Source organism: Bos indicus, chromosome 6 (genome assembly GCF_029378745.1).
Source record: "Bos indicus isolate NIAB-ARS_2022 breed Sahiwal x Tharparkar chromosome 6, NIAB-ARS_B.indTharparkar_mat_pri_1.0, whole genome shotgun sequence".
Lineage (NCBI taxonomy): Eukaryota > Metazoa > Chordata > Mammalia > Artiodactyla > Bovidae > Bos > Bos indicus.
The window spans coordinates 33,241,290-33,529,647 of record NC_091765.1 but is presented as its reverse complement, the minus strand read 5'-3'; positions in this window follow the sequence as shown (position 1 = coordinate 33,529,647).

Here is a 288,358-nt window from a genome sequence, read left to right as displayed (position 1 = left end):
CAACCTCATTTACTGCCTTAGCCATCTAATATAAATATATTTTTATTATATTATGTTTCTGAATCTCTGAGAATAATTTGGATAGTATTTGCTGCTGCTAAGTTGCTTCAGTCGTGTCTGACTTTGTGCAACCCCATAGACGGTAGCCCACCAGGCTCCCCTCGTCCTTGGGATTCTCCAGGCAAGAACACTGGAGTGGGTTGCCATTTCCTTCTCTTCAAATACTATCTCCAGGATAGTATTCACCTGTGCCAAATAATATATAATTTAATGAAAGAAAATGACATTTAGGTCATTTATATTTTGTAGAATTAGTTCACATGCACAAAGCCAATGTATTTAAGAAGGCTTTGATGAAAGGGACATCTGTTAAAGTGAAAAATAAGAAAAAAAATGAGATATTTGGGCCAAGAAAACTTTGAATCTTAGGAGATTGTTGTTGTTTAATTTGTTTTACTTGTGTGTCCAATGAAAGCTCTTTATTGCTAATTACTCCTTTAATTCTATGCATTATTGTTGCCTTCACTTTGAGATTTTTCGCCTGCACTAGGATAGGCTTTTAGGCTCTAAAAGCTTTCATAAGTTTTTTGAGACTTTTAACATTTTGTTCTCCAGTTTCACATATTAGAATGAATAAATACCACACAGAATATCAAACTGTTTTCATTGTTCCTGCTTTATATTTAATCACATATATTTTATGTTCTTTTTGAAAGTTATAAACAGGATAATCTAATTTACTTTTGAACAAAACACACAAATTCAGCTCAATTGAATGAATATTTTTGGAAACCTACCCTAGGTCAAGGGGCTTCCTAGGTGGCACAGTGGTAAAGAATCTGCCTGCCAATGCAGGAGACTCAAGAGACTCTGGTTTGATCCCTGGGTCAGGAAGATTCTCCTGGAGTAGGAAATACTGGCAATACTGGCAACCCAAGCCAGTATTTGTGTCTGGAAAATTCCATGGACAGAGGAGCCTGGTGGGATACAGTCCATCAGGTTGCAAAGAGTCAGACACGACTGAGCGACTAAGCACACATACTGTATATCAAACATTGTATCAAGATCTGAATATACAAAAATCCTCTCATGCTTTTGGAACTAGATTGTTTATTAGGTAAAACAGTTTGCATTTTGTAGAAAATATAAAGTCAAAAACTTAAATTTTACACGCTGACTTGTGTCAATCAATCTTTAGAGAGTGACTCTTCCTTCAGAAAAGACTGAGCAAAAAGACTTCTTATTGCAAAAAGACTTATTGCCACAAGTCTTCCCACAAGAAAAAAGGAGAGGAACAGTGCATTCTGATGATTTCAGTTAAAATACCCTGAACCATCAGTACAGGGCTACTTATGTTAGAGGTAAAGCCACTATCATTTCTGAATTTTGACATGTGCACTATAATGTACACATCCCACACTTATGTCCTTTCAGCTGGAAACAATTGTTTCCCTGTCAAAATGCTTCAAAAAGATTCATTGTTTACTTTTCAGAGAAGACTGAAGCTTGACCTTGGACTATCACTTCCTAGCCACTTCTGCTATAAGGATCATAAAATAAATGCCTCTGCCATAACCAAGTTCCAATGTCTAATATATATCACCTGCTTTTCAGTCTCTATTGTGGGAAAAAAAATCTCCAAGCAGAAAATTCATTATAAGGGACAAGTGGAAGTATGCAAAAGTAACCAGTAGCATTGATGAGTTTGCATGTCAGGGAGATTATTTTTTCTTCTACTCAAAGAAGATGTTATTAGGTATTAATTCATCAATCACATAATCTAGTTCAGAGGTCCCATAACTATGTAACTTGGTGAAACTCCAAATAGAACAATTTGTAGAATAAATTCTCTTTTGTTTAAAATTTTCAAATAGATGTTCAATTATATTTTCAAAAGCTCCTAATGTACTTTGTATCAGAAATACATATTTTATTTATTTATTTTTTTTAGAAATACATATTTTAATTTCATATTATTTTTCTTTATAAAATCAACCATATGTTCCCATCAAAAAGTTTTTAAAATAGGAAAACCATAAGGTTCAGAGAGAAGACAGAATCTCAACATATTTTGGTTATTATTCACTTTTACATATCTGTATGCTTCTAAAAATGAATAATATTTTGAAAATATTAAGCTGATTTATTTATCATTCTCCCTAAATAATATTTCAGTGTTGCTTCCCACAAATTTGCTAGTTCCATACTGAAATTATCAAAAACCTATCTTTGTTTTAAAACATAAATAGTCTGTATAAATTCTATCACTTGCTGAACATACACATTTGTGATGAAATTTAGAAGGTTTCCCATAGAATCATGTTACACAAGGAAGAACTAAAGATTCAAGTGTGACAGTCAATCATATGTGTTAACTTAGCCAGGCCAAGCTGTCCAGATATTTGGCCAAACATTATTCTGGATGTTTCTGTGAAGGTGTTTTTTTGGATGATATTAAAATTTAAATCAGTAGATCCTGAGTAAAGCAAATATGGATGAGCCCATCCCATTAGTTGAAGGCCTCAGTGAAAGAAAGACTGAGATCCTGCAAAGTAAGAAGGAATCCTGCCAGCAGACTGCTTTTGAATTTGAATTGTAACACTTCCCTGGGTCTCCAGCCCACCAATATACCCTGTAGAATTTGGAATTATCCCTCCATGATTGTGTGAGCCAGTTCCTTAAAATAAATGTGTCTCTCTCTATATATACACACAGCTTGTTAGTTTTGTTTCTCTGGAGAACCCTGCCTTATAAAATGATGAGTAAGGGATATGCTCAATCTACAAGAATAAAATCTTTCTGAGACTGATGTAGTTGCTTCCAGGGAGATACCTCAAAGAGAGACAGAAAAGAAGACAGACAGGAGATGAGATTCAGTTAGCCTGAATCTTCCAACAGTTGAGGTCATAGACCAGGAAATAGGAGATGTAGAATTATTCTGTTACATTTAGGGAATCCTGCTTCCTAGGGCAAAGGAGAAGAAATTGTGTTCATACAGTGCCATGTCCAGATTGATGTTGGGACGTGTGCTTGCAACATCTTGAGGGGAGGTGGAGAGATGCTTGTCCAACAAGAATAGGTCTGGAAGAGACTTGGGACAATTAAAAGGGAGACTAAAATTACTGGAGGCTAAGCAGAGCTCACAAACATCAGCAACAAACATAATTATTCTCCTAAAACAGCAGAAACATCAGTGGACATCAGTACAGAACAATCATGTTAATGGCCCATACCACTCACATTCCAATGAAGATTTGCAACTGAAGATAGACCATGATTCTATAAATACTCCCGTTTCTCGCCCACACATATACTCACTGCACCCCTACAGCCACTAGTGTCAGTGTCTTATACACTCTCCTAGAACTGTTTTAAGTGTGAATAGGTATTTATGTGTATAGCTATTTTTAAGTCATTATCTCTATATATCTTAAGGTGAAAGTGAGAGTCTCTCAGTCATGTCCTACTCTTTGTGACCTCATGGACTATACAGTCCATGGAATTCTCTAGGCCAGAATACTGGAGTGGGTAGCCTTTCCCTTTTCCAGGGGATCTTCCCAACCCAGGAATTGAAACCAGGGCTCCCGCATTGCAGGCAGCTGAGTCACAAGGGAAGCAAAATATAGTTGTAACTGACATGTGTGTACATGTGTATATGTATATGTGTTCAGTCACATCTGACTCTTTGCAACCTCATAGACAGTAGCCCACTAGGATCCTCTGTCCACGGGATTTTCTAGGCAAGACTACTGGACTGGGTTGCCATTCCCTCCTCCAGGGAATCTTCCTGACCTAGGGATTGAACCCACATATCTTGTGTCACCTGCATGGGCAGGTGGATTCTTCACCACCAAGCCAACCTGGGGAACCCAAATATATTTTAAAACTATGTTTAAATGATTATACTTTAGAGATATATATTTACTTTTCATTCTATACAGTTTTCTGCATTATACTTAATTTACTCATATGGTAAAATTCTTTTAATTTAAATAAAATTGCCTCATTCCTTTTAGAGGGTTGCACTTTTACACAGTATCAGTGTTCTACAATCTGCTTAAATCTCCTTCAAAGTTTGGCCTTTCGACTGACTTTCAGGTTTTCACAACTTTTCCACTGAATTGATCAAATAATTATTTTACCCATACATTATGCTACATATCAACATGCATAGGGAATTCTGTTGTTATTGGAATTTTTTACAGAATCTATTTTACTTCAATAAATATATTTGTAATTGTTCCTTGAATCATTCCTATGATGGCTACTTAAAAATCTTTGTCAGATAATTTCAACATCTCTATGATCTTGGTGTTAGCTTTAATGATTGTCTTCTTCCATTGAGTTTGAGACCTTCCTAGTTCTTGGTATGACACATTTATTTTGATTGAAACATAAAAACTTGGGGGCATTTGCTGGGAGCTGGCATATTGCATATTGAGTGCAGCACTTTCCACAGCATCATCTTTCAGGATCTGGAATAGCTCAACTGGCAGTTCCTCACTGCCGGGAGCCAGCATGAGGAACTCCTCCCATGACAAAGGTCGTGAGGAAGGAGGCTCAGCATACGCAAAGGCGGGATCAAGCCTCAGAAGTCCCCCTGGAAATTCGCGAGTATCTACCCCCAAAACCAGAGTCTGCCTACTTTCTGCTTTGTGCTTTCACCTACACCTCTGACTTTACAGGGGGCTGTCCCCCACTACCTCTCTCTGAAACAAGAGTTAGCTTACAGCTCCAGTTAATAATTCCTGGGTGTGACAGTGTTTAACCTACAAACTCCTTTGGAAATCCTCTAGCCTGCCTGAATAGGTTTTTCCGGCCACGTGTGATTGTTCAGAGCCTCCCAACTGTGAGAGGCAGAGATGTTCTAAACTGTCTAAACACAGATTCCTTTGAGTAGTTAAAAGATGGATTAGAAATTGTATTGGTGAAGGGTTTTTCACTTACTGGGCCAATGTTTGCTGCTAAGTCTCCATACTCCTTACCCATTGTGTCCTTGGCAGTGTATTGATTGATATAATGGGTGTATAGAAATGTAAGTAGTAGCCTCAATGTTTGTAACCTTGGATCCTTGAGTTAATTCTTTTCTTGATTGAGCCCACCTCATCTTTGCCCTATAGGAATGCAGCTTTGTCCAATGCTTTTTTGGAGGCTGGTGCCTGACTTTGGAATAATCACCTTTAGAGAAAGATAAGTTTCTTAAAATGTTAACAGGCCTCCTGGCCAGAAGATGATGTAATTCACCTGAACTTTTGCATATGATAAGTTTGAAAGCCTGGCATCGATTAGGACCAGGAGCTGCTGTCCTTGCATGACTCCACCCCTTCCCCCATTATCCTCTATGCACAATTTAAGGTATAAAGACTACTTTGGAAAATGAAGTGCGGGCCTTGTTCACCGAAACTTGGTCTCCCCGTGTCACTCTCTCTCTCAAATTCTGGCTGAGTCTCCATCTGGAGCGCGGAACCCACCATGCTTGCTAATTATGCCTGGGCTTCTAAGATCCGACCAGGGAGGCCTCAGTGTCTCCTCTCCTTCGGGAGAACAGAAGGACGCCTGCGGCCTACGCAAGTGGTACAAACTTCTTGTCTTGAAGTTTTATTGGTCTCCCGTGTAAACCAAGCTACTCAGCCTCTTTTCTCCACTGAATTTTCCTACTGAGCTATCCTCATCCTATTACTCTTTATATCTTTGATAAAATATTTAAATAAATAGGTCGCCGACGCCGTCCCCGCTTCGAATACCCTGGATCAGCTGGGGCTGGACCCCAGCAGGTGGCGCCCGATCAGGCTGGATCTAATTTTAAACCTGCCAGAAGAAATATCAATAACCTCAGATATGCAGATGACACCACCCTTATGGCAGAAAGTGAAGAGGAACTAAAAAGCCTCTTGTTGAAAGTGAAAGAGGAGAGTGAAAAAGTTGGCGTAAAGCTCAACATTCAGAAAACAAAGATCATGGCATCTGGTCCCATCACTTCATGGGCAATACATGGGGAAACAGTGGAAACAGTGTCAGACTTTATTTTGGGGGGCTCCAAAATCACTGCAGATGGTGACTGCAGCCATGAAATTAAAAGGTGCTTACTCCTTGGAAGGAAAGTTATGACCAACCTAGATAGCATATTGAAAAGCAGGGACATTACTTTGCCAACAAAGGTCCGTCTAGTCAAGGCTATGGTTTTTCCAGTGGTCATGTATGGATGTGTGAGTTGGACTGTGAAGAAAGCTGAGCCCCAAAGAATTGATGCTTTTGAACTGTGGTGTTGGAGAAGACTCTTGAGAGTCCCATGGACTGCAAGGAGATCCAGCCAGTTCATCCTAAAGGAGATCAGTCCTGGGTGTTCATTGGAAGGACTGATGTTGAAGCTGAAACTCCAATACTTTGGCCACCTCATGTGGACAGTTGACTCATTGGAAAAGACTCTGATGCTGAGAGGGATTGGGGGCAGGAGGAGAAGGAGACAACAGAGGATGAGATGGCTGGATGGCATCACTGACTCGATGGACATGAGTTTGGGTGAACTCCGGGAGTTGGTGATGGACAGGGAGGCCTGGCATGCTGTGATTCATGGGGTTGCAAAGATTCAGACATGACTGAGCGACTGAACTGACTGACATATTCCTCAGACATTGTTCTAGCTTGGGTGGGAGGCCTTGCTTGTCATGACCAAGGCTGGACTGAAGCTCAGATTCTCCACTTGGCCTCCAATGATGCCTGAGGGGAAGGTTCTGTAGGTTGGAGTGAGAACCTTAGTTTCTCACTAGGCCTCCACAGGTTCAACTCTGGTTAAAAAGGATAAAAGTACTTCACTACCACAGGCCAAATGGTGTCCCCTGATAACACATGAAGGAAGAGATGATGGTCCATTTTCTACTGACTGATAGAGTTCTAACTCCCACTAGACCTCCTTTGACACCACCCCACAAGGAAGGAGAGGTGACAGTGTGTCACAGTACTTCTGGATGGGGGGGCTTCCATGCCCTTCTGTGGTCTTCTCTGTCACCAGAATTGGGCCACACTGGAGGCCCTATCTTCTGTGATGGAAGCTCTGACTCCTACCTGGCTTCCCTGACACCACTGTAGCAGAGTTTGAGCATTTCAGTGCAGCATGGCAAGGTTAGAACTCCTGGCTCCCCATTCAGCTTTTGCTGCCATGGATGCAGGTGGGGCCCACGGCTTTTGCTTTGGTGTCTGGCTGTAGTGCAGTGAATATTTTCTAAAACTTTTTGTCTTCCTAGGCTTCCCTTTTGTTGATCCTTTGATTAGAAAGGCCTTTGTTGGAGCTTACTTTTTGTTGTGCCTGCTGGCAATTCTAGGTTTCCAGCTTTTTCATAGCTGCTGCTGCTACGTCACTTCAGTCGTGTCTGACTCTCTACGACCCCGTAGACAGCAGCCCATCAGGCTCCCCCGTCCCTGGCATTCTCCAGGCAAGAACACTGGAGTGGGTTGCCATTTCCTTCTCCAATGCAGGAAAGTGAAAAGTGAAAGTGAAGTCGCTCAGTTGTGTCCGACTCTTAGCGACCCCAACAACTGCAGCCCACAAGGCTCCTCCGTCCATGGGATTTGCCAGGCAAGAGTACTGGAGTGGGGTGATCTTAGATAAATGAGTCAAAAAGAGTTTCATGTGCCATCCTTTGTGTCTTGAGGTCTCAACCAGTCAGGCTCCTCCTCTATACCTTTAGGAATTTTCATATCTTTCTTGTATAATATGCAGTATTCAACACTGCTAATTGTTAATGGGAGAAAGAGGGAGAAAAAAGACTTCTACTAAAGAACCTGCCTGCAGTGCAGGAGACCCTGGTTCAATTCCTGGGTCTGGAAGATCTGCTAGAGAAGGGATAGGCTATCCACTCCAGTATTCTTGGGCTTCCTTTATGGCTCAGCTGGTAAAGAATCTGCCTGCAATGCGGGAAACCTGGGTTTGATGCCCGGGTTGGGAAGATCCCCTGAAGAAGGGAAAGGCTATGCACTCCAGTATTCTGGCCTGGAGCATTCCATGGACTATACAGTCCATGGGGTCACTAAGAGTTGGACATGACTGAGTGACTTTCACTTTCACTCCATATTCCCAGAAGCAGAAATCTTCATTTCTTTTATTAGCTCTTGACCTCTTATCCTGTTTTCTTTTGTGTTTTAAGAATAAGAATATGAAATACTATACTTTGTATTGAACACATGCATCATAATATACTCTAGGAAAATCAAGTGTAGTCCACATTAGCTACTCAATGTAGTACTTAATTGAGCATTATTGTGGTACTTAGTCAAGCCCTTTTTCCTTCTGGACATGTAAGATGATGGGAATAGTACTAAAGAAAAGGCTTCATAAACAATTCTCAGTTTGTTTAGTGTTTTGGTAGCTTTAATGAGTTTTTATAGAATTTTATCTTAATGTCCCTTAGAGCATTACTTCCTATATCCTATATATTACATTGACCAGTGTGTAAGAGAGAAAAAGATTTTAAATACTCTTAATCAGAAAATATTATTACTTTAAGATTTTTTAAATTAGAAATATTCCTAACTTGATTTTCTGACTTGATAATTGCAGAAGAGTAAATGAAGTAAAACCAAGTAAAAAAGATAAGATGAATATGGGATACAAATTTCTGAACCATGTCAGACCAAAGTGTAAGGAGTTTTTATTGTTAAAGGTGGGATTGAAATCAAACTTTATTAGTTGCAATCTCAGATAAATAAGGACACTTCGCCTGTTTGAGCGGTTAACTTCTACAAAGAGGGAGTCATTACTTCCTTCAAATATTGCTGTGAGAATTTCAAATGATGTTCAGCAGTGTGTGTTTTGTTGACATTTTTTGGGGATCTCTCAGTTCTAGGAACATAGCACACTGTTTTCAAATTTCTTTTTTACTTATTCCTCTCCTACAACTTCAAGAAAACAATTATGCTTTTTATCTTGTTATCACCAGTAACTACCTCTGTAACTCATGAAAATTAGTCACAAACTGGATTAATTAAATCAATGGCATGGGCCCTAAGTAATTTTTCAGTTTTTCTCTGTGTTGCTGGAATAATGATACATGGTAAAAATCATTTTGTCATTTCTAAAAGAAGAAATTCATTTATCTTCAATCTCCTTTGTAATATCACAATATTTTGGCCTTACTGTTTATCATATCCACATATATTGGCTTACCCAAAAGAAAAGATGCCCTCTAAAATTTCCTTCTGAACATTACGCAAGAAGGAACTGTCTCTGTATGATGATTAAATAAACAAACCATGATTTTATAACCTTTGTTCCTATATTGAAAAATACTTATTTTGTTTCTCAAAAAAATGGTAAAAAAAAGTTTTGCAATACACAACTATGTTCTGGATCCATACATTTTACCCTATATGTAGGTATGACTCAATTTATGCTTTTAAGATAATTTCTGTAAAAGTAATATGTATGCCTGTTGTTGAAAACTACTGACTCTGGAGATGTTTCTAGTTGAAAGAACATAAGCAGAAAAAAACTTCTACAATGTGAATCATAATCCCTTACAAGTAAGTTTATGCAGACCCTTATGATTTTTTAAAAATTAATCTTAAATTGCATCTTTAATATCATGATCATTTGAGTACTTCAAAGAAACTGCAAAAATGTTCAATTTTTAACATAATCTACCTGCTTTAGCTGATAGAAACAAGAATCTAGAAATTTAAATGCTCTTGCCTTAAGTTTTTATACAGTGATTCTTACACTGCATTTTGAACAAGCTTTATTATCTTTTGTTACTAATCATTTGGACTATAATTTACAAGTAGAAATTATATTGAAAAGTTACATGGAATGAAGGTCTCTGCTTTAGTGCTAGTTGTGCATATAGACAATTTTCTTTCCCTTGGATTCAGCCTTTATTTCGCAGTTTTAGTGAGGTATAATTGGTATATCAGAACAAAACTAAAATCTCTGCACATCCTCTGCAAAATCAGTCTTTTGGTTCCCTCAATAAATTTTTATAAGCATAAATTTTCAAGACATTTTCTGAATCTAAATTATAATTTTCTATGAAGAACTAAATTACACTCTTTGATCTGTTATGATAAGCATGTTCTAAATCAACTGACGTGATATAAATTTCTGCAAGCACTTGTTTACAGTCATTTCTCTCTCCAGAACATACACCCAGCTTTCAAAGATATTAATGACATGGGCCCCCAGAAGACAGATAGAGTATAAATATCTTGTTCCAAGAAAGAAATTAATGTGATATTGAGACTGATATTTTTTAAAATTATGATTGAACATATTGAGAAAGTGTAAATGGAGACACAGGGTAATTAAGTTATATCTCTAACACATTCTGTCATGTGGCAACACTAGTTACTGACTGTATTATCAGAACATAACACATTTACAGTAATACCAGTTCACCGCTTAGGATGAAATCCATACTGTGACTGATAGTACCCAATAATATTAGAAACTGGAATAATATTTTATACATATTATTTAGAGTAACAAAGATATTATTTTGTTGCCATGATAAAGGTCTTTTTTTTTTCTTTTGTATTTTTATTAAAGTGTCTTACTTTGGTGATTATCTTAAGTACTTGGCAATGTGCTGCCTTGTTAAACATTTTTAATTAACTGTCCAAAAACCTTGCTGGAATAATATATTAATAGCTCAAGTCATACAAAATTAATGCATTCAGTGCCTCTGTAATATCTACTATACCTTAAAAAGTGCTCCATGCAAGTTATTGAAAGCTAATTAAGTCTGGCTAAAGGAATGCAAAAAAGTCAACTAAAAGAATAATTGAAATCATTATAAACTTTTTGTGTAAATATTCATATGATTGAATAAGGAAGACATCTTGTACATTTGATTATCAGATCAATGATTCTTAACATTTATATTTGAAATATCAAAGATATCACAGTTTGCTATCATGCATTAAATTAAGTTTTCTGAGTATTGCAATCATACTTTTGATATATTTTTTGGTTAAATTTGTTTAGACATTCAAAATTTTTAATATCTTTTTTAAGAAGCTTGAGTTAGATGGCAGAACTAATTTACTACTTTTTAAAAATGACCTATCATTTCTCACTTTTCTGAAATTCTCTTTCACAACTCTATAGTTATCATAATATATTGTCACTCTCCTTTGTTCTAGTCAAAATATATATGCCTGTACCATATCATCCTTATTTTCTGCAAGGTGGATATTATATTCTTTGACATAAACACTTAGAGCCATTTAATTAATGCATTTGTTATAATTTCATGCCCATACAAAATTAAAATGCATATCTTTTTTAGATAACTTTTGTACACTAAGGCTATAATTGTTCATTAGAAACACTCAAAGACCTGTCAGAGAAATGTTTCAAATAGGAGAGCCCCAAATGCTCCTCAACAATTAAGAAAAACTAGCCTTTATTGAATATATACCTATGTGACAAATACTAGGCTAAGCACTTTAGGAGCAAACAAATCCTGCTTAATCTTTATGTAACTCCTATGAGGTCTATGCTAGCATAACTATTATTAAACATAACTATATTAAGCATGAATATATGTAGAATAATTGACAGATAATTAAAACATGCAGAAATTCCACATCAGAGAAGTTAATTTAGTTATTCAGGATCTCTTGGTTAGTAAGTGATAGATTTCAAGATTTGAACCAATATAGTCAGAGCCCAGAGACAGCTGTAATTTCAGGAACTATGCATAATTCCTCAAATAAAACTAGATTGAATACTACTTACTCCAAGGATAGTCCTGTGTTTCTGATGACTAATAAACTAATAGGTGTTAAGCAGAAATTTATTAACACTCAACCTATGGCTATCTGTGAACAACATTATATATGTTGTCTCTATGGGTTCTTCTTTTCTTTCCAATAATTGTTCACATTAAGTTGAAAAATACATTTTATTTTTTTTTCAGGCTTTAATTTTATTTTATTTTTAAACTTTACAATATTGTATTGGTTCTGCCATATATCGAAATGAATCCGCCACAGGCATACACGTGTTCCCCATCCTGAACCCTCCTCCCTCCTCCCTCCCCATACCATCCCTCTGGGTAGTCGCAGTGCACCAGCCCCAAGCATCCAGTATCGTGCATCGAACCTGGACTGGTGACTCGTTTCATATATGATATTATACATATTTCAATGCCATTCTCCCAAATCATCCCGCCCTCTCCCTCTCCCACAGAGTCCAAAAGGCTGTTCTATACATCAGTGTCTCCCTTGCTGTCTCATATACAGGGTTATTGTTACCATCTTTCTAAATTCCATATACACAATGGACTATTACTTAGCCATTAAAAAGAATACATTTGAATCAGTTCTAATGAGGTGGATGAAACTGGAGCCTATTATACAGAGTGAAGTAAGCCAGAAAGAAAAACACCAATACAGTATACTAACGCATATATATGGAATTTAGAAAGATGAAGAATACATTTTAAAGTAAACCAGAAATAGTCAATGGGGAAGTCTGGGGACAGAAACTCTATGCAAGTTAATAGGAAAATTTATGTAGGAACAGGAGATAAACATAGAGTGAGATTAGGTCAGGCACTATATCTGTATTCACCAATTTATTCACTGTAAAAAGATTGTTTTTGACATCATAAAAATCGAAGAACTGATGCTTTTGACCTGTGGTGTTGGAGAAGACTCTTGAGAGTCCCTTGGACTGAAAGATCAAACCAGTCAGTCCTAAAGGAAATGAGTCCTGAATATTCATTGGAAGGACTGATGCTGAAGCTGAAGCTCCAATACTTTGGCTACCTAATGTGAACAACTGATTCATTGGAAAAGACCCTGATACAGGGAAAGATTGAAGGCAGGAGGAGAAGGGTACGACAGAGATGGTTGGATAGCATCACCAACACAATGGACATAAGTTTGAGCAAGCTCCGGGAGTTGGTAATGAACAGGGAAGCCTGGTGGGCTGCAATCCATGGGGTTGCAAAGAGTCGGACATGACTGAGCAACTGAACTGAACTGAATTAAAAAACCTCTCATTAACGATGCATATACTATGTAGTCTACATCTTCTCTAAATGAATGTCTATATACATTTTCTACTTTAAATGTCGGTTCACCTTTTGCATTACATCATAAAATATTCACAATGAATGTATAACATACTTTCTTATTGCTATTTTTATAATCCAGTAAAAAGAGATACTTGGAAATAAACACAACATGAATATGATGTTAGGTTGTTCATAAATTTATTTTTATTTGTATATTTATATGTATAAAATTATGAATTGCATGTGCTTAGCACTTTGCTAGATACTAGAAAAAAGACAGTCATAGAAAACATACAATTAATGAATAAATGTGTATATAATGATTACTTATATTTTTTATATTTCTATACTAGTTTAAGAAAGAGGCAATTTGTTTCAGAATATTAAAATATATTAATTGGATATTGTTGTAGTATATTGGGGAAGGAAATTGCAACCCACTCCAATATTCTTGCCTGGAAAATCACATGAACAGAGGAGCCTGGAGGGCTTCAGTCCATGGGGTGGCAAAGAGTCGGACACAACTTAGTGACTAAAACATTGTAGTATATTAAAAGGCTTAAGAAATCAGTGAGAAGGCTTAAGGAGGAGATGCTAGGTTGAGTTTCAGAAACAACTACTCAAATCACTCTAGGGGATCAGTATGCCAAGGAAGTTTCTTTTTAAGATTATAAATTTTAAACACTAGAACCACATTACATTGTCACCAGCAACTATGAAAAATCAAAATGTACCATAATTAGGAATCCCCATATTCACATGCCTACAGATATTCAGGATACCACTGTTGAAAAAATTACAGGGAATTCCCTGCCAGTCCAGTGGTTAGGACTCAGCACATTCACTGCCATGGACCCAGATTTGATGCCTGGTTGGAGAAGTAAGATCTCACAAGCCACATGGCGTGACCAAAAAACAGGAAAAAAAAAGAAAAGAAAGAAAAAATTACAGATTTTGCTCTTGTCTCCAGAACCACACTGTACCTACTACAACCTGCATCAACAAAATTTGGTGTGTGTACCCTGTCTGTTGCTTTCATGGAGCCAGTTACTGAACTATGGCACAACTGTTGTGGTGTGGCATAAAACAGCAAATGCCTCAGTATCTGTATTTGCCAGGTGAAATAGCAAAAGAAGCTGCCATATGGCCTGCTTCTCACTTCTGTCTTCCAATGTCTTGTGTGTTCATATGATCTGCCAAATCTAAATCACATCTAGAAATCGGAGCCCAATAAGTTTGGAAAATGCATTTTATATCTTTCCGGCCTCTGTATTATAGGAAAGCAAGCTAGAGGAGGGTGGAATGGATGTGGAATGCATAACATGTGATATGCATTCTCTATTAAAAATGGATTATATGTAATAATGAACTCATCATTTAGATACTAATATCTTTGTATTTTTTAATCTATTTTTTATTTTCCAAGCTCCCAGGCTTTGCCTTTGTATCAGAGTGTTTTCAGCTGCCACAAAACACCATACCCTGTTAAAGGTGACTTAAACAATGTAGATGCATCATTACCTCACACAGAAAAAGAGCAGTTTCAACGTTAGTGAAGTAGTTAAAATTTTTTAATCAAAACCTAAGTACTTCCTTTTTTATGCTCCATCATCTCAAAGTGTCATGTTTGATTCAGAAGCTTGCATCTCATAATCTGAAGACCCAAGATGCATGTTGACATAGAGCATGTTGCAAAGACAGAAACTGGGAGCAGCTTCTCCTCACCTGATTATTTAGGGGCAGGAAAGTCTTTCTCTGAAACCCAACAGCTCCTTTATGTTAGAACTGACTGATACGCCAGGGCATTCTTAAACACTTGGAAAACTACTACTACTAAATTTCTGCAGGAAAAGACTTTACCAGCAAGTGAAAAAGGCTTAGGAGTTTTAGGGAGGTATCTTCAAATCCACCAACCAGGTCAGACTTAATTCTATTTCTCCTGCACATCACCTGCCACTTTTATTTAGTATCTATTTCCATGAGTGATATCCTCCTCTATTCAGTCACCTAAGTCATTCCTTCCTTTGCTCTACTACCATAATTCAATTGGTTCCCAAGTTCAATTTTTATTCTAATACATCTCAAATCTATTCCATTCTTTTTTATTTTCAATGCCTCAGCTATAGGTTTGAACTTCATCACTACATTATTACAAAAATGTCATACTCAGTCCCCATACAAGGGTCTTAATTCTCTTCAATGCCAGAATGATTCTATGAAATGCAAATTTCATTGTATTATTCCCCTACTTAAAGTTATTACTGGCTCCTCCTGGCTTTTGGCTATGAAATATAGATTAATAACTTAGCACACAGTCCTTTATCTGCTTATTACTAACTCTAGACCTTCATATCTTGCTGTTTTACCAAATGCAATTCAAACCTCAGCCATATCAGATTTAATAATACAGCCTATATTTTTCACCTCTATGGTTCTGAACATATTAATCATTCTTTATAAAACCTCTCTTGCCCACTATCTTTCTCCTCTAATGTTATTTGTCAACTAAAGCTCAACTAAATGCTCCTCCAAGAATTACTTCCTGACCTGCAAATATAAATTAGGCCCCTTGTTTTTCCCCTGTATGCTAGGCATGTATTAGTCATAAAATTTATGATATTATCATGTAATTTTATCTAAATATCATTGATTAACTCTTACAGGGAACTAGAACAGTATCTTTTTTTCATCCATGAAACACTATTAACTTAATTCAAAAAGTGTTTGTTGAGTGGCTGCTCTATAGCATGTAATGTTCCAGATATGAAAAAGTAAAAGGTAAGTGGTTTTCCAGTTTTCAAGGACATCAGTTCAGTTCAGTTCAGTTCAGTCACTCAGTCGTGTCCTACTCTTTGCGATCCCATGAATTGCAGCATGCCAGGCCTCCCTGTCCATCACCAACTCCCGGAGTTCATCCAAACTCATGTCCATCGAGTCAATGATGTCATCCAGCTATCTCATCCTCTGTCATCCCCTTCTCCTCCTGCCCTCAATCCCTCCCAGCATCAGAGTCTTTTCCAATGAGTCAAATCTTCGCATGAGGTGGCCAAAGTACTGGAGTTTCAGCTTTAGCATCATTCCTTCCAAAGAAATCCCGGGGCTGATCTCCTTCAGAATGGACTGGTTGGATCTCCTTGCAGTCCAAAGACTCTCAAGAGTCTTCAACACCACAGTTCAAAAGCATCAATTCTTCGGTGCTCAGCCTTCTTCACAGTCCAACTCTCACATCCATACATGACCACTGGAAAAACCATAGCCTTGACTAGACAAACCTTTGTTGGCAAAGTAACATTACAATATGGACTTTAATATAGAAAGTCTCTCCCCCATGCATAGCAGTAATCAAAACTCGCAATTATATATCTTTTACTTCGAACAGGCTGCACATTAATATTAAAAGAGAGTATGGCTACTTTGTTTAACCCTGTACACCGATTGTCCTCATAATACCTAGTTGTAGAAAGCTCTGATTTTTAAAAATTTTTTTTTTTTTAATTTTTTTTTTTTCCTCGAATTTTATTTTATTTTTAAACTTTACATAATTGTATTAGTTTTGCCAAATATCAAAATGAATCCGCCACAGGTATACATGTGTTCCCCATCCCGAACCCTCCTCCCTCCTCCCTCCCCATACCATCCCTCTGGGCCGTCCCAGTGCACCAGCCCCAAGCATCCAGCATCATGCATCGAATCTGGACTGGCAACTCGTTTCCTACATGATATTTTACATGTTTCATTGCCATTCTCCCAAATCTTCCCACCCTCTCCCTCTCCCACAGAGTCCATAAGACTGTTCTATACATCAGTGTCTCTTTTGCTGTCTCGTAAACCGGGTTATTGTTACCATCTTTCTAAATTCCATATATATGCGTTAGTATACTGTATTTATGTTTTTCCTTCTGGCTTACTTCACTCTGTATAATAGGCTCCAGTTTCATCCACCTCATTAGAACTGATTCAAATGTATTCTTTTTAATGGCTGAGTAATACTCCATTGTGTATATGTACCACAGCTTTCTTATCCATTCATCTGCTGATGGACATCTAGGTTGCTTCCATGTCTTGGCTATTATAAACAGTGCTGCGATGAACATTGGGGTACACGTGTCTCTTTCCCTTCTGGTTTTCTCAGTGTGTATGCCCAGCAGTGGGATTGCTGGATCATAAGGCAGTTCTATTTCCAGTTTTTTAAAGACAATCTCTTCAACAAGTGGTGCTGGGAAATCTGGTCAACCACTTGTAAAAGAATGAAACTGGACCACTTTCTAACACCATACACAAAAATAAACTCAAAATGGATTAAAGATCTAAACGTAAGACCAGATACTATAAAACTCCTAGAGGAGAACATAGGCAAAACACTCTCCGACATATATCACAGCAGGATCCTCTATGACCCACCTCCCAGAATAATGGAAATAAAAGCAAAAATAAACAAATGGGACCTAATTAACCTTAAAAGCTTCTGCACATCAAAGGAAACTATTAGCAAGGTGAAAAGACAGCCTTCAGAATGGGAGAAAATAATAGCAAATGAAGCAACCGACAAACAACTAATCTCAAAAATATACAAGCAACTCCTACAGCTCAACTCCAGAAAAATAAACGACCCAATCAAAAAATGGGCCAAAGAACTAAATAGACATTTCTCCAAAAAAGACATACAGATGGCTAACAAACACATGAAAAGATGCTCAACATCACTCATTATCAGAGAAATGCAAATCAAAACCACTATGAGGTACCATTTCACACCAGTCAGAATGGCTGCGATCCAAAAGTCTACAAATAATAAATGCTGGAGAGGGTGTGGAGAAAAGGGAACCCTCTTACACTGTTGGTGGGAATGCAAACTAGTACAGCCACTATGGAGAACAGTGTGGAGATTCCTTAAAAAACTGGAAATAGAACTGCCTTATGATTTTTAAAAATATTTGAAACGGCATTTTGAGATAAAATCAGTGCAAAATAAACTATATATGTTTAAAATGTACAATGTGACAAGCTTGGATATGTATATGTACTATGAAACCATCATTAGAATCAAGATAATCAACATATTAGTCAAAAATTTCCTCAGGTCACTTTCTAATCTTTTCACACCTGTACCCACATTTTGTCAATGACCCACAACCATAGGTGTATGTTTTGTGAAGGTCTGTTAGCTTAAATTTTCTAGAATTTTAATAAATGTGATTATATAATATGGAATCTTATGACTCTGCTTATTACACTTAGCATAATTATTTTTAAATAGTTTTTTCCCCTTTTTTAGGGTTGAATAGTATTCTATTTGTGGAGGAGGTAATGGCAACCCACTCCAATACTCTTGCCTGGAGAATCCCATGGATGGAGGAGCCTGGTAGGCTGTGGTCCATGGGGTCGCGAAGAGTCGGACACAACTGAGCGACTTCGCTTTCACTTTTCACTTTCACGCATTGGAGAAGGAAATGGCAACCCACTCCAGTGTTCTTGCCTGAAGAATCCCAAGGACGGTGGAGCCTGGTGGGCTGCCGTCTATGGGGTCGCACAGAGTCAGACACGACTGAAGCAACTTAGCAGCAGCAGCAGCAGTATTCTATTTGTGGATTTACCAGGTTGCTTACCCAGTCTTCTATTAACAGACATTTAGGTTATTTCTAGCTTTTGCTTATTACAAATAAAGCTGCTATGAATATTCATGTATAAATAATTTTATGGAAAAATGCTTTGTTTTTCTTGGATAAGTACCTTGAGTGGAATGGCTCTGTAGGCATATGTTTAACTTTTTAAGAAGTTATCAAATTGTTTTCTAAAGTCATCATTATTTTATATTTCCACCAACAATGTACGTGAACTCTGTTTTCTCTATTCTTTGCAACACTTGATATATTCAGACTTTAAATATTCTTATAGGTGAGTTGGGCTTTGTTGGTGGTTCAGATGATAAAGAATCTGCTTGCAATACAGGACACCTAGGTTCGATCCATGGGTCAGGAAGATCCCCTGGAGAAGAAAATGGCAACCCACTCCACTATTGTTGCCTAGAGAATCCCATGGACAGAAGAACCTAGTGGGTTACAGTTCATAGGGTCACAGAGTCGGACACAACTGAGTGATTAACACTTTCATAAGTGGGCAGTGGTATATGATCATGGTTTTAACTTGCATTTTTCTAATTACTAATGATGCTGAGCATTTTCATGTGCTTATTTGCCATTAGTATATCCTCTCTAGTGAATTATCTGTTCAAGGCCTTTGTCTATCTCTTTATTGGGTTCATTGTTTTCTTACTGATGGATGTAGAATTTTTTAAAAATATATTTTGGATATACGACCTTTGTTGGATATGTGACTTGAAAATTCTTTCACTCTAAGCTCTAAAGTTTTCAAATATATATAAAGCCAGAATATGTGAATATTAATTTTTTTCCGAGTTGATTACCACTTCTCACCAAAATGAAGTACCAAAGATCAGATTTATCCTACTATCAGTTCAGTCGCTCAGTCATGTCCGACTCTTTGCGACCACATGGACTATAACACACCAGGATTCCCTCCCCAACACCAGCTCCCAAAGGTTGCTCAAACTCATGTCCATCAAATCAGTGATGACATCCAACCAACTGATCCTAGGTCATCTCCTTCTCCTCCTTCTTTCAGTCTTTTCCAGCATCAGGGTCTTTTCTAATGAGTCAGATCTTTGATCTTTGCATCAGGTGACCAAAGTATTGGAGTTTCAGCTTCAGCATCAGTCCTTCCAATGAATATTCAAGACTCATTTCCTTGAGGACTGACTGGTTTGATCTCCTTGCAGTCCAAGGGACTCTCAAGAGTCTTCTCCAACACCACAGTTCAAAGGCATCAATTCTTCGGAGCTCAGCCTTCATGGTCCAACTCTCACATCCATACATGACTATGTGAAAAACCATATCTTTGACTATATGGACCTTTGTCAGCAAAGTAATCTCTCTGTTTTTATTATGCTATCTAGGCTTGTCACAGCTTTTCTTCCAAGGAGCAAGTGTCTTTTAATTACATGGCTGCAGTCACCATCTACAGCAATGTTGGAACTGAAGAAAATAAAATCTCTCACTGCTTGCATTTTTTCCCCATCTATTTACCATGAAGTGATGGGACCAATATATAATCTTTGTTTTTTGATGTTGAGTTTTAAGCCAGTTTTTTCACTCTCCTCTTTCACTTTCATCAAGAGGCTCGTTAGTTTCTCTTCGCTTTCTGCCATAAGGGTGGTGTCATCTGCATATCTGAGGTTATTGATATTTCTCCTGGCAATCTGATTTCAGCTTGTGCTTCACCCAGCCTGGCATTTCACATGGTGTACTCTGCATATAAGTTCAATAAGCAGGGTGATAATATACAGCTTTGATGTACTCCTTTCCCAATTTGTAACCAGTCCCTTGTTCCATGTCTGGTTCTAACTGTTGTGTCTTGACATACAGACTTCTAACTATTGTGTCCTGCATACAGACTTCTCAGGAGGCAGGTCAGGTGATCTGGTTTTCCCATCACTTTAAGAACTTTCCACAGTTTGTGGTGATCCACACAGTCAAAGGCTTTGGCATAGTCAATTAAGCAGAAGTTGATTTTTTTCTAGAATTTTCTTGCTTTTTCGAGATTGGCAATTTGATCCCTGCTTCCTCTGCCTTTTCTAAATCCAGCTTGAACATCTGGAAGTTCACGGTTCATGTACTATTGAAGCCTAGCTTGGAATTTTCAACATTACTTTGCTAGCATGTGATATGAGTGCAATTTTACAGTAGTTTGAACATTCTTTGGCATTGTCTTTCTTTGGGATTGGAATGAAAACTGACCTTTTCCATTCCTGTGGCCACTGCTGAGTATTCCAAGTTTGCTGGCCTATTGAGCACAACACTTTCACAGCATCATCTTTTAGGATTTGAAATAGCTCAACTGGAATTCCATCACCTCCACTAGCTTTGTTCATAGTGATACTTCCTAAGGCCCACTTGACTTCGTATTCCAGGATGTCTAACTCTAGGTAAGTGATCACACCATCATAGTTAGCTGGGCATTAAAATCTTCCTTGAATAGTTTTTATGTATATTCTTGACACCTCTTCTTAATATCTTCTGTTTCTGTTAGGTCTGTTTCTTTCCTTCATTGTGCCCATCTTTGCATGAAATGTTCCCTTGGTATTTCTAGTTTTCTTGAAGATATCTCTAGTCTTTCCCATTCTATTGTTTTCCTCTATCCTTTGCATTGATTACTAAGGAAGGCTTTCTTATGTCTTCTTGCTTTTCTTTGGAACTCTGATTCAGATGGATATATCTTTCCTTTTCTCCTTTGCCTTTTGCTTCTCTTCTTAGCTATTTGTAAGACCTCCTCAAACAACAGTTTTGCCTTTTTGCATTTTTTTCCTTGGGGATGGTTTTGATCACTGCCTCCATCACAGTGATCAAACGTCACAAACCTCAATCCAGGTTCTTCAGGCACTCCATCTATTAGATCTAATCCCTTGAATCAATTTGTCACTTCCTCTGTATAATCATAAGGTATTTGATTTAGGTCATATCTGAATGGCCTAGTGGTTTTCCCTACTTTTTTCAATTTAAGTCTGAATTTTGCAACAAAGAGTTCATGATCTGAGCCACACTCAGCATCTGGTCTTAATTTTGCTGACTGTATAGAGCTTCTCCATCTTCTGTTGCAAGAAATATAATCAATCTTATTTCGGTATTGACCCTATGGTGATGTCCATGTTTAGTTGGAGATTTGTAAAAGCTCCCTTTGAATATTGATGCTGGGAAAGACAAGGCGAAAGGAGAAGGGGGTGGCAAAGGAAGAGCTGGAGGTTAGACAACATCACTGTCTCAATGGACATGAATTTGAGCAAACTCTGGGAGATAGTGAAGGACAGGGGAATGTGGCATGTTGCAATCCATGGAGTTACAAACAGTCAGACACAATTTAGCAGACTGAACAACAACAATTGAATATTTTGCTGAATATTCATCAGCATGCCTATTTAGGGAAACTAATCAAAGCCAAGGGGAAAAGAAAATGAAATAAACAAGCAAACCAAAGGAGTAGCAGCTGGTTCTCATACAGGACTGAAAACATCTCATAATTAGGTAGATGATACCTTAAGTTTCTTAAGTTTCATATATGTACAAAAACTTAGTCCTAAATTGAGCATTGTTCCTATCCCACCTAATATGTCTTAGAAACAAAACCAGGAATGATCACACTGTTTCTAAGTAACTTAATTGCATTCAAAAACAACGTTCAAGAATATTTATAGGAATACAAATATACCTAATATCTAGCAGGACAGAATATAGAATGTCTCACATCTAATAAAAAAGCCCAATAAAATAAGATATATAATGAAAAGTCAATCAATTGAAATCAATCCAGAAGGGATACAAGTGTCAAAATTAGAGGGGGAAAAGAGAACTTAATTATTATAAATATGTTCCACATTTTTCCAAAGTTAGAAGTGAAATTTACAGATTTTAAAATGAGAAATTCACTAGATAGGATTAACATCAAAGTATACATTGTGAAAAAATAATTAGCTGACTGTAGAAACCATCAGAAAATGAGGGTAAAGACAGAAAAATAATGAATGGAGAATCAGTGTTCTGTGGGAAAATTTCAAGTGTTCTGATATACTTGAATCTGGAGTTTCGAAAGGATAAGGAAGACAAAAGAGTCACAGAAAATATTTGAAAAAATACTGACCAAATAGTTTATAAATTTGAAGAAATGAAACCTATAAGCCCACAATAAGCTCAACATACTCCAAGCACAAAAAACATGAAAGAATCTATAATAAAGCGCCCTGTAATCAAATTCCTCAAAACCAATACTAAAGAAGAAATTGTATTAGAATTATGAAGAACAAAAATACATTCTGAACAGAGGGATGCCTACAAATTCATCACTGGAAACAACACAAGTAAGAAGAACATACTACATCTTTAAAAGTATCAAGGAAGTGTACACCCAGAATTCTATACCTAATAATATGCCTTTGAAATAAATTTAGAGATTCTTTTTAAAGACATACAGAAGCTGAAAAAATCACTGCCAGCAGACCCACCACATATGAGTTCTTAGGGCAAAAGGAAAATGATCCAGATTAAAATTTAAATCATAAGAAATCAAAATATTTCTAGTCTACAAAAAAAAAAAAAGAAGAGTACCAGAAATGGTAACTTCATGGGTAAATACACAAGGTTTTTTTTCTTATCAATCTTCATATATACTCAACCATTAAACAGAATGAAATTTTGCCATTTGCAGTAACATGGATATATCTAAAGAAAAACATATCAAGTGAAGTTAGTCAAGTAAGAATTGTATGACATAATTTATAAATAGAATCTAAGAAAAATAATACAAATGAACTTATTCACAAAACAGAAACAAACTCACAGACATAGGAAGGAAAAGAAAAAAAACACATGGGCTTCACTGGTGGCTCAGTGGTAAAGAATCCCCTACCAATCGGGGAGACATGGGTTTGATCCCTGGTCTGGGAAAAGCCCACACGCCATGGAGCAACTAGTGCTACAACTAGCGAGCCTGTGCTCTAGAGCCCAGGAGCCCCAGCTGCTGAGCCCGTGTGCTATAACTACCAAAGTCCATGAATCACAGAGCCCATATTTCACAACAAGAGAAACCCCTGCAATGAGAAGCCTGAGCACCACAGCTAGAGAACAGCTCGTGTTTGCTGCAATTGTATAAAAAGCCTGCAGATCAATGGAGATTCAGCATAGCCACAAATAGATAAAATTAAAAAAAAAAAAAAAAGAAGGAAACTTTATGGTCACCAAGCATAAAGGGAGAGAAAGGGATAAATTAGGAGTATGAAATTAACAAAACATTATACATAAGTAAGCAGAAAGGGTTTACTATGTAACACAGGGAACTACATTCAGTATCTTATAATAACCTATAATGGGGAAAATATATGTAACTGAATCACATTGCTGAATACCCAAACTAACACAATATTGTCAATCAGCTATACTTTAATTTTAAAAAGTTATTACCAGATAGTGGCTACATTTCCCCATGCTATACAACGTATCCTTGTTGCTTATCTATTTTGTACATGGTAGTTTGTATTTCTTAATGCCATGCTCCTGTATTGTCTCTCTCATCCATCTCCCCACTAATAACCCCTAATTTGTTTTCTGTGTCTGTAAGTCTGTTTCTCTACTGTTATATATATGTTTTATTTTTTAGATTCCACTTTAAAGTGATATTCAGTATTGATCTTCCTCTGTCTGATTTATAGCATCAAGCATAATATTCCCTAGGTCCATACACATTGCTGAATGGTAGAACTTCAGTTTTACTGTTACAGTGAAATAATATTCCATTGTGCATATATAACACATTCTTTATCCATTCATCTGTTGATGGACACTGGGGTTGCTTCCAAATCTTGGCTGTTATAAAGAATGATGATATGAACATTGGGCTGCATTTATCTTCTCAAACTAGTGTTTTTATTGTTTCCATATATACACTAATGAGTGGAAGTACTGAATCATATGGTAGTTCTATTTTCAGTTTTTTGGGGAACCTCCATGGTGGCTGTACCAATTTACATATCCACCAACAGTATACAAGGCTTCCTTTTTCTTTCAGTTCAGTTCAGTCACTCAGTCGTCTCTGACTCTTTGCGACCCCATGAATCGTAGCACACCAAGCATCCCTGTCCATCACCAATTCCTGGAGTTAACACAGACTCATGTCCATCGAGTTGGTGATACCAGCCAGCCATCTCATCCTCTGTCGTCCCCTTCTCCTCCTGCCCCCAATCCCTCCCAGCATCAGGGTCTCTTTCAATGAGTCAAGTCTTCGCATGAGGTGGCCAAGTATTGGAGTTTCAGCTTCAACATCAGTCCTTCCAATGAACACCCAGGACTGATCCTTTAGGATGGACTAGTTGGAACTTCTTGCAGTCCAAGGGACTCCCAAGAGTATTCTCCAACACCACAGTTCAAAAGCATCAATTCTTTGGTGCTCAGCTTTCTTCACAGTCCATCTCTCGCATCCATACATGACCACAGGAAAAACCATAGCCTTGACTAGATGGACCTTTGTTGGCAAAGTAATGTATCTGCTTTTGAATATGCTATCTAGGGTGGTCCTTCTAAGGAATAAGCATCTTTTAATTTCATGGCTGCAATCACCATATGCAGTGATTCTCGAGTCCAAAAAAATAAAGTCTGACACTGTTTCCACTGTTTCCCCATCTATTTCCCATGAAGTGATGGGACCAGATGCCATGATCTTTTCGGTTTGTTGAGCTTTAAGCCAACTGTTTCACTCTCCTCTTTCACGTTCATCAAGAGGCTTTTTAGTTCCTCTTTACTTTCTGCCATAAGGGTGGTGTCATCTGCATATCTGAGATTATTGATATTTCTCCCAGCAGTCTGGATTCCAGCTTCTTCTTTTTCCAGCCCAGCGTTTCTCATGATGTACTCTGCATATAAGTTAAATAAGCAGGGTGACAATATACAACCTAAACGTACTCCTTTTCCTATTTGGAACCAGTCTGTTGTTCCATGTCCAGTTCTAAATGTTGCTTTCTGACTTGCATATAGGTTTCTCAAGAGGCAGGTCAGGTGGTCTGGTATTCCCATCTCTCAGAATATTCCACAGTATATTGTGATCCACACAGTCAAAGGCTTTGGCATAGTCAATAAAGCAGAAATAGATGTTTTTCTGGAACTCTCTTGCTTTTTCCATGAGCCAGCGGATGTTGGCAATTTGATCTCTGGTTCCTCTGCCTTTTCTAAAACCAGCTTGAACATCTGGAAGTTCACAGTTCACGTATTGCTGAAGCCTGGCTTGGAGAATTTTGAGCATTACTTTACTAGGGTGTGAAATGAGTGCAATTGTGTGGTAGGTTGAGTATTCTTTGGCGTTGCCTTTCTTTGGGATTGGAATGAAAACTGACCTTTTCCAGTCCTGTGGCCACTGCTGAGTTTTCCAAATTTGCTGGCATATTGAGTGTAACACTTTCACAGCATCACCTTAAGGATTTGATAGCTCAACTGGAATTCCATCACCTCCACTAGCTTTGTTCATAGTGATGCTTTCTAAGGCCCACTTGACTTCACCTTCCAGGATGTCTGGCTCTAGGTGAGTGATCACACCATCGTGATGATCTCAGTCGTGAAGATCTTTTTTGTACAGTTCTGTGTATTCTTGCCACCTCTTCTTAATATCTTCTGCTTCTGTTAGGTCCATACCATTTCTGTCCTTTATCGAGCCCATCTTTGCATGAAATGTTCCTTTGGTATCTCTAATTTTCTTGAAGTGATCTCTAGTCTTTCCCATTCTGTTGTTTCCCTCTATTTCTTTGCATTGATCGCTGAAGAGGCTTTCTTATCTCTCCTTGCTATTCTTTGGAACTCTGCATTCAGATGCTTATATCATTCCTTTCTCCTTTGCTTTTCACTTCTGTTCTTTTCACAGCTATTTGTAAGGTCACCTAACACAGCCATTTTGCTTTTTTGCATTTCTTTTCCATGGGGATGGTCTTTATCCCTGTCTCCTGTAGAATGTCATGAACCTCCATCCATAGTTCTTCAGGCACTCAGTCTATCAGATCTAGTCCCTTAAATCTATTTCTCAATTCAACTGTATAATCATAAGGGATTTGATTTAGGTCATACCAGAATGGTCTAGTGGTTTTCCCTACTTTCTTCAATTTAAGTCTGAATTTGGCAATAAGGAGTTCATGATCTCAGCCACAGTCATTTCCTGGTCTTGTTTTTGCTTACTGTATAGCGCTTCTCCAACTTTGGCTGCAAAGAATATAATCAATTTTATTTCGGTGTTGACCATCTGGTGATGTCCATGTGTAGAGACTTTTCTTGTTTTGTTGGAAGAGGATGTTTGTATGACCAGTGCATTCTTTTCCCAAAACTCTATTAGCCTTTGTCCTGCTTCATTCTGTACTCCAAGGCCAAATTTTCCTGTTACTCCAGGTGTTTCTTGACTTTCTACTTTTGCATTCCAGTCTCCTATAATGAAAAGGACATCTTTTTGGGTGTTAGTTCTAGAAGGTCTTGTAGGTCTTCATAGAACCATTCAACTTCAGCTTCTTCAGCATTACTGGTTGGGGCATAGGCTTGGATTACTGTGATATTGAATGGTTTGCCTTGGAAATGAACAGAGATCATTCTGTCATTTTTGAGATTGCATCCAAGTACTGCATTTTGCGGACTCTTTTGTTGACCATGATGGCTACTCCATTTCTTCTAAGGGATTCTTGCCCACAGTAGTAGATATAATGGTCATGAGTTAAATTCACCCATTCCAGTCCATTTTAGTTCTCTGATTCCTAGAATGTTGACATTCACTCTTGCCATCTCCTGTTTGACAACTTCCAATTTGCCTTGATTCATGAACCTAACATTCCAGGTTCCTATGCAATATTGCTCTTTACAGCATCGGACCTTGCTTCTATCACCAGTCAGATCCACAACTGGGTATTGTTTTTGCTTTGGCTCCATCCCTTCATCTTTCTGGAGTTATTCCTCCACTGATCTCCAGTAGCATATTGGGCCCTTACTGACCTGGAGTGTTCCTCTTTCAGTATCCTATCATTTTGCCTTTTCATACTGTTCATGGGCTTCTCAAGGCAAGAATACTGAAGTGGTTTGCCATTCCCTTCTCCAGTGGACCACATTCTGTCAGACCTCTCCACCATGACCCGTACGTCTTGGGTGGCCCCACTTGGCATGGCTTAGTTTCATTGAGTTAGAAAAGGCTGTGGTCCATGTGATCAGATTGGCTAGTTTTCTGTGATTATGGTTTCAGTGTGTCTGCCCTCCGATGTCCTCTCGCAACATCTAGTGTCTTACTTGGGTTTCTCTTACCTTGGACGTGGGGTATCTCTTCATGGCTGCTCCAGCAAAGGGCAACCGCTAGTCCTTACCTTGGATGAGGTCACCCCTCCTGAACTTGAATGTGGAGTACCTCCTCTCAGCCCTCCTGTGACTGCGCAGCCAGTGCTCCTTTTTCTGTGCTGTATCTCATAGATTTTTAAATGGTATTTCCATTTTCATTTCTCTGATGTATTTTTCTGATTGCCTCTGACTTTTTCATTCACCCACTGTTTTGTTTTTTAATAGCATACTGTTTATATTTCTTCTTTTCCTATTTTTCTTTCTGTAATTGACATAGTTTCATATTACTGTTGTTTGAAAAAATGATGGAAATTATTTATATCACCTTATCAGTTAAGTTCATTCACTCAGTCATGTCCGACTCCAACCCCATTGACTGCAGCACACCAGGCCTCCCTGTCCATCATTAACTCTTAGAGTTTTCTCAAATTCATATCCATCGAGTCAGTGATGCCATCCAAAAATTTCATCTTCTGTCATCTCCTTCACTTCATGCCTTCAATCTTGCCCAGCTTGGGAGTCTTTTCAAATGAGTCAATTCTTTGCATCAGGTGGCAAAGGTATTGGACCTTCAGCTTTAACATCAGTCTGTCCAATGAATATTCAGGACTGATTTCCTTCAGGATGGACAGGTTGGATCTCCTTGCAGTCCAAGGGACTCTCAAGAGTCTTCTCCAACACCACAGTTCAAAAGCATAAATTCGTTGGCTCTCAGCCTTCTTCACAGTCCAACTCTCACATCCATACATGACCACTGGAAAAAACACAGCCTTGACTAGACAGACGTTTGTTGGCAAAGTAATGTCTCTGCTTTTTTAATATGCTGTCTAGGGTGGTCATAAATTTTCTTCCAGGGAGCAAGCATCTCTTAATTTCTTGGCTGAAGTCACAATCTACAGTGATTTTTAACCCCCCAAAATAAAGTCTGTCACTATTTCCATTGTTTCCCATCTGTTTGCCATGTAGTGATGGGACCAGATGCCATGATCTTCGTTTTCTGAATGTTGAGATTTAAGCCAGCTATTTCACTGTCTTCTTTCCCTTTCATCAAGAGGCTCTTTAGTTTCTTTTCACTTTCTGCCATAAGGGTGGTGTCATCTGCATATCTGAGGTTATTGATATTTCTCCCGGAAATCTTGATTCCAATGTGTGTTTCTTCCAGCCCAGCATTTCTCATGATGTACTCTGCATATAAGTTAAATAAGCAGGGTGACAGTATACAGTCTTGATGTACTCCTTTTCCTATTTGGAACCAGTCTGTTGTTCCATGTCCAGTTCTAAATGTTGCTTCCTGACCTGCATACAGATTTATGAAGAGGCAGGTCAGGTGGTCTGGTATTCCCATCTCTTAAAGAATTTTCTGCAGTTTGTTGTGATCCACACAATCAAAGGATTTGATATAGTAAATTAAGCAGAAGTAGATGTTTTTTTGGAACTCTCTTGCTTTTGTGATGATCCAACAGATGTTGGCAATTTGATCTCTGGTTCCTCTGCCTTTTCTAAAACCAGCTTGAACATCTGGAATTTCATGGTTCACAATATGTTGAAGGCTGGCTTGGAGAATTTTGAGCATTATTTTAGTGGCATGTGAGATGAGTTCAACTGTACGGTAGTTTGAACATTTTTTGGCATTGCCTTTCTTTGGGATTGGAATGAAAACTGACCTTTTCCAGTCCTGTGGCCACTGCTGAGTCTCCAAATTTGCTGGCATATTGAGTGCAGCACTTTCACAGCATCATCTTTTAGGATTTGAAATAGCTCAACTGGAATTCCATCACCTCCACTAGCTTTGTTCATAGTGATACTTCTAAGGCCCACTTGACTTCATATTCCAGGATGTCTGGCTCTATGTTAGTGATCACACCATCCTGGTTATCTCAGTCATGAAGGTCTTTATTGTATAGTTCTTCTGTGTATTCTTACTATTTTCTGCTTCTGTTAGGTCCATACAATTAATGTCCTTTATTGTGCATGAAATTTTCCCTTGGTATCTAATTTTCTTGAAGAGATCTCTAGTCTTTCCCATTCTATTGTTTTCCTCTATTTCTTTGCATTGATCACTGAGGAAGGCTTTCTTCTCTCTCCTTGGTATTCTTTGGAACTCTGCATTCAAATGGGTATTTCTTTCCTTTTCTCCTTTGACTTTCACTTCTCTTCTTTTCATGGCTATTTGTAGGCCTCCTCAGACAACCATTTTGCCTTTTTGTATATCTTTTTCTAGGGGATGGTCTTGATCACTGTCTTCTGTACAATGTCATGAACCTTTCTCCATAGGTCTTCAGGCACTCTGTCTATCAGATCTAATACTTTGAATCTATTTCTCACTTCCACTGTATAATCATAAGGCATTTGGTTTAGGTCATACCTGAATGGTCTAGTGTTTTTCCCTACTTTCTTCAATTTATGTCTGAATTTTGCAATAAGGAGTTCATGATCTGAGCCACAGTCAGCTCCTGGTCTTGTTTTAGCTGACTATTTAGAGCTTCTCCATATTTGGCTTCAAAGAATGTAATCAATCTGATTTTGGTATTGACCATTTGGTGATGTCCATGTGTAGAGTCTTCTCTTCTGTTGTTGGAAGTGGTTGTTTGCTATGACCAGTGTATTCTCTTAACAAAGCTCTATTAGCCTTTGCCCTGTTTCATTCTGTGCTCCAAGGCCAAATGTTCCTGTTACTCCAGGTGTTTCTTGACTTCCTACTTTTGCATTCCAGTCCCCTATAATGAAAAGGACATCTTTTGGGTGTTAGTTGCAGAAGGTCTTGTAGGTCTTCATAAAACCATTCAACTGCAGCTTCTTCAGCATTATTGGTTGGGGTATAGACTTGGATTACTGTGATATTGAATGGTTGCCTTGGAAATGAACAGAGATCATTCTGTCATTTTTGAGATTGCATGCAAGAACTGCATTTTGGGCTCTTTTGTTGACTGTGATGACCACTCCATTTCTTCTAAAGGATTCTCTCCACAGTAGTACGTATAATGCTCATCTAAATTAAATTCGCCCATTCCAGTTATTTTAGTTCACTGATTCCTAAAATGTCAGCATTCATTCTTGTCATCTCCTGTTTGATCACTTCCAATTTGCCCTTATTCATGGACTTTACATTTTCCTCTCCAATATTGTTCATTACTGCATTGGACTTTACTTCCATCACCAGTCACATCAACAACTGGGCATTGTTTTTGCTTTTGGATGTCTCTTCATTGTGGACTTATTTCTCCACTCTTCTCCAGTAGCATATTGGGCACCTACCAATCTGGGGAGTTGATCTTTCAGTGTCCTATCTTTTTGCCTTTTCATACTGTTCATGAGGTTCTCAAAGCAAGAATACTGAAGTGATTTGCCATTCCCTTCTCCAGTGGACCACGTTCTGTCAGACCTCTCCACCATGACCTGTCTGTCTTGGGTGGCCCTACAGGGCATGGCTCATAGTTTCATTGAGTTAGACAAGGCTGTAGTCCATGTGATGTTATTGGTTAGGTTTCTGTGATTGTGGTTTTTATTCTGTCAGTCCTCTGACTGATAAGAATAAGAGGCTTATGGAAGCTTCCTGATGGGAGAGACTGGCTGCTGGGGAAACTGGGTCTTGTTCTGATGGGTGGGGCCATGCTCAGTAAATCTTTAATCCAATTTTCTGTTGATGGCTGGGGCTGTGTTCCCTCCCTGTTATTTACCTGGAGCCAAACTATGGAGGAGGTAATGAAGATAATGGTGATCTCCTTCATAGGTCCCATGCATGCACCGCTACACTTAGTGCCCCCAACCCTGCAGCTGGCCACCGGCAACCCACGCCTCCACCAAAAACTCCTGGACACTCACAGGCAAGTCTTGGTCAGTCTCTTGTGGGGTCACTCCTCCTTCTTCCTGGATTCTGCACACAAGGTTCTGTCCTTTCCCTCCAAGAATCAGTTTCCCTATTTGTGTAAGTTCTGGAGGCTCTATGGTGGGTTATTGGCTACCTCCTACAAGAGGGCTTATCCCATACCCATATCTGCTGCCCCCAGAGCCCCTCCCCCTGCGGCAGTCCACTGCTGACCCATACCTTCATAGCAGACACTCAAACAGAGTTCTGTCTCAGTCTCTGTTGATAATTATTTTATAGCCTAGCATGTGATCCACCCAAAGTTTTTATGTCCTTTAAATAGAATGTGTATTCTACTATTTGGGTATGTAATATTATGTGAAAGTGAAAGAAAGTGAAGTTGCTCAGTCGTGTCCGACTCTTTGCGACCCCATAGACTATAGCCTACCAGGCTCCTCTGTCCATGGGATTTTCCAGGCAAGAGTACTGGAGTGGGTTGCCATTTCCTTCTCCAGAGGATCTTCCCGACCCAGGGATCGAACCTGGGTCTCCTGCATTGTAGGCAGACGCTTTACCATCTGAGACAGCAGGAAAGCCTAATATTATGTGAATATCTATTAATTCCAGCTATTAATCTATTACATCATTTAAGACCACGGGAGCTGAGGTGGGAACTAAGGTGTTTATGGGAAATGGAAGTCATTAAAGCAGACCTCTCTCTGCCCTGTCTTGGGAGAAAACCAGCACATGTGTGCTCCTCAGGAGCAGAGTCCAGGCTTCCCACAGCCCTCCTGTTAGTCCTGTCCATCTTTCAACCAGCCAAATGGACACAACACCCACATCAGATCCCAGGACTAGAGTACCCAGTCTGCAGCTCTCACTGCTCAGTCCCCAGGGTAGGTTTCTGTCTGTGTATTTTTTCCTTTTTCACTGCAGGAGCCCTGAGCCCAACCTTATTGCTTGTCTTCCCTTCCTACCATATTATATGTACAACTTTCTTACACCCTGGCTTGTACAAGAGTCCTTCTGCCATTTTTTTTAGTTTTTAATGAGAATTATCTCATATGTAGATATATTTTTGATATGTTCCTTGGTTTAGCTGAACTCCACACCCTCTTACTATACCATTTTGGTCTATCTCCCTTCATACACAACTAAATGACTATTTTAGAAAGGAAGAAATGTCTCAAATCAATTCAACCAGAAACTGATAAAGATGAACAAATTAAAGCCAAAGTAAGCAGAAGAACATAATAAAGAACAGAGCAAATATAAATGAAATAGAAAAAGTAATATTAGAGAAAATCAATAAAAGCATAAGATAGTTCTTAAGAATATTAACAAAATTGGTAACTCTCAAGCCAGACTGATTAGGGAGGAAAAAAAATAAAGAACAATATTTAATAATATCAGCAATAAGAGAGGTAATATAACTACTGATTCTATAGATATGCAAAAGATAATAAGGAAATATGAACAATTTTAGGTCAGTATATTTGATAGTCCATATGAAAAGGACAAATTCTTTAAAAGATAAGCAACTACAGATCAGAAAAGAAGAAAAGGATAAATGAGTTCTTTAGGTTTCAAGGACTTTATATTACCTCATTTATGCTCTTACTTCTGAAAGGAAAAGGGTTAACTTCAGCTTATAACTCACTCTCTGTTTCTTTTCTATATGAGACATCTAATGATCTTGACCAGACCTCCTTGTAAACATGTTAATATCATTTGCAAGAAGGATAGGGATGCCCCTATCTAAAAATGCTTTCTAGCAAGATATATCTGGTCTGTCTGGATCACTTATTATAAGCAAACCTATATTTATGGATTCTTCATGGTTAGCTGGGGAAAAAAGGAGAATATATTGTTCTGTATATGTAGCAAATGAATTAGACACACAGGATTCCCAATACAAAATTGCTTCCTTTGTAGCAATGGTCTTGTATATAGTGTTCAGAATTTTTGTTTATCTGAATCCAAAAACCACCTGTAATATAGGAAAAGGGGACATTTGGGGGAAGCTGTATTTGATGGATGGGGCTTTCTCCAGAAAATGTCTATTAATGTACTTATTTCTATCTTATGTCCTTGAAATCATTAGTAAAGTTTGGTATTGGGTAAGAAGTATAACTTGCATAAATCAGCTTGACAACTCAGTCCTTTGTATTAACATGACCTCACTTTGCCTACTATAGTCTTAATATATAGAATATATTGAGAAATGATTCAATATTGATTGTTTAAAACCTGAGATAAAAGACATCTACTTTTTTTGCTCAATGTGATACATACTAGACATCCAATATATACAGATGTGACACAATTTAACCTACAATATAAACATTTTATAATATTTTGCATATAATTTATAACAATGTCTTTACACAGAGTGATGTTTCATACCCTGATATGTACATAACACTAACATATTTACTACAGTTAAAATTATATATACATATATATAAAAATGTATAAACTTATAGTTATTACTACAGTAAGTAATTTATATTTATCACACTAGTTGTCTAAATTATTATTCTGTGGTACTTGTCTTAGTGTACGAGGAATTCTTTGCTCTCTTTTTCTCCCCCATGACCTTTTAATAGAAAGTTCCAACATCTGGGATTCTAGGAATTTTGTGCCATTTTGGTTCAATGCTATTCTGGATTCAGATATAACAGTGTGGAGTTTGATGCTGTTTGAAGAAGCTAGGGTTTATCTTGTGTTATGCTTTGAAAATGAGAAGAAAGGGCTTTCCTATATTTGGAAGTATCCTGGCAATGAGAAAAGGGTAAAGAAAATCACTGCAGAATGCTGTTTGTTCAATTCAAAAAGAAGTCTGCTATTTTACGGGCCATTTTTATTCTTTGACTAGCTTCCCTGGAGAGATTCAAATAAAGAGGTTTGAAATATACTAGGTTGAAAGGCTGAATATGTCAAAAGTATGGATCACTGAAGCAAGATCTTCATCTTGCAGCTTAATTTTCTGGCTGGAGCACTTTACAAATGAACGGAGACATTCGTGGTTATTGCTGATGCCTCAGACTCCAGGAACATCAATGAGTCTCCAAGGGGTTCAAAATATTTCACCACACTGAACATCAATGGGGAGTTTTTCTCTAGCAGAACATATGCTATAAACCTTACCAAATTTCCAAATTTCTCATTTCAATAATAAATACATTGTTACACTGTACAGCAAAGGCCAAGCCAAGCACATTGTAAACAAATTTTGTTTATCATTTTATGCAACAGGGAAAACTTGTCATTTTATGCAACAGGGCTGGTTTCCCTGTTGCATAAAATGATAACTGTGCATTAAAATGGGCAATATTGACCTGTATATCCTTTGAATATTTCTGCTTCTTTATTATTTTATGTCATTAATCCTCCTGTGGTCTCAAGCAGAAAGCATAAATGTTCAACTCTGTGGTTTCACTCAAGGTGTTTCCATAAGTATTGCTATAGTCATGTAAAGATCCAAAATCCTTTTTATGCAAATTTTATTGACTGACAATAATGTACTTTCCAACTCTTCCAGAAAGACCCTGGAATGGAATAGTGAATTTGGAGTTCAATGTAAGAAATTTAAAAATATTTCCAGGAGCTTGCTATTTAAGAAATAATTTTTGGCTTGCTACAGGGCCCCAGGATACCAGATGACCAAGGGGACCTATACTGCCTCACTTGAATTAGACTTACCCAGTAGGGCTTTCCTCATAGCTCAGTTGGTGTGATTCCACCTGCAATACAGGAAATCTGGGTTCAATCCCTGAGTCAGAAAGATCCTCTGGAGAAGGAAGTTGCAACCCATTCCAGTAGTCTTGCCTGGAGAATCCCATGGACAGAGGAGCCTGGCAGGCTACAGTTCATGGGGTCACAAGAATCAGACATGACTTAGTGACTAAATCACCACAACCACCAAGGTTAGGCCTGCCCATCAGGCCTCAGTAATCAGGCAAGGATAAGGATGAGTCTAGGCATATACTAAAGGAACAAATAAAGTAAAATTCAACTTCTCTCATATTCCATATATATCTATGTCTCACCACATTGCAGCCCCTACCTCAAGCCATAAATATGACCTCATAGAGAGATTTCTATAACCAGCTCAAAGAGGAGGAAACAGCTTGAGCCTGGCTTACCAATGACTTTGCATAATATCTGTCACCAGCTATAAATGATAGCTCAGTTGGTAAAGAATCTGCCTGCAATGCAAGAGACCCCAGTTCAATTCCTGAGTCAGGAAGATCCACTGGAGAAAGGACAGGCTACCCACTCCAGTATTCTTGGGCTTCCCTTGTGGCTCAGCTGGTAAAGAATTCACCTGCAATGTGGGAAACCTGAGTTCGATCCCAGGGTTGGGAAGATCCCCTGGGGAATGGAAAGGCTGTCCACTCCAGTATTCAGGCCTGGAGAATTCCATGGACTGTATAGTCCATGGGGTCACAAAGAGAAGGACACAACTGAGCAACTTTCACTTTCATACAGATGCCTTAAGTATTCTGCTTACTATGGTTGCTTCTAAGGGCACAAATATAGACCATGGCGTGGGGAGCAGCAACGAGCAGGACATGACTGAGCAACTTTCATTTTCACTTTCGTAAATAGACTGCTGTAGCATGTCTTTCCCATCTAGGTATGTTTCTTGAAGACAATGGAGACAGTCAATCTTTCACATGGCCATTTTGCCTGCTTATCCTAGAAGAATGAATGACTTATAGTGAGTATATATTATGGTTTGTGCCTGGTTCTGCCTGGCCTCGAAGGGTAAGACAAAATGTACTGAATAATGAGGAACTTGGAAAGAAAAAGACTGGACATTTGATTACAAGGAGGTTTTAGAAAGAAGCAATGGCACTGTATTTTCTGAATGAGTTTTGCCTCTGGTTTTCATGCTTATGTGAGTACCACTATCCTTGAACACATTGAATGCCTTATAACACATATTCTCTAGTAAAATAGTTTTTGTTTCTAGAAAAAGTATATCAGTGTCCTGATGACTTAAGAATTTGAGGTCTTCTTATATACTGTGTATCATACAGATTACTAACATAGAATAGTGGAAGTTCAGTTCAGTTCAGTCGCTCAGTCGTGTCCGACTCTTTGCGAACCCATGAATTGCAGCACGCCAGGCCTCCCTGTCCATCACCAACTGCTGGAGTTCATTCAGACTCACGTCCATTGAGTCAGTGATGCCATCCAGCCATCTCATCCTCTGTCATCCCCTTCTCCTCCTGCCCCCAATCCCTCCCAACATCAGAATCTTTTCCAATGAGTCCACTCTTCGCATGAGGTGGCCAAAGTACTGGAGTTTCAGCTTTAGCATCATTCCTTCCAAAGAAATCCCAGGGCTAATCTCCTTCAGAAGGACTGGTTGGATCTCCTCACAGTCCAAGGGACTCTCAAGAGTCTTCTCCAACACCACAGTTCAAAAGCATCAATTCTGCAGCGCTCAGCCTTCTTCACAGTCCAACTCTCACATCCATACATGATCACAGGAAAAACCATAGCCTTGGCTAGGCAGACCTTTGTTGGCAAAGTAATGTCTCTGCTTTTTAATATGCTATCTAGGATGGTCATAACTTTCCTCCCAAGGAGTAAGCGTCTTTTAATTTCATGGCTGCAGTCACCATATGCAGTGATTTTGGAGCCCCCCAAAATAAAGTCTGACACTGTTTCCACTGTTTCCCCATCTATTTCCCATGAAGTGATGGGACCAGATGCCATGATCTTCGCTTTCTGAACGTTGAGCTTCAAGCCAACTTTTTCACTCTCCACTTTCACTTTCACCAAGAGGCTTTTTAGTTCCTCTTCACTTTCTGCCATAAGGGTGGTGTCATCTGCATATCTGAGGTTATTGATATTTCTCCCGGCAATCTTGATTCCAGCTTGTGTTTCTTACAGTGGAAACAACTTATTAATTGGATAAAAATACCTTCTTGATCTATAAGCAATTGTTTTCTGAGTATAATTTTCAGTAGTGTCTTCTCACTCATACAAATAGTGATTGGAATGGCATATTATATGATACTCTATTTAGTAAACACATTTTTAGATATACCTAGGAAACAACATTTTGTATTACTATACAGAGGGGTTAAGATTACCAGAAGTATGATGTAAACTTATATAGGCAACAGTAGCCTAAATTACGGAAGTGAGAAATAGATTTAAGGGACTAGATTTGATAGAGTGTCTGATGAACTATGGATGGAGGTTCATGACACTGTACAGGAGACAGGGATTAAGAATATCCCTATGGAAAAGAAATGCAAAAAAGCAAAATGGCTGTCTGGGGAGGCCTTACAAATAGCTGTGAAAAGAAGAGAAGCAAAAAGCAAAGGAGAAAAGGAAAGATATAAGCACCTGAATGCAGAGTTCCAAAGAATAGCAAGGAGAGATAAGAAAGCCATCCTCGGTGATCAGTGGAAAGAAATAGAGGAAAACAACAAAATGGGAAAGACTAGAGATCTCTTCAAGAAAATTAGAGATACCAAGGGAATATTTCATGCAAAGATGGACTCAATAAAGGACAGAAATGGTATGGACCTAACAGAAGCAGAAGATATTAAGAAGAGGTGGCAAGAATACACAGAAGAACTATACAAAAAAGATCTTCACGACCAAAATAATCATGATGGTGTGATCACTCACCTAGAAACAGACATTCTGGAATGTGAAGTCAAGTGGGCCTTAGAAAGCATCACTATGAACAAAGCTAGTGGAGGTGATGGAATTCCAGTTGAGCTATTCCAAATCCTGAAAGATGATGCTGTGAAAGTGCTGCACTCAATAGGCCAGCAAATTTGGAAAACTCAGCAGTGGCCACAGGACTGGAAAAGGTCAGTTTTCATTCCAACCCCAAAGAAAGGCAATGCCAAAGAATGCTTAAACTACCGCACAATTGCACTCATCTCACATGCTAGTAAAGTAATGCTCAAAATTCTCCAAGCCAGGCTTCAGCAATATGTGAACCGTGAACTACCAGATGTTCAAGCTGGTTTTAGAAAAGGCAGAGGGACCAGAGATCAAATTGCCAACATCCGCTGGCTCATGGAAAAAGCAAGAGAGTTCCAGAAAAATACCTATTTCTGCTTTATTGACTATGCCAAAGCCTTTGACTGTGTGAATCACAATAAACTATGGACAATGCTTCAAGAGATGGGAACACCAGACCACCTGACCTGCCTCTTGAGAAACCTATATGCAGGTCAGGAAGCAACAGTTAGAACTGGACATGGAACAACAGACTGGTTCCAAATATGAAAAGGAGTACATCAAGGCTGTATATTGTCACCCTGCTTATTTAACTTCTATGCAGAGTACATCATGAGAAACACTGGGCTGGAAGAAGCACAGGTTGGAATCAAGATTGCTGGGAGAAATATCAATAACCTCAGATATGCAGATGACACCACCCTTATGGCAGAAAGTGAAGAGGAACTAAAAAGCCTCTTGGTGAAAGTGAAAGTGGAGAGTGAAAAAGTTGGCTTGAAGCTCAACATTCAGAAAGCGAAGATCATGGCATCTGGTCCCATCACTTCATGGGAAATAGATGGGGAAACAGTGGAAACAGTGTCAGACTTTATTTTGGGGGGCTCCAAAATCACTGCAGATGGTGACTGCAGCCAGAAAATTAAAAGACACTTACTCCCTGGAAGGAAAGTTATGACCAACTTAGATAGTATATTGAAAAGCAGAGATATTACTTTGCCAACAAAGGTCCATCTAGTCAATGCCATGGTTTTTCAAGTGGTCGTGTATGGATATGAGAGTTGGACTGTGAAGAAAGCTGAGTGCCGAAGAATTGATGCTTTTAAACTGTGGTGTTGGAGAAGACTCCTGAGAGTCCCTTGGACTGCAAGGAAATCCACCCAGTCCATCCTAAAGGAGATCAGTCCTGGGTGTTCATTAGAAGGACTGATGCTAAAGCTGAAACTCCAATACTTTGGCCACCTCATGCGAAGAGTTGACTCATTGGAAAAGACTCTGATGCTGAGAGGGATTGGGGGCAGGAGGAGAAGGGGACGACAGAGGATGAGATGGCTGGATGGCATCACCAACTCAATGGACATGAGTTTGAGTGAACTCTGGGAGTTGGTGATGGACAGGGATACTTGGTGTGCTGTGATTCATGGGCTTGCAAGGAGTCAGACACAACTGAGTGATTGAACTGAACTGAGCCTAAATTATGGCTCTCTTTCCTCCAAATTAAATTTGGCTTATCTTACCTGGACTAGAACCCTAAACAGCACAGAACTAACTGGTTAAGAGTACCTTATTCTCATATCTAACACTTACTGTCCACGTGATTTTCAGCAAATAACTTTGCTAAGATGCAGTAGCTTCATTTATATAATTAAAGCCTATATGGCCAAAATCAGTCTTACCATTTTATTGTTTTCCCCATTTATGAATTAAATAAATCTTTAAAACATACTGACTCTTTGTGTAATGGTTTTTAACTTAAAAAAAAAATTATCCTTTAACATAAGACATCCAAGTAGGATCACCTGCTGAAGACAATTAAACCATGTAGCCCAAAAAAGTGTACTTTACATGCTGTTTAAATCCAGGCGTGTATATATATTTTTTCTTCTTCAAGGAAACCAGAGCAGCAAAAGAATTTTACTTCTGCTGCCTTCTCTGATTCTCTGTTTTCACTTCTGACTGTTTTCATTTGTTCATTGTTTTTGGCCAAGTGTAGTTTTGATTCTAGTTTAAACATGACTTTCACATTGGTGGCAGTAGTGTTTGGGAACTAAGATTTAATTTTCTGATCATTTGATGATTTCTGTTGAGTAAAAGAAGGGACCTATTCTTGGGCTTCTCTTGTAGGTCAGTCAGTAAAGAATCTGCCTGCAGTGCGGGAGAACCGAATTCGATCCCTGGGTTGGGAAGGTCCCCTGGAGAAGGAAATGGCAACCCACTCCAGTATCCTTGCCTGGAAAATCTCACGGACAGAGGAGCCTGGTGGGCTGCAGTCCCTGGTGTAGCAAAGAGTTGGGCAAAACTGAGTGACTAACACCTACTTACTTACTTATCCTTTGTCTGGTGAGGGATACTGATGATTTGTTTTGTTAATCTTTTTATGGTCAACTTATCATATGTGCAAAGATCACCTCCAAAGATGGTCAACAAGAATTTTTCCATCCCTATATTGTCATTCTAGTTCTTTCTTCAATAGGTAGAATTCTTTTACTACCTTTGGAATCTAGTCTGGCCTTGTGACTTGCTTTAACCAATACTATGTAGAATAGTGATAATGCACCAATTCCAGACAAAGCGCATATAATGCTTGACAACTTCCACTTCTGCTATCTTGGAGCTACAGGTGGAACATTTAAGGAGTCAATTATCCTGCTAGAGAAAAGACAGCAAACCACATTTATTCCAGTTATTCCAACTCAGACATCAGACATCTGAATGAAGCCATCTTGTATATTCAAGCAGAACCAAAATTTCCCATTGTATAGGGCCCAAAGATTGATTACAGACAACCCTAGTGCAGCAGCACAACAAACCCGCTATGTCCAACCAAGGCACAGAATTGTGAGCAATGATAAGCCACTGCTAGATTAAGTCATTAAGTTTTGAATGAGTTGTAATACAGGAACAGATAACTAAGAAAGATGTTTACGCACTAAATTCTTATTAAGATATCTAAAAAAGTAAAGACACTCTCAATCTAGACATTCTCAGCTACAGAAAAGATCTCTGTGAATTATACTGGAATTGTTCCATATACATATATATATATGTATACACACACACATATATATACATATATTTCCTTCTATTTAATTTCATACAGTTGGATTATGTTGAAATAATAATATTGTAATTATGCACTTTGTCTATTTCAGAAAAAATGAAAGGAAGTATACAGCTATAAAAGGTGTTTTTTTTTTGGAAAAACAAGTTAGTTATTTTGATCAAAAGACATAATAAAAGGGTTTGAGAAAAGGAGAAGAGTAAGGAATGAATATAAAAAGTACAATGAAGTTAATCACTACTGACATTAAAACCAAAATGGGAATATAGAAATTTTGTTTTTATTAACACATTATTTCCTTTTTTCTTATAATCTATTTTTATTTCATAGTTATTAAATCTTTTCCATTTATGTTTGAACCAATGAATTACATTCAGAACTATACAACATAAAAGTAGGTACAATGTCTACCTTAGATTTTATAAAAAATTTTTTTCATTTATAATTAGAACTTGATTTCTGATCTTTTAAAACATTTATGTTTCTATAACTCTGTTCTTCTAGCTTTAATACTGGTATCTTTTCATGAATTCACAGAAGAAAAAATTAGGCCCAAAAAACTGTCAATTTATAAATTTTTCATTTGAAATCTTTATTATACTATTTTTTTAAAATTAAATTTATCATTAATTCACTGTAGAGATTAGAAATATCAAATATTTGAGAAATACAATTTCTGTATAACAAGGTTATCAACGTTGCATGATTCTGATGTACCTGTCAGTTTTTAGTTAAAACTTTCATTTTCTCCTGAGCTAAAATAAGTGTATATAATATTACAACTGAAAAAGCAACCTATTTCACATTCATTGTAGATTACTTTCCTTTATAAATAATATATCAGTTTCTTTATAATTATTAATTCTCTTTATGGTTCATGTGATATATGTATATATTGCTGTCTTTAATCAGATATCAATCATGAACACTAGCTTTGATCCCAGAAATAGATTAGACAATTCTCTGTGTGGAAGACAATGGCATTTCTACAGGCAGCATCAGTTTTCTGAACTGCCTATTTGATTGTTTCATTCCTTAACCAGAAAAAACATCTGGCAAGTAAGCCTTTGTTAAAATAGGAAATTTGAAAGTTATTGTTTTAAAGTTTCTTTTCATTCTGATTTTGAAAGATCATTACTTTCTCTGAAAAGGAATGGAAAAGCTATTACTATTACCAAAGCACGATTACACATTGTGAATTTTTAAAATATTGATCATAAAACTCAACACGAATGTCAATGCCTGCACTATTAGAGCAATTATAGTATGTTTTGCCTTTCCAGTTTTAGCTAAAATATCTTCATACTCACCACTTAAATTTTTGGTTCTACAAACCAGATATTCTTTCTCAAAGGCTGACTTTCTCACTTGGCTATATTTTACCTACACTGAAAACTAACAAAATACTAATTAACATTAGGTTAAAGTAAAACCTGTGTATTCATAAGTCCAAATTAGGAGTATTTGATGTGTTTATGTTACATTTGTGTGCAAATACATACTTTAACATATTTATTTTTGCTGTATATTTTATATATCTATTATTTATCTATATCCATATTTTATGTATAGACCAATACACAGACACCAACACTTCCAATATTCCTTTGTGTATATAATGAAATTACAAAATAGAAGACATTCAATGATACTGTAAAACTACCTCTAGGCACCATTATTGTTACTTAACAATTTAAGTTAAATAATTTCTTTAAACATATGCAATAAAATATGTAATATATATGTAATATGTATATTACTTTACATTTTTAATATTCTTACTAAACATGCTAGACATAAGCAAGTTGCTTAGCATCACACCTTTGGCCAAAGAATTGTTTTTCTGTTTTTTTTGTGACATAGTCTCCAATGACTCTACTATTAGTTCCACTGGGACCAATTTAAAACTATGCAGGCCTGTCCTCATGGATTGAATACAGCAATGTATCATTGTTTAAGTGTGCTACTCAAAAATTTGGAACTCAGAGGGAAAACACAGGGAAATTGAGTAAACAAAAAACTTTACCTACCCAACAAGTCCTCTTTTTAAAAAGTTTTAGAAACAATTTCTTACATCTACTTTATGTATAGTGCTTAAGGTATTAAAAAAAAAAAAAAAAAAAAAAACAGGGAGCCAGGAATTTCGTTTATATGCTTTACATTTTCTTCCTTTGGGAAAATACTCACTATATGTACCAGCAGAGATACTATACTACAGCAAATCCAAAGAAAAGGAAAGAGAGATTATGATATATTCAAAAGCAGGTGCTAGTATATGCTAGTTATTGTTAGCTGCTTTATATACATAAGATAGTATAGGCTCACAACAATACTACGAATTTAGATATTATTCCTATTTGATGGAAGAAGCTGAGATTCCAATGCTATTGGAACCTCTTTCTATCTGACTCCTGAAATTACAAAATTCTAATGAACTTAACTTGCTCATTCCTGCCTATCCATATGTTGCACAACTATTGCCTTATGTAATTTGTATCTGTACACTCCTTTCATACTTAACAAATATTTAATGACCGCTTAATAAACGTTAAAATGCACTTTACTCAGATTTTCATGCAGCCGTCTCTTTTGCATTGTCTTTGCAGAAATATTACTCCAATCTCTGTCCCATTTAATTTTTTTCATTGAATTAACTGCTAACTGTGGAACTATCATATTTATGTTTTGCATTTGTTTCATTTTATTCATTCATTGCATGTACTCTACAATAGATTTTAGGTCACCTGAGAACACAGGGACATTCACTGGTGTGTGTACAATGCTTGGAAAAAAAGTAGGTATTAATGAAATACTTGGCGCCTGACAGGATGGATAGAACCATGTAGAAATGAGTCCTAGGAACTGTGATAAATGAAGTTAGATTGTCTTTAACTCTGTAATGGTGCCCTGCTACCAGCTGGTAGACAGCAATTCTCAGGAGCTCAAATTGCATAAACTCAGAAAGTTTTAAATTAAAGGTCACCATCTGGAATGAGATCCACACATACTTAGTTCCAAAATACTGGTTTAAGGGGAATTATTACATTCCAAAGCTTTTCACTAATTCTCAAAATTGTTTATCTTGTTTATAAAAAATCAAATGTTTTCTTTGGAGACTTATAAAGGTCAATAACTCCATCTTATCTTAATTTGAGATTTTATCAAACCCCAAATCTTGCTTTGACTATAAATAACAGAATCGTGTGTTTATGAAAATAGAACCATGTCGACTTTTAAAAATGGGAATGAAATTTAAAAATCTATCTAGTTTTATTATTATTTCTAATGAGTATATGAGTAAGCAAAATTAAGTCATTTAATGAAATAAAAAACATGCAAACCCTATTTCTTAATAATGTATCATGTGCAACAAGATTCAGTTTTGTCATATCCAGATTCTTGCCTGGAGAAGCCAATGGACAAAGGAGCCTGGTGGGCTAGAGTCCATAGGGTTGCAAAGAGTTGGACAAGACTGAAGCAAATTAGCATACATGCATACAATTATTAAAATGCCATAACAACTATTGACTCAGTTAATGTTCACATAAACACTTCAAGCTTACCATGGCATATATTAATTTATTATGTCATTTTTTAGTGAAGAACATCAATTTCAGGAATATTAAGTTACTTTGCTAATTCATTCTTTGGCAAATGTTAACTGGATACTTGCAAGGTGCCAGGAAATGAGCAAAACATGTATGTTCCCTTTTACCCTCTATGATACAAACACACTCATCAATGACACAAATAAAGTTGTTTTAAACAATATAACCAAAAAAGCATGAAAGTACATATAATTGGGGGAAACTGATCTTTCCTGAAATATCAGAGAAACCTTTCTTAAGGAAGTGAAATTTGAACTTATATCTAAAGAATGAGTAGAAATTAACTGGGAAAAAGAGAATGAAGTTACACTATATTATAAGTAAAGAAGTCAGCAAGTAAAAATAGCCAACGTGAAAGAAACCTGGTACCTAAATTTTCTATTTATAATCCAATATTATTATAAATAACAAAGGGAGTAGTTGTAATTAATTTATTCTAGACAAATAGATTATTCAACAACATGGATGATTTCCTTTATTAATACAGGTCTGGCTACCCTAACAGAAACCAAATAACATTGGTAGAAAGCAGATCATTGCAAGAGTTGTGTCACGGACAATATGTCACTGATGCATACATGAGTAGTCGTTAAGTTGTGTTCGACTCTTTGTGACCCTATGGACTATAGCCCTCCAAGCTCCTCTGTCCATGGGATTCTCCAGGCAAGAATACTGGTATGTGAAGCCATTACCTCCCCTTCCCCACCCAGAGATTGAATCTGGATCTCCTGCATTGCAGACAAATTCTTTACTTGCTGAGCCATGAGGGAAGCCCATGCCACTGGTAGCAGAAACCAATGAGCTTTTTAACTCATCTGTATGCCCAGCATGCTATACAAACAGCATTTTCCATGTGTGCAATAAGGTTAAATATAGTGTCAAGCACTGGCTTAAATAACACAGAATTTTATTTACTTCTTTAATAACAATCTAAGCATGATCAATCCAGGGCTAAAATTGCATCACCTCTGCCTTAGGGATCTAGAACCACTTTATATTGACATCTGTAAAGTACTGACTCATACAAGTTATCCAGGATGGTACATGACTATAGCTGTACTCTAACTTGCTAAAAGGTTCGTTCCTACCCTGTGCTCTAAATTGCTTGAAAGCTCATTCCTACCCTATTAAAGCTTAGTGCAAGATCTGAACACATCACTTCTGGCTATATTCTATGGGCCAGAAGATGATTACTAACCATGGTTAACTTGAAAGGAATCTGAGAAATATAACCTTTCTTTTGGATGTACTTCTTTCTGTCTCCTATCAAAGAATTTATATTGTTAATGGCTTATATATTCCACAAGTATTATTGAATAGATCCTAGGTATCAACACTTTTCCAAGTACAGATACATTAGATATACATGTGTGAAAATAAAAATGTCTATCCTTGTTTTTATAATTTAATAGAGAAGAGTGACAATAATAAACATAAAATTAAATATATTAAGATGCATTTTAGAAAATTATAAGTACTATAGAAATAGAGGAATTAAAAGAGATTGATAGTAATGTGCTGGCAATGTTTAATAACCAGATGTGAAAATAATTTCTAATTTGTAGCATTTTCCAATTTCCATGTAGTAAATAATCCCACACCACAGACAATTTTAGCTACCAATGTGATATCAACCATTTTGCAAAATTTCTAAAATATTAACAGTTGACTATCATGAAACTGTGCGAGTTCACTCCAGCATATCACAGGACTTCAAGAAAGGTATGGTTTTAGATTTTGATATCATGATTAGAAACAGATATATAACACAATGACATCTGTGCTAACTGGATACATGGGAGAAAAGTTCTTTCAAAGGAAGGAAAGAACCTTTGCTAAAAATTAAGGATCTGGTACTCTGAAGAACAGTAAACTGACAAGCATGGCTGCGGCCAAGTAAATAAAGAGTGGTATAGGAGATGAAGTCAAAGAGGAAACTGAGGTGAGACCACGTAGAGCTTTGTCAATGTTTAGAAGGGCTTTTTATGTGATTCAAATGTGTAGGCACTCAACTGATGATCTCTGAGCAGAGAGTGTGATAATTTTATCATTCTTTTCCTTAAAATGATTTCTCCAGCAGATTCTCCAAAAACAGACTATAGAGAGTATATAGAAGAGATAAATTATAAGGTTACAGAAAAAGGATCCAGTCAAGAGATAAATTTGGCACAGGTGATGATGGATTTCAATTTAAGTCTGAATTTGGCAATAAGGAGTTCATGATCTGAGCCACAGTCAGTTCCCAGTCTTGTTTTTAGTGACTGTATAGAGCTTCTCCAAGGCCAAATTTGCCTGTTACTCCAGGTATTTCTTGACTTCCTGCTTTTGCATTTCACTCCCCTATAATGAAATGGACATCTCTTTAGGGTGTTAGTTCTAGATGGTCTTGCAGGTCTTCATAGAACCATTTAACTTCAGCTTCTTCAGCATTACTGGTTGGGGCATAGACTTGGATTACTGTGATACTGAACAGTTTGCCTTGGAAAAGAGCAGAGATCATCCTGTTGTTTTTTGAGATTGCATGCAAGAACTGCATTTTGGACTATTTTATTGACTATGAGGGCTATTCCACTTCTTCTATGGGATCCTTGCCCACAGTAGTAGATATAATGGTCATCCGAGTTAAATTTGCCCATTCCAGTCCATTTTAGTTCACCAATTCCTAAAATGTCAATGTTCACTCTTGCCATCTCCTATTTGACCACTTCCAATTTGCCTTGATTCATGGACCTAACATTCCAGGTTCCTATGCAATATTGTTCATTACCACATTGGACTTTTACTTCCATCACCAGTCACATCAACAGCTGGGCACTGTTTTTGCTTTTGGATGTGTCTTCATTGTGGACTTATTTCTCCACTCTTCTCCAGTAGCATATTGGGCACCTACCAATCTGGGGAGTTGATCTTTCTGGGTCCTATCTTTTTGCCTTTTCATACTGTTCATGGGGTTCTCAAGGCAAGAATACTGAAGTGGTTTGTCATTCCCTTCTCCAGTGGACCACATTTTGTCAGAACACTTCACCATGACCTGTCTGTCTTGGGTGGCCCTACAGGGCATGGCTCAGAGTTCCACTGAGTTAGACAAGGCTGTGGCCCATGTGATCAGTTTGATTAATTTTCTGTGATTGTGGTTTTTATTTTTTCATTTCTCTGACTGATAAGAATAAGAGGCTCATGGAAGCTTCCTGATTGGAGAGACTGACTGCTGGGAAACTGGGTGTTATTCTGATTGGCATGACCATGTTCAGTAAATCTTTAATCCAATTTTCTATGATGGGCGAGGCTGTGTCCCCTCCCTGTTGTTTGACCTGAGACCAAACTATGGCGGAGGTAATGAAGAAAATGGTGACCACCTTCAAAAGGTCCTATGGATACACTGCCACACTCATTGCCACTGACCCTGCAACAGGCCACTGCCAACCCACAACTCCAGCAGAGACTCCTGGACTCTCACAGGCAAGTCTGAGTCAATCTCTTGTGGGGTCACTGCTCCTTTCTCCTGGGTCCTGGTGGGTATAAGGTTTTGATTGTGCCCTCCAAGAGTCTGTTTTCCCAGTCTTGTATAAGTTCTGGCAGCTCTATGGTGGGGTTAAGGAGGTCACACCCAGGTCTGCTGTACCCAGAGCCCCTACCCCTGGGGCAGGCCACTGCTGACCTGTGCCTCTGCAGGAGACACTTAAACACTCAAAGGCAGGTCTGGCCCAGTCTCTGTGGGGTTTCCTGGTGTACCCAGGGTTTTGTTTGAGCTCTCCAAGCATCTTTGGAGGATATGGGGTTTGATTACATAGATGGGGAATAAATGAAAATAGTGCGAGAATTTATTTTGGGGGCTTCAAAATCACTGCAGATGGTGATTGCAGCCATGATTTTAAAAGACACTTGCTCCTTGGAAGAAAAGCTATGACCAAACTAGACAGCATATTAAAAAGCAGAGACATTACTTTGCCAAAAAGGTCTGCCTAGTCAAAGCTATGGTTTTTCCAGTAGTCATGTATGAATGTGAGAGTTGGACTATAATGAAAGCTGAACACCAAATAATTGATGCTTTTGAACTGTGGTGTTGGAGAAGACTCATGAGAGTCCCTTGGACTGCAAGGAGATCAAACCAGTCCATCCTAAAGGAAACCAGTCCTGAATATTTATTGGAAGGACTGATGCTGAGCTGAAACTCCAATACTTTGGCCACCTGATGTGAAGAACGGACTCATTGGAAAGGACCCCAGAATTGTTGAAAAAAAAAAAGGCCACAACCACAACAATCCCCCTTATCAAAACTGTTGTTCTCAAGTATTTTCTTCTTTGAAATCTCCATAACTATTTCAGGATGCTGTCTCTATAACAAGATCTTGCTACAAATGTTACTAAGAAAGCAACACTTTTTCAATATTTGGATTTTTTTTTCCCTGTCCCACCCCCTTAAGCCATAGACACTTTTGTCTGGTATTTAGACTTCCGAAATTTCTAACATCACAGGAAGTTCTATTGTATAAGGCTGGTGACAAATATTTTGTTTTACACAACAAAGGTAACTAAAGTTCTTGCTTACAACATCTGTGTGCTTGGGACTGCCACACAAACAAGCTGATGATTGGTGTTTGAGACTTGTAACTGTAGCTCTACATCTGGAATCAAATTCTGTAAAACTTTCTTATAATTACAAATCATGCTACAATATAAAACTAAAAGTAGATTTTAAAGTTATATGTTTATTTCTAGAACAATAACAAATGAAAATACTCCAGAGATAGAGGACTAGTCTTCCATTTTATTGTTCTGTCATCCCTTAAGATGCTGCCTTTGCTCACATGCCCAAGGAGATTCTTTAGCAAGATATTTCAACCAGTCAAAATTGGGAAAATAAAAGAGCACCCATGTGTTCTTTAGGAGCATAATTTAAAAGCTGCATTTTACCTCATGTTCGATTGGCCTAGACTTCATTGCATGGCTGCTCAAGGCATTTGGATGTGTCTATAAAGTGTGTCTTTTTTATTGGTAGATAGTTGTCCCTGAATTTTAAGGCCATATTACTACATTTTTTTTAAACACAGAGTAGATATTAGATCCCATCTAGGCATTGATTGGAGAAGGCAATGGCAACCCACTCCAGTACTCTTTCCTGGAAAATCCCATGGACGGAGGAGCCTGGTGGGCTGCAGTCCATGGGGTCACTAAGAGTCAGACACAACTGAGCAACTTCACTTTCACTTTTCACTTTCATGCATTGGAGAAGGAAATGGCAACCCACTCCATCGTTCTTGCCTGGAGAATCCCAGGGACGGTGGAGCCTGGTGGGCTGCCATCTATGAGGTCACATAGGGTCGGACACGACTGAAGCGACTTAGCAGCAGCAGCAGCAGCAGGCATTGATACTCAGTTTCAAAATCACTTTTTTATCTTTGTTTTTTTAAGATAGTATATGGGAAAAAACAATCAAATAAAATTGTATTGTAACTTCAGGTTTAAGAGTGCAGGCCAAAATTCCTTAGGTTCTTAAACCCATCTTTCCCACTTGTACACTGTATGATATTGATGGAATTATGGAATTATTTGTTTCATTTTCTTTATCTAGAAAATGAAAGTGACTTTTTTTTCTCCATTGGTTTGTGAGAGACTTAAATAATATAAAAATCTAAGGTGCACAGAACCAAATGTAGAGCCTTTCAGGACCTCCAGAGACACAGAGGAAATTGTCTTTTGCCTGGTCACCTGCTGAAAATCCCTGATGCTGGGAAAGATTGAAAGGAGGAGGAGAAGGGGGGACAGAGGATGAGATGGTTGGAGGGCATCACCGACTCAATGGACATGAGTTTGAGTAAACTCCAGGAGTTGGTGATGGGCAGGGAAGCCTGGAGTGCTGCAGTCTGTGGGGTTGCAAAGAATCAGACTGAGTGCCTGAACTGAACTACTGACAAGGCTTTTCACTGACTATGGCTAGGATGTCCTGGAGCCCAGTTACAGGGCTTTTCAACATCTACACTGATCAAATTTAGTGGGCTGACCATCTTATAAGGGGAATTTATCCATTTCAATTTAATAAACACTGCTGCTGCTGCTAAATCACTTCAGTCGTGTCTGACTCTGTGCAACCCCATAGACGGCAGCCCACCAGGCTCCCCCATCCCTGGTATTCTCCAGGCAAGAACACTGGAGTGGGTTGCCATTTCCTTTTCCAATGCATGAAAGTGAAAAAGTGAAAGTGAAGTTGCTCAGTCATGTCCAACCCTCAGAGACCCCATGGAGTGCAGCCCACCAGGCTCCTCCATCCATGGGAGTTTCCAGGCAAAAGTACTGGAGAGGGGTGCCATTGCACTATATTTTTTAAATACCACTATCATATTGTTAAGTCATAAGGGATTTGATTTAGGTCATACCTGAATGGTCTAGTGGTTTTCCCCATTTTCTTCACATAAGTCTGAATTTGGCAATAAGGAATTCATGATACAATGAATAAAGGCAATAAGGAGTTGACTATACAGTGGAAATGAGAATAGATTTAAGGGACTAGATCTGATAGAGTGCCTGATGAACTATGAATGGAGGTTTGTGACATTGTACAGGAGATAGGAATCAAGACCATCCCCAAGAAAAAGCAATGCAAAAATGCAAAATGGCTGTCTGAGCAGGCCTTACAAATAGCTGTGAAAAGAAGAGAAAAGAAAAGCAAAGGATAAAAGGAAAGATATACCCATTTGAATGTAGAGTTCCAAAGAATTCCAAGGAGAGATAAGAAAGCCTTCCTCAGTGATCAGTACAAAGAAAAATAGAGGGAAACAATAGACTGGGAAGTCTCTTCAAGAGGCTTTCTGAAAAGCTCTCTTCAAGAAAATTAGAGATACAAGGGAACACTGCATGCAACAATGGGCTCAATAAAGGACAGAAATATCATGGACCTAAGAAAAGCAGAAGATATTAAGAAGAGGTGGCAAGAATACACAGAACTGTACAAAAAAGATCTTTGGGACCCAGATAATCACAATGGTGTGAACACTCACACAAACCTAAAGTCTGAGATCCTGGAATGTGAAGTCAAGTGGGCCTTAAAAGCATCATTACGAACAGAGCTAGTGGAGGTGATGGAATTCCAGTTGAGCTATTTTAAATCCTGGAAGATGATGCTGTGAAAGTGCTGCACTCAATATGCCAGCAAATTTGGAAAACTCAGCAGTGGCCACAGGACTGTAAAAGGTCAGTTTTCATTCCAATCCCAAAGAAAGGCAATGCCAAAGAATGCTCAAACTACCACACAATTGCACTCATCTCACATGCTAGTAAAGTAATGCTCAAAATTCTCCAAGCCAGGCTTCAGCAATATGTGAACCGTGAACTTCCAGATGTTCAAGGTGGATTTAGAAAAGGCAGAGGAACAAGAGATCAAATTGCCAATATCTGCTGGATCATCAAAAAAACAAGAGAATTCCAGAAAAACATCTATATCTGCTTTATTGACTATGCCAAAGCCTTTGTGTGGATCACAATAAACTGTGGAAAATTCTGAAAAGATGGGAATACCCCACCTGACCTGCCTCTTAAGAAACGTGTAGGCAGGTCAGGAAGCAACAGTTAGAACTGGACATGGGACAACAGACTGGTTCCAAATAGGAAAAGGAGTATGTCAAGGCTGTATATTTTCACCCTGCTTATTTAACTTATATGCAGAATACATCATTAGAAATGCTGGGCTGGAGGAAGCAGAAGCTGGAATCAAGATTGCTGGGAGAATTATCAATGATCTCAGATATGCAGATGACAGCACCCTTATGGCAGAGAGTGAAGAAGAACTAAAGAGCCTCTTGATGAAAGGGAAAGAGGATAGTGAAAAAGTTGGCTTAAAGCTCAACATTCAGAAAACGAAGATCATGGCATCCAGGCCCATCACTTCATGGCAAATAGATGGGGAAACAGTAGAAACAGTGGGTGACTTTATTTTTCTGGGCTCCAAAATCACTGCAGATGGAGAGTGCAGCCAGGAAATTAAAAGACGTTTGCTCCTTGGAAGGAAAGTTATGACTAACCTAGATAGCATATTAAAAAGCAGAGACATTACTTTGCCAACAAAAGTCCATCTAGTCAAAGCTATGGTTTTTCCAGTGGTCATGTATGGATGTAAGAGTTGGACTATAAAGAAAGCTGAGTGCCAAAGAATTGATGCTTTTGAACTGTGGTGTTGGAGAAGACTCTTGAGAGTCCCTTGGACTGCAAGGAGATCAAACCAGTTCATCCTAAAGGAGATCAGTCCTGGGTGTTCATTGGAGGGACTAATGTTAAAGCTGAAACTCCAGTACTTTGGCCACCTACTGCCAAGAGTTGACTCACTGGAAAAGACCCTGATGCTGGGAGGGATTGGAGGCAGGAGAAGGGACCAAGAGAGGATGAGATGGTTGGATGGTACCACCAACTCAATGGGCATGGGTTTGGGTGGACTCCAGCAATTGATGATGGACAGGGAGGCCTGGCATGCTGCAGTTTATAGGGTCACAAAGAGTCGGACACAACAGAGTGACTGAACTGAACTGAACTGATAATGTTGTTTTCTGTTTGTTATCTATTATCCTTTCGTTTACAGAGTTATTTTCTCCCCCTAGTGTTTTCGAAGCTGTACCTTTGTTTATTTGTATATTGGCTTAGTAGATAATCTTAAATGTTCAGAAAAGTGAAAATGTTAGTCACTCAGTCACATTCAACTCTCTGTGACTCCATGGGCTATAGCCCGCTAGGCTTCTCTGTCCATGGGATTCTCCAGGCAAGAATACTAGGGTAGGTTGCCATGTCCTTCTCCAGGTGATCTTCCTAACCCAGGGATTGAACTCGGGTCTCCTGCATTGCAGGTGGAGTCTTTACCACCTGAGACACCAGGGAAGCCCAAATGTGAATACCTATATTTAAACTTCTCTTTAATATCACAATAAGAAGCAGTGTCTACAGTGCCTTCACCCAGAATACAGACAGGACTCATACCAGGTTAGAATATGTTTGTTTCCTATTAGCTAGAATTCAATTCTAATTCCCAGTTTTCACCAATTTTGTTATTTTACCTTCTTTCTAAGAATAATTCCTTAATTATATTAAGCTTCATAAATACTCTTCAGTATTCAGGACGGACTATATGCTTACTGATATCTTTTCTTGTGTTGGTTTTTTGTGTGAGCATGTGTATGTATATCTATATTTTAAATTGTTCTTTCACAACATGTAAATACAGCTTTGAATGCTAAACAGTCTGAGGCCTTGAATGAATCAGTCTTTATTTTGACTTCACACTTAAAATGATCATTTTGCTAGACACAGAATCCCAGGTTCAAAAAGAATATTTTCTCAGAAATTTTAGGTCATTCTTGACCCAGTATTTGAAGAGAATCTAATGCTTTTTTCTTTGCTGGTAGTCTTTCTGTTTTCACCTGGAGATTTTTTTCCCATTTGCCCCAGACCTTCTAAAATTTATCAGATGTTTCTAGGTATAGTTTTTTTTTTTTTTAATTCACTCTGATTACTCATTTATTTCAGAGACTTAGAAAGACCTGCTCATTTTCAGGAACTCAACTCCACAATCAAGGGTGGGGAGAGGAGGGTATGGTGGGAAAAGAATGAGTTGTTGTTCAGTCACTAAATCATGTCTGACTCTTTGCGACCCTGTAGACTGCAGTGTGCCAGGTACCTCTGTTCTCCACTATCTCCCAGAGTTTGCTCAAATTCCTGTCCATTGGGTTGGTCATGCTATCTAACCATCTGATCCTCTGCTGTCCACTTCTCCTTTTGCCTTCAATCTTTCCCAGCATCAGGGTCTTTTCCAATGAGTCAGCTCATCACATCAGGTGGCCATAGTATTGGAGCTTCAGCAACAGTCCTGCCAATGAATATTCAGGGTTGATTTCCTTTAGGATTGACTGGTTTTATCTCCTTGCGGACCAAGGCACTGTCAAGAGTCTTCTACAGCACCAAATTTTGAAGGCATCAATTCTTCAGCATTCAGCCTTCTTTATAGTCCATCTCTCACATCTGTATATGACCACTGGAAAAACCATAGCTTTGACTAGGCAGATCTTTGTCAGCAAAGTAACATCTCTGCTTTTTAAAACGTTGTCTAGGTTTGTCATAGCTTTTCTTCCAAGGAGAAAGCGTCTTTTAATTTCATGGCTGTAGTCACCATCTGCAGTGATTTTGGAGCCCAAGGAAGTAAAGTCTCTCACTTTTTCATTGTTTCTGCATCTATTTGCCATGAAGTGGTGGAACCAGATGCCATGATCTTAGTTTTTTTAATGTTGAGTTTCAAGCCAGCTCTTTCACTCTCCTCTTTCACCCTCATCAAGAAGCTCTTTAGTTCCTCTTCTTTTTCTGCCATCAGTGAGATATCATCTGCATATCTAGAGGTTGTTGATATTTCTCTCAGCACTCTTGAATCCAGCTTGTGATATATCCTGCCCGGCATTTCACAAGGTGTGCTCTGCATATAAGTTAAAGTTTTTATACATTTATTCTTCATGGACAATTCTTTCAATTTAAAATGTGAATAGAAATTTTTTTGTATTATTGCTTTGTAGAGATTCTATAACAGGAATATGATAACACCACAGTCTATCATCAATGCATATAACTTTTTACTCTGTCTTTAAGCCTGTTTTGGTTTGTTTCACAATACAGTGTAGAAGATCCTTGATATTCCAACACAATTTAATGTTTAATAACACTAAAATTTTGTCTACTGCATTATTACTGTAGTTGCCTCATTTCTAATGAGGCAGAGAACTGTATCTCTTGATAGCTAAACTGCACTCTGTTTTTTCTTTATAAATCTAGTATATTTAAGATTTTTTTTGGTAATAACTGCATTCCAGTTCACAAATTCCTTGCAATTTAATATTTTCTGTTTTATGTGTGTCATAGTTAAATTTTTCATCATTCATGGTTCTGTCTCCATATTTTTAGATGAAGGAATAAGGTGTTCAGTATCAGATCAAAAAAGCAAGAGAGTTCCAGAAAAACATCTATTTCTGCTTTAGTGACTATGCCAAAGCCTTTGACTGTGCAATCACAATAAACTGTGGAGAATTCTGAAAGAGATGGGAATACCAGACCACCTGACCTGCCTCTTGAGAAACCTGTATGCAGTTCAGAAAGCAACAGTTAGAACTGGACATGGAACAACAGACTGGTTCCAAATAGGAAAAGGAGTACATCCAGGCTGTATATTGTCTCCCTGCTTATTTAACTTACATGCAGAATATATCATGAGAAACGCTGGGCTGGAGGAAACACAAGCTGGAATCAAGATTGCTGGGAGAAACATCAATAGCCTCAGATATGTAGATGACACCACTCTTATGGCAGAAAGTGAAGAGGAACTAAAAAGCCTCTCATTGAAAGTGAAAGAGGAGAGTGAAAAAGTTGGCTTACAGATCAACATTCAGAAAACTAAAATCATGGCATTCGGTCCCATCACTTCATGGCAAATAGATGGAGAAACAGTAGCTGACTTTATTTTGGGGGGCTCCAAAATCACAGCAGATGGTGACTACAGCCATGAAATTAAAAGACGCTTACTCCTTGGAAGGAAAGTTATGACCAACCTAGATAGCATATTAAAAAAGCAGAGATATTACTTTGTCAACAAAGGTCCATCTAGTCAAGGCTATGGTTTTTCCAGTAGTCATGTATGGATGTGAGAGTTGGACTATAAAGAAAGCTGAGTGCCAAAGAATTGATGTTTTTGAACTGTGGTGTTGGAGAAGACCCTTGAGAGTCCCTTGGACTGCAAGGAGATCCAACCAGTCTATCCTAAAGGAGATCAGTCCTGAGTGTTCATTGGAAGGACTGATGTTGAAGCTGAAACTCTAATACTTCGGTCACCTGATGTGAAGAACAGACTCATTGGAAAAGACCCTGGTGCTGGGAAAGATTGAAGGCAGGAGGAGAAGGGGACTACAGAGGATGAGATGGTTAGATGGCATCACCGACTCAATGCACGTGAGTTTGAGTAAACTCCGGGAGTTGGTGATGGACAGGGAGGCCTACTGTACTACAGTTCATGGGGTCACAAAGGGTTGGACATGACTGAGCCACTGTACTGAACTGACTGATAAGATTTAAAACGATATACAAGGTAATATCATTTTTCTTGGTGAAAACAGTAATACTCAAATATTTAACAGTTAGTAAATTAATATTAATAGGTCTATAAATAAATATATATAAAAGTTAATAAATAAGCATTTAATTTTCTAAATAATCTATATATGACAAAATGTGTCACAGTTAATAAATTTGTTTATATCATGATCTATTATGGACATTTAAATACATGTTTCAAATTAAAAAAAGTAAAATCAATCAATTTTTATAGGTTAGAGTCAATTTTCTTTGAATAGTGTGGGTGTTTGTTTGTGTGAATAGAGAGCTAACTAGTGCTTTTATGCAATTATTTGACAACAGAGTATATTAAGTTCTTCCTAAAATTTCCCCATTAAATGGAAGATTATTAGGTTATTTGTATCATCAAAAGCTAAAGAATTTTTCTTACCATTAAGGTACCAAATCAACTTTCATTTCCACTTAATTTAACAGCAACTACGGGAGTCAGCAAAAACAAGACCAGGAGCTGACTGTGGCTCAGACCATGAACTCCTTATTGCCAAGTTCAGACTTAAATTGAAGAAAGTAGGGAAAACCATTAGACCATTCAGGTATGACCTAAATCAAATCCCTTATGATTATACAGTGGAAGTGAGAAATAGATTTAAGGGCCTAAATCTGATAGATAGAGTGACTGATGAACTATGGAATGAGGTTTGTGACATTGTACAGGAGACAGGGATCAAGACCATCCCCATGGAAAAGAAATGCAAAAAAGCAAAATGGCTGTCTGGGGAGGCCTTACAAATAGCTGAGGAAAGAAGAGAAGCAAAAAGCAAAGGAGAAAAGGAAAGATACAAACATCTGAATGCAGAGTTCCAAAGAATAGCAAGAAGAGATAAGAAAGCCTTCTTCAGCGATCAATGCAAAGAAATAGAGGAAAACAACAGAATGGGAAAGACTAGGGATCTCTTCAAGAAAATCAGAGATACCAAAGGAACATTTCATGCAAAGATGGGCTCGATAAAGGACAGAAATGGTATGGACCTAACAGAAGCAGAAGATATTAAGAAGAGATGGCAAGAATACACAGAAGAACTGTACAAAAATGATCTTCATGACCCAGATAATCACGATGGTGTGATCACTGACCTAGAGCCAGACATCCTGGAATGTGAAGTCAAGTTGGCCTTAGAAAGCATCACTACAAACAAAGCTATTGGAGGTGATGGAATTCCAGTTGAGCTATTCCAAATCCTGAAAGATGATGCTGTGAAAGTGCTGCACTCAATATGCCAGCAAATTTGGAAAACTCAGCAGTGGCCACAGGACTGGTAAAGGTCAGTTTTCATTCCAATCCAAAAGAAAGGCAATGCCAAAGAATGCTCAAAGTACCGCACAATTGCACTCATCTCACACGCTAGTAAAGTAATGCTCAAATTCTCCAAGCCAGGCTTCAGCAATATGTGAACTGTGAACTTCCTGATGTTCACTGATTTTAGAAAAGGCAGAGGAACCAGAGATCAAATAGCCAACATCCACCGGATCATGGAAAAAGCAAGAGAGTTCCAGAAAAACATCTATTTCTGCTTTATTGACTATGCCAAAGCCTTTGTATGGATCACAATAAACTGTGGAAAATTCTGAAAGAGATGGGAATACCAGACCACCTGATCTGCCTCTTGAGAAATTTGTATGCAGGTCAGGAAGCAACAGTTAGAACTGGACATGGAACAACAGACTGGTTCCACATAGGAAAAGGAGTTTGTCAAGGCTGTATATTGTCACCCAGTTTATTTAACTTATATGCAGAGTACATCATGAGAAACGCTGGACTGGAAGAAACACAAGCTGGAATCAAGATTGCCTGGAGAAATATCAATAACCTCAGATATGCAGATGACACCACCCTTAAGGCAGAAAGTGAAGAGGAACTAAAAAGCCTCTTGATGAAAGTGAAAGTGGAGAGTGAAAAAGTTGGCTTAAGCTCAACATTTAGAAAACGAAGATCATGGCATCCAGTCCCATCACTTCATGGGAAATAGATGGGGAAACAGTGGAAACAGTGTCAGACTTTATTTTGGGGGGCTCCAAAATCACTACAGATGGTGACTGCAGCCATGAAATTAAAAGACGCTTACTCCTTGGAAGGAAAGTTATGACCAACCTAGATAGCATATTCAAAACCAGAGACATTACTTTGCCAACAAAGGTCCGTCTAGTCAAGGCGATGGTTTTTCTAGTGGTCATGTATGGATGCGAGTGTTGGACTGTGAAGAAAACTGAGTGCCGAAGAATTGATGCTTTTGAACGTGGTGTTGGAGAAGACTCTTGAGAGACCCAGCCAGTCCATTCTGAAGGAGATCAGCCCTGGGATTTCTTTGGAAGAAATGATGCTAAAGGTGAAACTCCAGTACTTTGGCCACCTCATGTGAAATATTGACTCATTGGAAAAGACTCTGATGCTGGGAGGGACTGGTGGCAGGAGGAAAAGGGGACGACAGAGGATGAGATGGCTGGATGGCATCACTGACTCAATGGACGTGAGTCTGGGTGTACTCCGGGAGTTGGTGATGGACAGGGAGGCCTGGCGTGCTGTGATTCATGGGGTCTCAAAGAGTCACACACGACTGAGCGACTGATCTGATCTGTTCTGTAATTATTTTAATGTTCAACATCTCTATTATTGAAAGAGTCATGAGAGTATTTTATTACACTGCCATACTTAATTGGCTGAAAGCTAAACCTGCAGAATTACAGTGGTGTGGCATTTAAGAGACTGGACTCTGTTATTAGGCTGAATGTATTTCAATTCCAGCTCTGCTACTTATATTTTAAGTCATTTCTTTATGCTTCAATTATCTCACCTATAAATGTGGATAAGCTAAAACTATAGTATTTTTGTGGCTCAGCTGGTAAAGAATCCACTTGCAGTGTGGGAGGACCTGGGTTTGATCCCTGGGTTGAGAAGATTCACTGGAGAAGGGAAAGGTTACCCACTCTAGTATTCTGGCCTAGAGAATTCCATGGATTGTATAGTTCATGGAGTCAGAGAGAGTTGGACACGACTGAGCAACTTTCACTTTCACAGTATTCTTATTATTTAATATAAATCTATTGCAGTATCTTGCATAGAGCAAATCCTCTGTAACAACTGGATATTCCTTTTATTGATAAAAAGCCAAAGTCTGTTAATTCCTACAAATTCATTGGAAGGACTGATGCTGAAGCTGAAACTCCAATACTTTGGTCACCTGATGTGAAGAACCGACTCATTGGAAAAGACCCTGGTGCTGGGAAAGATTGAAGGCAGGAGGAGAAGGGGACAACAGAGGATGAGATGGTTGGATGGCTTCACCGACGTGATGGACATGAGTTTGAGTAAACTCTGGGAGTTGGTGATGGACAGGGAAACCTGGCGTGCTGCAGTCCATGGGGTTGCAAAGAGTTGGACACAACTGAGCAACTGAACTGAACTGAATTCCTATGAAGGATGAGGCTTTTGATGGTTTTACCAAACACATTAGATAGGATCAAAATTCAATAGGAATAATGAAAAAGAGAAACCATGATCTAAGAATCCTCTAGAATCTGACACCTACTTGGGAGCAGTCCCTTAATCTGAGTCCCCTCTTCTGCAATGGAGGTGCCACTCATTGGCAAACTTCTTCAGTGGCCAGAACCTGGAGTTACTCTTGTTACTATCTTTCTACTACTTCTCCTTACCTTCCTTGGCTCTCTCAATTTCCTCAATAGTTATGTGGGAGTGACCCCAAGGGAGTATCAGCCAGCAGTGGTAGCCAGATTGTATGATGTCTAGAAGGGTACCAGATATTTGTTTCCTAGATGCAAGAATTTCTATCAAGATGCAAACTATTCTGTTAAGGTTTTAGTGTTATGGACCTGAATATGGGGGCTGACATAGAAATGAACTGGATGGAAGGCCAGGAGACTGAGTGACAGAAGAGTAAACTCTTCATGTCTTGAAACTTTTCAGGGCCAGACCAGCATCTAAGTGGGTAAGTATTTATCCAGCTTCCTCTCTGAGGTTCTTGATCTTTGGTTTAATATTAATATCTATCATTAAAAGTCTTAGTATACTTCAATTATTTTATCTTCCCTTTACTTTTCTTCTTCTTAAGGTATTTCTGTAACACTAATGATAGGGTTTTTCTATCATAATCGACCCATGGATTTTTTCCATTAATTTTTCAATTTGCTTTTCATATTGTAAAGTATCTATTGACATATATTCAAGCTCACTGAGTTTGTCCTTGATCATGCCCAGTCTGCTACTGAGCCCATCAAAATCATTCTTCATGTCTATCATAGTGTTTTAAATTCTAGCTTTGCCTTTTGATTCTTTGATTCTTTCTTGGAGATTGAATCACTCTATTAACATTATTTATCTGTTCTTGCATGTTGTCTACTTTTTGTATTAGAGTCCTTAGCATATTAATCATAGTTGTTTAAACTTCTGATCTGAACATTCCAAATCGTCTCTCTGGATATGATGATTACTATCTCTCTTGAGATTGATTTTGCCTTTTAATTTTTTGTTCAAAGACAAACCTGATGTATTAGATAAAAGGAACTGAGGTGAAATAGGCCTCTGCTGCTGCTGCTGCTGCTAAGTCGCTTCAGTCGTGTCCGACTCTGTGCGACCCCATAGACGGCAGCCCACCAGGCTCCCTTCCCTGGGATTCTCCAGGCAAGAACACTGGAGTGGGTTGCCATTTCCTTCTCCAATGGATGAAAGTCAAAATGAAAGTGAAGTCACTCAGTCGTGTCCGACCCTTAGCAACCCCATGCACTGCAGCCTACCAGGCTCCTCTATCCATGGGATTTTCCAGGCAAGAGTACTGGGGTGGGTTGCCATTGTCTTCTCCGGATATAGAACTCTAGTGTGAGGTTTTATGTTTATGTGGTTGGCATTATGCTCTGTTTACTGGTTAACAAAATTTCCTAAACTGTCCTTCCTTTTGTCTCCTCTACTGTCTTTGAGTTTTCCTAAAGCAGGAGAAGGGGACGACAGAGGATGAGATGGCTGGATGGCATCACTGACTCAATGGACATGAGTTTGAGTGAACTCCGGGAGTTGGTGATGGACAGGGAGGCCTGGTGTCCTGCAATTCATGGGGTCACAAAGAGTCGGACACAACTGAGCAACTGAACTGAATTGAAAGCCTTGTTAAATAGGGACTGAGGCTTGTAGTTTTTTATCTGTATGTGTGTGTGTGTGTGTGCTCAGCCATGTCTGACTTTTTGTGACCCCAAGGACAGTAGCCCACCAGGCTCTTCTGTCCATGAGATTTCCCAGACAAAATCACTGGAGTGGGTTGCCATTTCCTACTCTAGGGGAACTTCCCACTCAGAGATCTAACACACATCTCTTGTGTCTCATGCATTGGCAGGCAAATTCTTTACCTCTATGCCACGTGGGAAGCCTGGTTTTATCTATGGTCCTCTGTTATTATGCAAAAGCCTTGTGATGATAAAGAGCAATACTGTAAGAGAAATACTGCATAGGAACCTGGAATGTCAGGTCCATGAATCAAGGGAAATTGGAAGTGGTCAAACAGAGATGGCAAGAGTAAACATTGACATTTTAGGAATCAGTGAACTAAAATAGACTGTAATGGGTGAATTTAACTCAGATGACCATGATATCTACTACTGTGGGCAAGAATCCCTTAGAAGAAATGGAGTAGCCTTTATAGTTAACAAAAGAGTCCGAAATGCAGTACTTGGGTGAAATCTCAAAAAGATCAAATGATCTCTGTTTGTTTCCAAGGCAAACCATTCAATATCAGGGTAATCCAAGTCTATTCCCTGAGCAGTAATGCTAAAGAAGCTGATGTTGAATGGTTCTGTGAAGACCTAGAAGACCTTCTAGAACGAACACCCAAAAAAGATGTCCTTTTCATTATAGAGGACTGGAATGTACAAGTAGGAAGTCAAGAAACACCTGGAGTAACAGGCAAATTTTATCCTGGAGTACAGAATGAAGCAGGGCAGTGTCTAATAAAGTTTTGCCAAGAGAATCCACTAATAGTAGCAAATACTCTCTTCCAACAAAACAAGAAAAGACTCTACACATGTACATCACCAGATGGTCAATACCAAAATCAGACTGATTATATTCTTTGAAGGCAAAGATGAAGAAGCTCTATACTTAGCAAAAACAAGACCAGGAGCTGACTGTGGCTCAGATCATAAACTCCTTATTGCAAAATACAGACATAAATTGACTAAAGTAGGGAAAACCACTAGACTGTTCAGGTATAACCTATATCAAATCCCTTACAATTATACAGTGGAAATGAGAAATAGATTTAAGGGACTAGATCTGATAGACAGAGTGCCTGATGAACTATGGACGGAGGTTCGTGACACTGTATAGGAGACAGGGACCAAGATCATCCCCAAGAAAAAGAAATGCAAAAAAGCAAAATGGCTGTCTGAGAAGACCTTACAAATAGCTGAGAAAAGAAGAGACGCAAAAGGAAAGGGAGAAAAGGAAAGATATACCCATTTGAATGCAGAGTTCCAAAGAACACCAAGGAGAGATAAGAAAGCCTTTCTCAGTGATCAGTGTAAAGAAATAGAGGAATACAATAGAATGGGAAATACTAGACCTCTCTTCAAAAAAATTAGAGATACCAAGGGAACATTTCATGCAAGATGGGCTCAATAAAGGAAAGAAAAGATATGGACCTAACCGAAGCAGAAGACATTAAGAAGAGGTGGCAAGAATCACAGAGAACTATACAAAAAAGACCTTCATGACCCAGATAAACATGATGGTATGATCACTCACCTAGAACCAGACATCCTGGAATGTGAAGTCAAGTGGACCTTAGGAAGCATTACTAGGAACAAAGATAATGGAGGTGATGAAATTTCAGTTGAGCTATTTCAAATCCTAAAAGATGATGCTGTGAAAGGGTTACACTCAATAGGCCAGCAAATTTGGAAAACTCAGGAGTGGCCACAGGACTGGTAAAGGTCAGTTTTCATTTCAATCCCAAAGAAAGGCAATGCCAAAGAATGCTCAAACTACCACACAATTGCTCTCATCTCACATGCTAGTAAAGAAATGCTCAAAATTCTCTAGGCCATGCTTCAGCAGTACGTGAACCGTGAACTTCCAGATATTAAACCTGGTTTTAGAAAAGGCAGAGGAACCAGAGTTCAAATTGCCAACATCCGTTGGACGATCAAAAAAGCAAGAGTGTTCCAGGAAATCATGTATTTCTGCTTACTGACTATGCCAAGGCCTTTCATTGTGTGGATCACCACACACTGTGGACAATTCTTAAAGTGATGGGAATATCAGAACATCTGACCTGCCTCTTGAGAAATCTGTATGTAGATCAGGAAGCAACATTTAGAACTGGACATGGAACAAAACCCTGGTTCCAAATAAGAAAAGGAGTATGTCAAGGCTATATATTATTACCATGCTTATTTAACTTATATGCAAAGTACATCATGAGAAACGCTGGGCTGGATGGAGCACAAGCTGGAATCAAGTTTGCCAGGAGAAAGATCAATAACCTCAGATATGCAGATGATACCACTCTTATGGCAGAATGTGAAGAAGAACTAAAGAACCTCTTGATGAAAGTGAAAGAGGAGAGTGAAAAAGTTGGCTTAAAACTCAACATTCAGAAAACCAAGATCATGACATCTGGTCCCATCACTTCATGGGAAATAGATGGGGAAACAGTGAAAACAGTGACAGACTTTTTTGGGGACTCCCAAATCACTGCAGATGGTGAATGCAGCCGTGAAATTAAAAGACCCTTGCTCCTTGGAAGAAAAGTTATGACCAACCTAGACAGCATATTAAATAGCAGAGCCATTACTTTGCCAACAAAGGTCCATCTAGTCAGGGCTATGATTTTTCCTGTAGTCATATATGGATGAGAGGCTTGGACTATAACAAAAGCTGAGCACTGAAGAATTGATGCTTTTGAACTGTGGTGTTGGAGAAGACTCTTGAGAGTCCCTTGGACAACAAGGAGATCAATCCAGTCCATCCTAAAGGAAATCAGTCCTGAATATTCATTGGAAAGACTGATGCTTAAGGTGAAACTCCAATACTCTGGCCACCTGATGAGAACTGACTCAATTGAAAAGACCCTGATGCTGGCGAAGATTCAAGGTTGGAGGAGAAGGGGATAAGTTAGGATGAGATAGTTAGATTGCTTCACCAACTCAATAGACATGAGTTTGAGTAAACTCAGGGAGTTAATGATGTACAGGGTGACCTGGGTGCTCCAGTCCATGGGGTCACAAAGAGTTGGACATGACTGAGTGATTGAACTGAGTTGAACTGTGATGATAAGGTGATAAGGATTGAGGTGTGTAGTGACATGCTTTGAGGAGAGAGGAAGCATTATATAATCCCATAAAATTTGGTCTCTGTCATGAGCTTGTGTTCTCTCTCTCTGCTCTGTTGTTCATGACCTACTGAACTTTTTCTTCCAACTTAGGTAAGACCCAAGGGGTAGGAAAGTAGAGGCTGGAGTTGGGTACTTCTGTTCCCTCAATTTAGTTAGACTCTGTTAAAGATATATTCACTGAGGGCAAGTTTTTCTAAGGAAAATGGAGGACTCTTGATGTATTTGAAATGGTTACTTTTTGTTTCTCTTTGTCAGGGCTCCCAGAAGTAAAATTTATGAAATAAGATAATGCATTAGCTTTTATCTCCCAAGCTGGTTCATGCTCAGTTTCCAGCAATTAGTCCATTACCATGTAACTGTTCTGACTGGCCTCTAGTGGTGGCTTCTGCTCCCAGTAAGCTGTGAAGCTCTGTGTTTGCCTCTTTCTTCAGTTTGGTGGACTGTGGTCTTCCCAATTTTCTGATGGCTATAAAAAACCAGGTTGATTTTCAGTTTGCTAATTTTTTTTATTAACTTGAGGAAGAGAGATAGTAAGTGCTTTACATGCTTAATCAGAAATTTGGAAGCATCCTATAGTATGTTTTATAAAATGGAAAAGCATGTTCAATTTCTATAAACCTCATTTACCTACATAAAAATATAATAGAATCTTAGAAAGCAAACATTGAAGAAATTTCAAGTTAACATTGCTTTGTGAAAAATATATTCTATCAGAACAAAAATGTTTTCATTTTACAGTACAGGGTAAACTTTTGAGACACATGGATACATGTAATTGCCTTGAATAGGATTTCAAATGCCTTGTGCATATATGTGCTAACTCATAAACTGGGAATAAAAGGTATGCATTTTTAATTTGACAGGTAAACAATGAAAAAGAATACCTGAACATATTCCAAAAATAGATAAATTATTTAGTATAAGTCTTGTACATATCATAAGAGGAAAGTTTTGGATTTATTTATATTTAAGATTTTCAATAAATGGCATAATACATGGAATAATTTTAATTTTTAAAATACTTATCAAGACAAATGGAATGTTTTCAATAGCTTATAGATGTGAATTAAAATTAGCAATATATTTTTCATATAAGAATTGAAATGGAAATGATGTCATTGGAAATGGTGAGGTAAAATGATCACCGTTGGCATATGACATGAGAGTAAACAAAAAAAAATCCTAGAGATGTAACCAGAAACACTAGAGCAATCAGTGAATGTGGTAAAGTTTCAGGAAACAAATTAATACACAGAAATTAAGCACATTTCTATACACCAAAAATGAACGATGAAAGAGGAATTAAAGAAACAATCCCATTTAGCATCACATCAAAGAGAATAAAATACCTAGGAATAAACCTACCTAAGAAGGCAAAAGACCTGTACTCAGAAAACTATAAGAAATTGATGAAATAAATTGAAGATGACACTAAGAGATGGAAAGAAGAATCAATATTGTCAAAATTATTAAAGTACACAAGGTAATCTCCAAATTCAATGAAATCTCTATCAAAACACCAATGATATTCTTTGAAGATACCTAACTAAAATCTTAAAATTTGTTTTGAAACACAAAAGACCACAAATAGCCAAAGCAATCTTCAGAAAGAAAACCAGAGCTGGGGAAATGAAGCTGCCTGACTTCAGACAATACTGTACAGCTACAGTAATCAAAACAATATGGTAGCCACAGACTGGAAAAGGTCAGTTTTTTCTTCCAATCCCAAAGAAGGGCAATACAAAAAAAATTTCAAACTATTGCACAACTGCACTCATTTCACATGCTAGCAAAGTAATGCTCAAAATCCTTCAAGCTGGGCTTCTATAATATGTCAGTCAAGAACTTCCAAATGTACAAGCTGGATTAGAAAAGGCAGAGGAACCAGAGATCAAGTTGCCAGTGTCTGTTGGGTCATAGAAAAAGCAAGAGAATTCCAGAAAAACACCAACTTCTGCTTCATTGACTATGCTAAAGCCTTTGACCCCATAGATCACAGCAGACTGTGGAAAATTCTTAAAGATATGGGAATATCTGACCACCTTACCTGCTTCCTGAGAAACCTGTATGCAGGTCAAGAAGCAACAGTTAGAACGGGCCATGGAACAATGAACTGGTTCAAAATTGGGAAGGAGTATGTCCAGGCTATAAATTGTCTCCCTGCTTTTTTAATGTACAGAGCGTGTCATATGAAATGCCAGGATGGATGAATCACAGGCTAGAATCAAGATTGCTGGGAGAAATATCAATGACCTCAGATATGCAGATAACATCTTCCCTTATGGCAGGAAGCAAAGAGGAACTAAAGAGCCTCTTGATGAAAGTGAAACAGGGGAGTGAAAAAGCTGGCTTAAAAGTCAACATTCAAAAGACTAAGATCATGGCATCCAGTCCCACCACCTCATGGCAAATAGAAGGGGAAACAATGGAAACAGTAAGAGATAATTTTCCTGGGCTCCAAAATCACTGTGGACAGTGACTGCAGCTGTGAAATTAAAAGACACTTACTCCTTGGAAGAAAAACTATGACAAACCTAGACAGAAGTTTAAAAAGCAGAGACACTACTTTGCTGACAAAGGTGTGTATAGTTAAAGCTATGGTTTTTCCAGTAGTCATGTATGAATGTAAGAGTTGGACCATAAAGAAGGCTGAGCACTGAAGAACTGGATGCCTTTGAACTGCGGTGCTGGAGAAGACTCTTGAGAGTCTTTTGAACAGCAAGGAAACCAAACCAGTCAATCCTAAAGGAAATCAACCCTGCATATTCGTTGGGAGAACTAATGCTGAAGCTGAAGCTGCAGTATTTTGGCCACCTCACGTGAAGAGCTGACTCAATGGAAAAGACCCTGATGCTGGGGAAAATTGAAGGCAGAAGCAGAAGGGGATGACAGAGAATGAAATGGTTGGATGGCATCACCGAATTAAAGGACATGAGTTTGAGAAAACTCCAGGAGATGGTGAATGACAGGGAAGCCTGGTGTGCTGCAGTCCATGGGGTAACAAAGAGTTGGACATGACAGAGTGACTGAACAAGAACTGGCACAAAGACAGACTTACAGACCAATGGAACAGACAAGAAAGTCCAGAAATAAACTCACACACCTATGGTCAATCAATATATGACAAAAGAGGCAAGAATATACAACGGAGAAAAGACATTCTCTTCAATAAATCGTGCTGGTAACCTGGACATCTATGTCTAAAAGAATGAAATTTAGAATATACTCTAACACCCTACATAAAAATAAACTCAAAATGTATTAAAAACCTAAATGTAAAGCCCGACACTATACAACTTTTAGAGGAAAAAATAGGCAGAACAATCTTTTACATAAATCACAGCAATACTTTTTTGGATTCACCTCTTAGAGTAAGAAAAATGAAAAAAAATAAATAAACAAAGAGGACTTGATTAATCTTAAAACATTTTGCACAGTGCCAGAGTCCAGCTCCAGCAGCCAGGGAATCAACCTGAAGGGATGGGCAGTGTCGGCGAGTAATGATGCAGCCTCTCAGTTTTCTTGGACTGCATGTTTATTTCAAGCTTAAGATTCTCTGTTATACTTTTACAAAAGCATTATGTCAGAGGTTTGACAGTTCCCCCTGACCCAGATTTGTTGTCTCCATAAATCATTGTTGTTCCTCAAAAGGAGTTCCTGCCTCAGTGATTCTCTTATCTACTTCTTCTCATGTGTCCTTGTGAATACATAGTAACTCATACTAATGTCTGGGCTGCATACCACATTCCTGTTTATTTCTTATCTTTCTAAATCCTGTTTTCCCCTAGTATGCTGAGCTCACTTTCTCTAAAAAGGTTTCTAACCACTAATATCTCCAAAATCCTAATCTCTATAAGCTATAGTACATTACAACATTCCTTAAATCTTTAGCTTCTATCTATTTTAATTATCCCTAAGCCCGAAATTCAGCAAACTCTTTTGCCATACACATTTCCCTCACAAATAGGTTTCAGACAGCAATCCCTCCCATGGCCTCAAGCTGTGGCCTACGTGCTCATCCTGGAACATTCTTCTATAAGGGTCCTTGAATGAATGTCAATGATTAACTTTATGAATTATTCTCTGAGCACAGCTGCAGAAGGCTTTGTGCCTTCTCATGCTCCTATCAAGAACAATAAGCACCTTAATATTCTTTTCAGTCAACTCAGCCGAGGAGAGGAAAAAACAAGTCAGAATCACAAGGCCTAACTCCTTCATCCTGGGTCTGTGCCTGCGGGACAAGGAAAAGGAGCGGGGCCATGCCTCCATTTTGTCAGTAATGCCTAATGCAGCTCCCGACAGCACAGCAAAGGAAATCTCAAACCAAATGAAAAAGAAGGGGAGAAAATACTTGCAATGGTGAAATCCACAAGGGATTCAACTCCAAAACATAGAAGTAGCTCATGTAGTTTAATACACACACACATAGACACACACAAATGCCAGTCATAAAGGGTAGAGGACCTAAACAGACATTTCTCCAAAGAATACCTCAGTTCAATTCAGTTGCTCAGTCCTGTCCCACTCTTTGAGACCCCATGGACTGCAGCACGCCAGGCCTTCCTTTCCACCACCAATCCCTGGAGTTTACTCAAACTGATGTCCATTGAGTCAGTGATTCCATCCAACCATCTCATCCTATATTGTCCCTTTCTCCTCCCACCTTCAATCTTTCCCAGCATCAGGGTCTTTTCAAATGAGTCAGTTCTTCTCATCAGGTGGTCAAAGTATTGGAGTTTCAGCTTCAACATCAGTCCTTCCAATGAATATTCAGGACTGATTTCCTTTAAGATGGACTGGATGGATCTCCTTGCTGTTCAAGGGACTCTCAAGAGTCTTTGCCAACAACATAGTTCAAAAGCATCAGTTCTACAGTGCTCAGCTTTCTTCACAGACCAACTCACACATCCATACATCCATACATGACTACTGGAAAAACCATAGCCTTGACTAGACAGACCTTTGTTGGCAAAGTAATGTCTCTGCTTTCTAATATGCTGTCTAGGGTGGTCAAAACTTTTCTTCCAAGGAGAAAGAGTCTTTTAATTTCACGGCTGCAATCACCATCTGCAGTGATTTGGGAGCTCCCATAAATAAAGTCTGTTAATGATTCTACTGTTTCCCCATCTATTTTCCATGAAATGATGGGACCAGATGTCATGATCTTAGTTTTCTGAATGTTGAGCTTTAAGCCAACTTTTTCACTCTCCTCTCTCACTTTCATCAAGAGGCTCTTTTGTTCTTTTTCACTTTCTGCCATAAGGGTGGTGTCATCTGCATATCTGAGGTTACTGATATTTCTCCTGGTAATCTCGATTCCAGCTTATGCTTCATCAGGTCGAGCATTTCTCATGATGTACACTGCATATAAGTTAAATAAGCATGGGTGACAATATATAGCCTTGACGTACTCCTTTCCCTATTTGGAACCAGGCTTTTGTTCCATGTTCAGTTCTAACTGTTGCCTCCTGACCTGCATACACATTTCTCAAAAGGCAGGTCAGGTGGTCTGGTATTCCCATCTCTTTCAGAATTTCCACAGTTTCTGGTGATCTACACAGTCAAATGCTTTGGCATAGTCAATAAAGCAGAAATAGATGTTTTTCTGGAATTCTCTTTCTTTTTAAATGATCCAGCAGATGTTGGCAATTTGATCTCTGGTTCCTCTGCCTTTTCTAAAACCAGCTGGAAGTTGGACATCTGGACATCTGGAAGTTCACAATTCACGTTCTGCTGAAGCCTGGCTTAGAGAATTTTGAGCATTTCTTTACTTGTGTGTGAGATGAGTGCAATTGTGCAGTAGTTTGAGCATTCTTTGGCATTGCCTTTCTTTGGGATTGGAATGAAAACTGACCTTTTCCAGTCCTGTGGCCACTGCTGAGTTTGCTGGCCACTGCCCAATTTGCTGGCATATTGAGTGCAGCACTTTCACACATTATCTTTCAGGATTTGAAATAGCTCAATACACAATTGAATGTTAATCATAAGAAGAACTGAAAAATTGCTAATTGTGGTGACATTGATGGATCTAGAGATTATCATACCAAATGAAGTAAGTCAAAGAGAAATATCACATAATATCACTAAAATCTAAAATATATATATATATATATATATATGTATTATATATATACCAATAAACTTATTTGCAAAACAGACAGACTCACAGACTGAAAAATTGTATGGTTACCAAATGGGAAAGGAGGGGAGGAGGGATAAATTAGCAAGTTAGGATTAACATAAACACACTCAGATCAGATCAGATCAGATCAGTTGCTCAGTCATGTCTGACTCTTTGCGACCCCATGAATCGCAGCATGCCAGGCCTCCCTGTCCATCACCAACTCCCAGAGTTCACTCAGACCCATGTCCATTGAGTCAGTGATGCCATCCAGCCATCTCACTATATATAAAATAGATAATAAACAAGGACCTACTGCATACCACAGGTAACTCTATGCAATACTCTGTAATAACATATATGGCAAAAGAATCTGAAAAAGAATAAATATATATGCATAATAACTAAGTCACTTTTCCATACACCTGAAACTAACATAGGATTGTAAACCAAATATACCCCAATATTGAATAAAAATTATTTAAATAAAATAATAAAGCACATAAAATCAAATACCAACAAATAAAAATGAATGATCAGAGTTGATCCTCTTAAATTGTAAACTGATGCTTGTAGAGTGGTTCACCTATGAGTAAACAGACAGCTGCATACTGACAATCTCAAGAGAGTGTTCAGTGTCAGGAAAGCCTAACCCAAAGTCGCAGAACTGACTGCAAATATCATACTAGATCTCTGATATGCATATGTAGCTATACCTTACATCAACTAGATAGCAAGCACCATGCTATAGGGAAGACAGCCTGACTAGTGATTGAAAACTGTTTTAGAAGAGGGAGATAAAAGGCTTTTTTCAATTTAAAACTCCAGTATTAAAGATTTGCATCTAAAAATTGATTTTTGATCAAATATATATCAAAAGTTTTGCTTATTGCTTAAAACTCTACCTGTATACTCAAATGTGTATTAATGGATTAGCAACTTTGAGAGGTCATATTGCAAAATCAACTATTTAACTTTATTTAATTCAGCATTAGCCAAATCTATTTGACTGTAGAGGTTTTTAAGAGTGTCTTTCAGTTATTAACTCTGTGGAATGTACTTTTGGAGATGTTGTTCCAAAATTACTATATTTCACTATTTATTCAAGTGTATGGAATATATAACTTTGTTACAGGCCCAATCTTAGAATACTGTTTTGTATCATTGAAATGAACAGTATAATTTGTAATTCTTAGAGATATATTTAATAACTATTCTGTATTTAAAATTTTAATTTGTCTTTGAGTAGTCTGTTATATGAAGAATTGATGCTTTTGAACTGTGGTGTTGGAGAAGACTCTTGAGTACCTTGGACTGCAAGGAGTTAAACCAGTCCATCTTACAGGAAATGAGTCCTGAATATTCATTGGAAGGACTGATGCTGAAGCTGAAACTCCAATACTTTGGCCACCTGATGAGAAGAACTGATTCATTGGAAAAGACCCTGATGCTGGGAAAGATTGAAGGCAGGAGGAGAAGGGGATGACAGAGAATGAGATCATTGGATGGCATCATCAACTCAATGGACATGAGTCTGTGCAAGCTCCAGGAGTTGGTGATGGACAGGCAAGCCTGGCATGCTGCAGTCCATGGGGTCGCAAAGAGTCAGACACAACTGAGCAACTGAACTGAACTGAAGTCTATTATACTGAGACATTCCTATATGAAATTGATCAAAATTCTCCAGACGGCAATTGTAGAAATTTTGCATTGCACAGCTGTTGGAAGAAATTGAATCCTCTACAAATAGAAGATGAGGTAAGCCTATTTTTTTTTCTTAACATAGGACAGATAAAGAGCCAGATTCAGCAATAGATTTAACAAGTAATTTGGGGGCACAAATTCTGTGTCAAACATGATATTAGTAGGTTCTTCCATAGCTCCAATTATCAAAAATTATTATAATACAAAAAGTAGCAGACAACATTGTTCCAAGAAGCAAGTCACACCACATAATGGAGTCTGACTCCCCAATTTACTGCACTGTCCCAGAAAGAAAAGTGTGTACTGCTTTCATTTCATTTTAACATTGCCTTCTAAGATACCACACACATCAGTGAGGTTTTATTCCCCTCTTTTCAGGAAAATTCAGTTTTCTAAATTTTGTCTCCTTTCCTAACTTACACAAGTCTCTAGTGGGAAGACTGAGGAAATACGAATGACCATATTGAGAGATTTACAGACTGGCATCCATAATCTAAGATCTATTAAAAAAACATTTTAAAACAGAGATATATGAGGGCTATATCCATTTAAACGTTCTTGGTAAATATTTCCTCATAGAACTAAACCCCAGAGTTGATTGAGAAACACATAAACCCCTTAATGCCATATTTTTCTGGCCTCAAAAGGAGAGAAAAAAATTAAAACATCTCACTCTCTATAACTGCCACTTAGCAATGTTTCAACATTATGTGACAAATCAATCTGGTTTCATCAAATTATTTCAAACTGTTTCTCACCAACAATATATTCAGGATACCAAGAGAACGTCTCTAATAATGGCACAATATCTCTACACAGTATGGCATAAGTTAAGCTTAGTGTTCACTTAGGTAACTGTATACAACAATGCAGCAAATTTCTATAATGAATTTGAAGTAATCATTTGAAAACAAAAGGAGGTAAAAACAAAGACAATGTTTTTGATCGCCAAAATTGGTACATTTTTATCTTCATTTATCTATCAGTGTTATAGAGTTTATGAGTTCTTGTGGATTTTGACTTTTGCAAAAGTGTAGGAACTTCATTGGGACAGAATAAAACTATTTTTTCTTTAGGAGAAAACTATTTGCAAGTTAACAACTTAAAAGTGTTTTAAGGACCTTACTATTCATTGGTAAACAAAGTGACAAGAATATTAGATCAGGAAATAGTTAAAGCACTAGGGAGGAATAAAAACATTGTGCTATATTATATGTATTTCAGAAAGGAAAACTAAATCAAATTACTTATCTATTTGTATAACTGATTTTATTCTTACTACTTCTAAATATTAATGATGTATGTCTATTTCTCCTCACCCCGTTTTAATCTACCAGAGAATAACATGCATAATATTTTTGTATGTGTGTGTGTTAGTCACTCAGTCATATTTGTCCCTTTGCGACCCCATGCACTGTAGACCGCTAGGCTCCTCTGTCCATAGGATTCTCCAGGCAAGAATAGTGGAGTAAGTTGCCATTTCCTTCTCCAGATTTTTATATAATTATATGAATCAAGAAAATGTCTAATATCTTGGATACTACTTTTGAAGTATTTTTAAGTTGTTTCAATATTGCAGTATTTCCAAATGACTAATTTATATACATCAAATAAAACATTAGGTTAAGAATGCTGCTGCTAAGTCGCTTCAGTTGTGTCCGACTCTGTGCAACCCCATAGACGACAGCCCACCAGGCTCCCCCGTCCCTGGGATTCTCCAGACAAGAACACTGGAGTGGGTTGCCATTTCCTTCTCCAATGCATGAAAGTGTAAAGTGAAAGTGAAGTCGCTAGGTCATGTCCGATTCTGTGCAACCCCATGGACTGCAGCCTACCAGGCTCCTCCATCCATGGGATTTTCCAGGCGAGAGTACTGGAGTGGGTTGCCATTGCCTTCTCCAGTTTAAGAATAAGTGAGATCTATTTGAAACAGGACAATGGATTTGTACATCATGGAGAAGGCAATGGCACCCCACTCCAGTACTCTTGCCTGGAAAATCCCATAGACAGAGAAGCCTGGTAGGCTGCAGTCCATGGGATCACTAAGAGTCGGGCATGACTGAGTGACTTCCCTTTCACTTTTCCCTTTCATGCATTGGAGAAGGAAATGGCAACCCACTCCAGTATTCTTGCCTGGAGAATCCCAGGGACAGAGGAGACTAGTGGGCTGCTGTCTATGCGGTCGCACAGAGTCAGACACAACTGAAGCGACTTAGCAGCAGCAAATAGAAAACATGAACTGTGAACTTCGAGATATTCAAGCTGGTTTTAGAAAAGGCAAAGGAACCAGAGATCAGATTGCCAACATCTGCTGGCTCATGGAAAAAGCAAGAGAGTTCCAGAAAAACATCTATTTCTGCTTTATTGACTATGCCAAAGCCTTTGACCGTGTGGATCACAAGAAACTGTGGAAAATTCTGAAAGAGATGGGAATACCAGACCACCTGATCTGCCTCTTGAGAAACCTGTATGCAGGTGAGGAAGCAACAGTTAGAACTGGACATGGAACAACAGACTGCTTCCAAATAGGAAAAGGAGTATGGCAAGGCTGTATATTGTCACCCTGCTTATTGTACTTATATGCAGAGTACATCATGAGAAACGCTGGGCTGGAAGAAGCACAAGCTGAAATCAAGATTGCCAGGAGAAATATCAATAACCTCAGATATGCAGATGACACCACCCTTATGGCAGAAAGTGAAGAGGAACTTAAAAGCCTCTTGATGAAAGTGAAAAAGGAGAGTGAAAAAGTTGACTTAAAGCTCAACATTCAGAAAACGAAGATCATGGCATCTGGTCCATCACTTCATAGGAAATAGATGGAGAAACAGTGGAAAGAGTGTCAGATTTTATTTTTTTTTGCTCCAAAATCACTGCATATGGTGATTGTAGCCGGGAAATTGAAAGATGCTTACTCCTTGGAAGGAAAGTTATGATCAACCTAGATAGCATATTAAAAAGCAGAGATATTACTTTGCCAACAAAGGTCCATCTAGTCAAGACTATGGTTTTTCCAGTGGTCATGCTTGGATGTGAGAGTTGAACTGTGAAGAAAGCTGAGCCCCGAAGAATTGATGATTTTGAACTGTGATGTTTGAGAAGACTCTTGAGAGTCCCTTGGACTGCAAGGAGATCCAACTAGTCCATCCTAAAGGAGATCAGTCCTTGGTGTTCATTGGAAGGACTGATGCTGAAGCTGAAACTCCAATACTTTGGCCACCTCATGCGAAGAGTTGACTCATTGGAAAAGACCCTGATGCTGGGAGGGATTGGGGGCAGGAGGAGAAGGGGATGACAGAGGATGAGATGGCTGGATGGCATCACTGACTCGATGGACATGAGTTTGAGTGAACTCCGGGAATTGGTGATGGTCAGGGAGGCCTGGCGTGCTGCAATTCATGGGGTGGCAAAGAGTCGGACACAACTGAGTGACTGAACTGAACTGAAATAGAAATCCAGATTTTGGTTATTGTATCTTTAATATATAAATGTTTGAGTGGTACACAGATACCTAATAATTTGGAAATCAGATTATTTGAAAGGCTCTGTTCTTATCTGACTTACTTGCTCCCATTGATTGTCTCTCATACTTGAACCCCTTAGTACTCAAGACTGAGTCTATGGAATATTAAGGAGAAAAACCCATAAGGCCTATCCCACAAAGCCATATCAAAACTTACTTTAGCTGAATGTGTTCACAAATTGGATAAATATTGATTTACCTGTGTGACATTCTACATAATCACCCATCTAAATGATTGATACAACTATCTCTTACCTCTCCTTATACAATAGCATGGAAATTCTGAAACAATTTTAGTTATTCTGTTTCAATTTCATAGAGCAAAACTTTGAGGCTGTTTGCTTCTAACTAGCTCTTAATCACAGAAAACAAAAGAATAGGTCGTATTTACATGTTACATTAAGATGAGAGAGAACAAAATGGTTTATTCAACAAATGTTTACTGGATTTCTACTATATGTACTGAACACTAGGGAAACAACAGTTAAGAGATAAAATTCTTTCCTTGAAGATCTTACATTTTGAATTGAGGAGAAAGGGGCAGCAATAAACAAAATACAAACCCCAATATGTAACTTAACTTGAGGAAGTGGTATTATGAGGATGCTGGAGGCAAGTGGCATTTTAGATAGGATGCTGCTGCTGCTGCTGCTAAGTCACTTCAGTGGTGTCCGACTCTATGCGACCCCATAGACGGCAGCCCACCAGGCTCCCCGTCCCTGGGATTCTCCAGGCAAGAACACTGGAGTGGGTTGCCATTTCCTTCTCCAATGCATGAAAGTGAAAAGTGAAAGTGAAGTTGCTCAGTCGTGTTCCGACTCTTAGCGACCCCATGGACTGCAGCCCACCAGGCTCCTCCGTCCATGGGATTTTCCAGGCAAGAGTACTGGAGTGGGGTGCCATTGCCTTCTCCATTAGATTGGATAGTAAGGGAATAACTAGCACAGACCTCAGGGGATGCTTCATATGATCTAGAAAAAGATTTTATACATAGTTTTTAGCAGATAAATGTTATAATTGTTTATATTTAGAAAGTTGCTGTTTTCTATGTGTAGAATGAAGGTAAGTCAGGGGCTAAAGCAAGAATATCAATTATGAAGACATTTCAGTGGTATTTGGAGTCCAATAGAAGAAGGAGAGATGTTCCATTAAGAAATGGTCAGATTTGGGGTTAAATTTTAATGTTAGCTATGAGAGGTATGCTAATGGGTTGAATTTGGGAGTATAAGATACACAGACAAATCAAGTATTACTTTGAGTTTTTTCCTGAAGCAACTGGAAGATAAAATTGCCATCAACTGAGTTAAGGAAGATGGCAGATAAGGCAGGTTTGGGGGGAAATATGATTTCATTTTGTTATGTTAGGTTTTGAATGTCTATTAGTCATTCACATAGATATGTAGACTGGACAGTTAGATGTATGAATCTAGAGCTAATGAGAGAGGTCTAGGATGTAGAGTAACATTAAAATTTTCCCAGTAGTATTTAAAGCTGTAATCCTCAGTTAAAGAAGGAGGGTTAATGGAGGGATAGGGTTGGGAGAGAGGTGGGAGGGAGTTTCAGGATGGGGGGACACATGTGCACCCATGGCTGATTCATGTCGATGAATGAATCAATACCCAGCACAATACTGTAAAGTAATTAGCCTCCACTTAAAATAAAATTAATTAATTGAAAAAGAAATGCAAACATCCAAAAAAAAAAGAGGGAGTTTGGTTAAAGTACTGGGTTGTTGGCTTTTTAACATAAGATATAAGGAAATATCTGAAAAGTACACTTAAAAACAAGCTGTCCTGCATTTTTATTGCATTTTTAATTTTGTTCAATGTGTTCCAGTACCTCTGTCTTCTACTTAATATGGTAAGTCATTACATTTGATCACAGGCTTCCCCACTGGCTCAGTGGTAAAGAATTCGCCTGCAATGCAGGGGACAGGGTAGAAGCTGTGGGTTCAATCCCTGGGTTGGGAAGATCCCCACAGAAGGATCATCACAACCCACTCCAGTATTCTTACCAGGAGAATCCCAGGGACAGATTAGCCTGGCAGGCTATAGTCTATGGAGTCACAAAGTGTTGAACCTCACAGCAGCAGCAGCGTGCTTGATCACATCTATCTATTTAGAAAAATTAATTTATTTTTTAATTTTTATTTAAATAAACTTATTTACTTAATAAGTTATTTAATAAGAGTTGGACTATAAAGAAAGCTGAGCACCGAAGAACTGATGTTTTTGAACTGTAGTGTTGGAGAAGACTCTTGAGAGTCCCTTGGGCTGCAAGCAGATCCAACCAGTTCATCCTAAAGGAGATCAGTTCTGGGCGTTCTTTGGAAGGAATGATGCTAAAGCTGAAACTCCAATACTTTGGCTACCTGATGTGTAGGGCTGACTCATTTGAAAAGAACCTGACGCTGGGAAAGATTGAGGGCAGGAGGAGAAGGGGACAACAGAGGATGAGACGGTTGGATGGCATCACCAAGTCAATGGACATGAGTTTGGGTGAACACCAGGAGTTGGTGATGGACAGGGAGGCCTGGTGGTTCATGGGGCCACAAAGAGTCAGACACAACTGAGCGACTGAACTGACTGACTGATTTAATAGAAAAAAAAAATCTATTTATTTCCTTTCCCAGAAACCCCACTTCCAAAGCCCTCTTTTTTCTCACCAGAATACTCTATATCTGCTACCCAGCTATCATTCTAATATTTTTCTTCATCTCTTTCCCATGCTGAATTCTAAATCCCATATATTCCTTCTACTGGGTTTACACTCCTATTTTTCTATATCACATGAGAGAGTTAGCATGAGAACTAAATATTTTGAGAATTTTGATGTCTACAAATTATTCCTTTCACTCTCAACTTGATTGGTAGTTTTAGTATGAAATGAATATATATTTTAAAACATTTCAATATATGATTTTAAATGCTTTTCCAATGTCATATATTACAATATTATTAACAATTCCATTCTAACTATTTTGTATGTAATTTCATTCTTTTAGGAAAATTTTGCAATTTTAATTTTATATTTTGATATTCTGAAATTTTATAGCATTGTGACTTGCTAGTCCTTTTCGTCTGCAGTACTAAAGGCTCAAAGAGACTTTTTAACTGGCAGAGACATGGCCCTAAATTCTAATTTTTTAACCTTAATGTTTTGATAATTTTCCTCCATTTTTCTTTTTTAGTATCTCTGGATTTAGATCTTGGTTCTTGCACTAATACTCTGAATTTTCTCTTTTTTTTAATTTTTTGAAAATTTATTTTTGATTAAAGGATAATTGCTTTATAATATTGTGGATTCTGCCATACAATAACATGAATCAGCCATAGGTATACATATGTCCTCTCCCTCTTGAAACTCCTTCCCACCTCCCACTCCATCCTACTCTTCTGGTTTGTTCCAGAGCATTGCTACTCTGCAAATAGGTTCATCAGTACTCTAGTTTTCTTAACATTTATTTTCTATAGCACTTAATTTTGTTATAATTCAGTGAGATTTTCTGAACTTTATCATTAAAATGTTCTATTGATTTTCTTTGCTGTTGTATGTTCATTTTACAAGAACTTTTTTTATTATTTGATTGATCTTTTTCATACTAAGATGTCATTTTTTTTAAACTTTAATAATTGAAATGTAGCATAAAGTACACACATAATGTATAGTTCAATAAACACTTACAATTGGAATATGTGTGTAACCACCACACAAATCAAAAGACAGGATAATTAGCACTGCACAACCCCCTCCCTCCTCCCACACACACAGGAAACAGTAACTAACCACTCCATCCTCTAGTATCAGTAGAAACCACCATGCCAACTTCTAAGAAACAAGAAATCTTCAGCCCCTTTCAAAATTTACATAAGTAAAATCATATATAAAATCATAAGTATATATATATTTTACTCAATAGTATTTGTGACATTCATCTATGTTGTGAGTAGCTATAGTTAATTCATATTTGTTACCTTTATCACCTGTTATACTGCAATTTGTGATCCATATTAATACTAATGGACATTTGATTTATTTCCAGGTTTTAGCTAGTTTAAATAACAATGCAATGAATAGTCTTATGCATGCCCTTTTATGGACATATGTCTGTATTTATTTTAGAAATATATTTAAAAATGAAATCACTGGGTTATAAAATAAGCCATAATAAATTCTGTGAGTTTTCCAAAGTGATTATTCTAATTTTTACTTCTACCAGGAATATATAAAAAGTTCCAATTTCCCTATATTTTTTGTCATAACTTAGTGTTGCCACTCATTTAATTTTAGCTAAGTTGGTGGGTGGTTTCTCATTAATTTAATTTATTCTCTGGAAAAGTTTACAAAAGGATTACTGTCATTCCTTAGTTAAGGATGGGACTATTTCCTCTGCCTGTACTTATAATACACATAAAATTATATATACTCTAGGATTCCAACTTATAAAGTTTTATAAAATGCAAATTAATCTATAATAACAGAAAGTAAATCACTGATTTTATAGGGAGACGGGTGGAAAGGAAAGATTATAAATGGTCATGAGGAAATATATTGAGAGTATACTGATGAATCTTTCTATTTTTTTTATCAATGTGCTGGACACTTTTTAACCAACAATTTGCTAGGTATAGAAATTTAGGATGGCATCTTTCTTTTTTTCTTTCAGCATCATAAAGATAACATCACACAGATTATGGCTCCATTATTTTTGTTGGTCAGTCTTCCCGCATATGATGGGTGTTCCTCTGAAGATGATGTTTCTATTTTTCTTCACTGCTTTTAAGGTTTTCTCTTTTTATTTAACTTAAGCAATTTTACTGTGATGCACCAGGTTCTTTGTGTGTTTACTTGTTTCAGTTTATCTTTATTAAATGTGTGGCACAAAGGTACTGCATTCATCAGTTTCAGAAAATTATTGGTAATTGTCTTCAACAATTAATTCTGTTTGATGTATTTTAATATTCAATAAGCTGCACATATCTTAAATGTGTAATTAAAGATACATACTTATACACATAGCTACATACATACCTGGAAAATGATCAACACAATCAAGATAAAGATATCTATTACTCCCCCAAGTTCCTTCATGCTTTTTTGTAATCTCTCCTTTCCCTCCTTTTACCCCACACATAGCTAGGAAACCACCAATCTCTTTTTTATTACTACATATTAGTCTCCATTTTTTGAAAATTTACAAATTGAAATCATAGAGTATGTATTTTTATCTGGATTTTTTTCTGCAGAAAAATTATTTTGAAATTTATCACTGCTTTTATGTGTAATAATTGCCTTTTTCTTTTTATTGCTAGAAAGTCTTAATTGTATTGATATATCACAATTCCAATTGTGGTGCAGAAGACTCTTGAGAGTTACTTGGACTGCAAGAAGATCAAACTAGTCAATCCTAAAGAAATCAACCCTGATTATTCATTGGAAGGACTGATGCTGACGCTCCAATACTTGGCCACCTGATGCAAAGGGCCAACTCATTTGAAAAGATCCTGATGCTGGGAACGATTGAAGGCAAAAGGAGGACGTGGTGGTGGCAGAGGAGCATCAAAGGATATGAATTTCAGCAAACTCTGGGAGATAGTGGAGGACAGAGGAGCCTGCATGCTCAATTCATGGGGTTGCAGAGTAAGACAAGACTTAGCAATTGAACAAATACAACATGTCACAATTTATCTATTCATCTATTAATGATCATTTGGGTTGCTTCAGATTTAGCTAATGCAAAAAATTTTTAAATTCTATTTCTACGAATATACACATATACAAGCTTTTTATGGACAATTAAAAAATTTTCTTAAGTAAATATCTTGCAGTATAAGAGCCACATCACATAGTATGTATTTCTTAAACTTTTAAAGAAATTGTCAGTTTTGCCAAGTGGTTGTGCGATTCAAGTTCTCACTAGCAGTGCATTAGAGTCCCAGTTCATATTCTCACTAATAGATGGTATGGTCAGTCTTTGTATCTACCTAATAGCATCACTATGAACAAAACTAATGGAGGTGATGGAATTCCAGTTGAGCTATTTCAAATCCTAAAAGAATATGCTGTGAAAGTGCTGCACTCAATATGCCCACAAATTTGGAAAACTCAGCAGTGGCCACAGGACTGAAAAAGGTCAGTTTTTATTCCAATCCCAAAGAAAGGCAATGCCAAAGAATGCTCAAACTACCGCACAATTGCACTCATCTCACACGCAAGTAAAGAAATGCTCAAAATTCTCCAAGCCAGGCTTCAGAAATACATGAACCATGAACTTCCTGACTTTCAAGCTGGTTTTAGAAAAGGCAGAGGAACCAGAGACCAAATTGCCAACATCTGCTGGATCATGGAAAAAGCAAGAGAGTTCCAGAAAAACATCTATTTCTGCTTTATTGACTATGCCAAAGCCTTTGACTGTGTGTGTCACAATCAACTGTGGAAAATTCTGAAAGAGATGGGAATACCAGACCACCTGACCTGCCTCTTGAGAAACCTATATGCAGGTCAGGAAGCAGCAGTTAGAACTGGACATGAAACAACAGACTGGTTCCAAATAGGGAAAGGAGTACGTCAAGGCTGTATGTTGTCACCCTGCTTATTTAACTTCTATGCAGAGTACATCATGAGAAACACTGGACTGGAAGAAGCTCAAGCTGGAATCAAGATTGCTGGGAGAAATATCAATAACTTCAGATATTCAGATGACACCACCCTTATGGCAGAAAATGAAGAGGAACTTAAAAGCCTCTTGATGAAGGTGAAAGTGGAGAGTGAAAAAGTTAGCTTAAAACTCAGCATTCAGAAAACTAAGATCATGGCACCCGGTCCCATCACTTCATGGGAAATAGATGGGGAAACAGTGAGACTTTATTTTGGGGGGCTCCAAAATCACTGCAGAAGGTGACTGCAGCCATGCAACTAAAAGACGCTTAGTCCTTGGAAGAAAAGTTATGACCAACCTAGATAGCATATTCAAAAGCAGAGACATTACTTTGCCAACAAAGGTCCGTCTAGTCAAGGCTATGGCTTTTCCAGTGGTCATGTATGGATGTAAGAGTTGAACTGTGAAGAAAGCTGAGCACTGAAGAATTGATGCTTTTGAACTGTGGTGTTGGAAGGAATGATGCTAAAGCTGAAACTCCAGTACTTTGGCCACCTCATGCGAAGAGTTGACTCATTGGAAAAGACTCTGATGCTTGGAAGGATTGGGGTCAGGAGGAGAAGGGGACGACAGAGGATGAGATGTCTGGATGGCATCACTGACTCGATGGACGTGAGTCTGAGTGAACTCAGGGAGTTGGTGATGGACAGGGAGGCCTGGCATGCTGCGATTCATGGGGTCGCAAAGAGTCGGACACGACTGAGCGACTGAAATGAACTGAATATATTTATCATTGTATCAATCTGAAGTTTTAATTTGGATTTTCCTAGTTACTAATGATGTTGAACATCTTTTAATACGCACTTTTGCTATTCATATGTCTACTTTTGTTGAAGTTTCTGTTCAACTATATTGCAGAATAAATTGCTTGTTTTCTCATTAAATCTTAAGGGTTCTTTATATATTCTAGATAAAAGTATTTTTATCAGGTATACAATTTGCAAACATATTCTGTCAATATGCAATTTGTCTTTTATCCTCTTTAGTGTCTTTAACAGCTAGAAGTTTTATTTTCATGATAAGCAATATATGTTTTATCTCCTTTTATGGATTGTGCTTTTGGTCTCATATGAAGAAATCATTAAACCCAATTACACAAAGAGTTTCTCCTATGTGCTGTAATAGAAGTATAATTTTAATTTTATATTTAGGTCTATGATCATTTTTAAGATAATTTTTATATAAGATGTGAAGTATGGATTACAGTTCCCTCTTTTTTGTTTGTTTTGTTTTACATATATACATAAAAACATACAGCTTTATACTGTCATTTACTGAAAAGACTAACCTTTCTCCCATGAATAATCTTTAAAAGTTTGTTGAAAACCCATTCTATTTTTAATGAATCTTCTATTTTTAATCACTGTGTTCTACTCCACTGATCTATTTTCCTATCTTTTATATCAGTCCTAAACTTTTATGACTATAATGTGCTAAGTTGCTTCAGTCATGTCCAACTCTGCAACTCCATAGACTGTAGTCAACCAGCCTCCTCTGTCCATAGGATTTTCCAGGCAAGAATTCTGGAGTGGGTTGCCATGCTCCCCTCCAGGAGATCTTCCTGACCCAAGGATTGAACCAGGCCTGCTATGCTGCAGGCAGATTCTTTACCACCTGAGCCACAGGAACAGAATAAAACTTGAAATAATATAATTTTAATCTTCAAAATATGTTCTTTTTTAAAGTTGTTTTGACTCTTTTAGGTCTTTTGCATTTTTAATGTGAATTTTAAAATCTTTTCTCAACTTTCCACAAAAAGAAATCCTGTTAGGATTTGACTGGACTTGCATGAAACCTATTAATCAACTTGGAGACTTGACATCTTAATAGTTTTGAAATTTCTCACAGTTGAATATAGTACATTTTTCTCTGTATTTAGACCCTGAATTTTTTAATCAGTGTCTGTTTTCAACGTGTAGAACTTGTATGTATTTTGTAACATGTCTCTAGTACATTATGTTTTTATATAATATTATTTAATTTCAATTGTCCAATTGATTTCATTTTGTTTGTTTGTTTGGCTATTTATAGTAGTACATGTGGTTATTTTATACTGATTGTATATACTGATTGTATATCCTGAAAGCTCACTAAGATCACCTCATAGCTCTGGGAGGTATGGTAACCAGAGCTAGCTTATTTGGTTTTTTGCAGGTTCCAATAGATATGCTATATAGACATTTGTTTTGCTCACAAATAAAGCTAGATTTACCATTTCTTTTCCAATCTGGTTGCCTTGAACTCTTTTTCATTTTACTGTACTAGCTAAATCCCAAATATAATGAGAAGTTATGAGGGCAGACACCATTTTTTCTATAATTTCCATCTTAGAAAAAAGTCTTTCTCCACTCAATTGTTAACTGTAGATTTTTCATTGGTGCTTTCAAGGGACTGAAGAAACTACCCTTTATTCTTCATTTTACTCGGAGATTGCATCAGGATTGGATTTATTAAGGTATAAATTATGATTATTGATTTTAGACAATTTTTTCAGATATATAAACATTTTTAGCGCTAAAATATCCTTCCATGTGCTGCTCTAGTAGGATCCAACATTTTTTACATGTAGTGTTTTTATTTTCATTTGATTCAAAACACTCTCAAATTTTCCTCTCGATTTCAACCCATGAGTAATATGAGTGTTTATTTAAATAATTCTATGGCTATAGTTTTATGTAGACATTTTCTAGATTTTTCTGCTATTATTCTTATAGTTCATTCCACTGTCAAGGAACATATTATTTGACTTAAATTCTTATTTTGGTGTCACATTCTACATATATCCAAGTTTAGCTTCCTTGCTTTGGTTGTATTTATAACCACACCTCCAATAATTTAATGCGCTTTTTTTTTTTAACTATTTTGAAATCTCTTACGAGTTATTCTCTCTTTTCTCCTGGTGTATTTATACATGTGTGGCTATGTACACACACTCACACACATATATATTTAAATTATTTATTGTCACTCTAATATAGTATTGGCAGTAAGAGTGTGTATGTGCACTTAGTCACTCAGTCGTGTCTGAGCACTTAGTCACTCAGTCGTGTCCAACTCTTTGCAACTCCAAGAACTGTAGCCTGCCAGGCTCCTCTGCCATGGGGATTCTCCAGGCAAGAATACTGGAGTTGGTTGCTATGCCCTACTCCAGGCAATCTTCCCAACCCAGAGATCAAACCCAGGTCTCCTGCATTGCAGGCAGATTTTTACCAGCTGAGCCACCATAGTTTCAACATGATGTGACATACTGTCACTTCAATAATCATTTTATAATTTCTTGAGCTTATACTTTTTGATGGATTTATAAACTATAATTTTCAGGAATGTAAGTATGATGTAAATCTAAATAAGACTGAATTTTGCTTATAGTTTATTAATTTGTTTCATTATTTCAGAATACTGCAACATCAATGTCAACACAATTTGTAAAATTCATGTGGTTAATCAACACAATTATATCAATCTTTAGTAGCTCTTGCATGCAAGTATTCTATGAAGGAAATTTGAATACTCTTAATTATTTCAAAGCATATAGTATTTAAAGTGGACAAATGGAAAACATAGAGGCCTCATTGTACGTTTCATTTGCAAAATGTGTTTTATAATATTTCATGTCAGGCTTCCATAGTGGCTCAGTGGTAAAGAATTGCCTTCCAGTGCAGGAGATGTGGGTTCTATCTCTGGGTCGTGAAGATCCCCTGGTGAAGAAAATGGCAACCCACTCCACTATTCTTGCCTAGGAAATCTCATGGACTGAGAAGTCTGGTGGACTACCATCGAAGGGGTTGCAAAAGAGTCAGAGACAAGTTAGCAACTAAAACAACAACATTTCATATCGCCATCCTAAATGTTTGTATTAGCACACTGATACTGCAATGGATGGCGCACAAGCATGGCCAAGAGGAGCTACCCCTCGCCCAAGGTCAGGGGCAGCGTTCAAGAGTAGCTACCCCACGTCCGAGGTCAGTGGCGGCGGCTGAGAGGAGCTACACCACTTCTGAGATGAGGGACGGCAGCCGAGAGCTCCAGGTTGGGACAGCACAGGAGCGGCCCAGAGGAGCTACCCCATGCCCGAGGTCAGGGGCAGCGGCCAGGAGGAGCTACCCCACGTCCAAGGAGCAGCAGCTGCCTGGGCACAGGAGGGCCAAGAGGAGCTACTCCACGTTCAAGGTCAGGAGGGGCAGCCCTGAGGAGATACCCCTAGTCCAACATAAGGAGCAGCAGCAGCTGCGCTTTGCTGGAGCAGCCCTGAAGAGATACGCCACATCCAAGGTAAGAGAAACCCAAGTAACAGTAGGTGTTACGAGAGGCCAGACACACTGAAACCATAATCACAGAAACTAGTCAGTCTGATCACACAAACCACAGCCTTCTCTAACTCAATGAAACTAAGCCATGCTGTGGGGGGGCCACCCAAGATGGACCTGTCATGGTGGCGAGGTCTGACAGAATTTGGTCCACTGGAGAAGGGAATGGCAAACCACTTCAGTATTCTTGCCTTGAGAACCCCATGAACAGTATGAAAAGGCAAAATGATAGGATACTGAAGGAGGGACTCTCCAGGTCAGTAGGTGCCCAATATGCTATTGGAGATCAGTGGAGAAATAACTGCAGAAAGAATGAAGGGATGGAGCCAAAGCAAAAACTATACCCAGTTGTGGATGTGACTGGTGATAGAAGCAAGGTCTGATGCTGTAAAGAGCAATACTGCATAGGAACCTGGAATGTTAGGTCCATGAATCAAGGCAAATTGGAAGTGGTCAAACAGGAGATGGCAAGAGTGAACGTTGACATTCTAGGAATCAGAGAACTAAAATGGACTGGAATGGATGAATTTAACTCAGATGACCATTATATCTACTACTGTGGGCAGGAATCCCTTAGAAGAAATGGAGTAGCCATCATGGTCAACAAAAGAGTCTGAAATGCAGTAGTTGGATGCAATCTCAAAAATGACAAAATGATCTCTGTTTGTTCCCAAGGCAAACCATTCAATTATGACAGTAATCCAAGCCTATGCCCCAACCAGTAACACTGAAGAAGCTGAAGTTGAACAGTTGAAGCCCTACAAGACCGTTTAGAACTAAGACCCAAAAAAGATGTCCTTTTCATTATAGGGGACTGGAATGCAAAAGTAGGAAGTCAAGAAACATCTGGGGTAATAGGTAAATTTGGCCTTGGAATACAGAATGAAGCTGGGCAAAGGCTAATAAGGGTTTTGCCAAGAGAACGCACTGATAGCAAACACCCTCATCCAACAACACAAGAGAAGACTCTACACATGGACATCACCAGATGGTCAACACCGAATTTAGACTGATTATATTCTTTGCAGCCAAAGATGGAGAAGCTCTATACAGTCAACAAAAACAAGACCGGGAACTGACTGTGGCTCAGATCATGAATTCCTTCTTGCCAAATTCAGACTTACATTGAAGAAAGTAGGGAAAACCACTAGACCATTCAGGTACGACATAAATCAAATCCCTTATGATTATACAGTGGAAATGAGAAATAGATTTAAGGGTCTAGATCTGAGAGATAGAGTGCCTGATGAGCTATGGACGGAGGTTTGTGACATTGTATAGGAGACAGTGATCAAGACCAACTCCTTGGGAAAGAAATTTAAAAAAGCAAAATGGCTGTCTGGGGAGGCCTTACAAATAGCTGTGAAAAGAAGAGAAGTGAAAAGCAAAGGAGAAAAGGAAAGATATAAGCATCTGAATGCAGAGTTCCAAAGAATAGAAAGGAGAGATAAAAAGCCTTCCTCAGCAATCAGTGCAAAGAAATAGAGGAAAACAACAGAATGGGAAAGACTAGAGATCTCTTCAAGAAAATTAGAGATATCAAGGGAACATTTCATGCAAAGATGGGCTTGATAAAGGACAGAAATGGTATGGACCTAACAGAAGCAGAAGATATTAAGAAGAGGTGGCAGGAATACACAGAAGAACTGTACCAAAAAAGATCTTCACGACCCAGATAATCACAATGGTGTTATCACTCACCTAAAGCCAGATATCCTGGAAGGTGAAGTCAAGTGGGCCTTAGAAAGCATCACTATCAACAAAGCAGTGGAGGTGATGGAATTCCAGTTGAGCTATTTCAAATCCTGGAAGATGATACTGTGAAAGTGCTGCACTCAATATGCCAGCAAATTTGGAAAACTCAGCAGTGGCCACAGAACTGGAAAAAGGTCAGTTTTCATTCCAATCCCAAAGAAAGGCAATGCCAAAGAATGCTCAAACTACCGCACAATTGCACTCATCTCACACGCTAGTAAAGTAATGCTCAAAATCCTCCAAGCCAGGCTTCAGCAGTACGTGAACCGTGAACTTCCAGATGTTCAAGCTGGTTTTAGAAAAGGCAGAGGAACGAGAGATCAAATTGCCAACATCCACTGGATCATGGAAAAAGCAAGAGAGTTCCAGAAAAGCATCTATATCTGCTTTACTGACTATGCCAAAGCCTTTGACTGTGTGTGTCACAATAAACTGTGGAAAATTCTGAAAGAGATGGGAATACCAGACCACCTGTCCTGCCTCTTGAGAAACCTGTATGCAGGTCAGGAAGCAACAGTTAGAACTGAACATGGAACAACAGAGTGGTTCCAAATAGGAAAAGGAGTACGTCAAGGCTGTATACTGTCACCCTGCTTATTTAACTTATATGCAGAGTACATCCTGAGAAACACTGGGCTGGAAGAAGCACAAGCTGGAATCAAGACTGACAGGAGAAATATCAATAATCTCAGATATGCAGATGACACCACCCTTATGGCAGAAAATGAAGAGGAACTAAAGAGCCTCATTATGAAAGTGAAAGACAAGAGTGAAAAAGTTGGCTTAAAGCTCAACATTGAGAAAACGAAGATCTCGGCGTCTGGTCCCATCACTTCATGGGAAATAGATGGAGAAACAGTGGCAATAGTGGCTGACTTTATTTTTCGGGGGCTCCAAAATCACTGCAGATGTGATTGCAGCCATGCAATTAAAAGACGCTTACTCCTTGAAAGGAAAGTTATGACCAAACTAGACAGTATATTAAAAAGCAAAGACATTACTTTGCCAAAAAGGTCTGTCTATTCAAGGCTATGGTTTTTCCAGTAGTCATGTATGGATATGAGAGTTGGCCTATAAAGAAAGCTGAGCACCAAAGAATTGATGCTTTTGAACTGTGGTATTGGAGAAGACTCTTGAGAGTCCTTTGGACTGTAAGGAGATCCAACCAGTCCATCATCCTAAAGGAGGTCAGTCCTGGGTATTCATTGGTAGGACTGATGCTGAAGCTGAAACTCCAATACTTTGGCTATCTTATGCAAAGAGCTGACTCATTTGAAAAGGCTCTGATGCTGGGAAAGATTGAGGGTAGGAGGAGAAGGGGATGACAGAGGATGAGATGGTTGGATGGCATCACTGACTCAATGGACATGAGTTTGGGTAGACTCCAGGAGTTGCTGATGGTCAGAGAGGCCTGGCGTGCTGCAGTTCATGGGATTGCAAAGAGTCGGACATGACTGAGCAACTGAACTGAACTGAAGGCAAGACAAGACTAGTATATGAAATGAGGGGATCAAAATGATAAAGTATGTATTAAAATCTCATACAGGTAAAGAGAAAGAAATTCAGAGCAGAGAGGGAGAAGGCAGAGGCTCTAGAGAGAAAATAGAGAGCAAGGCAAGCAGTCTGATTAAGGAAGAACAGCCATATTGTTAAATCATGGAGAAGGGATTAGAGGGATGAAGGAAGAAGCAGACTTATTACAGTGTCTCTAATACATAATCAGCCTCATAAAAACTACTGTGTGAATCTGTGGCAAGAACAGATAATGATTAAATAGCTAAGTGAAAATAGCTTCTCTGCTTTATAAAAAAAAAAAAAGCTTACATAATTTTCTAATATCACTTTTAATGCACTAAAGTTATTTTCCTTGTCTTCTTTGTATGCAATTCCCAGAAAGAAAAATCATTGTTGTTGAGAGAGAAAACTCTAAGAATTATTTAATGTTTATTGTCTGTTACTTAATTATTGGAATATATTTGCCTTTGTGTTTTTTTCATATTATAGAAACCTTTTAATGTCCATATTATCTTTATTAGTTATTCAATTTTTATACTTTCTATTTTCCAATTGCTGTAAAGAGTTGATATTAAGGATGTGCTTCTAAATCTCACTGTACAATATTCAAAAAGACTAAGGGCTAAACAGAGCAGTATTAAATTCAGTGAAAAGTATGACAAATATATAGTCATTACTATATTCATAAAAAGCAAATACACCTCTCACTCATTCACTCCCTGCTACTTTAAATGGCTGCTCTTGACCACCATATGTTGTTTTTGCTGCTTTACATGCTGCATATCACTGGACACTAACAAGTTCTTTGCAGTTTAGCCTATAAATTGGTTGTGTGTTACAGAGAAAAAATCTTTAAAATATGTCTCCTGTGTGTACCTGTTCATTGATCCAATACCTTACCTTATGGTCATGCCCACTTTCAAAAGTCATTATTATGGAAATAACAATGCTTGCCTGCTTCAATTAGTAGTATCAGCAGATGCTAAAAGTACTAGAAATCATTCAGGCTTTCATGCATACTTTTTGAACTGAATGACTGATTTTGACTTGGGAATATATTTATGAGTGTATTTTCATTCTTTTCCCCACCTGTTTTAAATCTTCAAAGAGTTCTAACTCCGGTTCCATAATTTTAGTGCCTAAATATGGTCTTCTTTATTGTCCTTTTCATTTGTCTGGTGCTCAGAACTCACCAAAAGTTTAAGGAGACTTAGTAAAGAGTTGGAAAAGCTCTGAAATATACTGGGATGATAATCATTCAATAACTGAGTTGAAAAACATTTCGAAAAAAAAAAAAAAAAACTTTTCTCAGATGACTTGACTTTTAGAGTTTGATGGTATTAGCTGAATAAATTTTTAAGTCTCAATTGTATCTGTAGTTATTCAGATGCATGTGGTTATGTATTTAACATTTTGCAGGGAGGAGAAGTACTATACAGCTACCAACTTTTGAGCAAATATATGCCATCCTTTCTCTCTTTCTAAAAGTTATTTTGTACTTAAGATAATTTATATAAATGGAATCATACAGATATTTTTGGCCTTGCATAATTATTTTGAGATTATGTACCCATATTGACTGTGTATCAATAGTTTTTGTTTCTACCAGTTGTTAAATCAATTGCACAACTATACCACAATTTGTGTATCTGTTCACTTGTTGAAGGACATTTGAGCTTTATCCAGTTTTGAGCCATTATAAATAAAGCTGTTGTAAATGTTTGCATGTATGGATGTTCATATATATGTGAATATCCCCGTGTATGGACATATGCTTACCTGCCTCTCAAGTGGTGGAGAGTGGAATGACTATTATGGTAGCAGTAAGTTTAACTTTTCATACTGTTCATGGGGTTCTCAAGGCAAGAATACTGAAGCGGTTTGCCTTTCCCTTCTCCAGAGGACCACATTCTGTGTGAAGAAAGCTGAGTGCCAAAGAATTGATGCTTTTGAACTGTGGTGTTGGAGAAGACTATGAGAGTCCCTTGGGCTGCAAGGAGATCCAACCAGTCCATTCTAAAGGGATCAGTCCTGGGTGTTCTTTGGAAGGAATGATGCTAAAGCTGAAACTCCAGTACTTTGGCCACCTCATGCAAAGTGTTGACTCATTGGAAAAGACTCTGATCCTGGGAGGGATTGGGGGCAGGAGGAGAAGGGGACGACAGAGGATGAGATGGCTGGATGGCATCACCGACTCGATGGACGTGAGTCTGAGTGAACTCTGTGGGTTGGTGATGGACAGGGAGGCCTGGTGTGCTGCAATTCATGGGGTCACAGAGTCGGACACAACTGAGCGACTGAACTGAACTGAACTGAGATTTAACTTTAGAAAAAGCTAACTGCTTTTTAACTTTTAAAAACTTAACTGCTATCTTTTTTCCAAAGTGGTTGTACCATTTTTAATGTCCCATGGTTTCAATGACTTGCATTGTCATTCTTTAAAATTTACCCATTCTACGAGGTCTTTAATGATATATAAAAGTGATTTGAATTTGTATTTACCTAAATGACTGATGATGTAGAGTATCATTTCACTACTTGGATTTTCATGGACTCTTTCAAATAAAGCATTACAAATATTTCATCATTTAAAAAATTTACATTCTGTTTTATTATACTTTGAGAGCCTTTCTTAAATATTCATATGTGATAAAAAGTCTTTTACATATTATATCTAGGGTCCCCAACCTCTGAGATCTATGTCTGATGATCTGAGGTAGAGCTGATACAACAATAATAGAAATAAAGTGAGCAATAAATGTAATGCACTTGAATCATCCCCAAACCATCTCCCTACCCTATGGTACATGGAAAAATTGTCTTCTAAAAAACCAGTCCCTAGTGCCAAAAAGATTGGAGACCACAGAATTATATGAATTCTAAATATTTTGTTCCCATTTATGGTTTATGTTTCCATGCTTTTATTAGGTACTTTCAAAGAGTAGATTTTGGGGTTGTTTTTTTTTTTTTTTTGGTGAAGTCAGATTTAACAATTTTCCTTTTTGTTTCCATACCTAAGAAATTTTTACCTAAACCAAAGTAAATATTTTCTATGTTTTCTTCCAGATGTTTTATAACCAATGTATTAAACACTTTGAATGGGTAAATTGTGTTTGTTGCTCGGTTGTGTCCAACTCTTTGGGACCCCATGACCCTAGCCTGCCAGGCTCCTCTGTCTTGGAATTCTCCAGGCAAGAATACTGGAGTGGATTGCCATTCCCTTCCCCAGGGGATCTTCCTGACCCAGGGATTGAACCCAGGTCTCCTGTATTACAAGCAGTTTCGTTATCATCTGAGTTACCAGAGAAGCCCCATGGCATGTGAATTATATCTCAAAAAGCTGCTAAATATATTTTTTAAAGTGAGTGCCATAGAATAAAACACATTCTATAATGCAAGACATTCCACAAGCTGGCATAAGATTGCCAGGAGAAATATCAATAACCTTATATATACAGATGATATGACTGTAATGGCAGAAAGTTAAGAGGAACTAAAGAGCCTCTTGAGGAAGGTGAAACAGGAGAGTGAAAAAGCTCTCAAAATTCAAAAAACTAAGGCATCCGTCCCAGAGCTTTATGGCAAATAGATGGGAAAAAAATGGAAACAGTGACAGATTTTCTTCTTTTGGGCTCCAAAGTCACTAGAGACAGTGATTGCAGCCACAAAATTATAAGACACTTGCTCCTTGGGAAAAAAGCCATGGCAAGCCTAGACAGGGTATCAAAAAGCAGAGACATAATTTTGCCAACAAAGGTCAATACAGTCAAAGCTATGGTTTTTCCAGGAGTCATGTATGGATGTGAGAGTTGGACCATAAAGAAGGCTGAGTGCCAAAGAATTGATGCTTTTGAATTGTGGTGCTGGAGAAGACTCTTCAGTCCCTTGGACAGCAAGGAAATCAAACCAGTCAGTCTTAAAGGAAATCAATCCTGAATATTCATTGGAAGGACTGATGCTGAAGCTGAAGTTTCAATACTTTGGCCACCTGAAGTGAAGAGCTGATTCACCGGGAAAGACTCTTATGCTAGGAAAGATTGAAAAGTAAGAGGAGAAGTGGGCAGTAGAGGATGAGATTGTTGAGCGGCATCAATGACTCAATGGACATAAGTTTGTGCAAACTCCTGGAGTGAAGGACAGGTGAACCTGGCATAGTGCAGTTCATGGGGTTGCAAATAGTTGGACACAACTTAGTGACTGAACAACAACAATATTCTAAATATGTTCCTTCTGGAATAGATGTTTTTCATCACAGTCTTATTTTACTCTGATATTAAAATTTGCTTCTGGTATACCTTCCATGGTGGCCAGTGGTAAAATGATTTGCCTGCCAATGTAGGAGACTTGGTTTGATCCCTGGTCCGGGTAGATGCCCCAGAGAAGGAAATGGCAACCTGGTATTCTCCAGTATTCTTGCCTAGAGAACCCTGTGGACAGAGGAGTCTGGTGTGCTATTAATCCATGGTGTCACAAAGAGTGGGACACAACTCAGTGACTGAACAACAACACTAACACCACCTTCTTATTGTTGTTTAACATCTTAGATAAATATTGAATTAATAATTCTTACACCCAATAATTTTAAATCTAGCAATTTAAGGTTCTAAACCGTAATTAATTTAATATTCACATCTTCTAACTTTTAAAGCCATTTCCCATCAGCAAGACCTTTGTGATTTCCAGCAGAGTTGGCAACAACTTTATTTCTATCAAGTAAAAGATAATAATACATTAGAGATATTCACTATAAAATAAGTAATAATATTAAAGGCTTTATCTTGTCTCGGGGCTATCCTTAGCCTTCAAAAAAATTAATTGGCCCTGCAGGCTTAGATGGATTTAAAATTTTGAAGAAGGGATTAGACAGGGAGGAAAGATGTTAAAATTATCACTTTTTCCTTTTCCCGAGGGCACTCGTGTCAAAAGCCACTTAGAAAGGGAACTCTGCTTCAGGCCTTACCCAGCAAGAACTAACAGAAAACCATACCACATTCAGCTGTGATCTGTATCATATTTCTAAAAAGTGAATTCAGCCTCCAGTTCTGCCGAAGTATATAAATACGCTTTAGAGTTTTGACCTTAGGTAACTGGGGAGAAACGAGATAAGCTGATGTCAAAGAATATTTGCTTTTATTTTTAAAATATCTATTTCATAATTATAAAATCTAAAGGTGGCCTGAGTGAGAGTGGGAATGAAGCAGCAGAAACATGGGCTGGGTCAGTAAAAAGTGGTTTCTTTACTCTTTAATAAGGTGGGAAAACTGCTAAGAAAAAAAAAAATCACATATCTAAAAAAGGAAAACAATTTTTTCTATTGATCTCACCATTGTGTGCATTTCTCCGTCTCATGTGTACAGTGGGTGTGTGTGTTTGTGTGTGTGTTTAAATCATTGCAATAAGGCTAAGATTACAAAGAAGAAATGTTAAACCCCTCAGATATGAAAGTAATCCCTAGGTATTTTTCTTGACCCTGCAAAAGTAAAAAAGCATGAAATAATTTTGCCAAGAGGAACAGATGTTTCTGTTGTATATTTCTTACTCCCTGGGCATGATGAGAATTCTAAATATAAACGTTCAAACAGACAGGGTGCAAACACACAGGAAGTTTGCAGGAGTGTGAGGATTCATTTAGGCAATTCAATCTGATTCACAATTTTGCACATGAATCAAAAATCAGGAAAATGGGAAAAAGGACCATTTAGACATATTAACATGTGTCTGCTATGCATCTTAAAAAGAAAGCCAATTCAGAGAGGTTGCTAGTCTCATGACTAACTTAAACTACACAAAGAATAAATAGAAACAAGTTTCAAAGCCATACATACTGACTTAATTTTGCATGATTACTCCAATGACCTTATGGTCTGAATGGAGTCACATTCGTCAATTCCCAAATTTCATTCATATTTAGTACATTTTATATATTAAATTAAAAAATGGAAATCTTTGAGCAGAAGTGGTAGAGAGGTCAGAATGAGCATTCTAATCAACCAACACATTATTTGGTACATAGTTATCTAATATTCAATATAAGAATTAAAATTTCTATTCACAATGCTATAACAAATTAAGGTTTTTGTCTTCAGTGGATAGTGACTATGTTGAATTTTCATTTCAAAATGAAATAGAAATTCCATTTGTTTCATGCTTATTTCATGTTTATTTTAGTTTTGTTTTTTTACCATGAAAATAATATTTCTGGGCAACATCATCAGGATGGAGACACAGATTGTTCCTGACTTCACTTCTCTTAAGATCAGTTAGCAACTACCCAAGGACAAGGCACCATTGAGGAAATCCCAGTACCCAGAGATGAGACTGAGGCACTCCCCTAACCACAGAGATGGAGAAAGACCACATTAGAAGAGTAAGAAAAGTGGTTACACTCTGCATGCTCCTATGCTAGGCTGCACAGCACCACACCAAGAGGGCCTCTCTGGACCTAGTCTCTCCAGCGGGAAAAAGAAAGCCTAAGTTCAGTTCCTGCTTTGTCAGCACTGCAATATGCTTCCTTGGAGGCCCACCCAGATCTCATTTCACAGAGATCACTAGAAACTCTGCTAATCTTCACCTCTGGAGAGCAGAAAGAGATGGAGAAGGGGTAGGGTTTAAAGTGAATAGTGTTCAGGTCTCAGACTGCATTCCTCCCTGCAGTGGTGCTTTAGCAGAGCTCCCACAAGTAGCTCTTCCATCTGCAGAGCAGAGCCAGGGCCTGCCCCCATCTGGCCAAGGAGCTCAGTGGATAGTTCTGCCTGACTCAGGTGCCTAGCACAAGTCTTACTGGATCTGGAGACGATGTGACTTCCCACCCTGGCAGGGAAGCAAATCTGAAGTATAGCCTCAGGTCCTGCTCAACAAAGAAACCTGACCAGAGACCCCAGGCAGACACAGAGTCTGCTTTACAGACACATTGGACAGGGAGCTAGGCTAACAGAACTGCACAACTGTTAAGTATAGCATCTGGCCCCACATAACAAAGTCTAAACAGTGACCCTGAACAATGTCATAACCCAGACTATGGTTCTGCCCAGCCACAAAACCCAGCTTAAGAAGAGTCCAGCCTATAGCTTTGATAGATTGTTGAAGACAGCCTGTGGCCTTGCCCAGAAAGGCCACAGGCAATGACCTGCACTATCATGGAACATAGCTCACAGCCCCACTTGACTAGGAAGTCTCAACAATGATCCCATCCGACCTCAGAGCACAGTTTCTAGCACACTCAGCTGCAGGATACACTTGCAGGCACCTCCCAATTAAAGAACACAGCCAGTGACCTCACCCAACAGCAGAGTACAGCCAGATGTCTATCTGGCCACAAAGTGCATCCTGCAGCCTCATTTAACTTTGGGGCACAGTCTGCATCTCTATCTGATCACAGAATATGACCTGAGAACTTATTTTACCATAAAGCCCAGCCTGTGGCCCTGCCTGGACACAGAATTCAGTCAATGGCACCATCTGGTTAGGAAGCACAGCCTAAGACCCCACCAGACCAGAATTAACTGCAGAGCTCAGCTCAAAACCCTGCCAATAGTGGAGTCCAACAAGTGTCACCACCCTGTAAGGGAACATAGTCTTGCCTGACCAGAGATGACTGCAGAGCTCTGCTAGAGACTCCATCAGACCAAGGAGCACAGCCAGTGGCCCAGACTGATCAGGCCCAGTCTGATCAACAACCCTTCTTGAATGCAGAGTCCAGACAAACATGGAACCCAGCTAATGATAATCTGATGATCTCAGAGAACAGGCAGCAACTGATTTATCAAATGCAACCCCTTGCTCAGTTGACTTAAGAAAGGAGGAACAGAAGCAGGTCATATTCACAAAAGATGAGCTTGACTATACACTTACTGTCATGGCCTAGGACTATGTTCATTAATTTCTGTTTCTGCTCTTGTTGGACATTCTAACTCTTTCTTATGATTAGTGTTTACCTGAAATTTTATTCCCATATAATTATTTAAATCTATTTATACATTTTTATTTAAAGCTCACCTCATGTAAAAAGAATATATTTTCGTCTTGCATTTTGGCCAGTCTGACAAATATACATTCCATTGGAGTATCAGTTCATTTGTTTTTCAATATAATTATTTAAATGATTGCATTTAACACTATCATTTTGCTTTTTTTACTATCAATTCCATTTCTTTCTTTCTCTACTGTTTCCTTTTTAACCTCTTTTAGTTTAATAAAATTAGTTTGGTATATATTTTATTTCCTTTATTATTGTCTTTTCAGTTATACCTCTGTATTTTAAACACTTTCTCTGGCAATTACCATTTATATTTTATTATATATTATAGGTGACTTAAGATTATCATTGTACTGTATAAAATAAAATATATAAACTTGCAACAGTATAACTTTATTCACCAACCCCACTATTTTCTATTCTTTACAATCTGATTAATTTTCCCCTTAGCATTTTTGGAAGCACAATTCTACTCAAATTTTTCTAAGCTTTTGATTCATCAAATTATGCTTTCATTGATTTCTGCATTGATAGTTTTTTCTTTCAGTTCTCTAACAATGCTTTAGCACTGTCATCTAGACCCCATTTTATATGATGGTGAGTTACCTGTAATTTTCATCTTATAATGTGTCACTTTTATATGCTGCTTTTAAGATTTTCTTATCTTTGGTTTTCAATAGTTGGACTGTAATGTGCCTGGATATCATTTTCTTTATATTTATCCTACTTCAGAATTTTTGAGCTTCCTAAATCTGTGAGTTTACATTTGTTACATATTTGGAAAAATGTTTGTCATTATTTACTCCATTTTCTAAAAATTTATTCTTTCTCAACTTCTAAAATTCCAATTATCCCTTGATACTGTCCCAGTTGTCACTGATATGTTTACTTTCATTTTTTAAATTCTACGAGTTCATGACTCAATCAACATGATCAGATCAGATCAGATCAGATCAGTCGCTCAGTTGTGTCTGACTCTTTGGGACCCCATGAATCGCAGCACGCCAGGCCTCCCTGTCCATCACCAACTCCCGGAGTTCACTCAGACTCACGTCCATCGAGTCAGTGATGCCATCCAGCCATCTCATCCTCTGTCGTCCCCTTTTCCTCCTGCCCCCAATCCCTCCCAGCATCAGAGTCTTTTCCAATGAGTCAACTCTTCGCATGAGGTGGCCAAAGTGCTGGAGTTTCAGTCTTAGCATCATTCCTTCCAAAGAAATCCCAGGGCTGATCTTCAGAATGGACTGGTTGGATCTCCTTGCAGTCCAAGGGACTCACAAGAGTCTTCTCCAACACCACAGTTCAAAAGCATCAATTCTTCAGCTCTCAGCCTTCTTCACAGTCCAACTCTCACATCCATACATGACCACAGGTAAAACCATAGCCTTGACTAGACGAACCTTTGTTGGCAGAGTAATGTCTCTGCTTTTGAATATGCTATCTAGGTTGGTCATAACTTTCCTTCCAAGGAGTAAGCGTCTTTTAATTTCATGGCTGCAGTCACCATCTGTGGTGATTTTGGAGCCCAGAAAAATAAAGTCTGACACTGTTTCCATTGCTTCCCTATCTATTTCCCATGAAGAGATGGGACTGGATGCCATGATTTTCGTTTTCTGAATGTTGAGCTTTAAGCCAACTTTTTCACTCTCCACTTTCAGTTTCATCAAGAGGCTTTTTAGTTCCTCTTCACTTTCTGCCATAAGGGTGGTGTCATCTGCATATCTGAGGTTACTGATATTTCTCCCAGCAATCTTGATTCCCGCTTGTGTTTCTTCCAGCCCAGCATTTCTCATGATGTACTCTGCATATAAGTTAAACTGGGTGACAATATACAGCCTTGACGAACTCCTTTTCCTATTTGGAACCAGTCCGTTGTTCCATGTCCAGTTCTAACTGTTGCTTCCTGACCTGCATACAAATTTCTCAAGAGGCAGATCAGGTGGTCTGATATTCCCATCTCTTTCAGAATTTTCCACAGTTTATTGTGATCCACACAGTCAAAGGCTTTGGCATAGTCAATAAAGCAGATGATACATCATATTAAAAAATGGATAAAAATTATATAATCTTCTCAATGGATGCAGAGAAAAGCATTTGACAAAATTCAACTCTATTTATGATAAACCTTCTGAACAAAGTAGGTATAGAGGAAATGTATTTCAGTGTCATAAAGGCCATACATGACACACCCACACTGAATGTCATACTTAATAGCAAAAATTTGAAAACTTACTCTACAGTCATGAAGACAAGGATGTCCACCCTATCCACTTTGTTTTCAACCTAGTATTAGAAGTCCTATTCATAGTAATTAGGAAAGAAGAAATAAAATGCATCCAAATAAAAAAGCAAGTACTACAACTGTCACTATTTGCAGATGATGCAATAGTATAAAAAGTAGCCCTAATAACTCTAATTATTGGACTAATAACTCTAATTATTGGACTAATTAACTCTAACTGGAGAAGGCAATGGCAACCCACTCCAGCACTCTTGCCTGGAAAATCCTGTGGACTGAGGAGCCTGGTAGGCTGCAGTGTATGGTGTCGCAAAGAGTTGGACACGACTGGGTGACTTCCCTTTCACTTATCACTTTCATGCACTGGAGAAGGAAATGGCAACCCACTCCAGCGTTCTTGCCTGGAGAATCCCAGGGGATTCACCAGCTCAGCCTGGTGGGCTTCCGTCTATGGGGTCGCACAGAGTCGGACACGATTGAAGTGACTTAGCAACTTAGCAGTAACTCTAATAAACAACTGCTAAAAGTGATAAATGCATTCAGTAAAGTCACAGGATACAAAATCAAATCTGTCTCTATACACTAATAATGAACTATTAGAAAAAATAAGAAAACAATCCCATTTACAGTTACATCAAGTACAATAAAATATCTAGGGATAACTCTGAACAAACTGGTGAAAGACTTGTATTCTGAAAGCTAAAATACACTGATGAAAGTAATTGAAGATGACTCAAACAAATGGAAAGATACACTGTGCTGATGGATTAGAAGGGTTGATATTGTTAAAATAACCATACTACCCAAGGCAATCTACAGATTTATTGCAATACCTATCAAAAATTTTTCACAGAACTAGAACAAACAATTCTAAAATTTGTATGTAAATACAGACGGCCCCAATAACCAAAGAAATATTGAAAAATAAAAATAAAGCTGGAGGTATCATGCTTCCTGGTTTCAAACTGTACTACTAAGATACAATAATCAAAAACAGATTGGCACAAAAACAGACCCATAAATCAATGGAACAGAATAGAGAGAACCAGAAAGAATCCTACGTTTTTATGTTTACTTAATCTATGACAGAGAAGGCAAAAGTATATAATAAGAAAAGTACAGCCTCTTCAACAAACGTTTTGGGGAAACTGGATAGCTACATGCATAGAATCAAACTAGACTACTTTCTCAAAAGTATATATATACATATATATATATACATATATATAATAAACTCATAATGAATTAAAGTCTTATATGTAATCACTGACACTATCAAACTCCTAGAAGAAAGCATAGATGGTACTTTCTTTGACATCAGTCTTACCAATATTTTTCTGGATCTCTCTGCACAGACAAGGGAAACAAAAGCAAAAGTAAACAAATGAGACTACATCAAACTAAAATACTTTTCCCCAGCAATGGAAGATATCAATAAAACAAAACAGCAGCATATTGAATGGGGGAAGATATTTGCAAAAAATTATATTAAGGGGTTAATACCCAAAATTTGCAACAAACTTATAGAAGTCAATATCAAACTCAGAACAACTCAATTAAGAAATGGGCAGAGAACCTGAATAGACATTTATCCAAAGAAGATATGCAGATAGCCAACAGACACACAAAAAGATGTTCATCATCACTAATCATCACGTAAATGCAAGTCAAAACCTCAATGAAATATTATCTCATGCCTGTCCAAATGGCTATCAACAAAAATAACACAACAGATATTGATAACGTAGAGAAAAGGGAATCCTTGTGCACTGTTGGTGAGAATGTAAACTGGTGGAGCCACTGGAGAAAACAGTGTGGATATTCCTCAAAAAGCTTAAACTAGAACTACTATGCTGCTGCTGCTGCTGAGTCGCTTCAGTTGTGTCCGACTCTGTGCAACCCCAGAGACGGCAGCCCACGAGCCCCGCACCCCCCACCCCCATCCCTGGAATTCTCCAGGCAAGAACACTGGAGTGGGTTGCCAGAACTACTATATGATCCAGCAATTCCACTCCTGAGTATATATCCAAAGAAACAAAAATACTAACTTGCAAAAATACATGCACAACACTGTCTGTTGTATCTTTACAATAGCCAAAATATGGAAGAATCAAAATATCCGTTAACAGATGGAAAGATAAAAAAGATGTAGTATATACACAATTGAATACTACTAACAGAAAATAGTGGAGAAGGCAATGGCAACCCACTCCAGTTCTCTTGTCTGGAGAATCCCATGGACGGAGGGAGCCTGGTGGGCTGCAGTCCATGGGGTCGCTAAGAGTGGGACACGACTGAGCGACTTCACTGTCACTTTTCACTTTGCTGCATTGGAGAAGGAAATGGCAACCCACTCCAGTGTTCTTGCCTGGAGAATCCCAGGGACGGGGGAGCCTCGTGGGCTGACGTCTATGGGGTCACACAGAGTCAAACACGACTGAAGTGACTTAGCAGCAGCAGCAGCAACAGAAAATAGAATAAAATCTTGTCATTTGGGATAACATAGATAAATCTAGAGGGTATTATGCTAAAGAAAAATGAATCAAACAGAAATATAAATATCAGATCAGATCAGATCAGATCAGTCACTCAGTTGTGTCCGACTCTTTGCGACCCCATGAATCGCAGCATGCCAGGCCTCCCTGTCCATCACCAACTCCCGGAGTTCACTCAGACTCATGTCCATCGAGTCAGTGATGCCATCCAGCCATCTCATCCTCTGTCGTCTCCTTCTCCTCTTGCCCCCAATCCCTCCCAGCATCAGAATCTTTTCCAATGAGTCAACTCTTCGCATGAGGTGGCCAAAGTACTGGAATTTCAGCTTTAGCATCATTCCCTCCAAAGAAATCCCAGGGCTGATCTCCTTTAGAATGGACTGGTTGGATCTCCTTTCAGTCCAAGGGACTCTCAAGAGTCTTCTCCAACACCACAGTTCAAAAGCATCAATTCTTCAGCTCTCAGCCTTCTTCATATTCCAACTCTCACATCCATACATGACCACAGGAAAAACCATAGCCTTGACTAGATGAACCTTTGTTGGCAAAGTAATGTCTCTGATTTTGAATATGCTAACTAGGTTGGTCATAACTTTCCTTCCAAGGAGTAAGCGTCTTTTAATTTCATGGCTGCAGTCACCATCTGTGGTGATTTTGGAGCCCAGAAAAATAAAGTCTGACACTGTTTCCAGTGTTTCCCCATGTCTTTCCCATGAAGTGATGGGACCGGATGCCATGATTTTCGTTTTCTGAATGTTGAGCTTTAAGCCAACCTTTTCACTCTCCTCTTTCAGTTTCATCAAGAGGCTTTTTAGTTCCTCTTCACTTTCTGCCATAAGGGTGGTGTCATCTGCATATCTGAGGTTATTGATATTTCTCCCAGCAATCTTGATTCCAGCTTGTGTTTCTTCCAGTCCAGCGTTTCTCATGATGTACTCTGCATATAAGTTAAATAAGCAGGGTGACAATATACAGCCTTATACAGAGAAGGACGTACTCCCTTTCCTTCTTGGAACCAGTCTGTTGTTCCATGTCCAGTTCTAACTGTTGCTTCCTGACCTGCATACAAATTTCTCAAGAGGCAGGTCAGGTGGTCCAGTATTCCCATCTCTTTCAGAATTTTCCACAGTTTATTGTGATCCATACAAAGGCTTTGGCATAGTCAATAAAGCAGAAATAGATGCTTTTCTGGAATTCTCTTGCTTTTTCCATGATCCAGTGGATGTTGGCAATTTGATCTCTGTTTCCTTTGCCTTTTCTAAAACCAGCTTGAACATCAGAAAGTTCATGGTTCACATATTGCTGAAGCCTGGCTTGGAGAATTTTGAGCATTACTTTACTAGCATGTGAGATGAGTGCAAATGTGCTGTAGTTTGAGCATTCTTTGGCATTACCAATGCCAATGCCAAATATCATATAGTCTCACTTATGTGTGTAATCAAAAAAATAATTAAAACACAAAAACTCACAGATACATAGAACAAATAGGAGTTGCCAGAGCAAAGGAGGGTAGATCAGAGTGAAACAGGTAAAGGGGATTAAGAGTTACAACCCTCCAGTTATAAAATAAGTAAGCCCAGAGATATAAAAAACACCATAAAGAAAACAGTCAATAATACTGTAGTAACTTTGTATAGGACACATGGTTACTAGACTTATTGTGGTCATCATCCCATAATGTATGCAAATATGAAATCAATATGCAATATGCATGAAATTAACAAATATATATCAACATATTCTAATTTTAAAATATAGCTTTTATATATTAGTATTAGGAAAAGTAGATATTAAGGCAAAAACCATTACTGGAAAAGAAGAGGGACATTTCAATATAATGAAGAAGTTAATATATCAGAAATTTATAGAATTTCTATATGAGTATGTACCCATTTAAATGTTTCAAAATATATAAAGCAAATGTTGACATAACTAAAAGAACCATTAATAGATTTATAATCAGAATGTGAGATTTAGCAAATTTCTTTCAGTGATTGACAGAATAAGCATAAGCAGACCAAAAAAAACCCACAAAAACTATGAAAGTTAGTTCAAGATATATAATCCTGATCTAATTGACATACATAGACCACTGTAATTAATAGTACAGATAAATATTATTTTCACATACTATGAAGCACTTCACCAAATAGATCTCAAGTTAGCTTCTAAATCATTTCTCAAAAAGTTTCCATGGTATGAAAATACATGAAATATATAATATGACCATGGTGAAACTAAGTTAGAATCAACAACAAAAAATACATAATTAGGAAATTCCCAAATGTTTGGTAATTAAATTTTATATTTATAATAGAAATTAGATTAGAAAATATTTAGCCCAGTAATGAATGGAAGTTCAACATACACAATGTTGTGTGTTTGATTAGACAGAAATCAACAGCCTTTAGTGCATTAAAAAAAAAGCTTAAAACTCAATGAGCTCATTAATTATCAAGTAAGCTAGAAAAATAAAAGTAATTAAACCTAAAGAAAGTAGAAAGATTAAAAAATTAATATTATAAAATAAAAAAATAGAAAACAAATTATTAACTCTTGAAAATCAGGAAGTCCATGTTTGGAGACAATTCTTACGATTCTCTTGTGTTATATTTATTTGGTGGTAATCTCATATATACAAATTAGGGGGTTGGCAGCATGATACAGAAGAAGGAAAATTTTTTTAAAAGGAAGTATAACTGAGATTAACGCTATTTTGTAACAATAGATGGTCCATTTTGCTGCAAACCCCTGTGACACATGCCTATGTTTTACAAAACACATGTAAAAATTGTCTTAAACATGGAAGTACAGAGCATCTATAAACCAACACTTAATACCCACTTGGTGAGGAATGCTGAAGGGTTTTGTTTTGCCCTTTTTGATATAGACTCCTAGTAGCTATAGCAGATGCCACTGTAGCAAATCTGACATCTGTTTAGTGCTTCATTCCTAATATGGATTCTTGGAAACTAAGAAATAATGATGGTATTTCTGTTCTGATATCAGAGTCAGTTAATGGCTAATATCTAATAGCACATGAAAGAATTTTGCAGGGGCGATCCTAAGATGGTGGAGGAATAGGATGGGGAGACCATTTTCTCCCCACAAATTCATCGAAAGATCATTTGAACTCTGAGCAAATTCCACAAAACAACTTCTGAACGCTGGTGGAGGACACCAGGCACCCAAAAAGGCAGCCCATTGCCTTCAAAAGGAGGTAGGACAAAATATAAAAGATAAAAAGAGAGACAAAAGAGTTACAGATGGAGACCCCTCACAGGGAGGGAGTCATAAAAGAGAAATTTCCAAACACCATGGAACCCTCTCACCAGCGGGTCTGTGGGGAGTTTTGGAATCTCAGAGAGCAACATAACCAGAAGGAAAAAATAAATAAAACCCACAGATTATGTGCCTAACCACAACACCCAATGCAGAAGTAGCCCAGACACTTGCATCCGCCACCAGCAAGCAGGGGCTGAACAGGGAGGCATGGGCTGCATTGCTTAGGGTAAGGAACAGGCCTGAATGCCCTGAGGACAATCTGAGGGAGCTAACACAGGATAGCAACCCAAACTGTGGGATAGCTAGAGAGAGGGGGGGGAAAAAAAGAGAGAAAGAGAGAGAACTTTCCCGTGAAAAGCTCTCACCTAAGGCACTGCTGGCCCACTCACAGAACAAAGGACTGAGCAAGTATCAGAGGACAGCTAGCCGGCTTGAACTGGCCCATCCCCTGCTGGAGGCAGAGAGGCAGGCAGGCAACAGCCAGAGCAGGAAGGCGAGGGGTAAACTTGGGCCCAGAGACAGCATCCTCTACCAAACTCGGAGCAGGCTCGCAGTTGCTAACCAAGTCTTCCTGGGATCCTGGACTATCAACATCCACAAGGAGAGTCACAGCCAGAGATCAGTTCCCTAGAGGAGACACATGCCACACCTGAGATGGTGTTCCTGCTGCACAACCAAGGAAAGTCAGAGGCTGGGATGGGGGATGTGGTAAGATGCACTGCCCCAACTGGGGAGTGTGCACTCACCAAGCACTTGGTCACCTGAACTGTCCAGACCTGGGAAGGGCACAAAACGCAGGCCCAACCGAGTCTGTGCCTTTGTTGAGTACCCAAGAACCTGAACCTGAACAGCTTAGACCTGGGAAGTGCACACAACCCAGGGCCTGCATTAGACAGTTCCCCTGCAGAGCAACCTAGAGCCTGAGCAGTGTAGACCGGGAAAGCACACTTACTGTGAGCAGGAGCAAACCCAGTGTGGCCCAGACACTGTGAGCACTCCACACACACACCAGTGATATTTGTTTGCAGTGTTCCTCCCTCCATGCAACACAATTGAACAAGTGAGCCTACATAAGTGACCACCTTTGCCCCCTTCTGTCAGGGCAGAAATTAGACACTGAAGAGACTTGCAAATAGAGGAAGCCAAAAGAAACAAAGAAGAGGGAACTGCTTTGGAAGAGAAAGGTGCAACAGATTAAAACCCTGTGGTTAGCACTGACTACATTGAAAAGGGCCTATAGACCTTGAGAAGTATAAGCTGGAACAAGGAGCTATCTGAAACTGAACTGACCCCACACTGCCCTCAACAGCTCCAGAGAAATTCCTAGAGATATTTTACTATTATCATTTTTTAATTTTTTTAAATTTATTTTACTTTTAAGTTCTTTATTACTCCTTTAATTTTCATTTTTAAAACCTACTATTACCTTGACAAAAAAACACCCTATTTTTAAAGCAAATTTCATATATATATATAATATATTTTTTAATAATTTTTGTGATTTTTTTTAATATTGTATTTTTGAGAGTCTAACCTCTACTCTAGATTTTTAATCTTTGCTTTTTTGTATTTGTTATTAATTTTGTACCTTTAAGAATCCAATCCTCAGTACCCGTTTTTACTTAGGGGTGTGATTACCACCTTGATTGCTCTCTCTCTCCTTTTGACTCTCCTTTTTCTCCCCCAGGTCACCTCTATCTCTTCCCTCCTCCTTATCTTCTCTACTTAACTCTGTGAATCTCTTTGGGTGTTCCAGGCTGTGGAGAACACTTAGGGAACTGATTAGTGGCTAGATTGGTCTCTCTCCTTTTGACTCACCCTCCTCTTCTCCTGGTCACCTATCTCCTTCCTCCCTCTTATCTTCTCAGTGTAACTCCATGAAACTCTCTGAGTGTTCCAGACTGTGGAGAGTAAGTAGGGAATTGATTACTGGTTAGACTGTTCTCTCCCCTTTTGATTCCCCCTCTTCTCCTCTTGGTCACCTCTATCTCCCTCTTCCTTCTTCTGTTCTCCATGTAACTCTGTGATCCTCTCTGGGCGTCCCTCACTGTGGAGAATCTTTTCACCATTAACCTGGATGTTTTATCATCAGTGCTGTATAGATAGAGAAGTCTTGAGGCTACTGTGAGAATAAGACTGAAAGCCAGAGGCAGGAGGCTTAAATCCAAAACTTGAGAACATTGGAAAACTCGTGATTCCAGGAAACATTAATAGACAAGAGCTCATCCAAAAGCCTCCATACCTACACTGAAACCAAGCTCAACCCAAAAGCCAACAAGTTTCAGAGCAAGACATACAAAGCTAATTCTCCAACAATGCAGGAACATAACCAATCATTAAAACACAGGCAGCCAAAAGTCACACCAAACCTATAGACACCTCAAAACTCACTACTGGACACTTCATTGCACTCCAGAGAGAAGAGATTCAGCTCCACCCACCAGAACACCGATGCAAGCTTCCCTCACCAGGAAACTTTGACAAGCCACGTGTCCAACCCCACCCACATGGAGGAACCTCCACAATAAAGAGGAATCACAAACTTCCAGTATACAGAAAGGCCACCCCAAACACAGCAATATAAACAAGATGAAAAGGCAGAGAAATATTCAGCAGGTAAAGGAACATGATAAAAGCCCACCAAACCAAAGGGGAGGAGATAGGGAGTCTACCTGAAAAAGAATTCAGAATAATGATAGTAAAAATGACTCAAAATCTTGAAAACAAAATGGAGTTACAGATAAATAGTCTGGAGACAAGGATTGAGAAGATGCAAGAAAAGTTTAACAAGGACCTAGAAGAAATAAAAAAGAGTCAATAATAATGGATAATGCAATAAATGATATCAAAAGCACTCTAGAGGCAACCAACAGTAGAATAACTTAGGCAGAAGATAGGATAAGTGAAGTGGAAGATAAAAATGTGGAAATAAATGAAGCAGAGAGGAGAAAGAATTAAAAGAAATGAGGACAACCTCAGAGACCTCTGGGACAATGTTAAGTGCCCCAACATTCAAATCATAGGTGTCCCAGAAGAAGAAGACAAAAGGAAAGGCCATGAGAAAATTGAAGAGATAATAGTTGAAAACTTCCCTAAAATGGGGAAGGAAATAGCCACCCAAATCCAAGAAACCCAGAGAGTCCCAAACAGGATAAACCCAAGGTGAAACACCCCATGACACATATTAATCAAGTTAATGAAGATCAAACACAAAGAACAAATATTAAAAGCAGCAAGGGAAAAACAGCAAATAACACACAAGAGGATTCCCATAAGGATAACAGCTGATCTTTCAACAGAAATGCTTCAAGCCAGAAGGGAATGGTACAACATACTTAAAGTGATGAACGAGAAAAACCTACAACCCAAATTACTGTATCCAGCAAGGATCTCATTCAAATATGAAGGAGAAATCAAAAGCTCTACAGACAAGCAAAAGTTGAGAGAATTCAGCACCACCAAACCAGCTCTTCAACAAATGCTAAAGGATCTTCTCTAGACAGGAAACACAGGAAAGGTTTATAAACTCGAACCCCAAACAACAAAGTAAATGGCAATGGGATCATACTTATCAATAATTATCTTAAATGCAAATGGGTTGAATGCCCCAACCAAAAGACAAAGGCTGGCTGAATGGATACAAAAATAAGACCCCTATATATGCTGTCTAAAAGAGACCCACCTCAAAACAAGGGACATATACAGACTGAAAGTGAAAGGGTGGAAAAAGATATTTCATGCAAATAGAGACCAAAAGAAAGCAGGAGTAGCAATACTCATATCAGATAAAATAGACTTTGAAATAAAGGCCATGAAAAGAGACGAAGAAAGACACTACATAATGATCAAAGGATCAATCCAAGAAGAAGATACAACAATTATATATGCACCCAACATAGGAACACTGCAATATGTAAGGCAAATGCTAACAAATATGAAAGGGGAAGTTAACAGTAACACAATAATAGTGGGAGATTTTAATACCCCACTCACAATGATGGATTCATCAACTAAACAGAAAATTAGCAAGGAAACACAAACTTTATGTGATACAATGGACCAGTTAGACCTACTTGATATCTATAGGACATTTCACCCCAAAACAATGAATTTCACCTTTTTCTCAAGTGCACACGGAATCTTCTCCAGGATAAATCACATGCTGGGCCGTCAATCTAGCTTTGGTAAATTCAACAAAAAAATGAAATCATCTCAAGCATCTTTTCTGATCACAATGTGATAAGATTAGATGTCAACAACAGGGGAAAAAAACTATTAAAAATACAAATATGGAGACTGAAAAACACCCTTCTAAATAACCAACAAATCACAGAATAAATAAAAAATGAAATCAAATATGCATAGAAATGAATGAAAATGAAAACTCAACAACCCCAAACCTATGGGATTCAGTAAAAGCAGTGCTAAGGGGAAGGTTCATAGCAATGCAGGCCTACCTCAAGAAACAGGAGAAAAATCAAATAACCTAACCTCGTACCTAAAGCAACTAGAAAAAGGAGAAATAAAGAACCCCAGGCTTAGTGGAATGAAAGAAATAATAAAAATTAGGGCAGAAATAAATGCAAAAGAAACAAAGGAGACCATAGCAAAAATCAACAAAGCTAAAAGCTGGTTTTTCAAGATAAATAAAATAGACAAACCATTAGCCAGACTCATCAAGGAAAAAAGGGAGAAGAATCAAATCAACAAAATTAGAAATGAAAATGGAGAAATCACAACAGACAACACAGAAATACAAAGGATCATAAAAGACTACTATCAGCAATTATATGTCAATAAAATGGAAAACTTGGAAGAAATGGACAAATTCTTAGAAAAGTATAACTTTCCAAAACTGAACCAGGAAGAAATAGAAAAATCTTAACAGACTCATCACAAGCACAGAAATCAAAACTGTAATCGAAATCTTCCAACAAACAAAAGCCCTGGACCAGATGGCTTCACAGGTGAGTTCTACCAAAAATTTAGAGAAGAGCTAACACCTATCCTACTCAAACTCTTCCAGAAAATTGCCGAGGAAGGTAAAATGCCAAATTCATTCTGTGAGGCGACCATCACCCTAAATCCAAAACCAGTCAAAGAAGCCACAAAAAAAGAAAACTATAGGCCAATATCACTGATGAACATATATGCAAAAATCCTTAACAAAATTCTAGCAAACAGAATCCAACAACACATTAAAAAGATCATACATCATGACCAGGTGGGCTTTATCCCAGAGATGCAAAGATTCTTCAATATTCACAAATCACTCAATGTGATATACCACATCAAAAAAATTGAAAGATAAAAACCATATGATTATCTCAATAGATGCAGAGAAAGCCTCTGACAAAATCCAACATCCATTTATGATAAAAAACAAAAAAAACCTCCAGAAAGCAGGCACAGAAGGAACATACCTCAACATAATAAAAGCCATATATGATAAACCCACCACAAACATTATCCTCAATTGTGAAAAATTGAAAGCATTTCCCCTAAAGTCAGGAACAAGACAAGGATGCCCACTCTCACAACTACTATTCAATGTAGTTTTGGAAGTTTTAGCCACAGCAATCAGAGAAGAAAAAGAAATAAAAGGAATCCAGATTGGAAAAGAAGTAAAACTCTGTTTGTAGATGACATGATCCTCTACACAGAAAACCCTAAAGACTCCACCAGAAAATTACTAGAGCTAATCAATGAATATAGTAAAGTTGCAGGATATAAAATTAACACACAGAAACCCTTTGCATTCCTATACACTAACAATGAGAAAACAGAAAGAGAAATTAAGGGGGAAATTCCATTCACCATCGCAACAAAAAGAATAAAATACTTAGGAATAAATCTACCTAAAGAAACAAATGACCTATATATAGAAATCTCTAAAACACTTATGAAAGAAATCAAAGATGACACAAATAGATGGAGAAATATACCATGTTCCTGGATCAGAAGCATCAATATAGTGAAAATGAGTATACTACCCAAAGGAATCTATAGATTCAATGGAATCCCTATCAAGCTACCAATGGTATTTTTCAGAGAACTAGAACAAAAAATTTCACAATTTGTATGGAAATACAAAAAATCTCGAATAGCCAAAGCAATCTTGAGAAAGAAGAATGGAACTGGAGGAATCAACCTGACTGACTTCAGGTTATACTACAAAGCTACAGTCATCAGGACAGTATGGTACTGGCACAATTACAGAAATATAGATCAATGGAACAAAATTGAAAGCCAAGAGATAAATCCATGAACCTATGTACACCTTATCTTTGACAAGGGAGGCAAGAATATACAATGGAGGAAAGACAATCTCTTTAACAAGTGGTCCTGGGGAAACTGGTCAACCACTTGTAAAAGAATGAAACTAGAACACTTACTGGAGAAGGAAATGGCAACCCACTCCAGGATTTTTGCCTGGAGAATCCCAGGGACAGAGGAGCCTGGTAGGCTGGCGTCTATGGGATCACACAGAGTCAGACACGACTGAAGCAACTTAGCAGCAGCAGCAGCACACTTTCTAACACCATACACAAAAATAAACTCAAAATGGATTAAATATCTAAATGTAAGACCAGAAACTATAAAAACTATAAGACCCCTAGAGGAAAACATTGGCAAAGCATTCTCTGACATAAATCATAGCAGGATCCTCTATGACCCACCTCCCTGAGTAATGAAAATAAAAGAAAAATAAACAAATGGGACCTAATTAAACTTAAAAGCCTTTACACAATGAAAGAAACCATAAGCAATGTGAAAAGACAGCCTTCAGAATGGGAGAAAATAATAGCAAATGAAGCAACTGACAAATAATTAATCTCAAAAATATATAAGCAACTCCTGCAGCTCATTTCCAGAAAAACAAGTGACCCAATCAAAAAATGGGCCAAAGAACTAAACAGACATTTCTCTAAAGAAGACATACAGATGGCTAATAGACACATGAAAAGATGCTCAGCATCACACATTATCTATCAGAGAAATGCAAATCAAAACCACAAAGAGGTACCATCTCATGCCAGCCAGAATGGCTGCTATCAAAAAGTCTACAAACATTAAATGCTGGGGAAGGTACAGAGAAAATGGAACCCTCTTAAACTGTTGGTGGGAATGCAAACTGGTACAGCCACTATGGAGAACAGTGTGGAGATTTCTTTAAAAACTGGAAATTGAATTGCCATTCAGTTCAGTTCAGTTGTTCAGTCTTGTCCAACTCTGCAATCCCATGAATCACAACATACCAGGCCTCCCTATCCATCACCAACTCCCAGAGTTCACCCAAACTCATGTCCATCGAGTCAGTGATACCATCCAGCCATCTCTTCCTCTGTCATCCCCTTCCTCTTCTGCCCCCTATCCCTTCCAGCATCAGAGTCTTTTCCAATGAGTCAACTCTTCGCATGAGGTGGCCAAAGTACTGGAGTTTCAGCTTTAGCATCAGTCCTTCCAATGAACACCTAGGACTGATCTCCTTTAAAATGGACTGGATGGATCTCCTTGCAGTCCAAGGGACTCTCAAGAGTCTTTTCCAACACCACAGTTCAAAAGCATCAATTCTTCGGTGTTCAGCTTTCTTCACAGTTCAACTCTCACATCCATACATGACCACTGGAAAAACCATAGCCTTGACTAGACGGACCTTTGTTGGCAAAGTAATGTCTCTGCTTTTGAATATGCTATCTAGGTTGGTCATAACTTTCCTTCCAAGGAGTAAGTGTCTTTTAATTTCATGACTGCAATCACCATGTGCAGTATGACCCAGCAATCCTACTGCTGAGCATACACACCAAGGAAACCAGAATTGAAAGAGACACGTGTACCCCAATGTTCATCACAGCACTGTTTATAATAGCCAGGACATGGAAGCAACCTATATGTCCATCTGTAGATAAATGGATAAGAAAAGTGTGGTATGTATACAAAATGGAATATTTATCAGCCATTAAAAAGAATGCATTTGAATCAGTCCTAATGAGGTAGATGAAATGAGGCCTATTATACAGAGCAAAGTAAGTCAGAAAGAAAAACACCAATACAGTATATTGATGCATATATATGGAATTTAGAAAGATGGTAACGATGACCCTATATGTGAGACAGCAAAAGAGACACAGATGTAAAGAGCAGACTTTTGGACTCTGTGGGAGAAGACAAGGGTGGGGTGATATGAGAGAATAGCATTGAAACATGTATATTATCATATGTGAAACAGATCGCCAGTCAAGGTTCGATGCATGAGACAGGACGCTCAAGGCTGGTGCACTGGGATGACCCTGAGGGATGGGATGGGAAGGGAGGTGGGAGGTGGGTTTGGGATGGGGAACACATGTACACTCATGGCTGATTCATGTGAGTGTATGGCAAAAAACACCACCATATTGTAAGGTAATTAGCTTCCAATTAAAATACATAAATTAAAAAAAAGAATTTTGCATATTATTTTTCCAAATATAGTTACTCTACTAAATGGCAGTAATTTCTTTGGGGTGAGTCTATAATAAGTAGTGTTACAAGTCCTTTGCCAAAGAGATTCAGCCTCCATTTCTATCCAAATGCTCAGGATATGTGAACTTAGGTCTGAAGACCAGATGAGTTATAACAATTTTCCATACGGAGATCCAACACCAGCCTTCAGCTTATCAGTTACACAGTTTTCTAAGTTTCAAATGTCCGCCTCCCAAAAAGCAGTCATGCTGTCAAAAAAGAGCATGATCACAGATCCCTGTGGGATAAGGCACCAAGAGGTCATTCTGGTAATGCTGTCAATTAAGACAACCGTATTTTTATAAATGTTCAGTTCAGTGGCTCAGTTGTGTCTCACTCTTTGCAACCCCATGAACTGCAGCACGCCAGGCCTCCCTGTCCATGACCAACTTCCAGAGTATACTCCAACTCAGGTCCATCGAGTCGGTGATACCAAACAGCCATCTCATCCTCTGCCCCCTTCTCCCCCTGCCCCCAATCCCTCCCAGCATCAGGGACTTTTCCAATGGGTCAACTCTTCACATGAGGTGGCCAAAGTACTGGAGTTTCAGCTTTAACATCAGTCCTTCCAATGAACACCCAGGACTGATCTCCTTTAGAATGGACTGGTTGGATCTCCTTGCAGTCCAAGGGACTCGCAAGAGTCTTCTCCAACACCACAGTTCAAAAGCATCAATTCTTTTTTTTTTTAATTTTATTTTATTTTTTAACTTTACAATATTGTAATGGTTTTGCCATATATCAAAATGAATCCACCACAGGTATACGTGTGTTCCCCATCCTAAACCCTCTTCCCTCCTCCCTCCCCATACCATCCCTCTGGGTCGTCCCAGTGCACCAGCCCCAAGCATCTGGTATCATGCATTGAACCTGGACTGGCGACTCGTTTCATATATGATATTATACATGTTTCAATGCCATTCTCCCAAATCATCCTGCCCTCTCCCTCTCCGACAGAGTCCAAAAGACTGTTCTATACATCTGTGTCTCTTTTGCTGTCTCGTGGAGAGTGAAAAAGTTGGCTTAAAGCTCAACATTCAGAAAACGAAGAGCATGGCATCCGGTCCCATCACTTCATGGGAAATAGATGGGGAAACAGTGGAAACAGTGCCAGACTTTATTTTTCTGGGCTCCAAAATCACTGCAGATGGTGACTGCAGCTATGAAATTAAAAGATGCTTACTCCTTGGAAGGAAAGTTATGTCCAACCTAGATAGCATATTCAAAACCAGAGACATTACTTTGCCAACAAAGGTTCATCTAGTCAAGGCCATGGTTTTTCCTGTGGTCATGTATGGGTGCGAGAGTTGGACTGTGAAGAAGGCTGAGCACCGAAGAATTGATGCTTTTGAACTGTGGTGTTGGAGAAGACTCTTGAGAGTCCCTTGGACTGCAAAGAGATCCAACCTGTCCATTCTGAAGGAGATCAGCCCTAGGTGTTCTTTGGAAGGAATGATGCTAAAGCTGAAACTCCAGTACTTTGGCCACCTCATGCGAAGAGTTGACTCATTGGAAAAGACTCTGATGCTGGGAGGGATTGGGGGCAAGAGGAGAAGGGGACGACAGAGGATGAGATGGCTGGATGGTATCACTGACTCGATGGACGTGAGTCTGTGTGAACTCTGGGAGTTGGTGCTGGACAGGGAGGCTTAGCGTGCTGCGATTCATGGGGTCGCAAAGAGTCGGACAGGACTGAGCGACTGATCTGATCTGATACTCGGTTACTGCTACCATCTTTCTAAATTCCATATATATGCGTTAGTATACTGTATTGGTATTTTTCTTTCTGGCTGACTTCATTCTGTATAATAGGCTCCAGATTCATCCACCTCATTAGAACTGATTCAAATGTATTCTTTTTAATGGCTGAGTAATACTCCATTGTGTATATGTACCACTGCTTTCTTATCCATTCATCTGCTGATGGACATCTAAGTTGCTTCCATGTCCTGGCTATTATAAAGAGTGCTGCGATGAACACTGGGGTACATGTGTGTCTTTCAATTCTGGTTTCCTCAGTGTGTATGCCCAGCAGTGGGATTGCTGGGTCATAAGGCAGTTCTATTTCCAGTTTTTTAAGGAATCTCCACACTGTTCTCCATAGTGGCTGTACTAGTTTGCATTCCCACAAACAGTGTAAGAGGGTTCCCTTTTCTCCACACCCTCTCTAGCGTTTATTACGTGTAGACTTTTGGACCGTAGCCATTCTGACTGGTGTGAAATGGTACCTCATAGTGGTTTTGATTTGCATTTCTCTGATAATGAGTGATGTTGAACATCTTTTCATGTGTTTGTTAGCCATCTGAATGTCTTCTTTGGAGAAACGTCTATTTAGTTCTTTGGCCCATTTTTTGATTGGGTCATTTATTTTTCTGGAATTGAGCTATAGGAGTTGCTAGTATATTTTTGAGATTAGTTGTTTGTCAGTTGCTTCATTTGCTATTATTTTCTCCCATTCTGAAGGCTGTCTTTTCACCTTGCTAATAGTTTCCTTTGTTGTGCAGAAGCTTTTAAGTTTAATTAGGTCCCATTTGTTTATTTTTGCTTTTATTTCCAATATTCTGGGAGGTGGGTCATAGAGGATCCTGCTGTGATGTATGTCGGAGAGTGTCTTGCCTATGTTCTCCTCTAGGAGTTTTATAGTTTCTGGTCTTACGTTTAGATCTTTAATCCATTTTGAGTTTATTTTTGTGTATGGTGTTAGAAAGTGGTCTAGTTTCATTCTTTTACAAGTGGTTGACCAATTTTCCCAGCACCACTTGTTAAAGAGATTGTCTTTAATCCATTGTATATTCTTGCCTCCTTTGTCAAAGATAAGGTGTCCATAGGTGCGTGGATTTATCTCTGGGCTTTAAATTTTGTTCCATTGATCTATATTTCTGTCTTTGTGCCAGTATCATACTATGTTGATGACTGTGGCTTTATAGTAGAGCCTGAAGTCAGGCAGGTTGATTCCTCCAGTTCCATTCTTCTTTCTCAAGATTGCTTTGGCTATTCGAGATTTTTTGTATTTCCATACAAATTGTGAAATTATTTGTTCTAGCTCTGTGAAGAATACTGTTGGTAGCTTGATAGGGAATGCATTGAATCTATAAATTGCTTTGGGTAGTATACTCATTTTCACTATATTGATTCTTCCAATCCATGAACATGGTATATTTCTCCATCTATTAGTGTCCTCTTTGATTCCTTTCACCAGTGTTTTATAGTTTTCTATATATAGGTCTTCAGTTTCTTTAGGTAGATTTATTTCTAAGTATTTTATTCTTTTCATTGCAATGGTGAATGGAATTGTATCCTTAATTTCTCTTTCTATTTTGTCATTATTAGTGTACAGGAATGCAAGGGATTTCTGTGTGTTGATTTTATATCCTGCAACTTTACTATATTCATTGATTAGCTCTAGTAATTTTCTGGTGGAGTCTCAATATGTGAACTGTGAACTTCCTCATGTTCAAGCTGATTTTAGAAAAGGCAGAGGAGCCAGAGATCAAATTGCCAACATCCGCTGGATCATGGAAAAAGCAAGAGAGTTCCAGAAAAGCATCTATTTCTGCTTTATTGACTATGCCAAAGCCTTTGACTGTGTGGATCACAATAAACTGTGGAAAATTCTGAAAGAGATGGGAATACCAGACCACCTGATCTGCCTCTTCAGAAACCTATATGCAGGTCAGGAAGCAACAGTTAGAACTGGACATGGAACAACAGACTGGTTCCAAATAGGAAAAGGAATACGTCAAGGCTGTATATTGTCACCCTGCTTATTTAACTTATATGCAGAGTACATCATGAGAAACGCTGGGCTGGAAGAAGCACAAGCAGGAATCAAGATTGCCAGAAGAAACATTAATAACCTCAGATATGCAGATGACACCACTCTTATGGCAGAAAGTGAAGAGCAACTCAAAAGCCTCTTGATGAAACTGAAAGAGGAGAGTGAAAAAGTTGGCTTAAAGCTCAACATTCAGAAAACGAAGATCATGGCATCCGGTCCCATCACTTCATGGGAAATAGATGGGGAAACAGTGGAAACAGTGCCAGACTTTATTTTTCTGGGCTCCAAAATCACTGCAGATGGTGACTGCAGCCATGAAATTAAAAGACGCTTACTCCTTGGAAGAAAAGTTATGACCAACCTAGATAGCATATTCAAAACCAGAGACATTACTTTGCCAACAAAGGTTCGTCTAGTCAAGGCTATGGTTTTTCCTGTGCTCATGTATGGATGTGAGAGTTGGACTGTGAAGAAGGCTGAGCACCGAAGAATTGATGCTTTTGAACTGTGGTGTTGGAGAAGACTCTTGAGAGTCCCTTGGACTGCAAAGAGATCCAACCTGTCCATTCTGAAGGAGGTCAGCCCTGGGATTTCTTTGGAAGGAATGATGCTAAAGCTGAAACTCCAGTACTTTGGCCACCTCATGCGAAGAGTTGACTCATTGGAAAAGACTCTGATGCTAGGAGGGATTGGGGGCAAGAGGAGAAGGGGACGACAGAGGATGAGATGGCTGGATGGCATCACTGACTCGATGGCCGTGAGTCTTAGTGAACTCTGGGAGTTGGTGCTGGACAGGGAGGCCTGGCATGCTGCAATTCATGGGGTCGCAAAGAGTGGGACACGACTGAGTGACTGATCTGATGTGATCTGATGTAGAGGATCATGTCATCTGCAAACAGTGAGAGTTTTACTTCTTCTTTTCCAATTTGGATTCCTTTTATTTCTTTTTCTGCTGATTGCTGTGGCCAAAACTTCCAAAACTATGTTGAATAGAAGTGGTGAAAGTGGGCACCCTCGTCTTCTTCCTGAGTTTAGACGAAATGCTTTCAATTTTTCACCATTGAGGATAATGTTTGCTGTAGGTTTGTCATATATAGCTTTTATTATGTTGAGGTATGTTTCTTCTATTCCTGCTTTTAGGAGAGTTTTTATCATAAATGGATGTTGAATTTTGTCAAAGGTTTTCTCTGCATCTATTTAGATAATCATACGGTTTTTATTTTTCAATTTGTTAATGTGGGGTATTACATTGATTGATTTGTGGATATTGAAGAATCCTTGCATCCCTGGGATAAAACCCACTTGGTCATGGTGTATGATCTTTTTAATGTGTTGTTGGATTCTGATTGCTAAAATTTTATTAAGGATTTTTGCATCTATGTTCATCAGTGATATTGGCCTGTAGTTTTCTTTTTTTGTGGCATCTTTGTCAGGTTTTGGTATTAGGGTGATGGTGGCCTCATAGAATGAGTTTGGAAGTTTACCTTCCTCTGCAATTTTCTGGAAGAGTTTGAGCAGGATAGGTGTTAGCTCTTCTCTAAATTTTTGGTAGAATTCAGCTGTGAAGCCGTCTGGACCTGGGCTTTTGTTTGCTGGAAGATTTCTGATTACAGTTTCAATTTCCATGCTTTTGATGGGTCTGTTAAGATTTTCTATTTCTTCCTGGTCCAGTTTTGGAAAGTTGTACTTTTCTAAGAATTTGTCCATTTCTTCCACGTTGTCCATTGTTGTGGCATATAATTGTTGAGAGTAGTCTCTTATGATCCTTTGTATTTCTGCATTGTCTGTTTTGATCTCTCCTTTTGCATTTCTAGTTTTATTGATTTGATTTTTCTCCCATTGTTTCTTGATGAGTCTGGCTAATGGTTTGTCAATTTTATTTATCCTTTCAAAGAACCAGCTTTTGGCTTTGTTGATTTTTGCTATGGTCTCTTTTGTTTCTTTTGCATTTATTTCTGCCCTAATTTTTAAGATTTCTTTCCTTCTACTAACCCTGGGGTTCTTCATTTCTTCCTTTTCTAGTTGCTTTAGGTGTAGAGTTAGGTTATTTACTTGACTTTTTTCTTGTTTCTTGAGGTATGCCTGTATTGCTATGAACTTTCCCCTTAGGACTGCTTTTACAGAGTCCCACAGGTTTTGGGTTGTTGTGTTTTCATTTTCATTCATTTCTATGCAAATTTTGATTTCTTTTTTGATTTCTTCTGTGATTTGTTGGTTATTCAGCAGCGTGTTGTTCAGCCTTCATATGTTGGAATTTTTAATAGTTTTTCTCCTGTAATTGAGATCTAATCTTACTGCATTGTGGTCAGAGAAGATGCTTGGAATGATTTCAATTTTTTTGAATTTACCAAGGCTAGATTTATGGCCCAGGATGTGATCTATCCTGGAGAAGGTTCCATGTGCGCTTGAGAAAAAGGTGAAATTCATTGTTTTGGGATGAAATGTCCTATAGATATCAATTAGGTCTAACTGGTCTATTGTATCGTTTAAAGTTTGTTTCCTTGTGAGTTTTCTGTTTGGTTGATCTATCCATAGGTGTGAATGGGGTATTAAAGTCTCCCACTATTATTGTGTTATTGTTAATTTCTCCTTTCATACTTGTTAGCATTTGTCTTACATATTGCAGTGCTATGTTGGGTGCATATATATTTATAATTGTTATATCTTCTTCTTGGATTGATCCTTTGATCATTATGTAGTGACCATCTTTGTCTCTTTTCACAGCCTTTGTTTTAAAGTCTATTTTATCTGAGTATTGCTACTCCTGCTTTCTTTGGTCCCTATTTGCATGGAAAATCTTTTTCCTGCCCTTCACTTTCAGTCTGTATGTGTCCCCTGTTTTGAGGTGGGTCTCCTGTAGACAACATATGTAGGGGTCTTGTTTTTGTATCCATTCAGCCAGTCTTTGTCTTTTGGTTGGGGCATTCAACCCATTTGCATTTAAGGTAATTATTGATAAGTATGATCTTTTTGCCATTTACTTTACTGTTTTGGATTCGAATTTATACACCCTTTTTGTGTTTCTTGTCTAGAGAATATCCTTTAGTATTTGTTGGAGAGCTGGTTTGGTGGTGCTGAATTCTCTCAGCTTTTGCTTGTCTGTAGAGCTTTTGATTTCTCCTTCATATTTGAATGAGATCCTTGCTGGGTACAATAATCTGGGCTGTAGGTTATTTTCTTTCATCACTTTAAGTATGTCTTGCCATTCCCTCCTGGCTTGGAGAGTTTCTATTGAAAGATCAGCTGTTATCCTTATGGGAATTCCCTTGTGTGTTATTTGTTTTTCCCTTGCTGCTTTTAATATTTGTTCTTTGTGTTTGATCTTTGTTAATTGATTAATATGTGTCTTGGGGTGTTTCGCCTTGGGTTTATCCTGTTTGGGACTCTCTGGGTTTCTTGGACTTGGGTGATTATTTCCTTCCCCATTTTAGGGAAGTTTTCAACTATTATCTCCTCAAGTATTTTCTCATGGTCTTTCTTTTTGTCTTCTTCTTCTGGGACTCCTATGATTCGAATGTTGTATTGTTTAATATTGTCCTGGAGGTCTCTGAGATTGTCCTCATTTCTTTTAATTTGTTTTTCTTTTTTCTTCTCTGATTCATTTATTTCTACCATTCTATCTTCTAATTCACTAATCCTATCTTCTGCCTCTGTTATTCTACTATTTGTTGCCTCCAGAGTGTTTTTGATCTCATTTATTGCATTATTCATTATATATTGACTCTCTTTTATTTCTTCTAAGTCCTTATTAAGCCTTTCTTGCATCTTCTCAATCCTTGTCTCCAGACTATTTATCTGTGATTCCATTTTGATTTCAAGATTTTGGGTCAATTTCACTATCATTATTCAGAATTCTTTATCAGGTAGATTCCCTATCTCTTTCTCTTTTGTTTGGTTTGGTGGGCATTTATCCTGTTCCTTTACCTGCTGGGTATTCCTCTGTCTCTTTATCTTGTTTATATTGCTGAGTTTGGGGTGTCCTTTCTGTATTCTGGCAGTTTGTGGAGTTCTCTTTATTGTGGCATTTCCTCACTGTGTGTGGGTTTGTAGAGGTGGCTTGTCAAGGTTTCTTGGTTAGGGAAGCTTGTGTCGGTGTTCTGGTGGGTGGAGCTGGATTTCTTCTCTCTGGAGTGCAATGAAGTGTCCAGTAATGAGTTATGAGATGTCTGTGGATTTGGAGTAACTTTGGACAGCCTGTATATTGGAGCTCAGGGCTGTGTTCCTGTGTTACTGGAGAATTTGCTTGGTATGTCTTGCCCTGGAACTTGTTGGCCCTTGTGTGGTGCTTGGTTTCAGTGTAGGTATGGAGGCGTTTGATGAGCTCCTGTCAATTAATGTTCCCTGGAGTCAGGAGTTCCCTGGAGTCAGGGTTTGGACTTAAGCCTCCTGCTTCCAGTTATCAGTCTTATTTTTACAGTAGTCTCAAAACTTCTCCATCTATACAGCACCATTGATAAAACATCTAGGTTTAAGATGAAAAGTTTCTCCACCATGAGGGTCACCCAGAGAGGTTCACAGCATTACATGGAGAAGAGAAGAGGGAGGAGGGAGTTAGAGGTGACCCAAATGAGATGAGGTGGAATCAATAGAGGAGAGAGTGGGCTAGCCAGTAATCACTTCCTTATGTGCACTCCACAACTGGACCACTCAGAGATGTTCACGGAGTTATACAGAGAAGAGAAGAAGGAGGAAGGAGACAGAGGTGGCCAGGAGGATATAAGGGGGAATAAAAAGGAGAGAGACAGATCCAGCCAGTAATCAGTTCCCTAAGTGTTTTCCACCATTTGGAACACACAGAAATTCACAGAATTGGGTAGAGTAGAGAGGGGTTAGGGAGGAGACACGGGCGACCTGGTGGAGAAAAAGAGCATCCAAAGGGTAAGAAAGCAGTCAAGCCAGTAATCTCGCTTCCAAGTAAAAAATGGGTACTGAAGATTGTGTTCTTAAAGGTACAAAATTGGTAACAAATACCTAAAAGCAAAAATTAAAAATCTAGAGTAGAGTTTGGAATTTCAAAAATACAATGTTAAAGAAAAGAAGAAGGAAAAGAAAGAGAGGGAAAAAAAAAAAACCCAAAGTCACAAAAATTATAAAGAAAATATAGGTACAAAATTAATAACAAATACCAAAAAGCAAAAGTTAAAAATCTAGAGTAGAGTTTGGAATTTCAAAAATACAATGTTAAAGAAAAGAAGAAGAAAAAGAAAGAGAAAAAAAGACAAACAAAAACAAAGTCACAAAAATTATAAAGAAAATATAGGTACAAAATTGATAACAATTACCAAAAAGCATAAATTAAAAATCTAGAGTATAGTTTGGAATTTCAAAAATACAATGTTAAAGAATAGAAGAAGAGAAATAAAGAGAGACAAAAAAAAAAGTTATATAAAAAAAAATATAGGTACAAAATTGATAATACCAAAAGCTAAAATAAAAAATCTAGAGTAGAGTTTGGAATTTCAAAAATACAATGTTAAAGAAAAGAATAAAAAGAAAGAAAGAAAGAGAAAAAGAAAGAAAAAAAAACAAGGTCACAAAAATTATAAAATATATATATATGAAGTTTGCTTTTAAAAGAAAATAGGGTCTTTTTTTTTTTTTTTTGCAAAGTAATAGTAGGTTATGAAAGTGAAAGTTAAAGGAGTAATAGAGGATTTAAAATTTAAAAAAATAAAAGAAAGAATGATCATAAAAATAGTTAAAATATATCTAGGACTTTCTCTGGTGTTGTTGAGGGTATTGTGGGGTCAGTTCATTTTAGGCTAGTTCCTTGGTCCAGCTTATATTTCTCAAGATATATAGGCCCCTTCCTATGTAGCTGGTACTAACGACAGGGTTTTCATCTACTGCCTGTCGCTTCCAAGGCAGTTCCCTCTGTTATAGCTTCTTCTGTTTGCTGGTCTCTTCTGTGTCTGATTTCTGCCCTGATACAAAGGGGGCAGTGGTGGACACTTTTTTTTTTTTTCAGGCTCACTTGTTCAGTCGCGCTGTGGGGAGGGAGGGACGCTGCAAACAAGTAACACTGGCGTGTGCTTACAGTGGCTGGGCCTGCCCCCACTCGGCGCGTGTAGCCTCCCTGCCCACACTGTTCAGGCTCTAGGTTACTCCGCCAGGAACCATCCAAGGCCGGTCCTGTGCTGCCTGCACCTCCCAGGTCTAAGCCGCTCAGGTTCCGGCACTCGGGTAGTCCTCAGAGGCACAGACTAAGTTGGGCCAGCATTTTGTGCCCTTCCCAGGTCTGAGGAGCTCAGGTGATGAGGGTGTTTGGCAAGCGTGGTTGCTGCGACTTATCGCCTCCCCTTCACTCGGTTTTCTGGGTGTACAACCAGCGCACCTTCTCAGGTGGATGTTGACCGTCCAAAACCTCAAGAGGTCTTAGTTAGCAAAGAAGCCTGCTTACAGTTTTGTAGATAATGTTTCTCTGGGGCTGCAATTGCCCGCTTCTGGCTCTGGCTCAAAAGCATCAATTCTTCAGCCCTCAGCTTTCTTCACAGTTCAACTCTCACATCCATACATGACCACTGGAAAAACAATAACCTTGACTAAAATGACATTTGTTGGTAAAGTAATGTCTCTGCTCTTTAATTTGCTCCCACTCCAGTACTTTTGCCTGGAAAATCCCGTGGACGGAGGGGCCTGGTAGGCTGCAGTCCATGGGGTCTCCAAGAGTCAGACACGACTGAGCAACTTCACTTTCACTTTTCACTTTCATGCATTGGAGAAGGAAATGGCAACCCACTCCAGTGTTCTTACCTGGAGAATCCCAGGAACGGGGGAGCCTGGTGGGCTGCCGTCTATGGGGTCGCACAGTCAGACACGACTGAAGTGACTTAGCAGCAGCAGGTTGGTCATAACTTTCCTTCCAAGAAGTAAGCGTTTTTCAAATGTAATTCTGCACGCACGCACGCACACACACACACACACACACACACACACACATCTTTGAGAAATGAAAAGATAGGCCTCTCTCAGCACAAGCAAAAAGCTGAGGTTTTTATTCAGATTTCTTCAGTCATGAAATAGACATACTCTTACGGAGTATTGATTATTCTCATATTCAAACCTGTTACCTTTGAAAAGTAACTTCCAAGTCTTCAGTAAAAATAATTTTTTAGGCAAAGAAATACAAGTGCTGTCAGGTGGAAAGGGTCTGGAGCACATTGATAGGATGTAGATGTGGCACCAGTATTTGCTACACTGCACCCCTTGTACTATTCAGATCCTCTTGAGAGGGTAACAGGCAGGAAGGCGAGGGGTCTCCAAACCGAGGAAATAGCCTGCAAGTGTCAGACATTTTTATCTTGCTTAAGAGGCAGGAGGAAACAAACTAGCAATATTTTTTTCCTTCTCTATACAAATTTAAAAAGAGGTTTCTCGTAAATACTGTGTTGCCATAATGACAACTGGTTTCACCTGAAGTTAACTATTCTCAAACCTAGAGATAACCAATGCCTTTTTCTTATGGAAAAGTTTGCCTTAAGCTATGCTAATATACTATGCATTTACCCCAAACTCTGTCTTCAAGTGGTTCCGCCTCTTGGCTCAGAACCTACTTGACAAACCAGTATGTTATACTCAGATATTGTTTCCCTAATCTATGTAAACGAAATTATTTGTATGGTGATCTGCCCTTCTTCAAGACTCAAGTTAATCATTTTATGGCCCAGGATGAACCATTTGGTGCCAAGATTATCCCAAAATGCATCTTATGCGTGAGGGGCCTGGTGCCATTCTGAGTTTTAAGACGTTCCTTTCTTTCATTAACAGACTGCTAGTGACTATATAACATCCAGCTGAAGATTAGCAGGGGGGTACTCTTTCTGTCCCTTTCTGATGCCTATGTCAGAAGCTTTCTCTATCTCCTTTATACTTTAGTAAAACTTTATTACACAAAAGCTCTGAGCGATCAAACCTCGTCTCTAGCCCCGGATTGAATTCTTCTCCTCCAGGGGCCAAGAATCCTGGCGTCTTTGCATGACTCAACAATAACCTTTCACTCTTACTCTCTGACATACAAAGATATCCCTTGAGTTGTAAAGCCATATACAAACATCTTGTCTTTCTCTGCAAACATTTACTTCGATTCCAAAGTGTGAGGACTCAAGATTCTTCCCATTATATTTCCAAAGAGACTCTTAGAAGGAAAGAAAGCTGTCTCTTTCTTCCCTATAAATGCCAGATTTATTTTTTTCTGATACCTGCCTACAGTAGATCCTGTTCCATGCCAGACTGTATCTGTTTCCTCTCACATCATCCCAAGGGTAAGAATAAAGGCAAAGTGAGCCCTAATAAGTTAACACTCTATATAAATAGTAATAATCTACCTTGTTTCTGAATCTTCATGTTGGCATTCAAGATAATATTAATGAATGTAGACATTAAAATCGTAAACTCTTTTTTCCTGCCTGTTTCTCTATCAAGAGGAGTCCAAGGTGACAAGGCAGGAGACATAATCCTAAGAGTAGGGACTAGTGGATCCTTTCTTGTGTTTCCTGATAGACGCACACTCCCTCTCTCCCTTTTCCTCCAAACCACCACTCTTTAAGAATCAGTTTCTTTATTCCAATGGTACTTCAAGTTGTGCACATAGAAACACAAATTCCCAAATGGGTCATGGGAAGTTACAATGAGAGGAGCAGTGGTATTTCTATGCAGTGGTTTGCAAGCCAACATATTCTACCTGTCAGGGATATAGTCCCACAAAATGGCCATTGGTTCAAATTATATATTTTATCTTGAAATATAGTAGGCCAGCTTCACCAGACGCATATCCAGTTTTGTACATTAGGTGAGCATTTACCTAGTCATTACAGTGTTTTTCCATTCAGGTTTTGGGAATAGTTTTTAACAAAAATTTTCCCCGTAGCCATAGGAGATGAGAGTTTCTTTAGTTCTCCCATAGAATCTTTCTGGATTTCACTGTGTATCATGAGTTGGCAGTTAGCTGAAATGTACCTGTCATTTTCTTCTTTCATAGCATTTCATCTTTCTCTGCACTGAATAGAAAATACCCAAATGCACATTCATTTTAATAATCAATACCATTGCATCTCTAGTACAATGGCATAAACAAGTGTTTCCCAGAGTAGTCTGAGAGTCTCAGCGAAATTTTAACACCTTGGCATAGAAAGGTTCACAAATGAGGACTAAAGTCCCAGCCATGGAAACAGACAAAAAGAGCCTGGGATTTCTGGAAAGGAATCACACTCAAGAGAAAGCAAATATGGAAGATGGCCTCCATTGGTTTTATATATCAGGGTACAAGACACAAAGCCAGCAACTAAAGAATATAAATGAGGGAATTAGAATAAAACGGAACCATAAACCTAGGCTGATACTGGGACACATATTCCTCTGGGTTCCTAGTTGGAAGCTTAAAGTATCTTCACTCATTAGGCTAGTTTAAGTCAGGTTTTCAATTTCTTCCAGTGGAGAATATCTTAACTGATATATGTGGTATGCCAGTGTTATCTGTCTAAAAATGAACAGATTTTTTTTCTATAGTAAGTAAATTAAAGGGGGAAAAAGACTAAAAATGTATGTAAGTTTAAATAGTAATTCTTATTCTTTACACATTTTCCAGATAACTGAGATACAATTTATATATTTTGTAAGGCATAGAACAGGACAACTTGATTCACATATATATTGTGAAATGACTACCACAATAGGGTTAGTTATAACTTCTATCACCTCACATAATTACCTTCTTTTTGTAGCCTACTGAAAACTTTCAAGATTTGCTCTCTTGCTGCTAAGTCGCTTCAGTCGTGTCAGACTCTGTGCGACCCCATAGACAGCAGCCCAACAGGCTCTCCCGTCCCTGGGATTCTCCAGGCAAGAACACTGGACTGGGTTGCCATTTCCTTCTCCAATGCATGAAAGTGAAAAGTGAAAGTGAAGTCGCTCAGTCGTGTCCGAATCTTTGCGACCCCATGGACTGCAGCCTACCAGGCTCCTCCACTCATGGGATTTTCCAGGCAAGAGTACTGGAGTGGGTTGCCATTGCCTTCTCCTAGCAAGTTTCAAGTAAATAATATAGTTCTATTAACGATATTTACCATGCTTTAAACTAGATCTTTGGGACTTATTCAATTTATAATTGGAAGTTTATACTCTTCAATCAACATCACCCCATTTCCCCCATCCCAGACTCCTGGCAACCATTCTTCTACTCTCTTATTTACAAGGTCAGTGTTTTCAGATTCCACATAAGGATGACATCATACAGTATTTATTTTTGTCTGTCTGACATTTCACTCAGTATAAGGTCCTCAAGCTCTATTGCTATAAGACAAAAGGCTGATTCTCTTCTTTCTTACGGCTGAATAATATACCAGTGTGTATGTTTATGGGTGTGTGTCACATTTTCTTTATTGTTTCACCCATTATTGGACATGTAGACTTCTTACATATCATTGTTCACTATTGTGATTATGCTATGATGAACACGTGGGTACATGTACTCTAAGGTGATAATCACCAATTCCCTGCTTCCAAACTAAATCCTCAAGTGAGGTCAGATTTGACCTGTTCTATGAGTTTGTGTCTGATCATTTGGTTCTTCTACACACAACTATATTAAGGCGGATCACATGAAGTTACATTTTGGAAAGTCAAAAATGATCAAATATTAACAATTTTGTGCAAAACAACCAATTTGTAATCTCAAAGACAACCATGTAATACTAAAATATTGCATTGTTTTATATTTTTTTAGTTTCATGTTTTTCATTATAGCCACTGTGGTAGAAAATAGACAAAAATGAATAAGATCTAGTCCCTTCCCTTAAAGAGCTTATAGCAGATACCTAATAGATATGAAGTAAATAAATGAAGTTATGAATCAGTGCATATATATAGAACACAATTAGAAGATACTAGGCATATAGATGAGTAAATAAAACACTGAAAATGAAAAGGTAATCATAGGAAGTGGGTAAAACAGCCATTTAATACCTGTAAGTTACTGAGAATTTGCTTTGTAAATAAAAATAGTGATAATAATACCTTAAGCATATTATTTCTCACCTTATAATTAGGATCACATTATTTTAGAGAGTAGATTTTTGTATTTTCCCTGGTAAAACATATAGGGATTTTTCTCTTAATTCTGTAAAAGATTATTTTTTTATGGTGGCAAAAAGTTATATAACCATACATTTTGGTTATGATGTATTGCAACAATTTTCTTCATGGGGGATATATAGGTTCTTTTTATTCTGGATGTAGGTTAAGTAGAAAATGCTTATATACAGACTTGTTTATAAGTAAGAGCATCTGGAAGTTCTGTAATTTAGTAGTTATATAAAGAAAATATATAATCCACAATGTTAGAGCATAAGTTTAAATATAGAATTGAACTACATTTGTCCACCATAGAGGACATATTATTCTTTTATTGAAGAAGGCAAAATTTAATTTGTTAAAAAATGTTCTGAACATGTTCCAGAACTAGAAAGCAATTTACAGTAAGATGCAAACTAAAGAACATGCTGTTCATTTTGTTTTTACATTATGTGATATATTTTTTTTCAGGAATGAAAAAAAATAGGGAATCCTGTTAGACTCACAGCCACAGTAAATTCACCATTGAATTTAGTAAGATAGGATGTGTGCTCAATTGCTCAGTCATGTCCAACTGTTTGTGATCCCAAGGACTGTAGCCCATCAGGCTCCTCTGTCCGTGGGATTTCCCAGGCAAGAATACTGGATAGGTTGCCATTCAGCAGGTTCAATCCATAGGTCAGGAAGATCCTCTGGAGAAGGAAATGGCAACCCACTCCAGTATTCTTGCCTGGGAAATCCCACGGACAGAGGAGCCGGGTGGGCTGCAGTTCATGGGGTCACAAAGGAGTTGGACACAAAGTAGCAATTAAACAACAACAAACAGCTATACCAGGGTCTTTACCTAAAACAATCAGTGGCAATTGTTTAAATTTCTTCTGCCTGTTGTTCTTCAGTCGGTAAGTGGTGTCTAACTCTTTGCTATCCCATGGACTGCAGTGCACCAGGCCTCCCTGTCCTTTACAATCTCCCAGAGTTTGCTCAAACTTATGCCCATTGAGTCGGTGATGCCATTCAAATATCTCATCCTCTGTCATCCTCTTCTCAGCCTGCCTTCAATCTTTCCCAGCATCAGGGTCTTTTCCAATGAATCAGCTCTTCCCATCAGGTGGCCAAAGTATTGGAGCATCACCATCAGTCCTTCCAATGAGTATTCAAGACTGATTTCCTTTAGGATTGACTGGCTTGGTCTCCTTACAGTCCAGGGGACCCTCAAGAGTCATCTTCAATACCACAGTTTGAAAGCATCAATTTTTCAGCACTCAGCCCTCTTTATTGTCCAACTCTCACATCTGTATGTGACTACAGATGTGGAAAAACCATATCTTTGACTATACACATCTTTGTTGGCAATGTCTCTGCTTTTTAATATGCTGCCTAGTTTTGTCATGGCTTTTCTTCCAAAGAGCAGGTGTCTTTTAATTTTGTGACTGCAGTCACTGTCTGCAGTAATTTTGGAGCCCAAGAATATAAAACCTGACACTGTTTCCATTTTTTCCCCATCTATTTGCCTGAGGTGTCAACAGTTGGGGACTAAAAAGGGGGTGACCAAAACTTAAAAGTTAGAAACGGAGAATGAGATCAATAGGGGACTTTTAAAACCTTAATGTATTCCTAGAAACCAAGAAGATAATGCCCATATAAAGGCTTGTATTCATGCCAAATAAAAACAAAAGACCTAATCTCTCAGCTCTATCTGACCTTGAATCTCTGACAAGAAGGAAGTGAAAGAAAGCTAAGACAGAGTTATAAACTGCCTGCCTAAGCACTGAAAGCAAATATCAAAACAAACACAGTGCCCTTCTGCTAAGACTGGGAAACTTATTGGCTCAAAGCATTTATGAAAATCTCCTTCAAATTATCAGCTGAAAATTAAAGTAACCAAGCAGGGCATTCAGTGACCACACAACACAAAGAATACAGACCTTATAGAATTAGTCCAGGAAAGACATAAAAAGCAAGAAGAATAACAAAAACAACAATCAGCAATAACACAAACTTTAGGGGAGGAGGTGATCTGCATCAGGGGATCCCATATTATATTATCTAAAATGTGTAAGTTTTAATAAAGCAATATGAGACACACAGAAAACAAGCAAAAAAGCATAACCCTTGCACGGAGTTGGGGGGGAGTGGGGGAATCAGTCAATAGAAAAGTATTCCTGAGAAAGATCAGACATTGGGTTTAATATTCAAAGCTGATATAAATATGTTCAAAGAGCTAAAATAAACCATCTCTGCCGTTTTGTGGGAACAATGTCTCACCAAATAGATATTAGTCTATTAAAGAGACTGTGGGAACAATGTCTCACGAAATAGATATTAATCAAGATAGAAACCATTAAAAAAGAAAAGAGAAATAAATCTTTAATTGAAAAGCATATATATGAAATACTCATTAGAGAGGATAAGCAACAGGCTGGATTGGATAGAAAAAGAAAATAGTGAACCTGAAGATAGGTCAATTAAGGTTATCTAATATGAGAAAACAAAGAAAAAATGAAGAAAAATAGACTCTCAGAATCTTGTGACACACCATTTAGCATATAAACATATGCTTAATTAGAGTCTCAAGAGAAGACAAAGGAGTAGAAAGAATATTTTAATAAATAACAGCATTTTAAAAAAAACCCTCCAAATTTGATGAAAAACATTTATCTGCCCATCCAAATGCTCAATTAATTCTAAAATGGATGAACTAGAGAGATCCACTTCTAGACACATCATAGTACAACTGATAAAAGCCAAAGACAAAAAGGATGATGAAAGTGGGAAGAGAAAAGCAACTCATCACATCTGAGGAATTCTCAATAAAGTTAACAGCTGACTCTTCACAGGATAATGGATGCCAGATGGCAGGAGGATGACATATTCAACGTGCTGAAAGAAAATGAATGTCAACCAAGAATCCTGTATTCAGCAAAACTATCTTTCGAAATCGAAGGAGAAATTAACACACACCCTAATAAATAAAAACTGAGAGATTTCATCGCTAAAAGACTTTCCTATAAGAAATATTAAATGAGCCCTTCAGGAAAAAACACTATGCAATAACTCAAATCAATGGGGAAAAAATAAGAACACTGGTAAAAATAACTGCACAGGTAAATATAAAAGACAATATTAAAAAAAAAGACAATATAAATATATTTTCATTGGTAATGCTTCACTTCTGTACCAAAAAAAAAAAATTAAAACTATGAGGATGAACATATAAAACTGTTTATTTATATGAAAATAGGACATAAAGCTGAAGAATGGCACTAAATTGGGGCAAAATTTCTGTATATTGTATAAATTCAAGCTTTAATATAAACTAGATTGCTTTAGTTAAGATGTTAGTTGTAACCCGTAGGAGACCTATCAAGATGAAAACTAACAAATAAGAGTTAAATATCCTAGAAAATATCTATTTAGCAAAAGAAAGTAGTTTTTTTTAAAAGGAATAACTGCAGCAAAAAGACAAGATATATAGACAACAAATAGCAAAAATGTTAGACTCAACTTTCACCTTATCAGCAACTGCACTAAATATAAGTAGATTTACAAAATTGTCAAAATGACTATACTACCCAAGACAATATACAGATTCTGAACAATAAATATCAAATTACTAATGGCATTTTTCACAAAACTAGAACAAAAAAAATTCTTAGAATTTGTATGGAAGCCAAAACAATCTTGTGAAAGAAAAACAGAGCTGGAGGAATCAGGCTCCTTGACTTCAGACTATACTACAAAGCTACAGTAATCAAGACAGTATGGCAATAGTAATATAGATCAACAGAACAGAATGGAAAACCCAAAAATAAACCCATTCACCTATTGTCAATTAATCTATGACAGAAGAGGCAAGACTACACAATGTTGGAAAGACACTCTCTTAAAAAAATAGTACTGGGATAACTGGACAGCCACATTAAAAAAAAATAAATTTAGGTCACTCTTTAACTCTGACATTGATCCCAGGTCTCCCACATTGTAGGCAGATTCTTTACCAGCTGAGCCAGCCGAGAAGACCTGTTTTTTAACACCATATGCAAAAATAAGCTCAAAATGGATTATAGACCTAAATGTGAGACCAGACACTATAAAACTCTTAGAGGAAATCATAGGCAGAACACTCTCTGACATAAATCACAGCAATATCTTTTTGATCCATCTCCCTGACAAATGGGAATAAAAACAAAAAATTTAAAATGAAACCAACTTAAAAGCTTTTGCACAGCAAAGGAAACAATGAACAAAACAAAAAGACAACACACAGATTGGGAGAAAATATTTGCAAATAATGTGGTCGACAAGTATTAGTCTTCAAAATACATCAGAAAACTATTCTTAAGTGTATGTGAAATATGCACCAGGATAGACCATTTGATGGGCTTTAAAATAAGCCTCAATCAATTCTATATAATTTCAATTATATAAAGTATAATGGTCAGGCACATTGGAATTAAATGAGCTATCAATAAAGGAAATAAATTTGCATATTACACAAATATGTTGAAAATAAGCAATATGCTCTTAAAAAAACAAATGGCTCAAATTATAAGAGAAATTTGAAAATATTTTGTGATGAATAAACAACACAAAATAAAAAAAAAAGAAACTTGAGATTCAGTTAAAGTAGTGTATAGAGAGAAATTTATAGATGTTATCCCCTGTATTACCGACTCAATGGACATGAATTTGAGCAAACTCCTAGAGGCAGTAAAGGACAAGGAAGCCTGGTATGCTGTGGTTCTTGGGGTTGCAAAGAGTCAGACATGACTCAGCAACTGAACAACAACAATATCACCTGTATTAAAAAAGAAAGATCTCAAATGAAAACCTAAATTTTCACCTTAAGAAATAAAATGAAGATCAAAACTGAAAGAAGCAGAAAGAAAAATATAATAAATAGAGCAGAAGAAAAGGACATAGAACTAGAAAAACAAATAGAGAAAACCAACAAAATCAAAAGTTGTTTCTTTGGAAAGATTCAAACAAAATTAACAAAACTTTTTAGCTAGAATAATCAGGAAAGTAGAGACCAGACTCAAAGTCTGGTCAGAAAGAAAAAAGAGAGACCACTATCTTCTTTACAGGATAAATAAAAGGATATAAGATAACACCATGAGAAAATACAAGTTACCACGTCTATATGTCAAAAAATTCAATAACTTGGAAAAATGGACACATTTCCAGGAAGAAAAAACCTACTGAAATTAACTCAAAAAATAAATTTAAAAATCTGAAAAGATGTATAAAAGTAAAGAGAGTTAATTGATAATCAAAAAACAAAGGAAATCCCACCCAAGATCAATACACTGGTTTATTCTAACACATATTTAAGGAAGAAATAACACCAAATCTTCAGAAATTCTTCTAAAGTATAAAGGAGTGATTATTTCCCAAATCACTGAATGAGGCCAACATCAACCTACAACCAAAACCAGGCAAAGACAGCACAAGAGAAAAATAATCATATATCCCTTATGAATATGGATGCAAAACTACTCAGCCAAATACTAACAAATTGAGTCCAGCAACAACAAAAATAAACAAATAACTGTACATTATGCCAAGGTTAAATTTAAATCAGTAAGAAGAGACTGATTCAAAATACAAAAACAATCCATTAATAGCACCATATTACTTAGAAGACCAAAATCATGTAAGTACCTTAACGGATGTATTAATAGAAAATTATTTGGGAAAAAAAGCATCCTTTCATTATAAACACACCTAACAGAGAAGAAGCAGAAAACAACTTTCTCAAACAATAATGCAAATCTATGAAAAATCTTCAGGTGATATCAGACATTATGGTTAAAACTTTACCTAAAATCAGGGAAAAGACAGGGATATACACTCACCCCTGGGCTTCCCAAGTGGCTGTAGTGGGAAGAACCCACCTGCTAATGTAGGAGACATAAGAGATGTGGGTTTGAATCCTGAGTCTGGAAGGCCCACTAGAAGAGCACATGGCAACCCATTCCAGTATTCTTGCCTGGAGAATTTCATGGAAAGAGGAGCCTGGAGGGCTACAGTCCATAGAGTTGCAAAGAGTCGGGCACAACTGAAGTGACTTAGCATGTACACATACACTCACCCCTGGAGAAGGGAATGGCAGCCCACTCCAGTATTCTTGCCTGGAGAATCCCATGGACAGAGGGACCTGGAAGGCTACACAGTCCATGGGGTCACAAAGAGTCAGATATGACTAAGTGACTAGCACATACACTCACCCCACTTAATTTCAATCTTGTAAGAGGGTCCTAAGCTAGGCATTAAAAAGAAAGCACCAAGATTGGAAAAGTTTAAGTAAAACCACCTCTATTTATAAATGACATAGTTTTTTCTATTCATGCCTCCTCAGTCGTGTCTGACACATTGTGGCACCACAGACTGTAGCCCGCCAGACTCCTCTGTCCATGGGATATTTTTCAGGCAAGAATACAGGAGTGGATTCTCATTTCCTCCTCCAGGAATCTGCCCAACCCAGGGATCCAACCAGCATCTCCTGCATTGGCAGGCTAATTCTTTACCACTGAGCCACCTGGGAAGCCTGCTAGTTTTTCTTATAGAAAAATCATAAAAATTACAGAGTGAATAAATTAGTTCAGCAAAGTTTTTTGTTACAAAATCAATAAATAAAAATCAATTGTATTTCTTTTTTTAATTAATTTATTTTTTAACTGAAGGATAATTGCTTTACAGAATTTTGAGGCTTTCTATCAATCCTAAACATGAATCAGCCATAGGTATATATATATATGTCCCCTCCCTCTTGAACCTCCCTAGCAATGAACAATCTGAAAATGAAATTAAAGAAACAATTCAATTTATAATAGCATCAACAAGAACTAAATAGGAATAAATTCAACAAAGTGTAAACTTAAAACTATAAAATATGGTCAAAAGAAATTAAAGAGGTCCTAAGTACAAAGAAAAACATCTCATATTCTTGGACTGAAAATTTGTCCATGGAGGAGGAAATGACAATCCACTCTCCAATTAACCTGCAAACTCAACACAACTTTTCTCATTTAGCTCAGTTGCCTTTCTTTAGTAGATACTGAGAAGCTGTTCCTAAAATTCATATGAAAATACAAATGATGCAGAATAACCCAAACAGTCTTTGAAAAGAGAGTAAGGTTGTTGGATTAACATTTCCTGATTTCAAAAATTATTTAAAAACTCCATTAATCAAGACATGAAGTACTGGCATGTAGATAGACATGTAGATCAATGAAATAAAACTGAGAATACAAAAATAAGTTCTTACAGTATGGTCAACTGGTTCTTGACAAGTTATCAATAACATTTAGTGGGAAAGTAACAGCTGTTTCAACAAAAGATGTTGGGTCACCTAGATATCCACACACAAAGAATGAATTAAATTGAATCCATGCTTCACATCATGTACAAAATTTAATACCAAATTAATCACAGACAAATATAAAAGCTTAAAATATAAAACTAAGAAAAATATAGGTATGAATCTTTGTGACCTGGGGTTAGGCAATGGTTTCTTTGGTATTATGGTAAAAGTACAATTAAAGAAAAAAATAAACTTTATTAATACCAAAAACATTCAATTCAAAGAAAATAAAATGATACAGAATGGGAGAAAATGTTTACAATAAGTTATCTGACAGTGATACTGTATGCACAACATATAAAGAACTCTTAGAACTCATTTGAAAAGGCAGCCCAATTAAAAATGTGCAAAATATTTGCATAGACACTTCTCCAAAGAAAATATACAAATGTCCAACAGCACATGAAAACACGCTTGATATAAGTAGTCATAAGGAAAATGCTAATCAAAACTATAATGTGATGTCCCTTTATATAAGAATGACTAAAATAAAAAAATTAAAATAAAAACAAGCAACAAGTGTTGGTGAGGATGTGATGAATTAAAACACTCAGAAACTGCCAGTGGGAATGCAAAAATGTGAAGCACTTTTGAAAGCAATTTGCGAGTTCCTAAAAATGTTAAACACAGAGTCACAATTTCACTCAGCAGTATCAATCCTAGGTAAAAGCCCAAGAGACTTGAAATATATGTCTACACAAAAGCTTTTACATAAATGTCCATAACGTCATTATACTTGACAGCCAAAAAGCAGAAACCATACAAATGTCTATCAACTGATGAATGAATAAACAAAAGTAATGTATTCACAAAAGGGAACATTATTTAGGCATAAAATGAACGAAGTACCATCCATGCTACAACATGAATATCCCTTAACAACACTATGCTAAATGAAAGAAGCCAATTACAAATGACTTCACATTATATAACTTCAAAGTGTCCAGAATATACAAATCTATGTAGACAAAAAGCAGATTAGTGATTTTCAGGACGTGGGGGAAAGAAGAAAGAGGAAAAGATCACAAATGGGTATGAGATTTCTTTTGGGGGTGATAAAAATATTAAAATTTAGTTAATGGTGATGATTGTACAAGTCTGTAAATATATTGAAGACCATCGAATGATCCACTTCACAATGGAGAATTTTATGCTATGTGAATTAAATCTTGATAAATCTGTTTGTATAAAAGAAAATATAATTGGGAACAAGAATTTTAAAAGACTAAAATTGGTGGTGAAGTACAGAATTAAGTCTTAACCTGTGTTCTCTATACCTATAAAGAAACTGACTGTAAGAAAAACATGAAGAAAAATGGATACAGATGTGCTTTGTAGAGCATGTGAAACTGTGATAAAGGGACAAAAGGGACTTGGTTCTTCCAGGAAAATTATAAAAATATCTCTAAAAATTGTTTACCCAACTCTTCCTTCCACCTTGTTGGCCCCAGGTATGTTCACTCCACTGCAAGATCACGTTATGACTGTGGTTGGCCCCTTTCACCATAAAAAGGATTTAAATTTTCATTTTATGACTGCATTTGTATAAGGAAAAATACATTACTATTATATATTAAAATACTTTTATAGATTCAAAAGTTTGTTTCTTTTAATTTTAAAATAAATTTAAAAGATTCTTGTGGGCTCCTAAAAGTAGTGTGGGCCTTGGCACCATGCCTATTGGGTCTGTCCTGAATACACGTGATCAAAGCATGGAATGGGAGCCTTAGCACAAAGTGAATCTAAGTGTGCAGAACTGTGGGATGAAAGGATGTGACTGCAGGCATCAGAGGCATCTGCTATCATCCATCATGTGAATAAATATTTTCACTTAAGTCAAATATCATATCTTCTTAGAACATCTTTCATAGAAAATCATTTTTAAAATATTTGGCTTATGACTGTAAATCACCACCTATATTTATAACTGGGACAATATGTAATGGAATAAGGTTATATTACAAGACAAAACGATGCCTGATATTGTTTTCTGACATTGTTTATCTGCTAGTCCTTGAAAATTGCATAGAAAGTAATTTTTTTTTCTATCAAGGAGCATGAATCAATGCAATAAAAGAGACCACTGTAATAATGCTGATGTCAGAGGATAAGATAACACCCACCTGGTAGGCTCCGTCTGTGTTATATTAAGAGAAATACACAATGTACACAGTGGTCATAGCTTGACCCAAGGTATAATTGAATCTGTGAAATAGTGAAGTGCTTTGTAATAGAGTTTTACTGTAATTGCTTTGTCGGGTTATCAATCTTTAGGGTTATGCTCTACCCGAAAGAGAGAAAGTTTGTCCTGCTGCTTGCAGGTATAGAGAACTGTGGAAGAACAAGTGCATGTCAGCTAAGGTGGCACAGACACAAGGGAGGCTGGAACACTGAACAGATCAAGAAAGAATCCTGATTCCAGGCTAGTGCAGGCAGAGTAGGAAATTATCAAGTAAATGGTGTTGATGGGGTTTGGAAAGGGATTAAAAGGAGAACAGTAACTTAAAATGTTCATCCTGTGCAGAAAAATTTGGACTAAAAAGAAATGAACTTAAGATGTTTTTGTTAAATTTTTCACCAGTTGCTATCAAGTCACGAGACGCCTCTGAGAGTAAGGGAGGCAACCTCCTGAAAGTATTTATGGATTTATAAAGAGAATAAAGTTTCCTTGGAGACATAGTTCTTTCAGGCCAGATCTAACTTGGTTGAAAGTAACTTGCACATTAGGAAAATTTAACTGAATATCATCTGGTTCTTTTTCCTAAATGAACCCAAAATACTATAGATTAACAAATTTTAGATGAGAAAGAGGCTTTTGAGAATAATGAACCCTGCTTCCACATTTTAGACATTATTTCCACTAAGAAATACATTTTATAAAGACAACTGTATGATGAATTTACATAATATAAATAGTTAAAATGTAATTTAACCTACCTTAGAAATAAAAAGTAAGCTTCTTTAAAATTGCATAGCCATTCACATTTAGAATCATTACAATTACTGTGGGAAGATCTTTAATTGTTCCCTTAACCATGAAGAGAATCATAACTTAAGAATAATCTAAAAAATTATTCTTATAAAATTATTTTCAGTTTATACCAAAACTTTTATCTTTCACACTTTCAAATGTATTTTTAAACTCAATGATACTGTGTCCAAATCAGCTGTAGCAATTTTGTTAAACTTAATAATATTAAATAGGCAAGTTTATATCATGTGTGTTGGTAAATACATGAATAAGCTTTTGCTTTCAGAATCCGTTTCACATTTAGGTTTTCATTCAAAATGTATGACATACAGCTTATTGAAACAGATAATAACTTGGTTCTCCTAGGGCATGCCTGACTAACATGCCTGTTAGTCGCTCAGTCGTGTCCAACTCTTTGTGATCACATGGACTGGAGCCCACCAGGCTCCTCTGTCCATTGAATTCTCCAGGCAAGAATACTGGAGTGGGTTGCCATTCCCTTCTCCAGAGGATCTTCCTGACCCAGGGATCAAGCCTGGATCTCCTGCATTCCAGGCAGATTCCTTACCGACACCAAGAAAGCCCTTGGGCAGTGATTCTTAAAATCTAGTGTCAGTGAGGATATTTTTTGTGCTTCTTAACAGTATAGATACTTGGTTCAATTGGGGATATACTAGGAATCTATATTCTAATGAGCTCCCCAGTCTCTCTTAATCTCAGAAAGGGAAGAATATCATATATGATTATAGTCTAGGTTACATAGATAATGTCTACATGTATTGAGCAACACATCAGACTCTCGAATCTCTCTCCTGTATCTCTGAGAAAAGAAACATAGAAAACTATATTTTAAGATTAAATCCCTAGCTGAGTTCCAGTTTAGATTCTGCCAAAGAAAGTCACTTTCAAAAGATTTTAGAGGTAGATGAAAACTAGAATTCCTTTTTATTCCATGATAACAATAATAAGGAAGCACACTGACTTTGGCTGGAAGCAAGATTATGCTTTGTCTTCCAGATATTCACCTATGAATTGATTAATTAGGCACTACAGGTTGCTGGAATTAGCAGTGCTGGTTTCCTGTAATTTCTGCAGCTTAAAAATTTCCTGACATTACTATGAGCTTTCTCTGACATTTGTTTCCCCCACCCTTCAAAGGGTATTGAAAGCACTCAGTTAAACTCCTTGTCTGAAATATCTTCCTGGGAAGACTGACATATATAGCCTGTGAATAAAATGAAGGTTAACTACATGCCTAAGTCCTAGTGATAAGTCCTGCTGACATTTAACCTATACCTAAATGTATGTAAAATTTTATCTCCACATGAAATCTTTTGCCTTTACTTATGGGCGTTCCTCTGGAACTTAATATACTCTATCCCAAGAGTACCCCTGCCCCTGCTGATAAGAAACTGTATTCTTGGTCACAAAAGATGTTCTTGTCACCATATCAGAGAATTCTCTCTAATATTTATTATTAGAATTCTCTTTAAAAATTCTCTACCGAGGTAGGAGTCTATGTCCCTGCTCTTTTGAGTTGGAATACAAAATATTTATTATCTTGGCTGCAATGATATAAATGATGGTAAAATGAAATTTAACTAGACTATTATATCTTTTTTTCAATCTATAGAAAAAGATGGGGGCTTCTGAGTGTTACAGGAGAACATATACATTTCTTTAATACAGTCAGTGTGGAATCCCAACTCTAACAAACCAGTGGTTTTCTAATATTACTAGGCATAAGAATCACCCAAAATTTGCATTAGAAATAAAGATAGAATGACAGAGCTCCATGGAGAAACAGATGGTTCCTGATTTAAATTTCCCTCAAAGAAAGAGTTACTGGCAACTATCCACAGATGAGACACCTTTGTGAAAATCCCAGCACTTGGGAGTGAGGTTAAAGCAACCTCCTGGATGACAATAATTGTGAAAAACCACATTCTAAGGGTGAGAGGAGATTCCTTTTGACTGCCTCACTCGTCCCCTAGGCTGGTACAGAACCACACTAAGGACCTACAGTTTCTCCAGTGGAAAAAGGAAAGCCCAAGGCAGACATCCAACTTCTCCAGCATTACAGCTTCGAATAGGCCTTAGTTATTGCCTCCAGGGAATCAGCTAGAGACATAGAAGGGTGACAGGTTTCACAGCAACATGCATGCAGGTCTTGGCAAACTTCTTTCCTGCTGGCAGTAGTACCTGAGCAGAGGACCAGTGGCTATCTTTATCTACAGAGCCAAGCTGGTGACCACATATGGCCACTAAGCTTAGTCAGCAGTTCTTCTGAGTTTTACTTACCAGCAGGTAGGCCATCCCAGCCTCAGAGCTCATTCTAGGGCCTTGCTTGGGCAAGGAAGCAAGTAAACAGACCATATGTTTAGGGTTAGGAGGCCTGGCCAGAGATGCTAGGCAGCTATGAAGCATACCCTACAGCCTGCCAGAACAAGCAAGCAAGTCAGCAGGCCATCCCAACTGCTGTGAAAGGATGAAGAAGAGATTCCATCCTCAACTGTGCAGTTCAGTTCAGTCACTCAGTCGTGTCCGACTCCTTGGAACCCCACAGAATGCAGCGCATGAGGCTCCCTGTCTATCACCAACTCCCGTGGTTTACACAAACTCATGTCCATTGAGTGATAGAATCCAAACATCTCATCCTCCATCATCCCCTTCTCCTGACTTCAATCTTTCCCAGCATCAGGGTCTTTTCAAATGAGTCACCTCTTCACATCCAGGTGGCCAAAGTATTAGAGTTTCAGCCTCAGCATCAGTCCTTCCAATGAATATTCAGGACTGATTTCCTTTAGGATGGACTGGTTGGATCTCTTCGCAGTCCAAGGGACTCTCAAGAGTCTTCTCAAACACCACAATCCAAAAGCATCAATTCTTTGGCACTCAGCTTTCTTTATATTCTAAATCTCACATCCATACTAGACTACTGGAAAAACCATAGCCTTGACTAGAGAGGCCTTTGTTGGCAAAGTAATGTCTCTGCTTTTGAATATGCTGACTAGGATGGTCATAACCTTTCTTCCAAGAAATAAGCATCTTTTAATTTCATGGCTGCAGTCACCATCTGCAGTGATTTGGGAGCCCAGAAAAATAAAGTCTACTGTTTCACCATCTATTTGCCATGAAGTGATGGGACCAGATGCCATGATCTTAGTTTTCTGACTGTTGAGCTTTAAACCAACTTTTTCACTCTCATCTTTCACTTTCATCAGAGGTTCTTTGGTTCTTCTTCACTTTCTGCCATAAAAGTGGTATCATCTGCATATCTGAAGTTATTGATATTTCTCCCAGCAATCTTTGTTCCAGCTTGTGTTTCATCCAGCCCAGCATTTCACATGATGTACTCTGCATATAAGTTAAATAAGCAGAGTGACAATATGCAGCCCTGATGTACTCCTTTCCCTATTTGGAACCAGTCTGTTGTTCCATGTCCAGTTCTAATGGTTTCTTCCTGACCTGCATACAGATTTCTCAAGAGGATGGTCAGGTGGTCTGGTATCCCATCTCTTTCAGAATTTTTCACAGTTTGTGGTGATCCACACAAAGTCTTTGGCATAGCTGATAAAGCAGAAGTAGATGTTTTTCTGGAACTCCCTTGCTTTTTCAATGATCCAACAGATGTTGGCAATTTGATCTCTTGCTCCTCTGCCTTTTCTAAAACCAGCTTGAACATCTGGAAGTTCACGGTTCATGTACTGTTGAAGCCTGACTTGGAGAATTTTAAGCATTATTTTACTAGTGTGTGAGATGAGTGCAATTGAGTGGTAGTTTGAGCATTCTTTGGCATTGCCTTTCTTTCGGATTGAAATGAAAGCTGACCTTTGCTAGTCCTGTGGCCACAGCTGAGTTTTCCAAATTTCCTGCCATATAGAGTGCAGCACTTTCACAGCATCATCTTTTAGGATTTGAAATAGCTCAACTGGAATTCCATTACCTCCACTAACTTTGTTCATAGTGATGCTTCCTAGGACCCACTTGACTTCACATTCCAGAATGTCTGTCTCTAGGTTGGTGATCACATCACTGTGGTCGTGAAGCTCTTTTTTGTACAGTTCTTCTGTGTATTCTTGCCACTTCTTAATATCTTCTGCTTCTGTTAGGTCCATACCATTTCTCTCCTTTATTGAGTCCATCTTTGTATGAAATGTTCCCTTGGTGTCTCTAATATTCTTAAAGAGATCTCTAGTTTTTTTTCCATTCTGTTGTTTTCCTCTATTTCTTTGCAATGATCACTGAGGAAGGCTTTCTTATCTCTCCTTGCTGTTCTTTGGAACTCTGCATTCAAATGGATATATCTTTCCTTTTCTCTTTTGCTTTTCACTTCTCTTCTTTTCACATATATTTGTAAGGCCTCCTCAGATGGCCATTTTGCTTTTTTGCATTTCTTTTTCTTGGTGATGGTCTGCTCCCTGTCTCCTTGTCAATTTCATGAATCTCCATCCATAGTTTCTTCCACTGTATCATCGTAACGGGTTTGATTTAGGTCATACCTGAATGGTCTAGTGGTTTTCCCTACTTTTCTTTAAGTCTGGATTTGGCAATATGGAGACCATGATATGAGCCATAGTCAGCTCCTGGTCTTTTTTTGTTTGTTTGTTTGTTTTGCTTACTGTATAGAGCTTCTCCATCTTTGGCTGCAAAGAATATAATCATTCTGATTTCAGTATTGACCATCTGGTGATGTCCATGTGTAGAGTCTTCTCTTGTGTTGTGAAAAGAAGGTGTTTGCTATGACCAGTGCATTCTCTTGGCAAAACTTTATTAGCCTTTTCCCTGCTTCATTCTGTACTCCAAAGCCAAATTTGCTTGTTACTCCAGGTGTTTCTTCAGAGAGGGCAGGGGCACCCCACTCCAGTACTCTTGCCTGGAAAATCCCATGGATGGAGGAGCCTGGTAGGTTGCAGTCCATGGGGTCGCTAAGAGTCAGACACAATTGAGCGACTTCACTCTCACTTTTCACTTTCATGCATTGGAGAAGGAAATGGCAACCCACTCCAGTGTTCTTGCCTGGAGAATCCCAGGGACGGAGGAGACTGATGGGCTGCCGTCTATGGGGTCGCACAGAATTGGACATGACTGAAGTGAATTAGCAGCAGCATCCAGGTGTTTCTTGACTTCCTACTTTTGCATTCCAGTCCCCTATAATGAAAAGGACTTCTTTTTTGGGTGTTAGTTCTAGAAGGTCTTGTAGGTCGTCATAGAACCATTCAACTTCAACTTCTTCAGCATTACTATCAAACGTGCAGATACAAATGCGAATAAATGAAACCCTGAATCTGCCTGCAATATGGGAGACCCAGGTTCCATCCCTGTGTCAGGAAGACCCCCTGAAGTAGGGCATGGCAACCCACTCCAGTATTCTTGCCTGGAGAATTCCATGGATCGAGGAGCCTGGCTGGCTACAGTCCATGGGGTCACAAAGAGTTGGACGCTACTGAGCAACTAAGACACCAAAGAAATACCTGCACCCTCCATGTTCACTGCAGCAGTATTCAACAATAGCTGAGACATGGAAATAACTGAAGTGTCCATTCATGAATGAATGACAGAAATATATATATATAAATGGAATGCTACTTACCCATGAAAAGAAGGATTCTGTCATTTGTGACAGCATGATCGACCTTGAGGCACTATGCTTAGTGAAATAGGTCAGAGACAGAAAGACAAATACTGAATGACCTCACTTATATGTGCAATCTTAAAAAAGCTGAATTCAGAAACAAAGAGTAGATTCGTAGTTTCCAGAGATGGAGGGGAAAGGGGAGTTGGGGAGATGTTGATCAAAGTGCACAAACTTCTAGTTATGAGCTCTGGGGCTCTATAGTATAGCATGATGACTTTAGCTAACACTACTATACTGAATACTTGAAAGTTGCCAGGAAAGTAAATGTTAAATGTGCTCAGCACAACAATGTAATTATCTAAAGGATAATCTCTCCTTTAACCCAGATCAGTTACACTGTAAGGAACACACGTATACCTGTGGTGGATTCATTTTGATATTTGGCAAAACTAATACAATTATGTAAAGTTTAAAAATAAAATAAAATTAAAAAAAAAAAAAAAAGAACACAGATTCTGTGTTTAATTTGTCAACAAGTGGTTTATCCTCTGGAAATGTCCTCCAATGAATTATAGCCCCCAATATCAAGATTCCTTTGCAATGTGATGTCATTACTCTTCTCATCAGAAGGTGAAGTCTATTTCTCCAACATCTTCAGTATAGGCTGCCTTCCTCATTTGATTTGATTAACAATAGAAAGTGCCCATTTTAGAGATTAGGAAGCAAAGGAAGTTAAGTATTTTGTCCAAGGTCACATAGCAAGTAAGCATTTAAGCCCCCTGATGCTGGGAGGGATTGGGGGCAAGAGGAGAAGGGGATGACAGAGGATGAGATGGCTGGATGGCATCACTGACTCGATGGACGTGAGTCTCAGTGAACTCCGGGAGTTGGTGATGGACAGGGAGGCCTGGCGTGCTGCGATTCATGGGGTTGCAAAGAGTCGGACACGACTGAGCGACTGATCTGATCTGCATCTAGATCCAAAGTTCATGCTCTAAATAAGCATACTATATTGTTATGTAGTGATATGTTGTATCTTATAACATATATGTTAACATAGTGAATCATTATATAAAGCATCCAAACTAGATGATATAAGCTTCCCATAAGAAAAAAAAAAAGAAGATATACCAGAAGAAAAACAAGTCCCATTTTTCAAGTCTAATTCAAAGCAGCCTAGATGTCCATCTGCAGATGACTGGATAAGAAAGCTGTGGTACATATACACAATGGAGTATTACTCAGCCATTAAAAAGAATACATTTGAATCAGTTCTAATGAAGTGGATGAAACTGGAGCCGATTATACAGAGTGAAGTAAGCCAGAAAGAAAAACACCAGTACAGTATACTAATGCATATATATGGAATTTAGAAAGATGGTAACGATAACCCTGTATGCGAGACAGCAAAAGAAACACAGATGTATAGAACAGTCTTTTGGACTCTGTGGGAGAGGGAGAGGGTGGGGATGATTTGGGAGAATGGCAGTGAAACATGTATAACATCATATAAGAAACAAATTGCCAGTCCAGGTTTGATGCAGGATACAGGATGCTTGGGGCTGGTGACCCAGAGGGATGGTATGGGGAGGGGGGTGGGAGGGAGTTTCAGGATTGGGAACACGTGTACACCCATGGCAGATTCATGTTGATGTATGGCAAAACCTATACAATATTGTAAAGTAATTAGCCTCTAATTAAAATAAATAAATTTAAAATTAAAAAAAAAGTTGTTAACATATTATCACCACCATCATGTGAGGACGAGATTTTCAAAAGCTTTTATCATTGGTCTGTTATTATTCTCTATGGTAAGAAATTGTGGACTGTAGAAATGGACTCCAATACTGATAACCAAATTGATAAAAATGAAGAATTAGCACAAGATAATCAAATGGATTGGAAGTCATCTAAGTACTACTAAGAAACCACTATCAGAAATTTAATATATAAGACCTGAAGCAATAACTGTAGAAAAATGAAGCAGAGTTTTTGGGTTGTTTTTCAGTGAAAGTATGGTAAATACAAAGATTAAGAATAACAAGAAAAAAAGATTTACACTCAGAGAAGTTATTCCAGCCAGAGGATTTTATCCTGAATATGATTCTTAAAGCAAATATTTTTAAAGGCACATTATTATAAAATCACTTGATTTTATAATTATGGCTTGAAAATCTTTATCAAATATGCATGATGACTCTAAACAAGATGCAAAATAAGATCACTGTGTTGCAGAATCATGTAAAATATCACAAATATAATATTTGTAAAAACCAAATCTCTATCATATGCTACCATCTCTTTAATATTTGTTGACCAGTGATAGTACATTTGGCTATACATATTCTATGCAAGGGTTTACATAAAGCACATGATATTTGGTCTCTGTATTAGTTTACAATTTACTGTGTGAAGACAGATCAAACTTACAAATGTCACATATGTTTCAAGTGGGTCAGAGCATCACATCACTGAGATACACTCAAAAGGGATTTCTGAAGAATAATTATATCAATTATAATATCAACTATCAATTATAATTGATAGTTCTGGAGATACCTTCTAGATTTCTTTATCCTAGTAATCATATATAATTTGAAAACAACAATCATCATTGAATATGTTTGACCAGGTACCAAATTAAGAATGAAAAAAAAAATAATGCTTCCCAACATATATCTGGTGTTTTTAACTTTCATTTCTTACACTGATAAAAATAAAATTTGTAATAAAAAATCACATAAAATAAAACAATAATAGAAAGCACTAATTTCTTATTGACTGTCAGTAGTGTGATCAGCTATGGCTGACAAAGATCTCGAATGTCCAAATCCTTTCTCCTCTCTGGAATGTCATATTCTGCTGCTTGATAACAATAAGGAATAATATGACATGATTTAGATGAAGAGAAAAAAAAGAAAGAAAAAGGAGCAAAAAGCAGGTACCAGAAGTAATTTTTGATGAACAAACAAGTTCAGTTCAATCACAGTGAAAAATCAATGACATGAAAATGGACTGCTAAATCACGCTCTGGCCATTTCAGAATGTCTCCATCAACACTTGGAATTTCTATCCATTATCTCTATCTTCCAGGAAATCTCTCTCTTCCTCCCTGTTGACTTGGTGCTATAATACAGTATTTCAAAGTGTTTAAAGTTTTATGGTTCATGTTTCTACATTAGACCTGTATACGCTCTAGAAGACTTCTAAACAATCAAGCACTCTTCCCTTCTTTCAAAAAAAAGAAAAACAAAATTTCAAAGCCATTCCCAAATAACACCTGACTTCCCAACATTAACCTGAGTACTCAATTCTGTGCATGTGTGCTATGTCACTTCAGTCATGTCACTCTTTGGGGCCCTATGGACTCTAGCCCACCAGGCTCCTCCTCTCCTCCAGGTAAGAATACTGGAGTGGGTTGTCATGCCTTCCTCCAGGGGATCTTTCTGGCCCAGGAATCAAACCCATGTGTCTTCTGTTTCCTGCACTGGCAGGTGGGCTCTTTACCATTAGCACCACTCAACCTTAAATTCAAAAGCAGAATATTTTTATCTCTGAATTTAACCAAATATTTGCAACCACTTTTTGATCTATAGGTCATTTTGGTAGTCTTGTAAAGCCTGGCCTCCTTTTCATAATAATGTTTTTAAATGAATATAATGCATTAAATTAAACATAAAAATATATTGAAATATAGTTTTAAAAAACTTACATTATTTCCTTATTAATGACTAAAGTAATAAGTTCTAATAGTATACTCAATAATTACAATAATGAAGTGTTAACGAGCATGAACTACTGATCAAAATATCTGCAATAACTGTTTCATGATATATAAAATCTCTCATTTTTATTAGTAACAAAGTTACATGTACTTCTGGTACTACAGTGATATAGACACAAGCTTTTGCCTCTCATAATGCATGGATTTTTGTGTTGAAACCCTGAATCCTTCCACAGACCTTTGGGAGCCCATGGGCCTCAGGTTAAGAACCTCTCTTATAAGAGAAGCATAAACTGTCACCTTAAAGAGCTCTTTTGCATATTCTTCTTTCAGGAATGCTAACAGTGATTTGAGCATTATCTGGTATTACTCTGCAAAGTAATATCCAAATATTTCTAACAAGCTGTCTCTTCTCTGTAAACATTAATGCCAGGTTCTGTTTATGGTATCTTTGAAAAGGTCTGGGAAGAGAGACTATCAGTGCTGGGTTCCTGTTCTCACTTTGCTTGGAACATGGCCTAATATAATTGTCTTGTGTGCTCAAGGTATGCATTTAAAAGGAATAATTGGTTTGTTCATTTTTATCACCTCCCTCAAAAGCCACTACCCACATATATAGAATTTGACTGGCACTATGTTATTAGTAACAAGGAGGAGACTAATGATTCCCATGACCCACTACTTATACCTGTTGTGTAAAAGCATTCCTATAATTGACATGATGGTAATTTGTACCTCTCTCTGCATCCTGTAACTGTCTCTGTGGAAAACATATTAGGTAAAACATTTAAATTTGTCAAGTAAAGATGCTGCAAAATGTAATTCTTTTCACTGCAAGCAGACAACTGCCAGTAGCATAACGATGATGGAGATAGCTTCATACATGCTGAGTACACTCCTATGCATACCCCTATTAGTCATACAGAAATTAATTTTTACAACGTACTAAATAGAAACATATTAATGGAATAAATTTATAAGAAGCAGATAGATAGGGTTGTATTAAGGATGTTGGCTGCATTGGAAACAGAATGTCAACAATCAGGAAAGTCATCCTTGTATTGTATATACTTTAAAGGGGCTCTTCAGTCATTTCGTCATAAAAAGTGCATGATCACTTGATTTTGGAAAAATAAAAAGGAAGAATAATTTAATGAAATTGTTCCAGTGAGAGTCCCATAACCAAACTGCCCTCAGTTTTGGTCTTCTTCTTCCTTTGGGCTCCCTCATGGAGTACAAAAGAGTGATGGCAGAAGTACTTGCCATTTTTTCTTCTCTTCTCCTTTCACCACTTTCTTTTAGGTGATAGAACTAAATGAATTATATATTTTGCTATGGTTATTTTTAAACATTCATTTTAAGCTGAAAAAATACATGTCAGTCTCAAATTCAAGTAGTTTCATAATAAGTACAAAGCACAGTAGTTGTATGCCCCATTTCTTCTTCAGTTTCTGAGGTTAGCAATTTCAGGAAATAACCATTTGCAATTCTTTAAGCTCATTCTCCTTTTGCTTCTGCATTTGATGCAATTTCCTGATGTTTGAGTTTTGAATATAACACTCCACAACTGGAGGATAAGGATTTAAATCTCTCATAGTGTAAAGTGATAAAGTAAAGTGAAAGTCACTCAGTCATGTCTGACTGCAAAATTGTGTGAACTGTAGCCCACCAGGCTCCTCTGTCCATGGAATTCTCCAAGCAAGAACACTGAAGTGGGTTGCCATTTCCTTCTCCAGGGGATCTTCCCAACCAGGGATTGAACCCAGGTCTCCTGCATTGCAGGCATACTGAATCCACAGGATATTGTATTCTCTACTCACACTTCCCTTCCTCCTCATTCCCTTCTAATACAGAAGCATTGGAATTTCAAGGATTGGTACTCAAGCATATAATGTAACTTGTCACCACTGAGAATTAAATGTTCAATTGATAAATATCAAATGCTGTACAAATTTTAGTTTTATTGGAACAATTAATGGGAGTGGGGGTCTGATTTTCCACTTCCCCATCATCATCAATAGAAACTTGTGTAGTTTTCCTCCTGTTCCAATATTTCAGTCTGGCTGGTTATTCCCGAGGTATGTTGCTTAGTTATCCCAGTATTTCTCTTGTTGTTTATCCAGTGCATCACTGTTACCTCTGAGATGTTTTTTAATCTTCTCCTTTCTGAATTCAATATGATCCTATTTCTTGGTTTAGTCTTCATTTTGTGAGATTATCTTCTAGTAGTTTCTAGAGAAATGGCATATTGGTTGAATTTTAAAGATACTTCATGCATGAAAAGATCATTATTCTTTCCCCATACTCATTTTTACTGACCTTAGAATTCTATGCTAGAAATTTGGGGCCAGAAATTTTGAAGACTAAGTACCAGTGTCTAGTCTTACAGAGAAGTAATTCCAAACGTTTTTCTGATGTGCTTTTATTCCTCAGTGATTTTAAGAATCATGTTTATCTCTTCTGAAATTTCATGATGAACATAAATTTATAAGGTTTTTTCCATTAACTAATCATTACATGAGACCTTTAATTCTGGAAACATTTTATTATTTATTGATAAGTCTTTAACTATTTTTTCACATCTTGGTAGAGCTATTTTTATAGGACTTCCCAGATGAGCATTCTAATTTTATCTCTTTCCCTTTTTTTCTTGAGATATATCTCAACATATTTCTGCTGATCCTCCTGAAAATTTCAGTTGACTTTCATATATTAGAAGTTTTAAAAAAATATTTTATTTATATACTACCTTGGTATTTAGGTTTTGATGATTCTGGATAATTTCATAGTTTGTCTTAATGTATACCAGTTTAATTGCAGTCTAGGTAATTTTTTATATTGGCTTACTATAAAATATACCCATACCTAATATTTGGCCAGGTATCCTTTGCACATAAACATAACAAAAACATTGATTTTTCTTATGAATAAAGTTTTTTTAAAATACATAATCATTTATTAATTACAGATTTTTTTAACACATTTAAGCATGATTGGTCCCTAAACTGACCATCCAGACAGATGCAATACTTTTTTATTAATATAATTAATTTATTTATTTTACTTTACAATATTGTATTGGTTTTGCCATACATTGACTTGAGTCTGCCATGAGTGTGCACGTGTTCCCCATCCTGAACCCTGCCCCCGACACCCCTCCCTATCCCATCCCTCTGGGTCATCCCACTGCACCAGCCCCAAGCACCCTGTATCATGCATCAAACCTGGACTGGCGATTTGTTTCACATATGATATTTTACATGTTTCAATGCCATTCTCCCATATCATCCAGCCCTCACCCTCTCCCACAGAGTCCAAAAGACTTCTCAATACATCTGTGTCTTTTGCTGTCTCGCATACAGGGTTATCGTTACCTTCTTTCTAAATTCCGTATATACGCATTGCTGCTGCTACTGCTAAGTCACTTCAGTCGTGTCCGACTCTGTGTGACCCCATAGACGGCAGCCCACGAGGCTCCCCAGTCCCTGGGATTCTTCAGGCAAGAACACTGGAGTGGGTTGCCATTTCCTTCTCCAATTATATACGCATTAGTATACTGTATTGGTGTTTTTCTTTCTTTCGGGGAGCCGGCAGGAGGCACTCCACCCGTGGCAAAGGTCATGAGGAAGGAGCCTTGACATACGCAAAGGCGGGATCGAGCCTCAGGAGTCCCCACTTTACGGGGGGCTGTCCCCCACCACCTCTTTTGGAGAAGGAGTTAACTTAGAGCTCCAGTTAATAGTAATTCCTGGGCCTGACAGGAGTGTTCCAAACTTACAAACTCCTCTGAAGGTTCTCTAGCCTGCCTGACAGGCTTGTCTGGCCACATGTGATTGCTCACAGCCTCCCAACTGTGAGAGGCACGAGATGCTTTAAACCTTCTAAAAACAGGTTCCTTAGAAAAGTTAGAAAACCATTAGTATAAATATAGTGGGCTGATTAGAAATTGTATTGGTGAAGGGTTTTTTGTTTGTTGAGCCAATGTTTGTTGCTAAGTCTCTACATCCCCTGCCCTTACACACATTAATGAATATATAGAAGAAATAAGTATTAACCTTTGATATTAATCACGTTAGACCTTAGGGTAAGTAAATTCTTTCCTTAATTAAAACCCACTACACCCTCACCCTATAGGAATGTAACTTTATTTGGGTAGATGCCGGGGTCCAGCCCTGGTGGATCCAGGGAATTCGAAGCGGGGACGGCGTTGGTGAGGATCAGGAAACAACTGCTTAATTAAACTTTAATTAAGGATATAAAGGGTAATAGAATAAGGATAGCTCAGTAGGAAAATTCAGTGAAGAAAAGAGGCTGAATAATTCAGCCAGAAGGTGAGAGAAAGCATGACAATGGGGAGACCAAGTTTCGGTGAACAAGGCCCGCACTTTATTTTCCAAAGTAGTTTTTATACCTTAAGTTATGCATAGAGGATAATGGGGGAAGAGGTAGAGTCATGCAGTAAGCCAGGCTTTCTTCCTGCAAACTTATTATATGCAAAAGTTTAGGTGATTTGCATCATCTTCTGGCCTGGAGGCCTGTTAACATTTTAAGAAACTTATTTTTCTCTAAAGGTGATTATTCTAAAGTCAGGCGCCAGCCTCCAAAAAGCATTAGATAAAGTTGCATTCCTACAGAGCAAAGGTGTGGTGGGCTATAACAAGAAAAAGAATTAACTCAAGGGTCCCAGGTTACAAACATTAAAGTACTACTTACACCAATTATATTAATCAATACACTGCCAGGGACACAGCAGGTAAGGGATATGGAGACTCAGCAGCAAACATTGGCCCAACAAGTGAAAAACTCTTCACCAATACAATTTCTAATCAATCTTTTAACTGCTCAAAGGAATCTGTATTTAGACAGTTTAGAACATCTCATGCCTCTCACAGTTGGGAGGCTCTGAGCAATCACATGTGGCCGGAAAAACCTATTCAGGCAGGCTAGAGGACTTCCAAAGGAGTTTGTAGGTTGAAACACTGTCACACCCAGGAATTATTAACTGGAGCTGTAAGCTAACTCTTGTTTCAGAGAGAGGTAGTGGGGGACAGCCCCCCGCTAAAGTCTGAGGTGTAGGTGAAAGCACAAAGCAGAAAGTAGGCAGACTCTGGTTTTGGGGGTAGATGCTCGAGAATTTCCAGGGAGACTCCTGAGGCTTGATCCCGCCTTTGCGTATGCCGAGCCTCCTTCCTCATGACCTTTGTCACGGGAGGAGCTCGCTCCCCGCAGGTGGAGTCTTTTTTAAGAATAATCACCCCTGGAGAAATAAGTGTCCTGGTTGACTGACCACTGTCACAAGGAGAAGGTCATAAATTGTCAGCAGGCCCCCTGGCCAGAAGATGATGTAACACCCCCTAAGACCTCTGTATACATTTGTATGAAGCACTTGACTTTGATAAAATTCAGGACTGCTGACCCCACGTGACTTTTGTATAACACCTCAGTGTATAAAAACAGACCCTGGAAAATAAAGAATTGGGATCAGTTTCTCGAAATACTGGTCTCCCCATGTCGCTCTCTCTCTCAAACTCTGGCTGAGTCTCCATCTGGAGTGCGGAGCCCGCCAAGCTTACTGACTTTGCCTGGGCTTCTAAGATCCGACCAGGGAGGCCTCAGTGCCTCCTCTCCTTCGGGAGAATGGAAGGACACCTGCGGCCTACATAAGTGGTGCAAGCTTCTTGTCTTGAAGTTTTATTGGTCTCCCGCGTAAACCAAGCTACTCAGCCTCTTTTCTCCACTGAATTTTCCTGCTGAGCTATCCTCATTCTATTACTCTTTACATCTCTAATTAATATCTAATTGAAGCTATTGTATCCTGATCCTCGCCAACGCCGTCCCCGCTTCGATCTCCCTGGATCAGCCGGGGCTGGACCTCGGCACTTTCTGGCTTACTTCACTCTGTTTAATAGGCTCCAGTTTCATCCACCTCATTAGAACTGATTCAAGTGTATTCTTTTTAATAGCTGAGTAATATCCCATTGTGTATATGTACCACAGCTTTCTTATCCATTCATCTGCTGATGGACATCTAGGTTGCTTCCATGTCCTGGCTATTATAAACAGTGCTGCAGTGAACATCATCAAATAGGTGAATTTATTTTACTGAAAGCAATTAATCACTTAAATATATGTTCATCTTTATTATCAGAAATTATGACTCTATAGAGACTTCCCAAGTGGCACTAGTGGTAAAGAATCCTCCTGCTGATGCAGGAAAGATAGATGGCATTTCAATCCCTGGGTCAGAAAGACCCCTTAGAGGAGGGTATGCAACCCTCTCCAGTATTTTTGCCTGGGGAGTTTGATGGACAGAGGAGCCTGGTAGGCTATAATCCCTAGGTTCACAAAGAGTCAACAAGCCTGAAGTGACTTAGCACATATGTGCACCCACACTCATGAACTATTAAAATTGGAATTCAGACAGGAGAAAGGTTAAAGGTTTAGGAGGCTCTATGATTGCCCTCAGTCACACAATGTGTACATGGCAGGGCAATTACAGAATAATGAGTACATATCAAGTGGGTCTTAGGAAGCATTACTATGAACAAAGCTCATAGAGGTGACAGAATTCTAGCTTAGTTATTTCAAATCCTAAAAGATGCTGTTAAAGTGCTGCACTCAATATGCCAACAAATTTGGAAAACTCAGCAGTGGCCACAGGACTGGAAAAGGTCAGTTTTCATTCCAATCCCAAACAAAGGCAATGCCAAAGAAAGTGCAAACTATTGCACAATTGCATCCATTTAACATGCTAGCAAGATAATGCTCAATATGCTTCAAGCTATGCTTCAACAGCACATGAACCAAGAGCTTCCAGATGTACAAGCTGGATTTAGAAAAAGCAGAGGGAACAGAAATCAAATTGCAAATATTCATTGACTCATGGAGAGAGCAAGAGAGTTCCAGAAAAACATCTTTCTACTTCATTGGCTATGCTAAGTAAAGCCTTTGACTGTGTCAAGGCTGTATATTGTCATCCTGCTTATTTAACTTTATATGCAGAGTACATCATGTGAAATGCCAGGCTGGATGAAGCTCAAACTGGAATCAAGATTGCCAGGATTAATATCAATAACCTCAGATATGCAAATGACACCACCCTAATGGCAGAAAGCAAAAGGGAAGAGAAGAGCCTCTTGATGAATGTGAAAGAGGAGAGTGAAAAAGCTGGCTTAAAACACGCACACACACACACACACACACACACAAAACACAACATTCAAAAAACTAAGAGCATAACATATGGTCCCATCACTTCATAGCAAATAAATGGAGAAACAATGGAAACAGTGACAGACTTTTGTTGGGGGCCAGAGTGAGGTACTCCGTCCATGGCAAAGGTCATGAGGAAGGAGGCTCGACATACGCAAAGGCGGGATCGAGCTTCAGGAGTCCCCCTGGAAATTCTCGAGCATCTAGCCCCCAAACCAGAGTCTGCCTACTTTCTGCTTGTGCTTTCACCTACACCTCTGACTTTACGGGGGGCTGTCCCCCACTACCTCTCTGAAACAAGAGTTAGCTTACAGCTCCAGTTAATAATTCCTGGGTGTGAGTGTTTTAACCTACAAACTCCTTTGGAAATCCTCTAGCCTGCCTGAATAGGTTTTTCTGGCCACATGTGATTGCTCAGAGCCTCCCAACTGTGAGAGGCAGGAGATGTTCTAAACTGTCTAAACACAGATTCTTTTTTTTTTTTAATTTTATTTTATTTTTAAACTTTACATAATTCTATTAGTTTTGCCAAATATCAAAATGAATCCATCACAGGTATACATGTGCTCCCCATCCTCAACCCTCCTCCCTCCCCATACCATCCCTCTGGGTCGTCCCAGTGCACTAGCCCCAAGCATCCAGTATTGTGCATTGAACCTGGACTGGCACAGATTCTTTTGAGTAGTTAAAAGATTGATTAGAAATTGTATTGGTGAAGAGTTTTTCACTTGTTGGGCCAATGTTTGCTGCTGAGTCTCCATATCCCTTACCTGCTGTGTCCCTGGCAGTGTATTGATTAATATAATTGGTGTAAGTAGTAGCTTTAATGTTTGTAACCTGGGACCCTTGAGTTAATTCTTTTTCTTGTTATAGCCCACCACACCTTTGCTCTGTAGGAATGCAACTTTATCTAATGCTTTTGGAGGGTGGCACTTGACTTATCACCTTTAGAGAAAAATAAGTTTTCTGAAGAAAGGGTCTTAAAATGTTAACAGGCCTCCAGGCCAGAAGATGATGCAAAACACCTAAGCTTTTGCATATGATAAGTTTGCAGGAAGAAAGCCTGGCTTGCTGCATGACTCTACCCCTTCCCCCATTATCCTCTATGCATAACTTAAGGTATAAAAACTACTTTGAAAAATAAAGTGCGGCCTTGTTCACCGAAACTTGGTCTCCCCATTGTCATTCTTTCTCTCACCTTCTGGCTGAATTATTCAGCCTCTTTTCTCCACTGAATTTCCTCACTGAGCTATCTTTATTTTAGCCTCTTTTCTCCACTGAATTTTCTCACTGAGTTATCCTCATTCTATTACTCTTTATATCCTTAATTAACGTTTAATTAAGCAATTGTTTCCTGATCTTCGCCTATGCCGTCTCTCCTTCGAATACCCTGGATCAGCCGGGGCTGGTCCCCAGCAGACTTTATTTTGGGGGGCTCCAAAATCACGGCAGATGGTGACTGCAGTCATGAAATTAAAAGAGGTCTTGCTTCTTGGATGAAAAGCTATGACAAACCCAGACAGCATATTAAAAAGCAGAGACATTACTATGCCAACAAAGGTCTGTATAGTCAAAGCTATGGTTTTGCCAGTTTTCATGTACGGATATGAGATTTGGATAATAAAAAAGGCTGGGCACTAAGGAATTGATGCTTTTGAAATGTGTTGTTGGATAAGACTCTTCTGAGTCCCTTGGACAGCAAGGAGATCACCAGTCAATCTTAAAGGAAATCAACACTGAATATTCATTGGAAGGACAGGGACTGAAACTGAAGCTCCAATACTTTGGCCATCTGATGTGAAGAGCCAGCTTACTGGAAAAGACCATGAGGCCGGGAAAGATTGAGGGCAAGAGGAGAAGGGGGAGACAGAGGATGAGATGGTTGGATGGTATCATTGACTCAATGGACATGAGTTTGAGCAAACTCCAGGAGACAGTGAAGGACAGAGAAGCCTGGCGTGCTGCAGTCAATGGGGTCACAAAGAGTCAGACACAGCTGAGTGACTGAGCAACAACAAAATATAATTATAATATGGGCTTCTCCAGTGGCTCACCGGTAAGAATTTGCCTGCCAATGCAGGAGACACAAGACATGTGGTCAGGAATGTCTTCCTGACCCAGGAAGGGAACTTCCAGGGTCAGGAAGATCTCCTGAAGGACAAGCTAGCAACCCACTGCAGTATTACCTGGGAAATCCCATGGACATAGTAGCCCAGCAGGCTATACTCCACAGGGTTGCAAAAGAGTCAGACGTGACTTAGTGACTAAAACAACAACGACGACTCTATAGATAGGATCTAGAGATCCTACAATGACTATAAACCACATGACCACTATTATAAATGCTACTTTTCTTCTCTCCTTATTTTAATACCAAACCCAGGGAACTCTCTTCAAGGCTCCTACCTTCATTACAAACAAAGGTAGACATGTGTGCAAATGTGCATATAACATGTGATTTCCTGTCAAAATATAAAGTTTTAAAGATAATTTCCTTCTCTTTTTAAAGGAAAATATGGAGAAGAATCACTTCTGGAATGGCAGAGTCAATGTCCACCACCTGATGAATGGATGAATAAAATGTAAAATATTACCAGACCATAAAATGGAAGCAGTGATACACAAACATGAGTAACCTTGAGGAAATCATTCTAAGTAGAAAAAATTGTCACAAAAAGACCACACACTACATTAATCCATTTATTTGAAATATGCAAAACAGGCAAATCTATAAAGACAGTCAGTGAGTGCATGGCTAGGTCTGTGTTGTAGAGAGAACACAGCAACTGACCACTAATGGGTACAGGGTTTGTTTGGTGTGTGATGAACGTATTCTAAAATTAGATTGTAAGGCTGGTTGCACAACTTTATGAATATGCTAAAACCCATTGAATTGTAGACCTTAAATAGGTAGATTTTATGGTATGTGAAGTATTTATTTCTCAAACTCTTTTAAAAGTAAATGTGCTTCTTACAGAAAATGAAAAATATAAAGTTGTAGACGGGGTCCATTGCATATTCCCTTATACAAATATAGCACTCGTGTTTATTTATACTTTTTCCTTTAATCACATTTTGTTTCACTCATTCTGTAAATTTTGTATTCTAACTTCACATTACAGACTATACAGTAAGTATTTGCCACCTGAGGAAAGTTTGTTAATATAATGTATCTGCTTAATATTCCAAGAATTAAACATTTTGTAATTTGCCTAACCAATTAATTAATGTTGGACATTTAGTGCTTGGCTCTTCACATTGTTTACAGTAGATGACTTAGAACTTCATAGGGCCTAAGAGATTCATATATAAAGGTTCTATGAAAATTCACTATGTAAATTCAAGAATTATCTGATACTGAAGTTAATTTTGAATGAAATAGATATGCTGACTTTTTGCTTGGTCAATTTCTCCATTTTTACAAAGTCCATTTGTTCTCTTTCCATACTTCACAAGTGCCAATCAAGTTTACACAAATATATTCTGTCATGTACATGTTCTTAGTTCTCTGGGCATTCCTTTTTTAGTTGCTTAAAAAAGAGACATTCAGTATGTAAACACACATCAGTCAAGAAAAATAACTACAGTAGTCAAACTAGCATAAAATTGGTGAAAGAATAGACAAATATTAATAGATCAATAGAACAGAAAATAGAAAAAGAAATAGACCCAAGCAAATTTGGGGCTCCCCGGGTGGCTCAGTTGGTAAAGAATTCACCTGAAATGCATGAGACCTGGATTTGATCCCTGGGTCAGAAAGATCTCCTGGAGAAGGAAATGGCAACCCACTCCAGTATTCTCGCCTGGGAAATCCCAGGGACAAAGGAGTCTAGTAGGCTCCAGTCCATGAGGTTGCAAGAGTTGGACGTGACTTAGCAATTAAACCACCACAAATTTTTAATTAAAAAAAAAAAAAAAGTAAAACAATCAAATGCAGAAACAAAGTCTTTTTAACAAATTCAATAACTGACATTTAGTTAAGACAACTGGGTATTTGGTACAAGAACATAAATCTAAACATTGACCTGCTACTTCCACAAAACAACTCAAAAATGGATAACAGTGGTGGTATTCAGTCACTAAGTCATATCTGGTTCTTTGTGACCCCATGAACTGTAGCCTGCCAGGCTTCTATGTCCATGGGATTCTTCCAGCAAGAATACTGGAGTGGGTTGCCTTTTCCTTCTCAAGGGGATCTTCCAGACCCAGATATCAAAACTGGACTTAATCAAAATTAAAAATTCCTTCTCTTAGGAAATTAAAAACTTATTCTCTTAGGAAAGTACTGTTCAAAAAATGAAAAGACAAGCCACAGTCCTGGAGAAAACATTTGTATAACAAATATTTGATAAAAGACTTGTATTCTTTAGTTCACAATGAACTCCTAAAACTCAACATTAAGAAATCAAACAACTCAATGTTAAGGGAGGGGGAGCAGAAGACCCTAACAGACACCTCATCAAAAAAGATATATGAATAGAAAATATGCATAGAAAAATATGCTCAACATTATATATCATTAAAAGATTTAAAATAAACGGTCAGTTTTCATTCCCATCCAAAAGAAAGGCAATGCCAAAGAATGCTCAAACTACTGCACAATTGCACTCATCTCACACGCTAGTAAAGTAATGCTCAAGATTCTCCAAGCCAGGCTTCAGCAATACGTGAACCGTGAACTTCCTGATGTTCAAGCTGGTTTTAGAAAAGATAGAGGAACCAGAGATCAAATTGCCAACATCCACTGGATCATGGAAAAAGCAAGAGAATTCCAGAAAAACATCTATTTCTGCTTTATTGACTATGCCAAAGCCTTTGACTGTGTGGATCACAATAAACTGTGGAAAATTCTGAAAGACATGGGAATACCAGACCACCTGACCTGCCTCTTAAGAAATCTGTATGCAGGTCAGGAAGCAACAGTTAGAACTGGACATGGAACAACAGACTGGTTCCAAATAGAAAAGGAGTACGTCAAGGCTGTATATTGTCACCCTGCTTATTTAACTTATATGCAGAGTACATCACGAGAAGTGCTGGGCTGGAAGAAGCACAACCTGGAATCAAGATTGCTGGGAGAAATATCAATAACCTCAGATATGCAGGTGACACCACCCTTATGGCAGAAAGTGAAGAGGAACTACAAAGCCTCTTGATGAAAGTGAAAGAGGAGAGTGAAAAAGTTGGCTTAAAGCTCAACATTCAGAAAACGAAGATCATGGCATCTGGTCCTATCACTTCATGGGAAATAGATGGGGAAATAGTGGAAACAGTGTCTAACTTTATTTTTTTTTTTTGGCTCCAAAATCACTGCAGATGGTGACTGCAGCCATAAAATTAAAAGACGCTTACTCCTTGGAAGGAAAGTTATGACCAACCTAGATAGCATATTCAAAACCAGAGACATTACTTTGCCAACAAAGCTTCATCTAGTCAAGGCTATGGTTTTTCCAGTGGTCATGTATGGATGTGAGAGTTGGACTGTGAAGAAAGCTGAGCACCTAATAATTGATGCTTTTGAACTGTGGTGTTGGAGAAGACTCTTGAGAGTCCCTTGGACTGCAAGGAGATCCAACCAGTCCATTCTGAAGGAGGTCAGCCCTGGGATTTCTTTGGAAGGAATGATGCTAAAGCTGAAACTCCTGTACTTTGGCCACCTCATGCGAAGAGTTGACTCATTGGAAAAGACTCTGATGCTGGGAGGGATTGGGGGCAGGAGGAGAAGGGGACGACAGAGAATGAGATGGCTGGATGGCATCACTGACTCGATGGACGTGAGTCTGAGTGAACTCTGGGAGTTGGTGATGGACAGGGAGGCCTGGCGTGCTGCGATTCATGGGGTCCCAAAGTGTCGGACACGACTGAGCGACTGAACTGAACTGAATATCCACCATATACCTATTAGAATCATTAAAATCTAAAACATGGACAAGATGAAATGTTGGTGAAGATGTGAGGAGCAACTGGAAATAACTGCCAATGGGAATGCAAAATGGTGCAGCTACTTTGGAAATAGTTTCTAAGTTGTTCTTCAAAACTAAACATACTCTCACCACATTATTTGCAATCCCATTTCTTGGTACTTACCCAGAGAAGTTTAAAACATATTCACACACACACACACACAAAGCATATGCACAAGAAAAACTGATAAGGATTGGAAGCACCCAAGATGTCTTTCAATAAGTGAATGGAATATTGTTATTCAGCAACAAGAAGAAATGCGGTGCAGTCAAGCCACAAAGAGAAATGGAGGACATTGACTGCACATTGTTTAGTGAAGGAAGCCAGTCTAAATGACTATATACTGTTTAATTCCAACTATATGATATTCTAGAAAAGGCAAAACTATAGAGATAGTAAAGAAAAAAAAGAGGTAGTTATCATGGGTTGGGGTTGGCAGGGAGGAGAGAAGAACAATGACTAGGTATGAAAGGCGGCATTTTAAGGCAGTGAAACTATACTGTGCTTAGTCACTGAGTCCTGTCTGACTCTTTGTGACCCCATGGACTGGCCCACCAGCTCTGCTGTCCATGGGGATTCTCCAGGCAAGAAAACTGGAGTGGATTCATTTCCTTCTCCAGAAACTATACTGTATGATACTATAATGGTTGAGATATGACATTGCATGCATTTAGCAAAACCTTTGGAATTTTATGACATAAAGAGTGAAACAAAGTAAACTATGGATGTTAGGCAATAATAATTTACTGATATTGGTGCATCAATTGTTCATTTGTTCAATGTTGAACAAAACTGAACAATGTTTATTGTTCAATTGGTTCATCAACAAATATACCACACCAATGAAAATGTTTATTATAGGAAAAACAGAATTGGGGAGAGAACTCTACATTCTGCTCAAGTTTTCTGTAACTCCTCTAAAAAATAGTCTATTACTTTAAAAAATTAAATCATAGACGACCTTTCCACTTAAAGTCATCTTTGTAATTTCCCAAAGGACTCCTGCAAAAATCACAAAGGATTTGTTCTTTCATTTTGTAAAAATAGGGGTACTGGGAATCACTAGGATTATTTGACATGTTTTACTAATGATGAGTTGCATGGAAAAAAGTGTCAAGTCAGAATAGGCAGATTTCCTTCTGTTAATTTTGTATTGATATATTTATTACAGAAAATGTATGCTGTATGGGAGGTCATTGTCCTTGTTGCTCATTACATGTTCCCCTGTTAGTATCTTGTGGCTGCTTTGCCTCATATCTTAGACATAGTGTTTTCAATTAATAAATTTGTTTCATTTTAAGGTGTTAACTTGGCTATAACTTTACTCCTTTAATTTAAAACAGTATCTTCTCAACTATTGGCCTTCGATTGAAAGTTTACAAATTTATATTAAGTTTGTCTTAATATACAGATATTTAGGACTTCTTCAGATGTCTTTATAGTCTTCATATACTCTTACTATATTTTAGTGATTTGAATGGTATATTCACGGTCCATATCAATTTTTTTATATCTGAAGTTTTCTTACTCTGTAAATGTTTTTTTCATTTGTGTATATTAAATTTAAAATGCACCAGTTTTGAAAATAGATGTAAATTATCTTTATATGCACTTGTCCAAAAACTTTTGGAGACTGAACTTTTGTTTTATGTAGCATAGAAACAATCAAATTCCCTTTCAGTTGCATTGTTATCATAGTGCGTTATTATCTAATCTTTGTTTTGCTTGTCTTTCACAATCACAGCTCTTTAAAGTACACTTTTATACCAATGCATTCATTATTATGTTATGATAAAAGTGATATTTACAATGAAAATGATGATGATGATGCTGATGACAGTACCTAACACCTATAATTGTGCTTCTTGTTTTCCAGACACTATTCTCCACATAATACTGATGAAGATTTGTTCTTCATCACAAGTCCAAGGAGTAGATAATATTAGTATCTCTCTTTAATTAATGAGGAAACCCAAGAAAAGATGTTAAACAACTAGCCAAAGTCACAGAGTTAGTAAATTGTAAAGCCAGGTTTCAAACACAGGTTATTGGTTCCAAGGTCTGTGCTCTTAACACTTATATCAACCATCTTACTGTTAAGCTTCTAAAAATAATTTCTTTTTTTTTTTTTCATCTAGAAGACTCTTCCCATATGGTTCAGCCTCTTTGAATCCCTGCTGTGATCACCTCTACTTTTTTATAGTGGAGCTATACAGATGCCTTCCCTGATAGCAGAGTTGGTAAAGAATCCACCTCCAATACAGGAGACCCTGGTTCAATTCCTGGATCAGGAAGATCCACTGGAGATGGGATAGTCTACCACTCCAGTATTGTTGGGCTTTCCCTATGCTTTAGCTGGTAAAGAATCAACCTACAATGCAGGAGACCTGGGTTTTATCTCTAGGTTGGGAAGATCCCTGGAGAAGGGAAAGGCTGTCCACTCCAATAATCTAGCCTGGAGAATTCCACAGACTGTGTAGTCCATGGGGTCACAAAGAGTCGGACACAACTGAGCAACTTTCACTTTCATACAGATGCCTTAGTTCAGTTCAGTCCAGTTGCTCAGTCCTATCCAACTCTTTGTGACCCCATGAACTGCAGCACGGCAAGCCTCCCTGTCCATCACCAACTCCCGGAATTTACCCAAGCTCATGTCTATTGAGTTAGTGATGCCATACAACCATCTCATCCTCTGTCATCCCCTTCTCCTCTTGCCCTCAATCTTTCCCAGCATCAGGCTCTTTTCAAGTGAGTCAGCTCTTCACATCAGGTAGCCAAAGTATTAGAGTTTCACCTTCACCATCAGTCCTTCCAATGAACACCCAGGATTGATCTCTTTTAGGATGGACTTTCTGGATCTCCTTGCAGTCCAAGGGACTCTCAAGAGTCTTCTCCAACACCAAAGTTCAACAGCATCAATTCTTTCACACTCAGCTTTCTTTACAGTCCAACTCTCACATCCATACATGGCTACTGGAAAAACCATAGCCTTGACTAGATGTATCTTTGTTGGCAAAGTAATGTCTGTGCTTTTTAAAATGCTGTCTAGGCTGGTCATAACTTTTCTTCCAAGAAATAAGCGTCTTTTAATTTCATGGCTGCAATCACCATCTGCAGTGATTCTGGAGACCAAAAATAAAGTCAGCCAGTTTCCACTATTTCCCCCATTTATTTGCTATGAAGTGATAGGACCAAATGCCATGATCTTCGTTTTCTGAATGTTGAGCTTTAAGCCAACTTTTTCACTCTCCTCTTTCACTTTCATTAAGAGGGTCTTTAGTTCTTCTTCCCTTTCTGCCATAAGGGTGGTGTCACCTGCATATCTGAGGTTATTGATATTTCTCCCAGCAATCTTGATTCCAGCTTGTGCTTCTTCCAGCCCAGCGTTTCTCATGATGTACTCTGCATATAAGATAAATAAGCAGGGTGACAATATACAGCCTTGACGTACTCCTTTTCCTATTTGGAACCAGTCTGTTGTTCCATGTCCAGTTCTAACTGTTGCTTCCTGACCTGCATACAGGTTTCTCAAGAGGCAGGTCAGGTGCTCTGGTATTCCCATGTCTTTCAGAATTTTCCACAGTTTATTGTGATCCACACAGTCAAAGGCTTTGGCATTTTCAATGAAGCAGAAATAGATGTTTTTGTGGAACTCTCTTGCTTTTTCCATGATCCAGCGGATGTTGGCAATTTGATCTCTGGTTCCTCTGCCTTTTCTAAAACCAGCCTGAACATCTGAAGTTCACTGTTCACACATTGCTGAAGCCCGGCTTGGAGAATTTTGAGCATTACTTTACTAGCGTGTGAGATGAGTGCAATTGTGCAGCAGTTTGAGCATTCTTTGGCATTGCCTTTCTTTGGCATGGGAATGAAAACTGACCTTTTCCAGTCCTGTGGCCCCTGCTGAGTTTCCCAAGTTTGCTGACATATTGAGTGCAGCACTTTCACAGCATCATCTTTTAGAATTACAAATAGCTCAACTGGAATTCATTACCTCCACTAGCTTTGTTCCTAGTAATTCTTCCTAAGGCCCACTCGACTTCACATTCCAGGATGTCTGGCTCTAGGTAAATGATCACACCATCGTGATTATCTGGGTCATGAAGATCTTTTTTGTACAGTTTGTCTGTGTATTCTTGCCACCTCTTTTTAATATCGTCTGCTTCTATTAGGTCCATACCATTTCTGTCCTATGTTGAGCATATCTTTGTATCAAATGTTCCCTTGGTATCTCTAATTTTCTTGAAGAGATGTCTAGTCTTCCCTAGTCTATTATTTTCCTCTCTTTCTTTGCACTGATCACTGAGGAAGGCTTTCTTATCTCTTCTTGCTATTCTTTGGAACTCTATTCAAATGGGTATATCTTTCCTTTTCTATTTGCTTTTTGCTTCTCTTCTTTTCAGTTATTTGTAAGGCCTCCTCAGACAGTCATTTTGCGTTTTTGCATTTCTTTTCCATGGGCATGGTCTTGCTCCCTGTCTCCTGTACAGTGTCACAAACCTCCATCCACAGTTCATCAGGCACTCTATCAGATCTAGTCTATTAAATCTACTTCTCACTTCCACTGTATAATTTTGCTTTAGGTCACACCTGAATGGTCTAGTGGTTTTCCCCACTTTCTTCAATTTCAGTCTGAATTTGGCAATAAGGAGTTCATGATGTGAGGCACGGTAAGATCCCAGTCTTGTTTTTGCTGATTGTATAGAACATCTCCATCTTTGGCTGCAAAGAATATGATCAGTCTAATTTTGGTATTGACCATCTGGTGATGTCCACGTGTAGAGTCTTCACTTGTGTTGTTGGAAGAGGGTGTTTGCTATAACCAGTGCATTCTCTTGGCAGAACTCTATTAGCCTTGCCCTGCTTCAAACAGATGCCGTAAGTATTCTGCTTTATGGTTGCCTCTAAGGGCACAAATAATATGTATAAATATTTTATCTCCAAAGCCCTATATGGTTATCTATTGTTTTAACTTTTACTTCCAGAATATATTTTTATTGCCTTTATATTTACATATTTTACAGTATAATTATTATGAACATATTTTTGACAGCCTGACTCAGTTCAGTTCAGTCTCTCAGTCATGTCCAACTCTTTGCAACCCCACGAATCGCAGCACGCCAGGCCTCGCTGTCCATCACCAACTCCCTGAGTTCACTGAAACTCATGTCCATCGAGTTGGTGATGCCATCCAGCCATCTTACCCTCTGTCGTCCCCTTCTCCTCCTGCCCACAATCCCTCCCAGCATCAAGGTCTTTTCCAATGAGTCAACTCTTTGCATGAGGTGGCCAAAGTACTGGAGTTTGAATGAACACCCAGGACTGATCTCCTTTAGGATGGACTGGCTGAATCTCCTTGCAGTCCAAGGGACTCTCAAGAGTCTTCTCCAACACCACAGTTCAAAAGCATCAATTATTAGGTGCTCAGCTTTCTTCACAGTCCAACTCTCACATCCATACATGACCACTGGAAAACCACAGCCTTGACTAGATGGCCCTTTGTTGGAAGAGTAATGTCTCTGCTTTTGAATATGCTCTTTAGGTTGCTCATAACTTTCCTTCCAAGGAGTAAACGTCTTTTAATTTCATGGCTGCAGTCACCATCTGTGGTGATTTTGGAGCCCAGAAAAATAAAGTCTGACACTGTTTCCACTGTTTCCCCATCTATTTCCCATGAAGTGATGGGACCAGATGCCATGATCTTCGTTTTCTGAATGTTGAGCTTTAAGCCAACTTTTTCACTCTCCTCTTTCACTTTCATCAAGAGGCGTTTTAGTTCCTCTTCACTTTCTGCCATAAGGGTGGTGTCACCTGCATATCTGAGGTTATTGATATTTCTCCCAGCAATCTTGATTCCAGCTTGTGCTTCCTCTAGCCCAGGGTTTCTCATGATGCACTCTGCATATAAGATAAATAAGCAGGGTGACAATATACAGCCTTGACGTACTCCTTTTCCTATTTGGAACCAGTCTGTTGTTCCATGTCCAGTTCTAACTGTTGCTTCCTGACCTGCATACAGGTTTCTCAAGAGGCAGGTCAGGTGATCTGGTATTTCCATCTCTTTCAGAATTTTCCACAGTTTATTGTGATCCACACAGTCAAAGGCTTTGGCATAGTCAATGAAGCAGAAATAGATGTTTTTGTGGAACTCTCTTGCTTTTTCCATGATCCAGCGGATGTTGGCAATTTGATCTCTGGTTCCTCTGCCTTTTCTAAAACCAGCTTGAACATCTGAAAGTTCACAGTTCACATTTTGCTGAAGCCTGGCTTGGAGAATTTTGAGCATTACTTTACTATGAGATGAGTGTGAGATGAGTGCAATTGTGCGATAGTCTGAGCGTTGTTTGGCATTGCCTTTCTTTGGGATTGGAATGAAAACTGACCTTTTCCAGTCCTGTGGCCACTGCTGAGTTTTCCAAATTTGCTGGCATATTGGGTGCAGCACTGACTACCTTACTTCAAATACCTGCTCCAATACTATCTCCCTAACACTTTGGGCATATTAACTTAGCTGCTCTTAAATCGGTTCCACCCTATGTAAATTGGGGATGACAATAGGGCCCTTCACGTGGAATAGATATTATACTGAGGGAGATAATGCATGCAAAGAACTCTTTATAGTGCTTGGAACATATAAAGCCCTTTATCACTAGCATTACTTTATTAAACCCTACATTTCGCTGAAAACTCTTTGAGCTTAGTGAATAATTTATATTCCTCTTTATATCCCTTTTATAACATACCAACCTGAACTTAATGTATGCTTAATACTTTTTATAAAAATCAGAATAATTAGACCCATTTGAGTCACAGCACACAATTTATTTATAATTCCCACTTAAACATTATATTGTTTCTACCCTTGTTCAGTATATTCACATAACATATGCAACATCCTGTTACTCATTTAATTATTTGAAAGATGCTAGTTTTTCCGGAAAACTTCATGATTTCAAAATACACAGTTTTTTCTAGATCTTTATATAAATACACAAGTAGATATAGTAAACTGCATATTACATATAAAAATATAAATATATATATTTATAAAATAATTTAACCATATGCATAATCCTCATCCAGACATAGTGACCTTTGCTCTCTGGACTTCATAAGATTATTAGCAAAATGAAATTTGATAATTCATTTGAAGATACTTTGTAAGATATTACACATAAAATTTAATATACTACTGATATTTAAATGACTATATAAGGATAAGGATGAGGATTGGTGTGGAACAGATCTGTATGTGGGTATCATTAACTTTCATGTCTAATAGCCCAAAGACTTTTCAAAATTGGATTGATATTCTTTCCAAACTGAGCAATTCATATAACTATCTTAAAATATAAGGTGTGAAATAAAAAACAGGTATTTTCAATCTATCCTTACTTAACTCCAAGTCCTGTAGCTGATTTTAAACTTATTAGCTCTTTTCTGTTCCTTAGTTCTAAAATTCATGTATTTACTGCTTTCTCGATTTTTAACTGTGAGTCACTATCTACAGTGGAAGCAGAGTGTTTAGTTCTCTCCCTGGACTTCCCACAAGTCTAACTCAGACACAGATCCCCATTTCCCAGTGAATCTATGAAACTTAATTAAATAAATATTTGGCAATTTTATTATAAATGGTACATAAATATTGTTTACACCTCTGCCACAGAGTGTGTCATTTAGTATGTTTAATTAATTTCATCTAGAATTAATAATTGACTTTCCTGTTAATATTATAGGTGCCTATCAATTCTTACCTTAACCCTGGGACTAAATCCTAACAACTCTTTTTATTGCAGTTCAACACAGAAGCCAATATAACAAACTTTGTTTTTGCTGATCTTCAAATATCTCTTCTGGAACCATTCATCCTACTCCACTCTAGATTGTTGTTCTCTAGACATGCCAGCATAGATTATAGGACATTCTTTCATAATCAGCTTGGAAATTCTCTTCATCTTGTTCCTGCTTTGGATCTATTATCTCCTGAAGCTCAAGTGTTCCTCTTTCATGGTTTATTTCTTTATTTACATATTCTAGAAGCTCCCAAAATAAAGGTTGAATTGCATTTGAGAGATTTTTGAGACTTTGAATAGCTGAATATGCCTTTACTTTACCCTCACACTTGATTGCTAGTTTAAGCTGGTATAGCAATCTAAGTCCAATCCAGAGATAGAAATTATGCATAAATTAATATAGAAAATTTGTAACTGCATGAAAGAGGAACCACAAGATATAAGACAACACTGTAGGTACCATGGCTATGTGCCTATGGTACCACAGGGAGAGTGCCTAAGAAGGATGAACTTGGAAGGGGTCTGACAATTTAATGGTGTTATTTAGAGGAAATAGGATACATGCATCTGAAAAGAGATAAAAACTCTCAATTGGGATATAGATTTTGGAGGCATAAACATAGATGGTACATTGCTATAAACTAAGTATATGTGTCCCTCCAAAATTCATATGTTAAATCCTAAGGCCCAGGTGATGGTATATGGAGGTGAGGCCCTTGGGGAGTGACTAGCCAATGAAGGTAGAGCCCTTATGAATGGAATCTGTGCCCTTATAAAAGAGACCCCAGAAAGCTTACTTGCCCCTTATACCATGTGAGAACACAGTAAGACCACTATCTATAAACCAGGAAGCTGAGCCTCACCATACATTAAATCTGTCAGTGACTTGATCTTCAACTTCCCAACCTCCAGAACTGTGAGAAATAATTTCTGGTTTTGTTTACAAGCCTCCCAGTCTATTGTATTTTTGTTATGGCAGCCTAAAGAAACTAAGACATAACATATTTATGCCTTGGAAGTCTAGTGTGATTCCCAGATTTAGTGCCTGGGAGAAAAGGTGAATATAGTTATCTTTAAAAAAAAGAAAAAAAAAAAAAAACAATGATTAGGAAAAGGATTTCTTTTAACAGAGTACCAGTTCAGGTTTGGGCAAGGCGAATTTGAGTCCCTTTGGAACATCCAAGTGCACATGTTTAAAACTGGATAAAAAGAAGAAAAAATGTGAACTAGAAACATCCAGTTAAACCTTATTAGAATGGGGACAATGATACCCCTCCTTCAGAAAATTTCTAGCCTCTTTAAAAAGATACGTAAATAATTTTAACAGGAGAAGAGAAAATTTTTATATCAGTGAAGACATCACAGGTTGTAATAATTTGTCTATACAAGAATAAATGTAGGATTCCTCATGAAAGTATTTTTCTGTAGTTGCTCATATCACTTTTAAGTTTCTGAAATATACATTTTTGAGTTGTCTCACATAATAGTGAATTGAATGAACAACAAAAAATGCAAGCAATATAACTGTCCATAGGTTGTTTAATATGTAACTTATTTGAATAGTATAAGTGACATTTTTAAAAGAAACTTCTAAGGTCTTTCCTTATTGCAGTGATCAAAACAGTTATTTAATACAGCTTTACCTTAAAGACTGGCAAGTCTACTATTTAAAAAAATAATCATTATAAAATTGCAATTAAATACTGACATTATTTCAATATCCTAAAGTAAATAATACTCTTGCACAGGTTATCAACTCAGAACCAAAAATGAAAATATTGATTATTTTTGCTTTTATTTCCAATATTCTAGGAGGTGGGTCATAGAGGATCCTGCTGTGATGTATATCAGGAGAGTTTTGCCTATGTTCTCCTCTAGGAGTTTTATAGTTTCTGGTCTTACGTTTAGATCTTTAATCCATTTTGAGTTTATTTTTATGTATGGTGTTAGAAAGTGTTCTAGTTTCATTCTTTTACAAGTGGTTGACCAGTTTTCCCAGCGCCACTTGTTAAAGAGATTATCTTTAATCCATTGTATATTGTTGCCGCCTTTGTCAAAGATAAGGTGTCCATAGGTGCATGGATTTATCTCTGTGCTTTCAATTTTGTTCCATTGATCTATATTTCTAGAATATTGGAAATAAAAGCAAAAATAAACAAATGGGACCTAATTAAACTTAAAAGCTTCTGCACAACAAAGGAAACTATTAACAAGGTGAAAAGACAACCTTCAGAATGGGAGAAAATAATAGCAAATGAAGCAACTGACAAACAACTAATCTCAAAAATATACAAGCAGCTCCTACAGCTCAATTCCAGAAAAATAAATGACCCAATCAAAAAATGGGCCAAAGAACTAAATAGACATTTCTCCAAAGAAGACATACAGATGGCTAACAAACACATGAAAAGATGCTCAACATCACTCATTATCAGAGAAATGCAAATCAAAACCATTATGAGGTACCATTTCACACCAGTCAGAATGGCTGCAATCCAAAAGTCTACAAGCAATAAATGCTGGAGAGGGTGTGGAAAAAAGGGAACCCTCTTACACAGTTGGTGGGAATGCAAACTATGGAGAACAGTGTGGAGATTCCTTAAAAAACTGGAAATAGAACTGCCTTATGATCCAGCAATCCCACTGCTGAGCATACACACTGAGGAAACCAGAAGGGAAAGAGACATGTGTACCCCAATGTTCATCGCAGCACTGTTCATAATAGCCAGGACATGGAAGCAACCTAGATGTCCATCAGCAGATGAATGGATAAGAAAGCAGTGGTACATATAAATGGAGTATTACTCAGCCATTAAAAAGAATACATTTGAATCAGTTCTAATGAGGTGGATGAAACTGGAGCCTACTATACAGAGTGAAGTAAGCCAGAAAGAAAAACACCAATACAGTATACTAACGCATATATATGGAATTTAGAAAGATGGTAACAATAACCCTGTATACGAGACAGCAAAAGAGACACTGATGTATAGAACAGTCTTATGGACTCTGTGGGACAGGGAGAGGGTGGGAAGATTTGGGAGAATGGCATTGAAACATGTATACTATCATGTATGAAATGAGTCACCAGTCCAGGTTCGATGCACGATACTGAATGCTTGGGGCTAGTGCACTGGGACGACCCAGAGGGATGGTATAGGGAGGGAGGAGGGAGGAAGGTTCAGGATGGGGAACACATGTATACCTGTGGCAGATTCATTTCAATATTTGGCGAAACCAATATAATATTGTAAAGTTTAAAAATAAAATAAAGTTAAAAAAATAAAAAAGAAAATATTGATTATTTTTATATCAGTTTCCTACTGTTGCTATAACAAATTACCACAGATTTAGTGGTTTAAAATATTTACTTACAGTTCTAGAGCCCAGATATCCAAAGCTAACCTTATGAAGCTAAAACTCAAAGTGTCAGTAAAGCTAGATTCTTCTGGAAGTACAGTGTAAAATCCATCTCCTTGCCTTTTTTTCTGGATTCTAGAATTTCTGGGCTCATGGTTCCCTTACTTCCTCTGCAAAGTGCATAATTCCAAACTCTTCTTCCTTCATCACTCTTTCTTCCACCTTCTTCAACCTTCCTGCCTCCCTTTTACAAGGATCTTTGTGATTCATTTGGGCCTATCTGGATGACCCAGGATAATCATCCCACTTAAAGATATTTCATTTAGGGACTTCCCTGGTGGTCCAGTGGTTAGGAATCAGCCTGCCATTGCAAGGGACATGAGTTTGATCTGTGGTCCAGGAAGGTTCCACATACCATGGGGCATCTAAGCCTGTGTGCCACAATTACTGAGCTGGTGTGCTACAGCCTGTGCTTTGCAGTCAGAGAGGCCACCCCCATGAGTAGCCTGCATACGACAACTGGAGAAAGCTTGCACAAAGCAACGAAGACCCAGTGCAGCCAAAAATAATTTAATTTAAAGAATATTGCACCATCTGAATTTCAAATCATGCAACAAGATTTACTAACTTATAAATAAAAACATTTTTTAAAATATATTTCATTTAATCACATCTACAAAGTTCTTTCTGTCATGTAAGGGTACATATTCAGAGGCTGGGATTAGAACTTGATATCTTGGGAGGAGGGCATTTTAATTACATTTACAGCCAATTTGTTTAATTGGCAAATTGTCTACTCTTTTACCTTCCTATCTCTATTATTCTCAGAGGCTGACATCTAGAGACCCAAAGCAGATATGAAGGGAAAGCTTAATGACACAGTTTTCCACTATTCTTCATTGTTAGATTTGTACCAAACACCTGATTCTTGTTTAAAAAGGGAAGTAAAAATACAGGAATAGACTGAATACTTTTTCTTTAGCCTGTAGCATTATTCTATTATCCATTTCTCAAGACTATATCATTAATTTTTATATGTCAGACTCAGTGAGGACCATCGCCTGCCAGGCCACTCTGTCCAAGGGATTTCCCATCAAGAGTACTGAAAGTGGATTGCCATGCCCTCCTTCCAGGGAATCTTCCCAAGTTCCAGGGATCAAACCTGTGTCTCCTGCATTGCAGGCAGATTCTTTACCACTGAGCCACCGGGGAAGCCCATAAGTATAACCAGTAGGAACTATTTACTTAGCATAAAATTATCTCTGCCTCCTGTTACATATTCACTAGCTGCAAGCTTGAGTTATTGCAACCAATTTCTACTGTGTGTCATCAGTGCTACCCTTGAGATAACAGTGGTTCATGGAGTCAAATAATCTAGGGCATACTAAGAAAGTAAGAGAACTCCTACAGGGAAATTTAACAGCTTATGTGTGCCTAACTCTCACAGTCAATTCAGATGATCGTCGTGTTCCAGCCAATTGTACATTTGGTTGAACTGTTCAACACCTGTCCCAGTTTCAGGTACCCCTGCTGAGTGTGCGCATCCTTGAATCGCTTCACAGATTATTGCAATTTTTTAACGTTTGTTTCCAAAAGCAAGCTTTAAGAATAATGTTTCAAGAAAAACTTAAAACATATATTCTAATCCTATAATGAGGTAACTACAACATATGAACGAATGCATTGAAAAACTAAAGTTTCATTTGTAAACAAACAAGCCATAAAGCAGCATCTTCTATTATGATTAACAGTTGGGATTGTTTCATTGCAAGCAGCAGAAACTCGTCTAATCAAGCAAAATGGAATTTATTGGAAGATATTTGAAACAGAATCTGAGGGATTCTAGAACGTCAGACCTCAATTGTAGAAACTAACCTGTCTTTGAGAACAGAAACAAAATAACATTCCAATAGCAGAATCATTATGGTCAAAGTTTTAGCCTTGGGATGACTGGAAATGCAACCATTTTCAGTTCCACTGTCCTTCTGTTCATGATCAAATTTTTAGGAAATAAGTATATATTAATCTAGCATAGATAACATGCTGCAGATTAGTGGACATATAGGGGAAAAAGGCAATTTCTCTAAATAAGAGTAGGTGTGGTAAAAAGTGAATTCTAGACATTGAAAAAAATCTTAAATATTCACCACATACAATGTGTACTTTTATTTTCAGTATTACACTCCACGTGGAAAAAGATTTTTTTATCAGTCTGTAACAGTGATGTTTAACATACATATGTATACTGGTGTCTCTTTGCATGTCCAATTTCCTCTTCATAGGCACCAGAGAGACTGGATTAAAGACCACCTTAAGAACCTTATTTTACCTTAATGGCTTTACTTCCTAATATAGTCATACTCTGAGGTACTAGAGTTTAGGCCTTCAACATAGGAATTTTGTGGGGGCGAGCACAATTTAGCCCATAACACTATCTCATGTGAGGGTAAAAATAAAATAAATAAATAAATAAAAGTTTCCATTTGTAAGGAAGAGCACCTCAAGGAGATAGACTGGGAACACTGCAGGATGCCACAGGAGTTCAGAAAACAAATAAGGAAAAAAGATAAGAAAGGAAGAAAAACTGTGCCTGTGGAGGAAGAACAGGCACCCTGGACAAGGTCAACAACCTCAATGACACAGGCACACTGTACACTCCGAAGATTAAGATTCACTTAGTACATTAGCATGTGCTTCTCTGACCTACACCCTACCAGCCTCCAGTAAAAATACCAGTGAATTACAGCTGGGAGGTCTGCAAGAGACAGATTCTCTCTGAGGAACATTTACAAAAGGAAGACCTGAAGCCAAGAGCAGAGAATAAAAGGTCACTAGAGGAGCCCTCTGATGCCCACAGCAAGGGCATACTGCAAACACAGTATAACTAGATTCACACAAATCCTCACTTTATAGTCCTATTACCTAAGAGTCTACTTTCCCACACAACATGATCAGCTGTCAACAAAATTTACAGAGGATGACAGATGGCAAAGAGGAAAAAGTCTGAAAAAATAAAACAATTGCCAAATTCAGATATGATATAGATATTGGTATTTTCAGACAGATTTTAAAAGAACTAACATGTTGACAGCTCTAATGGAAAGATGGTCAAACATGCTAGATCTAAATCGAGTGGATAATTTCAATACAGAGTTGAAACTATCAGAAATAATCAAATATAAACTAGAAATTAAAAACACAGTAACAGAAATGAATATGCCTTTGATGGGCTCATTAGTAGATTCAAACAGCCAAGAAAAGTATGAGTAAACATGAAAATATAGAAATAGAAATTATACAACAGCTTTAAAGCTTCCAAAATTAGTGGTGACAGACACCAAACCACAGAGTACAGCAAGGAGAAAATATACTAACACAATAAAAACTAAGTATCACACTCAAACTAAAAAGAAAAGGAAATCTGAGGGCAATCAAAGGTGGGCTGGGGTTGGGAAGGACAACTTTCATACAATGGAAACGATAAGAATTATCACAGACATCTCATTAGAAACCCACAGGATAGTAGAAAATCGAGATCTTTAAAATTGGAAACAAAAAAATTCAACCTAGAATTATATATCCATAAATTTAAAGATGAAGAGATAAAGATTTTATCAAGGGGAAAAAATAAAACTATTAAGAGTTTGTTGCCAGCAGACCTGTCCTATAACACAGTTATTTCAGGCAGAAGTAATCATAAGATCATACATATATTATACACCAAAAATAAAAAGCATCAAAATTGAATGAATGAATATAAACATAACTTTTTTTACTTAGTGTAATTGCTCTAAAAGGTAGTTATTCAAGGCAATAACATACACTATATACATTGATATTTACAGTACACATAAAAACATGAGGGGCTTCCCTGGTTGCTCAGTGGTAAAGAATCTTCCTGCCAACACAGGAAACATGGGTTTGATCCCTGAAGCAGGAAGATTCCACATGCCACAGAGCAACTAACCCGATATGCCACAAATATTGAGCCTGTGCTCTAGAGCCCGAGGGCCACCACTACTGAGCCTATGTGCTGCAACTACTGAAGCCCCTTTGCCCTAGAGCCTGTGCTCTGCAACAAGAGAAGCCACCATAATAAGAAGCCCATGCACCTCAATTAGAGAAAAGCCAGGGCAGCAACGAAGACCCAGCGCAACCAAAAATAAATATTTTTTTTAAGTCATTTACAGAAAGACTTTCCAACTATGACCTAAACTCTGGTGTTGTGACTACCTGTTAGTATCCCTAAAATGCCAACAATGAAGACATATTTCCTTGACTTCATCAGTTAATTTATAATTTGCCTTGTTTTGATTTTGAAAGTTTTATCCTGTGAGTTCTTTTCCACAACACGTTCCCCTACGAAGAGATCTTTCACAAGGTGCTTTTGCAAATCTAACTCTCCTGAAACAACACATTCACATTGGGATACAGTGAACATTATTTGACATGCACAATTAAAAGAAGGTATCTAATACAGATGCCCAAAAATAACATAAAAAGATGCTCAGTATCACTATCAGAGAAATGCACATCAAAACTTCAGTGAAGTATCAACTCACACTTGTCAGAATGGCCATCCCCCAAAAGTCGTCTACAAACAATAAATGCTGGAGAGGGTGTTGGGGGGAAAAAGGAATGTAAATTGGTACAGCCACTATGGAGAATAGTATGGAGGTTCCTTAAAAAAACAAAAATAGAGCTATTATATGATCCAGAAATTCCAATCCTGGCATATATCCAGACAAAACCATAATTCAAAAAGATACACACACCCCTGTGTTCACGGCAGCAGCACTATTCACAGTATCTAAGACACAGAAAAACCTAAATCTCCATTGACAGTGGAAGGAATAAAGAAGATGTATTTATACAATGGAATATTCCTCAATCACAAGAAAGAATGAAATAATACCACTTGCAGCCACATGGATAAGCCTAGAAATTCATGCTAAGTGGAATAAGAAAGAGAAAGATAAATATCATTTGGTATCAGTTATATGTGGAAACTAAAGTGATTCAAATGAACTTATTTACAAAACAAACTCAGAATTAGAAAATTAATCCATGGCTCCCAGAGGGGAAAGGTGAGGGGATGGCATATAGTAAGACTTTGGGTAGAACATGTACACGTGACTATATATAAAATAGATAATCAACAAGGAACTACTGTACAGCACAGGGAACTCTACTCAATACTCTTTAATAACCTATATGAGAAAAGAATCTGAAAAAGGATAGATATATGTATAACTAAATCACTTTGCTGCACATCTGAAACTAACACAATGCCGTACATCAATTATACCTGAATGCAAAATAAATCTTTTTAATTACACACAGAAATCCCTTGCATTCCTATACACTAATAATGAGAAAACAGAGAAATTAAGGAAACAATTCCATTCACCATTGCAACGGAAGGAATAAAATACTTAGGAATATATCTGTCTAAAGAAACTAAAGACCTATATATAGAAAACTATAAAACACTGGTGAAATAAATCAAAGAGGACACTAATAGATGGAGAAATATACCATGTTCGTGGATTGGAAGAATCAACATCGTGAAAATGAGTATACTACCCAAAGCAATTTATATATTCAATGCAATCCCTATCAAGCTACCAATGGTATTCTTCACAGAGCTAGAACAAATAATTTCACAATTTGTATGGAAATACAAAAAACCTCAAATAGCCAAAGCTATCTTGAGAAAGAAGAATGGAACTGGAGGAATCAACATACCTGACTTCAGGCTCTACTACAAAGCCACAGTCATCAAGACAGTATGGTACTGGCACAAAGACAGAAATATAGATCAATGGAACAAAATTGAAAGCCCAGAGATAAATCCACGCACATATGGATACCTTATCTTTGACAAAGGAAGCAAGAATATACAATGGATTAAAGACAATCTCTTTAACAAGTGGTGCTGGGAAATCTGGTCAACCACTTGTAAAAGAATGAAACTAGACCACTTTCTAACACCATACACAAAAATAAACTCAAAATGGATTAAAGATCTAAACCTAAGACCAGAAACTATAAAACTCCTAGAGGAGAACATAGGCAAGACACTCTCCGACATACATCACAGCAGGATCCTCTATGACCCACCTCCCAGAATATTGGAAATAAAAGCAAAAATAAACAAATGGGACCTAATTAAACTTAAAAGCCTCTGCACAACAAAGGAAACTATTAGCAAGGTGAAAAGACAGCCCTCAGAATGGGAGAAAATAATAGCAAATGAAGCAACTGACAAACAACTAATCTCAAAAATATACAAGCAACTCCTACATCTCAATTCCAGAAAAATAAATGATCCAATCAAAAAATGGGCCAAAGAACTAAATAGACATTTCTCCAAAGAAGACATACAGATGGCTAACAAACACATGAAAAGATGCTCAACATCACTCATTATCAGAGAAATGCAAATCAAAACCACTATGAGGTACCATTTCACACCAGTCAGAATGGCTGCGATCCAAAAATCTACAAGCAATAAATGCTGGAGAGGGTGTGGAGAAAAGGGAACCCTCTTACACTGTTGGTGGGAATGCAAACTAGTACAGCCACTATGGAGAACAGTGTGGAGATTCCTTAAAAAACTGGAAATAGAACTGCCTTATGATCCAGCAATCCCACTGCTGGGCATATACACTGAGGAAACCAGAAGGGAAAGAGACATGTGTACCCCAATGTTCATCGCAGCACTGTTCATAATAGCCAGGACATGGAAGCAACCTAGATGTCCATCAGCAGATGAATGGATAAGAAAGCAGTGGTACATATACACAATGGAGTATTACTCAGCCGTTAAAAAGAATACATTTGAATCAGTTCTAATGAGGTGGATGAAACTGGAGCCTACTATACAGAGTGAAGTAAGCTAGAAAGAAAAACACCGATACAGTATACCAACGCATATATATGGAATTTAGAAAGATGGTAACAATAACCCTGTATACGAGACAGCAAAAGAGACACTGATGTATAGAACAGTCTTATGGACTCTGTGGGACAGGGAGAGAGTGGGAAGATTTGGGAGAATGGCATTGAAACACGTATACTATCATGTATGAAATGAGTCACCAGTCCAGGTTCGATGCACGATACTGGATGCTTGAGGCTGGTGCACTGGGATGACCCAGAGGGATGGTATGGGGAGGGAGGAGGGAGGAGGGTTCAGGATGGGGAACACGTGTATACTGTGGCGGATTCATTTCGATATTTGGCGAAACCAATACAATATTGTAAAGTTTAAAAATAAAATAAAATTAAAAGAAAAAAAAACATTTTCTAAAGAAGAAATTTCTTCAATTTCTAAACAATGCTTAGTAAAAGCAGTTTAGTCATCTCTTCTAACCAAACGAATAGAGCATTTTACTTATAAAAGCCTTGTTAAATAAGATTATAAAAAAAGGTATCACACAACACAAATTTTAAACATAGTTTGATTATTATATTGATCACTTAGAAATGGTTGCAGACCTTTACTATCCAATTAGCATACATCTTGACTAATTTGTACCCTGTTGAAAACGTAATTATGAAGTAATTATGGAAACTTAAAATGTCATTAACTTCATCCTCCATGGATTTGGAAGCCTAATAAGACTCATCTAAATTTTGGAACTCCCGATTTAAAAAGTCAAATAATAAGTAAAAGAAGATAAAACATATACACACAATCAGTGGCATTTGTTCTTTTAAAATTATTTCCTCAAAAGTGTCTTGTTTATTAATTTGCCATCATTCTCTAATCTTCATTGTCCTTTTTTAAATTTTTTAGGGTCCCTCTAAACTTATGACTTGAATGTCTCTCTTTGCATTTGTATAAGTTTGCTATGTACAGGTATTTGTCACTATATTTATATAACTTTCTGTGGAATTATTGTACTGATGTGAATATAATATGCTTGTGATGATTGACAGAAAAATTAAATCACTGATATAAAAACTTAAAGAATATGCTTATTCCTCATGGATAATACTGTTTGATCTGAATCCAAGTTTTGGGCTTTCTTGCTTTTTCCTCTGAATTTTAATTTTAACTTATGTATCAGCTATAGAAAGGAAAGATAATCCTGAATAACATTAACTATGCAATTTTATCTTCCCAGGTGGTGCTAGTGGTAAAGAATCCCTCTGCCAATGCAGGAGATGCAACATACAAGTATTTGATCCCTGGGTCGGGAAGATCCCCTGGAAAGGAAATGGCAACCTACTCCAGGATTCTTGCTTGGGAAATCCCTTGGACAGAGGAGCCGGGCAGGCTACAGTCCATGGGTTTGCAGAGTCAGACATGACTAACTGACACTTTCACTTTAACGCTTTCAGGCAATTTTAAGGAAAAAATAAGAAAGTTTTTCTTCTACTACTTTTTTACTTTGTAGAAATTAAAAATGCTAGATTTCAATTTTATTTTGATTCTGTTCTCTGAAAGTCACCAAACAACAACAAAAATGAAAATGAGGAGGAAAAAAAAGAAGCTATCTTTTTGTGATTTTAACACCAAACAGTAATCTCTGATATTACCTGCCAAATTATTTAAGTATAGACAATAGGAAGGAACCTTCTGAGAAAATGTACAATTTTTTTAAGCAGCTGTAGCAAATGGATGCTTTTTTTTTCCCCACAAGTGTTGTAGTTTTTAAGAGCTTAGAGTGACAACATCAACATCTGATAACATTCTAGATGCTTCAAACACATACCACACAAACAGAACATACCCTACGACATTTATGCGTAGTATTTTTACATTTTTGGCAAATTTTACAGAGGTATATATACATGCAAGAGATTTACTTTTCAAAATGTGAAGGTCTTTATATGATTTTTTAATATATTCTTAGATGGAACATCTCTTATGTGCCTTTATAAACTCCCTCTCTGCTTTTCCCTAATCTATCATGGTTTCCTCAGGTAAATTTCCCACCATTTTTTGTTCCAGATTCACCTAGTATGCAAATTATGTGTTCCTTCAAACATGAGCCCTTTATTTTGTATCTTTTTCTATTCACCCTCTCTTGATCATCATTGCAGTAACTGCAATAACTTTCAAGGAAATCAGTTGTAAATCATATCATAGTAAAATGATTACTGACATTTTGAATGCTATCTACAAATATCTTAATATTTTAATCCTAACAATAACCTTACAAGGTATATAATTTTTTCTCCAATTATAGAAATAAATGAGAGGTCAGAGAACAACTTATCCAAGTTCACAAAGTCAGTAATTGGAGGAGCTGGTTAAACCTATCTCAACATCAGCTCTGTATTTTTTCCATTACATCTATCTGCCATTATTAATCCAGGTCATCAAAGAATAGATTGTACTCAGTATCTCTTGTTTAATAAGGCACAGAACTATGTAATTCATTTAAGAGTGATATCCATCAAAATAGTTAAAACCAAAAATAATTACAGCACTTAACAGGGTAAATGTCAATCATCTGAATATTACCTTTAGGTGGAAGAACTATTTCTCTGACAGTATCAGATAAACTAGATGTCTCTACATTTAATTACTGTGTGCTTTGCTCCTGCTTTGGTACATGTTTTTCATCTCCAACTAGCATTTCATTGTTTGATTCATTTTCATTTACCAATGAAGATTTTTGTCTATTTTCAGATTTCAAGCATTTAGAAATTTATGGTAATTTGATTCATACCAACATACTCCCAGGTTTTCATTTTAAGATGGCATCATTAAAACTGTTAAGCATAGTGTGAGATTGGAGTGGCATTAATTTTGTCACAGACTGGGAAACAGTTTCATTTCTGCTTGAATTTGAAAGGGACTTTGGTCTTTGCTCCATGAATTCTTCCTGGCATACCTTTTGTCTTCTTAATAACATTTGTCTCAGCCTGGCTTTCAAGCTACTTAAACCATTCTCTGGACAGTTTTGTTTTAATTAAATTAACCCCCATTTCATCATTTAAAACCAAGATTTATAGATGCTTTTTAATATTTAGGGGAAAACCCCTTTCCTAATTCCATAAGTTTACCACTGACTACACATTCCTCTGCTCCCTCCTTTAGAGAAAAACTCCTTTAAAGGGTTGTCTCTATAATTGTTTTCTAATTCTCCCACATTTTCTGTTTCTCTTGAGCACAAAGAACCATCTTCTATAAGTTTACAAAGGATGGCTGTATTGCTAGAGCCAGTGACCAAGTTTCAGTACTTACCTTACTTAGCCTGTCAGTAGCACATGATATAACTGATAACACCCTCCTCCTTCAATTTATTCACCCAGCTTTGGGAACCACAATTCTCCTGCTCCCGTCCCCCACTCCAACTCTCTCCCAAAATTAATTAACAACAACCTTTTTAAACAGACCTGGGAGACTTAAAGAGAAAGTACCCACACCGTGTGACAGTAGCAGAGCCCAGCAGGAAGAAGAAAGACCCTCTTCTTTCCTGGCAAGGACTCAGACAATGAAAAGTCATGGGCTCTGTTTACTGCAGCCCTCCCAGCTTCCTTCTCCTCTATGAAAGTGTTCTCCTTCCCTCACCATACAGGGACTTGCTCAAATGACTCACCAATGCTGCAGATCCAGAATTTCAATTCGCTGTTGGTCTGGAATAAATTCACCTTTGCTAGAGAAATATCTGGCTGTCTATTTGTTTCAGGTCACCATTTGGTGGCCCATGCTGGGACCAGAGAAGACTCCAGAAGGCTCTGAAGCTGGTGAGAAAACAGGTGCAGTGTTCACAATCGAGCCCCTTGTTGTTCACTGCATCTGTGCTAAATCACTTCAGTCTTGTCTGACTCTTTGCTAGCCTATGGACTGTAGCCCGCCAGGTTCCTCTGGCTGGAGTAGGTTGTCATGCCCTCCTCCAGGGGATCTTCCCAACCCAGGGATCAAACCCAAGTCTCCTACATTGCAGGTGGATTCTTTACCAGCTGAGCTACAAGCAAAGCCTGTCCAGACCTTATTCAGGATCTATTTAAAGGCTTCCTCTTTCTCCTTAAGGCTTGTTCTGTTTACAAGTACTCATTTGGCACTTTGTTCTGATATTTATATCATACTATTTCATCTGAAGCTGGCTGAAAATGCCTTTAGCACAATTCCTCAGGAAGGAGTTGCTTCAAATGAAACTGCATTGTTCCCTCTTCAGCCTATTTCTTTGGAAGGGCTATTCTCTAGAAATGGGCTGAAAAAGCCTTTGGCCTGGCTCCTCTGGGACTAAGTAGTTTCCTTTGAATTGACAGGGATTGATTTGCCAGTTGTTTAGACTGAGCCATTTGTGCTGTAACTTGTTTGAAAATTGTTCTTTAGTCTAGCGCAAAAACCTCTAGGAAATGGGGTCCCAGTTTTCAAAGTATTTTGAGGACACCTCCCCTCACCCTTTTCCCTTCCCCAGGATTCCAGCCCATCCAATATTTTTAAAAAATAGCCCTTCCTCTTGTGACCTTCTAACCAAATGACAAAAGGCAATTTAGAACATCAATGACCATTATGGAGAAATTTTGAAATGTACATACCTAATTTTCTTAAAACCAAATTGGATTACAATAACTAAAATTTCCAGAACTGAATGGAGTACTTATTTCATTTCGTATTTTGAGGCTTTCCAACTTTATCAGAAAACTAAACTTGCCCCTCCAAAAAACATGATTTTAAGAGGAACTGAGGAAAACAAACAAAACAATATAAAATGGTCCCCAAGCTACCAGGCTTTTCTTCCTTCACTTCTTTGCCTCAGACATCACCTTTGGGTGGTCTTGACCCTCTCCTTCTGCTCATCATGGCCCAACTTCACCTCCTGTACTATCTTCAGACCTTCCTTCTACACTGACTGCATCTACACTATACCCTCAAATTTCCTCATTAAACTTCCCCTTTTCTCTGAAACTCTTATTCTCTTTTCCTATCAATTTGTCCCTTTAAAATTAAGTTTTCTGGAACTTCCTGGTGGTCCAGTGGTTAAGACTCTGTGCTCCCAATGCAAGGGTCCTGTTTGATCCCTGATCAGGGAACCAGATACCAGGTGCAGCAACTAAAGATTTGGCATGTAGCAATGAAGACTCCAGGTGCCACAACTAAAACCCGGCACAGACAAAGAAAAATTTAAAAAAATAAGCTTTGAAGATCCAGAAGCTAACCTCTTAATAACTTATACTCCCTGAAATAAAAATGAACTGTGAGCCATAGTCAAAGATTTTTTCCAAAGTAACTGAAAATCCTCACAAAGTTGCTAAAGAATTTAATATAGGCATTAAAATTTATCAACCTGGTTTCTCTAAATTATATCAGCTGCTTCATATGTTTGTCAGTGAAGGGCAGGCTTAGCATTGGGTGAAAACTGCTAAATGAGGAAATCCTGAAAGGTCTCTAGAATTAAAAATGGGCAACCAGCCCACTAGCTTATTACAGCTGATCCTTGAACAACACTTGTTTGAACTGCACAGGTCCACTTATATGCAGATTTTTTACGATAGTAAACATTATAGTACTACACAATCCTTGGCTGTTGAATCTGAGGATGTGGAACTGCAAAATATGAGCACATAAGATAGGGTCCCCCAGAGATAATTAGGGATGGCTTTCTCGACATAAAAGACAATTTTGGCCTTAAGCTGCATTGTGATCTAAGCCTGGCCATGATGCCAGTCTTCAAACAGGTCTTAGTAATTAAAGATCCTAAGGGAACAAAAGAATGCAGAAACATTACCTATTATCAGGCAAGAGAAGTAACAATATCAAATATCAGTTGGAAAGTTTCAATGGTAAACATTAGCCTGAAACATTCAACCACCAGATGTACTGAAACCCAAAGGCTGATGATATTGACCTTTTCTGCCCCTCAATTAATAAAGCTTAGACTGTGTAAACCACCCAAGCCCCTTCATGAATATGCATGTATCTTTACCTTAAAACTGGAAGTTTTTAAAGGTAAAACTTCCAGTTTTGCTGTTCAGAGAGACAGTGCTTTGGGGAAGATGCCTGGTGTTCTCCTTACTTGCTGCAAGTAATAAATCCTTCCTTCTGAAATTTGACTGGGTTGTGTCTTTCACTTGATACCCACCAAGAAATAAACCCATTTTGGAGGTGATACAGAGGGAATGAAACCACATATACAAAGGCCGAATATGAATTTTACATGGATTTTCGAGGGTCATACCCCTAACCCCCTCATTGGTAAAGGGTCAAATGTATAAGATTTGGTTCAGGCAATCACTAGGCAACTTTATCCAGCAATTTTTAGTGCTTTTTCAATGCCAGTTTATTTGAACAAAATTCAGGCTTATCCACAAAAATCTGAGGAAACTGTTTGTCAATATTACAATCAACTTCACATTATTTTTAAAGAAAATTCTAATCTTTCTTCAGATGTTAACGCATCACAACTACCTTTTATCTGACAAACCACCTCTCTTGTACTCTAGATGAATCACCTCCAGGGCAAAATTCTCAATTTTTACCTCCAGCTCCTAAATGAAAGGCTCTTAAATGAAACCAAAGCCTCCTAGTGAAACAGAGCAGAACCCTGTGGGGCTCCCAGGTAGAGGCCTTTTGTCCCCCATTTCTTACAGGCAAGACACCAGCCTCCATGACCTTCCCTGATTCCAAAGGGCAGATTTGAACCCTTGCTAATCAAGAGAGTAGCAGCCGTGGAACCACCTGAGACAAGATAAAAGGAATGCAAACCCTGCTCACACCCTAATCTTGTCAGAGAACCCACCTTTGAACCACTGTTATAAAACCCTTCATCAGATCCTCTGGGGTTGTGACGCATAGGCAGAAGACTGGAGTGCCTCCCTTTGCCTTGTAAAGTAATAAAGCTATCCTCTTCGGTTTCACCCAAAACTCTATCACCAGGATTTGATTTGGCACTGGTGTGTAGAGAGGCCAAACTTTTGATAATATTAGTTCTCTGCTATTTTTATAAAAAGTCAGGACACTGGAAAAGAGACTGTTACAAATGTAAGCACTTTAGGGTCCTTAAGCCCTCTAACCAGGCTTTCCAAACTCCTCCCAGTTCTCAATAATGGGGCTCCAAAGAGCTGCAGGGCCCTTCCCAATTCTCCCCCTTAATGGACTCGGAGAAACATTTCTCCAGGTTGGAAATGAATCTCTTCCAATCCCTAATTATACTGGAGCCACACTCTTGGTACTCAGCCCTGCTACTGTAGTACAACCCCTGCCTTGGAGAATGAAAACAGCTCAAATAGTGGGGCTCTCTAATGAATCCCAAGAGGTTCCTGTCTCTGAACTGTTGGGTCACACTCTGCAGGTCCACAAGGTTTGTGACTAGCCAACTTCAAGACCCAGAAAAGAGCCTGCAGTCAGCAACAGAGATATCAGTGGTTTAACAGGTAGGTGGTCAGGGAGCTTACATGTCTGAAGCAAAATTCTGGAGCGACATCCTACTGTGTGAGGTGAATGGCAAGCAGGAAATGGCGGCAGGCTTCACTCCCAAAGAGGGAGGTGGGGGTGGGGGGCTGTGGACAAGGTTAACCAGTTACAGACATTGACATCAGGTGGGCTCATTAGTTACCAGGGAAACGACAATAGGGACATGCTCCTTACAGCCCCTTGATGAGAACAATCACTAGCTGGGTTCTGGGGCAAGTACACAAACAGGTTCGTCAAATGGTTCGTCATATGAGTTAGGTGTAGGTGAGCCAGGTACTGGCTGGGCTGGGGATGTCCAGAGCAAAGAGCAACCATCTTCAGTGACCTGGCCATACAGAACCTATTCCCTTTGTTTAGGCCCTTTGAGAAATACAAACCTTTTTCCCATTAGTTTCTCCATCCTTATACATTTACTAGCCTGAGACTTCTTAGAGAAGTATCACACCAAAATTTCTTTCTCCCAAAAGAGGGAAATAATTTTAGAAATTGACAGTCATCAAAGTAACACATCAGATGAATTAAATGATCCTTTTATTTATTTGATAGCTATTATTTGTTCCATGTCTGACAGTACGAGAGTTAATGCTGGAAACATGGACAATTTGCCACTATTAAATTAGCTACAACTTTCCTTTTGACAGAATCTCCAACTCTTGGTGAAATTTACAGTGCACCCCCCATCAAAACTCAAATAGACGCCTCAGAAACTCTTCCCAGAGTTAATGTCCTGCTAAGTCACTTCAGTTGTGTCTGACTCTGTGTGACCCCATAGACAGCAGCCCACCAGGCTCCCCCATCCCTGGGATTCTCCAGACAAGAACACTGGAGTGGGTTGCCATTTCCTTCTCCATGCATGAAAGTGAAAAGTGAAAGCTCAGTCGTGTCCAACTCTTAGCGACCCCATGGACTGCAGCCTACCAGGCTCCTCCATCCATGGGATTTTCCAGGCAAGAGTACTAGAGTGGGGTGCCATTGCCTTCTCTGCAGAGTTAATCAATACTCTGTAAATAAAGAAGCCCTTCCAGACACGAAGTCTATAATAAAAGATTACAAAGCTCAAGGCCTCTTTATCCCTTGTACTAGCACCTGTACATGCAATTGTATCCAACTTTATGCAGCACTATGGAGCGTAGACCACCAGGCTCCTCTGTCCATAGGATTCTCCAGAAGGCAAGAATACTGGAGTGGGTAGCCATTCCCTTCTCCAGGGGATCTTCCCAACCCAGAGATTGAACCCGGGTCTCTTGCATTGCAGGCAGATTCTTTACCATCTGAGGCATATCAAGAAGGCTGATAGCAACTGTAACATTCCCATTTTACCAGTGATAAAACGTAAGGGTAGAATTTTGTCCAGGATCTACAAGCAATAAACAGCACTGATATCTCTAAACCTCATACACTACCAATATCCATTCCACCAGAAGTAAATTCTTTTTTTTTCCCCCTCATATTTATTTATTTATTTATTTTTAATTTTATTTTTTAACTTTACAATATTGTATTGGTTTTGCCATATATCAACATGAATCCACCACAGGTATACACGTGTTCCCCATCCTGAACCCTCCTCCCTCCTCCCTCCCCGTACCATCCCTCTGGGTCGTCCCAGTGCACCAGCCCCAAGCATCCAGTATTGTGCATTGAACCTAGACTGGTGACTCGTTTCATATATGATATTATACATGTTTCAATGCCATTCTCCCAAATCATCCCACCCTCTCCCTCTCCCACAGAGTCCAAAAGACTGTTCTATACATCAGAAGTAAATTCTTCACTGTAATTGATTTATTCAGTGCATTCTTTAGTTGATGAAACTGCTCAATATCTTTCAGCCTTCATTTGGGGAAAAAAAACAATTTACCTACACAGTAACACATCAGGGTCATACTGAGATTTCTTATTTCTTGCAAATTCTGAAGGCTGATCTGGAAGATATAAAGTCCCCTAGAGGTTCTACTTGGAGAAGGCAATGGCACCCCACTCCAGTACTCTTGCCTGGAAAATCCCATGGATGGAGCAGCCGGGTGGGCTGCAGTCCATGGGGTCGCTAAGAGTCGAACACGACTGAGCGACTTCCCTTTCACTTTTCACTTTCATGCATTGGAGAAGGAAATGGCAACCCACTCCAGTGTTCTTGCCTGGAGAACCCCAGGGACAGGGAAGCCTGATGGGCTGCCGTCTATGGGGTCGCACAGAGTCGGACACGACTGAAGCGACTTAGCAGCAGCAGCAGCAGAGGTTCTACTTTGTTGCCGCTTATGGATGATTTGCTTCTTTGCTCTCCTGTCAAGCCCCTCACCGGAAGACAGCATTCACTTGCTAAAGCAATTCACCTTAGAGGGACATAAATTTCCCAAATAAAAATTGCAGTTTGCCCAAATATAGGTTCAATAGTTAGGGCATCTGATAGCAGAACAAGGGCTACAACTAGATCCAGACAGATTTCACCGAGTCTTAAAGTTTCCCCAAACCCAAACTAAGTGCCAGCTGTGAGGTTTTCCTCGGCTAGTTGGTTACTGCTGAAATTAAACTCCAAATTTCTCTCTGTGTCCAAACCTGTACTGTATGTTTTACGCAAGGATAACAAATCCAGCTGAATTTATAGGTGGTTTACATGCAGGACCCGACAACATAGCCCTCAAAACCATAAATAGCTATTTGATAAACCCACCTGTATCCCAATTATCAGATTCCCCTTTTTCTTTTTGTACAGGAAACAGGATGGAAATACTGGGGGTTCTTATCCCAAAACACAGGAATCTTAGTTGACCTATAAGGCCTTATAGCCAGCAACTGACCCTGTGGCATGGGGATCCCCTCCTTGCCTTAGTTGTTACAGTCACACCTCTTTTAGTTAAGGTCACCCAAATAAATCATTGTGGGATCCCTTTGACTATTTTTATACCTCATACTGTAGAGGCTTTCCTGAATTCCCATTAAACTCAGCACTTCTCAGGCAGCTGCCTCACCTCCCGTGAGGTCTTTTTGTTAACTGTCTTCACAGGACTCTTTCACAAGGTAATAACCTTAACCCTGCTGCTCTTCTTTCCATCATCAGTGAAGTCCCTGATGACTGCTTAATGCTGACAGACCACCTCCTGACTCCTTGTGAGATTTATAGGAAATTCCACTGGGTATCACTGACTATTCATGGTTCACTGATGGTTCTTATTTAAAATGTGACAATGGCAAATACTGTGCTATTACAACTTCTTTTGATGTTGTTGCGGTAGCATCTTTACTATGGCCGCTTCAGCCCTACAGACTAAATTATACATTCTTATAGGGGTGTGTACTTTAATCAAGGTCAAAAGTGCCAATATTTATACTGATACTAGATGTGCTTTCAGAGTAGCCCATGATTTTGGAATGTTGTGGGAGTAATGTGACTTCCTTAATTCCAGTAAAAATAAAATTTAAAATGGCCCTATATTCAGGATGTATTGAATGCAGTACTATTACCTAGGGCTTCCCCAGTGGCTCAGCAGTAAAGTGGCTCAGCCTACAATGCAGAAGACGTGAGTTCAATCCCTGGATCTGGAAGATCCCCTGGAGGAGGGCATGGCAACCCACTACAGTATTCTTTCCTGAAGAATTCCTCGAACAGAGGAGTCTGGCAGGCTACAGTCCATATGGTCACAAAGAGTCAGATGCAATTGAAGTGACTGAGCACTCATGCATGTGCTATTAACTACTGCTTTAGCTATTATTAAGATTCTAGGGCATTCTCAACTTTGACTTGGAAGCTAAGAGAAATCACCCTGCTGATATTTCTGCAAGGAATACTGCCCTTAAAGAGACCAATAGTAACCAAATATCTTTCGTGGCCCAAAGAAGTATTTCCCCAAAAGATAATTTAGAAAAACTGGCTAGATAAGCCCAGTAATTGACGTCAGAAAGGAAAAAGAGCAAGATTGAAAATTCAATAATTGTTGGTTTTATAAAAAGAGAAAGTTCTTATTTTGACCAAATAACAACCCAGTTTTACAGGATACTCTAAAATTTCCACTCCTCACCACTGTATATGCATTAAACCATTGGCCAATTGACAAAATAATAGCCTTCATGAGTCAATATTGGTGGGGAAACATTAACAAGGCTGCAAAAAGTGCAGCTTTGTCACAAGAGAACAACTTATTGACAGCTGTTCATACTGTTCCCAGACGTTTAGACTGAGTATTCCAGGTGGCACTAGTGGTAAAGAATCCACCTGCCAATGCAGGAGATGCAAGAGAGGTGGGATCGATCCCTCTTGGTTAGGAAGAGCCCCTGGAGTAGGTAATGGTAAATCACTCCAGTATTCTTGCCTGGAGAACCCCATGGACAGAGGAGCCTGGTGGGCTACAGTCCATGGGATCGCAAAGAGTTAGACGGAACTGAACAAACACACATTGAACAATTCAAGTGTACACAAGTGGATTTTACACAGATTCCTCCAACTAGTAGATATAAATATATTTTAGTCATGATCTGTATGCTTTCACTCTGAATTGAAGCCTTCTCTTGCAGACAGAGTACTATCTCTTCTCTAGCTAAGGTCCTTTTGGATAAGAAAACCCTTACCTAGGGAAGTCCTCTCAAACTTCATGGTGATCAAGGAACCCATTTTACTGACCAGGTACTGAAACAAGTCTGTGTTTGGTGAGTTTTACACATGTTCACTTTGCATACCACTCTCAATCCTCTGGTTTAATTGAACACATTAACAGTATTATTAAGACTCAATTTGCAAAATGTATAGAGGCCTCCCAACTACCTTGTCCAAAAGCATTGCTTCTGGTCCTTCTAAATCCAGATCCTTTGACCCACAACTGATAAAAGGAGAGATACTCCAATATTGTGTCTACTAAAAATAATTGTGTTTTTGACAGGACAGTCTTTTCACAGTACACCTTCAGGAGATGAAGACCTTAAGCATCACACCTTTCAACTTAGAAATTTCATCTATCAAAAAGACACTCCAGAAGAACTCTTTCCAAACTCCCCATCAAGTTCTGCTAAGTAAACTGTGCCACCAAACTCCAAGGAATAGACTCTTGGATTCAGGTGACACAGCTAAAGCAAGGGCCAAATCCTGACTGGGCCTGCACATCATCTGGTGACCTGAAAATAAAGGTTTCCCCAAACAGAAGCAGGTGACATCTGATGAAACAACCATATAACATTTCAGATTATGAACGTTAATGCCTATGATCTTGATAACATATGAACTTTAGATAAAAATGAGTGAGAGTTCTCCCTCCTACCCCTTCTTGTTACCTAAATGTGACCTTAAAAAATTCCAGTGGTGCACTTTACCTTCAATATGAGACAATACACCCAGGAAAGTTCCTTCCTGACCCTGAGGGACAAAAAGCCCCTGAAACTGGAAAAATCTGTCTAGATCAGGAATGCTTTCCCAGGCAGATATTGATAAAAAGGGGAAAATATGTAAAACTAATAAACAGAAGCCTCAAATAAACAGGGTTGGGAGACCAGAAGGGAAAGCTCTCATGCTCTGAGATAATTAATAGCAAAGCCCAGCAGAAAGAAGATAGACTTTCTTTCATGACAAAGACTCATCCAGTGAAAAGCAATGGACCCTTTGTTTAGTCTGCTGCTGCTGCCAAGTCGCTTCAGTCATGTCTGACTCTGTGCAACCCCATAGGCGGCAGCCCACCAGGTTCCCCCATCCCTGGGATTCTCTAGGCAAGAACACTGGAGTGGGTTGCCATTTCCTTCTCCAATGCATGAAAGTGAAAAGTGAAAGTGAAGTCACCCAGTTGTGTCCTACTCCTAGCAACCCCATGAACTGCAGCCTACCATGCTCCTCTGTCCATGGGATTTTCCAGGCAAGAGTACTGGAGTGGGGTGCCATTGCCTTCTCCATTGTTTAGTCTAGTCCTCCCAATTTCCTTTCCTCTCTATAAAAACGTTCTCCTTCCCTGTTGTTTGGGGACTCACATGTGTCCACCAAGGTGAAAGACCCTGAATTACAATTCTCTCCTGATTCACGATAAAGCATCTTTGCAGGAGAAATATCTGGCAGTCTATTTGTTTCAGGTCAACACTCTATTTTCTTTCTCCTTGTCACTAGCTATTTCTTCCTGGTCTTTCTTTCAGGTTTCTTCTCACTTCCGCAATCTACAAATCAATGATTCTCAACACTGGGTACTCACTAGAATTACCTAACGACTTAGGGACTAAACCACCACCACCACCGATGTATTTTTGGAGAAGGAAATGGCAACCCACTCCAGTATTCTTGCCTGGAGAATCCCACAGACAGATGAGCCTGACAGGCTACAGTCCATAGGGTCGCAAGAGTCGGACACGACTTAGCAACTAAACCATCACCAGAATTACCTAAAGATTATTTGAAACAGATACCTGAAACTTACCTCCAAGTAATCTAATATAATTTTTTTGGCATGGGACTGGCACAGTGTTAGTTTTTTCATCTCCCATGAATTGAGAATCACTTTCCACCCTCAGTTTATACCTCTTCTCCACCTGATTCATTCCTAGGTAATAGCATTTGGCAAAAAGAAAAACTGTTTTATTCAAGTGTGAAAAAGAGTCAGACATCAGGAGTATTGATTCACCAAATAGAAAACACAACACATTTGAATGGAGGAAAACAAAACCACAAATTTTTCAAAAGTATGTGGTTACATTAGTCTGTTCACGGCAGAAAGATTAACTTTCTCAAATTATTATATTTTATAAAAGTCATGCAATATCTTCAGATATCAGTATATTATAATTCAGGAATGGTTTCTTTTTGTTATAAAATCCAGGTTTATGAGCAATATTCAAGATTTTAATATTTTGAGGACCAGAAATAATTAAGGCAATCTTCATTTTGGCTTAATTTCAGAATGCAAAGCATGCTGCTGCTGCTGCTGCTAAGTCACTTCAGTCGTGTCCGACTCTGTGCGACCCCATAGATGGCAGCCCACTAGGCTTCCCTGTCCCTGGAATTCTCCAGGCAAGAACACTGGAGTGGGTTGCCATTTCCTTCTCCAATGCATGAAAGTGAAAAGTGAAAGTGAAAAGTGAAAGTGAAGTCGCTCAGTCGTGTCCGACTCCCAGCGACCCCATGGACTGCAGCCTACCAGGCTCCTACATCCATGGGATTTTCTACGCAAAAGTACTGGAGTGGGGTGCCATTGCCTTCTCCAGAATGCAAAGCATATTTATAAGTTAAATATCTAACCTGTACCTCCAACCTAAACAACCTTAAAATTTTGACTTTTATGTCCTGTTGCTAACTCAGCATCTATTACTTAATGTCTAATTACCATTTCAGATTTCACAAAACTGTTATCTGTCTCCAATCAATTTTAATGAGGTCATCCCTGGGTCAATAGCTGCAACACTTCAAGTTCTCAAACTAAAAACACTGGGGTTGTCTTTAGTGACACTTCTCATATTCCACATCTAATTCATCAGAAAACTCCTCTTGGTTTCATTTTCCTAATATGAGAAAAATTCCATAACTCCATATCACTTTCATTGCCACCACCCTGCATCATCTCTCACCCGAATAAAAAATTCATTTGCTTCTTAATGTTTCTACCTATTTCTGTTCCTGCTACCTATAATTTTCAGTAGTATAACACAGCAAACCATTTAAAATATTAGATCATATTTTTTCCTCTGCTCATATAACTTCCACTTAGATATCTTCAGAGCAATCACAGTGGTTATTTCTGACACAGCTTCCCCACTCTTACCATTGCTCATCTCTGTGATGGTCCCCTTTCCTGTTCCTCAGCCACTCTGAGCAAAACTCTACACATTCAATTCAATACTTTCGTACTCACTGTTCTCTCCACCCAAATACTCAAATACATGCATGTTTTGCCCTCTCAAACCCTTCAAATCTTTGTTCCAATGTGACCTTTTCACCAAAGCCTTTCTTGAGATATATATTTAAAATCCCAACCTATATCCCTATAGCTGTTCTTGTCATCCTTTCTTCCTCCTTATTTTGCCCCATAGTGTACATCACCATTTGACAAACCATTTTTAAATGTTTATTTTCTGTCTTCTCTCTCTACTGCCCACACTGCAATATATACTCCATTGAGGGCAGGGACTTTGATTTGTTCATGGCAAAATAAAATTATTCTAGATTAGAACCTGGTACACTATATGGGCTCAAGAAATATTTATTGAATAAGTGGATACATTATTCTGTGGAGAGAAAATTCATCCCATCTTCAAATGCTATAGTAATTCACAGACAACTTTTATTTGTTTTGATTTGTTTGTTTGACTAAACTTAATGCCATGTGCAAAGAAATACAAGGGATACTTAAATCAGTGATCTTCTTGCCCAGATATCAATTTTGCTTTAATACTATAAGTAAATTATTTCTCTTTTGAAAACCATATGAACACTCAACCCTCTTTTTCCTACACTATCCCATCACACTCATAGAACACAGATCCGTCTATATTTTTAGCAGAAACCTCCAATGAATAATGAAGTAAAAAGAGAATACTTCAGAGAAAAGCAAACATCAGTGTCTGGAGTTTTCTTACCCTTTAAAGTTCTTTCATTTACTAACCTCCAACATGTTAATTCTGAATGGCACTATATTCCATCCCCTTTAACATTGTCCTGAAGACTCTCTCTTATTTAGGGGGGCTCCAAAATCACTGCAGATGGTGACTGCAGCCATGAAATTAAAAGGTGCTTGCTCCTTGGAAGAAGAGCTATGACCAACCTAGACAGCATATTAAAAAGCAGAGACTTTACTTTGACAACAATGGTCCATCTAGTCACGTATGGATGTGAGAGTTGGACTACAAAGAAAGCTGAGTGCCAAAGAATTGATGCTTTTGAACTGTGGTAATAGAGAAGATTCTTGAGAGTCCCTTGGACTGCAAGGAGACACAGCAAGTCTATCCTAAAGGAAATCAGTCCTGAATACACATTGGAAGGACTGATGCTGAAGCTGAAACTCCAATACTTTGGCCACCTGATGCAAAGAACTGACTCACTGGAAAAGACCCTGATGCTGGGAAGGATTGAAGGTGGGAGGAGGAGGGGCCAACAGAGGATGAGATGGTTGCATGGCATCACCGACTCAGTAGACATGAGTTTGAGTAAACTCTGGGAGTTGGTGATGGACATGGAGGCCTGGCGTGCTGCAGTCCATGGGGTCACAAAGAGCCAGACAGGATTGAGCAACTGAACTGAAAGACTCTTTGACTATACATTGAAAAAATATTCCTGGAGCACAAAAGGTACACGTTATCTGGTTCACTTTACCATTTCTGGGACTCCTGGTTTACAGGTGTGCTGCTGCTGCTTGTGTGCAGGAGCTAAAATGTGGAACTCCTGTATTGGATGGAATGTTTACCTGGCCATTTAGCTAAGGGAGGCATAATTCTGCTGTTGAAAGGGGCAAACGAAAAACCATGGAGAAATAGTGGGGTTTATGTTGAGGCCGAGAATCCCTACGATCTGCCTACTGGATTTAACTTATCTCACAAGAGCTGGAGCAGCACTGACACCACCATTCATGCTTGGGGCTATGGTGAGTCAAGGAAGGGCTTTTTCTGCTTGGCCAAAAAATTTTCTCAGGGAGCATGACAGCATTTGGCTCCAGTGGTGGTAGAATTTCCAACTGTGAAGTCACAGATCTGCACAGGGAGAGTGAGTGAATCCTTGCTTATTTGGTGCTCTGGGTGGGAGAAAGTGGGTAAAAGTAGACTACTTTCTTCCCAAGAGAGTATTTCTTTTGGTGTAGAGCAGCCTACTTCACTTCCCTAAGGTGAGGAAAATCAAGCTCATTGATATAATTACCCACAGTACCTTCTGTTATGCTCGTGTGGCTAGCTGGCATCAACCTGCCTTCTAGAGAAAAGACTTAGGTTCTGTTAAAACTACCAGGCTTTTGCTCTATTTTACTCAACTTCTTAGGCTCTTTTTTTCATTCTTGCCTCACAAGCCTGTGGATATATTTCAATTCATCTAAGAGAGATTTCAAGGTCATTAAAATTAATCTTTTGAAAGGTACAAATGTGCACTGTCAAATTTGTAATTTTGAAAGAGTTAGCCTTTAATTTAGTAGATATTCTATAAAATCTATAATGGCATACAGTAGAGAGGAAAGACTATTCAACTATACCTTGGAAAAGCAACAATCACTGCTAGCATTGTTGAATTGCATCATGAGATATATTCTTCTGAGTGAATAATTCTACTAGTAATTTAAATAATATTATTTCCACAGCATTTTAATGCTGCTGCTGCTAAGTTGCTTCAGTCATGTCCGACTGTGCAACCCCATAGACGGCAGCCCACCAGGCTCCACCATCCCTGGGAACTTCCAGGCAAGAGTACTGGAGTGGGTTGCCATTGCCTTCTCTGGCATTTTAATGCAGAAATTATTATATATATAATTATAATTATAATACAATTATAGTATATTGTGATTAGAAAAAATAAATATTTTACAAAATATTACATAGAATTTAAGTAAATCACATAATCTGATTGTACATTTACATTTACAAAAAAATTGTATCACCATCTTCCACCATTCTCAGGTGTGGCATCTTTATTGCCATAAGCATTTTAATGCAGAAATATAAAACACAACTGAACACCTAGAAACATTCTGGCAACCAAAAAAGCCATATGTATGTACTATTGAAATTAGAAAATTAGATTTTAACCTTTAATGTATTTTTAAACATAGCTATCACATAAGAAAGCAGCTGGGCTTATTATAGGTCCAGAGACTTCCAAATTAAACAGTGTGTGCTAAAAATAGAATCTAATCACGCAGAGACAGGTTTTTTTTTCCTTTAAACTTATTCAGTAATATTTAATTTCCAACAAATACAGATTGCCAGCTGTTAACATCCTCTTAACTGCAAAATGAGGATAAGAAATTTAATGCCAGTGACTTTGTATTTATGACTGTCGCCTATAAATTACACAGTGGTTTTGGTAGAGTATTTATTTGCATTTTTTCCCACTTGAAATTTATTTCAAATACGACAAACTAATTCCCTGTGAAACAGCGTTAGTTTTCACCTTGAGAAACTACTTAGTTTGTTCGAGCACCCTTTAGGATCTCAACAAACAACTAAGTAAAACTAGAATTGGGACATTGAATGACATTTGAAGTTAAGGATCTACAACTCTTCAAACACACCATCTTATTTCATTCCAGTCAAATCTAAACTGGGAAATATTGAGATAGAAGCAAGGAGGTAATTTTTAAGTTAATTATCAGAGTTCTCGTGTATTTTATTTAACTTAGATAAATAAAAAAGGAGTGCTGTTATTAATTAATTTGAAACAGCAGTTTAAAACAAGAACAGATGTGGTGGGGAAAAAAGGAATAATCACCTTAGACTAAACCAAAGATATTATTATTAGCTGTAAATTTCTCAAATGTCAGAACTCTGTTATATTTTGTGTGGCATTTCTAATAAATATTGTTAATTACAGTTTCACATATTATAAAATTTATCACCCTAATTAAAATAGGCAATTGAACCAGTAGCAACAAGTGTCTACTTTTCTTAAGAATAGAAAAAAATGTATGTGAGATAATTCTGATGTCTCATTTGGTCTTGACAATGGAACAATGTCTTAATAGAATTGAGTTTAATCAAAAAAAGATGTAGAGAATTGCTAGATGGTGAAAGCGACTGAATTCTGAGTTTCTATATGAACGATTTTTATTATATTTATGAAGAATCTAAAAATCTTAAGTAAATTAATCTTAATAAGGAAACTTTAGCAGTATAATTGTAAAATATAGCATGATAGTTTAAAAGAATGGATCTTAATATATACCAGACTTAAAATACATAAAAGCATTTAGGAGAAAAAGTCCCTATCAGTCTACATTCATTCAGAGCCACTAGAAATAATGTAGAATCAGAGATGTATACATGAATCAATCTTACATGATTGTAGGAACTTGTAGAACACTCTCAGCCCCACTGTTTCTTCTTTTCTAGTGTTGAGTAGGAAGTCCCTGGACAATCAGAGGGAATGTGTGGGAGAGGAGTGACAATTGAAGATCCCGAGGAACAAGTGGGGCTTGTATTAACATCTATCTTTCATTAGAATCCTTGATGGTCTCCATTGAGCTCTTGCCACACTCACACCAGGATTTGGAGAAGTTAAATAAAAAATCTCTTGGGAGTTGGCCGTGAGGTACACACAACTGCTGCTGAAAAAAACAAGGTGAGCAAGCAAATACAGAAAGAAGTACATGATTTAAATTCAACCTTCCGAGAATAAACATGGCCAGTGCTTCCAAATTTCACATGTACTGCCTTCTGACCAATCTTAACCAGAAACATTCTAGTTCAGCTTAGCCAGAATAACACATTAGAAGCCAACCATACTGACAAAATAGAAGTATCAACAAGAGTTCAGTTCAGTTCAGTTCAGTCACTGAGTCGTGTCCGACTCTTCGCGACCCCATGAATCGCAGCATGCCAGACCTCCCTGTCCATCTCTAAATAAGCTTCCACCTTAAAATCCATATGCCCTGTCTTGCCTGATTCCTTTCTTAGAGAATTTGAACCTCTTATGGAGTTCATATCACAATTCTGAGATGAATAACCTTCATGGTCATGAGTAGCTTTGATTATAATTGAGTTCAAAGGCTTTTACTGGCACTTGGGGGTTCAGAATCACAAAGTGAGCAGCTTCAACATTTCTTTACCTATTAACTGCTATCTTTACTGAAAGAAATCTCTTGTTTTCTGTCTTTTTTATCAGTGAATCAAGTTTAAAATGTATGGGTTTGCTAGTATTTTTATGAGAAATAAATTAAAATTCAGAGAAGCCCATTTATTATATGACAAATAAGTTACACATAGTCTTTTAATTTTCCTTTGGATATGATTTAAGGAGAACTATCCTCTTTTGTTTACTTATTGATGCCTAATTTTTTTTTCATTTCCTACCACAAGGAAAAGTAAAAGAAAAAAAGGAAAATCAAAAACTGTAGGATCTTTGTACTACCTAGAATTTATTAGTCTAACTGTATCATACTTTTTTTCCTACAAGGATTCAAATTTATCTCCATTCCTGAGGAGACCAACTTCTTTCATCAAATGCATTATCATTCTTCCCAATTTATAGTAAGGTCTCCACTGAGGTCTGCTATTTTAGCAAACCTCTAGTTTAGATTGCTTTACTAATTGAACTTATTTCTTGAACCTGTATAGACTTCTAAACAAATGAGTAAAAAGGACAAATTTCCTCAGAGAGAATCAGCATTCTGAGAGAGAGTAATTTCTTCTTTCCTTCTCACCTTATAGCAGCCAACATTTAGGGTTATAAATGTGGATGATTCCACTGAGCAGCATGTGCCCAAGACAGCAGGTCCCTGCCAACTGAGCAGGATGAGTTGACCCACTGCTCCTATTTGGGGCCAAATGGCTTTCTACCAAGACACTGACATGGGTGAGCCGAGATCCTCTCCAAGGTCATTTCATGCTATTGACACACTTGGAAAAGAGATTTGCAATATTTAAATTTGTTCCGTCTACTCGCTCATTAAAAAGATAAGGCAGTGAAAGTGAATTCACATCAAGGATACTAACTAAAGTTAACTCATAACAAAATATGAAAATACCACTTTCTTTCTCTAATACGTAAGCTGAGACAAAAGAATCTGCAATTAATATTAAGTGAAAAATATTATAGACCCTAGAAAACTTTTCCAAGGCTCTATTAACCTTCTGCCTCATAAATTCTTGCCAGTGTTATCCTAAACCAAAAATGCACAGACAATACTGCAGAGGCTGATTCAGGTTAAAATAAGAAGGGAAGTTACATGGAATTTTTGTTTTGAATGCATAGAAAAACCTGTGCTAGTATAGAGTATAATTCAGAAATTAATGTCTACCCATACTAATAATTGATTCAAATAAAGTAAGACAGTTTTATGGTAACTTTTGAAAAAATAGAGAGTTATATAGTAAATTTATAAGAATATATATTCTGGAAATGATTGGTTTTTATATCATCATTTTATGGCTACTATTAATATAAAGGAAGGCATTTTTCTAGAATCTTATCTATTTTTGTTGCATCTTTCACTGAACACTTTTTTATTTCCAATATTTTCCTTTGTTAGACATTTTCCCCTCTCTTTTATGTATCAACATTTCTTCATTTCATCTTGATAACACTTTGAATGAATTTTACCTCTTAGAATATATTTTTTCTTTTTTTTTTTTTGCCAATACAGAAGTCCTTCTGTATTTTAGTACACTTCAAGGTCTGCTTTTATGTGACAATTTCCTTTCCCTCCTGTTCCCTATTTCTGGCATATAAGACAGCCATTCTGGCACAGATATAAAATTAGTTTTGCTCAATGGATTTCTTGTCATGCATGTGCACAAAGCTTCATTTACCTTCAATTTAGATTTTTGTTTTCCTCTGGTGACTCATTTTGCTGCATCTGTGTTTATTCCACAACCTGTGGATAAGGCATGTTTCTCTGACTGAGAGCTGGCTGAGCATTTGCTGTTGGCTGCCATGTGTTAGCAATTTCTGAATGCAGTTCAGGGGTGCTCTACCTACCGTATCAGCTATTACTGCTTTTATGCATTTCCTATGTGGTAACCAGCTTAGACCCCATTTATTTAGCTCAAGGATTTGTTTTTGCTGTTGTTGATTTGCTTAGTATATAACACATGCTTTTGTTGTTATTTCCTAATGGTAAATAAAACCTTATTGATTTTGGTGATCAATGTCAGATATTTACTTACAATTAATACTTTGCCCCTGTTCAAATGCTAAACATGATCACAATGCTTTGTTTTCTGTTCTTTCTAAAATTTGCTGTGTATACCTTTCTCCTATAACAATGCAAAACCATTCTAGCCACAGGCTTTTTCCACAGTTCTGTGTGTGTGTGTGTGTGTGTGTGTGTGTGGTAGTTGCTCTGTCGAGTCCGACTCTTTCCAACTCCATGTTTTAGCCCTCCAGGCTCCCCAGACCATGGAATACTCCAAGCAAGAATACTGGAGTGGGTTAGCATTTCCTACTTCAGGGGATCTTCCTGACCCAGGGATAGAACCCAGGTCTCCCACGTTGCACCGAGATTCTTTACTGTCTGAGCCACCAGAGAAGCCCTAGACAGTTTAGATAGTGTTTACAAACATGTTTATCATTCATAGATTCATGCTTAAAGTGTGTCTGGGGTTTCTTCTGAATTTTTAAACCTACTTTATAATTGGTGCCTTTTTTTAATACTTCTTAAGCATAGGTACTGCTTTCTTAATGTATTAGGTTAAGGTATGGGCAATGTATGTAAGGTATGGGCACCTCGGGCTTCCCAGGTGGCTCACTGGTAAAGAACCTGCCTGCTAATACAGGAGACATGAGTTCAATCCCTAGGTCAGAACGATTCCCTGGAGCAGCAAATGGCAACCCACTCCAGTATTCTTGCCTGGGAAAATTCCATGGACACTGGAGCCTGGCAGCTACAGTCCATGTGGTCACAAAAAGAGTCAGACATGACTTAGCGACTAAACAACAATAAGTAACAGCAGGGGAAATAAGCTTATACATGCCATAAAAGTTTGCACAGGGAAAAGTTATTGACCAATTTTGGAGTTTGCTTAAATTTTACATTTCTTATGTTTGGGAAGGCAAAGAGATTTCAAATTAGCTAAATTTAATTTTTGTATTTAAGCATAGATGGTTGCTAAGCAGGCCATTTACATACATGGATGAAGATTTGCTATCCATTTGTGTGGATTGTTTAACAAATATAACTCTTTCCTGGCAAAGCTATTTGGTTCTGAAATAAAACACCTAGTCACAAATTATCTATTCCTTGGAAATACCTAAAACTACAACTCTATGAAGCATACAAAAATGCAGAGACATTACTCTGCCAACAAAGGTCCATTTAGTCAAGGCTCTGGTTTTTCCAGTAGTCATGCATGGATGCGAGAGTTGGACTATAAAGAAAGCTGAGTGCCAAAGAATTGATGCTTTTCAACTGTGGTGTTAGAGAAAACTCTTAAGAGTCCCTTGGACTGCAAAGAGATCAAATTAGTCCATCCTAAAAGAAATCAGGCCTGAGTATTCATTGGAAGGACTTATGTTGAAGCTGAAACTCCAATACTTTGGCCACCTGATGAGAAGAACTGACTCATTTGAAAAGACCCTGATGCTGGGAAATATTGAAGGTGGGAGAAGAAGGGGATGACAGAGGAAGAGATGGTTGGATGGCTTCACCAACTCAATGGACATGAGTTTGAGTAAACTCCTGAAGTTGGTGATGGACCGGGAGGCCTGGCGTTTTGCAGTCCATGGGGTCGCAAAGAGTCAGACATGACTGAGCGACTAAACTGAACTAAAGGGAAGTAAAAATTTTTCAACTTTGACATTGGGGAATTTATATAATCCTATTGTGACCCCTGTTCCAATTTCAAGGCTTACCCATCCTGTCATATTTTAAAAACCCTACTGTGTCAGAACCATGGTCATTTTTTCTGTATTAGATGACGCTAACCATAAAAGTCCATAATGACTTCAATATTTTATCTGTTTCCTAGGGCTGGTGTAGCAAAGGGCCACAAACTGAGTGAACTGCACAAATAAATTTATTCTCTCAAATTCTGTCTTTCAGTCACTCAGTCATGTCTGACTCTTTATGACCCCATGGACTGCAACACGCCAGGCTTCCCTGTCCTTCTCCATCTCTCAGAGCTTACTCAGACTAATGTCCATTGAGTCAGTAATGCCATCCAACCATCTCATGCTCTGTTGTCCTCTTCTACTGCCTTCAATCTTTCTCAGAATCAATGTCTTTTCCAGTGAGTCTGCTCTTTGCATCAGGTGACCAAAGTATTGAAGCTTCAGCTTCAGCTTCAGCATCCTTTCAATGAATATTCAGGACTGACTTCCTTTAGGATTGAGTGGTTTGATATCCTTGCGGTCCAAGGGACTCTCAAGAGTCTTCTCTAACACCCATTGCACATGCATGCACATTTGCTTCAGTCGTGTCCAACTCTGTGCAACCCCATGGACAGCAGCCCACCAGGCTCCTCTGTCCACGGGATTCTCTAGGCAAGAATACTGGAGTGGGCTGCCATTTCCTTCTCCAATTAGAAGGCATCAATTCTTCAGTGCTCAGCATTCTTTATGGGCCAACTCTCAAATCCATACATGACTATTGGAAAAACCATGGCTACACAGACCTTTGTCAGCAAAGTAATATCTCTGCTTTTTAATACACTGTCTAGGTTTGTCATAGCTTTTTTTTTTCCAAGAAGCAAGAGTCTTTTAATTTCATGGCTGCAGACACCATCCACAGTGATTTTGGAGCCCAATAAAATAAAGTCTGTCAATGTTTTCATTGTTTCCCTATCTATTTCCCATGAAGTGATGGGACTAGATGCCATAACCTTAGTTTTCTGAATGTTGATTTTTAAGCCAGCTTTTTAAATTTCTTATTTCACTTTCATCAAGAGGCTCTTTAGTTCCTCTTTGCTTTCTGCCTGCCAGAAGGGTGGTGTCATCCACATATCTGAGACTATTGATATTTTTCTCCAGCAATCTTGATTCCAGCTTGTGCTTCATCCAGCCTGGCATTTCACATGATGTACTCTGCATATAAGTTAAACAAACAGGGTAACAATGTACAGCATTAACATACTCCTTTCCCAATTTTGAACCAGTCCATTGTTCTATGTCTGATTCTAACTGTTGCTTCTTGGCCTGCACAAAGGTTTCTCAGGAGGCAGGTATGGTGGTCTGGTATTCCTATCTCTAAGAATTTTCCATGGTTTGTTGTGATCCACAGAGTCCTAAAGGATAAATTTAAAAATCAAGATGTTGACTGGACAATGCTTCTTCCATAGTTTCTAGGTGGGGGATCCTTCCTTGACTCTTCCAGCTACCAGTAGCCACAGGTACTCCTTAGTTGGTAGCAACTTAATTTCAGTCTCTGCTTCCATATTCACATAACCATTTCCCCTCTGTTTGTCTGTCTTGTGAGTGTCTGTGTCCAAATTTCCCACTTTTTCTTTTTTCATGTGTGAATATTTTTTTAATTTTAATTTTTAATACCAAAATACTTTGTATTGGGGTATAGCCAATTAACAATGTTGTGGTAGTTTCACCTGAAAATTTCCCACCTTTTCTAAGGGTAGAAGTCATATTGGATTTAGATCCACTTCCCTGATGTCTCAGATGGTAAAGAATCCACCTGCAGTGCAGGAGACCCAGGTTTGATCACTGTATCAGGAAAATCCCATGGAGAGGGGAATGGCTACCCACTGTAGTATTCTTGCCTGGAGAATTCGATGAATAGAGGAACCTGGCAGGCTACAGCCCATGGGTCACAAACAGTCAGACACAACTGAAGCAAGTGAACACACACACACACACACATAGTCCACTGGCTAGAAGGATAAAGAAACTAGGAAAATATGGTCTAGCTGTGTAGACAAGAAGAAAAGAATAATATAGATTCTTCTGAGTAGAAAGGAATCTCTGCCGTTCTTTATACAATGGTACTCTGGTGCATTGTAGTGCATTGCACAGGATACTGTGGTTATTATCTGACACGATCTGGGTAAACAAATCTGGTCTCCCTGGAACGACATCAATTGATGCTATTGTCTCATAAAAAAATTATCAGTTGCATTTTCTCTCCCTCTCAAAATAATCTGAACTAGATAATAATTTATATGGTCATCCTATCAATGAGGATAAAATTCCAAAGATATGAATGTAAAGGGGATAATCCCCATCCTCACACACCTTTCATAAAAGAATACATCAACTGTACCAATTAAAAACAAGATTTCAACTTGCTTCTAGAGGAAAAAAAGGTTCTTGTAATATGTTTTCAATCCTACAAGAATGATACTTGGCAAGATTATGGACCATATGTCTTTAGCAGTCTCTAAACCAGAATGATTGAAAAGGTGTTTAATATATTTTAATAAAGTATAATTGCATACCTTTCTGAAAATGTAACCTTTAAAAATATAACTTCTAACTGATCTGAGAAAAATAGATTTCAAGGCATCTGTGTAATAGTCTTATCTGCACTCAAAAATAAATATACCTTAGGCACTTTCTAAATGAAAGTTTTCGATGGATGTGATCATTATAATGAATATTAATTAAGAAAAAGGCTGAATAATAAAGAACTTATACTAAGCCTCTAAGTCACTATGATTCTGCCTAACTGAATTGAATATGGCTTTACTTTGCTTGTAAAAGCAGGTGTTGAAATATTCTTAAGATTGTCCTTGAGATTTCTTCACACTTCTTGGAATCCCTCATTATAATGGAATGCTCCATTCACTGCATGTACTAGATTTAAGAAACAAAATACCCTCTCATTTTTTTAATTAGTCAAAATATAAAGAGAACTTGAACTCAAAAGATCTCATTTATCTTTTGCTATACCTCTATAGAGTGCTTCCATAGCTCTGTTGCCAACCCCTTGATATAAAAGAACTTACAAACTCTGGAGTTTCTGCTTTGATTCTCCTGTAGAGAATTCAGGGAGGCACTGTTCAAATCCCTATAATGGCTAAAGGATTTAGCTTAGCCTTTATAGAAGAGTTGTTAAAGTAATCAAGGCTATACACATGACTTTTATAAGTAGTTCACATAAGAATTCAAGCATATGCGTGAACGACATGATTGAGAATACATTTCCCAGTAAACGTTTCACTAAGGTCAATGCATTTTATTTCATCATGATATTCTTTCTCACGGGTTACATGTGAACATTTATAGGCATCCCATAGTCTTGCCAAAATCTGTCAGCTCACAATGAAACACAGCTGAAAAGCTTTGCAGTATTCACTGACCACAAACAAAATTTTCTGAATGTCCAGAGTTTTATACAAGTCTCCTGTGGCATTATGCTGGGAGAAAAAAATTTTTACTCCAATTTTTTTACTACTGCATGAAAATCCAAAATAGTTTGATTGTCCTTAATAGCTACCTAAGAAGAGAGAGTTCATATTCTGCATGGTAATAACAATATTACCAGTGGTTTCCTATGTAACAAACTCAAAAATAATTCTCCAATTACAACCACAGATATGTTGCTCATTCAATAACATAGAAATTTGGACCATAAAATTACTCTCAATATACATGCCAAAATATTTGCTTTAGAAAGCATTTAGACAAATTCCTAATCAAAAAAGAAGGAAGGATGGAAGGAAGAAAAAAGAGAGTGAGAACATGATTAGTTGATGGTAAAACTACCTTTTATACTTTTGCACTTAGCACTGTGAAGAAAGCTAGAATATTTCACCATAAAAAATGAATTTATATCAACAGTTTGGCTGACATGTGCTTTAAAACTACTGTAACAGCAATTAACATTTCTTCCAGTAATATAATTTTCAAGGGTTCTTAAGTCATTAAGATAGATAATTAGCATTTGATATTAATAGAGATATTTGCAATCTAGGTATGAATACTTGCAACACTTATTTAATAATCATTCTGTAAAAGTCTCCAGATTTTCTAAGCACATACTTTGGAAGAGCACTTTAGAAAATAAATTTCTCATTTTTAGTAGCCTAATAAGTAACTCTCAGTGAGGTACAATTTTTTTTAAGAGTGTAAATAGAATCAATTAAGATGTGCAAAATGAGTAACGTGTATGATTTGAGTTCCAGTGAAGCATGAAAATAAAGCAATGTTTGACATTCGTTTGACAAACATCTTAAAAATGGATTTTAGATGACTTATATTTTAAAATAAAACGGATTATTAAGTGAAGAGTAAAAAAGTTGTTTATAAGCCTCAAAAAAGGAAAGGTGTCACCTTCAAAACCGTATTTTGGATTTTCAGTGTATAAATCACTATTGAATTCTGGACACTCATGATCTCATGAGCAAAAATGGTTAAAAGTTTAATCTTGTTTTTATGGTATTACAGTAAATATAACTCCATTCCAGCTATTCCTGCCTAAATCCACCATTCTCTTAAATATTCTGCCTAAAAAAAACTATAAATATAGATGCCAAATAATGACATCCATTTTAATGCAGCCTTAGTTAGTACGGAAATTGTGTTGTCATCCCTGATTAGGAAGCTATTTATTGGTATTATGACAACAGCGACACAGCTAATATTTATTAAGCACCACTGTGGGCAAGGCACTGTTCAGGGTGCACAGGTGTGTGGAGGAAAGAACCTAGAATTTTTAGTCAGATAGACTTGGATTTCAAATTCAACTCCTTCTTTTACTGTTGTGTACTCCTAGTAAGTCACTGAGCTTTTCTGAGATTGTTTTCTCTGAGTCTCAGTTCCCTCATCTTTAATTATTAAATACTTAATATTCCATATGGAATGAAATTTCTGAGGTATAAATAAAAAGTTATTCTTAAAATTCTATGCAAAGAGTAAACACTCAAATATTAGTTCCAGTCCATTCCTGAACTCTGCTCTTGTCTATTTTATTCACTTATTTTCTTTTTATGCTTACATTGCAGAGATTTATAGATTTTTTCACTATCTACTCATTATATTTTTATAAAAACTCAAGAAGAGCCAGAGGATGTTCATTCTATTTCAACTTTACTATCAAAGACATTTCTACATGTTCTCCTGAACTGCTGCTACTGTGCTTCTGTGGTCTACATTCAGTATATTTCCTTTTTAAAAATTTTTTTTGCACTTTCCACATTCCATTTGCTGCCTTGTAGGAGAAGGCAATGGCAACCCACTCCAGTACTCTTGCCTGGAAAATCCCATGAGCGGAGGAGCCTGGTAGGCTGCAGCCCATGGGGTTGCGAAGAGACGGACACGACTGAGCAACTTCACTTTCACTTTTCACTTTCATGCACTGGAGAAAGAAATGGCAACCCACTCCAGTGTTCTCGCCTGGAGAATCCCAGGGATGGGGGAGCCTGGTGGGCTGCCGTCTCTGGGGTCGCACAGAGTCGGACACGACTAAAGCGACTTAGCAGCAGCAGCAGTATGAATTTTGCTCATATTCACCGTTTGTCTGTGTCCTGGATTCACTCTGAATAGGGCACTCTTTTGATGCTCATCCTTTATTTACTCAAATGTTTTGAGTCATTTAACACCCAGGCTTCCTGGTCCATCTCTCATTTCATTGTTCTTATGTTCTACGGATTTCCCTGACTACACTGGAAACATGTTTTGTCTTTTTCCTAGTCCCTTCTATAGGATTCAAGTTGTAGCTACTGTTTTAAACATGTTTTTTTTTTCATGGAACAATATGTTAAGGATTTGTAAGGGCTGTAAAATATTCTTCTCTAATGTTCTTAATGGTTATATATGTAAGATGTGTCATATAATTAAGACAATCTTGTTAAATATATGTTTCTTCTATTTGCTACCACAAACAACACTAAACATCTCTGAAACTAAATTTTGAGGCAGCTTTGGTAAGATGCTCATCAATATGTCCAGATGATAAAGATCATAAATCAACCTAATGGCTGATATTATAGCCATACTCTATTGGCTTTTAAATAAAATATATTCTATATGCCATAAGAGGAGAGTGGAAAAGCTGGCTTAAAACTGAACATTCAGAAAAACTAAAATTATGGCATCAGGTCCCATCCCTTGATGGCAAAAAGAAGGGCAAAAAGTAGAAGCAGTGACAAATTTTATTTTCTTGGGCTCCACAGTCACTATAGATGGTGACTGCAGCCATAAAAGACACTTGCTCTTTAAGGAACTCTATGATTTTATATTTATATTTAAGAATATTAAAAAGCACAGACATCCCTTTGCCGACAAAGGTCTGTATAGTCAAAGCTATGGTTTCTCCAGTAGTCATATATGGCTGTGAGAGTTAGACCATAAAGAAGGCTGAGCACCGAAGAATTGATGTCATCTAACTGTGGTGAAGACTTTTGAGAGTCCATTGGACAGCAAGGAGATCAAGGCAGTTGATCCTAAAGGAAATCAACCCTGGATATTCATTGGAGGGACTGATATGAAGCTGAAGCCACCTGATATAAAAGCCGACTCATTGGAAAAAACCCTGATGTTGGGAAAGATTGAAGGCAAAAGGAGAAGGGGACAGCCAAAGATAAAATGGTTAGACAGCATCACCAATTCAATGCATATGAATTGGAGCAAACTCCATTATATAGTGAAGGATAGTGGAGCCTGGCATGTTTCAGTCCATGGGGTCACAAAGAGTCAGACATGATTCAGTGACTGAACAATAACACCAATGCTATATATATAATTATATATGCATGCTACATGTAAAGATCATATATACATATAAATTTATAATATATGAATAATACACTTATTTTTAGATGTTTAGTTTTTATACCTTTTTAGTATTTTCTTTGGGTTTACAGTGTATCATTTTTTCCCCAGTCTATTGAACACATAATTCATTATAATTACTTTTTACACATTTAAAGCTCCAATTTTTATTTTTCAAAATACAATTATTTGGGCAATTCATATGTTTAGATATGAAGAATTCTCAATAGAATTATCATAAATAAACTGGAATTTCAGGGTTTACTTTTAATTTCCATTTTAATTTTCTTTCTGTAAGAAGAGATATATAGAATCATAACTTTTTAATTTTATCATTTAAAAAAATCACTTGTTATATCAGATTTTATTGGTTACTTATCACATTTTGCCTATAGCATCAATTTTTGAAAATGTATTGAGCTATAATATTAAATTTAAAATTGTGTTCTGAAACCTAGTTCATCTGTCATCTTTCTGAGAATCCTTTGAATTTGAGACTAGAACAATAGGACAATTCTAATAAACTTCCTTATCTTTATGTCTTCTTCCTCTGAAGGAAGTTTCACCATTTTTAACCTAATCTTACCTGCTTTAAGTGGCAGGAAATGATCATTACAAACTGTACTACTCTCCATCACATGGCAAATAAACCTATGAGCTCTTCATATTAGCGAAAAAGATAAAAATAGTAAACAGCTGTAGGTTCTATGCCTTGAAATTTTATCACAGACTTTTCTAATCACTACATACATTTTTCCTAACAACACTCTGAAACCCATATTATATAATCATTATTTCACAAGGGGAGTAACCACAACTTACAGAAATTAGTAATTAAAAAGTATAAGATATTATCCCAGGTATGCCTGACAACATATTCTATAATCATACATGTAATAGAAATATAATTTAATATCAAAAGGTAGTATAGTGGAATAAAATTAAGTATCATGAGTAGTCATGTGCACTAGTTCCATGCTTTTAAATACGATATTTATAATCATCCATAGTCTAGCAATAAAAGTTGTGGCTCAGAAAAAATAGAAAAATATGTAGTAGCTGCTAATTTTATATTTTATCTTTTTCAAATGTGGAACTAGAAAATTTTAATAGATAATCTTACCCTGAAAAAAATGATATTGATATTGTGGGCTGACTAATTTCAGTATTTATTTTTCACCTTAGTTTTTTAAATACTATAAATCCATATAAATCTAAAATTATAAATCCAAGAGTGAAGAGTTCAGCCTTTGGATTAATTTTAACAATTCTTCAAAAATACTTGTTTTTCTTAAATAGCAGTTTTCATGTTGGTGGTTTTAATAAACCACTTTAAATTACTCAATATTACTGGATTTAATATTTTTATGATTTTGTGATTTAATATTTTGAGTAATTGGAAAGTTAAGGATAGTAGCTAATTAACTGTTAAAAGTGCTTTTAAAGAGATACTGGCATTCTAAAGCTCACTGTTCTGTTATAAATAATCTTTACTAATTCACTATATATTTTTCTATTTTTTGTTTATGTCTCTACTTTGTCACTCTCACTCACATTCTTTTTCTTTCATTTCTTCATTTGCTTCTATTCTTCCTTAATTGAAATCCTAAGGGAAAGAAGTATGTGTTTACACTTGGATGTCCTTACTGAGTAGAGTATGTCTTCCATTATTTATTTTTAAGAATATGTAAGTGGAAGTTATTTCTCTTACAAGTGGAGTAAAAAAGTAAGTAATAAGTTGATAACATTTTCTGTAAAACATTGGTTTTCTATAACACTAAGTATAGTCCTCATCTCTAAGAAGGAATAGGTCATTAGTATTCACGTTCTTATAGGCCCCTTTTTTGTATAATAAGTCCACCTGATGTAAATTCATTCAAATTCAACTAAATTTTACCACAGACTCTTTCGACTCTTCAGAATTCTTCCAACTGTTTCCCATGTGCTATAGATGAGAACCATATTTTTTTTAACGTTGTATTTATCAAATTCTTTTTGCTTATAGACAGACAGTTCCCAACTTAACAGGTAACTGCTGTAAAGAAGCACAGAATACAACATTTTTTTATATAAGGTTAGAATTGGTGATATGATTGCTTCCTTGTTTCAATATATTTATGATTCCAGGTATACTCCTCCCCTTTTTTTGTATCATGGAAAAGACTCTTTGTAAAAGCTGTCTACAGTTAGCCTCAGAAGGTACTCTAATAATTTTTAATACCAAAGATATTGTTATACAGGTTAAAAAGTACAAGCTAAGTTTCCATTGTGATGTGGAGCTTATTCATTTTTATTTTCTCTCATCTTTTTTTCTCTCAAATGCACTACAAATTTCCTTTACATCACATCATGATAGAGCAATTTCTTTGATGCAGTTGACAAAATAAAAATTAAAATCTTTTATGACTACAGATAGCTTTTGCTTAAATTCTGCTATTTTAGTACTTTTGTATTAAATAATACTTTTAGATTTTAAATTTAAAATATTATATATAACATGCTTCTATCATGGCATAATTGTAACTATATTGGTCATTTCAGGAATCATAGTGAAATATTAAAATTATAGAGTTTTGGAAACCTCTTCTTACATATATGAGCATACCTTTATTGTAATGCTACCTCTCCACCAAGAAATTCTGCCTTTTAGAAATGATTTTGTGTTTATAAACAAAGCTCAAACTAGGCATATTGGTTGATATATACTTGAAGTGAAGTGAAATGAAAGTTGCTCAGTCGTGTCTGACTATTTGCAACCCCATGGACTATGGCAGTCATGGAATTCTCCAGGCCAGAATACTGGAATGGCTAGCTTTTCCTTTCTCCAGGGGATCTTCCCAACCCAGGGATTGAACCCAGGTTTCCCACATTACAGGCATATTCTTTACCAGTTGAGCCACCAGGAAAGCCCAAAAATACTGGAATGGGTAGCCTATCTCTTCTCCAGCAGATCTTACTGACCCAGGAACCCAACCAGGATCTCCTGCATTGCAGGTGGCTTCTTTACCTGCTGAGCTACCTGTTGTTTAAATTTAAAAATCAATTGAATAACTTTATTAAATATATCCTTAAAATTCCAAGGTTAAGATAAATAAGGTGATTTTTTAAACTTAATTACTTATTTTCAATTTTTATCTATTTGAATTGCTTGTACTGGCTAATATATCAAATTATTCTATAAAGTATGATGTATAAGTATACCCCATAAAGCTAAGGGTCATGTTTTTCCTTCTATGATATACATTTTTATTTGTGAGACATTTCCATTGGCTACTACATAAATAAGTTAAGCTTCATATTAAATGCAATTACTTGCCCATTGCTTGTAACAATCATTTTTTCCTAACCGAATTACAACAATCCAGAATGTATGGTTATGTGTGCCCAGTTAGAATTGTCCTAGAGTATTTCATAAGTCCTTTGAGGGTACCCTAAGCACCCAATACTATTCTAAAACTCTTTCAGAACTCAGTCCCTTTCCCACAATCAACTGAACAGGTATATCCGACACTACTTTAAAATCTCTTATAAAATTGAACAAATTGGACCTGTTTGTGGTTTTGTCTGCTGATTTTGAAATTGACATTGGTGGTTGTCTTTCAGGAATTCATTGAGGTGGCAGTGTACCATGGCAGAAATAAACTGCTCATCTGCTTGATGGATGGGCATAGAAAAGGAAGTAGAGTATGGCAGATTTCCCCAAAGGTCACTGCTTCTTAGGGCTATGGAGTGTGAATGGAGGAATCACTTTGTCTGGCTGTTAACTGACTTGGCTGCTGAATTGGAAGCAGTAAGTGCTAATGTCGGACAGAAGATTCAGAAATGCCATGCCCCCTATGCTTTTGTTCTCTTAACCAAAAGAGACCTCACTGCACCAAAAGAAAATGTAAATTTACATTTCTATAATGGCAACACGGCCAATAAAGTCACCAAATGTTCAGAGTTTTCTATTAAATGTCTAGTAATAAATATCTCCATACATAATGATAGTTTGACATCCTTCTATTTAGTTTGGCTTCAAGCTGAATTCATTTTTTAAATGAATACTCTGGCAAAAATATACAGTGATTCTGAGTTACTGACCTTAAGCAATCAATGTTCTTCATGAGGGCACTTTAATGTACTAGACATCGTAGAGGTATCACTTGGCTCAGGTATGTTTGCTTAGAATATATAGACTCTGTTTTGGATTCAAATGAACTAATTATAATATAAATCTGCTCTATCAGATCCTAGTTACTTACAATTGCAGCAGTGTATGCTTTATACAGCAAGCTCAGAGTTATCAGTCTATCATTCCATCTGTCTCTTTTAAATTTAAAATATTAAAAAAACAAACTCTATCTCATCTTCTCATCTAATTCTAGCCAGCTTTTTATTTAGCAGTTTTGGATCTCTTGAGATGAAAAGCTTTGCAAGACAATAAAATGTACACAATAATTGATAAATTTCTACTATTTTAATTTTCTCAAAAATATCTAAAAATTCTATCCTTATTACTTAGCCTTTCCTTTTTCTATTGATGAGTTATTTTTTCAGTCCGTTTTACCCCCATCTCCTAAAAATGGATCACTGCTTTATATTTACCCCAAAGCAATTTGTACATATCTTAAAAATGCCATATATTGGATCACGGTCCCTGGATATCCTATTTTACAAATTATGCATATACATACTTTTTAGAAACCAAAGTACTGCCAATTTGTAGGTGTGGTTTTAATTAGTTAGATCTTACATATGACAGCTCTGTGTATATGAGAGTAGGAAACACATGGACAGTTTATTTATAGTTAGCTTATCCTAATCATATAGGTTTAAATACCTATAAATGTTAAGAAAAAGTATATTTACTATAAGAAAACTAGTGTCTTCTACTTAAGGGTGATGAGTGTGTGTATGTTCAAGTACACACAGAGTTGCACCTGGATATTTTATTGTCAAATTTGAAATTCCCTTTTAAAAATACAAATAGGTATACCATTTTAGACCAAAATATACTATAGAACTTCAAATTGCAAAACTACAATTCAGTGTGTGAGTTCAATATAGTTCATACTGGGAGTTAAAATTTTTAAGTATAGTGGAGGATTCAATTTAAATTAATGTGTCTCTATCAAAATTCCAATTTTTTTGATAGAAATAGAAAAAAATACTAAAATTTATGTGGAACCACAAAAGACCTTGAATAGTCAAAATAATTTGAGAAAGAAAAGCAAAGCTGGAACAACTATGCTACCTAGTTTCAAGCTACTTTACAATGTTATAGTATTTAAAACAGTTTGGTAATGGCAGAAAAACAGACACACGGATTTTTGGAACAGATTAGAAGCCCAGAGATAAGCTCATTATATATGGTCAATTTTTTCTTTCAGCTTTCAACTCACCCACCTCTGCTACCACTCCAGTGAGGGATTTTTTTTTTTTTTTTCTCATTTTTGACCGTACCACAGGGCATGCAGTATCTTAGTTTCCCAACCAAAAATCAAACCCATGCCCCTGCAGTGGAAGTACAGAGTCTTAACTACTGGACCACCAGATAAGCCCCATATGGCCAAATAATTATAACAAAGGAACCAAGAATATATCATGGGAAAAGGACAGTTTCTTTAAGAAATGGTTTTGAGAAAACTGGTCAGCCACATGCAAAAGAATGAAACTGGATGACTATCTTACACCACACACAAAAATCAAACCAAAATGGATTAAATATTTGAACATAAGACCTGAAACCATAACACTCCTAGAAGAAAACACAGGCAGTTAGCTCCTAGACATACATCTTAGTGATGATTTTTTGAACCTGGCACCAAAAGCAAAAAAATGCAAAACTAAACAAGTGGGACTACATCAAACTTAAAAACTTCTGCAAAACAAAAGAAATGATCTACAAAATGAAAAGGCAACCTACTGAAGGGAGAAATATTTGCAAATTATATATCTTATAAGGGGTTGATAAAAAACTCATATAGATCAAGGAAAAAAATAATCCAATTTAAAAATGGGCAGATCTGAATAGACATTTTTCCAAAGAAGACATCGTTAGTCACCCAGTCATGTCCAACTCTTTGCAACCCCATGGACGGTGGCTCACTAGGCTCCTCTGTCCATGGGATTCTCCAGGCAAGAATACTGGAGTGGATTGCCATTCCCTTCTCCAAAGAAGACATACTCATAGCTAACAGGTTCATGAGAAGGTACGTAATGTCACTAATCATCAGGGAAATGTAAATCAAACCCACAATGAAATATCACCTCACACCTGTTAGAATGGATACAATTAAAAGACAAGAAATAACAAGTGTTGGCGAGGATGTAGAGAAAAGGAAACCCTTGTGCACTATTGGTGAGAATGCAATTTAATGCAGTCACTGTGGAAAACAGTATGAATTTCCACAAAAAAAATTTAAAAATAGAACTACCATAGGATCTAGCAGTTCTATTTCTAGGTATTTATTTGAAGAAAGTGAAAACACTAACTCCGAAAGATGTATGTACCTAAATATTCATTGCAGTATTATTTCCAATAGCCATGATATGAAAACACCTCAAGTGTCCATTGGTATGTATCAAGCAGTGAATACATATTTTAAGCTCAGACTGTATTTATGACAAAATTATGTTTTTCTTCATAATAGACCATTCAATAATAAAACTAAATAGGAAGGTTAAAACAATTAGCTGAATATGCCATAAAAACAAGCTGTATTTAAAGAATAGATTTTGAGTAGCACTGGTATATGTATTTCATACAAGGATGAAAAGGGGTGGCAGCTCTTTGCTTTAATTCATCAAAGCAGGAAATAAGTCCATATCCTCTTGACTTATAAAGTCATTATTTAATAGCTATTATCTGAGATGTATATTCTCTTCTTCTTTTGGTCTTGGTGAATTATATCATGCATAGCGTGCTGATAAGCATTGATTTTAAAGAAGACACTTCATGAAAGAAATAAAAAATCTTCTCAATTTCTTCTGTAAAATTCCTGCTACATACAGATCTCTGCCTGTGTTATTTTTCAAATGCATGTGGAATAACAGAGAATTAATCAGATTAGATGCTGCTAAAAATTTTAATCATATCAGAACTCAGGTCTTTGAATGATAGAAGGCCAATTCCAATTAGTACCTAGAGCAAACTTTTCCAGAATCCTTTCAGCAACCTTACCCATAAAAGAGAGAAATCAAAGGGAAATAATGGACCAGATTTTCACCATTGAGAGGAAGAAAGAGAGTGCCTTGTATCTGGGCCAAGCATTTGCTTCAAGACTCTTGGTAACTTGCCACTCCATAAGGTGGGAAAAGTAATCTCTGCCAAGAAATGGTCACAGTGTTATGTTATAAGCCTCTTGTTGGAAAGAGGCTAGAATCAATGAGGGTTTGGCCCCAGGGTGAAGAATTGCTCTCATCCTTCATATCAATACAACACAACTATGCAGAACCCTCTTTTATTTAGCGCTGTATGACATTAAACATAGATCTTAGAAAACTTAAATCTTTAGGTGTGATAGGAAGGGGCAGTCAAATAAACAATCAGCTTGACTAAAGCATTTGACAGAATCAGAGACTTCGTAGTCAGCAGGGGAGTTCCTCTGCCAAAAATCAAATGAATCAAAGAACTTGCCAAGGAACCAGCTAGCGAGGAGGGAGTGTGCAGACAGACACTATAGAGCCCAAGCCTGCTCCTAGAAAGTCTGTTTAAGAGCTTGGCTTCTGGAGGGGTTAGGCTACCAGCTGCCAAGTATGTGGCCACAGCTGTTAGTTTGAAGGGAGAAGCTGAAGTACACAAGGTGAAAGGGGAAAATGATCACAGCAATGTCAAACAGATCTTCTAAATGCACAGTGAATTGTTTTCTCACTGTCATAATACGCAACTACTTTAGAGTGGAGGTGGTTACATTTTTCTGAATTGATATATGATGCACCAAAGGTAAAGGATAAACATTGTACAGAACTGAAAAGAATTCTGTAATACTCTTTGAAAACACCATCCTTGATGTTTTGGCAAATCCAAAATTATGCAGTAAGCAAAATTATCTTGAGTACACTATTTCTATTCCTCTATCATTACAAAGGCAATATCTGATTTAATGCTAACCCAAAACAATTCAGGGATCAAGTGGCCCTGCTTGCCCTTTTCCTCCTAGATTAAATCCCAAAAGATAAACCTAGTCTCTTATGTCATCCGTATCCTCAAAACTGATTTTTTGTAAGCTTAATTCCCACACAACTTTTTACTCTTCTAGAATTTTTACAGAAGTAAAGTATAATATTATTGTTAAGAAGCTTATATTAACAACAGAGACATATGCTATTTCTAGATCTGGTAACTCCCTTGAGTTTTAGAGGTAAATATAATAAGTATGGAATTATTAAAAGCAAAATAGCCATGTTGTTAATCTTCAGTACAGTGGAGATCAGTATCAGATTTCTTTTGAAAACCCTTAATAATGTGTGGGAGCTTAAAATGTGTACCAGCTTTTGTAAACTTCTTACTGTGAGAACTACTATTGAACTATGTAGTTCAATAATAACCTGAATATCTTGGAGACTTTAACACTTTGGATTCTTCTCTTAAATTATGGTGAAGGTAACTACTTAAATAAAAAGTTCATGGAAATCTGAGTTAAGAACTGGAATAGGAGATCCAAAGGCAGGTAGTCCTGACTAGCCTGATCAAGAACTGCCCACATGGGCTATTCACAAGTACAATGATCCAAAAACCTTTCCATAATGCTTTGAGTTATTCTTTTCTTTATAATGTTTTTGAATGTGTGAGTATTTCAGCTAATACTTAAGGTCAATGTTTATTTTTAATAAAAATAGTTAATGCCTAATACTTTAAGTCCAATAATTTTTCAACTCACTAAAAGTTATCCAGATTGATATTTGCTCTTTTGGGTATTATAGAAGGCAAATCCCCTTATGAAGAAATGAAAAACTAAGTGGACGGCATATACGGGGATGTTTGAATCATCTAAGTAAAGAAAGGGAACCAAGATTATGGGAAGATTAAATTAGTTTCAATCTTCATTTCTTCAATTCAGAAACAACCAATTTACTATGTACCTAAAATGCACCAGGCATGAGGGCTACCAGAATGGATAAGGCTTCCTTTCCTTGATATTATAAGTACTATTTTTGCACCCTGCACAGATACTTGCAAATCATTTTTAAGTGTGATATCTCATTTGATGCTTATAGGTATCCACTGATGTGGATACCATTTCCATTTAGCCTGACATCAAGTTCCATAAATCTATTTTATTGATGAAAATGCATTATAAATTTTAATAAGCCTTAATACAATAGTAGCATACATATCATACATCTTGTGCCCATAAAAGATTTTTACGGTGATAAGTTAGGTGTCTTAGTCACAATTTAGTTGTAATTCTACAACTAAAAGTATGATTTTGATACCATTTTAATGTTAAGATCCAATTTATTCAACATTTTTAAAGCCACAATATTGTGAGGGGGGGAGGAATCTGTGATTCTCTCTCCCCCTCTTCCCTCCGTCCCTCTGTCTTTTTTTTTTCCAACTAAGTATTTGACCTTTTTATAAGTGCTCTGACATATTCATCTGTCAGAGGGGAGATTAGAATTTGTACCAGAACTAACACACAGAAAAAGATGAGGTAATATTCTACTTCTGGCATTTGAAAGTAAGATCTTAAAGCACAAAATAGAATATTATCTTGAGAAAGTAATGCGTAACCACCCTGTCTATTTTTTTTAGCTTACCAAAGCCCAAGCCCAAATGATCTGGTTCACAGAGTTCTAAAAAAATAAATCATTTGCCTCTAAAAATAAATCAAGGAAGTTCACTGCTCATTGCTGGAGGCAACTTAGGAACTATCCTATAAGCAGCAATCATTATAGATATTCAACAGCTGTTACAACACAGGCTCAGGTCATTCAGAGGAGGCATTGGCCATAGTTCAGGAGCAGGCTTAGAGTCCCCCGCTAAGTCAGAATTAACCCTTTTGATTCTGGATGGAGGGGATGCACAGTGGGTGCCATAGAGGATTAGCTGGGTGGACTGGGGGTTTTAGGATTTCAGAGCAATGGCTATTTACCAAACTATATGAAATTATTTCACTATTTTATGAACTGGTTTGCTCCTACTATTGTGTACCAGTTGAAGAAACGTAATACAGAATACAGAATAAATAACATGCTGCTTTAACAAAAATAAAACATCAAAAATGCCATAAGGGAGCCTGATCAAGAACTACTTTAGGTTTGAGGCTCTCAGTTGGTGACACTTGAACTGAAATCTGGACCATGAGAAGGAATGTGTACTGGAAAACATTGGGAAGAATATTCTTGGGAATGTGACCAGAAAGTACATTGTGTGACTTAAATGAAAGTCAGCACTCAAGCATATGTATTCATATGTTCCTAAATATTTAGCAATTAATATGAAGATATTATATAATAAAGATGCCATAGTGAAAAATGAGAAAGAGCCAGGAGCAGAAGGAGAGCTGTCAACAGGAATGAGCTTAGGAAATGAATCTTAAAATGTGATTAAAAATATAAAACACTATAGAAGTGTTTTCTAAAAATATAAAATACCATAGAAGGCAAACTCTAATTTCTCAATGAAGGGTCATTAATTACAATATAAAGTAGGCCTAAAATTAAAGAATTGTGTGTGGATCAGATGTCTGTTTTTCAAGGTGCCAAGTGAGAACCTTTTGAAGCATGACTATGTTCAATATGAGAGGAAGTTATTTACAACTACTTGGTTCATAGCCTCTTGTATCTACACTCTTAAGCATTTTTCGCTAACAATGAATCTGATCTTGGTCATACAGTTTACTTTATCCAAGTAAATGTGATGTAATCAAAGATTTTAAAAGTTCTTGCACATCAGAGCTTAATTTCTCTTCCCATTTTTGGAAATCAAAGACACTATGTGGAGAAGTCCAGCTAGGCTACTAAAAGTTAAGGGATCACTTAGAGCAAAGAGACCCAGCTGAGGCCACCAGATCAAGCCACCTGCCCACTGCAGTTTCCTCTTGAAATATCCTAGCCAAAAGAAACCACCCAGACAATGCACAGAACCAGGTGAAACATAGTATTTACTATTTTAAATCACTAGGTTTTGTGAGGGCTTGCTACGCAGCAAAAGCTGACTAACACTGACCCAAAGAGGAGAAATGTGTGGGTAGCAAGTATCTGACATAAAAGTTAAGCATTTAGTGAAAACAAATTGTTTAGATTCCTGAATCCTAAAGTAGTAAACATAACAATAACAAGAAAAACTTCCAAGTAATTTAATTCATTTCAATTCTAATTCTAGAAAAATAAAATAGGGAATATGACTTCTGTTCCAGGCATTGTGCTAAGTCCTAGGGTATAAGAATAAACACACTTCCCTTCAAGCTGCTGAGGATACAATGGGTGGAGTGGGTGATGAGGGCTTTGTTATTAATGAATTTTTTCAGTGTGTGTCAGTTCCCAGGGATCAGAATCTCCCAACTTCAGGTTTTAAAGACTATGAAGCAAATTGCATTCATTTATCTTTTCTCTTCTGAAAACAGTTTATATATTTTAATACTTTATATATTTAAAAAATATATGCACAAATAATTTTCTATATTTTAAAAATACTTTTCACAGATTTTAGGAATAATTATGAGTGATTTTTAAATTATAAACATTGCTTTCAAAAAGTATACCTATGACATGCAAGTATACTTAACCCTCCTTCCGCTTCTCCCTGCCTGCCCACTGTCCTGCTGCAGTAGGCATGTGTATGTCAGTTGTGTCCCACTCTTTGCGTCCCTATGGACTGTAGCTCGCCTGGACTATAGTACCCCAGGCTCCTCTGTCCAGGGAATTTTCCAGGGACAAACACTGGAGCAGGTTGCCATTTCCACCTCCAGGGGATCTTTCTGACCCAGGGATAGAACCCATGTCTCCTGCTTGGCAGGGAGTTTCTTTACCACTGCGCCACCTGGGAATTCAGTTGCTGCAGAAGGAGACTGATCCAAGGAATGAGAACATCATCCTCACCTACTCAGTCCTCTTAAAGTGGACATTGAGCAGAACAAGAACGGCTATAGAAAGAAATAGACTTTATAAGGAAAAAAAACTGGCAATCTGTTTTACCTTTATTTTTTGGCCATTCAGTGTGGCTTGCAGGATCTTAATTTTCTGACACCAGGGACTGAACTGGGATCCTGGCAGTGAAAGGACCATGTCCTACCCACTGGACCACCAGTGAATTCTGGAGGTTTTTTTTTTTTTTTTTATGTTTGTTTTTCACAAGTTTTAAAATTCTCTTCCACAAAAAACAGATTCTGATTTATCCTGGTCATGTTCTTCTCTACACCAAACCTCACACAGATCCCTCTTTGCAGTCATACAAAGCCATGTCAGGACCTGGGGTCACTTAAAATCAGAAGAAGAGAACCACAGAGTGTCTGCTTCCCATAGTTTTTTATCTTTCTCCTTGCAGCCACAGCTACTCAAATGAAGGCATGATTCTGAATATTTAATATTATTTCTTTCCCATATTTTTCCTTCCTTTCTTAGGTTCTTCATCCCTTCCCCAAGTTATTGCTTGAAAATACTTTATCTTGTTTAAAAGTTTGTGGGGTTTTTTTTTTATTTTAAATAAAGGTCTTATTTATAATATAGCAGTAGGTTTTTATTCTGATGGATTAAAACTACTGTGGGAATCTCGGTTTCTCATGGAATTCAATAAAAAGAGATTACACCTGCACACGTCTTCCTATTTCCCTAGCTACAGTTCTAGGTGGAATACAAGTGTTTGTGTATCATTGTTACCTTTTTAGGTTTCTGATCATCACAATCTGTCCTGAAGATTGGGCTAAAAAGCAAAAATTAAGTCAAATGTTTTAGCAAAGTATGTTTTGAAATGAGCATTCCTACAGGAGGGAGGAGAGAGAGATTGCTAATAAGAACAAGCTGTAGATAGAATTATAAATAAGTGAATTCTAAATGCACTACCCCTCTGTCTATTCTCCCTGTGTCACTGGGCACTTCCTCTCAAATTCATAGAATCAGAATACCCACTAGATGTTTGGAGCTCTTCAGTGTGATGACTCATTGGAAGCTGTATTTCTTTATTTCCTTATAAACATTGAAAGTCATTTTTTATATCACTCTTCCTACTCATTCCCATTTTTTCCATGACCACTGCTTTTCAAAAAATGTACACAGAGTAATTGAGGAAAGACACTCATTATTCACTACTTTTCACCCAGGGCCTAAGATCATGCCCTGCATATGAGAGTGAAAGTTAATCCCTTAGTTGTGTCCGACTCTTTGCAACACTATAGACTGCAGCCTCCCAGCCTCCTCTGTCCATGAAATTCTCCAGGCAAGAATACTGGAGTGGGTTGCCACACTCTCCTCCAGGGGATCTTCCCAACCCAGGGATTGAACCGAGGTCTCCCACATTGCAGGTGGACTCTTTACCATCTGAGCCACCAGGGAAGCCCTTATGCCCTGGATACATTCAGTTCAGTTCAGTTCAGTGACTCAGTCTTGTCTGACTCTTTGAGACCCCATGAATTGCAGCACGCCAGGCCTCCCTGTCCATCACCAACTCCCAGAGTTCACTCAGACTCACGTCCATCGAGTCAGTGATGCCATCCAGCCATCTCATCCTCTGTCGTCCCCTTCTCCTCCTGCCCACAATCCCTCACAGCATCAGAGTCTTTTCCAATGAGTCAACTCTTCACATGAGGTGGCCAGAGTACTGGAGTTTCAGCTTTAGCATCATTCCTTCCAAAAAATACCCAGGACAGATCTCCTTTAGAATGGACTGGTTGGATCTCCTTGCAGTCCATGGGACTCTGAAGAGTCTTCTCCAACACCTGGATACATTAGGTCATTAATAAATACTGGCTGATATAGATCTGATCCTTTTTGCATTCTGAATCCCCTACTTCCAGAAACAAAATAAAGTTGTATAAGTTCCAGTGGACAAAGATTTTCAGTTGTAGGGAGCAAGACCATCTACAGTGGCTGCTTCAGAGCATATTTTCACAGGCTCCATCACAGTTGATCTTAGGAATATCACCTCATTGGAAGAGGCATTGCCATCTGTGTAACCTGAAACAGCCTCCCTGAAATTACCGTACCACAATTTAAAGTCCTTTAAACACTAAACCAGGTGGCACTAGTGGTAAAGAACCCGCCTTCTGATGGAGGAGATATTAAGAGCCACAGATTCAATCCCTGGGTCGGGAAGATCCCCTGACGAGAGCATGGCAACCTACCTGGAGAATCCCATGGACAGAGGAGCCTGATGGGCTACAGTCCATGAGGTCTCAAAGAGTCAGACATGACTGAAGTGACTTAGCACACACAAACTCCAAATCATGGTACTATTGTTTGCCATAGAGATTGTAGGGAATTATCTAGGTAAATAAGCAAAATTCTCTTCACAAACCTAAAGAAAAAATAAAATTTACGGAAGAACACAGAGGGTAGGGAAAAAAGGAGGCCCTCCTTAAGGTCTGGGGTTAAGAATTGGGTTCAGAAACCGGGATTGCTGTTTTGGTTCTGTAATGCTTACCTATCTCTCTGCCTACAGACTGCCTCTTTCTGGTTCTCTGTAGCTCCAGTTCTCCATGCATTCCAGCTCCACTGCCAAAAGTCACTGGAAATTCTTTATTAACATTTCAAGTTTCTGTGAGTAGGCATTGGGTTAATCAAGCTTGGACCAGGTGTCTACCTCAACTGTGGGCCAAATAGCACGATTAAATAAGCCCCTGTTTCTCACCTGAAATTGAGAACTCAAACAGAAAACTCACTGAGAAAGAAGCAAGAGAGTGGGAAGGGAATTCTAGGATTCACTAGGATACTAGATCTATATAAGGTATGCTCATTATCTTCTCCAAATATAAACCAACAACTTCTTATGTATTTGACAACACTATGTTCCAAGAAATGTTAGAATATATTCTTGATACATTCATAATATAATTCTCATATCAAACATGTGATTTAAGTATCAAGATTATGCTCATTTTGTGGATAGGAAATAAAGTTTCAAATATTTAATAAATTTTCCAGAGGTCATGTGCTAACAGGGAGCTACTTTTTTATTCTGTATTTGTCTTGTCACCACTTTCTTCAGAGAGAGTTGTGTGTTTTTTGTTGTTGTTGTTTTTAATCTCTTGAAACACTTAGCTCAGTGTCATGAATAGAGCAGGTAAGCAAATAGATTCAGTGAATTAAATTAAATGTTAAAAAAAATTAAAAAACAGGTAATTTCAATCTTTACTTTGTAAATATGGTATAATATAGATTTACGGAGAAATACTGGAACTGTTTTTATATTTAGATTGGCCTTTTCTGACTATGCTAAAATAGCTATATTCAAAAGTTTTGAGATTATCCTGCTTTTCAAATGAGCAGTTCCCCATAGTGAACTGGAATAGATAAACCAATTCATTTCCATGCTTTAAATAAAGAACAATAAAAGTACTGCACATTATTGTAAAAGTCTTATATGAGTTGTTTGTTTTTAAATGTACTTATTGGGACTAGTTTCAATTTATTGCTGAAAAAATAATTTGTATTAAATCAGCTTATTTGAATCACAGAAAACTAAGAAATTAAATCTTTTGAAAGAATATTTTCAAGACTAATGAGATATTTCAGGGGAAAACCTAGTCATATGATTTAAGGAACAAATTTCCTTCTTGCTTGCGTAAATGCTGGTGGAATTTACTAAGGATTTACTATAATATTTGCTAAGATTAGATGAGCAGGTGTGGCACATTATATTTCATTAATGTTAGTGACCACCTGAGCTTAAGGAAATGGTTTTTAACTTGAATGTCATTCAGACGTATTTTTCAAACCTTTATTTCATCCAAATCCTCCACAGGCCATCAGGGGTGTGCTTACCACTAATCAGGATAGGAATTATTGCAAACAGTATGCTTAGGAATAGACAGAGGTAGTATCATGACGTTCATTTTGCTGAACTATATTCAGGGCCGTACAAATCAAGTTGGATTCCAAAATGTTTGATCTGATCTATTTGTGAAGACAACAATGGGAGAAAAAAAGCAAACTGTGAGTGTCCATCTGATTGATGACCTGTGTTCAACTTCTACGATGGTGAGCAAAAGTCAAACTGATCAGCCAAATAATATCCTGAGAGACATTAATCACACAGTGTTAGGGATGGAAGGGACCTTAGGGATCACCTGGTGAATGCCCTCACTTAATAATTTAGTAAACCCAGTGTCATAGAGAATGCAGTTTACTCAGTGTTTCACTTCGAGTTATTGGAAAAGTCAACCTGAAACTTAGTGTTCCCTCCCTCTAAACCATTGTCTTTTCAGTTAGCAATTTTTGAGACATGGGTTAGAGAATGGAAGGATGATCTCTGAGGAAGGATTGAGGCAGTGGAGAAATGTTAGTTCCTATGATATTTTAATGAATGATTAATTTTTGCATAGTGCTCTATCCATGATGTCTACCTGAATATTTACATACAAGAGACTAAGAAACAATCACAGGAGGCGAAAAGTTTCATTTTCTCCAGGCCATTTTTAACTAATTGTCTCATGTAATATGTTTGGATCTTGTGCTGAGAGTACACCTATCTTTTTCACATTAATATAAAACTTTATTTATTCAGTGGAGTGCCGGAGCTGCCCCATACCCATATAGGGCAATAGTTAGATTTTCAGGAATTGTATGATCTAGTGGTTAAATACAGGCATTACTAAAAATTAAATTATATAAAATTACAGTGAAATAAATTATGTTAAAATCATAGAACTAAAATACTCACAACTCATCACTTCCTATTTATTTTACTATGTTTGCGTGTGTGTGTGCGTGTGAGTCTATGTGTTGGGTTTCTGTGTGTTAGTTGTGCAGTCGTGTCTGACTCTTTGTGACCCCATGGACTGCAGCCTGCAAGGCTCCTCTGTCCTTGGAATTTTCCAAGCAAGACTACTTGAGTGGGTGGCCACTGCCTTCTCCAGGGGATCTTTCCAACCCAGGGATTGAACCCAGGTCTCCTGCAGTGCTGGTGGGTTTTTTACCATCTGAGCAACCAGGGAGGCCTTTACTGTGTTTTACTGGTCTTTATTATTATTCACTATTTACTATTTTACTAGTATTTTGAGGTTAATTATGTCTATCCTTACTTATATGATAGAAACACTACACAGTTAGCTACAGAAATCCCTTCCCAGCATCTAATCAGTCATGTACATTTGGTTATTTGAAATCAGCCACAATGAGAGTATTTATACCAGGGAAACCAGCAAACACTACAAGCCAGGGCTTGATACCTTGATTTTTTTCTACTCCCAGAGAGCTGATTATTGCATTTACTAGCATGCCACTGCTGATAATCTACGTATACTCCACCTTGCACCTTAAGAATTTGAGATCTCAAGTCAGCTACCACTTCTAAATAAAAAGTCCTAACTTAGCTGAATACATTTCAATTTTCTAGGAAGCTGAGGAATGTTTGTGCATTTATTCATAGGATGTGATAGTTTGATACAGTGGCAGGAAACTGGGCTACGGAGACAGATAGACCAAAGTTTCAATCCTGTTTTTGTGAACCTGTGACTTTTCTTAATCTCCTAGACTTTAGTTTACTTATACATTATATATTATACCCATACATACCCATACCCAGTAATATCTATCTTGTAGTGATGTTTTGAAGGTTAAATAGGACAAACAACATTAAATACTCAAAACTTTGGTTGAATTCACACACAATTAATAAAATTAATACATTCTTATTCCATAGTAACCAGAGAAATTTCTGTTATCTAAAAACTGCAATAGTAGCAACAACATCAAAAAAAAGTTTCTATATCAGCCTCACATTTATGAATTTGAATTTGAAGTCAGGATGGTATGAGTACAGGAGTATTGAATGTGGCCGAAAATTATCTACAGAGGTCACAGCTATGGAAGAAGCAATGACCCATAAATACTGACACCATGATATGGAACCTCTGTAATGAAGTGGACCAGACCCACTAAATCTTTGAGTACATCATGTGTATAGAAACATAGGCTTGGATTAGCTTCATCAAAGTGTGAATACAAAGTAGATGCCAACCACTCCTGAGCCTGTGCGCCGCAACTACTGAAGCCTACACATTGTAGGGCCCTCAAGCCACAACTCCTAAAGCCCGCTCCCCACTAGAGCCAGCAGGCCACGACTATTGAGGCCACATGCGGCAACTACTAAAGCCCAGGCACCTAGAGCTGTGCTCAGCAACAAAAGAAGCCACTGCAATGAGAAGCCCACGCACTGCAACTAAAGAGTAGCCCCCACTCTCTGCAACTAGAGAAAGCCCAGGCACAGCAACGAAAACCCAGTGCAACCAAAAATAAAATTAATTAGCTAAAAAAACAATGTAGGTGCCAGCCTACTTCCCAACCATCACTCCTCCCACAAGTGTATTAAAGAGTTCCCTGTCCATCTTCATGATGTTTCATCTCTATTTACAGAATTCTATCACTACACATGGTGACTGCAGCCATGAAATTAAAAGACGCTTACTCCTTGGAAGGAAAGTTATGACCAACCTAGATAGCATATTCAAAAGCAGAGACATTACTTTGCCAACAAAGGTCCATCTAGTCAAGGCTATGGTTTTTCCTGTGGTCATGTATGGATGTGAGAGTTGGACTGTGAAGAAGGCTGAGTGCTGAAGAATTGATGCTTTTGAACTGTGGTGTTGGAGAAGACTCTTGAGAGTCCCTTGGACTGCAAGGAGATCCAACCAGTCCATTCTAAAGGAGATCAGCCCTGGGATTTCTTTGGAGGGAATGATGCTGAAGCTGAAACTCCAGTACTTTGGCCACCTGATGTGAAGAGTTAACTCATTGGAAAAGACTCTGATGCTGGGAGGGATTGTGGGCAGGAGGAGAAGGGGACGACAGAGAATGAGATGGCTGGATGGCATCACTGACTCAATGGATGTGAGTCTGAGTGAACTGTGGGAGTTGGTGATGGACAAGGAGGCCTGGCGTGCTGCGATTCATGGGGTCGCAAAGATTGGACATGACTGAGCGACTGATCTGATCTGATCTGATGTAGTAAAGCAGCAGATTTATGAAAATGTCATTACAGCTTTTTTTTTTTTCCCAAAGTAAGTACCCTGGAGATTTTTGTAATAACTCTTAAGCCAGTTGTTACTCTAGAGCAGTACCATGTTATAGGTAGAAATAAAGGCCAGTTGATCAGAAAGCAGACATTGAGATTTTCTCCAGAAAAAGCAAATTGGCACAGAAACACACAACAGGGAATATTATATTTGAAGGTATCTCTGCACTTCCAGCCAGAGAGTGTCTGACTTCAGTAACTGATATGGTCGCTGAAATTATACTGACAATGAAAACACAGCATACACTCTTGGGTATACCTAGCTCTGGCTATAACGTGCAGTGTTTTTGAGAAGTGACTGTATCAGGGCCTGGAAAGAACAAGCAGAGATTTTCAAGAATGTAGCTTGGCCCTGAGATAGATGGAAAAAAAAAAAAGAGCATCTGGAGAGCAAAAAAGCAAAGGGCTACAAAATGGCTAAGGGAATAGCTTTTGTTAGGGATCAAGTGTATTCATAGGGTTGCAAAGAGTCAGAAAGGACTGAAGCAACTTGACATGCAATTGTATTCTAAGTCACTGCTCATTTTCAAGCCCACGATTCCTATATAAAACCTGATACATTAGCAGTTTCTCTAAAACTTTTATCCCTTTCTTTTCTCCTTAAGTCTTCTCCCACTCAGATAAAGTTCTTGCACTTGAATATAAGGCTATTGACCTACAACTCCCACCTAGAGCATTTTTGCTGAAGAACCTAATCTGAATCATTCAAGCAGCCAGGAAAATATGCCTATGTTTGTTCTCCCATTCCACTTCAATTCAGGCCATATGGGCAATCAATATAGAGTGTGAAATAACAGGAGCACGCTTGGATACACATCTCTACCGGCCTGAGTTACCACCTCCCAAATAGTTTCAAAGGCTGGTGATGATTCTACAATGACAAAATCACCACTATTTACTATGCCCACTTGGAAAATCATTTTTAGCTCTCACAGTCCATGGTCCCATGCTGCTGCTAAGTCACTTCAGTCGTGTCCGACTCTGCGCGACCCCATAGGTGGCAGCCCACCAGGTTCCCCGGTCCCTGGGATTCTCCAGGCAAGAACACTGGAGTGGGTTGCCATTTCCTTCTCCAATGCATGAAAGTGAAAAGTGAAAGCGAAGTTGCTCAGTCGTGTCCGACCCTTAGCATGGACTGCAGCCTACCAGGCTCCTCTGTCCATGGGATTTTCCAGGCAAGAGTACTGGAGTGGGGTGCCATTGCCTTCTCCGAAACCTGCTAGTCCCTCTGATAGGCACTGATCCCTAATTTGTGGGACTGGAATAATTTTTACTATTTCCCTACTTATCAATAACTTTTAAAATATCTTAATCTAGTAATTATTACAGATTTATTTATAATATATTTGCAAAATATGTATTCTAAAACAAAACATTTAACTCAAGCCTTAGGATAATTTCCTGTTCATGGACATCCCCAGTGGCTTATACATAAAGCGAGACTTAGTTTAGTGGTTTTCAAGACATTTTAAAAGTGTTGTGGCAAAGCATAGTGCAGATTCTATTAACAGTTTCTGTTTAAACTGTGGTGTGGGCAATCATCCTTTCATCCTTTGTTTTTATCTAAGATCTGAGCTGTTTGAATCATAGTGTAACCTCGAAATGATAAGACCACAATAAAACCACCAGAAATATCTTATAGGATGAAAGAATTCTATAAACACCCATAAACTCCAAAAACACTGATTGAATTTTCTTTGGAAAACCAAACTGAGTGTGAGTACAGAGAATAAGATAAAGAACTGCTTTCTGCCAGTTTAAAGCTCCTAGGGGATCTCTGTGTGTAATATTCTACATACTGTTAAAATGGTGTGTGTGAGTGAGTACACAATACCAATGTATGATTATTTCAGAAAAAGATCAGATTGTGTCAGTAGTGTTCAGTTCTAATTTTTACTTATATTGGACAAAACAACAATTACTCCTTAGGTTCCTCATAAGTAAAATGACAATAAATTAGACTTCTCGAAAGCTCTCAGGAATTCAAACAACTATGTAAATGGAAAATCTCTTTCTTGGTATTTCAATATCTATATTGAGATCTGCACTTTGTCCTCTGCAAAATATTCCACATAAAACCATATAGATTCACCCCCTGGAGTCCTTTTTCAGTTCTCCTGTACCGGAATGGAAAGGGAAGGATTACTTCTCAGAATTCTTATTCTAGTTGAAAATGGTTGAGACTTCAGATGTGGCATTTTCCCCGCTTTCAGCATAGAATTTGGTGAATTGAGAAGAAGCCTTTGTAGGAGTAGTGTTTAACTCTATGTTCACTAGATCATCTTTTAATGGATTATAGTCTAAGAAAGTTTGTGAGTGTAAGTTAAGGAGAGGGAGAAAAAAGTTAACATATCAACCTTCTGAACACCTACACTTTTAAAAATAAATAAGAATCATATGGCAAGTGGTAAATCCAATTATTTTAACTAGTGAGTGTGCACAAAACAAGACTATTTATAAGAAATGTATGAAAATATTAATGGCTTACCCAAGCTATCCTCATATTCCAAACTCCTGGAATTGCTACATTTTAAAATTGGTAAATAAAGCATCTTAAATTGACTCGCATTTATTAGAATTGTTTAAAATGTATATTGTTTTGAACATTTGAGCTTCTAGACTTAGTGGACTAATATGTTGCAAGTCATTACACTAGTGGATATGTCCTTTTCCTTTAAGATTTTTATTTAGAGCAGTTTTATTCACAACAAAATTGAGAGAAAGGTTAAAGATTTCTCATATACCTCTGCCCCACACACAGATAGTCTCCCAATTATCCAATTATCAACATCTCCCACTAGACTGCTGCATTTTTACTATGGATGAAGCTACATTGACAGATCATAGTGACTACAGGTCCATAGTTCACATTAGAGTCACTCCTGGCGCTCTACAATCTACACATTTGGACGATTTTAGTATTGACTGTATCCACCATAATAGTATCACAGTATACTCACTGCCCTAAAAATCCTCTGTGCCTGCCTAATCCTCTTTGTCCCTAACCCCTAGAAATCACTGATCTTTTTACAGTCTCCATAGTTTTGCTTTTTCAGAATGTCATATAATTGGAATCCTATAGTATTTAACATTCTCAGATTGACTTCTTTTATTTCCTATTATACATTTAAGGTTCCTCCATGTCTTTTCATGACTCAATTCAGTTCAGTTCAGTCGCTCAGTCGTGTCCGACTCTTTGTGACCCCATGAATCGCAGTACACCAGGCCTCCCTGTTCATCACCAACTCCCGGAGTTCACTCGGACTCAGACTCATGTCCATCGAGTCAGTGATGTCATCCAGCCATCTCATCCTCTGTTGTCCCCTTCTTCTCCTGCCCCCAATCCCTCTCAGCATCAGAGTCTTTTCCAATGAATCAACTCTTCCCATGAGGTGGCCAAAGAACTGGAGTTTCAGCTTTAGCATCATTCCTTCCAAAGAAATCCCAGGGCTGATCTCCTTCAGAATGGACTGGTTGGATCTCCTTGCAGTCCAAGGGACTCTCAAGAGTCTTCTCCAACACCACAGTTCAAAAGCATCAATTCTTCAGCTCTCAGCCTTCTTCACAGTCCAACTCTTACATCCATACATGACCACTGGAAAAACCATAGCCTTGACTAGACGGACCTTTGTTGGCAAAGTAATGTCTCTGCCTTTCCACATGCTATCTAGGTTGGTCATAACTTTCCTTCCAAGGAGTAAGCATCTTTTAATTTCATGGCTGCAGTCACCATCTGTAGTGATTTTGGAGCCCATAAAAATAAAGTCTGACACTGTTTCCCCTTCTATTTCCCATGAAGTGATGGGACCAGATGCCATGATCTTCGTTTTCTGAATGTTGAGCTTTAAGCCAACTTTTTCACTCTCCTCTTTCACTTTCATCAAGAGGCTTTTTAGTTCCTCTTCACTTTCTGCCATAAGGGTGATGTCACCTGCATATCTGAGGTTATTGATATTTCTCCCGGCAATCTTGATTCCAGCTTGTGTTTCTTGCAGTCCAGTGTTTCTCATGATGTACTCTGCATATAAGTTAAACAGGGTGACAATATACAGCCTTGATGAACTCCTTTTCCTATTTGGAATCAGTCTGTTGTTCCATGTCCAGTTCTAACTGTTGTTTCCTGACCTGCATACAATTTTCTCAAGAGGCAGGCCAGGTGGTCTGGTATTCCCATCTCTTTCAGAATTTTCCACAATTTATTGTGATCTACACAGTCAAAGGCTTTGGCATAGTCAATAAAGCAGAAATAGATGTTTTTCTGGAACTCTCTTGCTTTTTCCATGAGCCAGCGGATGTTGGCAATTTGATCTCTGGTTCCTCTGCCTTTTCTAAAACCAGCTTGAACACCAGGAAGTTCATGGTTCACATATTGCTGAAGCCTGGCTTGGAGAATTTTGAGCATATCACATCATGGCTAATACATGGAGAAACAACAGAAACAGTGAGAGATCTTGCTTTTTGAGCTCCAAAATCGCTGAAGATGGTGACTGCTGCCATGAAATTAAAAGATGCTTGCTCCTTGGAAGAAAAGCTATGACCAACCTAGAGAGCATATTAAAAAACAGAGACATTACTTTGCCTACAAAGGTCCATCTAGTTAAGGCTATGGTTTTTCCAGTAGTCATGTATGGATGCGAGAGTTGGACTGTGAAGAAAGCTGAGCGCTGAAGAATTGGTGCTTTTGAACTGTGGTGTTGGAGAAGACTCTTGAGAGTCCCTTGGACTGCAAGGAGATCCAACCAGTCCATCCTAAAGGAAATCAGTCTAGAATATTCATTGGAAGGACTGATGCTGAAGCTGAAACTCCAATATTTTGGCCAGCTGATGGGAAGAACTGACTCATTTGAAAAGATCCTGATGCTGGGATAGATTGAAGGCGGGAGCAGAAGGGGACAACAAAGGATGAGATGGTTGGGTGGCATCACTGACTCAATGGACTTGAGTTTGGGTAAACTCTGGGAGCTGGTGATGGATAGGAAGGCCTGGTGTACTGCAGTCCATGCGGTTGCAAAGAGTCGGACATGACTGAGCGACTGAACTGAATTGAACTGAGGTTCTATTTAAAATGTGAAGTTCATTCTTGAGCAAACTGAATGTCAACCTCTTATTTGAGAGTCTAAATTTACAGCTTCATGTGATGTCTGTGAGATACTACAACATCTAACTATCAAGTTACTGGATGGTGTTAATATACCCGATACTGATCTCTTCTTATTTGTTCACTCAGAAAAGATTTTTCACACTGCTTAAAAGCTATTTACACATATGTAGGAGGAAAAAAAATAAGATTCACGAGAAAATAGAACAGAGATTTTGTAATTTTGTAGTCTATAACTTAAATGAGCAGCCTAGAGCAATCCACAGACTCCTTTAAACAAAATGAAGCATTGTGTTCCTTCCTTTTGATTGTTATTATTTAAGATCATGTCTTTACCTGAAACTATCTTTAATGCCAAATGTTATTTTAACTCAATGGAAATAAAATTATCATTTTTATTTCTTGGGTTTCAAATAGTTTTACAGCCTACCCTCAATTTTCACTAGTAGACAACTATAAAAATATGTGTTTAATTATAGCAGTTAGGTAACTGAATGGCAAATTTCCCTATAATTTCATTTACTACTAATTAAGGATGCTTTTTAACTGTGGTGTTGGAAAAGACTCTTGAGAGTCCCTTGGACTGCAAGGAGATCCAACCAGTCCATTCTAAAGGAGATCAGCCCTGGGTGTTCTTTGGAAGGACTGAGGCTAAAGCTGAAACTCCAGTACTTTAGCCACCTCATGGGAAGAGTTGACTCGTTGGAAAAGACTCTGATGCTGGAAGGGATTGGGGGCAGGAGTAAAAGGGGACGACAGAGGATGAGATGGCTGGATGGCATCACCGACTCGATGGACGTGAGTTTGAGTGAACTCCGGGAGTTGGTGATGGACAGGGAGGCCTGGCGTGTCGCGATTCATGGGGTCGCAGAGAGTCGGGCACGACTGAGCGACTGAACTGAACTGAAGGATACCAATTTTCCTGACAGAACGTGACTATTTTTTAGTTACAAATAATAAGGAAGAAATATTATTAAAGGGTACTTTGTTTCAGGCACTATCCCAATGAGCTGATTATGTATGCATGCTTGTGTATGAAGTGTACACAGTTGTTAATTCATGTACTCATCAAATATGTATCTAACAACAGTTGCTCGGAACCATAAAGACAAGAAATCATTAACTTGAAGTTTGATGTAACCATAAAATCCTAAATGAATATGCCAGTTTGGTATCTCTGAAATACCCACATTCCCTCAGCATCTATAGTTTAACAGACAAGAAGTTAATTTGTGTGCTTTCGGCCCCTTTATGAACAAAATCTAACAGTTATTTAGATTTTTGTTGTAGATATATAGTTCTAGACTAGTTAAGAGTATGAAAATCCTCCCTTTACATGTGCTATATAACTATAGAGAAGATACATAGAAAGTCTGGTGGTATTGCTTAAATTTCAGGTTATTTTCTTACCACCTGCCTTGGGTGATCTAGTATTGCCTGTGGGATTAATTCTAGGCTTCAAACTTTTTAAGGGGAAGCTTATATATTTTTAGGCTTCATATGCTGCTTTATCATAATGCAAGTGAATTGAAGGTTCCTTCTCAATGTGTTTTTAAAAATGAAAGGATGGGCTTTCCTGGTGATTCAGTGATAAAGAGTTTGCCTGTCAATGCAGGAGACACAGGTTAGATCCCTGATCCAGTAAGATCCCACATGATGCCTGTGCACCCCAACTATTGAGCCTGTGCTCTAAAGCCTTGGAGCCACAAATACTGAGCCCGTCGGCTGAAACCACTGAAGCCCATGCACCCTAGAGCCCACGCTCCATAATGAGAAGCCACTGCAATAAGAAGCCAGTGCAATGCAGCTAGATAGTAGTCTCTGCTCATCACAACTAGAGAAAGGCCCACACAGCAAAAAGGAGCAAGCACAGCCAAAAATAAAGTTGCTTTATTTTTTAAAGGTGAAAGAATGATTTCTAAGTTCTTCTCTAACTCAAAATTTTGACACACAGGAAATTTTAACCAGAAATATTCTTATTTAGAGTGAGAATGTTTAACATATATTAATTATTTTGATTATTATTCATTCACAAAAGCAAAGGGGAGAGTTTTTCAGAGTATATCAACTATAATTTTACCTCATATATCTGGATGATTGTTATTACTCAGTTATCTTTCAGTCAAAAAATATGATTTCTGCTAAAAGGCTACTGGATGTTCAGTTTCAGTTCAGTTCAGTCACTCAGTCGTGTCCTACTCTTTGTGACCCCATGAATCACAGCACTCCAGGCCTCCCTGTCCATCACCAACTACCGGAGTTCACTCAGACTCACGTCCATCGAGTCAGTGATGCCATTCAGCCATCTCATCCTCTGTTGTCCCCTTCTCCTCCTGCCCCCAATCCCTCCCAGCATCAGGGTCTTTTCCAATGAGTCAACTCTTCGAATGAGGTGGCCAAAGTACTGGAGTTTCAGCTTTAGCATCAGTCCTTCCAAAGAAATCCCAGGGCTGATCTCCTTTAGAATGGACTGGTTGGAACTCCTTGCAGTCCATGGGACTCTCAAAGTCTTCTCCAACACCACAGTTCAAAAGCATCAATTCTTCGGTGCTCAGCTTTCTTCACAGTCCAACTCTCACATCCATACAGGACCACTGGAAAAACCATAGCCTTGACTAGACGGACCTTTGTTGGCAAAGTAATGTCTCTACTTTTCAATATGCTATCTGGGTTGGTCATAATTTTTCTTCCAAGGAGTAAGCATCTTTTAATTTCATGGCTGCATGTTAGGATTACTGAAATATAAAGGATACAGCTCTGTTCTTTGAGGATTATATTTCAGGTCTTGTTGTTTACTGAATTGTGCATATAAGTAAATTCTCCTTTTACTATTTAATAGGTAGACAGTTTTAAAGATTAATCAGAAAAGCAACTAGCACAATTTTCCTCCTGGAAGTGAGAAAATCACTTTATGGTTTCCTTGTGGTGTTAAAAACATCATTCCATAAACTAATCAGGGAAAATTGCTAATTCCCTAAAATTAGAACCTGGAAATAGCCTCCTACCTAATTCAATATCATTCAAAATGTGGTTCATAGAACATCTATTTCAGTATCATGTAGTTTGTTAAAAATAAAGACTCTGGAGTTTCAGACTGAAAAATTAGAATCTTATAAAACATATTAAAGGCAAAAGTAAGACCAAAATTCATGTTTACTAACTTCCGGTATTATGTTTTAACCTTTCACTCTTCCTCCATTCCAAATAAAGTATTCATATTTTATGGTGCAAATTTTTTAACTTGTCAAATTAATTTTTGTTTATCAATACAAAGGAATGATACAATATAGCAAGGATCAAAATATTTATGAAGTTTAATATATTGATTGAACCTTTTTTCACTTTCTTGGGTTTAACATAATTTCATAATGTGGCAAGATTTGAGTCCAAATTTATTTGAACCCAGCCCTTGTAAGATTTCTCTGCAGTTTAACTTGATGAAATATTTGTAAATATCTATTTTCTTGTGATTTTACTAACTTTCCCCTTTCCAGTTCATATTGATGTCATGAAAGCATCTAGCTAAATCATTTATATTATAGATCTTTAAAATATCAAAATTTCCCAATGAAATATTTTATCACTGAAAAAGCACCAAGCAAAACATATTCTAGAAGGAAATTTAATAAAATAAAAAACTACTTCTAGTAAACAAGACACCAAGAGGGAGGTACATTTTGAAATTATCTTTGTAATTAACATCAATTTAGAAATTTTATTTTTAAAAATATAGAATAATGGTTATTAACATCTGAATTAAATTGTCAGATGACACATATAAAAGCAAAAATCTAGTGTTTGAGAGATCAAAAACTTTGCAGAGAAATTCTGAAATCTTTATCATTAATAACCAAATTAATCAAAAGTATTAAACTGCAGTGTAATCTTTAAAATGGGATATAAAAAATTAGAGAAAAAACTGATATACATATTTAAATGATTAATATAGCACATATGTTTTCTCCTTAGTTGAAAATTTAAGAAATAATTAAAATAATATTTTATGCACTTATTAGTAATATTTACTATATTAAACTGTTTTGTTTAATTTGTTCATGTACATTCCTGTGTTTTATCTTGTACAAGATTTAAAGAAATATAAATTTTGAAATGTTATGTATCTTTTTGAAATATGCCTCAGAGAATATTTATAATTCTTTAATAAATGTCTGTGTCCTAAGAGGATGAGGACTATGGAAGAAAACTGGATGTATGTGAATTCTTAGGGTTCAAAATGTATGGTTAATTCATAGTGGTAATTATTCAGTAGGGCTACACATAAAATTAATACAAAAATAACGAGCTCTATATTATTTATTTAGCCCTCTTAATGCCTAAATTAAGTCTTAAAACAGAAAGTGTTCAATAAATATTTCTTCAACTGATTTAAACATAACATCTTATATAGTACCTTTATATAAGTGATTATGGGAATGCTTATATCCAGTAACATTCCACAAAGTAAGTTTAAGTGAATAATAAAACTGAAGTTAAGAGTTATCAAAGATCTTGGAGCTAAACAGAGACTCAAACCCTAATCTGTAGACTCTAAAGACCATCCACTATTGTACTCTTTAATACACAAGGTATTTTAAAGAAAAATATTTAGAACTCCATCACATAAAAGGTCAAGCCCTACATATCTAGAAAAAGTAACATCCAGAATAATTCCTTTCCTAGATGAGTCAGAAATCACTACTATGAATATTGTAAAACCATGAATGTTACACACAGGTCAGTTTAAGTACATTAGATATTGAATACTACCTTCTTCCAATTGACCCTTTAACTTACCTTCTCTATTGACTCATGAGGAAGTAGGGTTGACATATATACACTACCATGTGTAAAATAGATAGCTAGTGGGAAGCTGCTGTATAACTCAGCTCAGGGCTCCCTGACAACCTAGAGGGCTGGAGGTATGGGAGTGAGGCCTAGAGGGAGAGGATATGCGTGTACTTATAACTGATGCACATTGTTGTACAGCAGAAACCAACACTACTGTAAAGCAATTATCCTCAAATTTAATTAATTTTTTAAAGTACATTTAAAAGGTAGCTAGTACCCAAATGTAGATCTATTAGGCTTCCAATATTAATCATGATATCTTTGGCATAGATTTTTTTCCTCCTGGTTTTGAAATCTTGCTTCAACACTCCTCAAGCCCCTACTGGATACTACAGTTTTCTGACCTGACCTTCCCATTATCATTTCTGAATCAGCCCTATTCTCCAAGTTCAGTACCTTCCCTTGTCTTGGGTGAGTCTTTTATACTCCAGTTCTCCACAATTTAGCTAACTTTTGTCCTTTAGCCACCTCTATTCCTGTTCTTAACCTTCTTTTAAAGAGAAAGACAATTCTAGTATTACATTGTCCAAGGCTATAGATCCATATAGCTAATGTATTAATATAGTATTTAGCTACATAAGTAATTTTGTAAGCACCTCTCTGGTTTTCAATATTTACCCAAGAACTATAAGCATTTAAATTCAAGTTAACAAATGAACTTATTAAGTACACTCTACACCTCCACATTCAAGGGTGTATCAAGGATAGACGATGCACGTGATGTGGTCCATCCAAAACTATATTTTAATATGAATGAGTCTATGTGTGTGTGTGTGTGTCTATATACATATAGTAAGCATAATAAAAATCTCATTTAAAATTATATGTAAAAACTGAAGAAAAAATAGATATTCTGGGAAAACCACTCCGAATAATTCTATAAACAAAATTTAGAACTACCCTTAACAATTATTTTCTTTTGTCTATATTTAATTCTTTCACTTACAATATTCTTCAACCTTTCTGTCTGTATGCTATTATAGTGGAAGTATTTTCTGAAAGGTAACTTTTCAGTCTAGCTCAATATTATATTTCTGGGGCTTAGAATATTGTCTAACAAATGTTGGATGCTCAAAAATTATTTATTGAATACCTGCAATTCAGTTGCTGATTCAATAAATAATTGGCACTTCTAGAGTAACAACAGTTATTAGTAAATTATAGTGGAATCACTGTTGTTAAGATAGTTACTATCACACTATTCTTGATCAATAAAAATATTTATCAAATCATCCAATGTATACATTCCCATCAATTAGATCTCCACAAACTTCACTGTCAGACAAATAAGGATCTTCATGCAGAATTTCCTATCCGTGGATCATAATTAATGGTGGCAAACTTTATTGTTCAGTCACTTAAATTCATTACATTGAATCAGTTCCTTGACAAAGATCCTGGTTAATAAAGAAGAGGTATCAGAGAAAGGATAATCCAGTGGATTGTATTAAAGTAGTCATATAAAGGCTGTAAACTGTTTATATAAGCAACACAGAGATAGTATGTATTTATAAGAATTTCTCTCATTTGATTCTGAGGGATTTGGGGGATACCTTTTCATTGAAAAATACAATTTTGTCACTATAATAAAATTGTATTTTGAAAACTCATTAAAATAGTTGCATTTTTCTTACTTCATGAACTGTTAGCCTATCAACTGGAAATTATAAATATCCCATTGCCAGTGACAATTTATTAGTTTCTCCAATACAGAAATCATAGTATTTCTTATTTTAATACAGAGTCTTGGAAATAAAAAACTATATTATCGTTCTTTTTACATTCACATCTTTGGTGAAGTTTGAGTCATGTAGTAGAATTTATTATAATGGAAATGTTTATAATATGTTTTTAATTGGAAACTGATGTGAGATCCACAGACACAGCTTATTGAAGATTGTTGGATTATTGAACTTGAAAACAGAAATAAATATTCAAACATAGTACTTAAAAACAAAGTTTGTGTGCTCAAAAGGTATTATTTCATAAATTTTTTCGTGATTGATACTTCACTGTAACAGGCTCATTTATTTAATTTTAATAAGCTATATCTATCTAAATAATAATAATATAATGGAATATATTCCAAAGTTAATTAACATGTTCAGTGCTGTGGAGTTCATACAAAGTATAATACTATAAAAGTAGTATAAAATTTGAACTAGAAAACAATATGGTATGAGTTTTTGCTATTGTTTTGTTCATTTTCCTTTGGAAATTATTGGCATATTTGTTTTAAAATCTTAATTTTTCTCATTGTGACTTTATTTTGTCTCCTTACAGAAATGTAGATTATTTCTTAAATTTAATTGTATCAGAGCTTTAGAATATGTGTATGTGTGTGTTTGTGTATACAGAGAGACAAACAGCAGACATTCATATTTTTAGTAGTCAATTTCTGTTTCTTTTAAGATATTTTCTAGTATTTTTATATAATGCAACACTATGAGAAATACTATGTATTGTTCTACTTTTAACAATTATGAGTATCGTGAGTAGACTTGAAATTCTTCATTCATTTGTTTATTTAACAAATATTAAGGATATGTTGCTATGGAGCACAGTTCCTGTTCAATTTAGCTTCCAGTGAGGAAGGAGATTTAATACAAATATTATACCATTTTTCCCCATTATGATTGTGCTAAGTACCATAAAGGGAAGTTATCAGATCAGATCAGATCAGATCAGTCGCTCAGTCGTGTCCGACTCTTTGCAACCCCATGAATCGCAGCACGCCAGGCCTCCCTGTCCATCACCAACTCCCGGAGTTCACTGAGACTCACGTCCATCGAGTCAGTGATGCCATCCAGCCATCTCATCCTCTGTTGTCCCCTTCTCCTCTTACCCCCAATCCCTCCCAGCATCAGAGTCTTTTCCAATGAGTCAACTCTTCACATGAGGTGGCCAAAGTTATAGATTGTATAATAAGGGAACAGAACCTGGTTTATGGGATGGGGAGCCAGAAAGTCTTTCCTGAGCTCAGTTCTAAAGAATTTACAGGCGTGAGACTGACCAAAACTGAGGAAAGGATCTTTCCAGGTAGAAGGACCAGTAGGTTTGTGTAGGTTAGAATATGAGGTGACAAAATCCTAAATTAAATATAGGTTGTCTGCTGCTGCTAAGTCACTTTAGTCGTGTCCGACTCTGTGCGACCCCACGGACGGCAGCCCACCAGGCTCCACTGTCCCTGGGATTCTCCAGGCAAGAACACTGGAGTGGGTTGCCATTTCCTTCTCCAATGCATGAAAGTGAAAAGTGAAAGTGAAGTCGCTCAGTTGTTTCCAACTCTAGAGTATAATAATTAATTGGAGGAGAAATTCAAAGCAAAATGTTAGAGGTACGTGATAAATTTATTTATATAGTATTATAATCCTTACACAAGATTTTGCATAATATCTAAAAAGCCTGGAAAGTCACTGAAATATTTTAAGCAAAGGAGTGATCACTTAGGTTTGCAGCACCACAAAAAAACACTAATCTGCCAAGCCTACACAGGGATGCTGCTTCTTTTCTGCCTTCCAAATTACATAGGTATTTCTTGTGAGAATCACACAGAGAACAGAATTGTTGGAAGCAGAGTTCCATTTTAGCTAAATTAAGAGTACAAAATCACCACATTATTCATGATTAAGTGTGTGCGTATTTTTTAATTCTCATACTGACAATCTTCTAAGTTAAAAAATACAATACATTTATTTTAGTCTTAAGAACTATGCAACATGTAAAGGTAACTGAATAGCCTGAATAGAAATAGGGAGGTTATAATTTATTATATTTTATTAACTTCTTTGAAAATATTATAGATAGAATAACTTTATTATTATACTTAGTATTATTAGCAAGAATAAAATCTGGATGAATCATTAATTACTGCTGCCTTGAATGCGAACCAAGATTTTTTTTAATTATAAGATAGAATACTTTCTATATTTTTGTTTAATAAGATAATGATACTCATTGTTTTCAATAAAGACAAAAATAACAAATCATTCACAACACTGCAACTTTTCAAAATTTATGTGATGTATTCTATGTTTTAGATTAACATGTTTCAGATCCCTATATTTCAGGTTAACAAATTAAGCTCAGAGCTATTATGTACTCGGCAGAGGTCAACTGCTTGATATACAGTAGTAGTGAAAGTTAATTCAGGTTTATCTTTTTACTCTAATCACAGCGCTCTTTAACTATAATACACACATATGCATGCAACACATATATGTTTAAGGATATGCTTATATGCCTTGTGATTCAAAGTTAAAAATTAAGTCCATACATTTATCCTCTCTTTCCAAAGACACGATAAAAATGCTAGTAAGTTGATTTTTTAAAGATATAAATTTACATCAGTCAAAGATCATAAAATTTGAGAGATGTCAAATATTTTCTTGAAAATCAGTACGGATGGAAGTGCAGTGGCTAAAGAAGCAAAGCGGTTTCGCAAACTGGAGTGAGGAGGGAGAGACTGAGCTCAGGGAGACAAAGCGACTAGGCACATACACACAGAATATTGTAAGTACCACAGAAGCTCCTGTCATCCTCACTTCCAGTCTGGCTCTCCCTTTGCAGCAAATATAATTACTTTTGCTAATTAGTTCTGCCTATTTTCTTTTAATTTTACATGTGTTTATACAGTAAACACTTATTTTGTATAAACACTTATACTGTAAAAATATGTTTATACTGTAAAAATATGTGTTTATACAGTAAAACTCTTGTAACTGGCTTCTTTTGCTCAACACTTTGTAGTAGTATTTCATGTTACATTGCTCAGTGGTTTGGTTCACTTTCATTGCTAAATAGTGATCCACTATATATGAATATACCACAACTTATTAATTCTACTCACGGTTGGCTTGCTTTCATTTTTAGGGTTATTTGGACATCATTGAACTTGTGCTGCTATGGACATCATTGCTGCTATGGACATCATTGAATTTGTCTTTCAGTTTACAAATATACACATTTCTGTTCCATTTATACCTGGAAGAAGACCTGCTGCTTTAGAGCCCATGCAAACATTCAATTTCAGTAGATACTTCCAAATTGCTTTCCAAATTGCTCTCTAGCAGTTGCTTTACATTGTTGTCGACACTTGGTGCCAGCCTTTTCATTTCTGCACTCCTAATGGGCTTCCCAGGTGGCGCTAGTGGTACGGAACCCGCCCGCCAGTGCAGGAGACTTAAGAGACACAGGATCAATCCCTGGGTCAGGAAGATCCCCTAGAGAAGGAAATGGGAACCCGCTCCAGTATTCTTGCCTGAAGAATCCCATGGAGAGAGGAGCCTGGCAGGCTATAGTCCATGGGGTCGCGAAGAGTCGGGTATGACTGAAGTGACTTAGCATGCAGCATGCATGCAATAGATATATAGTAGTAAGACCTTAGGTTTTAATTTGCATCTCCTTAATGACTAATGAATGTGGAGGAGAAAATCCAATGGACAGAGGAGCCTGGTAGGCTGCAGTCCATGGGGTAGCTAGGAGTAGGACATGACTGAGCGACTTCACTTGCACTTTTCACTTCCATGCATTGGAGAAGGAAATGGCAACCCACTCCAGTGTTCTTGCCTGGAGAATCCCAGGGATAGGGGAGCCTGGTGGGCTGCCGTCTATGGGGTCACACAGAGTCAGACACGACTGAAGTGACTTAGCAGCAGCAGCAGCAATGACTAATGAATGTAGTATTAGTACACTTCTTGGTAATTTCAGTGGTGTCATTTGTAAAGTATCTAGTCAAGATATTTGCCACTTCATCTTTTTCTTAGTGATTTATAAGAGTTTACTCATTTATTTATTTATTTATTTTTTGGCCATACCACAGGGCATGTGGAATCTTAGATTCCAGACTAGGGATCAAACCTGTACCCCTGCAGTGAAAACATGAGGTCTTAACCAATGGACCACCAGGGAAGTCCTTTAGTGATTTATAGGAATTTTATCTATAAATATACAGGGCATGAGTTCTCTGTCAAACATAAATGTTGCAAATATCTTCTCCCAATTTGTGCTTGAAGTCTTACTCTTTCAGTGATATCTTTGGAGGAACAAAAAGTCTTGATGTTTAACTTAGATCAGTTTACCAATTTTCTCCTATTTGTACTTTTCATGTCCTCTTAAAAAAAGCTTCACATATCCTAATGTCATTAAGATTTCTTTTTGTTTTCTTGTAGACACATTACACGAAGAAGGCGATGGCACCCCACTCCAGTACTCTTGCCTGGAAAATCCCATGGATGGAGGAGACTGGTAGGCTGTAGTCCATGGGGTCGCTAAGAGTCAGACAGGACTGAGGGACTTCGCTTTCACTTTTCACTTTCATGCATTGGAGAAGGAAATGGCAACTGACTCCAATATTCTTGCCTGGAGAATCCCAGGTACAGGGAAGCCTGGTGGGCTGCCATCTATGGGGTCGCACAGAGTCAGACCCGACTGAAGCGACTTAGCAGCAGCAGTAGCAGCAGACACATTACAACTTGTCACATTTTGATCTGTAATACGATATCAGAGTCAAGAATTTTTTACGTGAATATTCAGTATTTTCAGCAAGTTATTGATAATGAAAACATAATCCATTTTCAATCACACTCCAGTGCTACTACTGTCATCAATCAAATGACCATATTTGTGTGGGCCTCTTTTTGGAGTCTCATTTCTCTCTATTCTCATGTTGCTATCACACTATATTCATTACTGTGGTTTTATACTAGGTTTATCAGCACACCAGATATGTTCTTCAAGATTGACTTGGCAATTCTGATTTTACAACTTAAAAAAAATTCCAGAACACTTTTTTAAATTAACAGACAGTTTGGAAGTCAAAAGCAAGGAAATATGCTAGCACATAGGATTTAAAAATAAAAGACCACAAAGTAAGAAAAATAAGAGATATAGGATAACAAAACAGGTGGTACAAATTGCCAAAATAGAATTTTCTTGGAAGAAAAATAGAGACAGAGGGAGAGAAATCTGGCAATTATACAAATTTTTTAGAACAATTAATGACATTTTTAATGGAATTCCTAAGGAGCACCTTTTTCATCTCAAACCCCTCTTCCTCCTTTATTTAGTATTATCAATAAACACCAGCCTAATCATTGCTTAAAATTGATGTTCTAAATGCCTGAGATTGCAAACATTTTTTAAAATAAAAGAGATAGCTCATTTTGATTTGATTAAGGTATGTTTTTAGTTAAACATAAGCATTTCAGCAATTTAATGTCAGGGTTTTCAAGTTTTATAGTTTTTAACAAATGAGATTTCATTCCACTTAAAAACAGTGTCTTTTCTAAAGTATTAAGTTGTTCTCCCTAAGTATACAGGTAATACAAAGAAATAAGTTGCTAATGTATACAATCAAATGTCCAGGAAAAGAATAAATTCAATAGGTAAATAACCTGTAAAAATTCAAGTTACATTTTTTTATCTGCCTTTTATTTTTTATTTTTTTTATTTTATTTTATTTTTAAACTTTACATAAAGTAAAAAAAAAATATCTTCTTAAAATTTTAATTATTTTATGGTTTCTGTCTTTCTATCTTTCTCTTTGTAATAGACCTCATAGGGCATGGACAATGCTTCTTTAAAATCTGCTTGAATTTCCACATAATTGTGTTAGAAAATTAATGGATCTCTGAAATTTTTCAAGGTTCATTTAGGTGCTCTCAGTTGATGCCATGGAGTTTTACTTTTGAATCATGTCCTTGTCAAGGGGTCTGGACTATTTGATTCAGGGTGTGATTATAACCTAGTTTTTCAATTAATGTGTATTAGTTTCATGACATAACTCTAGCCAATATTAACACTTCAAATTCATTAAGATATAATGTTATATTGTTAGCCCTAATATTAATTCTCTGTCTTCAAGTAATTGGACCTAATAACACTGGTACAGAATTACTGATTTAATTTATGTCATTTCTCAGTGAATGTCTTAAGCTAAGTTTAATGTAAACTATCATGAGTTGACCTAGGATGAGTACAAATAATATTATATTAAAATAAGAAATCATTCCTTTGGAAAGAATTGATATTATAGTTGTTCAAATTACAGGAGCAATGCTAAATGTGGTTGTTCACAATTACTGCCACTAAACTTTATACTCAGATTGTATGTGATCTTTGAGGTTAGAAAATGAATCCTGCTTGCTCTTATCAACTAATGTAATGATTGCACATATCAGAAAGAGAATACAGAGAAAAGAAAGAAGGAAGGAAAGCAAGCTAATGAGGAAAGGAAAAAAAGAATAGTCTAACAAGCTCATCCAAATTTTAAGAGATAATTGTTTTGGACAAAATAAAGCTACGCCTTACAGTTGACACTAGGGTAGAAGAGCAGGCAATGTAGGGAGATATAGATGAATAAAGAAACCTAATGTTTATTGAGAATTCATTATATATTTAACATTTCACAAAAATATATAAATACACATACATATGTGCAACTTAAATATATGTTATGTATATTACATATAACAACTTTAAGTCATATATATTTATATGTATATATAGTTATATATATATTCATATATATGTATACATACATAAAACATTTAACTGTCATAAAAATTCTGGAAGGTAGATGTTATATGATAGTAAAAAAATGAAACCCAAAGAATTAAATAACTTCCCTAAGGTAACAAAGGCAATAGTTGGGCTGTATTGTGTATGTTGTTTTTGCCTACTTTCTTTTGATAACTTTAAAGCAATTTTCTTCTGGAAACTATGACTACACAGGTTCAACTCACCACATCTGTGGGCTTTAGATAGAACTGACTCCCACCCTTGTAAGTTTTTTTTTTTTTTTTTTTTTTTGTGGGGGAGAAGAGGGTAGGGTGGACATATGAATTAAGCTTGGCCAGTCAGAGCGCTTCACTCGTGCCTAAGCTTTTGGTTTAGATATGAGTTCATGACCTAGGTCAAAAAATTAGTCTAACTTTTATTTGAGGTATCAAAAATATATTCTTTCTAATCCCAGTGAACTCAAAAATGAACCAGAGGCTGTTAGTTATTGTCTAATGAAGATAGAGCTTGCCAGAAAATTGAGCCCAATGGATGAGATTTAAGTTACTACAGGGAGAGAACCAATATTTAACTATAGCATTTGAACTCCTAGATTGAGCAGTAAGTAAAGTTTGACCACTAATAAATCTCTCTTCCACTTTTATTTTTTATATTTTTGCTTGAGTCTGTTTGGGGTGGATCTTCTGTAAATGATAACCGAAAAAGTCCTCATAAGTTGAGAAGCAAAGTTAGGATTCAAACCTATTTTTTTGTACTATCTCCCTGTATACTTTCTGGAATTGTCCATGACAAGTAGCTTTTATGCAGGCTAAATATTTTAATAATTGCAAGTTGAATTAAAGGCAGGTAAGCATTTCCAGTAAAAAATGTTAAAATGTTTTCATTCAGAAATATCACAGATGAAGGTCAGGGAGACATTTCACAATAAATATAAATCATGATTCATGTTTTATGCCTCTTGTGCTGTGTGTGGTGTTACGTTGCTTCACTTGTGTCTGACACTGTGTTATCCTCTGGACCGTAACCCACCAGGTTTCTCTGCTTATGGGGTTCTCTAGGCAAGGGTACTGGAGTGGGTTGCCATGCCCTCTTCCAGGGGATCTTCCCCATGTCTCTTACATTTCACCTGCATTGGCAGGTATGTTCTTTACCAGTAGCACTACCTGGGACTCCCCCTTTGTGCCACTTAAAAGGACATAAAATTCAAACTGAATGAATTAATAATGAGATAATAATAAGATAATATGAAATATACGATATGCTATAGAATAACCTTAGCTTCTAAGGATAAAATTAAAACCAAATGTAATAATCAGGATTTTGCTAATTGTCTTTGTTTCTGTTTTTAACTACCTGAAGTCTCCTTCTTTTATTGCAGTAGGAGAAGGCAATGGCACCCCATTCCAGTACTCCTGCCTAGAAAATCCCATGGATGGAGGAGCCTGGTAGGCTGCAGTCCATGGGGTCACTGAGGGTTGGACACGACTGAGCGACTTCACTTTCACTTTTCACTTTCATGCATTGGAGAAGGAAATGGCAACCCACTCCAGTGTTCTTGCCTGGAGAATCCCAGTGACGGGGGAGCCTGGTGGGCTGCCATCTATGGGGTCACAGAGTCGGACACGACTGAAGCAACTGACTAAATGTTAATGAGAAATATTATGTTAAATGAACAGTATTGCATTTCAATCAATTATAAAATATTTATTAAATATAATATTCATTCTTTCATTATGATGTGCATGATTTGAAAATATTGGCCTTGATAAGTATAAATCTGGCTGAGCAGATGAAATAAATTTGCATAATTTAACACATAACACTTCAGAGTAATCTGTAATACATAGTCATATATATGGATTCACTCTATCCATCAAACATCCTGCACAGTCATACAGACATCTTGGTAACATATGCATAAAAAATGCTAAGTTGCACAATAATCTACTAAAACAGTGCCTTAAAAGATGTAGGCTGTCATGCTTCCCGTGATATGAGGCACTACCCAGCACTAAAGAAAACTTTAGTGCTCACTCTATTTACTAGCATTAGTTCTTAAAAGAGACTTAGACCATCTTGCCAGTATAACAGATATTATGCATCAGGATACAGCAAACAACTGACCATCAAACAAAAACTGATGTAACAGACATTTTTTTCTGTCCCAGGCATGGTCATATCTAAAGTAATAGGGCAGGGAGGGACCACAGAAGTATAAACCAGATGCTGGTAACAAGGAATCTGTTGCGTCTGAGCTGTTTGGAACTCAGGGCTGACAGATAAAGAAAGAAGCAATCCAAATCAATTCATGGCCATACAAATGCCACTGTTCTGGAGAAATTCAAGAGACTTAGGGAAAGATACCCAAAACTCAAGAGACCTGGGTAATGAGACCAAAGATATCAACTCTTGACAAAAAGACATTTATGGGGGCCACTGCCCAATGACAGCTAAAGCAATATGGACTTTGGTTTTCATGGAAAAGAAGCTAAAATTGTGAAGTCTTTCCTAGGTTCATAGATAGGTGTTAGGTGGTCTCTAGTTCTTCTAAAATTATATGCCAAAATTTACGTGTGTGTGTGTGTAGCCTGCATGTGCATAATTTCCTGGGCCAAAATCAAATTCTTAACAGGATCTATGATCACCAACAAATTTAAATGCCACCAACTTAAAGCCTAGTCCCAAATTCAAATGGGTAATAAAGGGAAAACTCTTAATTACTTGAGTAGCTAACATCTGCCTAGTTCCAAGGGAAAGAAAGGAATATCCTTTGTACTTATTACTGACTACTGAGATCCTACTGAGATACTCCCCAGCATGAATTCAAAACAAAACAAGACCAAAAATTATGGAGATGTTTTAACAGATTGCAATAATTTAAAATATGACATCTAGATATTATGCCTAGAAAACAAAAACTTGTATTTTTTTTAAATGTTACATGTTTATGTGTTACTCGTGAGGTTGAGTGAATGGAAACTTTTCTCTCCCAAACTGCCAAAACCTCAGCCATGCGCAGTTACACTGAACCTATACAAAGTCTTACCAGCCAGGTCCTCAGTGCTTTTGTTCTCGGGCCCTGCTGGGCTCCATTACTATATTTTCTTCAGCTTGCCAACAGCATAGCCTTCAACTCAATAAGAGAATGGGGAGATTGTTCTCATTATCATTCCTGGGTCTTCACCACTTAATCCATCATCTCGTACCACACTCTTTATAGGAAAAAAAAAAAAGTACTTTCTCCCTTTCTCCCAACTCCTTCATTTCCAGTGGGTAACTTCTCTTTTTGTATCTCTGTATTGCTGCTATTGAAAGATATATAAATTCATTTTTTTACAACAGAAATTGGGTACAATATTTGATATTATTCACTCATCTCACTTGGCATCGTTGACTAGTATAATTTCACAATTCCATTTAATTAAAGACCAAGGAGGCACATTGAAATCCTAGCAATGAGAGACTGCCCACTGGGGAAGAACAGTGAGTAAATACAAACTTGTTGAATGAATAAATAAATGAATATTTATGAAAGTTAAATGAAATGACATATAGGAGACTGAAAATGAAACAGTTTCATGACATTCTTTTATCATAATCCTTTCATCTGTGTTATCCACCTGTGAAGAATTCTTCACCTGTGATAAAAGGACTATAACAATAAAATGCCATAGAAGTGTTTCATTTTCAATCTCCTACATATCACTTCATTTACTTTTCACAAACATTTTCTTTTTCATGAATTCTTTTATTCAGCAAATCGATATCAAATTCCTAACATGTGCCAAAAGTTGCTCTGGGCATGAGAAATAAAATAATAAAGTTAGACAAAGTTCTAGCCCTAACGCTGCTTAAATTCTAGAATGCACAAAAAGGATATAGATATCCTAAATATAAATAGTGAAATTTCTAGTAATAAATAGGGTAAAGGGATTTATAATGGGAATGAATAGTAAGAGGATCTACAGTTTTAAACTATAGAAATGAAGTCTATTTATTTTTCACTGAATATCTTGGTGGTGGTGGTGGTTTAGTCACTAGGTCATGTCCGACACTTGCAACCCTATCAACTGTAGCCTGCCAGGTCCCTCTGTCCCTGGGATTTCCCAGGTAAGAATACTGGAGTGGGTTGCCATTTCCTTCTCCAGAACATCTTGGTATTATCTATTATAAATTAGTCTTCACAGAATTAGAAAACCGAGGCTAGGAAGGTTGTTCTGCCTGAGGTCCTACTGCTATAAGTAGTAAAGGTCAGATAGGAACCCAGTTCTATTCCTGTCTCCAGGGTTTGTGACTTCAATCTTCTTTTCAATTCTACTGTAATTTGAATAATCAGTGGTTTCTTAGAAACCACTCTAAAGGAGATCGTCAGAACAGTCTATCACTACCTGTTGCTGCTGCTAAGTCGCTTCAGTCGTGTCCGACTCTGTGTGACCCCATAGACGGCAGCCCACCAGGCTCCCCCATCCCTGGGATTCTCTAGGCAAGAACACTGGAGTGGGTTGTTATTTCCTCCTCCAATGCATGAAAGTGAAAAATGAAAGGGAAGTCGCTCAGTTGTGTCCGACTCTTCACAACCCCATGGACTGCAGCCTACCAGGCTTCTCCGTCCATGGGATTTTCCAGGCAAGAGTACTGGAGTGGGGTGCCATTGCCTTCTCCAATCACTACCTGTTGAGAGTAAAATAAATATTAAAGTCATCTTAGGAAATTCCTTGGCGGCCCAGTGGTCAGGATTCCATTTCCACTATAGTGGCACAGGCCTAATATATAGTGGGAAACCAAGATCCGGCATGCGGCATGATCAAAAAAAAATACAAGCTATCTTAGAAAAAGAGGTATTTTTAATGGTATCATCAAGGAATACTGTGTTGACAAGGGTATGTTTGAGACAAGATGTGAAATAAGTGAATGGGCAAGTCTTGTAAGGCTCTAAAATAAACACCAACTAATCAGAAAGTTTAAAGCCAAGGGCCTGAGGCAGAAACCATCTCTGCCTATTCAGGGATCATCTATTATTCTAGTAGTTTTCATATTTTTCACCAATAATCAAAGTGAAACTCATAGAAATGTTATGATCTTTCTCAAGACCATATAATAATATGGTCTTGGGGACGAGTCATGTAGAGTCAGAGGCAAGATTGGTAACTAGTCACTCACAGCTCACAAATATATATACCACTCACCCAGAATCATCCTTCAGAGTTGCATGATTCAGAGAAGGTTTGAGAACTTGTAAAGGAAAGTTGGTCACTGACACAAATGGAGAAATGTACATTCTCTCTCCAATGTCTCTTTAAGACAAAGGGGTTAATTTTATTCCTCTTTGTATGCTCAGCCGTTGGTATAATGCCTAGTATTAGGTAGTTAAAATCATATTTACATTTAACTCTGAGATTTGAAGTTTGGGGTACTGAGTTCAAGGCTATATAATTTAATAACAATATACTTTTTTGGCAAATCACATAATTATTCTGAGTTTTATTGCCTTCTTTTTTATAAAAGAGAATGTAAAACCTTATATTGGTGATGTATTAATTAAAAGATAAATTATATGTGAAAAACATTCATTAAATATAATATTAAATATTTTATATAACTATAACTGTATGTGTGTATATATAAATAATTATGTATATAAATTATTTTCACAGATGGCTGTGCCTAAGAGCAAGGAATATACTTATATGGTCAATGCTAAAGTATAGCCCCAGGAAATGAGCAAGGTGAATGTATAGCCTCAAAAGCCAAGGTTTTAAAGCACTTGAGGATAAATGGAAGGTATGTCTTTGGAAATATCAAAGAATCTCCTTATCAAATATATAAGGTAACATCAGTGTAAAGAATAGCAGAGAGGATAATAAAAAACAGATGGATCAGAGGTTGATAATGCTGAAATAAGCCATGAATGTATATAAAGCTAGATAGTCCCTTGACAATTATTTTTAAAGCAAGTTATTTTTTAGATCACCTGTTACATGCTTTGGTTATTCAGGATTAAAATATTGGAGTGGATGTGAGCACTTATTAAGGACATATGAGTTTATATGTTACGGTTTATACACTTCAAGATTTCCCCAAATGCAAAAGACTCCGGAGATGCAGGTTTGATCTCTGGGTCAGAAAGATCCCCCAGAGGAGCAAATGGCAACCCACTCCAATATTTTTGCCTGGAAAATCCCATGGACAGAGGAGCCTCGAGGGCTACAGTCTATAGGGTCACAAAGAGTAGGACATGACTGAGCACATACACATACATTTCAAAGTTTCTAAAAGACTAGATGTGAAATATTCTCACCACTGAAAATGAAATAATAATTAAGTGACATAATGGAGGTGTTAACTAAAGTGGTAAACATACTGTAATATATCAGATCAACCTAAAATTTATATAATGATATATGTCAATTATATCTTAAGTTTTGAAAAAAAAATTAATGGTTACAGTGTTATATAACCAGGAATCCTTACTATTTTTAACACATTGTAGAAGTCCAATAGAAAACTGTGAAACCAATTCCACAGTTAACAGTAGTCTTACTTGGGTAGGTCACCTAAGGAAACCAGCTTGGCTGAAGCACTGAAGTAAGAATTAGAATAGCCTGGAATTATATCCTACTTTCAAGCTAACAAGTTAGCCTGCTACAGTTTTATGGCTGCTGAGTCAGAAACAAAGAACCTTTTTACTCATGACATAGCAGTTACTTTAAATATAATGTTTGCTTTGGCTCTGCTTGTCCTCAAGTCCCATGAATATTGAATGGAACAGCTCCATGGATGCAGGTAGTTTATGGCAATGGGGAACCCTGCAGAAACCTGAACCTAGGAAATCCCAACCTTAAGAAACTCTGCCCTATCTTTGCCCCAGAGGGAGACATCATCTTTATTATCCTGGACTACAAACAAATCTACCTTTGCCTACAAGGAGATAAAAGGCTGTATCTTTCAAGGTTGTTTGTTGTACAAATATTCTTGAAAAGACAGCCTAGAACAAAAGCTGTCAACCCTCTGTTCAGAAGACATATAGAAAAGTAAGCGATCCAGACAAATTGTCTCCAAAAGGTAAACTAAGAAAAAAAATTTATGAAAGCACTTCAAGAATTTGAAGGGTATGCCTAATCAATGATCTAGAACAACCTGAGAGTCAGCATAAAAAGGGAAAGAATATTTTATTTTAGTATTATGTTAATAGGAGGATCAGTTAGAAAATATGAGAAAGGGAAAGTGAAAGTCTCTCGGTCGTGTCCGACTCTTTGTGACCCCGTGGACTATAAACAGTCCATGGAATTCTCCATGACAGAATACTGGAGTGGGTAGCCACTCCCTTCTCCAGGGGATGGTCCCAACTCAGGAATCAAACCCAGGTCTCCCACATTGCAGACAGACTCTTTACCAGCTGAGCCACAAACGAAGCCTGAAATAATGAGGGTCTGTCCCTAAATGATATCAGTGAGAATTCTAAAGTTCATGGGAAAATTTGATGAAAATTGTGCAATATTACTATTAGGACATAATAACTTATTTTGGGAAATGAAAGAAAAGGAGTATTTTTAAATGAACTCCCACTGATACATATAAAATTTAGTATATGAAAAATGGAAATCTTAAGTACATTTAAAAAGACGGATATTTTAAAATCTATCAGGGCAATTGGTTAGCTATTTGGGAAAAAAAAATCAGCATCAATTTGTATTTTATATCATTCCCCAAAATAAGTTTTAGTTAACTGAAAAAAAATATTGAATTTGAAAAAACAAGTATTAAAATAGAAATACTAGCAAGAAATATACATACTTTCTCCATAATTACATAAATAAGTAGCAACACAAGAAAACAAATATTTATGTTATTATAGAGAAAATCTTCCTAAATACATAATAAATACAAAATTGATAAAGGCAAGTGCCTTATAACACTTAACTTTTATTTATAATCATGACACTTTGAGGCTATTTTCATATTTTACTCTGTTTGACAACCACACAAAGCATTATTATTTTTAGAGAGACAAAATTAAGTTGTATTTACTCATATATTTACCTTTCCCAGGAGTCTTATTCCTTTCCTGAATTTTCTTCTATCTGTGTACCTCTTAGATTTTGCTTTAGAACAGACAACCTCAAATTACAGAGGTTGGCTTAAAACAATTGCTCTGTTGGGCCTAAGTTTCCATGTATCAGCCTGATTGTGGCCTGGCTCAGCTGACAGCTAGGTTCTCTCATGTTTCTGTGGTCAGTTGCAGGCCAGCTGATTGCAGGATCTAGAATGGCCTGCTTCACATGTCAGGTAGCTGGTAGGCTCAATGGTCTATGATTTATTTCAGCAGGAACTTTATTCCATGTGGTAGTTCATCCTCCACTACATTGGCTCATCATTTTTCAAATGCTGGTTTCAGAGTTCCAAAGAGTGGCTAGAGCAATTTATAGCTTTTTTTAAGCCTCTGTATCATGTTTGCCAATTTCCAGTGGCTAAGGCAGTATGTCTGTGTGTTAGTTTGCTAGTGCTGCTATAACAAACTACCACAGGCTGGCTAGCTTAAACAACAGAAATGTATTTTCTCACAGTTCTAAGGCTAGAAGTCCAAAATCAACATGTTGACAGGTTTTGCTTTTTTCTGTCGGCTTTGAGTGAAGCATGGATCTTCTTCCTGTGTTTCTTCACATTTTCTTCCCTCTATACATGTCTTCATGTACAAATTCCCCTTTATTTAAGGAAACTAGCCAAATTATTTAAGGTAACTTGATGACTGACATGAAAATCTTATCTCAAAATAAGGTCACATTCTAAGATACTGGTGGATAAGATTTCAGTATATGAGTTTGGAGGGGTTACATAATTCAATCCATAAAACCTGGCAAATAAATTCAACTGGTAGTAAATTGACTCAAGTCTTAATGGGAGGATCAGCAACAACAAATTGCAGGAGGTGGATGTAGGAAGGGGTACCAATTTTGGCCAATCTTACAATCTACAACAATCTCAAATCATCATACCATCTTCCTGGAAAACACTTGCAGTATTTATTTTAGTGAAAGACTAGTATTGCTATTTCCCCCTCATTTTTGTTTTTCTAGGAATGCCTTTATTTCACTTCATCCTTGAAATTGATTTTCAGTGAGTATAGAATTCCATGCCAGGGAACTCCCTAGCAGTCCAGTGGTTAGGACTTGACAATTTCTTTCTTTTTTTAAAAGAATTTTTAATTTTTTATTGGGGTGTAGCCTATTAATGCTGATGACAGTTTCAAGTGAAGAGTGAAGAGACTCAGGCACACATATACATGTATCCCTTCTCCTCCAAACTCCCATCCCATTCAGCCTGCCACATAACCTTGAGTAGAGTTCCATGTGCTATACAGTAGATCCTTGTTGATTATTGGTTATTAACTTTAAATATAGCAATATGTACATGTCAAAATTCAGAAAACTAAGATCATGGCAACTGGTCCCATCACTTTATGGGAAATAGATGGGGAAACAGTGGAAACAGTGTCAGACTATTTTGGGGGGGCTCCAAAATCACTGCAGATGGTGACTGCAGCCATGAAATTAAAAGACGCTTGCTCCTTGGATAGAACGTTATGACCAACATAGACAGCATATTAAAAAGCAGAGATATTACTTTGCCAACAAGGGTCTGTCTAGTCAAGGCTATGGTTTTTCCAGTCGTCAGGTGTTGGATGTGAGAGTTGGACTATAAAGAAACCTGAGCAAGAAAGAATTGATGCTTTTGAACTGTGGTGTTGGAGAAGACTCTTGAGAGTCCCTTGGACTGCAAGGAGATCCAACCAGTCCATCCTAAAGGAAATCAGTTCTGAATCTTCATTGGAATGACTGATGCTGAAGCTGAAACTCCAATACTTTGGCCATTTGATGAGAAGAACTGACTCATTGGAAAAGACCCTGATGCTGGGAAAGACTGAAGTGGGGAGGAGAAGGGGATGACAGAGGATGAGATGGTTGGATGGCATCACTGACTCAATGGACATGATTTTGAGTAAACTCTGGGAGTTGGTGATGGACAGGGAGGCCTAGCATGCTGCAGTTCATGGGGTCGCAAAGAGTCGGACACGACTGAGTGACTGAACTGAACTGAACTGAACATGTCTGTCTTAAACTCCTTAACTATCCCTTCCATGAATTCCTCTCTCACCTCCCTCCCCCCAGCAACCATAAATTCATTCTCTGAGGACTTGGCACTTTCACTGCTGTTGGGCCTGAGTTCAATCCCTGGTCAGGGAAGCAGTACCTTACAAGCCAAGCAGCATGGTCCCCCTCCCCAAGAATAAAGAATTTCAATTTGCCGATCATTTTAGCACCTTAAGATCTCATTGTGCTGTCTATCTTCCAGGGTTTCTGATTAAAAATTGCCCATTAATTTTACTATTTTTTCCTTGAAGTTAATATGTTGTTTATCTATGATTTATTTTATAATTTGTCCTTTGGCTTTTTTTTTTTTTTAATCAGTTTACTTCTGGATAGTGCATAGGATATGGGCATATCTTCTAGCTAGATCTCTTGTTTTGTGAGGACTGGCATATTTCTAGATTTCTCTTCTTGTTAGGGCATTACCAGTGAAGGTATCTCAACTGAAAGTCAAGGTCACTTACCAGGGCTCCTAGTAATTGGTAAATACTAAGGTCCAACTTTTGTCTCTCCAAATCTCTTATATTCTTTGCTTAACTTTTTATCCTTTAATTAACTATGTTCTGCTCAGATTCTCAGTAACTTGCCTTGGGATTATGCAGTTAAGAATCCACAAATGTTTTAAAGAGAAGTTGCATTCTCCATTCATACCACTCTCTCCTTTCCCCCCCATGAGAAAGTAGCATTGACATATATACACATATAACGCATAAAACAGATAGCTGGTAAGAAGTTGCTATATAACACAGGGAGCCGAGAATGGGGCTCTGTGATGACCTAGAGGGGTAGGATTGAGGGAGGGAGGCTCAAGAGGAAGATATATATGTGTGTATATGTATATATAATATACACATACATAACTATGACTGATTTGCATTGTTGTATTAGAAGAAAAGTTATGACCAATATAGACAGCATATTAAAGAGCAGAGACATTACCTTGCCAACAAAGGTCTGTCTAGTCAAGGCTATGGTTTTTCCAGTGGTCATGTATGGATGTAAGAGTTGGACTATGAGGAAAGCTGAGTGCCGAAGAATTGATGCTTTTGAACTGTGGTGTTGGAGAAGACTCTTGAGAGTCCCTTGGACTGCAAGGAGATCCAACCAGTCCATCCTAAAGGGAATCAGTTCTGAATCTTCACTGGAAGGACTGATGCTGAAGCTGAAACTCTAATAATTTGGCCACCTGATGTGAAGAGCTGACTCATTGGAAAAGACTCTGATGCTGGGAAAGATTGAGGGCAGGAGGAGAAGGGGACGATGGAGGATGAGATGGTTGCATCAATTTGATGGATATGGGTTTGAGTGGACTTTGAGAGTTGGTAATGGACATGGAGGCCTGGCGTGCTGCGGTTCATGGGCTTGCAAAGAGTCGGACGTGACTGAGCCACTGAACTGAACTGATGGCAGAAACCAGCACAACATTGTAAAGCAATTTTCACCCAATTAAAATTAAATTGAAAAAAAAAATTGCCAGAAAAAATAACACTTCCCAGCAGTTTTTTTTTTCTCCAAGATTCTGACTCTTGGTTGCTTTGTCAGCCTTGAACTCTCATTTTACCTACATTGCCTTCAGAGACTGCCATAGGCTCTAGGATGCTGTTTTCTGTTTGGTACTTATATTTAGAGAATAAGCAAAATGCCTCAAAAGGAAATAAAGATCTTACTTCAGAGTGTTTCCTTCTCTTGCAGAAATTGTGTCCATCAAAATCTGGCTGCTTTGGTTGCTTTCTGTGTCTGCACACTGATTTTTAAAATATTATTTTAATATAGTTTTTACAATTGCTACCATTAGGACAGTGAGTTTTATATATTCTTTTCTGTCATAGTTAGAAACAGAAGTTACCGTAACATTTAAAGGTAAACCAACATTTGGGCATGCACACACACACATATGCCTGCTCACACACACATGCACACACATATACACATACTCCCCTATGTGACTTAATTATTATATGATTTCAAGAATAAAGTTCTAGACAAATTAGCTCAAGTTTAGATGGATACGTGGGAATCTTAGGGAAACTAATAGCCAAATGTAAAGCTGAGAATGTCAAAACAAAATACTGAATGGTCTACTTTTCAAATATTTTCACTCTTTCCTTCATTCTTCTATTTAATTTTTTTTTTTTTTTATGAGAGCCAATTAACTTAAATTGTTGGCCAAAAGTTGGAGGTAAATTCCAAGTCCATCAACTTGACAGTTCTAAGGCCCATTCTATCTACTGGATGATTTGATGTTTTTAACTATTTTTAAAGAGAGATCATTCTCAACATTGTCACATATGGGAAACAATCACACTCACACACTGATTTCATCAGAACCCTTATATTCTTATCTCCTTATTTCTCTGGATAAATTGTATGTGCTCCCAGCTAATTTCCCTCAATTATTTGAGGACAGTATTTAGAAATCTCCTTTTTTCTCCCCTACAAGATCAGCTTTCTGGCTCCATTGGATCATTACCATTGAAATATAAACTCTGTTATAGTTTCTTCCATCTCAAAGAATAAATAAATATGCAAATAAATAGGGGAAATTAAGTTTTTAAACATTTTTCTCTAAATATTGCCTTTATCACATGCTTTTGCAGCAATACTTCTTGAATGCATTGTCTATACATGTATTCTTTCATTTTTTTCTAGAATCCACCTCATTTAGTATTTGCCATGTCGAATCCTCTAAAACTGCTCTTGTCATTATCACCAGTGAATGTCTCCAGTGACTAATAAATGTAGTGATCGTTTAACTTGCTCAGTTGGCAGCATTTGATCATCCCTCTTTGGAATACTTTTCACTTGCTTCTGGGACATTTTAGTCACTTGTTTTACTCCTACCATTATCCTAGACTTTCTCTTTTTAGTCTTTTTTTGCTTTGCTGTCTCAACTTTCTAACCTAGAAATATCAGGGTAGACCAGAGCTCAATCACTGGAATATTTTTCCTTTTTTATCTGCATTCTCTCTATATATGTTTCTAAGTATCCTAGCTTCCAAATCTATATTCTGAGATTTCCAGCTTATGCATTTCATTATTTCCCAGACTCACATATCGACTACCAACCAACCTTTCTACTTACGTGTTCAATAAGCATTTCAAATGTTGTTGTTGTCCAACTCTTTGCAACCTCATGGACTACAGCATGCCATGCTCATCTGTCCTCCACTATCTCTCAGAATTGGTTCAAATTTATGTCCATTGAGTCGATGATGCTATCTAACTGGAAAAGGTCAATTTTCATTTCAATCTCAAAGAAGTGCAATGCCAAAGAATGTTCAAACTACCACACAATTGCATTCATCTCACACACTAGCAAAGTAATGCTCAAAATTCTCCAAGCCAAGTTTCAACATTACGTGAACTGTGAACTTCCAGATGTTCAAGATTTTAAAAAAGCAGAAGAATGAGAGATCAAATTGCCAACATATGCTGGATCATCAAAAAAGCAAGAGAGTTCCAGACAAACATATACTTTTGCTTTATTGACCATGCCAAAGCCTTTGACTGTGTGGATCACAACAAACCTGACCTGCCTTCTGAGAAATCTGTATGCAGGTCAAGAAGCAACAGTTAAAACTGGACATGTAACAACAGACTGGTTCCAAATCAGGCCTGTATATTGTCACCCTGCATGTTTAACTTATATACAGAGTACATCATGCAAAATGCTGGGTTGGATGAGGCACAAGCAGGAATCAAGATTGCTGAGAGAAATATCAATAACCTCAGATATGCAGATGACACCACCCTTATGGCAGAAAGCAAAGAAGAACTAAAGAGCCTCTTGATGAATGTGAAAGAGGAGAGTAAAAAAGTTGGCTTAAAATTTGACATTCAGAAGATGCTGGCATCTGGTCCCATCACTTCATGGCAAATAGATAGGGAAACAATGGAAACAGTGACAGACTTTATTTTGGGGAGCTCCAAAATCACCACAGATGGTGACTGCAGCCATGAAATTAAAAGACGCTTGCTCCTTGGAAGAAAACCTATGACCATCTTAGACAGCATATTAAAAAGCAGAGACATTACTTTGCCAGCAAAGGTCCGTCTAGTCAAGGCTATGGTTTATCCAGTAGTCATGTATGGATGTGAGAGTTGGATTATAAAGAAAGCCGAGCGCCAAAGAACTGATGCTTTTGAAATGTGGTGTTTGCGAAGACTCTTGAAGTCCCTTGGACTGCAAGGAGATCCAACCAGTCCATCCTAAAGGAAATCAGTTCTGAATCTTCATTGGAAGGACAGATGCTGAAGCTGAAACTCCAATACTTTGGCTACCTGATGTGAAGAACTGACTCACTGGAAAAGACCCTGATGCTGGGAAAGACTGAAGATGGGAGAAGGGGATGACAGAGGATGAGATGGTTGGATGGCATCACTGACTCAATGGACATAAGTTTGAGTAAACTCTGGGAGTTGGTGATGGACAGGAAAGCTTGGCATGCTGCAGTCCATGGAGTTGCAAAGAGTTGGACATGACTGAGCAAATGAACTGAACTAAACATCTCAACTTCTGCCATCCCCTATCAAATATAACAAGTCCAAAATTCTGCTTTTTATTCTCTCCCCAAGCCCCAGTGTGATAATATTTGGAGATGGGTCCTTAAGGTAACTTAAGTTCAGATGAGATCATGAGGATTCACATTATGGAATTAGTGTCTTCATAGGAAGAGAATGACTTCCTTGGTGACTCAGTGGTTAAAAAAAAAAAAAAATCCACTTGCCAATGCAGTAGATGTGGGCTTAATTCCTGGGTTGGGAAGATCCCCTGGAGAAGGAAATGGCCGTCCACTCCAGTATTCTTGCCTGGGAAATCCTATAGACAGAGGAGCCTTGCAGGCTATAGTCCATGGTCATAAAAGTCAGATACCACTTAGCTACTAAACCACTATCACCCACATTTCAGTCTATAGCAATTATATAATTTATATATAAATAAATCTTATTTATCAGGAGTATTTTGTCTTCTCTTTGCTAAAATGTAAGCTTCATGATGTCCTGGATGTATGTCTGTTTCATTCACTGCTATCTCCCATTGCTAAAAAAATTCCCATTAAGTGTAGAACTTGATGAGTTCAAACATATGCAACTGTAAACTGTATTTCCAGAGGACAGTTTGGCAACATACATCCAAAGCACAAAACAAACATATTCTCTTTTTGGTAATTTTAATGTTGGGAATTGATAATACGGCAATAAGCATTTGATTATATTCAGCATTTTTATAAGAACAAAAACTGAAAACAACCTAATAGCCACATCTAGTGGACAATGTCAATAAATTATGACAATATATGGTAAAATACTACATATCAACTAAAAATACCAAGCTAAAGAATAATGTCATAAAAATTTCTGAAATATACTTTTAGGGGGAAAATGTATTAAAAGTATAAAAATACCAGCTTACTAATATGTGCATAAAATAATAGAGAAAAATTATTCAATTCTGTAAAGAGTGATTTCTCAAGTTTGCTATTATTAGCAAAATTTAGTTTGAAACAAGGGCTTTCTTATACTTTCTAAAATTTGTACAACATATTGACTCTGCAATCATAAAATATATTAAATAATTTGACATAAGAATCAAAATATAAATCATTAGAAGAAAATATAAATGATCATTAAACTTTACATTGAAAAAGATATCTATACTAATATGAAAAGGCAAGGGATGTAGTAGAGAGGTAACATTTTAAAGAATTACCTCTATAAATAAGAAACATCTAAGAAAATTGTAACATAAAATAAACCTTGGACTGATAGACTATTATTTGTTCTGAGTTTATTTAAAATAGTGAATGTTCACTACTTAAGATTTCAAAATATTGCTGCATTCAAGGACTATTATACAAAATACAAGCAAAAACAAAAAGATGCAACAAAATAAGCATTATATTTTAGGAGTCTATAAAAACATTCAAAGGTATAGATGTTCTAATTTGGATAGTTAGAAACTGACTGTAAGCATTCTAGGTCATCCTGACACAAATTCTTCCCAGAATCAGTTTATACAGATATTTCATTGTATCTTTCATTTTGTGTGAGGTGAATACCAAATCAGCTAGAAAATTCCATAACAACATACAAAAAGATCTGATTAAATGAAATGGACATCATGTCTTTGGAGGAAAAGACTCAGTACTGTAAAGATGCCAATTCTTTCCAAATTAATATATGAATTCAATAAAAATCCAGCCAAAATCTCTTTTTGATTTGCTTGCTTTTTTGTAGTGTGGTTATTTCACAACTTGACATACTGATCCTAAATATCATCTCAGAAAAAAGTGTGAAATAGCCAAGAAAATAATGAGAAGAAAAAGAATAATAATGGAGAAGGACTTGCACTATAAATCTTTATTAATGAAAAGTATGGTACTGATGGAGGCATAGGCAAATAGATCAATGGAAAGCACAGAGAATATGTGAATATGTGAATTTACTGTGCAATAAAGTGTAGCATTTCAAATCAATAAGGAAAGCTTTGATTGATTTTTCATGAAATTACCACCTATTTAAAGACAAAGGAACAGTATGTTTTCTGTATTATATTACACACATTTGTGAGGTTATATATGGAAATAAACTATAAAGTACTAAATATACAGTCGAATATTTTTTTAATTTTAAGATATTCCTATATTTAAACATATAAGCATATTTAAATGTTTCATAAAACCCAAGGGAAAGTAAATATATAAAGAGGATTAATCAATATTTTTTAATGTTTATGTTATGTAAGACTCCATAAACAAACTAAATACACCAAAAATTTGTTAAGTGAACGATTTTAAAGCAACTTTTATCTGTTAACTAACACAGCAGTGCTAACTGCATTTGAACAATAGTTTTGGAGAGCTACTTACTAGAATGTATGAAGAATTTTGAACAATCTTTCTATTGAATGAATGCTGGGGTGCCATGCCCTCAGGAAAGAACCTACACTTCAGCTCTTCCTAATGTGTTGCCAGCAGACAGCCCTCTTTGGGATAAAGTGTATTGAAGAAGCTTTCTTCCCTCAGGTCTCACCCTCATCTTGGGCACCTCATATCCAATAATTTAGTCAGTGCTTTGCCACAAATGCATGACAACTCACCCCAATTCAGGACAACTCTGAAGGGCCACCTCAATTTCACAATTGACAAGAAGTTGCCTGAGATCATTTTGAAAATGTGCCACAACCCAGTTTTTCCTTTTAATCTAACTCCATGCCCTGCCCCTACAGAGAAATTTACTGGACAGCAACGTGCCTCAAAGTCAGCTTTTTGAGAAACTAACTTGCAACATGCTTTGATTTATGAATTCCAAATAGAAAATAAATAAACCAGGTATATATAGAAAATACATGGGTTTCCTCAGGGATTTCATAAGATAAGAAAATGTTTGAAAACATCTAAATATTTTACTAAGCTGTATATCATATATTATGTATAACACACACATACATATATGTACATACATACATATGAATATGTCATTGTACCAGTAACTATTGTATCTATTACATATCATAAATATTTATTGCAAATAATTTGTAATAACACAGAAAAATTTCCTGTCATAATGTTAACTCGAAAAAGTAATGACATCATTTATGTAGAATGATTATTATTATGTAAATACATGCATAGGCATAAAGACAAAATAAATAATCTTTTTTTCTATATTTCTAAAATTTCCGTATTTTAAGAAATATTATATAATAATTAGGATAAAATTTCCTATTTTTCATAAATCTTTAAATGTTGACCAAGAAAGATAATTATAATTACCTCTAATTGTTAAAGAAAAATTTAAAACTTAGTATGAATTTAAAACTCATTAAAACAAAATCATACCCCAGTTTACATAACTAGTATCTGCAGCAAACTTAGGAATCAAACTAAGTTGCTGACTTCAAATCCAATATTCATCAACTACAGCATGACTAGATCTTCAGTATCATGCAATAATCATAACATATCCCTATATATGGATATAAACTCAGGATTTTAATAGTCAACATAAACATGGCCCGAATTATATGAAAAATTGTTATTAAGATTTTAAAGTCTCCAAAACTATTACATAAATTTAAAGATATCCCTTAAATGTACTGCACTTTACCAGCAGTCTATTATTGTCTTAACATGTTTAATCTAGAGTACCCTGTACAGTGGAAGAGCACACAGCAGTTTCTGGAAGATTATTTAAAAGTGAATTCTATGACTGAGAAACAATATTTTAACTTCAAAGTTTGGAATACTTTTAGTTGCAACAGTTGTAAAGAGATTCCTCATACTCCTTTCTCACCAACATTCATACTTTACATACCCTAGTAAAATTATTAAAATTAGAAATTAACACTGAAACAATACTATTAACTAAATTCCAAGACCTCCAGTGGATACCTGGATCTATGAATACTGCTGAACTCTATACGTACTATGTTTTTTCCAAGGCATATGTACCTATGGTGAAATTTAATTTATAAATTAGGCACAGTAAGAGATGAACAACAATAAGTAATAAAAATGGAAGAATTATATTGCAATAAAAGTTACATGAAAATGATATCTCTCTCAAAATATCTTATTACACAAATTTAATGCCTTTTCCATGTTAACTAAGCACTAATCACTTTCCATGACTATAACTTTTGCAGTTTGAGGTGCAGCAGTAAAACTAGCACAAATTTATTTTTCCTTCTTCACAATTTCACCAATAGAAGATTCATTCTTACCATAGATCTTAGTAACCTCAGCATACAATTTTTTTTTCTTTCCTTATTAGGTCATTAACGTTCACCTTTTCACTTAAAGGAAGCACCTAACGGCTTCTCTTTGGCGTATCTAAACTGCCAGCTTGCTACTTTTGAAAATAAGGGTTATCTGAACACAACCATTGTGTCACCATCACCAAGACAGTGATTCAGAAAATCAAGATGGTTGCTAAGTGACTGTAAGCAGATGCGTGAGGCAAAGAGATGATTCACACCCCAAACAGGATTGCACGAGGTTTCATCAAGCTACTCAGAACGGTGAACAAATTTAAAACTTAGGAATAAAATATTAAATTTCTTATATAATATTTTCAGACCACTGTTACCAGTGGCTGGCTGAAACCACAAACAGTGAAAACAAGGATGCTGCTGCTGCTGCTGCTAAGTCGCTTCAGTTGTGTCCGACTCTGTGCGACCCCATGGACTGCAGCCTACCAGGCTTCTCCGTCCATGGGATTCTCCAGACAAGAACACTGGAGTGGGTTGTCATTTCCTTCTCCAATGCATGAAAGTGGAAAGTGAAAATGAAGTCGCTCAGTCGTGTCTGACTCTTAGCAACCCCATGGACTGCAGCCTACCAGGCTCCTCCATCCATGGGATTTTCCAGGCAACAGTACTGGAGTGGGGTGCCATTGCCTTCTGTGAAAACAAGGATAAGGAGGGACTAATGTACACATAGATCAGATTCCACTAGTTTCTTCACTGACATATATACATTTTTTTCTGTTTAAGAAGTCAATCCAAGATCCTACATTACATTCCTCTGAAGTGTCTTCTTGCTTTTTCTCAAATATGTGACAACTAAGTCTTTCCTTGATTTTTATGACCTTAGAACTTTCAGACTCAGATCAGGTATATTTATATATAATGCTCCTCAATTTAGGTTTTTCTGATGTTTTCTCATGATTAGATTGAAGTTATGGATTTGGGAAAAGAACACCACACCCTCAGTGAATTGAAGTTAATACATACATGAGATATTTTATTAGTAGTAATAAAAGTGAAGTGAAAGTGAAAGTCGCTTAGTCATGTCTGATTCTTTGCGACCCCAAGGACTATACAGTCCATAGAATTCTCCAGGCCAGAGTAATGGAGTGGGTAGCCTTTCCCTTCTCCAGGGGATCTTCCCAGTCCAGGGCTCGAACCCAGGTCTCTTGCATTGCAGGTGGATTGTTTACCAGCTGAGCCACAAGGGAAGTAATATTAACCTTAATTACTTGGTTAAGATCGTTTCTGTCAGGCATCATCGTGGTAAAGTTACAATTTAATTTTTTGTAAATAACATTCATTGGGAAATATGTTTTGAGACTACAAAAATATACTCTTTCTGAAACATGTCCTGTTTCTCCTTAGTTTCCAGAATGGTCAGTGCTTTTTGTTCATAGTAGTTATCACTGTGATGTTCTAATGTTTTCCTATTTCCCTTGTTCCTTCTGAATTCATTAATTGGAAATCTTTCACAAACAAAAACTGTCCCTTCTCCACCATTTGATCATTTGCTTACATTGGTTTGGACATATGAATATCTAGTTTTCTTTATGTTACAATTCAATATTACCATTGTATTTTTGCTGCTCAAATTGTTTGTTTTGGATATTGGGGCTATTTTCAGGTTGACTTCTGTGTCTTTTCAATAAACCCCCTTACCCTCACTGAAATTACTTTCTGGGATTACAAAATGCTCCAGTCTTAACATTGTGTGTGTGTGTGTGTGTGTGTGTGTGTGTGTGTGTGAGTGATATCTCTAGAATCAACACTCCCCTAAGAAACTTCCCTAAGTTAAATCTCCTTGCAGTCCAAGGGACTCTCAAGAGTCTTCACAAACACCATAGTTCAAAAGCATCAGTACTTCAGCGCTTAGCTTTCTTTATAGTCCAACTCTCACATCCATACATGACTACTGGAAAAATCAGCTTTGACTAGACGGACCTTTGTTGGCAAAGTAATGTCTCTGCTTTTTAATATGCTGCCTAGGCTGGTCATAGCTTTTCTTCCAAGGAGTAAGCATCTTTTAATTTCATGGCTGCAGTCACCATCTGCATTGATTTTTGAGCAGAAAAAAAAAAAGTTTTTCATCTAGTTCCAACAATATGGTGATGATTTAACAACTAAAATTGCTTTGATATCTTCAAAAGGTAATAAAAAATTTTACATAAAAATATTTGCTTTTCTTTCTTCTTATTAACTGAATTACTTCAACAGTTTTATCTAGTATAAATGATTTCCTGACCATCTAAACTAGAACAGCAAAACTGAGAATAAAGAACAGAGTCTATCCAAAAAACTACATTAAATACCCATCTTATAAGTTAAATCTCTATTCTTTTTAACAATAAAATTATTTCTGACTCTTGAAGTATATTTACATTTGAAAAATTGGATAGTGAATCAAATATTAGTATTACGGGTGTAGCATTCTGAATATGGAATATACATTGTAAATAAAATTACAGTAACAAAAATCTGTGGGAGATTGGATATTCCCTCAAATTCTCTGAGTGGAATATCAGTAGTAAACCACTAGACTTTCCTTTCCTTTAACACCCTGCATACTTATTGTTTGACAGACCTCATTTATACCAGGGCAGAAATTGCATGTTAATGACATTTATAAGAAGAAGTGGACATTCAAAGTTACAAAGAAGCTGACTAAACAACAAACTTTAAAATTGTTTGGCAGGATAAGAGAGCTTAAGGAGTCATTAGAAGAAAGAGTTAAGGATAAGTAAGGATAAGTAGGAGGATAATGATAATTACAATTTAATCCCGGATAATAATGCAAAGGTTAAAAGTTGAATACAATAACGTGCAGTATATTACTTTAATGTTCCATCATTTTGATAGAAAGGATCTGATATAAAGATTGATTTGATGCAGGTCACCCCATCAGCTTCTCTGTCTAAAGATAAATCTCTCTTTGGGCTGATATGGTTGCAGCTTGCCTGATCCTGACCTATTATATCAAGAAAAATTGTCATGTACTAGATGTGTTTCATTTTGCTTACTACTGTGACCTAAAAATACTTTGTTCTTACAAAAGTTTAACTCTGAAGATTATAACATGTACAAAACAAGGAACTGTTTTATAGAATACATTCCAAAGCTCTAGATAGTCAAACCTGTTATGTATTGACTTAACGTGTAGAGTTATTGTTATAGACACATGAATACTAATTTGTTTCCATTTGAAGTAATGGACTATACTATGAATTGAAATCCATGACCTTAAGTTATTTTGTGATTTTGAAGAATTTCTTTTTTAAAAAGATGTTTCAAATAACAAATATTCTTTTTATCACTAATTTTTATCTGTAAGTAAAGTCTCAAACCTTTTACTCAAGATTGTGTATATATATATATATATATGCATATATATGGAATTTAGAAAGATGGTAACAATAACCCTGTATACGAGACAGCAAAAGAGACACTGATGCATAGAACAGTCTTTTGGACTCTGTGGGAGAGGGACAGGGTGGGATGATTTGGGAGAATGGCTTTGAAACATGTATAATATCATATATGAAACAAGTCGCCAGTCCAGGTTCAATGCATGATACTGGATGCTTGGGGCTGGTGCACTGGGATGACCCAGAGGGATGGTATGGGGAGGGAGGAGGGTTCAGGACGGGGAACACGTGTATACCTGTGGAGGATTCATGTTGATATATGGCAAAACCAATACAATATTGTAAATTTAAAAAATAAAATAAAATATATTAAAAGAAAAAAAGAGTCAGACAAAAAAAAAAAAAAAATTGTATGAAGAATCAGGGCCCAGTGTTTTCCCCAGGTTCAATTTAAACCTCACTTTCTTCAAAAGTCTACAACAGAAAAACTAAGAACTAAGTATTTCTCAAAATTTTAGTTTGGCTTTCCTTTTTATATCATACTTCACTTTTACTTTTAAATAGTATATGAATATTAATAATCTAAGAGCAACAATATGCTTAAAATAAAATATATCATTTTTCTACCTTGAAAATAGATTATGACTTTCAATTTTTGAAATATTTTCTTCTGATATTTAACAAACGTAGTATTACACTGCTGTGTTTTTACTTCGGAGAAGGCGATGGCACCCCACTCCAGCACTCTTGCCTGGAAAATCCCATGGACGGAGGAGCCTGGTGGGCTGCAGTCCTTGGGGTCACTAAGAGTCGGACATGACTGAGCGACTTCACTTGTACTTTTCACTTTCATGCATTGGAGAAGGAAATGGCAACCCACTCCAGTGTTCTTGCCTGGAGAATCCCAGGGACGGGGGAGCCTGGTGGGCTGCCGTCTATGGGGTCGCACAGAGTTGGACACGACTGAAGCTGTTTTTACTTATTTACTTTAAACACTATCTATTGACTTTGTGTTTTAACAGTTGAGAATATAAATCTCTTATATCTCTACCTCAGACTTCTCCTACTCCTCACCTTACACTAAAATTCAATCAAATTTTTAGTTAAATTGTTGGTTAATGTTTAAGTGCTTAATTGCCATAAAATATCGCTTATTTCTGCTTTGCCCAATAGACCAAATTGGTTTTTTTTTGTTTTCCTCATTTTTATGAGTTTAATCTACCAACCTAAACTAAATCAATTTATTTTTATTATTTTGACTTTTCTTTTTTCCATGCTGCAATCTTTTCCCACTTTATTAGAAAGTTATCAGTGAAAAAGTCACAGTTCAGAACAATCTCTAGATTCTCTAAAACTTACAATGCACATACTTTGACTATATAAGCCAATGAAAATCCTCCTGTTTTTACACTATATTTATGTACAATATGAAAAGTGCAATCACTTCATGTCAGCTTCAAGAGTGGCTTCTGTTCAAATTTTGCCATATTTCAACTAGATGATAAAACTTGTCCAATCAATATTATGAAGTGTATTTTAATTATACCATAGTGTTGGTTTTGAACCTGAGATATGTGGTCCAGATTTAAAATCTAAGCAGACCTGTAATAATTCTGAATTTGTGCATGTGTACATATTTATTTAACATAAAACTTATATTGTTTAATTGTAAAAAATGTAAATGAAGGTGAAAACACTAAAGTAATTTCTGTATATGCTGACTTAAATATATATATGACTGTATATCTAATATACTCATAAGTTGAATATATAGAACTCCTACAACACACAAGACACTATTTTATTTAATCTTCTCTACAGCCCTGTAAGTATGGTCATATAATTTAATGTTTAAGCCAGAACATTTCTGAGAGTAACTACTACTACTAATAAGTTGCTTCAGTCGTGTCCGACTCTGTGCGACCCCACAGACGGCAGCCCACCAGGCTCCGCCGTCCCTGGGATTCTCTGAGAGTAAAAAGGGGCACTATTGATAATTACTTTGGGCAAGAGGCAAAAATGAGGATGAATACTCACCCCACATATAAAGTGAAAGTTCTCCTCATTAAGTCATCCCAGAATGATTTCTTCTTTCTCTGAATTCTTACCCTACATACAAACCAGGAGATCAACATTTAGAGAGACAAAGAAACTTATCTAAATCAAACATCTATTAAGCATATTGGTTGGTATTCAAACTTGGGACATATGATGATGGACATGACCAGAATAGCAAGTGAAGAAAATATACCCACAACAGAATAAAAAATTATAGCATGTTATCATTGGTTTAATGTGTATATGAATGTTTAATTTTGAAAGATGTATATCTAAAATGATATATAAGCAAACTGCTAACAATGTTTAATCAAGGAGAATGAGTGATTGAAAATGGAGAGACTTTAACTTTATTATGCATATGTTTCTGTATAGTCCCTTCCATCCTGGAATGCGAAGTTAAGTGGGCCTTAGGAAGCATCACTACGAACAAAGCTAGTGAGGTGATGGAATTCCAGTTGAGCTATTTCAAATCCTAGAATATGATGCTATGAAAGTGCTGCACTCAATATGGCAGCAAATGTGGAAAACTCAGCAGTGGCCACAGGACTGGAAAATGTCGGTTTTAATTCCAATCTGAGTTGAATGAGTTTGAATAGGCTCCAGGAGTTAGGGGTGGACAGGGAAGTCTGGTGTGCTGCAGTCCAAGGAGTCGCAAAGAGTCGGACACAACTAAGTGACTGAACTGAACTGAACTGATAGTCCAGTACCATGCAACCCCATCACCATAATATCCCCACTCAGCCAATGGGCATGCACTCTTTTACTTAAATAAAACATTTCACCAGTGTAAATTTTAACTTTCTCTAAAGACTGATAAAAGTTAATTTGCCTAAAAGTATTAAAGATATAAAAATAAGTTTGAACACATCAATTACATTCTGCTTTGAAAGTATTTTGAAGGATTATGCTGATTTCAGGTTTATCATACCTGAGCCAATATCTTTAACTTTAAGTAAAAATGTTTAAAATGTTTTAATTGCATAATTAAATCACTGAAAGTATATTCATATATTGGTGAGGTTAAAAAATTAGGTTGTATTAAATACTTTAAAATGCAATTAATTAAATAATAGACTTTGCTTTTCAGATCTAATTGAGATTTTATCTTATTTTTTCCCTCACTTTAGCAGGTTTTTTGCTCTAGATAAATGAAATGATTAGTTTAATAAATTATTAAGCATATATATTTGTATGGAAACACAGAAAAAGGTTCACAATGATAAGATGATCCATTTTACTGTAACTGAAGGAAATTAAAACCCCTTTAAAATCAAGCTTAGTTTTCATGAATTCCATACCTCAGAGACTCAGGAAGACAGATTCCTTCCTGAAAGTATATTGAAAAAATTACAACATTGAAGGACAAGACTTGGTGCTTAAACAAAAATCACATAGAATTTCATATATAAAATATCCTTTTCATAAAATACAAATCAAAGATAACCAAAGCAATCACATCATTTTAGTTTACTTTTCTCCACAGGGATAAGAGAGAAACAAGATGAAAGGGATAGTTCCTTGAATCACTGGTACCTCAGCTAAACTATAGAGTTATAGTTATTTCCACAGTTTCTCCATAGAACAAGAACACTTAATCTTTTCTTACTACCCAGTAACTACACAGCAAATACTTGGTAACAGGAAGCTATCACATTGCAAGTGAAGAATTAATAGATTGTATATGTGTTTGTGCTTCAGACATATGGTTTAGGATATGAGAATAGTTTTCTAAAGATCTTGAGCCTTACAATATGCGTTCTACTCCAACCAAGATTGATGGAACCAGCAAATGCACTCTCAAAGAAGGATTAGTCAGATTTTATAACCATGAATTAATCTAAGAAAAACTGTAATTTCAAAGGACTAAATTAAAAATTACTTCTTTTCCTTAGGCACTGAAAGGCATAAATATGGAGCTTGATTTTGTGATATAAAACAATTGAAACACAACTTTAATAGCGAACATGAATATATGCCTTTGCCCTATATCATATCTACCATGGGGTAGCTGCAATAAGATGAACATATAGTCCCCTTGCACATATGCAGGTAAGCAAGGTTAATGTATGAAAAGAGACTCAGTACAGTGAAAGAAAACTTTCACATGACATTAACAATAATCTGCACTGGTCTCTTAATCGATAACAGAGACTATATAAAAACAGAGCCACAAATTACTTTGTAATTAATTGCCCTTGACTTTCTACTTTAAACTTAAAATATGTGCTCTTTGAATCAAGTGACTCTCCCTTGTTCCTTCACTATGTAATCTACCACCAAGTACACTGTCAGCTACATACTGATGTTTAATCATTATTGATTACGGATGGTGGGGCAGAAGAAAGAATGACTAAGAAACTATGCTCCAGTGGTAAGATGAGACAGAAGGAAAAATATAAGGATTTTGATAAGAATGAAAAGAGAAAAAAATGAGAGCTGTTTTGTGTGTGATTTACTGCATCTGGTTACATGGAAGTTGAAAGTTGCTCCCATATCCAGCACTTAATCTTTTTTAAGGGAGCATACTCTGCCTTGGAAACAGCTGAACTGATACATGGCCAAACAGTGGGAAGGATACTGGTGTCCGAGGACTCACTTTCCTTCATTCCGTAATTGTGATGTTATCTGCTGTGCTTCCAGAAATGAGAGCAAGGGAGAGAGAAGAGAAGATAGATGCCTCCTTGGTGTCCCCCTGCTGCAGCTAAAGGATTGTGCACTTCAGAAAAAAAAAAAAAAAAGAAGAATCTTATTTCAAAAAAATCATCACCCAAACTTGATCCTAAGCTAAATATTTTTTAAAGTGATAGTGATGCTTGGGGCTGGTGCACTGGGATGACCCAGAGGGATGGTACGGGGAGGGAGGAGGGAGAGGGGTTCAGGATGGGGAACACGTGTATACCTGTGGTAGATTCATGTTGATGTATGGCAAAACCAATACAATGTTGTAAAGTAATTAGCCTCCAATTAAAATAAATAAATTAATATTTTTTTAAAAAAGAATATTAAAAAAATAAAATATAATAATAAAGTGATAGTCTTAGGTTTACTTTCATTCCTTTTGATACCTACCCTCCGCCCCAATTTCTACTTGAAACTAAAGGTTATACTTGGAAAAAAAAAAACACACTATTGATATTTCCAGTCAAAATTAAAGTGAAAATTGCAACTGGTCTCACAGGAACACCTGAAGGAGTAAGAGGTTTTTGTTTCTTTTGAACACACATGTTTAGAGGAACTTAAAAAGTTTTAAATGAAAATTAATTTTTAAATTATATAAAATTCTTGTCTGTATCTCAAATTATCTGAAGAATCTTCTACCTCTACTCAAAAGTCCAATAATCCTTAGTAAATTAAGATAGAATGCAATTCAAGATGGTTTAGAAAAAAAGACTTTTTATATAACTTGGCGAAAAAATGATAATAGACGGGTTCATGATTTGTTAACTGAGAGCGCTTAAGCTCACGTGACTATGCTAGTACATTGTAATGGTGAGTAGTTGGACAGACTAAGACATGATACAAGTAAAGCAGTAAATTTTTCTGTGGTCGTCTTTTGCTGCCAATAACTGTGTGTGTGTGGGAGTGTGTTTTTAATAAGAGTTCAAAGTTTCAAGTTTGGGGACTACAACCAAATACTTAACAGTACGATTTATTTTACTGAAATAACAAAGAAGAAGCACTGTGATTAAATTATGCTTAACTCAGGCCTTCATAAATTAACCAACATTATTTTAACTTGAATTTTGTATGGAGTTATAGGCAGTAATAATCTCTTCTAGTTAAAGTATTTCATATTAAAGTGAAAAACAAGTTATTTATATCTACCATTCCCAATCCTCAGTGAGCAAACCTTATTTTTCCCTAATTCCTAGTTAGCATGGACAACAAAGATTTTCCTCACTGTCACTATTAACTAAATTTTTTCTGTGGCTAGAGTCATCATTCTTCTTAGACTACTAACCTTGTGCTAAGAGCAAATGATCTCTCAGGTTATCTCTGATCTCTGACCTCTAAAATTAGAAAAAAAAATTTAAAAAAAGAACAATGTCTCATCTTAGTGCTAGTAATATGATTTTTATTGTTTAGTCACTAAGTCTTATACAACTCTGGCAACCAATCAGTACAGTTGTTCACTCGTATCTGAACCCATGGACTGCAGCACTCCAGGCTTCTCTGTCCATCACCAACTCCTGGCGCTTGCTCAAACTCATGTCCAATGAGTCAATGATGCCATCCAACCATCTCATCCTCTGTCATCCCTTTCTTCTCCTGCCCTCAATCTTTCCCAGCATCAGGGTCTTTTCAAATGAGTCAATTCTTCGCATCAGGTGGCCAAAGTATTAGAGTTTCAGCTTCAGCATCAGTGAAGTTTCCAATGAATATTCCAATGAATATTCAGGACTGATACTCTTTAGCATTGACTGGTTTGATCTCCATGCAGTCCAACGGACTCTCAAGAGTCTTCTGCAACACCACAGTTTTAAAAGCACCAACTTTCGAATGCGCAGTCTTCATGGTCCAACTCTCACATCCATACATAACAACTGGAAAAACCATACCTTTGACTACACAGACATTTGTCAGCAAATTAACGTCTCTATTTTTAATATGCTGTGTAGGTTGGTCATAGTTTATCTTCCAAGGAGCAAAAGTCTTTGAATTTCTTGGCTGTGGTCACCATCCATAGTGATTTTGGAACCCAAGAAAATAAAGTCTGTCACTGTTTCCATTGTTTCCTCATCTATTTGCCATGAAGTGATAGGACCAGATACCATGATCTTAGTTTTCTGAATGTCGAGTTTTAAGCCAATTTTTGACTCTCTTTCACTTTCATCAAGAGGCTCTTCAGTTACTCTTTGCTTTCAGCGTAAGGATGGTGTCACCTGCATATCTGAGGTTATTGATATTTCTCCCGGCAATCTTGATTCCAGCTTGTGCTTCATCCAGCCCAGCATTGTACATAATGTACTCTGCATATAAGTTAAATAAGCAGGGTGACAATATACAGACTTGACAATATACGGACAATATACATACTCCTTTTCCTATTTGGAACCAGTCTGTTGTTCCATGTCCAGTTCTAACTGTTGCTTCCTGACCTGCATACAGGTTTCTCAAGAGGCAGGTCAGGTGGTCTGGTATTCCCATGTCTTTCAGAATTTTCCACAGTTTATTGTGATCCACACAGTCAAAGGCTTTGGCATAGTCAATAAAGCAGAGGTAGATGGTTTTTTGGAACGCTCTTGCTTTTTCAATGATCCAGTGGATGTTAGAAATTTGATCTCTGGTTCCTCTGCCTTTTCTAAATCCAGCTTGAACATCTGCAAGTTCTCAGTTCACCTACTGTTGAGGTTTTGCTCGCAGAATTTTGGGCATTACTTTGCTAACATGTGAGATGAGTGTCATAGTGCTATAGTTTGAACATTATTTGGTATTGTCTTTCTTTGGGATTGGAATTAAAACTGATCTTTTCTAGTCCTATGTCCACTGCTGAGTTTTCCACATTTGCTGCCATACTGAGTGCAGCACTTTCACAGCATCATCTTTTAGGATTTGAAATAGCTCAGCTGGAATTTCATCACCTCCACTAGCTTTGTTCATAGTGATGATTTCTAAGGCCTACTTGACTTCGCATTCCAAGATGACTGGCTCTAGGTTAGTGATTACACCATCGAGGTTATCTGGGTCATGAAGATCTTTTTTGTGTAGTTCCTCTGTGTATTCTTGCCACCTTTTCTTAATATTTTCCGCTTCTGTTAGGTCCATGCCATTTCCATCCTTTATTGTGCTCATCTTTGCATGAAATTTTCCCTTGGTATCTCTGCTTTTTTTGAAGAGATCTCTAGTCTTTCCCATTCCATTTTTTCCCTCCTTTTCTTTGCATTGATCACTGAGGAAGGCTTTCTTACCTCTCCTTGCTATTCTTTGGGACTCTGCATTCAGATGGATATATCTTTCATTTTCACCTTTGCCTTTAGCTTCTCTTCTTTTCTCAGATATTTGTAAGGCCATCTCAGACAACCATTTTGCCTTTTTGCATTTCTTTTTCTTGGGGATAGTCTTGATCACTGCCTACTGTACGATTTCATGAATCTGTCCATAGTTCTTCAGGCACTCTGTCTGTCAGGTCTAATCCCTTCAATCTATTTCTCAATACCACTGTATGCCGTAAGGGATTTGATTTAGGTCATACCTGAATGGTCTAATGGTTTTCCCTACTTTCTTCAACTTAAGTCTGAATTTTGCAATACGAAGTTCATGATCTGAGCCACACTCAGTTCCCAGTTGTGTGTTTGCTGACTGTAGAGAGCTTCTCCATCTTTGGCTGCAAAGAACATAATCAATCTGTTTTTGGCATTGAACATCTGGGGATGTCCATGTGTAGAGTCTTCTCTTGTGCTGTTGGAAGAGGGTATTTGCTATTACCAGTGTGTTCTCTTGGCAAAACTCTGTTAGCCTTTGCCTTGCTTCATTTTGTACTCCAAGGCCAACCTTTTCTGTTATTCTAGGGATCTCTTGACTGCCTACTTTTGCATTCATGTCCCCTATGATGAAGACATCGTTTTTTGGTGTTAGTTCTAGAAGGTCTTGTAGGTCATCATAGAATCATTCAATTTCAAATTCTTCAGCATTAATGGTTGGGGCATAGACTTGGATTACTGTGATATTGAATCATTCGCCTTGGAAACGAACAGAGATCATTCTGTTGCTTTTTGAGATTGTACCCAAGAACTGCATTTCGAACTATTTTGTTGACTATGCGGGCTATTACTCTTCAAAGGAATTTTTGCCTACAGTAGTAGATAGAATGGTCATCTGAGTTAAATTTGCCCATTCTGGTCCATTTTAGTTCACAGATTCCTAAAATGTCAATGTTCACTCTTGCCATCTCCTGTTTCACCACTTCCAATTTGCCTTGATTCATGCACCTAACATTCCAGGTTCTTATGCAATATTGTTCTTTACAGTGTCAGAATTTACTTCTATCTTTAGTTCACATTGACAATGGGTATTGCTTTCACTTTGGCTCCTACTCTTCATTCTTTCTGGAATTATTTCTCCACTCTTCTCCAGTAGTATATTGGGCACCTACCGACCTGGGGATTTCATCTTTCAGTGTCATATTTTTTGCCTTTTCATGTTGTTCATGGGGTTCTCAAGGCAAGAATACCGAAATGGTTTGCCATTCCCTTCTTCAGTGGAGCACGATTTGTCAGAACTCTCCAACATGACCCTTCCTTGGGGACTGATATTAGCCCCACAACCTCTTTATCCTGGGAAGTGTCTCTACAACAGAACCACAGATACCAGCCAGGAGGATGTGTGGTTACTCAATGAAAACATGGCCTTGTCTATCAGCCCAGTCCACCTGGCAGGGGCTGTCAATCAACTACTTGACTGCATGACTAGTGTCTCCACTGGCTTCCCATTGTGTTTTGATGGGATTTATGTTAATAGCACCAAAAGAACTATGCCATATGCCTTCAAACTGATTGCCTCAATTCTTTTGAGGCAATTCTGTCTTTTCCTCTGACTCATTTTTAGCAATAGCCAGACTCCTTAAAAATAATAAATAAATGTTGTATAGTCCCTTAAATATTTATTCCAAAAAATTCATTGAATACTTGGCATTGTTTATTTCTGTAGAAGGTGAAGGAAACAACAACTTCAAGACTCCAAGAAGCAATGCCTCTGAATGTGTGACTTAACCAGCCCATATGTTTTACCTTTGGAATAGCCTCTCCAGGATCCAGAAAAGTAAGTAGGCTCTTTGAAAAGACAAAAAAAAAAAAAATTCAGAGAAACAATACTGAATTAGAAGTAAAAGTAGAGACAGTTCAGTTCAGTCACTCAGTTATGTCCAACTCTTTGCAACCCCATGGACTGCAGCACGCCAGGCCTCCCTATCCATCACCAACTCCTGAAGTTTACTCAAACTCATGTCCATTGAGTCAGTGATGAAATCCAAACATCTCATCCTCTGTTGGCCCCTTCTCCTCCATTTTTTCCAAGCATCAGGGTCTTTTCCAATAAGTCAGCTCTTCACATCAGGTGGCCAAAGTATTCAAGTTTCAGCTTCAACATCAGTCCTTCCAATGAACATTCAGGACTGATTTCCTTTAGGATGGACTGGTTGGATCTCCTTGCAGTCCAAGGGACTCCCAAGAGTCTTCTCCAACACCACAGTTCAAAAGCATCAATTCTTCAGCACTCAGCTTTCTTTATAGTCCAACTCTCACATCCATACATGACCACTGGAAAAACCATAGCCTTGACTAGATGGACCTTTGTTGGCAAAGTAATGTCTCTACTTTTTAATATGCTGTCTAGGCTGGTCATAACTTTTCTTCCAAGGAATAAGTGTTTCTTAATTTCATGGCTGCAGTTAACATCTGCAGTGTTTTGGAGCCCAAGAAAATAAAGTCTGTCACTGTTTCCACTGTTTCCCCGTCTATTTGCCATGAAGTGATCTTAGTTTTCTGAATGTTGAGTTTTAAGCCAACTTTTTCACTTTCTTCTTTCACTTTCATCAAGAGGCTCTTTAGTTCTTCTTCAGTTTCTGCCATAAGTGTGGTGTCATCTGTATATCTGAGGTTACTGATATTTCTCCCAGCAGTCTTGATTCCACCTTGTGCTTCCTCCAGCCCAGCGTTTCTCATGATGTACTCTACATATAAGTTAAATAAGCAGGGTGACAATATACAGCCTTGACGTACTCCTTTTCCTATTTGGAACCAGTCTGTTGTTCCATGTCCATTTCAAACTGCTGCTTCCTGACCGGCATACAGATTTCTCAAGAGGCAGGTCAGGTGGTAGTAGAAACAGTGAACACAAAACAAAGAAGCACAGAATATAACAAGAGAATTAGAATCCCTATGGGACAAAATTTAGACACTATCATTTTTCCCTTGCTAAAAGTAGTGTATTTTATTTGCATAATCCTCACTTTTCTTAAAGATAACTTGAAAAGTTCAAGTTCACAATACATGCAACTTCTTTGGATAAATATTCCAGGGCTTTGGTCTGCATGCTGTTCTTTGTCTTGAGCTGTGAGGTACCACTTCCATAGCTGATGTAACTCTGGTTCTATTGCAGGCATTCTGGAAGTTTGTACAACTACCTCTTCCTGCGCTGTAAGTCCTGCTTCTGCAGTCATCTTACCGCAGAGCCCTTGACGTCCATTCAATGCCCATTAAATGTTAGATCAATGTACATTCTAACTATAGGCCTCCAAATGAACAGTCAGCCATACAGCACTCTGTGTATGCTCAGTCTTACCTTCATTACAAGAAAGTTCCAGTTAAACACACCAGCCAATTCTCTGATATCCTCCACTACCTCTGGGAAGGTGTGCACTTGAGACATTCTATATACTCCTATTTTCTATTTGCCACTTCAGGGATCTACTCCCTGTCTAAATGTACTAACCCATCTTTCCTACTATTTGTGCCAAAGCACAAGATTCCTCTGCCTTTTCCTTTCCTTTGGAAACTGCCTACTTTCCCTTTCTCAGCACCTTTTGAGATTCAGATCAAAAGATGTCCTTTTCAAGTGTAATATCCCTCTATCATTCCCTGACTCCTCTTTCCAGTGTCTAAAAAGCTTCCCCTTACCTTCTGATAGGATCCTATTCTAAATTACATACTTCTCCTTTCCTGATTGATGTTTGCTGTTCTGAAATGTAATGCAGGAAAAGACCAGAATAGAATGAACAAAAATTACCTTCCTAGAAAGGAAAACACACGCATGAAGAAGAGATGGGTTTAGTGTAGGAGATCAAATGTATTATCCCATTATTTATGGAAAGTAATTTCATTTATCTTCCTAAAAGAAAATAGGAAAGTACAAAGACCACAGTGCCAAGATACTCTATCTCAACCTCAAATAGTCTTTTTTTTTTTTTAAGAAGAAGGCCTTTACATCTCTGTCTGATAGGAATTCTCCCTTTGTCATGCACTTCTCCTATAAAAAATACTATTAAGAGCTATTGATACCTTGAGGTAGTAATAACTGAAAGGCTCTATGGAAAGAAAACAAATTACTAAAATGGTTGAGAAGAAAATAAGGTTGGAGTAGAAGAAATATACTGCATATATATTGGAGAACATTAAGAATAGAATAAAAAAGGAGAAATAAAAAGTATTAAGGATGATAGATACTATGGAGATATACAGATGTAAAATATTACAGAGATTTTTATAAAGAAGCTAGACCCTTAGAACAGAAGTAATGTGTAAAGAAATAATTAAGTAAACTTTTAAAAATTAAAAACAACTTGAGCCTACAATCAGAAAAGAAGTATAACATTATACAAAACGTTAGTTTAAAAAAAAAAAAGAAGCACATCTTAGGGGATAATGTTGACTAAAATGAAGGTTTAACAAGCATGCTAGCAGAAAAATAAGTGGTTACTTACCCAAGTACAAAACTCAAGATAAGCTCAGATTTTTCCATAATACAAAATGCTATAACTATTAATAAAAATGGTTAACTTGAATTGTCTTTCTTTGATGTGCCACACATTGATGTAAGAACCAATGTGGATGCTATCATATAATCCCAATTATAAAACTAAGTGGTATGTAGTATTAAAACTGGATCTCACACAAGAAGAGGGACATAAAGGTTTAGGAGGCTCCATGTACTCATACAATGTGTACATGGTAGGGCGAGGATTGAAGCCCACATGAGAGTCAATTACCATATAAGGAATACGTCTATACAATTTTGACATGGACTTCTCCAGTAGCTCAGAGGTAAAGAATCTACCTACGATGCAGGGGATGTGCCAGGACCTGTGGGTTCAATCCCTGGGTCAGGAAGATCCCCTGGAGAAGGAAATGGCAACCCACTCCAGTATTCTTGCCTGGGAAATTTCATGGACAGTGGAGCCTGGTGGGCTACAGTCCATGGGATCACAAAAGAGTTGAATAGGATTTAGTGACTAAACACACACACATATATAATTAAAAGATGGATTAAACATACATAAGCCTTGTGTACCATTTTACAGTATAAAATGGAAGAAAATTAAAATCTGCCTGGAGAATCCTATGGACAGAGGAATCTCGTGGGAAACAGTCAATAGGGTCGCAAAGAATCAGACATGACTAAAGCGACTTACTTTACGCATACATGCAAGTAACAAAAACAATTTCATTAAATTAATAAAGCAGAATATTTGGAAATTTTGGCTTTATTTTCACACTGTTAAATACACAATATAAAAGTAGTAATAAAGCTTACAGAAAATTACTAAGCTTTTGAAATATGTTCTTTAAGACATCACTTAAATTGTGTCAAGTGTTCCAACCAATCTTGTCATGAGCAGTAGATAGAGTATGAATTCTTTTCTCAATAGGTTCCTTAGCCCCAAGCAAATATGCATTTGGAAACCTTGGAGCATCAGTGTATGAATACACACAATTGTGTCCAGTCCTTTGTAAACCCACAGACTGTAACTCACCAGGCTCCTTAGTCCATGGAATCAGGCAGGCAAGAATACTGGAGTGGGTTGCTATTTCCTACTCCAGGGGATCTTACTGACCCAGGGATTGGACCCACATCTCTTGCATCTCCTGCATTGGCAGGCAGATTCTTTAGCACTGCACCACCTGGGAAGCCTCTTGGAGTACAGGCCACCAGGCAAATTCACTTCTGCAGAGTTCTCTCTTAGGCGCAAACTGAGGCTCTTGCTACATTTTCTTTCCCCCCAATTTTAAAAACATCTTACTAAGTTTTAAAAACCTTGCTTACCTAAGGCTAGGATTTGGGCACTCTGATAAATTTCCTAAACTTGCTTCCAGGGAATGATTCCATTATATCTAGTAGTGTAAGTCTGCCCTGTAAGTCATTTACACACATCCCTAAACCCTTAGGACAGCCCTATTTCCACTTAACAGCCTTTAGAGAATCAGAACTTTTCATCAATCCTATAGTGCACTTAGGGGAAGAAAGGAAGTGATGTCACTCATAGAATATTGCAAGCATTTCATTCTTCCAAGGTTACTAATAAAAATGATATTTGCTATTATTTATGTTTATCATAAATATCTATTCAATGAAGTAGAAGCAACATAATTCCAAAAATAAGTTAAATATACTTGTGCTTCATCACTCAGTTATGTCCGACTCTTTGAGACCCCATTGATTGTAGCCTTCCAGGCTCCTCTGTCCATTGAGATTCTCCAGGCAAGAATACTCAAGTGGGTTGTCATGCCTTCCTTCAGGAGATCTTCCCAAACCAGGAACTAAACCCAGGTCTCCCTCATTGCAGGCAGATTCTTTACCATCTGAGCCATGAGGGAAGCTCTAAATATACTTAGCTTTAGGAAAAATCATCTTTTTCTCATTTTGCTAAATATTATTGAAATCTTTGTTATAAGTAAGTGTTCTTAGATCAAAGTTAGGAAAATACTTATTTCTTTTATGGGTTTAATTAGAAAGGAGACAGCTGCAAGTTCAAACTGAGATGCACCACAAAACTCATGGATAAAGTTAAACTTCTACTGTATATAGACGGAACTTCTAATATACCAACACAGAGAAGATATATGAAATAAAAGTTCTCTAGCAACTGATTTTATATTTGGATTTAGCTTAGGTAGTTGTGTCTCACTCTATGTAATGGAGAGTGGCCACTCTAAATTGTATTCTACTTCAAATAATATAACATTATAAATGTAAACTTCATGAAACTGGTTATACAAATAGAGGAGTGTATACATAAGTTGTGAAATAGAAAAGCTATAGAACAAGAACAAACATGTTTGTCCAACATTGTTCTCAGAGCCATTTGTGTCTTACCTGCCACCATGGACAGATGAAGAAGCAGGGATAACTTCCCATATTCCACTTAAGGATGAATGAAAATATTCAAGTATTTTTGCTATGATTCCTAGCAATTTGATATTTTTTTCAAGAAACATTTAAAAACCAAAAGGTACTGTATATAATAAAATATTTTCCTGAATTAAAATAAATTGTCCTTAGGAATCTGGTTAACCTCATCAACTCACTCTGATAATCCCGGAGCAAACTGCTAAATTTTCCAAACAAACAACATTTATGATCAGAGCCAATACTCCACGTGCAGACACCTCAGGAACAGGGAAACATCTTAACACACTAAATTGTATTCTATTTCAAAAGTGTTTACCCAATTTTGCAAAACAGATTGCCTCATTACTTTACATCATAAATCATGTTATCCCACTTACAGAATGAGTCAAGGGACTTTTACTCTCAGTCTTAAAATAGACATAAGATAATAAACATATTACTTTTGATCATTTGATAAAAATTTATGACATTTAACACTAGAACTTTACTATTATGAAACTCTTTAAGGTACAAGAATTAGTATGTGTATATATGTTACATAAACATTACCTAATTAGTTTATCCTAATAGGCTCACAGAACCCGTAAGGATGTGAATGCTTTCTGCTGTTTATTACACACTAATTCAAATGCAAATGTAAAAAGCCTTTTTTTGTCAAATAATAGGTACCCGACTGAAGTATCAATTAGAATGTGATTCTAAGTACCAATTGACAGTTAATTTTTGATATTTACAGCCATCATAATTGAATCTTTCTGGAGCATAAAAGTTAATTGCATGTAAGAAAAACTAGTCAAATTACGTAAATGTGGAAATTGTACAAATTTCAGAGAAGTGCTATTAAACACTCTTATTTCAATAAAAATAAGGGAAGATTAATGCTTTCCTGCTTTATAAAAAGTGACATGAGAAAAATCTGCTTCACACTCCTTTTTTTTTTTTTTCAAAATTAAAAAACTCTTAGGTCTCCAAAGTGGTATAATTTTCCATAATCACTTTATTTTTACATAGAAAATTAGATTTCTGCATAGATAAAGTTGACATAAATACTTAAATGGATTCGTTTTAGATTGAATTTTCATTAATATGGAATTCCAAATGTTTATATACATGGGATTTTCTGTCATCATATTCTTTTTATTATTTTTTTTCACCTGAATTTGCACCTTTATTTGATTGGCATTAGATTTGTTGACAAAGCTAAACCAACAATTCCAACTGGGAAATGAAAAAGGTTAAGTTTCTAGATAATCAGAAAGCTTAGTCTAGACAATTTAGTCAAAAGCCACAATTCATGATGCAAACCTAAGTGTCTTTAGTTTCGCCTTGTTAATTCCACATTTACAGAATACACTTTGATGATTTCCTCTCATGAGACTGTTTAAAGACATGGAACAGCAAACAGAGGAGTTTGTGTCCCTATCCCCAAACTGATTAAAATCCAAAACTTGATTAAATGGTAA